Source organism: Cajanus cajan, chromosome 1 (genome assembly GCF_000230855.2).
Source record: "Cajanus cajan strain Asha chromosome 1, NIPB_CcT2T_4, whole genome shotgun sequence".
Lineage (NCBI taxonomy): Eukaryota > Viridiplantae > Streptophyta > Magnoliopsida > Fabales > Fabaceae > Cajanus > Cajanus cajan.
Genome location: NC_138517.1, coordinates 161,422 through 449,779, shown reverse-complemented (window position 1 = coordinate 449,779; position 288,358 = coordinate 161,422). Strand labels below are relative to the sequence as shown.

At 33.9% G+C, this 288,358-nt stretch overlaps 10 protein-coding genes and 1 long non-coding RNA gene across 30 annotated transcripts; 2 read left to right on the top strand and 9 right to left on the bottom strand.

Annotated features, from left to right (window-relative positions):
* Positions 1-23,656: 23,656 nt before the first annotated feature.
* Positions 23,657-29,604, bottom strand: LOC145953859 (uncharacterized). The gene is made up of 3 exons (XR_014431093.1): positions 28,401-29,604; positions 27,550-27,643; positions 23,657-24,175 (listed from the first exon to the last, which is right to left on the bottom strand). It is a non-coding gene; the product is annotated as an uncharacterized LOC145953859 (long non-coding RNA).
* A 5,283-nt stretch (positions 29,605-34,887) lies between these two features.
* On the bottom strand, positions 34,888-45,546 carry LOC109803947 (lupeol synthase). 4 transcript variants are annotated; one of them, XM_020365650.3, is made up of 19 exons: positions 45,406-45,546; positions 45,043-45,265; positions 41,182-41,367; positions 41,010-41,099; positions 39,441-39,635; positions 39,267-39,351; positions 38,985-39,151; positions 38,730-38,918; positions 38,523-38,636; positions 38,091-38,210; positions 37,890-38,012; positions 36,924-37,022; positions 36,750-36,806; positions 36,618-36,664; positions 36,382-36,525; positions 35,923-36,100; positions 35,727-35,807; positions 35,427-35,510; positions 34,888-35,132 (listed from the first exon to the last, which is right to left on the bottom strand). In XM_020365650.3, exons 2-19 carry the CDS (start codon positions 45,235-45,237, stop codon positions 35,022-35,024), a joined length of 2,265 nt encoding a protein of 754 aa, XP_020221239.2. In that variant the 5' UTR covers positions 45,238-45,265; positions 45,406-45,546; the 3' UTR covers positions 34,888-35,021. The 4 variants fall into 4 exon arrangements, 3 of the variants coding, with proteins under 3 accessions (XP_020221239.2, XP_020221240.2, XP_020221241.2); XM_020365651.3 differs by having other exon boundaries at positions 45,379-45,526; XM_020365652.3 differs by having other exon boundaries at positions 45,350-45,472.
* Positions 45,547-46,536: 990 nt separating this feature from the next.
* LOC145956391 (uncharacterized) lies at positions 46,537-50,982 on the top strand. The gene is made up of 3 exons (XM_083071985.1): positions 46,537-49,297; positions 49,386-49,983; positions 50,070-50,982. Exons 1-3 carry the CDS (start codon positions 48,932-48,934, stop codon positions 50,249-50,251), a joined length of 1,146 nt encoding a protein of 381 aa, XP_082928111.1. The 5' UTR covers positions 46,537-48,931; the 3' UTR covers positions 50,252-50,982.
* On the bottom strand, positions 50,348-53,482 carry LOC114915693 (uncharacterized). Its single transcript, XM_083067653.1, has 4 exons — positions 52,553-53,482; positions 52,042-52,449; positions 51,270-51,944; positions 50,348-51,195 (listed from the first exon to the last, which is right to left on the bottom strand). The coding sequence occupies exons 1-4, from the start codon at positions 53,118-53,120 to the stop codon at positions 50,348-50,350; spliced, it is 2,499 nt and encodes an 832-aa protein (XP_082923779.1). The 5' UTR covers positions 53,121-53,482.
* Positions 53,483-98,603: 45,121 nt separating this feature from the next.
* LOC109803255 (CemA-like proton extrusion protein-like protein) lies at positions 98,604-136,218 on the bottom strand. 5 transcript variants are annotated; one of them, XM_020364745.3, is made up of 8 exons: positions 135,491-136,214; positions 134,909-134,994; positions 121,532-121,705; positions 121,015-121,129; positions 119,839-119,970; positions 109,973-110,070; positions 100,305-100,440; positions 98,604-98,900 (listed from the first exon to the last, which is right to left on the bottom strand). In XM_020364745.3, the coding sequence occupies exons 1-8, from the start codon at positions 136,118-136,120 to the stop codon at positions 98,832-98,834; spliced, it is 1,440 nt and encodes a 479-aa protein (XP_020220334.2). In that variant the 5' UTR covers positions 136,121-136,214; the 3' UTR covers positions 98,604-98,831. The 5 variants fall into 5 exon arrangements, 3 of the variants coding, with proteins under 3 accessions (XP_020220334.2, XP_020220335.2, XP_082928108.1); XM_020364746.3 differs by lacking the exon at positions 119,839-119,970 and having other exon boundaries at positions 135,491-136,213; XR_003804499.2 differs by lacking the exon at positions 98,604-98,900 and having other exon boundaries at positions 100,401-100,440; positions 119,839-120,020; positions 135,491-136,217.
* An 8,087-nt stretch (positions 136,219-144,305) lies between these two features.
* LOC145953853 (uncharacterized) lies at positions 144,306-144,974 on the bottom strand. Its single transcript, XM_083067646.1, has one exon. It carries the CDS (start codon positions 144,972-144,974, stop codon positions 144,306-144,308), a length of 669 nt encoding a protein of 222 aa, XP_082923772.1.
* A 120-nt stretch (positions 144,975-145,094) lies between these two features.
* On the bottom strand, positions 145,095-145,772 carry LOC109803308 (uncharacterized). The gene has a single exon (XM_020364829.2). The coding sequence runs from the start codon at positions 145,770-145,772 to the stop codon at positions 145,095-145,097; it is 678 nt and encodes a 225-aa protein (XP_020220418.2).
* Positions 145,773-152,300: 6,528 nt separating this feature from the next.
* LOC145953852 (uncharacterized) lies at positions 152,301-152,780 on the bottom strand. The gene has a single exon (XM_083067645.1). It carries the CDS (start codon positions 152,778-152,780, stop codon positions 152,301-152,303), a length of 480 nt encoding a protein of 159 aa, XP_082923771.1.
* An 8,197-nt stretch (positions 152,781-160,977) lies between these two features.
* On the bottom strand, positions 160,978-185,219 carry LOC109803373 (chaperone binding / ATPase activator). Of its 8 annotated transcripts, none has more exons than XM_083071970.1 (8): positions 185,061-185,219; positions 184,791-184,977; positions 178,527-178,580; positions 178,218-178,298; positions 174,177-174,246; positions 173,973-174,061; positions 161,202-161,324; positions 160,978-161,164 (listed from the first exon to the last, which is right to left on the bottom strand). In XM_083071970.1, exons 2-8 carry the CDS (start codon positions 184,971-184,973, stop codon positions 161,147-161,149), a joined length of 618 nt encoding a protein of 205 aa, XP_082928096.1. In that variant the 5' UTR covers positions 184,974-184,977; positions 185,061-185,219; the 3' UTR covers positions 160,978-161,146. The 8 variants fall into 8 exon arrangements, with proteins under 8 accessions (XP_082928096.1, XP_082928091.1, XP_020220506.2 ...); XM_083071965.1 differs by having other exon boundaries at positions 184,791-184,980; positions 185,061-185,218; XM_020364917.3 differs by having other exon boundaries at positions 160,978-161,324; positions 184,791-184,980; positions 185,061-185,217.
* A 13,038-nt stretch (positions 185,220-198,257) lies between these two features.
* On the bottom strand, positions 198,258-249,500 carry LOC109803372 (uncharacterized). Of its 5 annotated transcripts, none has more exons than XM_083071919.1 (26): positions 249,482-249,500; positions 236,682-236,782; positions 234,439-234,562; positions 234,278-234,340; positions 232,393-232,494; positions 232,140-232,305; positions 226,609-226,707; positions 225,827-225,976; positions 223,940-223,979; positions 223,683-223,740; positions 212,801-212,883; positions 211,694-211,792; positions 211,465-211,580; positions 211,261-211,379; positions 208,467-208,537; positions 207,956-208,061; positions 203,838-203,977; positions 203,566-203,724; positions 203,385-203,488; positions 203,046-203,221; positions 202,110-202,299; positions 201,600-201,699; positions 201,002-201,170; positions 199,402-199,484; positions 199,237-199,313; positions 198,258-198,656 (listed from the first exon to the last, which is right to left on the bottom strand). In XM_083071919.1, the coding sequence occupies exons 2-26, from the start codon at positions 236,754-236,756 to the stop codon at positions 198,485-198,487; spliced, it is 2,841 nt and encodes a 946-aa protein (XP_082928045.1). In that variant the 5' UTR covers positions 236,757-236,782; positions 249,482-249,500; the 3' UTR covers positions 198,258-198,484. The 5 variants fall into 5 exon arrangements, with proteins under 5 accessions (XP_082928045.1, XP_082928049.1, XP_020220502.1 ...); XM_083071923.1 differs by lacking the exon at positions 249,482-249,500 and adding an exon at positions 236,321-236,524 and having other exon boundaries at positions 236,682-236,795; XM_020364913.3 differs by lacking the exon at positions 249,482-249,500 and having other exon boundaries at positions 236,682-236,805.
* LOC109804378 (uncharacterized) lies at positions 247,423-250,538 on the top strand. 2 transcript variants are annotated; one of them, XR_014432732.1, is made up of 4 exons: positions 247,423-248,962; positions 249,072-249,127; positions 249,228-249,887; positions 250,276-250,538. XR_014432732.1 is itself a non-coding variant. In XM_020366192.3 (3 exons), exons 1-3 carry the CDS (start codon positions 248,869-248,871, stop codon positions 249,564-249,566), a joined length of 489 nt encoding a protein of 162 aa, XP_020221781.2. In that variant the 5' UTR covers positions 247,423-248,868; the 3' UTR covers positions 249,567-250,538. The 2 variants fall into 2 exon arrangements, 1 of the variants encoding a protein (XP_020221781.2); XM_020366192.3 differs by having other exon boundaries at positions 249,228-250,538.
* Positions 250,539-288,358: the final 37,820 nt, after the last annotated feature.

Below are 288,358 nucleotides of genomic sequence, written 5' to 3'. Positions count from 1 at the left end.
CACAAGAAGCATCTGGAGGGTCAGTGTGTTGCTCGAAGGCAAAGCTTGGATGAGGCTTATAAGGCTTTCAAAGATTTCAAGACCAAGTTTTGTAATAATTAGATTTTTTAACATTGATTTTTTTTTTTGATTTCTCTTTGGCTTGTATTGAACAACTATTTAGTATTTTGCTCTCTTATGAAAGTGTTTCAAATATTTTCCATTTATAACTTTGTTCACGTTTGAATCGATTTCTTTAATCACATATGCGTTTTTCAAATATACTTGCTCGATTATAAAGGGACCTTCCCAATTATGAGACTACTTCCCAAAGTGTCGAGATTTTTGATCCATGGGAAGAATCACTTTTAACACTAAGTCACCAACTCGAAAACTACGTGTTTTGACTCTCTTATTGTATGTTTTTTCGATTCTTTCCTTTTGTTGAACCATATTTGTAGACCCCTAAAATTGTCCGGGTCGGAAATAAAGCTCAAAGACTCTCGAAGACCGAAGGAAAGTCAGCCGGAAGGACTCCTGGAAGACCCTAGGATGATTCTTTGTAGGTCTAGAAGTCTTAGAGTAGCTTAGAATAAGGGTGTGCGAGGATTGGAGCTCAATACACCCTCCCAGAGGTTCAGTACGGCCGTACTGAGCCATTTGAACTGCAATACGGCCGTAGTGAACTCAATACGGCCGTACTGAAGTTTTTGAACTTCAGTACGGCCGTACCAAATTCAATACGGCCGTACTGTAGTTCAAAAAACTTCAGTACGGGCCGTAGTGAAATCAATACGGCCGTACTGAAGTTTTTGAACTTCAGTACGGCCGTACCATTTTCAATACGGGTGTACTGTAGTTCAAAAACCCAGTACGGGCCGTATTGACCTCCCAGGCCGTATTGCGCCTCAATCCTATAAATAGGACGTCATTGGCACGTCCTCCCACACTTTTTACACATTCCTCAACCCTCCTACTGAGTATTCTTGGGTTTTTGAGCTTTTCTCTGCCATAGATATCTCTCCGGGAGCCGATCCGACGAAATTCTTGAGTCATGAGCCATTAGCTTGAGATTCGAACAAGTCGAAGGGAAATCTCTTTGATTTCCATAGTAAAAATTTGTCTTTAGGGGAAAGGAGCGAGCGGACGTGTAGTGGGAAGGAGCGCCAAAAAGCCTCCTAACGTTGTTCTAATATATATAAAAGCCCGCTTCGGAGGTTTCTTTCTAAATCCTTTCTTTTACCGCTTTTATTGATTTTTGATTGTCGCATTGCATGTTTAGAGCTTTCAGCATGTAAATATTTTATCTATAATCGTTTCTAATAAATAGGGATAATCTAGTAATTTTACATTGTTATTTATGAAATAATCCGTCATAGGGAACCCGAAAGGGGCGTTGTGGGGTGCTAACACCTTCCTCGCACGTAATCGACTCCCTTACCCGACTCTGGTTGTAATGGCCAAGGTTGATTTATGAAAATCAATTGCCTTATATCTTTTTCCAATGTTTTGAGTAAAATATTGGTGGCGACTCCAAGAACCCTTCTTTTTACAAAAACCACTAATCCATGGAGGGTCCCGCTTGGAATTAACATGGATTGGTGAGAGTCATTTAAATAAAATTGTTAGCTCGATGAGGTCTCAGTTTGAGAATAAGTCGTTCTAACAAACCATCATTTTTCAAAACTTAAAAAGAGTCCAACCATCGTCGCGAATGCCAGTGTCCGTTTCGGCGGGTGGCGACAGATGGCGACTCCACTAGGGAAGCCTCGAGAGTCAGTCCCATTTAGTGATGGATTGTTTCTAAAATAATAGTTTAAAATTACTTCGTTACCCATCGCTTGTACGATAATATATTTTACCTAATTGGCTTTAATAACTGTTGCGTGTTTAAATTTTCGCAATTGTTTGAAATATAAACTGCACACAAACCTTTGCACACAACAGTTCCCTCTATACCCGGGGGCATGAGTGGAAAGCCATAGGGAGTGGATGTTAGTACGGCCGGTTGTCGAATGGGTCTATAGGTGCCCGTAGACCGTTGTCGGAAAACATCACTCAAGGTGATAACCATGAACTCGAGTCCGACAGTGCGTTGGAGCTTTCCATCGGCTTACGACGAGAGGGATTGGGTCCCTATAATGGGGGCACCTTGGGGGCCTTGGACCGGTGAGAACAGTTAGAACCTCCTTGAATATGCACTTGTCTGCAGGATACCCCTACCTCGTGATTCGCTCGTGACTGTTCGTGGATGAGTGAATTGTTTGTGCATTGTTTATGTGACATTGTTTGAGCATACATTGCATTCTTTAAACATACAACATTCCCTTTTAAAATAAGAATAAATAGGAATAAGAATCTTCCATTACATGGTGTTAACATCTACCTTCATCACATTCATGTAGGTAGTTTCCATTTTCACCCAAAAAAATACAAAAAACAAAATACCCAAAAAAAAAACAAAATCATTTATCCAAACCTAGCAATATCATGCATCATCTTAGGAGCATCCTGAAAACATGATAATGCTTAGTTGAATAAACACAATGCATGCATATTCAACGCCATCATCTCATATCATGCATTCTTATCAAAGATCATGGAGGGATCTAGGGGAGTGCATTGCATACATCTCTCCTAGTAATTCATTAATAACATTAATAAAAAGAAAGGATTGATCGATGCGTATGTCCAGAATGGATCGCACGCCGTTTGTTATTAAGTGTAAACCAACAACCGCGCCAAGCGAACGCACATCAACTCCGTTGTTGGTAATCAAGACAAATAAAGGGGAAGGTCCGACACCGTTAAGGATCACTGCTCCAAGACCTTTTCCCTACGAATCGAATAAGGCTGTGCCATGGATATACGACATCCATTCCTCTGCCGACAGCGATATCTCTAACATCGCTGGACTTGGGGGCATGACTAGGAGTGGCAGGATCTACACTCCCGAAGATCTTCATGATAAAGCTCCCAAGAATAAAGGAAAAGAAAAAGAAAAAGAAAAAACCAAGGGAAATAAAGAATCCGAGGAGGAGACAGACGAGCTGTTAAAATATATCCGACAGAGTGAGTACTCCATCGTGGATCAACTTCATAGGACGCCAGCAAAGATTACTCTGTTGTCGTTGATCCTAAGCTCCGAACCGCATCGGCAAGCTCTGTTGAAAGTCTTGAACGAGGCATACGTGTCGCACACTATCTCCCAAGACAAATTTGAGGGGATTGTTAGTCACATCACGGCTAATGATCACCTCACTTTCACCGATGAAGAAATCCCTGCTGAGGGACCAAATCACAACAAGCCCTTGCACATCTCTATAAAGTGCAAGGAATATCACATCGCTAAAGTCTTGGTGGATAATGGATCTTCCTTGAATGTGATGCCAAAAAGAATGTTTGATCAAGTGGCAATCAAGGGAATCCAAATGCGCCCGAGCAACATGATCGTCCGAGCTTTCAACGGTTCTAAAAGAGAAGTGGTGGGAGAAATTAATCTTCCAATCCAAATTGGACCCACCATCTTTAATGTCGAATTTCAAGTGATGGACATTACTCCTGCATACAACTGTCTCCTCGGCCGACCTTGGATTCATGATGCGAAAGCTGTTCCCTCTACGCTCCACCAGAAAGTCAAATTCATAGTGGGTGACAAGCTGGTGACTGTACAAGTTGAAGATGACATACTCATCAGCAAGCCATCTGCCATACCTTACGTGGATGCAGCAGAGGAAGCTCTAGAGACCGCCTTCCAAGCATTGGAGATCGCCAATGTCGAAACGTTTCCCCGAGAAATGAAGAAGGTAGCCTACATGCTCACCAAGAACGGATACTTGCCTGGACAAGGACTTGGCAAGGATTCCTAAGGAATTCCCGAGCTACCCATTATTAAGGATAATCCGGGGAAACAAGGGTTAGGATACAACCCTAATAAAGATCAAAGGACGAAGAGGAACCAAGATCCTTCTCGACGTTCTTTAAGCCAGATCTTTAGGAAGGCCGGTTCACAAGCGTCAAGGCCGGTCGTCGTCATCAAGTGCTCTTCTTCTTCCGATAGGGATGTATAGACCTGATGACTGTTAGAGATCACTCCTCGGGGACAGCCCGACCCCCGAGCCTCGATAGGGCACATGTTTCCGCTAGAATTATAATAAAATCGTTCTTTATTATTTCTTATTGCTTCTTTTCTTGCTTGCAATAAACTTCTAGACCACATTATTTTAACCCTGTTTGAATAAGCATGAATGAGGTTAAAATTGTCTTAATAACAATAAACCCGCATCATTTTTATGTGGAAGTGTGTATGACAACTTGGAGCACCATTCCTTGGCCTCGACAAGTGCCATCATGGATAAAAAAGAAATCCTTTAAAAAACAAAAATCATAAAAACAAAAAAAGCTCGGCAGGAAACCCAAAAAGGGGGTTGCGCAAAAATAAGAGCAAAGAACCCGCTAGGAATCCCACGAAAGGGTGACCTAGGCAAAAATTAGGGTTGCAAAAATGAACAAAAAACAAAGGTCCGCTGAGACGCCACAAAAGGGTGATTTAGGCAAAAAATAAGGATAATCAAAAAAGCAAAAGAAATCCATGATGGTACCATGAGCTGAATTCAAAAAGAAAGGTTCAAGGGAAACTATCTAAGTTGTCGAATCACAACGTCAATAACAAGACTTTCTCAACTTCATAAGTGTTTAATCAAACAAGCCTAAACACATGAGCCTACCTTGGCCAGCCATTCTTACAAAAACCGTTTTCAAAACAATAAATAATCCCCTCTAAAACACAAACTTTTGAACAAAAATATCTTTCCCTTCTTTTCTCTTGTCCCAAACGATTTTAGAATAATCTAGTGGAAACATGGAGATATAGTGGTCAATAGGAAGGTTAATACATCTTCTAAAGGAAGGGAATGATCACTGGGATGATGACACCAATCTCGATATAACACGCATCATTCCTCGGTTACAGAAATCGGCAGCGCACAGCCCGTCTAAGAGGAATGGCAAAATCTAAGCAAAGAAACGCATCGGTTAATTCTTTTGAAAAATAAATCAAATAGAATTAGGTGCATCATACCGCATACATGCATACAGATGATAGGTGTACTGGAAGATCACTTATTCTCTGTTTATTGAAAAAACAAACAAAAAACAAAAAAACAAAAAAAACAAAAAACATATAAACTTCAGAAAAAACAAAGCGCCCGTACCATGTTCAGTACACCCGTACTAAAATTAGGGTTATGAACAAATTTTCAACTCAATACGGGCGTACTGAAATGAATACGGCAGCATTGGCCATAACGTCCACACCAATACGGGTGTATTGAATTCAATACGGCCCATATTGGCCCATTCTTTTGTACATCAACAACATCTTCATTCCTCTGCATACTTTATCTGTGAGTGTGTTTGAGATCCCTCCGATTCCAACAGAAAAAGCCGAAATCGACAAAAAAGGCAAAAATACAGAAAATCCAAAACGTACAGAATAACTGAGCCTGGAGAGGCTTGCCGAAATAATACTCCCCAGAGACATCTCAGCTTGCACTCTTGGGCCGAATTCCCAGTGAAAGCTATCAGAGCAAGATCAGCAAGATTCCTCAACGGAGGCATGATCATCCAAACAGAGCATCCGAGTCAAAAGACTCAGACTTCCTCAGTGGAAGATGGCTTTCCAACTCAAGCGACGAGTGAAGCTAAGCCTGAAGAGGCTTTCTAAATAATACTCTGGGATACACAAGATCCTCAATTCCCATTCGCCTGCTCAGAGGCACTCCTCCAAAAAAGGAAAATCCAAAAAGATCAATACCCATTCCCCAAGCGGAATTCGGTATTCAACCAAACACCGAACGTCAAGATAATCCGCCTAACAGAAGAGGCCAATCAAGATCACAACAGAATCCCCCAGTGGATAATAGCCTACGCAGAGGCAACAAAACCAGAAAATCAAAAAAAAGAGTCACCCGAATAAGGATAACCGGGATACTCCACAAACGTCGAAAGGACGTCAGCCAATCATAAGGCATCACTCACATCAGAAAGAGCATCTTTGTGTCTACATCCCCAAGGAATCAGAATTTCCCCAGTGGGCACCAACTACGCAATGGAAAGTTGGGACACAAGAACCCATGAGTAACTGCACGTCCCCTAGACGGATCCCTGCGTTATCCAGCCCTCAGCGGCACCCAAATCGAAAACAACCGTCGAAACAGCATCGTGGACTGTGGAGACAAAATCATCTCAAATCCCTGGAGAGGGCAAACTCACGCTACCAAAGTGACCAGAAGCACGGAGGTATGCAACCCTGGGGAGGGCAAACCGCAGACCCTGGAGAGGGCAAACTCACGCTGCCAACGTCGTCAGAAACACGGAGGCATGCAACCCTGGGGAGGGCAAACCGCAGACCCTGGAGAGGGCAAACTCATGCTACTGAGGTTGTCAGAAACACTGAAGTATGCACGAGCCTGGAGAGGCGACGACTAATACTCAGCTACCCCGTCGTCAGAAACACGGAGGTATGCAGCTACCGAGGTTGTCAGAAACACCGAGGTATGCAACGAGCCTGGAGAGGCAACGACTAATACTCAGCTACCCCGTCGTCAGAAACACGGAGGTATGCAGCTACCGAGGTTGTCAGAAACACCAAGGTATGTACGAGCCTGGAGAGGCGACGACTAATACTCAGCTACCCCGTCGTCAGAAACACGGAGGTACACAGCTACCGAGGTTGTGAGAAACACCGAGGTATGCACGAGCCTGGAGAGGCGACGACTAATACTCAGCTACCCCGTCGTCAGAAACACGGAGGTATGCAGCTACCGAGGTTGTCAGAAACACCGAGGTATGCACGAGCCTGGAGAGGCGACGACTAATACTCAGCTACCCCGTCGTCAGAAACACGGAGGTACGCAGCTGCCAACATCGTCAGAAACATGGAGGCATGCACACCCTGGAGAGGGCAAACTCACGCTACCGAGGTTGTCAGAAACACCAAGGTATGCACGAGCCTGGAGAGGCGACGACTAATACTCAGCTACTCCGTCGTCAGAAACACGGAGGTATGCAGCTGCCAACATCGTCAGAAACATGGAGGCATGCAGACCCTGGAGAGGGCAAACTCACGCTACCGAGGTTGTCAGAAACACCGAGGTATGCAACGAGCCTGGAGAGGCGACGACTAATACTCAACCTGGAGAGGCTACTCAACAGTTTTCCCACCTGAAGACACTACAAGTCGGAAGGGTGGCCTGTTCCCCGGACAATTGGGTCAACTCCTTTACTTGTCAACCGGTACACCAAAAAGCCGTTTGACTAAGTAAAGGGGGGGCAGCTGTAGACCCCTAAAATTGTCCGGGTCGGAAATAAAGCTCAAAGACTCTCGAAGACCGAAGGAAAGTCAGCCGGAAGGACTCCTGGAAGACCCTAGGATGATTCTTTGTAGGTCTAGAAGTCTTAGAGTAGCTTAGAATAAGGGTGTGCGAGGATTGAAGCTCAATACACCCTCCCAGAGGTTCAGTACGGCCGTACTGAGCCATTTGAACTGCAATACGGCCGTAGTGAACTCAATACGGCCGTACTGAAGTTTTTGAACTTCAGTACGGCCGTACCAAATTCAATACGGCCGTACTGTAGTTCAAAAAACTTCAGTACGGGCCGTAGTGAAATCAATACGGCCGTACTGAAGTTTTTGAACTTCAGTACGGCCGTACCAAATTCAATACGGGTGTACTGTAGTTCAAAAACCCAGTACGGGCCGTATTGACCTCTCAGGCCGTATTGCGCCTCAATCCTATAAATAGGACGTCATTGGCACATCCTCCCACACTTTTTACACATTCCTCAACCCTCCTACTGAGTATACTTGGGTTTTTGAGCTTTTCTCTGCCCTAGATATCTCTCCGGGAGCCGATCCGACGAAATTCTTGAGTCATGAGCCATTAGCTTGAGATTCGAACAAGTCGAAGGGAAATCTCTTTGATTTCCATAGTAAAAATTTGTCTTTAGGGGAAAGGAGCGAGCGGACGTGTAGTGGGAAGGAGCGCCAAAAAGCCTCCTAACGTTGTTCTGATATATATAAAAGCCCGCTTCGGAGGTTTCTTTCTAAATCCTTTCTTTTACCGCTTTTATTGATTTTTGATTGTCGCATTGCATGTTTAGAGCTTTCAGCATGTAAATATTTTATCTATAATCGTTTCTAATAAATAGGGGTAATCTAGTAATTTTACATTGTTATTTATGAAATAATCCGTCATAGGGAACCCGAAAGGGGCGTTGTAGGGTGCTAACACCTTCCTCGCACGTAATCGACTCCCTTACCCGACTCTGGTTGTAATGGCCAAGGTTGATTTATGAAAATCAATTGCCTTATATCTTTTTCCAATGTTTTGAGTAAAATATTGGTGGCGACTCCAAGAACCCTTCTTTTTACGAAAACCACTAATCCATGGAGGGTCCCGCTTGGGATTAACATGGATTGGTGAGAGTCATTTAAATAAAATTGTTAGCTCGATGAGGTCTCAGTTTGAGAATAAGTCGTTCTAACAAACCATTATTTTTCAAAACTTAAAAAGAGTCCAACCATCGTCGCGAATGCCAGTGTCCGTTTCGGCGGGTGGCGACAGTATTTTGTAATGCCATCAACCTTTCTTCCTCCAACGATATTAACTCGTCATACATTAAATTCCAGTAATCCTCAATGGGCAAATTATTCTGTTTTTGTATATGAATTGATTGTAAATTAATATCTATAGGAAGAATAGCTTCATGCCCATACACTAATTTGTATGGAGTAGTCTTCGTGGCATCTCTAGGTGAATTTCTATAAGCCCATAACACCTGAATAAGAGTTTCATGCCAATTTCGAGGCTTGCTCGAGATATGTTTCTTGATTAAGCCAATCACCACTTTATTAGCAGCTTCTACTTGACCATTTGCTTGTGCATAATATGGTGTTGAAGTTATTAACTTAATTCCTCTTGATTGAGCATATTAAGCAAATTTTCAACCTGTAAACACTGTGCCTTGATCTGTAGTGATTGTTTGAGGAATCCCAAACCTTGTTATAACATGATCTTCGACAAAATTAATTATGTACTTTTGCTCGACTTCTTTTAAAGGGATAGCTTCAACCCATTTTGTGAAATAATCTATGGCAACCAATATATATTTATGATTTTTTGAGAAGGGTGGATGTATTTGCCCTATGATGTCAAATGCCCAACCTCGAAATGGCCAAGGCTTAATAATCGAATGTAATTCACTTGCAGGTACCTTTTGTATTGGTCCATGTTTTTGACATTCCTCACAACCTTTGCGAATTCGATACAATCTTTAATCATGGTTGGCCAATAAAAACCTTTTCTCGACAAAGTCCATTTCATCTTTTCACCTGCCTGATGTGCTCCAGAGATGCCTTCATGTGTTTCTGCCATAGCTATATAACTCTCATGACTTCCGAGACATTTGAACAAGACTCCGTCAAAACCTTTTCTATATAATTCGTTCCAAAACTGGACAAAAGAGCATCAAGGAGAAATGTTCAAATCACCCCTTTGTTGAGCTTAGGAGAGCTTGAATCTTCAAGGAGTTTTGATGATCACAACAAGTATACAACAACCACTTGGAGCACAAAAACAAAGGCAAAGAAGAGTCAAGAAAATGCTATGAAATGGAGCTATGTAATAGAGCTTAGGAAATAAATTGTTTTGAATGTGTTTTTATATTTTGTGTGCTTAGTATGCTTTGTGCATAATCAAATCTTATCTAAACCAAGTAGAGAGTATATGATGATGAGTTAAAAATATTGGAAAGTTATTTTGAGTCTTAAAATGAAGTTTTAAGAACTAACTCAAAATAATCGATTATTGTTAAATATAATCGATTATTTCAGCAAGTAGGCTAAGTGGAATGCCTTGCTGTAATAATCGATTATTTTCCAAAATAATTGATTATCCCAGGAACAACTCTTTGGAATAATCGATTATCCAGCTAAATAATCGATTATATTGTTCTTGGTTGGTTTCCAGAAAACCTGAAGAACAAAATAATCGATTATTCTTTAAAATAATCGATTATCTGTGTCTGAAACTTTTATAAATAGTTTGAACTTTGAGAAACTTCAGACATGAGTTAGAACTGATAATCAATTTGTGAAAAACGTTTTTGTGAGACTTTGTGACATCTTGGAGAGTTTTTTTTTGTGAAATCCAAGAGTGGAAACGTTTGTGAAAAGCTTTGGTAGAAGATCATCATCATCATATTCTTGAAAGGAGAAGATAAAGATTTGTTCAAGAATTCCAGGTGAATTCGTTCCTTTTATTCTTTGTGAATCTTTGTGGAAAATCTTGTAAGGTTTCTTGTAGTGGGTTCTACAAGGGGTGCTTTCTTGGGGTCAAGAAAGTGGTTATCTTTTAGTGTTGAAGTATATGCATGTGTGTGCTTGTAAACCTTCTTGCTTAAAGATAGTGGAACAAATCTTAATCAGATGTTGATTAAGGACTGGATGTAGGTCACATGTGGAGTGGTTGAACTAGTATAAAAGACTTATGCAATCTTCTTCTACCTTATCTTTTACATTGTGTAATTTCTTGGTAGAACTTTAAAGAAGATAAAACTTGATTAACAAGTGTATGTGAATCTTGATGGTTTAAATCTGTAATTGAACATTATTTTTGAACCTCATTATGTTGTAATCAAGTGAGCATATTGCATTCATATTTTTGTAACAAGTCTTTAGAAGAGCTTCATTTGGAAATTCTGTCATAGAAAAGTTTTGATTGAAATTAAGATCCAAAATACTCTGATAAATTTTTAAAGGGTCATTGAATCCAATTCACCCCCCCTCTTGGATTGTACCATTCTTTTCTAACAATTGGTATCAGAGCAAGGTTCTTGAGAGTTATTCAAGATTTCAAAAATGGCCAACAACAACTTACCCTATGGTGAGGGTGTGTCTATTCATAGACCTCCTGTTTTCAATGGTGAAAACTATGTCTATTGGAAAATTAGGATGAGAATTTTCATTGAAGCTATTGATATTGCTGTATGGGATGCTATAAAAAATGGACCCTATATTCCTATGAAAAAAGATGATGATGGTGAGCTTAAGGAAAAACATTGGAGTGAGTGGAGTGATGAGGAAAAGAAAAGAGCCCAACATGATAAGAGAGGCAAAAACATTATAACATCTGCATTGTCTATTGATGAATTTTTTAGAATTTCACATTGCATATCTGCTAAAGAAATGTGGGATACTTTGCAAGTCACTCATGAAGGAACAAGTGATGTAAAGAGATCAAGAAAGCATACTCTCATAAGAGAATATGAGCTGTTTAGAATGCAAAATGGTGAATCTATTTCTGATTTTCAAAAGAGATTTACACACTTGATAAATCACCTTGTTGACCTTGGCAGGAAATTTGAGAAGGAAGAGCTGAATTTAAAAGTGCTGCAATGCTTGGACAGATCATGGCAAGCAAAGGTGACAGCTATTGAAGAATCAAAGGATTTGACCTCCTTGACATTAGCTACTCTCTTTGGGAAGTTGAGGGAGCATGAGCAAAAGCTACACATATTTGATGAACATGAGCAACAAGATAAGAAAGGCAAAGGAGTGTCATTGAAAGCCTTGAAATCTGCCAAAGGTAAAGAGGTGTGTGAAGAAACAAGCTCCGATGATTCCGAAACCGAGAACTTCAATCTGCTGGTAAAGAAGTTCAGAAAGTTCATGAGAAGAAAGAAGAATTCCCCCTACAAATTCAATAAAAAGACAAACAAGAAAGAGGAAGCAAGCACATCCTCCTTTAATTGCTTTGAATGTGGAAAACCGGGACACATGAAAACTGAGTGTCCAAATCTCTTGAAGAAGCAACAAGAGGAGAAGAAGTTTAAGAAAAAGGGAAAAGGAAAAAGGGCCTATATTGCTTGGGAAGACAATAACTCAAGCACAACAAGTGAAGAATCTGAAAGTGAGGAGAACAACCTGTGTTTGATGGCTGGAACTGACCATGACACAATTGTAAGTGACTCTGACCTTGAATCCAATCCGGATTATGATCAGCTCCAAGAAGCTTTTATACAAATCCATGAAGAAGCTGTTAAATTAGGAGCCTTAAATTCAAAGCTGAAAAACAAGCTGAAATGGTATGAAAATGCTTTAATTGAAGCTGAACAAGAGCTTGAAGATTTGAAGCATGAGCATGAAAATCTTCAAACTATGTTTAAATTTAGTGAAGTTCACTCCTCAAAAGATGGTTGTGAACATTGCAAAATTTTTTAAAAAGAAAATGCTGATTTAAATCTACACTTGCAAGGTTCACTAATGGAAATGAAAACTTGAACATTCTTTTGGAAAAACAAAGAAACACTTTTGATAGGAGTGGACTTGGTTTTAACCAAGGTATGAGCATGCCATTTAAGTCAAAGAAAGAAGCTTTTGTGAAAAATCAAAATTTTAGAAAATTTAAAAGCAACTTTTCTAGACAAACAACTTGTTTTTATTGCTGCAAAAGAGGCCATACAATTAGGAACTGCTATTCTAGGAAATATGGAGTTCCAAATGGAGAAATGATTTGGGTTGAGAAGAGACAAATGCTGAGAACTAACCTACAAGGACCCTCCACATGGGTACCTAAATTTTTCCTCTGAATCTTTGTTGTAGGAATGCTTGAGGGCCAAAAATCTACTTTGGTATCATGATAGTGGCTGCTCAAGGCATATGACTGGGGATCCTTCAAAATTCACAAATCTGAAATTGAAGAATGAAGGGTATGTTACCTATGGTGACAATAATAAGGGAAAAATTCTTGGCCATGGCAATGTTGAACACTCTATAACAATGTCAAACACTAAGTGTCTAATAACTCAAAAAGAAAACATATGGCTTTGTGTAGACGCCCAATTTCGTTCGGGGGGCACACAAACAAAGAAATGGACCTCCGTTATGAAGGAAAGGAGCTTCCGAAGCAGGCAAATAACAAAACAGGACATCAGAAGGCCTAAAGGCCAAATAGGGTGTTTTTAGTAGCCCGGAACGGGCTGTTCCAAAATCAGAACGACCCGTTCCAATGTCAGAATAGGTCGTTCCAAAATCGGAACGGGCCGTTTTGAACCCCGGAACGGGCCGTTCCAATATCAGAACGGGTCGTTCCAATATAACTAAAAACACCTAAAGAGGCTTGTGCGGAACGGGCCGTTCCAATACCAGAACGGGCCGTTCCAAACAAGGCAAACTTGGAACGGGCCGTTCTGGAAAGGTGAAATTCGTGTTATTTTCTACTCTGGAACGGGCCATTCCGTTTTCAGAACGGGCCGTTCCAGGGTACGAAATTTACACATAATAATTGGGCCAGAACGGGCCGTTCTAAAACTGGAACAGGACGTTCTGGCCCACTGCTGATCCCTATAAATTGAAGCCTTGGGCACAGTTCTCCGGGCGGCCAGAGAAATTTCGAATAAGACTCCTTTGAGCACGAAAATTCTCTATCTCTCTCCCTTCTATTATATTTTTTGAGATTTGTGTCGCATCTCTATATTCTCTCTCCCTCCTATTGTATTTCTTGAGATTTGTGAGGCATACTGTAGTGTGAAAGGTCGCCATAAAGCACCTTCTCCATATTTAAAGATTCAATAGAGCTCGTTTAAGAGGTATTTCAATCAATCTTTTTTTCTATATTTTTTATTTCTCATCTTTATCTTTTATTTATAATAAACGTCATAATGTAGATATTTTAGGGTTAATCGCTTAATTTATATTTTAAGCATGTAAATAAGTATTAATAAAGGGGATTCAATATTTAATTTATTAATTCTTATCATATTAACTTCATCATAGGGTACCGATTGAGGGCGCTGTAGGGGTGCTTAATACCTTCCCTACACGTAACCGACCCCCGAACCCAATTCTGGTTATCAAGGCCATTATTGGATCTTTAAAAACCTTTTCTTTTTCCAATGTTTTGAGTAAAATATTGGTGGCGACTCCATGAACCTATTTTCAAAACCATTAATTAAGGATTAGTCTGGTATCCGGGCATTCTTTAATTAATGAGACTTTTAAAAGGATGTCTAAACCATTAGTCGCGAGATTAGAAATTTTCGGGTTGCGACACTTTGGCATAGGAGAGCTGCACATATTCATATGGACCATTTGAATAAATTGAGTAGGAAAGAATTAGTGGTTGGTCTACCTAAACTCAAGTTTGGAAAAGACAAACTATGTGATGCTTGTCAAAAGGGCAAGCAAGTGAAGGCTAGCTTTAAAAGCAAAAATCAGATTTCCACATCTAGACCTTTGCAATTAATTCACATGGATTTGTTTGGTCCTTCAAGAACCATGAGCTTAGGCGAAAACTACTATGGCTTAGTAATTGTTGATGACTATTCTAGATACACATGGGTTATGTTTCTTGCAAACAAAAATGATGCTTTTAATGCCTTTAGAAAATTTGCCAAACTTGTTCAAAATGAGAAGTGCTCAAACATCACCTCTATAAGAAGTGACCATGGAGGTGAGTTTCAAAACTTGATGTTTCAGAAATTATGTGAGGAACATGGTATAAACCATAATTTCTCAGCACCTAGGACACCTCAACAAAATGGGGTTGTTGAGAGGAAAAATAGGTCCTTAGAAGAACTTGCTAGAACAATGTTGAAAGAAACAAACTTGCCAAAATATTTTTGGGCTGATGCTATTAACACTGCTTGTCATGTGTTAAACAAAGTTCTGATTCGACCTATATTGAAGAAAACACCCTATGAAATATACAAAGGAAAGAAGCCTAACATTTCATATTTTAGAGTGTTTGGGTGTAAATGCTATGTGCTGAACAATGGAAAAGAGCAATTTGGAAAGTTTGATGCAAAGGCTGACGAAACAATCTTTCTAGGATACTCTACAAATAGTAAGGCTTATAGAATTTATAATAAGAGAACTCTAGTTGTAGAAGAATCTGTCCATGTGGTATTTGATGAGTCAAATAAGCAAGAGTCTAGGCAAACTGAAATTGAAGATTTAAATGAGTTGCTTGATCAATCCCTATTGGAGAATGAACCTAATGAAGTGCCTAAGGAGAGTGAATCACTTAAGAAAGCAAAGGAAACATGTGAACAATTGCCTAAGGAATGGAAAACCACAAGAGACTTATCAATGGACAACATAATTGGGAGCATTGGAAAGGGTGTTTCAACTAGGAGTGCAATTAAAAATATTTGCAACACCATGGCATTTGTTTCACAAGTTGAACCTAAGAACATTGATGAAGCACTTAAAGATGAGCATTGGTTAATGGCCATGCAAGAGGAACTAAATCAGTTTGAAAGAAATGAAGTGTGGGATTTGGTGCCATTACCAAAAGATCATCCAATTATTGGAACTAAGTGGGTTTTCAGAAATAAGCTTGATGAATCAGGAATAATTATAAGAAATAAGGCAAGACTAGTGGCTAAGGGGTATAATCAAGAAGATGGAATTGACTATGATGAGACTTTTGCCCCTGTAGCAAGGATAGAAGCCATTAGATTACTTCTTGCTTATTCCTCTATAAAGAATTTCAAGCTCTATCAAATGGATGTGAAAAGTGCTTTCCTCAATGGATTTATACAAGAGGAAGTATATGTGGAACAGCCACCTGGCTTTGTGGATTTCAAGAATCCTAATCATGTGTACAAGCTCAAAAAGGCACTCTATGGCTTGAAGCAAGCTCCTAGATCTTGGTATGACAGGCTGAGCAAATTTCTAATTGAGAGTGATTATGAAAGAGGAAAGGTGGATAATACATTGTTTGTCAAGAAATTTAAAAATGATACAATGTATGTACAAATATATGTGGATGACATTGTGTTTGGATCTACAAATACCTCTCTATGTAAAGAATTTGCAAAAATCATGCAAGGAGAATTTGAAATGTCAATGATGGGAGAGCTTACATTCTTTTTAGGATTGCAAGTTAAACAAATGCATGATGGAATTTTCATAAGTCAAAGCAAGTATTGCAATGAACTTCTGAAAAAGTTTGGTATGGAAGGGTGTAAGGAGGCTGCCACACCAATATCAAACAATTGCAATCTTGACTTAGATGAGAAAGGAATTGCTGTTGATAGTTCAAAGTATAGAGGAATTATAGGATCACTCTTGTACTTGACAGCAAGTAGGCCTGACATAATGTTTGCTGTGTGCCTATGTGCAAGATTCCAAGCTAATCCTAAAGAATCTCATATGAAGAGTGTGAAAAGAATTCTTAAGTATTTGAAAGGTACAACAAATGTGGGGTTGTGGTATCCAAAGGGAGTCTCACTAAGTCTGATAGGCTACTCAGATTCAGACTATGCTGGGTGTAGACTAGATAGAAAGAGTACAAGTGGAACTTGTCACTTGCTAGGTAGTGCACTTGTTTCATGGCATAGCAAAAAGCAAGCTTGTGTTGCTTTGAGTACAGCTGAGGCTGAATATATAGCTGCTGGAAGTTGTTGTGCTCAAATTCTTTGGATGAAACAACAACTAAGAGATTATGGAGTTGAGTTGAACAAAATTCCTTTGAGGTGTGACAATACTAGTGCAATAAATTTGACCAAGAATCCTGTGTTGCACTCAAGAACAAAACATATTGAAATAAGACACCACTTTTTGAGAGATCATGTTCAAAGGAATGATTGTGTTGTAGAGTTTGTGGAAACAAGCAAGCAATTAGCTGATATTTTTACAAAACCTCTACCAAGAGAAAGATTCAACCAATTGAGAATTGAATTAGGAATAATCAATGAATCAAGTTTGAATTGATTATGCTTTGAGAATGGAAGTAAGATATGTGTGGAAGAAAGTATCAGTGACAAATAAGACTTGGTAAAATTTGACAAATGTTAAAATTTCAGAGAAGCAAAACTTCTCTGGAATAATCGATTATCTTAAGATATAATCGATTATCTTAAGTAATTCATGGAAATAATCGATTATCTTGGGTAATAATCGATTATCTAGAACATGAAGAATTTCAAGAGTCTCTGAAATAATCGATTATTTGGGTAATAATCGATTATTTGGTAAGAAGGAACTCAAGAGTCACTGTAATAATCGATTATCATGGGAAATAATCGATTATCTGAGTAGTGGAATCTGAGAAGTCACTAGAATAATCGATTATTCTGTAAATAATCGATTATCTGGGTTGTGTTAGGAGAAACTACCCTCTGTAATAATTGATTATCTTGAAAATAATCGATTATCCATATCAGATTTCATTTTTAAGAGATTTTACTGATGCAAATAATCGATTATTTGCATAAATAATCGATTATCTGGGCGGTTCTTTTAAAACTTCCTAAAACGGTTATCTACGCGCCAACTATTAAACTACCCATTACTCTTATACCAGAACGTGCTGGGGCATAAAAAACACCTCCCACAACCTCTCTTCTCTCATTCTCTCATTTTCTCTCAACCCTCAAAACCCTAACCCTCTCAAATTCTCTCAAAATCTCTCTTCTTCTTCATTTTCTTCAAGACCCATCCATGGCATCTTCATCCAAAAGACCAAAGAAGCTTGAAGTGAGGGGGAGCAAACGTCCTCTTCCCTCTGGGCAGCTGATTACGAAGTGGTTTGCGGATGAGAAAGCTCAAGAATACTACTTTGAGTGGTACGCCGGTCGGAGAATCATTCCTCCAAAGACCCTGAAGCTTGATTGGTTCAAGAACGAGGGTTTTAGCTTTCCAACCCTTTTGGAGCACCAGGAGCTGAAGGCATTTTTAGAGATGGATGGACCCTACTATCCTGAGTTAATCAGGTTATTTCTCTGCTTTGCCTCAACTAATGAAGGGGTTATGCAATCTGTGGTCAAAGGGAAGCTGATTAGGTTGGATGGACCGACATTGAAAGCGGCTGCGGGTCTGAGCGGCACCGGAAAGGAGAAACTCCAACCCTTCAACTTTGGGGATTTTGAGGAGCTGACCACATTCCGGGATTGCCAAAGGAACCCTCTGAACACCAATTACGAGAAATTCTTGGCGGGAGGTATGAAGAAGAACTCTCGTTTAATTTCTTTTATTATTGCTTGGATGTTAAAACCCAGGTTACACAATCATGCTCAAATGTCAAGGGATGACATTTTGCTGATGCATGTCATTAAGAAGAAAATTAAAATTGACTGGGTGTCAGTAGTAAATGACTGTATATGGAAAGCAAGGAGAAAGGAAGACAGACCGAATCCATATGCTCTTTTGCTATCTAAAATTTTTGAGAATGCTGGAGTAGATTTGACAGGTGAAAGAAAAATTGTGTTGCATGCTTCGAATAAAATTGAGAAGTCTTCTTTGCATCACATGGGGATGCTCAAGCAAGAAGACAAGTGGGTGTTTAAAGGCGATATACCCCCTACACCGGAGCCGGCAACAGATGAAGATGGTGTTCCGTCTCAAGATGAGGATCAGCCACCACAGGTGGAAGCTGAGCCTGGAAGGGAGTCTGAACCAGAACTGAAGCCTATATGGTGGTGTGTGTATAGTTGTTTTTTTTGCAAATGGTATGGTGTGTGTATAGTTGTTTTTGCAGGTATTGTGCTTGTGTGTGTGTATTGTGCAGGTTGGAATGAATTGAAGGCACAATGGATGAAAATGTTTGAAGCACAATAGCATTGGGTTGATACAATATGAATCATGGGTTGTCATCATCAAAAAGGGAATTGTTGCGGGTTGCATCAATTGTCCCGTGGCGGAGGCTAGGTGGGCCAAGTTGATGGAGTTGTTCCTTCCATGGGTGATGACAATGGTTGAAAGGAGACTCCTTTCCCTTGATCTAGGTTCACCAAGGGGTAGACAAAAGGAAGTTTATGGGACAATAAGGGAGATAGGCGAGAAAGGGAGTAGGGTGCGGAAGTGTTTAAGGTATGGTGTTTGGTGCTCACATGGTTGGCTCACTCCAAAGGTAAATGGAGGCCACTCTAGGGTTTTCACTCTCCAATGGTGGAGATAGGAGAAGGTTAGCCAAAGGTAACCTAGTGACTAAGGATAGGATTTGAGGCACAAAAAGGCTCACTCAAATTCATATATTCCAAAGTATTTACAAGTGGTGGGGTGTTGGGTATTTATAGGAGGGGAGGCATCTAGGGTTTCATTTGGGACATGCATGGCCGAAATTCATAAGGCAAATGCACTCCAAATGACATTCCAAATGAACCCTAGATGCTACTTGGTGACCAAGTTTGGAATCTATGGGTCTAGATTGGCTACATCAAGGTGCATGATAAGACCATGCAACCTTTGCCCTCCACTTGGGCCTAAGCCTTTCTATCACCAAAAATAGATCCAAATCTCACCAATAATGCGTCACCCTTCTAGTGTAATACCCTAGCCCAAATTAAAAACCTAATCATCTAAAGCACCCCATAATACAAGGGTAAAATGGAAAATACAAAGAAAATAAATCCTATAACTAAAATACCCCAAAATACAAGGGTAAAATTGGCAACTAAAATAAACCCTATACTAATGAGGCTTAGGAGAGAACTAATACTCTATGATCATGAGGAGAGTATCCCTTGGTGTGTGAACACCCTCCTCTTCTTCAACTCTCCTAGCCATGGACCTAGTGATGGGGCCCACATGTGTCTTCAAGGATGGTCCTCCATCACAAGTCACTGTCGAATCATGGCGCTTGGGCTGCTGCGCTCTTAAGTAAAAAGAGTTGCGTCCTGACTATCAGCTATAGCTTTTGGCCTAATGGTAAGCGCTCGATCCAACAATTGGTATCAGAGCCAAGGTCATGAGTTCGATATCTAGCGGGGCAATTGCTGAGGGGGAGATTGTTGCGGGTTGCATCAATTGTCCCGTGGCGGAGGCTAGGTGGGCCAAGTCACTGTCGAATCATGGCGCTTGGGCTGCTGCGCTCTTAAGTAAAAAGAGTTGCGCCCTGACTATCAGCTATAGCTTTTGGCCTAATGGTAAGCGCTCGATCCAACACCCTTCAACTTTGAACATGACCGAACACCCCTTCGGCCTTGAACTTGGCCGAATACTCCTTCGGCCTCAAGCTTGGCCGAGCCTCCCTTCAGCCTTCAGAATGATCGAATACCCCCTCGGTCATGAAAACAACCGAACACCTCTTCGGCTAAAGGCTTGGCCGAAGACCCAAAGTGTGTCAACCCACATGGAACATATGGCAAGTTAGGATATCCATTACACAATATTTATCGTGTTTAATTAAGGGAGATCAAGGTTAACCAAGGTATTACCCATCTCCCAAGACAGAAGGGCCACCAGGCCCAGATACGTCACTATAAATACACAGGTGATGGGACAGAAAAGAGTTATGATTTATCTAGTATAAAAGCCTTTATTGCTCTATACCGAACACTTATTTGAGCATCGGAGTGCCTTTGCAGGTACCCTCCCCACCTTTGGAGATAGTATTCGGTCGACACCAAAGACTTAGAAGATCACGAAGGAGGAGCAACAAGAAGAGTGTTTCTAAGCAGGAACATTTTGGGCGCCCACTGTGGGGCCGAAATTGAAACGGTTCTCGAGCCTGAAGGAAGATGGTAGCAACTAGGAGTCAGCAAGAAAACACAGCACTTCATAACCTTGGGATGCCCCGAGAATCGAGATAGCAGACAAATCAAAACGAAGAAGGAATGAAGGAGTCATATGTGGATCGATCTCAACCTCCCAACCCACCGTCGGCCATAGAACAGCTGAAGGCCGAGATGTTGGAATTGAAAAGACTTCGGGAGAAGGACGCACACGAACTGTCGGTCCTGAGGAAGGAAAATGCGGAGCTTAGGAGCGATAACCGATCCTGGCATCCATCTCGCGACACCCCCAATACTCAGTCAACGCATGACCAAGGGGAATCGTTGGGATGGTACAAAGAGACAAAGATCCCCCGGCCACCTGGCGGAGTGACGACAACGACCATGGATCAGTAATGACGAGAAGGGAAGACACCATTCACTCCGGACATCGCCAGAGCCCGGTTGCTAGACAACTAAAGTTTTTCCTACCTCATTAAAAGGACAAACACTTAGTTGGTTCACAAGACTCGCCCCAGGATCGGTGGACTCCTTCACAACCTTGTCCTCTCGATTCGTAATACAGTTTGCCACGAGCAGACCCCATCAGCTCACCTCGATTGCACTGGTCAATATCCACCAGGAAAAGAAGGAACCTCTAAGAACTTTCGTGGAGCGATTCGGGAAGATGACCCTGTCTATCCGAGATCTAGACCCAGCGGTGGCAATGCACCACCTCACTACGGCATTAAGGCCAGGCCCCTTTGTAAAAAACCTATGTAAAAAGTCGCCCCGAGACCTGAACGACCTAAGGCAGAGAGCCACTAAGTACATGCAGATGGAAGAGTTGGTCGAGTTCAGGAATCAGAGCCGGTTTGACCTCTTCCTCGGAAAGAAAGAAGCTGAAAAAAAGCACCCTCCAAGGTCTCGTCCCCGAGACGCACTCAATCGAGAGAGGAACAATAGGGGACCCAGATATGCACAATACACGCCGCTCAACACCAACAGGACCAAGGTGTTGGAGCAGGCCTTGGCCACAGAAATCCTCACAGTGCCCTGCCGTGCTATGACTCCACCCCACGCGGACAGGACCAAAACTTGCTAGTTTCACAAGAACAGGGGACATACCACTGAGGAATGCACAGCCCTCCGAGATCGTATTGAAGATCTCGTTAAGTCAGGCCACCTTCAAAACTTCACCCAACCTTCGGGTAGGAAGAGATATGATAGCTACCATGATAAGAGGGAATCCGGAAGGGGGAACCGCGAGAGGGCACCTCAAAGGTATAGATCCCGGGAACGCAGCAAGTCTCAGGAGAGAAACGATCCACAGCGAGACCGAAATCAACCCAGAAGGGTGATAAACACAATAGCTGGAGGATTCGTAGGAGGCAGGGGCACATCCTCGGCACGAAGGAGACACCTAAGAGCAATCAGATTGGTCAGCGCAGTAACAAGAGCAGGGTCAGTCCACATGCCACCAATCACCTTCACCGACAAGGACTTCCAGGGGTTCGATCCAGTGCAAGACGACCCTATGGTCATCATTATAGAGATTAACAATTGTATTGTGAAGAAGACACTGGTGGATCAGGGAAGTTCAGCCGATATCTTGTATTGGAAAACTTTCGAACAACTGGGTATACCCGAGCGCGAGTTGGCACCTTACAATGAGCCCTTAGTCAGATTTTCGGGCAAACGAGTGAACACCCGGGGAACGATAGACTTATACACCTACTTCGGGGACGAACAACAAAGACGAAGGGTTAAAGTATGATATGTGGTGGTGCACGCTAATACCTCGTACAACATCCTATTGGGCCGACCCTCTTTGAACGAGCTCCGAGCTATTGTCTCCACCCCTCACCTAGCTATGAAGTTTCCCTCCGAAGAAGGAACAATTATCACTCTACACGCCGACCAAAAGACGGCCCGCGAATGTTACTTCGCCAGCCTAAAAGTACAGCCAACTCCAAAGCCAAGGCGAGATGTCAATGTCATCGTCGATGCCTGTCAAGAAGGGTCGATCCCAGACCTAGAGCTCGACCCGAGAATTGAAGACGAGCATAGGGTCGAACCAATAGAGACAACAATCCCGTTTCAACTAGGGAGAAATAAAGAACAAGTCACTTACTTGAGTTCCCAATTGTCGGAGGCCGAAGCGAGAGATATCAAGCAAATCCTCGTAAAGTACTCGGACCTATTTGCCTGGACGGCGGCCGACATGCCAGGCATCGACCCAAGCTTCCACTACCACCAGCTCTTAGTGTGCCGAGACGCCAAACCCATCACTCAAAAGAAAAGAAAGATGGGAGGGGAAAGGGCTCAGGCGGTAAGAAAAGAGACAACCAAGCTACTTCAAGCAGGGTTCATCAGGGAAGTTAAGTACTCTACTTGGTTGGCCAATGTGGTAATGGTCAAGAAGGCAAACGGCAAGTCGCGGATGTGCACCGACTACACCGATCTAAATAAGACATGCCCAAAAGATGCTTATCCCCTACCCCACATAGACGCATTGGTTGACGGAGCGGCAGGCCATCAAAGATTGAGTTTCCTCGACGCATACTCAGGGTATAATCAGATACCAATTTACCCACCAGATGAAAGAAAGACTGCATTCATCACCCTTTCGATTACTCACAATACTTTTGATTGGGAATCAAGATACCTAAGCACTGCTCACAAAATTTCGACCACGGCTAGCTCAAGATATAGGAAACACCACAATACTCGTGGCTATCTCTCTTTATATATATATATATATAAATACATACATCGCAAAGCTACAAATTAATTTGACACGTCGAATTTTTTTAACTCTTACATAGAAATATCTTAATATCATAAATAGTTTATTATTATTTATATTTTATTTTATTTTATATCTGTATATCATTTTTATATATTTTTATTTTATTTTTTTTAGTGTAAACTAATATAATAATTTTTAACTATTAATCTATAATATTTTTTTTATTTATAAATTTTAGGGGAACAAAATTTTTTTAAGCAATTTTATTACATATTAAAAAAATGGGGGAGAACCTTGAAGTATTAAATATATATATATATATATATATATATATATATATATATTTAATACTTCATTTATATTATAAAATGACAATTAAATTAAAATAAACAAAAATCAATAAATAGAGAGAACACCAACTTAAATAGAAGTTGTTTATGCTACGAAGGCACAGACCTATTTACATTGTTAAAATTAATGATTAATATTTAAATATCTTTAAAGTCAATTTGCACCAATTCTCTATCAAGTATAATAGGAGCAAATTTCGTTTTTAAGAAAAATATTAATTTATATGTTGAAAGCATAATTTTATTTTGTAAAGTGTGTTCACCATTTTTTTAATTAATAAAAAAATATTTGTTTAAAATTATAACGACCTACCATGGTCATTATACTTAGTGGAATTGATTACACTAGTGAACTAAGAGAAGATATTAAACTGAATAACTAAATGCATACATGTATATAAAAGTAATAATAAATTACATTTCTATGCTCAAAATGTAATACTCTCCCAGTGCCGGTCAAGTACAATCAAACAATTATCCAAGATGGTAACTCTGATACTAGGACAAAATTTCACATCCCGCAGCGATCACAAAAATACCAACTCTAACCTAATCCTGACCTGCTCCCACACATAGTGTGATTATCGCAGTCCATCTACATGGAAATAAAAGGTTAAGCTAGAGTTCAATAATCAATCATGTAAGCATAAGAATAAACATTTATGCTACACCATCATCAAATCACCAATCATTCTCATAGAGTCACACCATACACTATATCATACACTACTCATGCAACAAATGCAACTCATGAAAGATATTAATGCATATCAATCATCTAATGTGTCGTCATGCATTCACCTAGAAGATCTCTCTAACAATAGAGTAGTATAAATGAAATTTCATCTTACCGAAATCACCCCAACCATTTTAATGCCCAATGCGCCCACTCAATCACAGCAAATTGGGATATTAATCCTCACTTTGGTTTACTCGGCTAATGACACTTACACACTTAAAAGTTTGGTTCCATCGTCAGGTATAACACAACTGGGTACAGACTTATCATGACCTTGACATGCATTGCCAAGTTACTTGAGGAGTTCGTCCACCGACTATCCACAAGGAACCACGCACCTTCCCCAGTACTTGGTTAAGGGAATAACCCTTGACCTCATATCCCGCTCTAACACTAGCTAAGAACTTAGAGAAAACTCACCCAAACCAATGACCTATCTAAGCACCACTCTCACCCAAAATTAGTGGCCTATCCAAGTACCACTCTCATCCAAACTAGTGGTCTATCCAAGCACTACTCTCAAGAGACTCTAAGTGAGCTCTTCAAGTTCGAAAACATTCCCCCCTCCTTAAGTCTTAGGCTAGACTTATGTTATAAGGCATCACATGTAACAATGCATCTTACAACATATATGATCAATCCACCACTATGATCAATATCATCCTCATATAAACATACATGCATATCATATCATGCTTAAACATTCATATATATCATTACCAAGCATGCATATTAATCAAGCATCAATTTACATCATATATAACATACATATTTGAACTAAATATACAACATAGTATCATACAACTTTTTAATTCACATGATAACACCTTAGAACATCAAAACAACATGCATCTCCCTTCGAAAACTGTCAGAGCAAACACACACAAAAATTTATACTCATCCAAATAAGCTCAAACCTATCTCAAAAGAAACATAAGAGAATAAACTACAACTCCTATGAAGACATAAAATTCTAAAAAAGTTAATCTACTTAGCTAAAAATGTCAAAAATCGCAACAGATATGATCAATGTTGATAGCTTGATCCCTGTTCACTAAAACAACCATAACTAGAGTTCTGACCACCTTTTTAGGTGATTCCAACACTATTGGAAAGCTAACATCCAAGGCTATAACTTTCATGAAGACAACAAAGTCTAATTTAGAAAACAACAAACCGCTTAGCGCTTTTGCCTCTAGGGATCCTCTTTGACACACGACCCCCAAAGGGCTTAGTCCATTTAAACGGCTCAGCTATTTCAAAAGCGCTTAGCCCTTTAAAATGGCTCAGCCCTTTGGTTCCAGAAATCCCCCTCTATCACGCGGCCCCCAAAGGGCTCAGTCCTTTAAAATGGCTCAGTCGTTTGATGATAGAGACACCATGTTTTTCACCATTTTTGGACCTCCACACTTGAAACTCATAAAAAAAAACCCACATGCAATGGAAAAGATAGCATCCATGCACCAAAAACATTTCAATTCAAGTCTTAGAAACAACATGTGTAACGACCCGCCATGGTCTCTACACTTAGTGGAATCGCACTACTACTAGCAAACTAAGAGAAATATTAAGTTGGATAACTCATACATACAGGTATAGGTAAGAATAAAAATAACTCAATTTCTGTATACAAAATAGAACACCATATATGTACAGTCATCCCAAAAATAATATTCTCTAGTGCCGGTCAAGCACAAACAAAACCGTTACCCAAAATGGTAACTCTAACATGAGGATCAAACTCCTCGTCTCCCAGCGGTCACCTCAACTCTAAGTTATCCCTGATCTGCTCCCATACCAAGTATGATCATTGCAGTCCCACCACATGGAAACAGAAGGGTAAGCTAGAGTTCAAAAATCAATCATACAAGTACATAACAATAATCTATATTACACAATCATCCAACTATCAATCATATTCATAGAGTCACACCATACACTCTATCCAATACTACTCATGCATAAAATACAATCTACCAATCATGAAGCCAAACACCACACACTTCATCATATTAACAATCATGCAATAAATGCATCTCATGACAGATATCAATGTATATCAATCATCTAATGCATTGTCACGCATACACCTAGGAGATCTCCCTAACAAAAAAGCAGTATAAGTGACATCCCATCCTACCGAAACCACCCCAACCGTTTTCACGCCCAATGCGCCTGCTCGGTCATAGCTAAACAAGATATAATCCTCACTCGGGTTTACTCGGATGATGTCACTTACACAATTAGAAGTCCAGATCCACCATCAGGTAAGCACAACTGGGTACAGGCTTACCACGACCTTGGCATGCATTACCAAGTCAATTGTGGAGTTCGCCCATCGACTATCCGCAAGGATCCACGCACCTTCCCGAGTACTTGGTTAAGGGAATAACCCTCGACCTCATACCCGCTCCAACACTAGCTAAGGACTTAGAGGAGACTCACCCAACCCAGTGGCCTACCTAAGCACCACTTTCCCAAATCCAGAGGCCTACCTGAGCACCACTCTCATATATCAGTGGTCTATCCAAGCACCACTCTCAAGAGGCTCCATGTGAGCTCTTTCAGTTTGAAAATATTTTTCCTCTCCTCAAGTCCTAGGCTAGACTCATGCCATAAGGCATCACATGCAATTATGTATCACACATCATACATGGTCTGCCCACCATCATGATCAACAATCATACACATTCCATAAGACATCACATGCAATAATGCATCATACATCATGCATGGTCTACCCACCATCATGATCAACAATCATACACATATGAGCATATACACATGTCATATCATATTTAAACATTCATATATATCTTTACCAAGCATACATATGAATCACACCTCACCATACATCATATATCGTACATACATGATCTAAAAATTCAACTTTAAACATGCCGAAGCATCATTTCAACTATCACAAATAAACATGTTCACATCCTACGCAACCTGAGCGCCCCCGACCTAATCCCAGTCAGAGAGTTTCAAAACTCTCATCCAAACCTACAAATTCAGCCATATGCAAACACAAAACACAATGCATAGGCTCCATACAACTAAAAAATAAACTTAAATCTCCCATGCACCATCTGATGCATCAAAATCACCAAAAACCCCAAAAAATGAGCGAATTCTCCAATCCAACCATGGATCCCCAACTTTCATGCATCAATTGAGTTTCTAAACTCACATGTAACCTAAACAATAAACATTCTAGATTCCCTTACCTGAAAATTGACTCAAAATGGCCAAGAACTGAGGAGAAGTAGAATTTCCTTCCAAAGCTCAACCCGAAACTTCAATCCACCCAAAGCAAGCTTTCTAGTATGAATTTCAAGAAAAGACAGAAGACGTTAGTGATCTAGAGGAGAAAAAGAATCATAAAGAGAAATTTGGGAGAGAAAGGAGCTCACAGACCCAGAGTCATTCTCTCTAAAAATTCTCTCTAAAAACTACATTTTCTCTTCAACCACACAACCCCTATTTATAGAAGTTCAGGAGTGGCCAGAACGGCCCGTTTCGTATCCAGAACGGCCCGTTTCGTATCCGGAACGGCCCGTTTCGTATGCGGAACGGCCCGTTTCGTATCCGGAACGACCCGTTTCGTATCCGGAACGGCTCGTTCTGCACCCCTTCATCATGTGCAAAAATCACATGCAGAACGGCCAGTTTTGAAACCAGAACAACCCGTTCCGGGACTCGTCCAAAACAGCCCGTTCTCCATCCAGAACGACCCGTACTCCATCCAAAACGGCCCGTTCTGGGGTTTGGAACGGCCCGTTCTCAACTACGATTTACAGGTCAATTTATTAGTTTGGAACTGCCCATTCCAGTTTGAGAACGGCCCGTTCTGGGCTACTAAATTACCCACATTGGGCTTTTGGGCTTTCTGAAATAACTTACTACGTTACAACATGAACTCATCCGATGCATTAAATAAGCCAAAACCCCGTTTTAGCCTGAAAACCCCGAAAATGGGTAAAACCTCTCAAATCAGTAAATCAATCTCTAATTTATGCATTAATTGAGTTTCTAAACTCACATGCAACCAATCCATCAAAATCCTAGCTTGCCTTACTTGAAAGTTGGCTCAAAGCAGCCAAGAAGAGGAAGAAGAAGAAGAATTTTCGAACAGTCGACCCGTAGACTTCAATCAGCCAAAATCAAGCTTTCTAGCCTGAATTCAAAGAAAAGATAAAAGAGATTAGTGATCTAGAAGAAAAAAGGAATCAAGTAGAGAAATTTTGGAGAAAAAGGAACTCACAGATCTAAGGCCCTTCTCTCTAGATTTTCTTTGAGGATGAGCTTATGAGTTTCGTTCTCAAAGAAAACCTTATATACCCTTCTCTCTAGAATTAACTAAACTCTAAAAAATTAACTTACTATATTACAAAAGTTTTATTTATTTTTTATAATTTAGGATAATTTTTTTTAGTTTTAAATTTATATTTTTAGTCTTGTGATTTTTTTTTTAAAAATATTGTTTCAGTTTCTTAGGGGATGTATTAGATTAAGATTTCAATGAATTTCAAAAGGCTTTTTTATTATAAAAAATCTTATGGTATTCAATTAAAAAAATTTAATATAAAAAGTCATATGGTATTCAATCAAGACAATCATGATTTTTTTAAAAGTCCATCAAAATTTGGTGGTATTAAATTAAGACATTCAAGATTTTTTAAGAGTCCATTAAGATATTATCTATTGTTAAAATTTTTAAATTATTAAAATTTAACTATTGTTTTAATAAAATTTAATATTAAAATATATATTACAAAGACTTAGTAGGTCATGATAATAAGCCCCAAAATGAAAATAAAGTTTTCAATTTACGTCATACATCTTTAAAAAATGTGATCGAGAGGATATTTAGTATTTTTAAATCACACTTCATAATTTTTAAGTCAATGTCTTTATTTCTATTTAAGATACAAGCTAAACTTATATTGTTCATGTAACACTACATAACTTTCTTTGTAAAGAATATTGTTCCGATAAATTTCTAATTGAATTAATGAATGAATCTTTATCTTCAATGCTATTAGTTAATGAAGACCATAATTTTGAACATATTATTCATATTCATATCCATGAATGATAATATGTCATTACATGAAAGACTAATATAACTTTAAATATATGAAGAAATGTAAGTTAGAAGGATATTATAGTCAATTATTTGTTAAAAGATAAAGACAATTATTTGTCAAACAATAGAAAAATTGTGTTAGTTTTAATTTTCTTTATTATTTATGTTAGATTTTTTAATTAAATCTTGTAATATTACTGATCTATATTTTCTTGTGAAATCTTATAATATAAATCTATTAAAATTTAAATTATAAAATCTTGATTAAAATCTAAATTTTAAAAGTCTTTAAAAAAATCTTAAAAGTCGTAACATTCATACAAAGTCTTTTTAAATTTATTAAAATTTACAAGATTGTTTTATGCTAAAATTGCGTAATATTTTTACTAATAAAAATATTAGTAAATAAATTTAGTATTGCATTATTTGCTAGATTCATTAATGATATTTAACTAAAGATTAGTTTTTTTTTTAAATTACATAAATTAAAAATAATTTTTAAATTTGAAAAGAAAAAAAGATACTTGATATTTAATGAAATAAAATCGTATTTACGAGGAATATTTAATCTTAAACCAAACCTAAAATTTAAATGTTATAAAGACTGAAAGTGAAAGTTCATAAAATGCTAGTGAAGTTGGGTGAGTGAATAAATATGATTTTAAGTTGAACCGCCAGATGGAGATTGAGATGGATGTGTGAGAAGAGTTGTTTCGTTTTACACATTTAATGATACATTCATTATGCATACTTGGGTGGATTGACAAGCACGGATTAGCATAAGAACTGGGGTAGCTAAAATTTATTAACGTCTGCTCAATGGCTTGAAGCGGACAGCGCCCTACGGGCTAAGGCTAGTGGTTTCATGTCTTTTATCTACACGCCCACGAAATACGGATGTAAAAATGGATCTACATCCTATAAATGAGCGAGTATAAATTCATAGGATTTATTGGATGTGGATATGGATAAAGAATTAAAGATACAGATATTATGATACTAAATCTATTCCATCCCACAATTATATATATATATATATATATATATAATAATAATATAATATAATATAATTACTTAATAATAATTTATTTATTTATTACATAAATATATAATAATTAATATAATAATAATTTTATTTTTAATCCAAGATATAAATCGAAATTGTTGGATTACTTTTTCTTTAAGTATATTTTATCTTTGATGGAAATTAATAATATTAAGAAATTAAGTTATTTATTATTTGATGAGTATCAAACTAAAACTAAGAAAATAATCAAAAATTCAACTTCACGAGTAAATGTTAATTAGTCAAACATGCATAACTTAAATATTAATAATTTTCTTAATAATTATAACTCATTTGTATACAATTGAAATACAAATAGTTTGAAATAGAACATTACTTGAAAAAAAATTTTTGCTTAGGAATGCTATTTTTGAATTCTTGAATGTTGGAAAACAAATGAAATCAAGTATTCAATTTTGCATAAAATTGCTAAGGATGTTTTGGTAATCTCAATTTCAATTGTAGCTTCAGAATTTGTATTTAGCACAGGAGGTAAATTTTTTAAATCCTCATCATTATAAACTCCATAAATTTATTCTAAAGGTACTTATGTATGCACAAAGTTAGTTTAAATACAAGCAACAAGATAATATAATTAAATTTTGTTTATAAAAATTATCTTAATTTTTTTATTGTTACTTTTAATTATTAATTTAAATTATTTAATCATTTATTTTCTTTTCATGTAGTTTCTATTGGTATTACTAGATAAAAATAATATATAGACAACGCTATATAGATTTGGAAGACAAATGTTTGCAAAAATATGGAGAACTTGGTTTTGATGATGAACTTAAATGTCTACATATTTATTTTCTAAAATTTCATATATTTTAATTAAAATTTTAATCTAACTAATTTTTGTATAATTCTTTTCACAGGTCTTTCTGTTAAAACATGATCATGATATTGAAAATTTAATCACAATTTTTATTATGTTGATTTTTTTAAGTTTATTTACAAGAATTGAATGTTTTATAATATTTATTTATAAGAATTGTTACGTTAGATTTTTTGTAATGTTAAAGATATGACAAATCAATATTATATTTGCTGATGAAAAATAATATCTCTATTGATTTCTTTACTTTATACATAAGTAAAATACGGGTCGCAGGTGCGAGTATGGGTACTTGTGTACCCAACAAATACGGAGATGAGGATTAAAATTACTACCCACGTGGATATGAGCCTAAGTATACATATTATTTTTAAACCCCGTATGAAAATGAGTACTATAAGGCTTTATTTAGACCCTATCCATTATCATCCCTACTAGGTAGTAATAACTACATGTTTTAAACTTGCATTATTATAAATCAATAAAAAAACACATGCGTGGAGTGAATTTTTTTCATTTCATTTATAATATATAAAAATTATTTTTATCATCCATATCAAGAAAAAAATAACATTGGACTTTAATTATATTCAACTTTACTATTATTGAGTTGTAGTTAAAATTTTACAAAATATTAACTAAAAAATTACGCATTAAGGGACAATATTTTAGAATGAAAATTGAGGTAAAAGTAATTAAAAAATTTATATTTAAAAAGTATTTTTTATAATTGTTTTCTTCCAAAATTTTTTTTGAAAGGATCTAACTTAGTGTCTAGTTGAGTATCTCACAACTTACACTCTTATTTATAAAATAAATTTGTTTGACTTGAGACCCATATTTGACACAAATTCTATTTATTAATGGTCATAATTGTGCACCATAATATAATTTCAAATAATGGGTAAATTTCCTCAAAATTTTGGGATTTTAGGAGTCTATAAAGATACGATAATTAGGTAAAAAAAATTTCATTTTAGGACAAAGATAAATAAATCACATTTTTGAATGTTCTGACTTTAGACAAGATACTATTTTATCTCCAGTAAGATTTTCAAATCAAAAAATTCTGGTGCCCCATGGGACTTCGATAAAAAATTTCGGTGGCCACACATAAAACCTTTAAACTTTCAATCTTGGTGTTAAGAACCATAAATCCATTGGTTCCAAAATAGATGAAAAAAATGACTACCTCAAAACGTCAACCTTTTGTTACAAAATGTGACCTAATAGATGAAAATTTTGAATTGCTTTTAGCTTATTAGTAGGCAAGAAAGGGAAGGATGCTGGTTGTAGAGACAAAAGTGGAACCAAGAATAATCACAAGACAAAATTCATCTTAAAAGTTATATTGTCCATACCATTATTTTTCGTCCATCTTTTAAAAATATGGTAATATTTATTTTGTTCTCAATTCACCATATTTATTATTCTTTTTGAAAAAAGAATGCAAGAGGTCTTTGACCGGAAGTTTTTGATCCTTGATTTTCAAGTGTCAGGTGGTTTGTTGATGCTAAAGTCAACAAGTAATCAAAATGATTGAGTATATTGTGTATATGTTACATATTTTCTAAAGGTGAAGTGCATGTATAAACAAATAATATAAAGTTATTGTTATGGGTTTGGATAATTAAACACACTCAAGACCTTTTAATATTGTGTAATGGTCTAATGTTATTGTTTACCACGTTATTGTCAAGTTAAGATGAATACCCCTCGATTGAGTGTCTTCAGTTGAGTACTCTTATTTGGGTACTCGTTCGTTGTGTCCTTTGGCCGACTAATATAATATCGAGAATTGTTGGGTGTTTAGGACCTAACCGATACATAAGCCCCCCAAATCTTCAACTCATTTGAAGAGAGTTTACTTATTGGAAACTTATCAATAAATCTTATTCTCTTGCCTAAAATTTTTGCATTTGTCATTTTTCGGATACCTTGTCGTTTTAATGGTCGCATCAAATGCAATGATAACATGTCAAAAATCCTAGAAAAATTCTAGAAGCTAAGAAAGCGCGAAACATACCTTTGCATCTTGAAAACTTTGAGTACTAGCCTTCCCGACCACCTAAAGCACCTGATAGTCAAGTACCAATTAGGTACACCTAGGTACACTTGTAACACCGTCTATACTATCTTTTTTGAGTTCAAACAATAGTGCAAAATCTTCTTTCCTAGGCAAAATGTAAGTAAATATTATTAGTTCCTCTTCTTATTCTTCTGATAATGCCAAAAACCCTTCTTCACATTCTCAAGCTTCTTCATCTTTCACCCATAGTACTCCTAGTGCTTTAATAGTTCTTCTTAGGGTTGACTTCAATCGCTCGATGATCAACGTACCCCAAGCCATCAAAAGTACATTGGTCGAGGACATAATGGCAAGTCTAAGTGGTATGACCTTTCCTATTGACAATCCCGACATAATTTTGGTCTCCAACCAAAGGGATGGCTTTGTTATGAACATCGAGGAGTAGTCAAATTGGGTTTATGACAAAGTTTTTGATTACTCCTCCAATGTACTAATGAAGATTTGTTAACAAGGTTCCTTAAGTGTACCAACATTGTCCAATTTGGATGTGATAACCTTTAGAGGCTATTAGAAGAAGATAGGATCTACCAAGAAGCCGTTGATGATGAGACTTGCTTTTGCTTTGTGTACAAATGTCACTTCAAGCCACCCAATGTTTGTATACCCTTCGACAACTTCACCACTAGGTTATTATCATTCCTGTAGTTTCTATGCAACTCAATCCAAACAATTGGACACTCTTGCAAACATTTTGATTTGTTTCCAAGAGTTTAAGTACTATCATTTCGATTTATTTTTCCTTTGAATGTAGATAATTAACTAAAGTTTTCCTTTTCTTTTTGTTACTTACTTACATTTTTACCCTGATAAATACTCTTGTGATCTCCTATGATCACAAGACCCATAGGTCACTTAAACTTTCACTATAATAATGATGATGACTATAATAATGTTGACGACAACATCGACAATGATGATGACAATGACGTCGACAATGATGACGACGACGACAATGATGATGACGTTAATGACAACATCAACGATGAAGAACAATAATGACAATAACAACGACGATGACGATAATGAAAATACAACAATAATATATTTTTAATCTGTAAGTAATATTCACAAATTAGCTCACTCTAATTTCTCTCTCTCAAAAAAATGTCTAAGAAGATCTGAGTATCTCTCTCTTTAACTAAAAATGTACTTTTTATTGCTTTTCACTTCCTCTATTTATAGAGGAGATTTGTACTTGATGCAAGCATCGAATGGTGCGGTAGGAAGGTAAAAAAAATTCCAACCTTCCTTTGCATGTTTTCACATTAACATTTTAGAAGCAAAATGTATTTTTCTTCTTTGCATTTAAGGCACCGAAGATGTTCAGTTATCACACTTTGCATGGTAAATTTCCAACTTATTGCATCATTAGCTGGACCCCACATATTGAAATGGAAATTAACAAGAAATTGAGCTTTATTTTATTTTATTTTATTTTTTATTGAATATGCTTATAGTTACGGTCAAGGCTCTCGAGGAATTGAGTATCGCAATCACACCGATTTATTTCATATGTTGTACGCAAATATATAACACCGAAATGAAAATTAAATTACATATTTAGGAGTTGATGTGTAGTGTACCAAGAACGAAACCATTTGAGGCATTCAGGCCTTAAGCATACAAGACTCGGCGACGATATGCTCCCAGAGCCCATATGGGAAAGATGTTTCGATAGGAGGAGTAGTTGAGGGTACAGTTCCTCATAAATGCTCCTGTGATCTCCTATGAATCAAAGTGTGTTCATCAGATCAGGGACGGAGCCAGGATTTCAATACTGGGGGTGCCATATAGGGGGTGCCATATAGTAATATATATATGAGTTTATATTAAAAATATGAGTTTATATTAAAAATAGGGGGTGCCATATAGTAATATATATGTATATAAAAAAAAATTAAAATTGTTGGGGGGGCCGTGGCACCCGTAGGTCCCCCCTTGGCTCCGTCCTTGCATCAGATAAACTAACATGCATATCATTCAATCTCTTTGTGTCTCTCATTGGATGAAATCAATTACCTGCTGTGGGAAGTCTCCATCTTCCATTTGTGAATTGATTAGTAACTTCATTCCACATTGTATGGGTGCAGGATCTATCTCAGCCTTTCTTTCACCAAAACATTTACAATTAGCACAATAACATTCTCTTTAAATCTACTAAGAAAAATCAATTGAATAGAGGCTTTCAAGACCAACTATTTGAAAATTTTAAGTTGTTCCAAGTGATAATTTTATCTCTAACAAGGAGTATATTTCACTTTACTACTAATTTATGGCATACAAATTCAATGGTTATAAACATGGAGCTTCATAACTAACCTGTCCTGCCTGAATAAGAGACAACAAAGCCCATGAAGTTTGAACTAAGTTTGCACGGTTGCCTTCTAGATTTGTATAAACCTATTTGAAAGGGTAAAGCATCTGAGTATAATTCTCATGTATTAGATTTCTTTATTTTGTTTATTTTATCTTCATAGTCTGGGGATATATTCAAAGCAACATGAATGGAATATACCTTGTTTTGGCTCGACAAGTAACTTTCTCCCCACCCACCATTAGAAAGTTGCTTTGACAACAAAAAATCACAAGCTTTGCGTAGGGAAGGACTGTTATGGTAGTTCTTTCCACAAGCTGTTAGTCCCTCTACAGCAAACCAGGTACCATAGGTATAACAAATACCCCAACAACCGTACCTGTTCAAGTGCTTATCTATAGTAAACTATGAATATGAATGAATTTCATCTTTTACTGAACCAATTGTAGTTACGACAAGTAAAATAAAAGTCTATTATAGATAGCATAAATTGAGCAGTTGTAAGTCACTAGTGTCAGAAAGAAAGTTGTGGATCAATTTGAATGGTAAAGCAAGATTCTAGATCTGTAGAGAAGATTAGATAGTCGTGGTACATAACATATTAGTATTAGGAAAGTAGAAGATAGTCAGCCAAGAGACAAAAGGCACAAGATATAATACCAAGAGCCATCAGGATTTTGTGCGTTTTCGATGAATTGGATTCCTTTGGAAATACAACGATCTATTTCCTTTCTTCTGTGCTCTGGGTATAACTTTCTGAAGTGAGCAAGGCCTTGCACTGCTGATCCAGTGCATTCCACATACCTATTTCACATCATGGAACATTAAGTGTTAGAGTTGGCCAATGTAGCTAGTGAGTGCATCAACACATTTTTCAATTGTCACTGTAATCTTACTCCATCTCAATGAGAGTGTCTTCAAAGAATTCGGTTGGATTGAATTTCTGCAACACACACATAAGTTCTAACTTTGTAAAAGGAAAAATCCGTAATCTTTTTGTTAAATAGAGTTGCACTATATTTTCTTACCTCTAACCAACGGAAGGCTCTTTGAGGCTCCCAAGCAGGGAAACCGCCATTATTGCTCTGTAGTTAAACAGGATATGTGAGAGTTGCATCTAATTATGTAATCAGTATTACATACAGAAATTTAAAAAAAAAAAAAAAAAAACAATCACGAATAATGTTATTAGGAAATCCTACTTGTAGAGAAAGGATGACATTAACAGCATCATAGAATCTCTCTGTTTCCATTTTCTCCCCAACTAGATCACTTGACATTTCTGACAATAGGAGTGCAGCCTGTGCGTAAATTTAGCCACCGAATGTCAAACTCTAGTTCGTGTTAAAAACCATCATGATATTTTTTTTTTCCGACATGTAAGTTTTGTTTATTATTTAATTTTGATCCTCCAATTTTTTTTTTCTACTATGAGTACACTACACTCAGTCCACTCGCTCATCTACTATGAGTATACTCGCTCAAAAATTAATATCCTTAGCGTTAGCAGTATTATCACTAACAACTCAAGGATTTTCGATATATAATGCAGTACTTAACATTACATTTGTTGTTTATTTATCATTCTCTTTTGTACCTATATATATAAAAAAAATGTTTACAGTTTTTGAATTCAAATATAAATAAATTTTAATCAAATCAATTTTGTTTAATATTATTAATCAAAAAATATCTCTAAAAATAAAATATGAGAATATTATCTAAAATAAATATGATTAAGAATATATATATTTTATATGAAAACGTGAAAACTAAATATATTTAACTACCTTCTTTAATTTGGGTGAAATCAATTTTTTTCTCATATATAAGTTGATAGCAATGTTTTACTTAATGAGTTAATCACTTATATACTGACAGTGTAAAGTTTTTTTATCAATCATATCTTTTAATAGTGTCATGTCAGCTACTTATTTAATGAAATAATAATAAAATAAGCAACTTTAAAAGATATGATTAGTTGCAGTGTAAAAAAAACTTTACACTGACAGTGTATAGATGATTAACTCTTACTTAATTTTTTAATAGGGGTATTAATTATTTGGACGGATGAATGCAATGTTCTCTATAAATATAATATCAATGTCTTGTAATGCATATTTTGAAGAAGCAAATAAACATTTAAGAATGGATTTGGTTGGGAGAACCTTGAGTCCTTCAGCCGTGCAGTCAGAGACTTGCCAACCATGATCGTGCATTGAGAATGTCCAGGCTCCTTTGGATATGTGTCTATACATTGCTGTGAAGTTCCCAGATGGGTTTTCACGGACCTTATAAATGACATTAAGTTAAGGTTTGTTTCAGGTAGCAGTCATTATGTTATGTCGAGTCAAAGAATAGTTAGTTACCTGCGAAGCCTTCACGAACTCGTGTGCTTTCCGAAGTGTAGGCCCGTACTCTTCACTCACGTTACAAGTAAGTATTGCTTGAATTGCAAACGCTGCATCCCACATCTGGCATCCAAAACTCTGTATTTAATTAAATTAACTACATGTCAGTAACAATAATAGAGATTCGTGTTTAAACCCCTCCAATGTTATTCTTAAATAGGTAGTTAAATGAATTCAGAGTGATGTGAGCTCAAAAATAAAAACTAGATAACAATTACCAAGGGCGTCAAATTTATTGTGAATACTGAATACAGACTTCAAGCTTGAGTTCATTCAGCAAAAGTAAATAAATAGAAAATATACATAATTAAAATTTATAATTGAAGTAATTTTTATATAACTAAATATTGCTTGACTCAATTAATTTATTATTAAACAAGATAATACTACCTGGATTTTCAAGCCATCTTCTGCGAGCCAGAAGTAATCAGGGATTCGGGCTAAATGAAGTTTGTATGCCTCTGAGTTGGGGTCTTCAACCCAACGTGCAATCAAACATAACACCTGCATACAATTTCCATTCCGTAATTAAGGACAAATTGTGCTATGTTATGGAACAACTTACTATATTATTTAATGGTAATGATTGTTCATTACCTTCTCTACACTTCCAATGCAAAGGTATCTACTGTTCTCATCCTCGTAACGTACATGATTAATTGCGATTTCTAATGCCTTTCGTCTAAGTATAGAAAAGGGCCAACAATTCAGAAAACGCTCTCCCACATGATGAAGAAATCCCCATAACATATCTTGGATCATGGGATGTGGATAGTAGAGATCCTCCTGCACACACCATTTTTAGTTTCACATATACATTAAAAAGAATACAAGGAAAAAGATTGTATGGACCTTAGCAACAGTGTTCCGGGCTTTATTCCAGTTGATATGATCATAAGGCTCATTGTACACTTCTTGTCTCAGTGCTCTGATTAAGCCAGTGATGGGGCCCACGAACTTCTTCCCATATAAATATGACATAGGCATGTAAACCAAGCGACAGTAGCACAACATTTTACCTGCACATTTGAGAAGAGACAAGGAAATGGTTGGTTGCTGAAAGAAGATAAATGTTGATTAATTTGTCTCTCATCAGTAGTCAAAGGTTGCAAAAAGAAAGGAAGCCCAAAGTACCTGGATGAATAGGGCTACAATTGGGTAGAAGCCAGAACTCTGGTGGAAGTGGATTACAGCCAGACCATTCATAAACACCAAGTACCTACATGTAACAAAAAATCATATTACATGCATGCATATGAGTGGTTCTTTGTGCTTGTCCATTATACCTAAATGAAATGTGACAATTACCGAGGTCCAGAACTTTCCCCATGATGGAATAGCCACTAAACCACCATGGTCGAGGATCCATTTTCTGCCTCTCTCCATTGCACCATCTTCATCTTCAAGCTCTTCTCCAAGTATCCTCAAGGCAATGTAGCTCAATGCTGATCCAAACATTGTACTATGACCCTCTATATGGAATCCCCAACCGCCATCTTCATTCTGTCTCAACATAAACCATGTTTGTCATTATCGACTAACTGACTTTGTATCTATCAATTAAGTTGTCAATTTCATCTTTTACTAATCTATAGTTGAGCCTGAGTTACTAAGTGCTTTACCCATAACACATATCTTGCACCTTAATTCTCATGAATTTATCAAAAAAAATTAAAAAGTTTAATAAAAGCTTTAAATATTTACACTTTGCATCTAAAGAGAACAAGCACTTCTGATACAATAAAAATATGTTAAGTAATATGTTTATTGGATTAAATAATATCTATTTACAAAATGATAAAAACTAACAAAGTTTCTTTTGTAACTTAATAATGACAAAATATTATTTTAAACCATACCGTAAAAGAGAATTAATTGGTGAAAGAACAAATAAAATAAAAAGAGGAGAGATTCATTTATTCTAGGAGTAAGTCTAGATAGACTTACTCCGTTTAATAACTTATGTTCTACACCAAATTTTAATGATCCAACCGTTGAATTTAAAGTTCTTAATATATAAATCAAGTAAACAAATATGTTTCACAGATCAAAAATGTATTTAAGCCGATAATATAAAATATCCTATAAAAATATAAAAAGAAAAAGACAACACTTTTTTATATTAATTGATTGAACAAGACATAAAAAAAAAAGTAACAAAGATTTAAAAGATACTTAAAAAGAGACTGTTAAGAGAAGTCTCTCAAGTAGAAACTAAGGGAAAAAAATATGAATATAGAAAATATTTAAGGTAGACATAAAAAATAAACAAACATTGTTGTATATAATTTTATAAATAAATTATATTTTGTAAAAAAAAATTACTTCAAAATTTAAGGAAAAAGGAGTTGAGATCCTTTTTTAACCTTTAAACTGGTCATTGAATTGAATATTAATAGACAAAACAAGCTTTAATGACTATAATTTATGGTAATAATTTTTTTAAAATATTTGACTAATTTTAGAAATTTAAATAAATTATGTGATTATTATTGTCATTATTATTATTAATGTCATTATTTTTATTATCATTATTATCTGACAATGGTAAGTAGAAGTGGTAATGATCGTTGTAGATGTGACAATATAATAATAATTTATGTATATAATTAATTTCTTTTGGCAACTATATATAATTAAATTTTAATTTTAATAATTAATTTTTATCTATAACTTAGAAGACTATTAATAATATTTTAATATATTACAATAGAAACAAAATTATTTAAGTAAAAAATATTAATCGCATGACGAGGTTAACTCATTTATCAAAAAAAATTATACAATACACTCAAATTCAACCTTATTTAAGATGAATCAGAAGGAATAAAATGAGATCTTATAATAATAAATGAAGCGAAAAAATGATAAATATACCTGATGATTGTATAAATAGCGAACAATTTCTTTTTTATGTTCGGGTCCTAAAACATCATGAAGGGATCCTGTAATATATAATGCCATTACCTGTAGACATTATAATTACAAAGAGCAATATTAAGAGTGGTCATCAAATTAAATTAAATATTATTATGAAATTGGAGCTGACCAGTGGTTGAAGGAAGAACAAAGGACCAGCTGATTCTGCTGGCCAGTGACCATCATGGGCTTGAATTGATGAATAGAAACTAATAGCCCTTCTAATTGTAGTAATCAACGCTTCCATCGTTACATTTTCTGTCTCTCTCACTTTCACTGCTGCTGGAATGGGGCCAAACTCATTCTCCTTTCTCAGCTGCATATTAGTTTAAATAATACCCAAATCACCACCACAATTGCAAATGTTAAAGGGAAAAACTAAAATAAATCTTAACGGTAAAAAATTATTTTAGGGTTAAATGCTACATACAACTTTTTGTATTAGAATGATGTGAAATTTAAGTATATATAATCTTGAGTATAATATTATATAATTTAATAGTTGAATTAGTTGAATTTATATTATAGAAAAAATTATTAAAGATATAATATAAGATTTAGTATAAACTTTTAAATTCATACTTCATGTAAATAGGTCACTATTTAAGTAATTTTTAACAAAATTATTTTATTTCATAATTTATGTTATATGTTAATTTTTAAAAATTTAACTATTAAATTAAAAAATTTAATAAATAGACCCGGTTTACAATTTTTTACCAAATTTTAAAATTATTTATTATATTTTTACATTAATTGTAATTTTAATCAATTTTAAATTAGATTAAATTTTAAATTTTTTCATACTATATTGATGAAGATATTTTGTCTTAATTTTATTAATTTATATTCATAATTATTTCTTTTCATAATTTTTAAAATAAGAATTAAATATAAAAATTAAGAGATAAATTATTAAAATATAATATTTGTATTTGTTAAGGGAAGAGAATGTTTATCTTAATATAATATTTGTATTTATTAAGGGAAGAGAATATATATATATATATATATATATATATATATATATATATATATATTTATTTATTTATTGCAATAGAATTTAATAGAACTTTAATAAAAAAAATTAAAAAATTGATAAAGTATTATATATTAGAATCTATTAAACGAAGAGATCATAATTTTTAACATAAAATAAGAGGATAATTTAATATTTATATTTTTAAAGAGAAGAAAATGTAATTTTTTCTTTTTTATTTAATTACCACCTTGAGCTCTCAACTAATCACTCTCTTTATCTCATTATGTTTGACATTTTGATAATTTTTTAATTTTAGTTATTAATTTATCATATTATTGATACAAAATATTCATTTAAAAAACTTTAATCTGAATATGAGATTTTATTTATAAAAAAAATGAATTTAATACTATACTGACCAACCAACAACAACTTGTTGCTAAAACTAAAAATTCATTTGTTATTTAGAGTTATATATTCTTGTATAGCACAAACATGCATAACATGTCATCTTTAGGCAAACCCAATTAAAATATACAAGTGTAAAATAAAAAATAAAGCAAATAAAAAGGAAACAAAACAATCTATTATGGAAAAACAAGACACACAATTCTGAATTATTTTAGGTCAAGTCTTCTTTTGTTTTTCTTTCAGACAAATTGGAGAAGGGAAAAAAAAAAAAAAGACTTCTTTTTCCTGTCGGTTCTCTCTGTTCCAACCAACATGAGTAAGATTTGATGAAGTTGAGAATTTTTCATCAACTAAAGTTGAAAGTTGTGGTGATAGGAGAAAGAAAAATATCTAGCATGAAGAAAAGTATAATGAAAAACCTATCGATAAGAAACAGGTTTGGGTTCAAGATCGGAAGAAAAGACGAGGATGAATTAATTACAAAACATTGACTGGAGTAATGAGAAAATATTTTACCAGAAACAATTGAGAATCCTATGTTTTATTTTTCTGTTATAGATTTGTTTTTTTTAATCTTTTTTCTCTTCCTTTTTATTTTACATATTATATTCTTAATTAGTTAACTATGCCTAATTAAGGATAATCTCTTACGTTACGTATACATGTCCTTATACAAAAATAACCAATACTTTTAAAATTAGATTAGCCATTAAATTGATATAAATAATAATTTAAAATTTAATAGTTCAACTTTGATTAAATTAATATTAATAAAATAATCATAATTAATAATAATAATAATAATAAATAATATTAAACAAATATAATGTCATAATTTTATAACACTAAAAATTAAAATAAAATATGACTTGTAAGTTTTTAATATTTAATGTATATGTAAAATTTTAAATTAAATTTAATATAAAATTTAAGTTTAAATTTTAATAAAATTTAACAATGTTCATTAATAATAACAAGTTTACTCTACTTCTAACATAAAGTGTATCAAATTAATATAATATAAATTTTTTAAAATAAAGATATTAAAAATTATAAATTAACATAAATAATTAAATTGTATTTATAATACAAGTGTTAAAAATAATTTATTTTAATTTATAATTTTTATAATATATATTTTATTAAAATTATGATAAATTAAATTTAAATTCCGTTTAATTAGATCGGTTTTTTTTATCAATTTTTTATTGGATTTAATCAATTATGATCCAATTGTATCGATTTTCTACTAATTCGTTGAAAAATAATTTTCTAAATCAATCAAACCAATTAAAAATCCATTCTTAATTAGTTCAGTCCAATTTTAATAACTATAATAATAATTGTAATTTACATATTCATATTTACTCAACGTATGTTAAATTTCATAATAATCACATAAAAAAATATATTTTTATTAGTTTAATATATAAAAGATTTTATACCGAGCATATATATTAAACTCGATATTAAATTGAAAGATGCAATTCAAATTACTTATGATATGTATGTGTTTGCTTTAACCTTTTTATTTCAAATTTTTAGACATTTTTAAAAAATAAATATTTATCAAAATGAATCCGTTTATGAAGACATATTTACACGATTTCAAATTGATTATTCGAAAGTGAAGAAATATATTTTCATTGTCGATACACATTAAAGTGATAATACATTCTTCTGAAAAACTACACCTTCTATTTATAAAGTAAAGTTATTAAAAATATCAAATGTTAATTTTTAATAAACAATTACAGTATATCTTAATTTGAAAGATTCAGATATCGTATTTTATACGTAATTAAAATGCTCAACGTATTTGTACCGAAAAGAAATGTTAAATATGGTAGTTTCTTTTCTGTGATGATAGTTGGAACTTGGTACTTGGAAAGTAAAATGGGAACAGACATTCTGACAGTACTATTTGGAGCTTTCATATTGATACTGATTGATAGTTTCTTCCTTCCATTCGTTCACAAATTAATTCAATAAAAAAAAATTATACCCAAAAATCGTAATCAAACTGGGAATGCGTATGGATTACATTTCAAACATATTTTGATCTAATTGAATTAGATTTTTTTTTTTTCAGTCACTAATCTAAACTAGTTATATTAATTTGGATTGGATTAGTTCATAAAATTTATCTGAAAAATAAAAATAAAATCATATTAACCAAATTGTAAAAATATTTTCATGCCATCAAATAATAAAATATTCAATATTATAAATGTTTATTAATATTATAAAATACTGCTTATTAAAATCGAATCGAACTAATCCATTTTGTAAAAATGGATATTGGATAATTAAACTAGTTTTATAAAGTAGTTCTGTTCAGATTTTTTTTTTTAAATAATCGAATTTTTCAATATGAATCGGATTGGTTATAGATCGGTTCGGATCAATTTGAATTTTTTGCACACTCTTGACTACTGTTACTATTGTTTGATTAGAATTGAAGCTAATATAATATATATATATATATATATATATATATATATAAACATATTTAGAAGTAAATAATTTAGTTAAAATGAATATGTGTGATGAAGAGAGTGGAGTAAATTTGATGATGTAGATGTAGGAAGGTGGTACCTGCATTCTGATGAAGAGGTCGGCGCTTTGTCTGATGGAAAGACGGTTAACGGTGAATTGGTGACGTAGCCTTTCTACCTCAGCGCGTTCTTCCGGTGTTCCTGCATTTGGATCGAATACCCAGTGTTGCCGCCCCACGAAATTGTTCACTGAAATCAACCCCTTTCCTCCTTCTCCTATCTTCAACTTCCACATCTTTAGTTTATCACGTCACACCTTTAACCTGCATATATAATACTATTTAAAATACACTCAACACAGATACATAGCTTCATCTTTTTTTATCTCAAACACCACACATGCAAACCTAGCTACGGCATAGCATTCATTACTCACAATACTTTCGATTGGGAATCAAGATACCTAAGCACCGCTCACAATATTTCGACCACGGCTAGCTCAAGATATAGGAAACACCACAATACTCGTGTCTATCTCTCTCTCTATATATATAAGTACATACATCGCAAAGCTACAAATTTTTTTAACTCTTACATATAAATATCTTAATATCATTAATAATTTATTATTATTTTATTTTATATCTGTATACCAATTTTATATATTTTTATTTTATTTTTTACTTAAATATGTTTTTAATCTCTCAAATTTAAGATAAATTTATTTTTGGTCCTTCAAATTTAAAATTGTTGTTTTTAGTCTCTGTAATTTTTAAAAATTTTATTTTAGTCCCTTAGGACACTAATAATATATTTGAAAGTGACTAAATAATACAGTTATATAATATCAACCAGATTTAGTGTGATATTTTCACTGATAGGGATAATAATAGGTAGATTTTATGCAATAATATTTGATAAATTTCTTAACAAAATTTGAATATAAGGATTAAAGTAAGATTTTTTGAAATTACAGGGACTAAAAACAACAATTTTAAATTTGATGGATCAAAAATAGAATTATCCTAAATTTGAGGGACTAAAAACATATTTAAACCTTTACTTTTTTTTTAGTGTAAACTAATATAATAATTTTTAACTATTAATCTATCATTTTTTTAATATAAATTTTAGGGGAACTAAATTTTTTTAAAGCAATTTTATTACATACTTAAAAAATGGGGGGAGAACCTTGTTCCTCCAAGTCCCCCTTTATATAGCCCACAGCGACACTATTATATACAGAAAAAATAAATATATTTATATAAAAAAAAGAAAATAATGGAAAAATAAGTTTATAAAATAGTATAATTTATATGATAATATATAAATATAGAAATGTTTTAAAAAAAATAAGATAATAATTAAAAAAAAAAAAAAAAAAAAAAACAGTGGTGTCGCTATGGGCTATAGCGCCACTGTGTCGCTATAGCCCACAGCGACACTGATGGTGGTGGTTGAGGCCATTTATTACAGTGGCCACGTGTCAATTTACCGTCTGAGGAACCAATGGCTAATTGACACGTGGCCTGGCACAGTAAAAAAAAAAAAAATTTCCTATATATATGAAGATTTACCCAACTGGTCCCCCCCCCCTCCGCGTGAAGAAGTTTTTCAGGTGCTGGTCCCCCCCTTCAAATTTTTTTTTTCTTTTTTTGTTGAATTTCGTTTAAATTTTGTTTTTTAAATATTGTTTAACTTATATATATTATAATTAATATTTCAGGTTAAATTGTATTATTTGGATTTCTGCAGAGTTCCAGAAATATCAAGTATTTGAGGTATTTTTTATTTTATCAGTTTTGTAATTTAATTAAATATATTGATTTTTATAATTATTATAGTTTATTTAGTTATATTTGTCTGTAATTTATGTTTAATTTAAAAATAATGATATTTGTATTTATTTTATTTAGTTAAATTTCTGTGTAATTTAATTTAAATTTGTTATGAAATTATTGTGTGTAATTTGAGGTAGTTATATTTGTCTGTAATTGTTATTATTTTAAAAATAATATTTGAAATTTAAATTCAATTATTTTAATTCTGTTAAATTTATATTTATTTAGGAAAGAATTTAATTTAAATTTTTTGTTAAATTTGATTGTGAGTAATTTAATTAGTTATAATTCTGTGTAATTGTTTGTTATTTAAAAAATAATGATATTTAAAATATAAATTGATTTATTTTAATTCTGAATAATTTATATTTATTTAGAAAATAATTTAATTTAAATAATTTATTAAATTTAATTCTGTGTAATTTTATTTGTTATTTTTCTGTGTAGTTTATTTTAAAATTAAAAGATAATGATTTTTAAAATATAAATTGATTTATTTTAAATCTGTTTAAATAATATTTATTCAGAAAATAATTTAATTTAATTTGTTATTAAATATAATTATGTGTAATTTGATTAGTTATAATTTTCTGTAATTTATTTATATTTTAAAAATCATTATATTTAAAATTTGATTTATTTATTTTAATTCTGTTGAATTGATATTTATTTAGAAAATATTTTAATTATATTTTTTTATTAAATATAATTCTGTGTAAATTTAATTAGTTATATTTCTGTGTAATTTATTTTAATTTTAAAAATAATGATATTTAAAATATAAATTAATTTATTTTAAATATGTTTAAATAATATTTATTTAAAAAATAATTTAATTTAATTTGTTATTAAATTTAATTAAGTGTAATTTGGTTTATTTGTATTTTATATAATGTATGAAATAATTAGTTGTTAAATTTTGTTATAGATGGCATCATCTTCTACATCTATGCGTGTGAGTTGTGGACCCGTTGAGGATGATTTATTGTCATTGCAATCCATACATGTTTCACAACATGTTTGGAATAGAGAAGAAGATAGGAGATTATTAGCAAGACGTGCTGCTCCAACACGCAATGGAATTGACGGAATTCCACATCAAATAGTTCCGTTATTAGACCAGGCTGGATTTGGATGGATTGCTCGGTTGAGTTATATCAAAGTGAGCCCTGGTTTATTAACTGCTTTGGTAGAACGATGGAGACCAGAAACACACACATTTCACATGCCATTTGGAGAATGCACAGTTACTCTCCAAGATGTTGGTATGATTGTTGGTCTTCCAGTTGACGGTCAAGCACTGTTAAGTCGAGGCAGTGCTAATATATTTGAATCAGGTACTAAAATAACTATACTTTAAGTTTTTTTTGTTATAGTAATTGTGTTTTATAATATTAAAAATCGGTAAATAATTTATTTTGTTTTATGCAGCTCGTGATTTTTTAGGTGTTATTCCACCTGAGTCAGAAATGAAAGGTCATAGGGTCAAGCTATCTTGGTTGGCTACATATTTTAATGAGATTGCAGATGATCTACAGGAGCTACATCAGTTGCTTCCTTATGCTCGAGCTTGGATACTACGGTTTATAGGAGGCGTTTTGTTTCCTGATAGATCTTCTAGCTATGTCTCATTGAGGTGGTTGGCGTTCTTAGGTGACTTTCAGACCATTAAGACGTATGCATGGGGTGCAGCTGTGCTTGGATGTTTGTATCGCAATTTATGCACCTCTACTGATTACAAAACGCCAAGTTGTGGTGGGTTTACACTTTTATTGCAGTTATGGGCATGGGAACGATTCCCAACCATTTTGTCTTCTCCATTCCCACCTATTCCTCCTGCTTGCCCTGTTGGTTTAAGGTATGATGAAAGTCAAAATATTAACATTGTTAAAATTATTGAATAAATGTTACAGAAATTAATTGTTTACATTTTGATTTCAGGTGGTCCAACACAGCCACTAAAATAAGCATCAGCGATGATATTAAATTTTATCGCAAATTCTTTGATCGGTTGACCAGAAAATCTATAAGTAAATAAAATTGAAGGGTTAACGGATTTCATTATGTAAGTTATTAGTATTTTAATATAAACTAATTACAATTTTTTATTTACAGATTATTTGGCAACCATATCCGCCTTTGGAACAGATGCCCGAGGACTGTACACAGGGGATTCGTATTTGGGGTTCTGTAATCCCGTTACTTTCTCTGTGTATTTGTGAATGGCATCAGCCTGATAGGGTCATGAGGCAATTTGGTTACCAACAACCAGTTCCAAATCCTCCAATGACTCCTGCTCATGTGCATGCGTTGACCCTGCGGGGAAAGACTGATGACGATTGGACTACAATATTAAGTCCAGCACTTGAGCACTGGGCCAATCGATATGCATACCACTTTGCACCTACTTCTCCACAGGTTGGACTATTAGGTCCAAATTCTGAATACATGAGGTGGTATCGCAGAAAGGGGAAATTGTACATTGATCCTGATGAAGTTAAAGACTCGATTGTGGTATGTACATATTACAACTCATATTTTAATATAATATTTTGTTAAATTATAAAGTGGTAAACTAATTTTTTATGTCTTGTATATGTAGGGAGACGTAACTGAATGCTTGGCATACTTGACATCTCCTCATGGCAGCCCAGAGTTTTCTATGGAAGCAGTCACAGAGCAGACTAATCGATTATTATCGATATCTGATGACTATAGGGCTAGATTCGTTGAGCCAGCTGAGGAAGCACCCCTTCCCCCTGGTTCATATGACGTGGGGACTTTCAATGTTCCTGCACAGTCAAGGGAGGCTGGAGGGTTACCTAGACGAAGAACGCCAGTTGAGGCGATGGATCAGATGTACCCTACAGTGCCAGACAGAGCAGCAGGGTTATATTATATTCCTTCTCAGGAGCCCACTTATCCATCGCAGTCCCAATACACATATTGGTACACTCCACCTCGCCCTCCAGGTTTTGAGACATCAGTTCCGATGACTACTACACATATCTGTGAGTCACTTGGTTTAGACTCATCACCGGAACCAACTATGTCATCAGAAATGATGGATCATATTTTTGGACATTCCCCTTTAATGACTCCACAGCCAAGTATGCCACAGGATGCCACACAATCGAGTCAGGAAGCACCTTTTCATATTCCGTATGATAATGATTATATCAGTCGTACTTATACATCAGGTCTACTCATATTTTATTATTTTGTTATTCTTTTCTTCTTATAATTATATCAATATTAATAATTTGTGTCAAATATGACGTTGCAGGTGTTGATTTGCGTCCACAATTTTCTGCGGAGGCTAGTCATCACCCATCACCGCCAGAACAAAGACGTGTTCGAAGAAATCCTCAAAGGGCTGCAAGGGAAAGACGACGACGGTGTATTCTAACTCCTGCTACTGATAGAGGGCATCATCATCAGGAAGATGAAGAAGACGATGATGAGTAGATTTTGTATAATTATCAATAGACAATAGTAATTACATTATGTTATACAATGACCATCATGAATACACATTACTAATTACAATATGTTTAACAAATTCTAAACATCTTCAAAACTTATCGACTGATTATTAGACTTAGATGGACAATTGCGCCTGTTGTGACCCTCTTGTTTGCATATGCTACATTTTGGTCGTCGTTGTGAGCTCTCAACCCAATCCATTTCGTTTCTAATTCTTGTGGATTTCGGTCTCCCTTTCCCGCGCACTGATGTTGGATCTGGGACAAGTATCCAATCCTCATTACTCGGAGGGATTAAGTCTTCATTTCCGATTGGTTCCCACGGACCAGAGTAGGCTTTTAAAACATAATCACTGGTATAAACAGGATCTATAAGCTGGTAGTAATCAATGCTAACAACACCACATGCAGCTATAACATGAGAACAAGGATAATGAAATGCTGTAAACTTTCCGCATTGACAGTATCGTTCCTTTAAATTTACTACCCATTTCTTCCCTCCTGTTTGTGTTACTGGATCAAAGGCCTCTTCAACCTCAAATTTTGAAGATTGAATGTCGTATCTACAAACTTGGTGGGAACAAGCCTCTTCTTGATTTTTTTGCAAAGCTTCAACTAACTTTGAAACGAAGACCTTCCCAGATGAAACATCTGCTAAAGCACGACTACCACGAACACTAAAATACTCAGCGCACCTGGTATACGTCGACCGAACTAATGCAATAGGGAGATTTCTACAATCCTTTAACACCTTGTTAACACATTCAGACAAATTTGTTGTCATATGACCATATCTTCGACCATCTGCATCATATGCCATGCTCCATTTGTCTTTAGATATCGCTCCTATCCACCTTTCAACATCAGGGTTAGATTGACAAAACTTTTCCAAATTGCGATCAAAAATGTGCTTACACGGTGTATACCCTGCATACCAATTAAAAATAACGCACTATAAATTTGTTTAAAATGGTTGAAAATTTTAAAATAACAATACGTACCTAACTTCACAAGCTTTTGTTTAAGTTTGACATCCTTGAATCGAGTATTAAAATTACTTGCAATGTGCCTAATGCAGTACTTGTGATATGCATTTGGCGGTCTCCAACCAATTGCTTCATTGTCAATGGCCGATTTAATGCTACGATGTCGATCAGATATTAAACATATCCCTTCTTTGTTTGTAACATGTAACCGCAAATGAGACAAGAACCACGACCATGCAAGTAATGTTTCTCCTTCAACCACAGCAAATGCAAGAGGAAGAACGTTGTTATTACCATCTTGTGTTGTAGCAATCAACAATGTACCTCGATACTTGCCATACAGATGAGTGCCATCAATTTGTATCAACGGTTTACAAAAATTAAAGGCATCACAACACGGCTTGAATGTCCAAAATAATCTGTGAAATTGACGGTAACCACGATGACAACGATTACCAACAAAAAACTCATCATGACACAGATCATAAAATGACCCTGGAGCAATTTCTTTCATGTATTGCAGCCATCGAGGTAAATAAGCATACGATTCTTCCCAATCTCCAAAAACGTTAACAATTGCTTTTTGTTTCGCCATCCAAGCCTTTCTATAAGATATTTTGAACCCAGTTTGAGATGTTATTCTCTCTTGGATAAGGCTAATCTTTATTGATGGATCTTGGTTAACCATTCCTACATATTAAATATTAGTAAACACTAACATATTAAATATTAGTAAACACAAACATAAATTATTATTAATATAAACTATAAACTTTGCAGAACTTACCTTGTATAAATGTTGCAATTAACTCAGAATCTAACTTAGCATGATCTTGCGACAAAGACATGTTCAAACACGTATGACGTCCACCCCACTGAGTCACTTTCCAGTTATCAGATCTCTTTGACTCAATGGCTCTCATGTACCATCCACATCCATCATGTGCATTTGGACATCTAACAACCCATTTAGTCTTTTTCGACTCAACCACATAAAAACTTTGATGCATTCTCATTGCATTTTGCTTGATTGCATTTTTAACTGCATCTTTATTTTCAAACTCCAACCCCACATATAAATCTTGCCCAATTGACCAAGTACTACGGACATCCATCCCTGGAATATCTTCTTCATCGGGATGATTCCAATTTATGTTACTGTAGTGGGGTAAATTACCCCAAAATTGACTTCCACCTATTTTAATAATAATGAATTTAGTAAGTTCAATAAAATAAAATTCAACAATTTACTTTAAACAAATAACAAATTATTGACAAATTTATTTTTCAAATGATACCTTCAGTAGATGGATACATTGAAATTGGTTCAACCATTGGACTATTAACAAGAACATCCGGCTGCACCTCATCATCAGATGGTTCACAATTATCAATTTCATCTTCATTGGATTCATCAATGCTTTCATATGATGATGAAACATGATAGTCTTCATCTTCTTCGTCATCTTCATCTTCATCTCTTGTGATCAAAGGTGATCGTTCAATTGACAAATTTTCTAATGAAAAAGTAGAAGATTCTTGCATACCTATTTCAGCATATAATTCCATTATTGGCATCACATTCTGGCTTTGAAACGCTTCTATCATGCATTGTACATCATCATCGTCACTCAATTCCAATGAAGAATATATGTTGTTATCACCTTGTGAAACTAAAAATCTGTAGCTTACAGATAATATCACTTGATTTGAGTTAAGACTAAATTTGTTATGAATCCTTCTCTTTAATATATCCAAAGTGATACCTCGTTTAATATACATTCCTTTTCTTGGTACATCAAATGTTACACCATCAGCACCTTCATACATCTTTCCAGTATAAATATAAGCAATCATTTGATCCATAATATCTACAACAACAAAAAATTAATTAGTGCAAATATCTATAATTTATATTTAAACAAAAATAAAATTATACTCACCGAATCAGAAAGAAACGTAACTGGCTCAGAGTCTTAAATCAGACCAAAACGTAATTGATAAATATATATATGACTTCAACTGTGAAAAGAACGTAGCTGGGCGGGGGTATATGTACTGATAATGTCGCTATGGCCCATAGCGACACCATAAAAAAAATTAAAGGAAAAAATATACATAGAAAAATAAAGAAATTACACAAAAATTAATTTTACAATTACAAATTATTATTCAACTGCTAATATAAAATAAACAAATTGTAAAATAAAATAAGTAAATAATTTAAAAAAAAAATACAAATTAAATGGTGTCGCTGTGGCCTATAGCGACACAGTGTCGCTATAGGCCATAGCGCCACCTAAAAACATTAAAATAAAGGAAAAAAATATATATACACAAACCTAATTACAGAAAAATTAAGTTTACAATTACAATATTATTTAACTGCTAATATAAAATAAACAAATGGTAAAATAAAATAAGTAAATAATTTAAATAAAAAAAAAACAGATTAAATGGTGTCGCTGTGGCCTATAGCGACACAGTGTCGCTATAGGCCATAGCACCACTTAAAAAAATTAAATAATAAAGGAAAAAAAATATATACACAACCCTAATTACAGAAAAATTAATTTTACAATTACAATATTATTTAACTGCTAATATAAAATAAACAAATGGTAAAATAAAATAAGTAAATAATTTAAAAAAAAAAAACAGATTCAATGGTGTCGCTGTGGCCTATAGCGACACGGTGTCGCTATAGGCCATAGCGCCACTTAAAAATGCATTATTTTATGATTACGTTTTTAAATAAATATTTTTTATTTTTATAAATATATAAGTTCACTTCATTATTTTTAAATTTAGAAATTATTTTACTTTATTTTGTTTTTTTTCTTAAATGGTGTCGCTATGGGCTACACCATTTTTAATGGCGCACGAACTGTGTCGCCTCAGCCCATAGCGACACTGTTTTGGCTCATTCGAGCCCACCCCACACCAAAAAAAAAAAAACCACGTGGCATTGGTGTCGCTATGGCCCATAGCGACACCGTTGTAAACAGCCCTAAAGGCGTAAATAGTTTTCAAACAGCACTATTTACGTAAATAACTTCCCATACAACCCTACTTTGGTCAAAAAGCCCAAAATAGGGACTTTTTGTGTTTGTTGTGTTGGACTCATCACCAACATCCTCGGCACAATTATATTATACGATTTGTATTATTTTATTTTATTTTATTTTTATAAGTAATTTTTATTACTTTTTTAAAAGAAAAAATTTACCTTAGAATTCACTTTGTGCTTAAGAATATATTAAGCTGGCTTCCGCCAAAAATTCCTTTTCATTCTAGTTTTTTTTTTTTTTTCCCAGATTTACACGGATATGGGAGTATGGGACAATATGATGGGAGCTTAATGAAAACATGGAATTAGGTGACAACGCCACGCATGAATGATTGGATGAAATTGAGTTGTTATTAGAGCAGGCTGCAGATAAATTTATAATTAGAAGGTAACACAAACACACTTTCAATTTGGTCAACTTGCTTGTAATAATACACAAGTGGAAAAGAAATAATAATCAATAACTTTACTCTTCAAAGTGTTGTCACGTTAGTATTTAAAATTATGAAAATATTAAATAAACTTTTAAAGTAATTAATAAGTCTATACATTATTTAATTACTTTTTGTTATATTGGTGATTGAATATGTATCAATATTATTATTTCAGTTACATATTTTTTTTTAATTTAAATAAATACAAATGTCAATTTACATTTTTAAAAATGTATTAATATTCTTCTAATTTTAGAAACTAATATGTTAATATCTTCTTAATTCAGGTGTCAAAGTTACTATTTGCTTTTGAAAAAGAAATAATACATTTTCAATTTTACAGTACTTTATTTATGATATGGATTTCCAAATTTTATAATTAAGAGAGAATAAATTTTTATATTTTAATAAAATTTAAAATTCTATACTATTGACATAAGTGATAACAATTTATATCTTTTAATTAAATTATTTAGGATTCAAATTCTATGTTTGGATATGAAATAAAATATATTGAGGAAAAAGTATTCATATTGTGTACGTTCACTATCTTTAACTGTATAACATCTCACTTTTTTCTAAATTGCATTCATAAAAAATGTTTAATATTCCGTTCGATAATAATAAAGATGATTAAAATTGACAATCATATATTAAAAAAGATTAATAAAATTTTAAATATCTATCTATCTATATATGTATATATATATAGAGAGAGAGAGAGATAGAGAGAGAGAAAGAAAGAGGAGGAGGAAGAGGAATCAAATGACTTACAAAGTAACTCTTAGTTAAGTTATTCTGTTCAATAACTCATGGTGTATGTTGAATTTCATCGATCTAACTATTAAATTAAAAGTTATTAAATTTTATTAATAATTAATATAGAAAAAAATTGATTAGCTTTGAAATAAATTATTTGCTAAGAATATAGTTAAAAAATTAATTATTTTAAATTATTTAACTAGAACCTTATTGACAATTTACTATATGATCTTGATATTTTTGTGTTACTAATATCTAATTTTAAATTTGATATGAAAATATTATGATATAATTAGATAATATTTTAAATGAATATTTTATTAATGGTTGATAATTAGAAAATAAAATAAGAATAAATACATTTTTTTAATTTTATATCTTAGATTTAAGATAAATAAATATATTAAGTTAATTAATAATTTATTTAAAATGTTAAAATTTAATTTATAAGTATGTAATAAATAAATATTTATAATTTTAGGGTTTAGGTTATCATTATAAATTATAAAAATAACATTTTAAAACATATAAATTATTATTTAAAATTTTAAATTTATAATAAATAATTTAAATTGTATCATAATATTAATTTTAAATAGAAATAAGTAGATTGTTAATTATAAAAGTAAGTATATATGCAAATAAAGATTAATTCAATATAATATAATTATTACTATTGGTAATATAATTATTATATTTTTATAACAATTTGGACAGAGATAGTACAAGTATAAGATTGTATAATTGAGGATGACTTAAATGAATTAATTTGTATTAACTATATTAACAACATGCATATAATAAACTTCTGGGAAGTCTCCTAGAAATTGTGTGAGTAAGGACAAAGTACGTTGAAAAGTAAAGTGTCGTGAAATGAAATCCTTGATAGGCTAAATATAAGAAGTGTTATATTAATAAATTTATTAAATTAAACAGAAATTTTCTAACAGATTTATCCGTCGAAATCACATAAAGATTTTTAAACATTTTCGATGGATTAAATTATTTTCAACGGATTTTTTTTTCCAACGCTCCTTTCTCTGACGGATTTGCATCCGTCAGAAATCTGTTAAAAATTCTCTTTTTTCGACGGATATTCCTTTTAACTGACAGATTATGTCCATCGGAATTTGTATTTTTCTTGTAGTGTTGAATGGTTGGTGGCGAGTCATGCTAGGGATGACTCTTTTTTGTTGTTGCTAGCTACTCTTATGTAGCATGGTTGATTATAGATGTTTGATTGACGAATAAGACTTATTTTTGTATACAACTATGTATTTGATGTAGATTATATATATGTATAAGGTATGTATACAATCCCATTAGGAAATTTATGATTTCAGTATTATCTCTTTTATCCCATACATGTATAGATTACATGATTATCTATATAATTATTGCGCATGAAAACCATAAGTTAGTTATGTGTGCTTATTTTTTGTTGTGTAATAACTGAATATATTAAATGTAATAATTTATGAGATTGTTATAACACCTATCACTATTGAGTTATAATATATAATATACATATCTTAATCGTCACTTAAATCATTATTGCTTCAATTTCAACATGTTTATCTAAAGTACTAGTTGGCAAGTTATACAAGTGCCTGTATCATGAGTGGAGATGTTTACTTTTCTTTTTGTTGTGTGGTGATTTAGGAGCATAGTTTTAAAAATCGGACCAGTCATCAAACCAGTTAAGGTACTGGGTTAGTGGGTCAAAGGTTGAACCGGTGGGTCACTAGTTGAACCGCATGACTCAATTTTTATTTATTTTTATTAAAAAATATTCATATTAAATATATTTTATACTTATAAATTTTAATAAATTCATATCTTATTTTAAATTTCAAATTTTTTATCTTATTTAAAATTATTTTTATTTTTATTTTGTAAAAAAAAATATAAAAAATTACATGTTAAACTGTATATTAATACAAATTAAAAATATAAATAATATGTACATATATAATATGCTTGCAATTGATATCACAAAATAATATAAGTAATATCTACATAGATATTATATTATTAAATATATAATTTAAAATTAATAATATACTATAAAAGTTATTTAAGTTGTATATATTATAAACAAATACATTAGAACAAGTAGTCATTGTTATATTTAATAAGAATCTTTGTTCTTCCATTAAAAGATTCAATTTTCATTGTTATTTTTGTAGTTTATGGTCCCTTAAAAAATTTTAAAAAAAATAAGAAAAAAGAGTGGTTGAAACGGTTTGACCCACCGGTTCACCGGTTAAATTGAAAAATTGACCGGTTCAATCCAGTTTGAAACAGGTCGATTGCATAACCAATCCAATTTAAGATTCAGACCGACTGAATCACCGGTTCTCGATCCAACCGATCCGACTGACCGATTCGATCCAGATTTTTAAACACTGCTTAGAAGTTTTATTTGAATATAAAATGAGTTTTATATAATGTAAAGGGCTCAAATATCTTCTTATATGTTCAAATATAAAATATATGATACTTATGTAATTTTTTATTGTTGCATTTGTGAGGTTAGGGACAGGTAGGAAAACCTATCAACGTTTTCCTGTATCTATGACATGACTTGTATTTCATATATATTAAAATAAAAAACTATTGAGTCCTAGCCCCATTAGTTAGACAAACCCATTTTTAGATTTAGCACCGACAAACTAGTGCCCAACATTATGAATAATTGAACATTTTCCTTCCAAAATTAATGTTTTTAGTCAACTAGCCACATTTTGCACCACTCCAAGAATGATTGAGGGAGCATTGAAGAAAATCAATTTGTTCGTGCATTCAATATACGAGTTAACATGCTAGCGAAATAGTGACTCAAAAACGGGTGACCTCTATTGTTTTTTTTTTTTTTTCTGCATATAGAGTATTCAAATACTTACCTAGAGTATTTGAATACTTCTTCAAGTATTCCAATTCTTTTTACGGTATGTCAAAAACCAACTATTTGTAATAAATGAATACATAAAAAGTATATGATGCAGTATTCAAATACTTTATTAGGTATTCATATATTCAATATAATTGAAAATCATCAAATATGTAGTCAAAGTAATTACCAAAAAAAAAAATTCTAAAACATTTTCACAAATAAAAGAGTAACTTAATGTACTAAAAAATTAATAAAAAAACAATAAACACATCTACCCAAAAGATAATGAACCTGAGACTCTCAAAGTCAATCAAGTAAACAATACAATGAAAGAAAAAATAGGGAGTGAAAATCATCAAAACATTAAGAAGCTCATGCAGAAGCAAGCAATTATGTATCACCCTCCACTTTCCATCTTCTACAAACACTTTTCTCAATTATCTACTTCACCAACAAATGCTTATAATAAAACACTACTTCCTTGACCTTTTTCATCGTATATTTAGCGTCAAGCAATTAACAATTGCCCTCCCACACACACCAACTTTAGGTGGCTCACTTTCATGAACTAGTACCTCGTTTTCAATCCTTGAATTATTTGAAAACATTTCACAATTTTTTTCCTTACCACGACATGGCAACTTTTCACACGCAACACCTATGATTGCTTTTGGCTTAGGCATCACTCATGCTTTTTTGTTAAATGCTCCTTGTGTAGCTTGCATTTTAATTTGTTTTTGTTAAAATAGTAAAACTTTTTCTTTATTTTTTATTGCTATAATTAATTATGGTTGCTTGTATTAGTGGATAAAGTTTTATTGTAATTATGTTTGCTTAGTCCAGTGAATAATATCTTGTTAGGTATCTGATTTTAGGCAAATCTATACACTTAATGATGGTGGGAATATGTGTTTTACTGATAACATTTATGAACTCTGTATGGCTGTCATTTTTCATGTATTTGCCTTATATATGAATGAAAAACATGCAGAATGGTATGGTTGTCCAGCAAATACGAAATTGTTTTGTTCCCCTAACCTTTCCTCTTCTTTGTTTTATGACTATTGATGACTCTAAGAGCACAACAATGTATGTTTTTTCACTTGGTAGTGGAGTATTTTCTTGGAACTCTAAGAAGCAAGATGTGGTTTCTCAATCCTCTACCGAGGCTGAATATGTAGCTGCAACAACCTCAAATCAAGCTATATGAGTTAGGAAAGTCTTAACAGATTTGAGTCATGTGCAAATAGAACCTACTGTGTTATGGTGTAATAACAAATCAACCATTTCAATTGCTAAAAATTCAATTCAACATGGAAGAACCAAGCATATCAATGTCAAATTTCATGCTATAAGGGAAGATGAGAAGAATGGAGATGTTCAGTTGATGTATTGCAGGTTTGAGGAGCAATTGGCAGACATACTCACTAAGGCCCTTCCAAGTGCTAAGTTTAATGAGCTAAGAAGCAAGTTGGGAGTCTTTAAGAAAAGTTTTAAGGAGGAGTGTTAAAGCAGTAAAACTTTTCCTTTATTTTTTACTGCTATAATTAATTTTGGATGCTTGTATTAGTGGGTAAAGTTCTACTGTAATTATATTTGCTTAGTCCAGTGAATAATATCTTGTTAGGTATCTGATTTTAGGCAAATCTATACACTTAATGATGGTGAGAACATTTGTTTTACTGACAACATTTATGGACTCTATGTATAGTTGTCATTTTTCATATATTTGTCTTATATATGAATGAAAAACATACAGAATAGTATGATTGTCCAGCAAATACGAAATTGTTCTCTTTCCTAACCTTTCCTCTTCTCTATTTTATGGTTTTTTTTTTAATGATTTTTATGTTTTATATTTCTGCTACTCATTCCATGTCATAACAATTTTATTAATTCCATGATCCAAATTGGATCAATCCACCTCACTAAAAATAGGTGAATCTTTGTTCATATCATTTATATCATCATTGATAATTAAAATATTAAAGTGAGTGTCTCCTTCATATGACATCCTCGATCATAGTTAATATGGACAAATCCAATCATCTCTAGCGATTTTTCATCGCGCACGATATCTTATTTAGGGATAACTACCTTATTTTCTTCCTAATAACCCCTTTCATCAGCATCCAAGGTTTACAATTGGGTGTTTCTAAACACTTTTGTGTTGTAATTTTAGTCAACCACGTGGATAAAAATACTTAAAAAAAATTTGAGCTAATCCTCTATTTGAGACGAATTCAGAAGTATCACATCGACTTGCTTATATCTCTTGGTATAATATATTATAGTTATCACATTCCACGCTAATAATTATATTTTGTTTGATTTGATTACCCACTTTTGGGGTGTGTCTGCAGTAATTTGCATGTGACCACTGATGTTTTGCTAACAAACAAAATATAACTAATTTTCTACGACAAATTAGTAGGCATGCTTTGCATTGATGCTTTTGAAGTCACACCTCAAATAGGCAAGCACTTCATTTTTTCTTCTCATTCTACTTCTTCCTTTTACCAAATCTATTTAATATTTCAGGCTTTCTTTTAATAATGTCACTCTTTCTTTTAGTACCTTTAACACTACTTCATGGGCATAATTGGTAAGTTTGTTATTGAGAGCTGGACCCTAAAAAGGCTAAAACATTTCCTTTCTCTCTCCCCCAATATTCCATTCAGGTTAGAATTATTCATGGGCTTATTATTATTTTGGTCATCAAGAATATATTAATATTATTATTTTAATTACATTTTTTAATCTAAATAAATACGAATGTTAATTTACATTTTTAAAAACTTATTAATATTTTCTAATTTTAGAAATTGATGTGTCAACATCTTCTTAATTCAGGTGCAAAATTTACTATTTACTTAAAATAAATAACACATTTTCATTTTTACAGTACTTTATTTATGATGTTTTACTAATGGATTTCCAAATTTATAATTAAGAGACAATAAATTCTTATATTTTAATAAAATTTAAATTTCTATACTATTAACATAACTGATAACAACTTATATTCTTTAATTAAATTATTTAGTGTTTGAATCCTAATTTTAGAAATGAAATAAGTTATGTTGAAAGAAAAGTATTTAATTACATTATTAAAACTTACAATCTTAAGTGAAGATCAATCGGTATCAAACCAATAGTGCATGATTACTATTTTTTTAAAGATTATATAATTTTAATGATAAAAGCACTTCAATAACATTTCAGAATCTGAAATACTTCTTTAAATTCATCAACCAAAAAAATATTTTAATAGAAATAATTTTATATTCTGACATAAATTGAAATTTTCTCTTAAATTTCTCTTTTCAAATTTCAAGAGCATAATTTAAAATAAAAATTAAGTGGGTGATTGGTGGTTTCCATTCCACTCACCACGGACGCAAAGCTAGCTCCTTGTAGTTTCCTAAATCCCTACACTTCTATTTTAATCTTTAATATATGCTAACACTCTTCTAAACAAACACTTTGCCATTACATAGCTTTAGCGGTCTTTACCACTTATTATACAATGATATGAAGACACACACCTTTCATGACATTGTTAGAATTATTGACCAAGACCCTTTCAGTCAATTTTTTTTTCTTAAGAGATAATTCACATAATATCCTATAGCCAGCTACTAAAATCTAATTTGTTCTCACCGAATGTGATTTTTACTAGTTCTTAAAGTTAATTTGTAATTACTCTGTATCAAATATAATAGGAGCAAATTTTGCTTTGGAAAAATATTCGTATCTTAATTCAAGCATTATCCAATTCTCTTTTGTCATTAATTTCACTTCGTAGGATATTTTTCATAGGAATTCATAGAACATTTTAATTCATATCAAAATTTATCTATTTTTGAAATTAAACACATATTCACACTCAACAAATATCAAAAAACACGATAGAAAACTTAGAAGTTAAAATAGAAAACATTCAAAATTTGCCGGTTTCTTATAGGTTTCTTGAAAGAACCTATAGAGTACTCTAATTCATATCAAAACACTAATACAAAATATGGAATTTGTAAGGCAAAAGAGAGAGGAATCCAGAATAGACTAATATCAGAAAGAACATCATCAAATGATTAATCACAAAGTACAATATATCCTGTGTCTACAAGTATTGGGCCTCAAATCATTAATGGGCTAGGCCCAATGTACATGCTGAATTATTAGCTAACACAACTCCCTAATTCAGCAACTGATTTTACATTCAGCCTTTTTCTAAACTCTATGAACTTTCGAGTATTCAATGCCTTTGTCATGATGTTTGCTAACTGTTCCTTGGTTCCACAATGCTCCAGCTGTAGCTTCTTTTCTCTTACCTTTTCTCTGATGAAATGGAATCTAGTCTCAATATGTTTACTTCTACCATGATGTATCGGATTTCTTGCTAAACTGATAGCAGATTTGTTATCAATCTTCAGTGTTATTGTCTTCTCAGGTCTGGACAGAACTTGGTTTACTAAACTTTCAAGCCAAAGAGCTTGACAAGCTGTATACGCAGCAGAGATATATTCTGCTTCACAAGAGGAGAGTGCAACCACAGGTTGCAGCTTTGAACACCAAGAGATTGGTGATTTTCCCAGCAGAAAAATATAACCAGTTGTGCTTCTACATTCATCTTTATCTCCAGCCCAATCCGAATCAGAGTATCCTACTAGTTCTCCTCCATACTGATGTGTAGCATTAGGCAGTAAAATACCATAATCAATAGTCCCTTTTATGTAACTAAGAACCCTCCTACCAGCTGCAAAATGTGATGCTTTTGGATTTTCCATAAACCTGCTTAACAGACCAACAGAGTAACAAATATCTGGCCTGCTACAACAAAGATATCTCAAGCAACCAACCATTTGTCTATACAATGTAGCATTCACTGACTTCCCATCTGCATCCTTGTCAAGCTTTAGATTTGCTTCAACGGGAGTAGTTGCTGCATTACATTCACTCATTCTGAACTTCTTTAGCACATCTTTGGCATATTTTCTCTGATGAAGCAGAATCCCTTTCTTACTATATATAAACTCCATGCCAATGAAGTAGGATAACCTTCCAAGGTCTGTCATCTCAAACTGAACCTTCATCCTTCTTTTAAACTCTTCTATCATCTTTATATTGCTACCGGTTATCAAGAGATCATCCACATACAAGCAAATTATTAAAACTTCACCATTCTCAATTCTAGAATAGATGCCATACTCAACAACACATTTTACAAAACCTTGTTGCACCAGGAATCCATCAATCTTGTTATTCCAAGCTCTTGGAGCCTGTTTCAAACCATAAAGGGCTTTCTTCAGTTTGAGGACTTTGTGTTCTTCACCAACAACTTTGAATCCGGGTGGTTGTGTAACATAAACTTCCTCTTCTAGTTCACCATTCAAAAACGCAGATTTAACATCCATTTGGTGCATTTGCCACCCTTTATAACTTGCAAGAGCTACAACAGTCCTTATTGTCTCCATTCTAGCAACAGGAGCATAGATTTCCTTGTAGTCCAGTCCTTCTCTTTGTAGAAAGCCTTTAGCCACGAGTCTGGCTTTATATCTTGCAACTGATCCATCAGGATTCAATTTGGTCTTATATACCCATTTCACTGTTATTGGCCTGTGGTTCTTTGGCAGTTCAGTTAATGCCCATGTCTGATTTCTCTGTATTGCATCTAGCTCTTCCTGCATAGCCTCCAACCATTTAGGATCTAGGATTGCCTTTTCAAAGCAAACTGGTTCTGGTTCTATCTCAGCATATAAAGCCAAATGGACTAGATCATTTTCATCCTCAGTCTCACCAATAAGTTCTCCTTCTGTAGTCACAACCTTATCTGAATTTATCACATAGTCACCAAATCGTGTAGGTGCCTGTACTGCCCTTGCTGGTCTATTCCTTCCAACTGCAGCTGTCTGTTCATTATTCACATTAACAGGCACATTTGTTTGTACCTGTTCAGTACCTTCTTCTGAATCTGTCCATGATAACTCTAATCTGTTGTTGCTGTTTGAGTCCAAAGAACTCCAATTCCAAGTAGTTTTCTCATCAACCAGTACATCTCTGCTAATGACAACCCTTTTTGTGATAGGATCAATCAATTTATATGCTCCTGTAGCATGATATCCAACAAGAACTAATTTTATGCTTTTGTCATCTAATTTTCTCCTTCTTTCATCAGGGATGTGCTTCCAGCAAACTGAACCAAAAACTCTGAGATGCTTTACACTAGGTTTTTTACCTGACCAAACCTCCTCCGGTGTCTTGAACTTAAGTCTCTTAGTTGGACAAAGATTTAAAATGTAGGCTGCAGTGGCTACAGCCTCGCCCCAAAAAGAGTGTGGCATTTCCTTGCTCTTTAGCATGCTCCTAGCCATATTGAGTACTGTCCTATTTCTCCTCTCAGCAATACCATTGTGTTGAGGTGTATATGGAGCAACAACCTCATGAATCAGACCCTCCTTTTTGCAGAAAATCTCAAACTCACTGTTAGTATATTCACCTCCACCATCTGATCTAATTACTTTAATAACTTTGCCACTTTGTTTCTCAACTAGACTTTTGAATTCAACAAAACATTTAAAAACTTCTGATTTTCTGCTGATCAAGTAAAGCCACATCTTTTTACTGAAATCATCAATAAAAGTGATGAAATATTTATTACCTCCAAGTGAAGACACTTCAAATGGTCCACATACATCTGTATAAATCACCTCCAGAACATCCTTGCTTCTGGTCCTCAAGTGTGCTTTGAATGGATTCCTTGCTTGCTTCCCAAGCATACAGCTTTCACACGTCATTTCACTCTTCTGAATATGAGGCAATCCTACCACCATTTCTTTCCCTGCTAACTGACTCAGGCTACCAAAATTGAGATGACCAAACCTCAAATGCCATAACCAATTTGTATCTAAGACAGCAGCAGCAAAGCACATACAATCTGACACCGGAATGTCAACTCTAAAGGTCCTATTGTTGCTCAAAGGAGCCTTTAGTATTGGTGAACCATTTTTATCAAGAATCCTCAGCACTTGATCCTTCCAATCAAGCAAATAGCCCTTCTGTAGAAGCTGTCCAATACTCAACAAGTTGTGCTTCATTGCAGGAACATATAGCACATCTGAAATTACAGTTGTTTTCCCATCTTTTCTCCTAATTAGGATCTTTCCTTTTCCTTCACATTCCACAGTAGAGTTATCTGCAAACTTCACTTTACTTTTAATCTTTTCATTCAGATTGATGAACCATTTTTTCTGAAATGACATGTGATTCGAGCAACCTGTGTCTAAGTACCAAGATTCACTAAGAGTTTTCTTCTCAGGTTTTTCAGTAGTCACCATCAGCAATACTTCATCCTCGGATTCTTCTTTCTGAGCTACATTGACCTCTTCTTCTTTGCTATTTGAGCCTTCTTTACTCCAACAATCATTTGCATAATGACCATATTTGTTACAATTGTAACATTGCACATGACTCTTATCAGAACCTGAACCTGAACCTGATCTGCCACCTCTCCATTGTGCATAACCTCCTCTTCTACCACCACTCCAATTCCTGTTTCCTCCTCTGTTACCTTTCCACTGATAAGTTTGATCATTTTGTCCTTTTCCATTCGTTTCAGAACCACGACCTCCATTATAGCCTCCTCTAAATCCTCTTCCACGACCTCTCTTATTGAATTTACCACGATTACCTTCAGCCTTCTTATTCTGTTTAGCCAACAATGCTTGTTCTGAACCTGATTTGTCACCATTTCTTTCTCTTAACCTCTGTTCATATGCTTCCAACGAACCTTGCAACTCTTCCAGCTTCAAAGAATCAAGGTTCTTTGATTCTTCAATTGCAATAGCAATCATATCAAATTTCGTATCAAGGGTTCGAAGTACCTTCTCAACAATGGTTCTTTCTTTGATATTTTCTCCACAAGACTTCATCAGATTGGTGAGGGATTGTAGCTGCGAAAAATACTCTTGGATGGTTTCTTGATTTCTCATCTGCAAAAGCTCGTACTGACGTCTTAAAGTCTGAAGCCGCACTGTTTTCAACCGTTCCACTCCAGCATAACTTTGTGCTAAAATATCCCAGGCCTCCTTCGCCGTTTTTGCCAGTGCAATCTTCTCAAAATTCGCTTCATCGACGCATTGATGAAGGTAAAACAGTGCCTTACAATCTTTCCGTTTTGCCTCACGAAACGCTGCTTGTTGTTTATCAGTTGCGTTCTCCGGTGGATCGCTGTAGCCGGTGTTTACAATATCCATGACTTCTTGAAATCCAAAGATGGCCTTCATCCTCACGCACCAACGGTCATAGCTATTGAGATTTTTACTATCAAGCATTGGCATGTTCCCTGATAACGTTCCTTCGTTTCCGTTCGCCATTATTGTTCGGTCATAGCATTGGCATGTTCCCTGTAAGGCAAAAGAGAGAGGAATCCAGAATAGACTAATATCAGAAAGAACATCATCAAATGATTAATCACAAAGTACAATATATCCTGTGTCTACAAGTATTGGGCCTCAAATCATTAATGGGCTAGGCCCAATGTACATGCTGAATTATTAGCTAACAGAATTTACGTCACTGTATTCTCGTCGGACAAAGAAAAATCCGACGTAAAAAAATTGCAGTGGCATTTTTTAAATTATAATCAAGTTTTTTACGTCGAACACCATGAGGTTCGACGTAAAAAACTTACTACACACGTAGGTATATGTTATCAATTTGGTGCCTCCATCCAAAAAAAACCCTAAGTTTAGCAAGACCCTCTCTTTGGCGCCGATCTCCGCCTCAAGCACACCCTCCTCCTTCTCCACTCCAAACCCTTCGACACCCCGAAACCCCTCGTAGCCACCCTCCGCCTCCCCCTCAAAGACCTCCACGACCTCCACGACTCCTCCTGCCTTCGCAAGTTCCCCTCTCCCACCCCTCTGGCCGTCCCCATGGCAATATCCACCTCAAACTCGTTGTTGGCGTTGTTGCTAGAGCCCTTGGTAGCCTCGCTCTTGAAGAGGAACTCAAATACAAAGAGGACAGAGAATCGCCGAGAGGGTCGAGAATGAGTAGATACTGAGTTTGAGGTTTGCAATTTTAAAGCTGTTTCGTGCGCGTAGAGGGCCAGGAGGAAAACTTCAAAGCCGACCTGGGACTTCCAATCGACGACGCAGGGAAGGTAGACGCCACCGATGACGGGGAGGATGGAAACCATTTTACGTCGGACATGGTGGATCCAACGTAAATTTTACGTCTCCCGCATTTACGTCGGACTTATTTCCGATGTAAAAATCCCAAAATAATCGACGCAAAATACTTCTTTTACACTAGTGAAACATATCCAAACTCAAAATTTAACATATATTCATATTCAGTAATCATCAGGGAACACAACAAAAAACTCAAAAGCCAAAACACAAAACACTTAAAATTTGCCTATTTCTCATAGGGTTTCCCATAAGAACCCATAAAGAACTATAATTCATGTCAAAACATATTTAAACTCAAAATTAAACATACATTCATGATCAGTAATCATCAGAAAACACAATAGAAAACTCAAAAGCCAAAGCAGAAAACATTCAAAATTTGTCTGTTCTCGTAGAGTTTCCTATAGGAAACCATAAAACACTTTAATTCATATAAAAACTTATCTATTCTTAAAATTGAATGCATATTCATACTCAAAATCACACGAGGAATGCAACAGAATAATAAAAAAACAAAATAGAAAACTTCCATAATTTATCTATTTGTAAAGCATGCATCAAGCAAAGGATTGGGGTCAATCCGATTATCCAACAATTATTCCCACACCTCCGAGCGAGGTTTCTCACTCACCCGTTACCTTGATGAGCAGAAGAAGAGGCACAAGCAGATTCAAGTTGTTCTTCTTCTTTGAGTTCTCCTTGTTATTTAGAAAGCTTAAGAAGGAAATGAGGAAAAAAAGTCAGAAATAATGAAGCCTAAGTAACTTCCCTCAACTCCCGATAACCCCCTTCTTAAAATAATAAAAATATAATAATAATAATAATAATAATAATAATAATAATAATAATAATAATTAACAAATGATCATCACGTCCTTCCTTCCCCTTCTATAAAATAATTAATATAATTAAAACATACCTCTTCCTTTTAAGCAAGTAACATAAGCATAATTATTAATAAAATTCATTTCATAAAAGTTACCTATAAATCACTAATCAAAATAATAATTACAAATCATGTCTTATAAATACAATATAATTTATATCCCAAGAAAATAGTATCCAAACTCTAAAATAATTAATAAAATATCAAAATAATTTCTAAAATACTTATTATTATAAAGTATGAAAATTGGAGTGTTACAACTTAATTAGTGGATGTCAATATTAAGTGTCAATTATTATCATCTATATTTTCATTATGTATTATTCTTTTTTTGTGTAATTGTTCATTTTTCACATATACTTATCAATAGACTAGTCCTCTCCAAAAAAATAATAGAGACTTTTTTTCCATCTCATATCATCTTGTTTGTTCTTTTTGTTTTTATCTTTCTTTTCATAACAAAATAATTTTACATAGATTAAGAAAAGTAGTTAAATACATTTAATTTTCATAATTTTACATAAAATACACATTACATTTATTAAAATATCTACAATCACATTTATTGTAAATGATATTTTTATTTATTATTTTATGAGTATTTTTTTTATTAAGAATATTAAATAAAGTTGATTGGATTAAAATTTAATAATTCTATTATTTACTTATATAAATACCACTTATATCTATCATACTGCACCTTAATCTTATAGGTTTATTGATTTGGTCTTAAAGCACGTACTAAAATTTGCTGGTAGAGTGCTGAGATGAATAATTAGAGCACGTACTAAGGGCTGATGAGTTTCGTAGATACAAAGAATTGCTTAGAAAAGAAAATGGTGTATGAATTGTTGCCACACGATGACTCACGAGTCACGACACGACACGACATGAGGCATGAATGAATAAATGGAAATAGAAATGGAAATGGAAGTTTAACCAACAGATGTAGATGGAGTTAATTAAGTGAGATAGACCAGTTGTTCTCATGATCAGCTGGAAGTTTCCGGTTGGAGTGATTTATTAAGCTGACAGCGATCTACGGACTTCATATAGTAAGAATTTCAGTGCTTCATTAGCATGGATTTCATAATAAAATAAGGCTAAAAATAAAATTTAGCAATTAATATATGTTTCTGAATAAAAAATTACGCTAAAATTTCCTTATAAAAGGATCGAAATTTCTTCTAAAAAAATTATTTTCTTTAATTATTAATTATTAAATTTTACATTGAAATACATGTATGTATTCATATTACATAAAAAAAATGAAAATAAACCATATAAATACATAAAAGTTTCCTAATAGATATAAAGTAGTTGTATATTTATTCATTATATAAAAGGTATAAATACAAGATATAATTAAAAATAAATATTCATTTCCATCTAAACCCTAAACCCTAAACCCTAAACATTTTTTATTGAGTCACACAAATAATTATTATAAGAAATATTATATACCTAATAGATATAAGGTAGTTGTATATTTATTCATTACATAAAAGGTATAAATACAAGATATAATTAAAAATAAATATTCATTTCCATCTAATAAGACATTTTTAATTGAGTCACATGAATAATTATTACAAGAAATATTATATACAATAACATATAAAAAGTATCACCGTAGATATAATATATATGTAAGTATATATCTATTCACTACAAAAAAAAATGTGATTTGTAGCGGTTATTTTTGTAATTTTTGAGGGTTAAAAACGGTCACAAATTGCATTTCTAGCATCACTAACAATCATCAGATTCACAGTCGTGAAAACTGATTTATTGCGGATATTTTGTAAATGCTAGTGTTGGACATCAAAAATACAAGTCACTTTGTGACGGTTTTAAACCCTCACAAAATACATTTAATTTTATTTGATTCAACATTTCTAGCGATTTTAAACCGTTACAAAATGAATCTTCGTTGGACTTACTTTGCATCTTTTCTGTTTTAAACGGTCAAAAAATGTATTTTTATTTGACTTACTTCACACTTTTTGATAGTTTTAAACCGCCAAAAAATATATTTTTTTATTAAATTATATTTATCAAATTATTATTGTCACTAATTATATTAATCATTTAAAATTAATAGTGATCATATTATATTATTATTTAATCTAAGTAACTCTTGAGTAACAATTTTACTTATATAATTCCAAGATCACTTATTTTAATAAATTCAATCTATAATTTTGATGATATTTATGTGTTTTCTAGGTTTATTGTTCAAATATAATTACATAAAGATACATTGAATTAACAACTTTTAACATTATAAAAAAATAAGACAACATCTTGCCATAGGTCTACCAAAATCTAATTCTTAAAGAGAAGAAATGAAATCAGTTCATCATTTACAATTGGCACATTTCTTTGACAAATGAGTATAACCAAAATTCCTAAGCAATACACAAGAAGGTGTGTCAAATGGTTCACAAGAGCAATCAAATTTCTCTCATTTGGTTGTGTGAATTTGCAGCATTCCATGCCTAGATCCAAGCCAATGAATATTCCTGTAACTTAAAAAGCCTTATGCTCATCTAAAGAATGATTGATACCCACCGAAGGCAATATCAATGCTTTTGATAATGTGTGTTGCCAATGTTTAATTGCATAAAGTTTGCCAAGCATACCACTGAAAGAGATTTGGCCTAGTAAATCCCTTAGATTTTAAAAATAAAGTCTTGTCATATCCCTAGCCAACTTGTCACTGGCATCATTTTTTTGAGTTCAGCTGCTTCCTTATTATAAAAAACATTCCCTTCAATGAAGTAGTTTCCCTCATCTTTCATAATGACTCCATGTTCACAAGCCAAATCTAAAACCTCTAACTCATGAGAAAAGCCTCTTCCAAACTTGATACCCAGTCCAACCCTTTTCATTGTTGGTGCTAGTTTGTTCTTTACCACTTGCGTAAGATGTGAACACCCTCTACCTGAAGTACCATACATCAAAAGAGAACAGAGAATGAAAACAAGAGAGGTGTTTGGAAAAGAAAGTGAGAAACTGGGTAACTTTTCATATGTTACTAAACAACAATAACATACAAAAATAGCATATTAAATATGGTAGGACCGAGAATGAGAATTCTTCCTCAATGGAGTAATTTAGTCTACTCAATTGGTCATAGTCTCATCAATACTTAAGAACTAACCTTATCCTCAGTTTTGATCAATCCCATTCTTGAAAGTCTTAATCGAACAACTGCATAGAATCTCAATGCATTTCCATCACAAGGGACTTCTTCCATAGATATACATTCCTTAACTGATTTTGGACCCAATCTGTAATTTGTACATGAAATACAATATTGAATGATAAATGTAATTGTTCGTTGGTATATCTTAGTAATTGACATTCAAACAACTAGGTGTACAAATGTTCAAGTAATAAGGCAACAACCTGATTAATGAAAACAATGAGAGTTTGAGAGTAAGATAATGAATAATCAATTTTTCGCAGAGTTTGAGTCATCATTTGTGATTGTAAATCTCGTTTAATGCTAACTCCTAATTGATCAATTCGCATTTGGGACAAGGACTACAACGTGGAGTGACAAAATTTCCTTAAATTCATGAGAAAAATAAAAAATGAAATGCATTCAAATATCTCATATTAATAATTGTTAGATCTTAGGAGTCTTTTAAAGTATCTTGGATGACCTCTTAGGAGTGGCTTTGAATTTCATTTGTTTCTTTATGTTATTAGAATTTGAAGTATAGTTTTAAAATAAATAGGAGATCAAGTTTTGTATTTTATTTAATATCGTATCAATGTAAATCTCAGAATATTCATTAGTTTATTCTTTCTTTTCCTTTTCTCTACCTAAATCCTACAATTTCAACGAAATGATAGAAAGCAATGAAAAAGAATAGGAGGATCCCAAAACCTAATCTAAATACTTTAATGAAGGTTTGTTACTGCTACAATTGGGGGCATGGCTCTTACCTTGATAGTCAAGCACTGATTTTGGATCTCATGACAGATTCAATGTAGATGAATTTCACAAAAATGTTTAATTTTCTAAACTAATAACAATTCCTTATTCTTACTCTAATTATATCGATGAAGTTTGAAAAATGATACCTGAATAATTTTCCTAAAATCAGCAAACCTACCACATTACCATGGTTGTTGGCACAATTTAACCCCAACACATAAAAAGGGTCTCAATCCCCACATAAACATTCCATTGTGTTCCATGGAGTATTCTTCAGCAATATTAATTATAATAAGGGAATGAGGGTCAAAATTTTAATATATTGATCGAGTGATCAACTACCAGTTTGTTTAATTATTATTTATTTTTATATTTATGAAGATTATTTTTCTAATTATTTTTGTTAATTAAAGGGGTTTTATAGAGGTTTGTAATAATTTTAATTATTTATGAAAATCTTTATAAAGTTCTGTTACGCCGGAACGGGCTGTTCCAAAAGTGAAACGGGTCATTCCAAACAATGAAAGTAAGTTATTTTTGAAGTAGCAGAACGGGCCGTTCCAAAAGTGGAACGGACCGTTCCCAAAGTGAAACGAGTCGTTCCAAGATTCTAAATTTTCCTAAAAACTTTAGTTGAAAATGGGTCGTTCCAACTATGGTCAATAAGTGTTAACATGAACCCCAAAACGGACCGTTTTGATTTTAGAATGGGCCGTTCCAGTTGAAAATTTTACATATGATCGAAGGCTCCAGAATGGGCCGTTCTGGATTCAGAAACGGGCCGTTCCAGGTACTCTTGGATGCCTATAAATAGGAGGTAGGGGGTGAAAAAAATTATACTGACTGAGAAGGTGAAAATATTAGAGAGAGAAAGAGAGAGAAAGAGAGAGGGAAGAAAGAGAGAGAGAGAGAGAGAGAGAGAGAGAGAGAGAGAGAGAGAGAGAGAAGAAAGAAAGAAAGAAAGAGAGAAAGAAAGAGGGAATCCAGAGGAGGAGGTTCTGCTCTAGTTTCAGCTCCTGCTTATCCAGGTAAGGGGGGAGTGAGAAACCTCGCTCGGGGGTGTGAGAATAATTGTTGGGTAGTCTGATTGTCGGATTGGCCCCCAATTCCTTGCCTTGCTTGTTGCATGCTTCTTGGAACATGCAAAGTATTAATGTCTTCTGTTTTATTTTCTGTTTGCTCTACTTTGTTCTTTGATGGAATTAATAAATGAATATGTAATTAATATTAAAAATAAATAAGTTTTAATATGAACAAGAATGCTCTCTGTAGATTCCTGTGCGGACCTTTGGAGGAACAATTATGACATGACTATGTGAAATATGCACCAATGACATGAAACATAAGAATGGCCTATTGAGACAAGCTGTGATTATGAGAATATGACAAATGATGACATGATGTACTAAATGAAATTCTATAATAAGTCAAATGTTAAGTCAATGAAATAATGAATGTATGACATGCATCATATGCATATATGACTCCAGGTGTGCCACTTATGCCGCATACCAGTGATGTAACATGCTAACAAGGTGTACCTTAGGGTCACCCACGACGTAACATGCTAACAAGGTGTGTCTTAGGGTCACCAGTGATGTAACATGCTAACAAGGTATACCTTAGGGTCACCAGTGATGTAACCAGGTGTACCTTAGGGTCACCAATAATGAAATGTGAAACTTCCTTATGAAGCCACATGCATGCATTTATGAGTCGAGTCCATGACATCATAGTATGATAAATGAGTGTACATTTGATATTGGTTATGTATGTGTATTGTTTATATGTGACTTATATTTGTTGTGTGTGTGCTATCTAACCTTTATTTCTGCACCTGAAACTGAGTGAGATGTTTCTCACTCCCTTGTTGTTCTTGTATATGTTTAAATTATGTTGCAGGTGATCATCATCATGAGGATATTGGTGATGAGGCTTAAGACTTCAGTTGGGCGTGCTCTGATAGGATGTGACATCGGGGCATAACTAGGCTTAGTTAAGGATGCTATTATTTTAAAGCCTTAGTTTTCTTTTCTTTTGTAATTTTGAATGTTCTTGATAAAAGACCAAAATGTGCATCTTTGTCATATTATTTTTATTACATGATTTGGAAGTTATAAATTTATTCCTAACTAGGAGGCACTGCCACCTTTGCTGGGATTAATATATATTTTCCTTTGTATGATTTCTTGAGTTTTGATACTTACATGTTGACTTTTTATGATTTATGAGTTACGAATGTGAATCTTCTACCTTATGATATTGAGACAATTATTTTATCCATAAAAGATGTTGTTAACTATGAAAGATTTTATTTACTCAAAAAAAAATTTATTGTTTACATTTATCGTGTATTAATGTTGGGGGTAGAGGGTGTCACAATTTTCAAATTGGTAATAATAATGCTTTAATTTAACATCTTTTAATCATTCTTACTTGCACTACTTGTATTTATTTATAAATAAATTTAATTTTTGCTTTTTAATTTACATTTACTATGGTGGAATACTATTGTAATTCCTTGCTTTTTCATTCTCAGCTATAGTTACATTTTACCTAAACATTGCTATCTTATTAAAAATATTGACATAATATTTTTTTTTCATGAGGCTAATTATAAACCCAGGTAACCATTAATCAATGAAATAAAATTTTTATCTATAAATATAATTCAGATATGTTTGTCTTGTTTTGAGTGACTTTTATCTATAAACATAATTACTTTAAAGTTATCTACCATGTCAATAATGTTGTTTATTTTTCTTTTATTTTCCAAGAAGAAACAGTAGTTTAATTTCTTGGTACTCCATAATGACAAGTTATAAAAGAGATTAGAAAACATATTGTTCCGATATTTTATTTTTGGTTGGCTAGTTATCTCTAAAGAAGTTGGACAAAGAGATCTAATACAAAGTTCCTAGAAGTATTTGCATGCTTCAAACTAAATACTCATCAAAATATGGTTCCAAACCCTAAGCCCCAAACCATTTGTCCTTGTAATTAGCAAATCCTTATATATCCAATTACAACATGTAGATAAAAATGAACACAAAACACCTGATTTGGATCCCAAATTCCAATAAAATCATCAATAGCTCTAACAGAATCAAAGTTTCCAACACAAAATACTTGTATATTCATCATTTGAATGCCAAATTATCGCTATCAACGAGCGAATCGAAGTAATAATCACAATGTTGCATACGAATATGCTCAAGCTTGAACGCACAACCTTTTCGAACCGAAATCGTTGAGCCTGTCTTCGTCAACGAATCTATGTAACGTCTATGTGAATTGAATGCTCACGCTCATGGCTGGAGAATTTTGAGCGAAGAAGATGTTTTAATGAAGAAGAAGTTTGAATGTGCCCTTTGATATTTTGAATTTAACTTAACATTTTTATTTTTATTCTTTTATGAATATTAAAAAATATTTTAATTGAATTGGCCACGTGGTTGCATGAAGAGCTGGCAACGACATAAATACGTATTTTAAACATTGTGGCAGTTTTAAATCCCAAAAATTTATTTTTTTTGTGGCGGTTATAATAACCGCTAGAAATACATGTTTTTGACAGTTTATTGAAATCGCCAGAAAAAAACCGCTACTAATTAATTAATGTTTTTGCAGTGATTTGACATATAACTATACATAATTTTAATATTGATTTAAAATGAGATTTAATAACATATTTTATATGTCACTACAACATATGCCGACACTCAGTGACGGATCCAGAAAATTTGTTAAATGAGGGCAATAAAATATTTTATAATATTTTTTATTAAAAATATTATAATTTTTTAGAAAAAATATATTTTTGTGATAAAAAATTTAATATATCTATTTTTTAATAAATTAAAATTTTCTCATAAATAGAGTGATAATTTCTCTTTTTTTTTTTCTATATAGTTTTATATTTAATTGTGACTTTGTAATTTTTAGTGACTTGTTTAATATCAAAGAAAAAAATGGTATAAATTATTACGATAAATATAATATAATTATTTTTTTTTCTTCTTTTGTATCCCTTCTAAATTTTTACATTCATTTAAAACAAAAACATTTTATGCGAATAATGCCTATATTTTATAAGAGAAAATGTATTTTTCATTAAATATGTTTAAATAGAAAAATAAAAACTTTATATAACAATTACTCTCATTCCTCTTAATTTGGATCCTCTCCTACCAACACACAATGTACATATATAAGATCATAAAGATTAAAAACTAAAATAAAAATCGAAAAACAACTTATATATGTAAACTAAATTATGACATCTTTAATGAATAAAAAATAATAAATCTTTCTGTCAAAAAATAAAGTATATTATTATAATAAAAAATAAGATAATTTTGTCATAAAGTGAAAGGAGTTACACAATAGAATAAAATATAAAAGAAATATTAATTTATTTTAACATATTATGTATAAAAAATAATAATTATAAGAAATGTTACATATAGTACATACAAAAAGTGTCACTGTAATTTTTATTTACATTCTTTAATAATATATCAATATATTATATCTATAGTATATGTAAAAATATTTTTTAGTGGAAAATATCATGTTTCTATAAGATGTGTGTTATTATTTAACTATTTTTTAATAAATTAAAATATAATTAATATATATATATATATATATATATATATTATAAAAAAAATAGTAGTATATATAAAAATGAGAAATAAAATTTTAGTGGGGACACCCAACACTATGAATCCGTTCCTACCCATACTTTTTAACAATATATTAAAATATATTGTATTTATCATGTAGGTAAAAATAATTTTTAATAATAAATATTATGTCACTATAGGATGTGCATCACTATGAGAATTTTCTTATAGTAAACATAAATAATTATGTTAGTTGATTTTATTAAATTTATAAAATAAAATTATTATTTAAGAATTTTATCTTCCTCATCATTAAATTTTCATGAGAGAAGTAAAGAAATTATTTATACTATAAAAATCATAAATCACAATTAAAAAAATTTAAGAGATGTGTGAGATCACTAATGTATTTTATAAAGTATTTTATAACAATGATCACTAATTTCTTCTAAATATATAATGTCTTATAATAAGGACTAGAGAGAGTAATAAATAACAATTGCCTACCTAATGTATACATGGAAAATTGATCCATTACATTTAGTCATCATTTTTTCTTCTTCTTTTTTGTTAAGAAAAATAATAAAAGAAATGAGAAATGATTATTCAATTATACGTCATTCAGATATATTTTCTTAAAATAAATTTCATATTTTTATGTTTCCAGCTCGTATTAATGTTTTATATTTATTTTTAATTCAAGAAAGAAAAATTCCTATGTTGAAGTCACTTGAGATAAGTGAAAGAGAAAATAAGAAGTTAGATATTATTACATTTTCATAAGTACATTTCAAATCCACTCATCCAAATCCAATCCAAATCCAAATAAACAACATATACATACATGCATAAATACATACATATATATATATAGAGTATATATACCAAATAGCTCGGTATTTCCATGGCGTTACAACATGAATAGGAGAAGGGAAGCCCACCAAAAATAATTTGAACAATACTCGAGAAGTCTGTTTCAAATTGAATTTTATTTAAACCATGTTGATGAGCTAATCCAAGTCCATGTAACATTGATTCCCTTGAGCTCGATTAATTTTCCCTGCACTACAATTCTCCAATGAGAAATTTACCTCAAAAACTCGCATAGGACATTTGAGAATGCAGTGGACTATATGAGCATGTAACACTATATGTTTGCGATATTTAATTTAATTATATGATTAGTTATAAGTTTTTGTTGTTTGAAAACTTTGGAGTTACAAAACTATGAGAGTTAAGTTATCTTTTTGGTAGTAGAAGTAGAGTTAAATTGGTTCAGTCTCAGAAGAAGTATGCAATATTTTTCTTTAGATGTGAATTTTATAGGTTTATGTTTTAAGAAATTTTAGAGAGAATTTAAAGAGAAGTTCTCTTAACCCAAACTTTCTTCTCCTTCTTCTAAATTGAAAATCTTTCCTTTCTTCCTTCCTATAGCTGATTCACTTGGCTAGTTGGAGATTTCGAGCTTCTAAAGTTAGAAATCTCAAGTTGGAGGTCATATAGAGTTCAATTATTCTTTTCTCTTATTCTTGGTTTGAATCAATTATAAGAGGTAAGGGAATTTTTTTATTTATAATTATTATTGATGTATGATGATTGGTTGTTTCCTAGAATCATTGGTTTATAGTTGTTGTTGGTTGAAATCTATGAGATGATAATTTATGAAGTTGGGGTTTCTCTTAAAGCTGCTATGAGTTGAATACGTTGATTATAGATCCATGATGAATGCATGATGTCTCTACTGATAGAAATGAGTTCTTCATGGTGTTTATATGTTGCATATTGCAATGCATATTGGATTTTTGTTGTGTTTCAAGTAGATTGGGCAAACTAGTTTCTACATAAGTGTAAAAATTGATATCGCATCAAGCACATCTTCAGGGCGTCAGGCGTGCTTAGCTTTAATTAGGGGGTCTTTGTCTTGCTCATGTAAGACAAAAGATTGGCTACATCAAATGTAAGGAGAGAGAATTGTCTCAGGTTGAAATCTCATTTTATGTAGTTTGAATGGTGTCAGGTGTGGGGAAAGATAATTGTCCTTATCGAATTGACATAAAGTGCCAATAGAGTGGCATTGAGCATGACTCAGACATAAGCCCTCTAGTTGATTGGGGTTGGACGTGGGCTATTACAATACTAGGCACAAGAGAGTTGGAGACGTTATACCTTAGCCACATCAGACATTGGTAGTTTGGCACTAGGCATGGACAAGATAAGTAGCCCTTGTCTCGACAATGTCAGACACCTAAGGGATGGCATCAATTGCAAGTTGAATGGTTTTAAAGTGATGTTCTAAGTTGTTTTATGATTGAAAAATGATGATTAAGTTTTATGTTGAAGATGGTATGATGATAACTCATTATGTTTTAAGTTGACATGTTGTGTAATGATGATTATGCTATTAAGTTGTAAGTTGATAAATGATTAAGTTGTGAAGTTACACTACAAGAAAAAGTCAAATTTCCCACGGATTATTTCCCACAGACCAAAATCCGTCGGAAATTTCCCACGGATTTAGATCCGTGGGACGGAATTTCCCACGGATTTTTACATGAAGGAATTTCTGACGGAATTTCCCACGGATTTATATCCGTCTGAAATTTCTGACGGAATTTCCCATGGATTTCAATCCGTCTAAAATTTTTGACGAAGTTTCCCACGGATTAAAATCCGTCTGAAATTTCTGATGGAGTTTCCCACGTCTCAAATTATTAAATAAAATTTAAGCCAATTATTTTTCAAATGCAACCAATCCTAATCGCATCAATACACACAACAATGCACTATATAATATTTTCATTATTATATGGGTGTTTTCAAAATATAAATAAGATAAATATAAATCAAAGTGTGTGAGGTATGACTTATATTACCTATATATAATTATATGTTTAGGTTATTATAAATTATAAACTAATTAGCGTAAATGTGTTTTTTGTTACTTATCTTGAAAAATACCAACACATGACGTTCAAATTTAAGAATAACACATCTTTTCTTTAATTTTTAAAAATCACTCATCTCTTTGAAAATAACGTTATTAATTAAATAAGGGGGAAAAAGTTAAATTATGTTCCGCAAATCATATATATGTATCTATCATTTATTTCTAAATTACATCCAATACTATGTCATTTTGATGAAAACTTTCATTGATCTTCAATTTTGAAAATAAGATTTTTTTCAATTCATTTTTAAAATTATTACTTAAATTTAATATATTTTTTTAAATCACAGTGTGCATGATATTTAAAATAAATTTCAAAAAAGTTGAAATAATGAAATAAGAGATCAAATCTCATTTAATTATTGATATTTGTATTAATAAATCATTTTCTCTTAATAGTATATAAACAGTATTATCTTATATAAGTAGTTGTATGTGCCACTTAAATAAATAAATAAGAAAATTAATACTCACTTAAAAATTTGAGAAGAGATATATGTATGACGTTATTGAGAAAATTTTCAAGTAGGGGTTAATGGATTTTTTTCTAGATTAAATCTTCTTTATTTAAAACTTAAAACATTAAAGTTAAAATAATTATACTAAATAATTATTTTTGTTCCTAATAACTGATTGATTTAAAAATCTCTCTTTAAGTTGTAGTAATTTCTTAAATTTACATTTTATTGATTTCTGAATTTTATATTTAAGTAAATCAGTAAAATACAAAGTAACGAGTATAAATATGAGTATTTAAAACTTCAATGAATCTATATATAGAATGTAGAGATAATGACAGAGAAAATGAATAGAAGAAAAATAGTTAAATATATAGTTGTTTGATTATCTATAGTAATAGATAAAGGGAAATATACGTCATCTTGTAACTGATTTTGTCTAAAAAATAATAGATAATCATACCCTTAACTAATTTTTATTTTATATATTCTAATTTTATTTGAAATAATATGATTATATATTTAAATAGTTTAATTTTAATAATTTTTTAAGTATATTTTTGTCTTTTCACTTAAAATATTTGAATTTCTATATTTTAATTTGAATTATTTTTTAAGTATATTTTTGTCTTTTTGTCTTAAATTTTTGAATTTCTAAATTTTAATTTTAATAATTTTAATTTCTATTATTTATTAATTCTTTTCATTTTAAATATTTTATAACATTAATAAAATTTTATAATTTTAATCTCTCTAATTTTATCTTACTTTTTATTTTATAAATATAATTTAGATTATTCATTTTATAATTAAATTAAATTTTTTAAATTTTTTATGAGTTTACATTCTAAGAATGTATTGAAATTCCTTAATATTTGATTATTAGATAGTAACAACATGGATATTCTGATTATTAGACATTATGTTATAATTCTACTACTGATCGTACTATATGTTATTTTTAAATTTGAACTCCTAAACTTTATTTGTTATGTATGACATTTTATTTTGTATGAATGAACTTGTTTTGATTTACATAATTATGATTGATTTAATATCTTTAAATAGGATAATTATTTAATAAAATTTTGAATTTAAAAAAAATAATTTTTCACAGAATTTCCCACGGATTTCCCACGGATTTATCCGTGGATAATTTCCCACGGACAAATCCGTGGGTAATTTCCCACGGATTTATCCGTGGGAAATTACCCACTGACAAATCCGTGGGAAATTACCCACGGATTAGTCCGTGGGAAATTACCCACGGATAAATCCGTGGAAAATCCGTGGGAAGTTCTATGAAAAATTATTTTTTTTTAAATTCAAAATTGAGCAGTTTCAATACATTCTTAGAATGTAAACTCATAAAAATTTAAAAAAATTAATTTAATTATAAAATGAATAATCCAAATTATATTTATAAAATAAAAAGTAAGATAAAATTAGAGAGATTAAAATTATAAAATTTTAATAATGTTATAAAACATTAAAAAAGAAAAGAATTAATAAATAATAGAAATAAAAAATTATTTAAATTACAATATAGAAATTCAAAAATTTAAGACAAAAAGACAAAAATATACTTAAAAAATAATTCAAATTAAAATATGGAAATTCAAATATTTTAAGTGAAAAGACAAAAATATACTTAAAAAATTATTAAAATTAAATTATTTAAATATATAATCATATTATTACAAATAAAATTAGAATATATAAAATAAAAATCAGTTAAGGGTATGATTATCTATTATTTTTTAGACAAAATCAGTTACAAGATGACGTATAACTTTATATTAAATGTGAATTTTGTAAATTCAACCGTTAAATTAAAAATATTTTACTCTTAAATCATATATACAAAATGTTATATTAATCGAAGATGATTTCTTATAAAACAAAATTAAATTTGTTGAAAAATTTATATTTTCGATGAGAAAAGTTTTGTAGGAAAAGCTATATTATTGATGAAATATTTCAAATAAATTTATATTTGTCGAAAATGTAAGAACTGATTTTAAATTTGATATGAAAATATTATGATATTATTAGATAAGATTTTAAGTTAGTATTTTATTAATAGTTGATAATTAAAAAATAAAACAAGGATAAATACATTTTTTGAATTTTATATGTTTGATTTAAGATAACTTATAAAATAATTCTTTGGTAAAGTTATTCCGCTCAGTAACTCATGGCGTGTGTTAAATTTTATCGATCTAATTAATTGTTAAATTAAAAGTTACTAAATTTTACTAATAATTAATATAAAAAATTAATTAGTTTTGGAATAAATTATTTGTGAATTAACAATATAATTGAAACATTAATTATTTTAAATTATTTAACGAAAATCTTATTGACAATTTACTATATGATCTTAATATTTTTGTATAATTAATATCTGGTTTTACTATATGATCTTAATATTTTTGTATAACTAATATCTGATTTTAAATTTGATATGAGAATATTATATATAATTAGATAAGATTTTAAGTTAGTATTTTATTAATAGTTGATAATTAGAAGAAAAAAAACAAGGATAAATACATTTTTTGAATTTTATATGTTTGATTTAAGGTAAATAAATATATTAAATTAATTAATAATTTATTTAAAATATTAAAATTTAATTTATAAGTATGAATTAAATAAATATTTATAATTTTTTAAATTATATTATCATTATAAATTATAAAATTAAATAATTTAAATTATAATTTTAAATAAAAATAAGTAGACGTTAATTATAAAAGTAAGTACATATAAATAAATAATAATTAAATATATTATTATTATTATTAATTATTATTATTTGTAATATAAAATTATTATATATTATTATTATAGTACAAATATGAGATTGTGTATTTGAGGATGACTTAAAAGAATTAATTTGTACAAGTTATACTGACAACATACATATACATTTCGGTAGCTAACTCATAAGAACTTCACAGTTAAGCGTGCTTGACCTGGAGTAGTACAGGGATGGGTGACCTTCTGGGAAGTTTCCCAGAAATTGTACAAGTAAGGATAAAACACACTAAACAATGAAATATCGTGAAATAGAACCCTTGAAAGGCCAAATATGAGGGTTGTTACATTAATAAATTTATTAAAATTAAAAAAAAATTATAATTTTTGGGTAATTTTCCACGGATTTATCCGTGGGAAATTACTCACGGATAAATCCGTGGGAAAATCCGTGGGAAAGCTACCCACGGATAAATCCGTGGGAAATTACCCACGGATAAATCCGTGGGAAAATCCGTGGGAAAGTTACCCACGGATAAAAATCCGTGGGTAAATTTCAGACGACCAATTTACCGACGGATTAGTGTCCGTCGGTAATCCGTCGGAAATGCCTCGTTACCCACGGATTTTGGGCATTTCCCACGGATTTTTGCCGTCTGAAATACCGAATTTTCTTGTAGTGTTATATGATGCTAGAGTTGATTAAGTTGTTAAGTTGTTAGACATTTGGTATAAATACCTAAGATATATAAAAGCAAGAGGAGAGTAAAAGATGTTTTAAAAATTAAAATACCCCATTGTGTGGATATAAGTTGTGGTGTTTTGCGAGTCTAGTTGAAAATCCTTCAATAAATGAGTTGGATTCTTAATAGGTAGTTATTTTAAGTTGTCCCCTCTAGGTTTTATGTAGAATCTGTACATGGGTAAGGTCAAGACATATATGTGTAAAATGACCAACTAATTAAAATAAAAGGTCAAGGACTTAATCCCTAACTAAGTATTGGAAGGACGAAGTATTTGGAAGGCAGTCAATAAAATAATCTCATAGGAAGCTTTGTGTTGCATGCTAATGTCGTGTAAGGCTCATATCCAAGTTATTCTACCTTAACAGTAGTACTAGACTTCCTAGTTTAAGTGGCGACACATAAGAAATCAAATTAAGTTGTTAAATAGATTCTTTGAGAGACATGAAGTTGTTTATACTTGACTTGGTTACGATAGGTCAAATGTCATGACTTTGTGTGGTTTAACAACTTAAACTCCTCACTTATGTTGTAGAAGATATTTGTAAATGACATGTGTAACGATGCATTAGTTGTATATTGTTGATATGTTAAACATGTTGAGATAAAGTTGTTAAGATTTTCCTATGTTGTAAGGTGTCTGTTGTATTGTTGATAAGTTGAAAGTTGATATGATAAGTTGTAATGAGTATCAATTAAGTTGTTTGTGTTATATTGTTGTAAGTTGTTTACTTGTGAGTTGTATATTGATTCTTTCACAAACTTACTTTTTTTTTTATGTTTTTGTTGTGGTTGGAACTACAATGATTATACTTGATATGGAAGAAGGACAGGATTAACAGGTTGCTTGGATAGTTGGTGGCTAGTCATGCTAGAGATGGTTGTGACACCCTCTACCCCAAATATACAATAAATGTAACACATAATATTTTGAATAATTGAAAACTTTCATAGTTAAAATAGTTGTTTCAAATAATAAAAGAGTAAAAGGTTCACATCCATAATTCATAAGCCAAATCTCAAATGCGGAATTACAAAGAATTAAAGTCAAGTTTTCCAAAATAAACAAAAGACAATGATTTCCTCAAACTAATCCTAATTAAGCCCCGATGTCACATGTCCTATCAAAGCATACCCAATAATAAGGTCTAAGCCTCACCACCAACATCTTCATGCTGATGATTACCTGCAACACAATAAGACACACATAGAGCAAATAAGGGAATGAGAAACATTTTACTTGGGTTCAGGTGTAAAAATAATAGCCAGGCAACACACACATAAATCATAATAAGTGTAATCATAACTACACATTAACCAGGTGAGAATTCAAGTTACACATACAATAGTAACACATATACAGTCATTCATCATGTAATGATGTCATGGACTCAACTCATAAATGCATGCATGTGGTTCCAGTCACATATCACATATCATTGGTGTGCTACATAAACAACACACCTAAGGATGTATTGCTAGGGTTTGGTCGGGATAGCGAAGCTGCACAAGTTACGTCTTGTGCTCACAAACGGGCAGAATCGAGACATCCAAACCGCACTATCCCCTAGGAATCCCCCAAGCTGTTACACAAGGAGGACTTTCCCTAACAGTGTACTTCACATCATACCCATCACATAAATGCATATGATGCATGTCACACATTACACTTCATTGACTCATCATTTCACTTTTCACAGATTCTCATATCCCATATCACATTATCTCATACTATCATGTCACAAGTCACACATTCACTTTTCACATTTTCACATCATATTTACATAGTCTCATACAAGGAACTTCTTATAGCCATATACATCATATAGAAAACATTTAAAAAGTGCTTGTTTTTAAGAGCATGCATCAGGCAAGGGATTGTGGTCAATCCTGCTACCAAACATATCCATTATTAGAATTGAATACATATTCACATTCAAAATTACACAAGGAATGTAACAAAACAATTAGAAAGAAAAATAGAAAACTTTCATAAAGTACTTATTCCTATAGGCATACATCAGGCAAGGGATTAAGGGTCAATCCTACTACCAACAGTTACTCTCACACTTCCAAGTGAGGTATCTCACTCCCCCCTTACCTATATGAACAGAAGATGAAGTACGTGCAATTTTCTAGTGATCTCCTCCTCTTGGTTCTCTTGAGTCTTCAGAAGTGTAGAAAGAAAAAATGAGTCAGAATAAGAGCGTAACTTCCTTAACTCCTCTTTTATCAAATTAATAAAATAATAATAATAATTAATAAATGACCGCAACGTCCTTCCTTCCCTTCTCATAAAATAATTAATATACTTAAACATATTTCCTCCTTTTTAATAAATAACATAAACTTATTTCTAAATAAAATACATTCCATAAAAATACCTTTATATCACTAGTCAAAATAATAATTACAAATCACGATTTATAACATAGTGTTCATATAAATAATATCAAAATTCTAAAATAATTACATTAAATAACAAAATAATAATTATAAATCATGCTTTATAACAAAATATTGCTCATATGAATACTTAAATAGTATCAAAATTCCAAAAATAAATACATTAACATACTGAAATAATCTCTAAAATATTATTAATGTAAGGTATGAAAATCGGAGTGTTACGATGGCTCTTTGGTGTTATTGCTACTCTAATGTAGCATAGTTGTGTATAGATACTTGACTGTCGAGTAGAGCTTATTTTTGTATATAACTATGTATATGATGTAGATTATATATGTGTATAAAGTATGTATATAACCCTATAAGGGAATTTGTGATTTTATTATAATGTTTTTTTCCTTATACATGTATAGATTACATGATATTTATATAATTGTTGCATGAGAATCATAAATTAGTTATGTGCTTATTTTCCATTGTGTAATAGATGAACTATATTAAGTGTTGTGATCTATCAAATCGTTACAAGCTCCATCACTATTGAGTTGTAATATATAATATACATATCTTGGTCGTGACTTAAATCATCCTTACCTTAATTCCAACATTCTTATCAAAAGTACTAGTTGGCAAGTTATACAAGTGCGTATATTATGTATTGAGATGTTTAATTTTCTTTTTGTTGTGTGGTGACTTGAAAGTAAAATTTTTATTTAGATTTAGGATGAGTTTTATATAATGTAAAGTGTTCACAGATATCTTCTTATATGCTCAACTATAAAATATATGGAACTCATGAAATTTTTTGTTGTTGCATTTGGGAGGTTAGAAACATGTAAGAAAAGCTATCAACTTTTTCTTATATCTATTACATGAATTGTGTTTCATATATACTAATATACTAATTTTCTTATTAAAAAAACTATTGAGTCCTAGGACCCCATTAGTTAGACATACCCATTTTTAGATTTAGCTAGCATTGACAAACTAGTGCTCAACATTATAAATTATTGACACATTTTCCTTACAAAATTAATGTATTTAGTAAACTAGCCACATTTTGCACCACTCTAAGAATGATTAAGGGAGCAATGATGAAAATCAATTTGTTTCATGCATTTTATATATGAGTTAACATGCTAGCAAAATAATGACTCAAAAAAGGATGACCTCAATTCCGTCTCTCTCTCTCAATCTTTTTTTTTTCTTTTTTCCATAGAGTATTTAAATACTTACCTAGAGTATTTGAATACTTCTTCAAGTATTCCATGTTTCTTTTGCAGTATTTCAAAAATCAACTATGTGTAATAAATGAATATAGAAAGTATATGATGGATTATTCAAATGGTTCATTAGGTATTCAGATACTTTTATCAGATATCCAATACAATTGAAAATAATCAAATATGTAGCCTAGTAATTACCAAAAAAAAGTAATTTCCAAAACATTTTCACAAATAAAAGAGTAACTTAATGCGCTAAAAAAATAATAAAAAAAATAAACATATCTACCCAAAAGATAATGAACCTGAGACTCTCAAAGTCAATCAAGTAAGCAATACAATGAAAGAAAAAAACAGGGAGTGAAAATCATCAAAACATTAAGAAGCTCGTGCAGAAGCTAGCAACTATGTATCATCCTCTAATTCCCATCTTTTACAAACATTTTTTCTATTATCTGCTTAACCAACAAACGCTTATAATAAAACACTACTTCCTTAACCTTTTTCATCATATCCTTAGCATCAAGCGATCAACACTTCCCTTCCCACACGCACCAACTTTAGGTGGCTCACTTTCATGAACTAGTACCTCGCATTCAATCCTTGAATTATTTGAAAACATTTCATGAATTTTTCCCTTACAAAGACCTGACAACTTCTCACACGCAACACCTGTGATTTCTTTTGGCTTAGACATCACACATGTTTTTTTTTCTTTTTGTTAAATGCTCCTTGTGTTGCTTGCATTTTAATTTTTTTTATTAATTCCATGATCCAAATTGGATCAATCCACCTCATTAAAAATAGGTGAATCTTTGTTCATGTCACTTATATCATCGTTGACAATTAACGTATTAAAGTTAGTGTCTCCTTTATGACATCCTTTATCAAAGCTAGCAAGGTCACAATATCTTTTTTTTTTTGGGATAACTACCTTACTTTCTTCCTAATAACCGTTTTCATCAGCATCCAAGGTTCACAATTAGGTGTTTTTAAACCCTTTTGTGCTTTAATTTATTAGGTCAAAAGATGATCTTAGACCCTCAAGTTCTTAAGTTTAAATGCTAATAACCAAAACAATTTTGTAAAGGAAAATATTTTTGCAAAATACAAATTTAATGAAGTATAAGATGCAAACCAATTAAGACAAATGATGTGTCACTAGAGGAAACATATAATGTTATTTCATAAAGTGTTAAATGCATATCATTTATTAAGAGTAACGTCTATTTAGAGGATGACTAACCGAGTCACTAACAATTTGAACAAAGAAATTTTATTGAAACTCACAAATCTATTAAAGTGAATGTAGGCATGTTGTGCACAAGAAACAAGGATTGACAGATCCTTGAAATCATAGAAAAAGTTAATAAAGGTTGATGCAGAACATACTCTTAGCTAACACATGCCATATAGAAAGTCCATTTGGTTTCTAAAACTGATAAGTAGCCTCGTTAATTAGATAAGAAATAAAAATTTGGTGAAATACAATTAATGTAAACATTTAATGTTTCAACGAACACTTCTCACCTCAAGGAACTCGGAAGGAAGACAAATGAAGCAAGCTTATGAGGAACACTCAAGGTGTTACAATGGTCATTGTTCTCAAGACTACTATATAAAGAACTTCAACAACAGAAATAAGGATGATGAACTAACTACAGAAAAAAAAAATCTTGTACAATTTTTTATGCATTCTTTCTGTAAAGATATTTTGTACTTAATTAATTGTATCACGTCTTGTCCCTAAGACGAAACAATATCTTTGTAACCTTTATAACCATTGTTGTAAGGTTGAACATGGAGAGAATTGTTTGTAAAACAATACTTGGTTGAGCCTATAAAGACTTGTATGTAGAAGAATACTTGGTTGAGTCTGAAGAGGTTTGTCTGTAAAAAAATACTTGGTTGTTAAGCTTGAAGAGACAAGTCAAATTATACTCAAGATTGAGTCAGATGTGGTTTATTGAAAATACTTATAACTTTGTTTAAAGATAGTGGAACTCCATTTGATGGGATTGAGAACTGGACGTAGTCTTGGTGATTGAGATGAACCACTAAAAAAATACTTAGTGCTCCATCTAATTTCTCTTTACACTTCATCTGACTAGCGTTACTACTAGGGGTGGGTAGATGGACCCGGGTCCGCGGACCGGTCCGTAAGCCCGCGGATTTCGTGGATAACGGGCCCATTTTTTTCAAATCCGTATGATTATGTCTAATTTTTGAGCCCAGCCCGTTAAGTCTGCGGACTTGGCAGATTTAATCCGCGGGCTTGCGGGCTAGTCCGTGGACTTCACATTTAATATTTTTAAATATTATGATTTTAATATTAAGTTGTGTGTTTAATTTTTTAAAATTATTATGACATTAAAATTATGTTTAGTTGGTATATATTTGTCATTTGAATTATTTTTATGACATTTTGATACTTTTATTATTGAAAGTTTGGTACTATTATTTAAGTATTTGTAATTATTTTTATTTTAATATTTTAATATTTAGTATTTTAAACCATTTTAACTATTGATAAATTTTAGTATGATAAAATTTAGCTTATAAATAAAAAATATTTTTTTCTTCTAATTTTATGTATTTTTATTTTTAAAAAATTTATTTTTTTGAACTATTATTTAGGCCCGCGGACCGGTCCGTTATCCGCGGATTTTGGCAGGCCAAATACGGACTTAAAAAATAAGTCCATTTATTTTACGGACTGGACTTATCCGGTCTGTATAAAACGCGGGTTTTACGGACCGGGCCTTAAACGGGCCGGACCGGTCCGTATATCCACCCCTAGTTACTACTTTACTATGAGAAAGTGCAACTTTTATACACACTATTCAACTCCTTTTCTAGTATTTATCTTTTCTCCGCATAATTTTAATCAACCACATGGATAGAAATACCGAAAGAAAAAAAATTAAGCTAATCCTCTATTTGAGATGAATTTAGAAGTATCACATCGACTTGCTTATATTTCATGGTATAATATATTCTAGTTATCACATTCCACGCTAATACTTATATTTTGTTTAATTTCATTACCCACTTTTGGGGTGTGTATGCAGTAATTTGCATGTGACCGCTGATGTTTTGCTAACAAACAAAATATAACTAATTTTCTAAGACAAATTAGTAGGCATGCTTTGCATTGATGCTTATGAAGTCGCACCTTAAAAAGGCAAGCACTTCATTTTTTCTTTCCATTCTACTTCTTCCTTTTTCCAAATCTATTTGATATTTCAGGCTCTCTTTTTAACAGATGTCACTCTTTCTTTTAGTAACTTTTCCACTACTTCATGGGCATAAATGGCAAGTTTGTTATTGAGAGTTGGACATTAAAAGGCTAAAACATTTCTTTTCTCTTTTCCAATATTCCATTCAAGTTTGAAATTAATAATTTGGTGTTTTATACGTTGAAGATATTAATCAAAATTTATTAAGTATTTTTCAATTGTTGAAAAAGATTACAAAATATTATTTGAAGATAAAAATTGTGTGATTAAAGATATAAATAACAAAAAAGTATTTATTGTTCATATGAAAGGCAAGAATTTTGTTTTCATTTTAAGTATAACACCTGATTTTTCATACTTTAAATAAAATATTTTTAAAATTATTTTGATATTTAATATAGTTATTTTAGAATTTTAATATTATGTTATATAATTATTTTAATATTTTAAATATGTTTATTGAAAGATTTTGATATTATTTAATTTATTATATGAGCTCTATCAAACATCAAATTTTAAAATTAAACATATATCTATGCTCAACATGCTATCAAACATATCTAATTTCAAAATTAAACACATATTCATGCTCAACATTCATCATGGAACACAATAGAAACATTAAGCATTCAAATAGAAAACTTTCACAATTTGTCTGTTCCTATAGGCATGCATTAGGGATCGAAGGTTAATTCGACTATCCAACATATGTTCCCACACCCCAAGTGAGGTCTCTCACTCCCTCTTACCTTAATGGCTAGAAGTCGAAGCATGACGGAATCCGATTGTTCCTCTTCTTTGGATTCTCCTTGTTCTTCAAAAGGCAAGGAAATGAGTAGAAAAGTAAATATATGAAAAATGACTATAACTTCTGATAACTTCTCTTAACTCCTTTTTCTCAATTAATAAAATAAATAATAATAATAAAATTTAACAAAAGATTATTACATCATTCCTTCCCTTCTTATAAAATAATATAATTAAAACATATCTCTCCCCTTTAATCAAATAACATAAACACAATTATTAACAAAATATATTTCATAAAAATTTCCTATATATCAATAATCAAAATAGTAATTACAAATCATGTCTCCTAAATAAAATAGAGTTCATATAATAATTAAATAATATCAAAATTCTTTAATAAATATATTAAAAATATTAAAATAATTATATAACATAATTTTAATATGGTTTGTGAAAGCTGGGATGTTACAAAATCAAATTAGATGTTAAATTAAAAATCTTGTGAGTCTATAATTGAGTTTAGTGTGGTCCATTAATTGTTTTTATCTATAATATAGAAGGTTATGATTTTCTTTCTCTCATCTCTCATTAAATCATCATGTTCTCATTGTTATGCTAGTTATATTTGTGTAATACACAGACTAAATATTTATTATATGTACTAAATGTAATAAATAAAATATATAAATAAATATTATATTTTAATATATAAATCATATTTAAAATTTGTATATAAATAGACACTTTTAAATATATATATATAATATTTATAATTTATGATAAATAATCTATCATCTTGTCAAAGAAAGCTACTTAAAAATGTTCTAGAAGTTTGTGTTTAATATATAAAAATTAATTAAAAATTATAATAAATTATATATATAAAGAAATACTATTTTAGAATATATAAATTATATTTAAATTAGTATACGTAAATATTTTTAAATTTATAAATAATATTTTAGATTTATGATAAATAGTTTGAATTGTAACAAAAAAATTATTGATAATTTATTTTAAAATATTAATATTTAATTCATAAATAATTATGATAAATAAAAATTGAATCATATAAAAAGTTAACAAATCTCTACAAATACTACTTCTAAAAACACTCACATGCAAGATAGAGGTTCATGTTTAAAATATAAGAATTGATGTGTATGAAATTGAATTATTGTTACTTATATATAAGTCGAGAAGGAGTATATAAAATAATATTAGTATAATTATCCTTCGAAAATAGAAAGTATAATTTATTTTAATGATATTAAGTTTAAATAAACTAAATTATATTAATACTATAATTTAGCATAAGAGAAGAGGTGTGACACCCGTTCTATCCCAACATATAACACAATTAAAACAAGGAAGAAAGCCATTTATCTTGAGTAAAACAGGTCCACATTTAAAACACTTCTAAGAACCAATCAAATTAAAAACCAAATTTATAAAATAAAAGGTTTACAAATTGTAATTTAAACAAGAAAGAAAGATAAAACAAAATGAGTTGTACACTCCTATTGTAAGTCCATTGTCCCATGTCACACTATCATAGTAACCCATACTTCAACTCTCGGCACCTTGAGTGCCACCCACATCAAGTTCATTTTCACCTAAAACAAGCCACAAATGTACGGTGAGAAAAGCAAGCATTCATATGCAAGTTGCAAAAAAGAATTTCACTCAATACAAAATTAGTCCATAAGCATATATAATTAACAATATCAATCAATTGCATTATATATTATCCATTTCAAATCCATCCAATTCCATCATCACATTACAACAAAGTTATGCACCATGATCATGCTTACACCAATGCATCTATACTGCAACCTCCTAAGAAGCATTGACTTAGAGCGTTGCACAATGGGCAAACCTTATCAATCTCCTCAGACACCAATGTGCACTGCCACACTATTAATCATCACATAGGCCAGTGTATATATATGTATAACATGCATTCTCTGTTAACCATCACATAGGCCAGGGTAATGCACTGCCCTGTTAATCACCACACAGGTCAGGGTGTGTATACATATATATCATGTATTCCCTATGAATCACCACACAGGCCAAGGTAATGCATATGTGCATCCACCACTGCTCATGACTTGCCATTGCCATGCATAGATATAGTGTTAATCACCAAATAGGTTAGTGTATTTATATATATATATATATATATATATATATATATATATATATATATATATCATGCATTCCTTATTAATCACCACACAGGTCAAGGTAAAGCATATGTGCATCCACCACTTCTCATGCTAATGTCACCACATTTGTTCCTCATTCTCATACATGATAATGCACAGTCAACAATAGATTTGCATACAACCACATTTATATATCATTCATCCACATACAAACCATTCATACTTAATTATTCTCACCCACATACACACCATTAAATTAATTTATACAACAACCATCAAGGACATCATACATTCATATTTACCTTCATAACATGTCACAGATCCATTCTTGACGAAATTACTATTTTGCCCGGTGCTAAGAGCAACCCAATAGCTCTAGGTTCCTCTCGTGCCGGGCATCAAGGAGTCGCGCCCGGTGTCGGGAAGTCACACTCGATTTTAAGGCCTGACAAAGACTACCCCAAGGTAGTCACGCCCAACGTGAAATACTCCACGCCCGATCCAACCCCTTTTGGGTTTCATATTCATCAGTATGAATTTGAGCTCGGTGCGAAGGTTACAAGCCCGACACCAACATGATTTCCAAAAAATCCAAATACGAACAGAACATACCAAAATCCATAATTTATCATACAATCACCATTTTTCTAATCCAATCTGCCAAAAATCATTATTATCACACAGAAACACATTATACAACATCAATTTCATGAAATCATCCATCAATTAACAACATCACAATCCCTCATAAATCCTAACCCAATAGGCATTTCAAGAGGATTTAAATTATCAATTAGGACATCAATTTTCAACAAACAATACCAAAATTACAACCATACATCCACCCCAAATATAATTGGATTATCAAATTAATAAACAAAATAAAGTAGAAAAATCCTAAGAATTGAGGGAATTCTCCCACTACCTATTCCCTATCACAATCCCACATATGAATATTGCCTTTCCCCTCATACCTTGTTGCGTTAATCGGAACAGTTTTGTTGCCGTTCGGGAATGATCTTAAGCACTCCTCCTCAAACCTCCCTTATTCTTTTCTCTTTCTCTCCTAACCCTTCAGAATGCAAAATGAGGCAAATAGGGTTAACTTTATTTAATCCCTTTCTTAAATTTCCCTTGGGTCGGTTACTCCAAACTGCTTCTCTTCTTGACCCACTTCTCTTTTCCCCCAAAATAAATAAATAAATAAATAATATAAAATACTTCCCCCCTACAATAATAAAAATAATTATGACCAAAATATAAATATATAATAATAATATTATTATTATTTCAGGAAATAGGGTGTTACAAGAGGATGATATAACAATTTTATCTCAAAAACATAGAATTTTATGTCACAGAAAAAGATAGTGTAATTTACTCTTGTTAAAATTTAGTTTTCTAGGACTTGTTATCAATTACAAGAGGCTTGTAACATATCACGCTATTAAAGATGGCAAAATGGACTTTGATCCTATGGGCATCCGCAAAATATTAGGACAGGTAAATATCTGCCTATTTGAGGATGGGTACAAGACAAGTATAGACTTGCAAAATTTAGTGGGTACGGGTATGGGTACAAGTATTATAGTATCTAACTCGCCCCCTCCCGTAGCTTTATTTATATATATATATATATGTGCGTGTGTGTGTATTTATTTATTTATTTATTTAATTGTATTATGATATTATATGGTAGCTCATCTTCAATTATCAAAAAATTATGTTATTCAATGTTTGAAGAGTATCAAAATAAAGCTAAGGGAATAGTGGAATATTCAACCTCACGAGTAAATGTCAATGAGTCAAACTTGGATAATTTAAATATTTGTAATTTTCTTAGTGATTATGATTCATTTGTGAATGATACAATTGAAACATAAACAAAGTCTGAATAGAGCTATACTTGGGAAGAAAAAGCTTTGTTTATATGTACTACTTTTGACATTTTTTGATAGTGGAAAACAAATAGGATCAAGTGTCCAATTTTGCAAGCTAAGGATGTTTTGGCAATCCCAATTTCAATTGTGACTTTAGAATCTGCATTTAGCACAGGAGATAGATCTTTAAGTTCTCATCGTGCTGGCTTTATGAATTTACTCTAGAGGCACTTATATGCATATAAAGTTAGTTGAAATATAAGTAATAATGTAATAAATAATTAAACTTTGTTTATTTAATGAAAGTTATTTTATTTTTTATTTTTTATTTTAATTATTAATTTAAATTGTCTAATCATTCATTTTCTTGTCATGTTTTATTAGTATTACTAGACCAAAACAATATATAAACTTGGAAGAAAAGCGTTTGCAAAAATCTGAAGTTAATTTTGATGATGAGGTTAAATGTCTATATATTTGTGTTTTTTTAAATGTATAGTATATAATTTAACCTATAATTTTAATCTAACTAATTTCTGTATAATTTTTTTCATAGGTCTTGAAAAATATTGTTAACACATGATCATGATGTTAGAAGTTTAAGTATAATTTTTATTATGTTGATTTTTTTTTAAAGTTTATTTACAAGAATTGAATGTTTTGTAATCTTTATTTATATGAATTGTTATGTTAGATTTTTGTAATGTTAAAGACATGAAAAATTAATATTATATTTGCTTGTGTGAAATGTTATCTCTTTATTAATTTATTTACTTTATACACAAATAAAATGTGGGTCACGAATGTGGGTATGGGTATAGGTGCTTAACAAGTAAAGGGATGAGAATTAAAATTGTAATGTGCGCAAATATAGGATTAGGTATGAGTATTGTTTTTGAACACAGATACATGAACGGGTTCTGTGAGACCTTATTCATTGTCATCCCTACACACTACTCTTAAAAGCAAATCCATAATTCTAATTAACAATGTAATTCATACACTATGTTGTAATTGATTACCAAGTGTTAGGGGTGAGTACCAACCCAAAACTGTAAAAGCTAAAAGAAAAAATGGTAAATGGGTAGGTTTGAACAGGTTACTGGTTTAGACGAATTAAAAAAGTGTCTTAAAATGATAAATTTCAGTCAAACTTGATTCGAGTTTTTGGACCTATTGATACTCGAATCCAATCGTCCAAACAAAATAAAGATCAAAGTAATTATCATTCAAGTTTAAAAGTTAAGTTTATTTTAGCTCATCTTTAATCATTATTGTTAATGCACAAGAAATTCTAGTTGGGGTGCAATTTGTAACTTCCTTTTTTGTATCATGTACCTTAATATTTTAATTATTTGAAACTTGAATGATTTTATTCATTTTGAATCTAAATGAACTAAATAATTTTTGAATCGTTGAATGTATAAAAATGATACGAGACATGAAAAGAAAAAAAATAATAAATTAGATAAAAAATGTTATTTAAATCAATTAAATGATTCAAAATCAAGTACATTTCTACCGATAAAAAATCATCTGCTAAAATTGAGACTCGTCTAAACCGGTAAGTCATTTAGTCATATTCAAATTTAAATAATGCAACTTATAAATTATATCGATTTGAATTATATCAATCCGAAATTGACCATTCCCGACCTTGATGGCCCCAACCAAGTGTTATCAGAAATTCCATTACCTTTACTTAGTCGATCGGACCCGATTGAATCAATAACATTGTGTTAATTGCTTTTTTGTGTGGTTTGATTATAACAAGTTATAATAACCCCGTAATTGTGTTAATTGCACTTTTAATGTCACCTGGATGGATAACTTGACATACAAGTAGTTAACAGGTATGACTGCCAACGTGTTGTACTTAGTATCAATGGGACTAAGACCGATACTTTTGAATTTGGAGGTCATAATTCATAAATGTAAGCTCATGTTACAAAGTATGTCAAACTGTAGGGTCAGTTTCTCTTTAAGATAAACAAATTCGGTTAGCCATCCTTTAGCAAAGACAATTGAATCAAATGCTGGCCTTCGTGACTATTCTCATATCCCATACTGTATTTTCCAACAGATTATCAATGATGAGTTAAATTTGGTTGTCTCTCTCTATATACATATATAAAGAGTAGTTAACATGTATCAGAAGATAGTGATGACCAAAAACTATTACTTTGACTTTTGAGGAACGAAAATCAGTTTTTTTATAAGAATTAAAATCAAAACTTACTCATCATTTTATAGGAAATAAATATATACTTAGGCCAGTGAAAAAAAATTAAATATTTAATGCTTCATTCATTCTGTCTGTTTGACATTTAAGATTTTTACACTAATAAAAAATGCAATCAGTATTTTAGATTCCATAAAAGTTAATATTATGTAATTTCCTTATATACCCTTAATATTTTATATTTATTATATTATCTCTTGTTTATACCCCTTTTTAATATGTTGTTTTCATCGCTTTATCTCGTCTATACCTCTTTTTAATGTTATTTTCATCACTTTATCTCTAGTCTATACTTAGTCATCACTTTATCACTTCACAACACAATATATATATATATATATATATATATATATATATATATATATATATATGTTATTTTCACCCATTAGAGGATGAAGAAATTGTTGGTGCTCAAGAAATTCATCCCAACTCTCAGCATCTCTAATGAAAGGTAGGCGATCCGGTCCCAAATTTTTCATCACGTTATCAATGCTCAAACACCAATCCATTTTGAAAGATCCATGTCAAACAAACCAATTCCTAGGACCTAACTAAATAAGGAAACGAATTTCAAAATCAGAAGGAAATTTAGGGTTGTATTTATTAGTAACCGAATTTGAGTGATGATTTTGCCCGGCCCATTAAAGCTCCTTGAGCTGCTGTATACGTCTATCTTACAATTGAAAGAACAGCCAATTTGCGTAACGGATTTTTGTTTTTTAAAATACGTACTTCCCACCATTTTTAACAAAAGTAAGGAAACCTTGAAGTAGTAGCTAAACTCATCGAGCAGTCATTATTAAACAAAATGTTGGACATTGCAATATAAAGCAATGCATACAAGAATACGAAGCTACGGTGAAAAACTGAAAATTATTTCAGTTGACAAAGCCCACGTGACTGAAGAAAACCGACTTACCAAGATTAGTGACGTTTCATTTCCTGAAATATATTTGTCACCCTTGGGGATAAACGCGGAAGGAATTTGAACAGCTGTATCACAAAAACAAGGGGTGATACGCGTTAACAACTACCAAGTAATTGAAACAGGGCAAATTTCAATAGCTGTCAACACTCCACATGATAGAAATTTTCAAATTCCAAGAGATGTTATTCAAGACAAAGCAAGCATTTTTTAAGACCAACAGAAACAAAACAGCCAATCCTATCAAAGGCTTTCTTGTAAGTTTCTTTGAGGGTAAGCCTGGTAACCTGGTGGTCATGGATTACTTTGTAGAAAGAGCCTCTCCATTTACCAGGGTAAATGTAATATTTAACCCACACAAATCCCCAAAATGATGAGAGCCTCATGCATTAAGGCACCATAATTTGTAGCGCATGTGGTTAACAATATCAGGTAAGATAGTGATAAAGAAGTCAAGAGATCAAAATATTGGGTGAGAAAGGTATGATGTTTGGGGTAATTTGACATGCCATGTTAGTAATAAGTAATACTGCTGAGACCTAACTCCTAAGAGTGTGCTTAGATGGAGAATTAAAATAGAATAATTCATTTGTTTAAAAAATTTTAAATGCCTTAAAATGAAATATTTTGTTTGTATGAAGAATTTACAAAGAAAAAATTAACTAATATTTATTATTATAAAATTTAATTTAAAAATCTCAATATATGAATATATTTTAAAAATCAGTTTTATAATGGTAGAATAAAATTATCATATCCAAATTAAAAAATTTACATTTAAAAAATTTGAATTGACTTATATAAACAAAATATTTTAAGAATGATAGAAATTGAAATCAAAGTAATTCAAATATCAAAAATATTCTAATACCAAAAATTTCAAATTCTTTAAATTTCTAAAATTTCTCATCCAAATAGACCATTAGGATTAGAGGAGGTTGAAAATTTTAGTTGGAAATTGGAATGCAAAGGTTTGAGAGACCCAAATTCAAAAATTACACTCATTTCTTTTAACTGCTTCTCCAGTCACCTTTACAGTTGCTACCCACTACACTGCTTGTGATTTTTATGACCCTACAACTGCTCTGTACTTGCTATCCGTACATAAGTCCATCAGAAATGGTGATCATGGCATACAAGTGTTATTATATGTTCTGATTATATCCTTCAGAGTCACCCTTGATTGACCAATGACTGGGGGCCGATATCAGTGTAAACAACAACCAATAAAGATTAAGGTTAAAAAAATAAGGATTATTGTTCACAGGATTACAATCCACTAGACTTTGCATAAGAAGCGGCAGTTGCAGGTCTGGGTGCAGGACAACGATGGTGAATTCCATATGAAAGTTTAAGTTGACAAGTAAAGGCCATAAAATGACCTTATATTTCTAATTCTAACACAAACAAGTACATGAAATGAAAATGGACATGGAATCAGTAGCATTTAGCAGTCATGAAAGAGAACATACCCAAAGTTTCACGCATGCATCAATGATAACTGGGACCAGGCAGATAAAAATAGTTATAGCAGACTGATCAACTTCAAGGCCATAGTGCTCAACAATTATCTCTAGCAAAGTTTGCCAACCAGATTCAGAATGATACCTGCAGGCATCCAGTATCCACCAAAAGCAGTCAACAACATGCATAACCCTACCCTCCACACACACAGACTCACCCAAAAAAAAAAAGTTAAAACAAAACTCATTTTCAATGCCATTCCTCGGAGCTTAAAGATTTTCTTCCAAAAGAGACTCAGAAAAGAAGGATCCTTATAACTAATTATAGACAAAGGAATGCCGTGCGGCCTAATTACTTCCTTTGCAAAGATCTCGACCACTGCTTTTTCAATGTAATGGTATTTGAAATGGATAAAGCAAACACACTTCAATCTATCAACAACTAATATAGCCTCAAACCCTTTTGACTTTGGTAGCTCTACAATAAAATGAAAATCCATTAACAATTCTTCCCAAACCTGAGAAGGAATGCCAACTGGTTGCAAGAGACCCCAAAGTAAAGTAGCCGCAAATTTTTGCTTTTGACATGTGTTATAAGGGAGAAACAGAGGACATGATTAATGAAACCGTGTTCAGAATACACAACGGAGCTTGCATTGTATAGGCTTGTTACAATAAATACCACTGATTATAGGAGATTTTGTTCCTATAAATCAAATATGATTTTGCCTTTACAATATTAATTAAATACAGAATATTGTTGGAAATAGGAGTATTTAATGATTATTACTCTTCCTAGTTTCTTTGTTTAATGTATCTTAGGAAGTTGTGGTATTTTTAATTGTTGTCTTGGAAATAGTTGATGTCATTTATTATCTTTGTAACCACTATCATTATAAATAAGATCATTGTGCTGAGTGGAAAAATACACTCAAGCATAATCAGAAAATGTGTTCCCTATTTCTCTCTTTTAACATGGTATCAGAGCTCCTAATCTAAGGGGCTCTGCTTCCGCAACGCATATTTTTTTTAAGCAAGCTTGGCTGGGCTCTTGAAGCTGTCAAGCTTTCCGACGACTTTCCAGCAACCTTTCTGTTTTTCCAACATTTTTTCTGCTATTTTTCTGGTGCCACCAGATTTCTGTCATGGAAGGGGAAGCTGTTCATCCACCCCGAATAATCAATTTGGAGATTTGTAGAGCATTCATCCTTCCTATAGGTTGAATGGAAAAAATTATTTAAAGTGGTCACAACTTATTCGCACAATATTGTAAGGAAAAGGGAAAATCAGCCACCTGACCGGTGCTGGTCCAAAGGAAGGAGACCCAAATTTTAAAGCATGGGATGAGGAAGATTCATTGATCATTGCTTGGCTATGGAATTCTATGAATACAGAAATTAGTGATACCATTATGTTTCTCAGCACAGCAAAAGAAATTTGGGATGCAATAGAGCAAACTTATTCCAAGGCTAAAGATGCTGCCCAGGTATATGATGTAAAGGTGAAAACTCTAGCTGCAAAACAAGGAAATAAATCTATTACTGAATATGCTACCCAACTGAAGTCCCTTTGGATGGAATTAGATCATTATAGAGCTATCAAGACTAAGTGTGCAGATGATGCTGCTGTACTGAAGGAATTTATTGAGCAAGACAGGGTGTATGGTTTTCTTGTAGGCTTAAACCCTGAGTTTGATCAAGTTAGGATCCAAATCCTTGGAAAATCTGAACTCCCAAGTTTTAATGAGGTGGTTGCAATTGTACGAAGTGAGGAAAGTAGGAGGAATTTGATGCTAGATTCTCCAATTGTAGAAAGCTCAGCCATGGTGGCTAAAAAAGAAAAAAATGGGCAGTCAAAGAAATCAGATTTATAGTGCACTTATTGTAATAGGCCAAGACATACCCAAGAGAAGTGTTGGAAACTACATGGTAAACCTCCTAATCTAGAACTAAAAGGAGGAACATCTCGAAAAGGTGGGCAGGTCTATGTGGCTGAAAAAAATGAAGAAAAAACAAATTCTTCTAGCATACTAGAACCTGCTAGCTTGAGTCAAGAAGAAATAGAAAGGATGAGAGCTTTTTTCAGCAGCCTTGAAACACCATCAGGTACTTGTTCTTTGGCGTATTCAGGTATGCTTCCTATTTCATTCGGATTTAATGTCTCAAAAATTATTCCATCTCTTTGGGTTCTTGATTTTGGAGCCACAGATCATATGACTCCATCATCTAAATTCTTCTCTACCTATTTTCCATGTCCCAGCAATAAGAAAATAGCAACTGCAGATGGGACTCTTATAACTGTAGCTGGTATAGGAAACATCCATATAAATCCCTTCATAATCCTAAAAAATGTTCTTCATGTTCCCAAATTGTACACAAATCTTATCTCAGTACAAAAACTTACAAATGACATTTCTTGTAATGTTGTGTTTAATAATAATTGTTGTGTATTCCAGGACAAGGAATCGAGGAGGACGATTGGACGTGCTAGAGAAAGGAATGGCCTTTATCTTCTTGAGGAGCCAAGTTTGTCCATTTCAGAAAAAAAAAAACCAGTCTCATTATCTCAAGTCAAAATATTTATTGTCAAAAAAAGAAAAAATTTTACTCTTTCATTATCGGCTTGGACATCCATCGTTTGAAACCATCAAAGTTATGTTTCCATCTTTGTTTTCTGGAATAAAAATTGATTGTCTTCAATGTGATGTGTGTGAAATCGCAAAACACAAGCGTGTTCCTTATCCATCAAGTACAAAAAAAAGCACATTTCCTTTTTACCTTGTTCATACTGATGTTTGGGGACCGTCTCCTATACCAAATGTGTCTGGGACTCGTTGGTTTGTGACATTTATTGATGATTGCACTCGAGTTACTTGGGTTTTCCTACTTAAACACAAATCTGAAGTAAGCAATGTCTTTCAAAATTTCTTCTCAATGATTAAAAATCAATTTGGTGTGTCCATAAAGAAACTTAGGTCGAACAATGGCAAAGAGTATTTCAATCAAATCATTACTCCGTTTTGTCAAAAAGAGGGAATAATTCATGAGTCTTCTTGTGTCCAAGCACCTCAGCAAAATGGAATTGCTGAACGCAAAAAAATAGACACCTCTTAGATCAAACCCGAGCATTTTTGTTTCAAAAAAATGTTCCAAAAACTTTTTGGGGGGAGGCTGTTCTCAGAGCAACATATCTTATCAATCGTCTTCCCTCTAGAATCTTGGGATTTAGGAGCCCTATGGATGTACTTTCTTGTTTCTATCCTAACATGTCCACCTCTAGCAATCTTACACCAAAGGTCTTTGGGTGTGTCGCATTTGTCCATGTTCATGGTCCAGATTGGGGCAAACTTGATCCTCGAGCTCTAAAATGTGTCTTTGTTAGATACTCCTATACTCAAAAAGGGTATAAGTATTATTATCCTCCTTTAAAAAAATTCTTTATATCTCGGGATGTCACCTTTCATGAGGAACAAAATTATTTTTCACATCCTTATCTTCAGGGGGAAAGTCTTTGGGAAGATAAGGAGAGTCAGTTTGAAGCTTCAACCCTTCCAACTCGAGTTAAATTCTTATGATCTAACCCAAGAACCGGAGCCTAAAAATGCACCAAATCCAATTGAACATGAACCTAAAAAAGCACCAGAACCTCAAGAAAAAAATGCATCAGTTGAATTTGAAAATGATAAGAGGTTTGGGAAGAATCTGGTTTACACAAGAAGATCAAAGGTCGTTCCTGAATCGACACTCGTCCAAGAGGCCAATCCAATTCCTTCATATCAGGTAACAAACTCTGATTTTTTAGCTTCAAATGATAATCTTTCAACTTCCCAAAATGAAATAGAAATTCCAGAACTTGACAATGATCTTTATCTTCCAATTGCTTTTAGAAAAGAAACCAGAAAATGCACAAAAAAACCTCTTTATCCTCTCTCAAATTATCTTTCATTTCACAAATTTTCTCCAACTCATAAAATATTTTCTTGCAAATCTAAACTCTATTTCAATGCCCACCAATGTTTTTGAGGCATTATCTGATAAAAATTCGAAGCAAGCCATGGATACAGAAATGGAGGCATTGGAGAAGAACAAAACATGGGAGTTGGTTTCTTTGCCAAAAGGAAAGAAACCAGTTGGTTGTAAATGGGTATATACAGTGAAGTATAAGGCAAATGGATCAATTGAGAGGTACAAGGCGAGATTGGTTGCTAAAGGTTTCACACAAACCTATGGGATAGATTACTCAGAAACCTTTGCTCCAGTTGCAAAGATGAATACAGTTCGGGTACTATTATCTCTTGCTGCAAATTGCGGTTGGGAATTACAACAATTTGATGTGAAAAATGCTTTCTTACATGGGGAACTTGAGGAGGAATCTATATGGAGGTCCCACTAGGATATGAAGTTGCTGCCAATTCTGTTTGTAGGTTAAAGAAAGCTCTATATGGATTGAAACAATCCCCTCGAGCATGGTTTGGAAGGTTTACCAAGGTCATGACTGCCTTAGTATACAAGCAAAGCCAAGGGGACCACACTTTATTCATCAAACACTCCTTCGTAGGAGAAGTAACTGTATTGTTAGTATATGTGGATGATATAATTGTCACTGGTAATGATCAAAAAGAACAACTTCTCTTAAGCCAACAACTAGCAAGGGATTTTGAGATAAAAACACTTGGGAAATTGAAATATTTTTTGGGAATTGAAGTGTCTCACTCTAAGAAAGGCATTTTCATATCTCAACAGAAATATGTCACAGATTTACTGAAGGAGACAGGCATGGCAGCTTGTAAACCTATGAGTACTCCCATGGACACAAATCTCAAATTAGGAAACTCAGACGATGGTGCAACAGTGGATAAAGAGATGTATCAACGTTTGATTGGAAAATTAATTTACTTGTCTCACACAAGGCCAGATATTGCATTTGCTGTAAGTTTGGTCAGCCAATTTATGCATTGTCCGAGAGAAGTTCATTTGCATGCCATATACAGAATTTTGCAGTACCTCAAGGGGACTCCAGGAAGAGGATTTTTATATAAAAGAAATGGAAATACAAGTCTTGAAGCCTACACTAATGCTGACTATGCAGGATCAATTATTGATAGGAGATCTACTACGGGATATGGCACATTTCTTGGGGGAAACTTAGTAACATGGAGAAGTAAAAAGCAAAATATTGTTGCTAGATCTAGTGCTGAAGCTAAATTTCGGGCTATGGCACAAGGTATTTGTAAACTACTATGGTTGAAAATTATCCTAGAAGACTTGAAGATTACATGGGATGTACCAATGAAACTCTATTGTGATAATAAGTCAGCAATCAACATAGCTCATAATCCTGTTCAACATGATCGAACCAAACACATTGAAGTGGATAGGCATTTTATCAAAGAAAAGCTTGATAGTGGTTTGATTTGTACTCCATATGTACCTTCACAAAGACAACTTGCAGATATTCTTACTAAAGGCTTGCGCTGTCCAGATTTTGAGAGAATAATATGCAAGCTGGGAATGGAAAATATTTATTCTCCAGCTTGAGGGGGAGTGTTGGAAATAGGAGTATTTAATGATTATTACTCTTCCTAGTTTCTTTGTTCAATGTATCTTAGGAAGTTGTGGTATTTTTAACTGTTGTCTTGGAAATAGTTGATGTCATTTATTATCTTTGTAACCACTATCATTATAAATAAGATCATTGAGCTGAGTGGAAAAATACACTCAAACATAATCAGAAAATTTGTTCCCTATTTCTCTCTTTTAACAAATATTTAAAACTATTTTTACTCTCCCTCAAGCTTGAACATATAAATCATATGTCCCAAGCTTGTTACAAATATCACTAATTATAGGATCTCTTAGGGATTTGGTGAAGACATTTGTCAGCTGATCACTTGAATTAACAAAATTGGTGATGATCTCTCCTAATTCAATTTTTGCTTTGATAAAATGATAATCTACCTCAATGTGCTTGATCCTCTAATGAAACACCGTGTTAGAGGCATTAAGCAAAGCCGCTTGATTATCACAAATTAGCACCATTTACATAGTCTCTTCGAAACAAAGCTCCCTAAGAAGCTATTTAGTCAAATGAGTTCACAAGTTACTAATGCCATGGCTTTGTATTCAGATTCAACACTAGGTCTTGCTGCAATGTTCTATTTCTTGTTCTTCCATGATATCAAATTTCCTTTAACAAGTACGCAATACCCAAAGGTGGATAGCCTATCAATGGGTGACCCAACCTAATCAACACCTGAATAGCCAACTATATGAGTAAGATCCTTGTCTTCATAAATAATTCTTTTTCCGGGAGAACTTTTAACATATTTTAGGATTTGTATCGATGCATTCCGATGGTCCTTGCAAGGAGAATTTAGGAACTAGCTAACCACACTAACTACAAAAGAAATATTTGGTTGCGTTATTGTGAGGTAGTTTAGTTTCCCAACCAATCTTCTACATCTCCTTAAGTCAAACAGTGTCTCCCTCTGATTAGGTAGAAGTTTGGCATTTGGATCCATGGGAGTGTCAATTGATTAGACATTCATCAAGTCAATCTCTTCCAAAATGTCATGTTAAGAACATATCCCCTTTGCAAGACCATGAGGCCATCCTTAAATTGGGCTTCCTTGATACCTAAGAAATATTGGAGCCTACCAAAGTCCTTAGTCTGAAAGACTAAAACTATTGAGAGACATTGTTTCAATTGATGCAAGCCATGTTGGTCACTATTGATTATAAGTTACAACAATAACATCCATATACACAATGAGGTAAATCCATCCTTAGGCTAAATGACGATATAATACATAATGGTCATCGTAGATCATACCAAACTATTGAACATCAATGTGAAATCTACCAACCCATGCTTAGAGAGTCAATTTAAGCCCATAAAACGACCTACAAAGCTTTTAAACCATAGTAGAAAACTTACCCTAAGCAACAAACCAAGGTGGTTACTCCATGTAGATTTCCTCCTCAAGAACACAAAGCAAAAGGCATTTCTAATGTAGAGTTGAATCATAGGGCAATGGAAAATAGAAAAGAGAAGTCTAATAGAAGCCATTTTAGCAAAGGGCAAGAAAATATCAACGTAATCTTGCTAAAAGATTTGAGTGTAACCTTTAGCCACCTAATGAGCCTTAAAAGTGATCAATCATGCCATCAACAACTAACCCCAGTCTTTCTAGGAGGTAGGGGAACTAATTCCTAGGTACCACTACTTTGAAGGACACATTTTGTTAATCATTGCTTCTTGTTAGTGCTGGGAGAGAGCTTTACCTAGAGAGTTAGGAGTGGACACAAAAGACAAAGAGAGGAAAGTGTAATGCATAGGGGAAAGTTGATGGTAACCCAAGTTAATATAATGTGGGGATGGGTTAAGAGTAAAGCAAGTACCATCACTAGTTGGATCCTTTATAGGTTCAAGTATAACTGATGCTTGTCAGCGACATTAATATGTTTGAAAAGGTCCCATAGCTTGAAGTTCTTCATTTGGAACATCTTCAGAGACAGACAAAAGTGGGGCAAGTGAAGGAGGGTTAAGGAAGTTTGTTGAAAAAGACTTGGAAGATAATGTAGCAAACACAAAGTACGAAACAAATTCAAAGAGGATAACATCCATGATATTAAGCAATGCTGAAGTTAATATAATGTTACAATCAAGCAAACAAAGGAACTTAGGAACTACACATATAATGGACTCCAAATATTGCCAAAGATAATAGAGACCATGTAATTCAAATCCAATTCCAATAGTCTGTCTTACAGTTCATTCTTGTATCAAGAAAGAATCAGAAGTAATGGTTATGACACAATTAAATGTCTAGTCAATTTGATTATAAAGGTTAAATTACTAGTCACTAAGATCAAATTATTGTCATATTCAACCTTTGACTTCGGAGTCAAGGTAAAAATTGGGCAATATTAGTTGTCTTGCTTAGGAAACCATGCAGGAAGTAGCACTAATTAATGATTTGTCTGTCTTATAATGAGTACAATGGAGGTTTCCTTTACCCCTCCTACCACAAACACATCCTCGTCCTCCACAAACAATTGAGCCATATGTAAAGGAAAATACTATTTAAGGAAAAGCCTTAATGAAGGAACTTGAATCAAATAAGTTGAGTTCTTCCACCATAAGCATGTTAGGATTTGTCAAGGTCTTATTGAACAACCTTATAATTCTAATGAATGATGAAGGATAAACAGCATGAACATATTATCAAGCTTGCTCAATACTTGTCAAAGATCATCACTTGCTATCATCATCTTGAACTCATCAATGATGGACTAAGCTTGGCCCAAGTAAGAAGGCAAATCATTATCAATAGTTTAAAGAGTTACCAAATTACAAATGGACCTGTATAACCTTTGGATATCATTAGCAAAAACATCTTGTGTCTTTTGCCAAATTTCATAACATGTCTTGTTAGGACAAAAAAGTACCATCAATTTAGGCTCATTTCATTGCCACAAAAGGGATAATAGTTGATAATCCCCTTGTTGCCATTCATCCCCCATTTCTCTATTGATTATATAATCCTTCTTGGTGAGGTGTACAATGTGTCCCTAGCCTAGGAACAAAATCTCGATAGCATTAGACTAGTCCAAGTAATTCTTACATTCATCCTATTTGTAGTAATGATTCAATAGCCAAAGCACACAAAAAGAGACCAACCCTTCTTACCCTACTCAAATTTAGGGTTTGTCACATGGAGAAGCTTATAGACAATACTTCAAAACATGTTGAGTTAACAGTAAAAAGAAACCTCAAGGGAAGAAGAATAGACACAATGCCTGACCCCCAACTTGGACAGGGACACAATAGGACCATAGAGGAATGATGAGTTAGGATGAGCAAGACAAGTTGTGAACAATGCATCAAAATGTGGTGTGCACATGCATTGATGAATGGCTTAAAAAGAAGTGACATGTAAGGGCATATGGTAAGGCTTCTACCAACAATGCTCAAGGGATGGGTGATCATCGATCTTTGAAGCTATTTGTGATGGTGTCTTAAACAAAGGTTAACGTTGCATTGGCAATCAACCTCCTTGATGGTGACTAAGCAAGAAAATAAGGTAAAATTAGTGTTTTCCCAAAGCATGACTTTGATACCATCTTGAGATGGAAAGAATAATTTCTTGTGTGTCTTGAATGATCTATATATATATATATATATATATGAATGTTGAATCAATCCCTAAGGTTTGGCGTTTATAATTATGGAAATAAGGAAACTAAATAAAAATAAGAAAACGAGGAAATAATATCTCATCAATTTAGAATAGAATCTCAACACATGACAAACATTATATACATGTAAAACACAAATTCCCAATTCCCATAAGTGTCTTTTCTACAACTTAAACTTGACATATTCAAAGAACTCTTCAAGGCTAATAATGACTTTAAGCTCACAAAATATTGTTAATGAACTGCCATCTCGTATGGTCAAGTAGAAATCTAAACCATTAACACATAATATTCCATTTCTTGATAAGACAAAATGTTTTTCTCACTTGATAGTTTAGCTACTTTTCTAAAGCTATGATACTTTTTTTTTCAATGCAATGATACATGGTATGTGTGATACCATGAGCAAATAAATAATTCATTAGAAACTAAGCTTCACCAAATTGAAGGGAATTACAAGTTGCAAAGGGAAATTACCCTAAGAATATATCTGTGATCAATATAATTAGAAAAGCCTTCCCAGTGTCTGAAATATTATTGATAATTTTATAACTTGTAAATTTGAGCAAAGCTACCTGCACAACAGAAGCAAAGGAAAAAAAATCATTAATATGTATATTTCAAACTAAGGCACAAAATAAAATATTAGTAAATATGTTGTAAAAGTCAAAGATATTTAGGAGGTAAAAAATATGTGAAAGTATCATGTGATGTTTGTTTCCCTATTATTATCATTTTATTTCCTTTTTAGGCATAATCTTTATTCTACAAAAAAAAAAAAAGAGATTAGTGATTGTACAAAGCACAATTAATATACAATTTTTCTTCTCAACTTTCCGCTCTGGCAAACCATTGCCCCTTGCTACCGTTGTCACTGCCATTGGGACCACTGGTTGGATCAGGAGGTGTGCCTTCCACTAGCAACCAAGACCCAAAAGTTTCAAGGTCAATCTCCACGCTACATGCCACAAAGGATTCACCTGTGTCACAAGCAAAATAGGATAGCAGAACCTCCAATAAGGAAGAAATTGATCATCTCTAGGCCTTTCTCGATTCCATGAGCAAGCCCTCTAGATCATGTGTCTTGACCATGAGGGGTAAGAGTTCCTTTAACATCTTTGGGTCTATTTCTTAAAGTATTGGGATTCTTAATTCTCGAGCGACAAATCATGATTTCAAGCAACTTACTACAATTGCTAATGGAGATAAGGATCCTATTGTTGGATCTGACGCCTAACTCCAATCTTCTCTATCCCTACACAATGTTCTTCATGTCCAAAATTGGGTAATAATCTAATTTCTATATAAAGGCTTACTCAAGACTTGAATTGTTCAATGACATTTTTTCATTCTCATAATGTCTTTGAAGACCTTGTTTTAGGGAAGAAAATTTTAAATTCTAAAGGGTAGGGTGGGTTATACTTCTTGCAACACAAGACAATTGATGATAGTCCCAAAAGAAAGGAGGTGTCTTTCAGTCAATAGGCAACCTTTGAATTATGGGAACCTTCCCAAATTTAGCTTCACCACAAACATCTTGGACATCCTCTATTTAGTTTACTTAAATCTTTATTTGCATATTTGTTTAATAAGAGTCAACTGAGTACTTTAAGTGTGATATTTGTCAAGTTCCAAAGCACATTCCTTTTCACCTAGTAATAATAAAAGTGTTGATCCTTTAATACCTAGTAAAAATAAAAGTGATGCTCTTTTTTATCTTGTCCATTCTAATGTATGATAACTTGTAATTGAATATGTTTTGGGGCCAAATGGATTGTAATTTTTATTTATGATTGTATACGTGTGACCTGGACTTACCTTGTGCAACACAAATATGAGGTTTGTTATATATGCCATTTTCTTTTTGTCTTGTCAAAAACTAGTATGGTAAGTCCATTAAATGAGTCTGGTCAGACAATGACACTGAATACGTTAATACCCCCAACAAAATGGGGTTATAGAAAGGAAAAACCTTCACCTACTTGAGGTTTTCAAAGCTCTACTCTTTCAAATGTTTGTACCTAATGTCTACTAGGGATAAGTTGTCCAAACTGTCACCTACCTCATTAATAGGCTACCCACTCGTGTTTTACAGGTATTACCTCCAATTCTATATATAAGAAACAAATACCTAATTCATCAAGACCAATAAAAGTAATTAAATTAGTTAGTTTTAACTAATAATATCATACTTTAAATTTTTATTCCAAAAATACCCATAGATTTAAACAGTATAAGTGGTAGTTATATTTAATGATATTACACAAATCAAGAAATAATCTTTTCAACTAATAGGTAAGACTTATACCATTAGTAGTCCAATAAATGCATCCATTTTCATTGGAAATGAGTATGTCACGTTAATAGACTCATAATAAATTAAGAGTATAAAAAGAAATTAGCAATTAATACATTTAAGAGTAGAGTTGTGTTTCTTATAATTATGACCAAAATAATATTCTCATTTGTTTCTTATATATAAGATTAGAGGTGGTATCAATCGAATTGAACGTATGTTGTCATTCTTCCCTTCTCCCCTAATGACAAGTCTCCCATGTTGTGTTAAGGTGTGTAGTATTTGTCCAGTCTCACAGTGCTCACCGTGATATGTTAGACCCAAGAGCTATCAAATGTGTCTTTATTGGTTACTCCTCAAATAAAAAGGGGTAAAAGTGTTATCACCCTCAAAGTTGTCAAGTTTGTGTCAATGGATGTCACCTTTCACGAAATGCAATCCTTTTTTGTCAACCCTCAATTTTAAGGAGAAAATAATGTAGAAACCATGTTTGATTTCGGGTCATTACCTCTTTTGACTTCGCAATATGTCCAAGACACATCCTTCTTTACAGGATGTCAATGAAAAAGAAAAAGAAGATCACGACTAAGCAGAAGAGGAAGATTAGTTATTTGGGGAAAAAATAATAGTAACAGAAACCCATTCTAATCCCTCTATAAATTGAATTGTCTAAGGCATAGGTAAATGTCCCCGAAGATGATAATGATACAAAGAAAGTTATTGATGATATGCCTATTGATTGGAGGAAAAGGAAGGGATCATGTTTCAGATATTCCATTTCTTAATTTGTTAGTACTAATTATCTTTCTCTTTAGTTTCGAACCTTTGTTGCAGCTATTAATGCAATCAAAACACCTATATCAATCCAATAAGCTATGAGGGACAGAAATTGGGTTCAAGCTATGAGGGGAAAGGTGGAGGCTTTAGAAGGGAACTCGGAGATTGTTGATAAGCCCAACAAGAGAGTTGCAAAATGCAAATGGATATATACTATAAAGTGTAAATCTGATGAGACAAGACTAGTGGGAAAAGGATACAAAAAAACATGTGACATTGACTAGGAAGAGATGTTTGTCATTGTGACAAAAATACATATAGTAAGAATCATCATCTCCCTCGCTCACTTTGGTTGGGTTGGGACCTACAACAACTTGAAGTTAAAAATGCCTTCATGTATGGAGACCTTGAAGAGGAAGTCTATTTAGAGATTTCCTTAGGATATGAATCTCATGGTGGAAAGAAGAAAGTGTATACGTTGAAGAAGATTTTGTATGGTCTCAAACAATCTTCCTAAGTGTGGTTTTGAAGATTTACTCAAGCCATAATATCCTAGAATAGAAGTAGAGTGATGTTGATCATACTTTACTTATGAAGCATTTCTTTTGATGTTGGACATTTCACATCAACTAGTGATAAAGCCAACAAAGTATATATAAGTGAGGAGCAATCCTCACTTTATAAACCAATTTTGTAAAGTTGAGTTAGGTTCCAAACCACTTTCTTAAAATGTTATTAGATCTTATCCTAGCAATTATTGATTGTTGTTTGGCTTATCAGGTTACTCACTATTGGGCTGTTATTGGACCAACTTATGTCCATTACAACAAACATCACACTTAAATGTATAGTCTTTGACATGAGGAGTGTTTTGAAGATCCCACATCAACTAGTGATAAGGCCAATAATGTGTACATAAGTGGGGAGCAATCCTCACCTTATTAGTTGATTTTGTAAGTTTGAGTTAAGTTCTAAATCACTTTCTTAAGAATGGAAAACTCACTTTTTCCTTCTATATGTAGATGATATGATAATTGAAGGTAATGATGAGATGAAATTAACTCAAACAAAATATAGCATCTCATTTTGAAATGAAGTTAGGAAAGCTAAAGTATTTCCTTAGAATATAGATTTCTTATTGCATAAAAGGAATCTTTATCTCCCAAAAGAAATATGTACTTGATCTACTTAAGGAAATAGGAAAACTGGGATGCAAGACAACAAGGATGCCCATTGAGCATAACCACAAAATTGAAAGTTGTTAAGTTTAATATATTTTATAGGTGTAATTATTACTTTCTTTTGAGACAGCCTTTCACTAATATTGGTGGCTGTATCAGGGATCAGACTGCTGTCTCCCTTTTTTTGTCTTATCTTGTACTTTCTAGACACATATATATATATATATAAATGTTTTGGAGCTAAGTGTACAACATACACTTTAGCTTTTCTCTCATTTTATCTTCAGTTTTCTCAACTTGGTATCAGAGCGGGTTCGACCCGTTCTGCCTGTCATCGTCCACCATCGTTGTCCGCGTCTCCAGCCGCCGCTCTTTGTCTCCGGCTGCCGTCCGCCACCGGCCAGTTTTCAGCGAACCCTAGGGGTTGGTGCGCCTTGTCAATCGCAACCTAACCCAAATGGTCATAGAGGCAAAAGCCTCTTCACATCTTCTCACGCGCTGCATCTTTGGGCTGCCCTACCAAGCGTGCACTATTCACGTACTGATCTCCAGCCACCGAAAAACGGCCACACCACTGCCAGTTCTTCGTTGACACCTTCTAGGTCTGTTTCAAAGTACTCCTTGTTGTTTTCTTGTCTATTTGGAGAGTGGCTCTGTTTCTCTCTTTCTTTTGGGCCCTTTTTCACCCATTACAGCAACATGATCAGTTCTGGCCCTATTTTTTCCATTTCTGGAACTCCCACAATCACCGCAGAGAAACTTAATGGAAAAAACTACCTGTCTTGGTCTGCCTCTGTGGAGTTATGGTTTCTTAGGCAGACATATCATGACCATTTGGAGAAGGATATTGCTAAAATACCCTTTGAGAGTCAAGAACTATGGAAAAAGCTTGATTTCCAACTGTGTGCTTTGTTGTGGCAGTCTGTGGAACCCAACATTTTAGGAACCTTGAGAACCTTCAAAACTTGTCATTCCTTTTGGAAAAAAGCCCAAAATATATTTGCCAATGACATGACATTCAACGTCTATATGATTCAGCTCACAAATTAGCATCTCTCAAACAAACTGATGATGACATGGTCTCTTTCGTTGCCCAAGCACAATCAGCAGCTGAGGAGCTGAAAATGTTTTTAGAAGCTGATTCTGTGGAAAAGATGAAAAAGAAACTTGATAAGTTGTGTATGGTGTTGATTCTGCGTGCCATGAACTCTTAATTTTAATCATATTCATGATCAGATTTTGACAGATCAAGAGATCCCTTCAATGGAGAACCTTGTAACACATCTTCTTTGTGTTCCAAGTTCGAAAAATAGTGGAAGTTTGGCTGAACCTATTGAATCTTCAGCAATGGTTTCTACCCGAGGAAGAGGAGGTCGTGGAAACCGTGGAGGACATGGTGGCAGGAGTGGTCGCCCCCAATGCTCATATTGTAAAAGAATGGGTCATACTCAAGAGACTTGCTATTCCTTGCATGGCTTTCCTGGAAAAACTGCCAATGTCTCCAAAATTGAAGACTCTAAATCTGATCATAAATTTTCTGAGGATGAATATCAAGAATATCTTCGGTTGAAATCCAATAGTCAAGCTCAATCTTCCTTTGTTCCTAATATTTCAACAGCATGCATTTCTCAATCCATGGAGAGTCAAGGTCCATGGATAATAGATTCTGGAGCTTCTGACCATATCTCTGGTAATAATTCCTTGTTCTCTTCTATTTCCTTACCTAAAGTTCCTCATTTCATCACCTTGGCTAATGGATCCAAATTCGTTTCCCAAGGAGTTGGTCAAGTCTCTCTCACTCCTTCCTTGAACTTAAAATCTGTCCTCTTTGTTCCTAAATGTGCTTTTAATTTAATTTCTTTAAGTAAATTAACCAAATCATTAAATTGTTCCGTAACCTTTGATGCTAATTCTTTTGTTATTCAGGAACGTGGCACGGGTCGGTTGATTGGAGGAGGACATGAATCTAGAGGACTCTACTATTTTGAAACTAGCCCCTCTGTCTCTTGTTTTGCATCTTTGACTCCTAAACTTTTGCATGATCACTTGGGTCATCCTCACCTAGCAAAATTAAAGAAAATGGTTCCTAGCCTTAACAAGCTTCAAGCCTTAGAGTGTTAGTCTTGTCAACTAGGGAAACATGTTAGGTCTACATTTCCAAAAAGAACTGAAACAAGATGTAACTCTGCTTTTTCCATCATTTACTCAAATATTTGGGGTCCAAGCCGTGCTACATCTTTTGGGTTCAAATATTTTGTCACATTTATTGATGAATACTCTCGATGTACTTGGGTTTATTTAATGAAAGATCGATCTGAACTATTGTCCATTTTTATGTCTTTTTGCAATGAAATTAAGAATCAATTTGGGAAAATAATAAAAATCCTCAAAAGTGATAATGCTAAAGAATATTTTTCTTCAGATCTTACATCCTTTCTAACTACATATGGTATTTTACATCAATCTACTTGTCCTCATACACCACAACAAAATGGTATAGCAGAAAGAAAAAACAGACATTTAGTTGAAACTGCTCGTACCTTATTGCTTAGAACCAATGTTCCTGTCCATCATTGGGGTGATGCAATTCTTACGGCTTGTTTTCTAATAAATAGAATGTGATCCTCCTCTCTTGATAATAAAATTCCTTATTCAATTCTTTTTCCAAATGAACCTTTATTTCACGTTTCTTCCCGTGTTTTTGGTTGTCTGTTTTGTTCATGATTTATCTCCAGGTTTTGACAAACTCTCTGCTATGGCCATTAAGTGTGTTTTTCTGGGTTACTCTCGACTTCAAAAAGGTTATCGTTGTTATTCTCCAAACACTAGACGATACTACATGTCTGCTAATGTCAGCTTCTTCGAAGACACTTCATTCTTCTCATCTTCTATGCAAGTTTTAGATTCTGTTCAACAAGTATTACCTGTTCCATTTCTTGAGTAGTCTCCTAAAACTACCAATCAAAACATAGATCCAAATCCTTCTCCAACTATCAACCCATCTGAACCATCATCACCACCTCTCATCACTTACCAACGAAGGACACAAAGGGGAAATTCAATACATCATGAAGAGCCATTTGTTTCATGTTCTTCACCATCAATTGCACCTACCACGATTCCCAATGATGAAGATTCTAGTTGTCCAATTACTCTTCGAAAAGGTATTCGATCTACTTGAAATCCTCATCCTATTTATAATTTTTTGAGTTACCATCGTTTATCCCCTTCATGTTTTTCCTTTGTTTCATCCTTGTCTTCTATCACCATTCCTAAAAATATCAATGAAGCACTTGCTCATCCTGGATGGCGACAAGCCATGGTTGTTGAAATGCAAGCTCTTGAAAGTAGTGGGACATGGGAATTGGTCCCTCTTCCACCTGGGAAAAAGACAGTTGGTTGCAGATGAGTTTATGCCATCAAAGTTGGGCCTGATGGTAAGCTTGATCGCCTTAAAGCTAGATTGGTGGCCAAAGGATACACTCAGATCTATGGCCTTGATTATGGTGACACCTTTTCTCGTGGCCAAAGTCACTATTGTTCAACTCTTTCTTGCTATGGCGACTATTCGCCATTTGCCCCTCCATCAGTTAGATATTAAAAATGTCTTCCTCCATGGTGATTTAGAAGAGGAAATCTATATGGAGCAACCTCCTGGATTTGTTGCCCAGGAGGAGTGTGGATTAGTTTGTAGATTGCGTCGATCTCTCTATGGGCTCAAACAATCTCCACAAGCTTGGTTTGGAAAATTTAGTCACATTGTACAGAGTTTTGGGCTCAAACGTAGTGAGGTAGATCACTCAGTTTTTTATTGTCATACCTCTTCTGGAAAATGTGTTAATCTTATTATGTATGTTGATGACATAGTTATTACAGGAAATGATTCTGTCAAGATTTCCCAGTTGAAAAGGCATTTAGTCAACCACTTTGAGACCAAGGATCTCGGTTATCTTAAATACTTTCTTGGTATTGAGGTGGCTCAATCAAAGGAGGGCATTGTTATTTCACAAAGAAAGTATGCTCTACATATTCTGGAAGAGACAGGCATGATTAATTGCAAGCTAATTGATAGTCCTATGGACCCAAATAAGAAGTTAGTGGCAGACCATGGTGAGCCATTCTCAGATCCAAAGAGATATAGGAGGATTGTTGGAAAACTTATTTATCTTACGATCACCAGACCTGACATCTCTTTTGCGGTTGGGGTTGTCAGTCAATTCATGCAAGCTCCTTATATTGATCATTGGAATGTTGTGACTCGCATTCTCAGGTACATCAAAAAGGATCCAAGACAGGGACTACTGTATGAGGATAAGGGAAACACCCAAATTTCTTGTTATTGTCATGCTGATTGGGCAGGATCTCCTATAGACAGACGCTTTACTACTAGATATTGTGTTTTTATTGGAGGAAATATCATTTCTTGGAAGAGCAAGAAACAAAATGTTGTTGCTCAGTCTAGTGCAAAAGCGGAATATAGAGCTATGGCTACAGCCACTTGAGTTAATATGGATTAAGCAACTCCTTCAAGAATTAAAGTTCTGTGATGTTAAGCAAATGAAGTTGTATTGTGACAACCAGGGAGCTCTCCATATTGCTTCCAACCTCGTGTTCCATGAAAGAACTAAACATATAGAAATTAATTGTCACTTTGTTCGGCAAAAGCTGTTATGCAAAGAGATTGGTACTGAATTCACCAGTTCAAATGATCAACTAGCAGATATTCTTACCAAGTCTTTGAGAGGGCCTCGGATTAAGTTCATATGTTCCAAGCTTCGAGCATATGATTTATATGCTCCAGCTTGAGGGGGAGTGTTAAGTTTAATGTATTTTATAGGTGTAATTATTACTTTCTTTCTTTTTGAGACAGCCTTTCATTGATATTGATGGTTGTATCAAGGATCAGATTGTTGTCTCCCTTTTTTTGTCTTATCTTGAACTTTCTAGACACATATATATATAAATGTTTTGGAGCTAAGTGTACAACATACACTTTAGCTTTTCTCTCATTTTATCTTCAGTTTTCTCAACTAAAGTGAAGAAAGTTCACCTATAAAGAAGTCTCAATACCAAAAATTGGTGGGAGAGTTGTTATATCTATCTCACACTAAGCTAGATATTGCCTACGTTATTAGTGTGGTCATGCATGACCCACGTGAGAGACACCTTAGGTAGATGAGAGGGTCCTTCATTATTTGAAGGCAATCCTAGGAAATGGCTGTTATTTAGGAGAGAAAGCTCATTGCCCCTAGAGATATACACTAATGTCGTCTAAGCAAGTTATAGAAAGAAGATCCACCTCCAGATATTACTTGTTATTGGAGAGAATCTAGTGACATGGAGGAGAACAAAGCAAATTGTAGTTACTCAGTCAAGTACAAAAGCTGAGTTTCAAGCTATGGCACATGACATACATGAAGTTTTATGGATGAATATCCTTGATGACCTCAAAGTTAATTATGAGGGTCCTATGACATTGTTTTGTAACTAACAATTTTGAACAATCATCACACAACACATTAGGAGAAGGGCATCATGTGACCTTCAAACCTACTATATGTCATTAGTGTTTATTGAAATAAGAACCACAATCCAAAGAAAGACTTGATCTTAGAGGAAGATTTGAATTTCAAAAAGGGTTTCTTAAGATGGAAACAAATTCTCCCTACTTCTATCGACACACTTAAAGTGTAGTTCTCGATGAAAATGTGGCCACTAGTTTCTATTCGTGAATTCATAATAGCTTAGTTTTAGTTGGACAATTTAATGATTGGTTGCTAAATAAATGATGACCAAGAAGCAAATGAATGACTATTGTTCTTGGGCATATTCTAGCCACATTCAACTTTTGGCCAAAGCTAATTTGTGGAGCTTGTTAAAATCAATGTATATATAATAATAGAGTATATCTTTATGTAATTATAGAAATTAGGGTACTTAGGATCCTTGTATTTATGATTGTATTTATGTCTAATTCTATTTGTATTGGACACACAGATTCTCTCCTATTGTTTCTCATATTCCTCTATCTATCTCAACATGGTATCTATAAGCTAATGACTAATGAGAAGACAATAAATTGTGCTTACCTGGTGAACATATTGCCTATCCATGCCCAAAAACTTTTTTGGAAACCATGTTCTTTTTCGATTTCCCCCTCTACCATTGGGTCTCCTTTTTCCAAAATGTTCTTCACCCCTACACAAAAGACTCCTTGCAACCTATAGTGAAAGCAAGAAGCAAACTTGTCCACGACAAAGCCTCTCCTAAACTAATATAAGTTATTTTGAAAAAAAAATCATCATTGATAATATTCCAATAAGGTATTCCCACTAAAAAGGCTTACAAAGACATCCATAAATAATAGGATCATAATTAACAATGATCCTAATTGATGAAATAAAAAATAAAGAGATTCCTAATTAGTAGGATCATATCTAGCAATTATCCTAATTAATAAAATAAAAAAAATAAAGAGAACTCTAATTAAAATATTAATACTAAAGATATGAAATCAGGGATTTTGATATGCAAATCTTATCAAGATAGGTAAATATAAAGAAACAAAATAAAATGAAATAATTCAATATTTAAATAGAGATATGGTAATCCTAATTATTGATTCGCATCAATCATTCTCTGCCTTGACTTTGAGCGTGTCTTCAATTTCAAATTCAAGAAAAACTGTCTAGATATGAACAGGAGGTTCCTTTCGACCATCCTTTTAGTCATCCTCGTCTAAGTCATTGTCCTCCCCAAGTTCTTGAATTCACATTGTACCAAATATAGTCTTCCATGAACAAACCAAACACAAAGATAGATTGTCACTTTGTAAAAGAGATTCCGCTTTCAAGGGATATCACAATTGATTTTGTCAACTATAGGGACTAGTTAGTTGACATGTTCACCAAGTCCTTTAGAGGTTCTCATGTTGACTACATTTGTAACAAGGTTGGATATGATATACATGTTCTAACATGACAGGGACTGTTAGATAGCATATTTAACACAAGTTAAACATGTAAATAGCTATTACTAGAAATTAGGATTGGAGTTATGACAATTTTAGGGATATGATTTATTCTTATGTATTTATGATTGATTTTGTTGTACCTAATTATAAATAAGACTTGTGTGAGAACATTCACATATATTTCTTATATACAAAGATACAATGATATTTATGATAGGTAATAGGCCCAATAAAACTATTAATGCATCAAAACATTCTGAAAAAAAAAACAAAAGAAAAATGGTAAACTTACTTTACTCTTATTGAAGTATAAAAGAATAAATAAAGAGATCCCGTAAACTGTATCTGACCATATGTTGGCAAATGCTTTGCGATTCTCCAGTCTCCGCTCTTCTCTCAACTCTAATCTATTGGTGCAATCAATAGAATCACAAAAAGGAGAATAAGTATACAACAATCAAAGGTCATCTTAAAATAATGACTCTTACTAAATAGCATCACAACAAATCAACAAGTCGAGGAGTAGATTGATTCTCCTTTTGCTCAAAGCCTTCACCAGTTCATAAGCTCTTTATAAGGAAGAATTCAGGAAAAGAACAACACAAATTTAATAAGATTGGCGAGGGACATATTTAACAACAAGAATTTACAATGCACACTGTTTAGCACAATTGGTTTTGTGGACTTTCTCACTGAATTCAATGTTCTTTTAATGTTAATATTCAGAAAACAACTATAGTAACCAACACAAGCAAACAAAAGAGCACCATTAAAGACAATCAGGCAAAAGAAAGAAGGGTTGATCTTACGCTTTATGCCTTAATTCCCACCAAACCTCATCATCGGAAAGAGGCGGAGATTTACCAATCTCGACCTCAAGCTCAAATCGTCCCCTCTCAATTCTTAGATCCTTAATCATTTCAAGTTTTTGATATCTTCTCACATCAAGCATTTGTGCTGCAAGTGGTACAGTCTTCACATATCTATCAATAGCAAAACATCACTTGAATGGTTACAAGAAAAGTTTCAATTCAAGAAGTTAATGGTAACACACAAGTAATAGATGAATAATCTGAAAAACTTATTTGGCAGAAAAAAAAATGATAAAAATCATTGATTTCTTTTAAAATTAAAAAAATAAATAAAAAATAACACCAGTTGCATATAAAATCATCAAAAACTCAAGGCACCAATTCTAGATATTCAAAGTAAAATTATCGTAATATTTTTTTCTAGTCCATTTTCATCTTTATTACTGTTAAATCACTCCTGAAATATTAAACAGTGAGATAAAAAATCACAAATGACTTTATATATCTAGCATGCTATTATAGACCCATTAGCATTGAGCGAAGTAAATAAGCCTACGAAGGTCCACACTAAGAGGAACAAATACAAGGCTAGCAATGAAATAGAAAGGACACATTTTGGGGTTTTTAGCACAACTACGACTTATAGCTTGGGCAAGGGTTTTCCTCTGAGGAGTTTATATGGGTAGACAATTACTTTTAATTCTACTACTTTTTCCTTTTGAATAACACTACTCGTATTTGGTTTCCATTATTGGTTCGACCTATTGAATACGCCATGGTGTCCAAGCAAATGAGGAGTTTCACTCCATGTTAACAACTTGGATGTAGCGCCAAACTGGGAAAAGTCTTCTACTTGATGAAGAATGTTCCTCGAGATCTTTTATTTTTGGGGAAAACTTCGATGAGTTTCATTTGGTTGTGCAAAAAGTTGAACCGCCACCATTTGATGGTTTTGACCCACAAGCATGGCTGGTCAAGGATGAGACTTATTTCCAAGTATCGATGGAACGACATGCTCTCCGTTGATTCTCATTGTTGTAGCAAGGAGACCAAAACTTGTCATGGGAGTGATTTAAGGAGGCACTACTAGAGAGATTCGATAGTTGTTCCACTCGAAACCCATACTAGCAACAAACCAAGGTGGTCCAAGACGGTTCCATAGTAGAGAACATAAAAGCCTTTGAAGTCCTAGCTTCTCATGTGACTTGATTTCCTGAGAAGCAAGCTTTAAGCTATTTTATGCAGGGGTTGAAACTTGAAATTAGGCGCTAAGTGAGAACTCATCAACTTGAAACAATACATAAGGCTATTCTATTGGCTTGTGATATAGAACAAGCATTAATTGGAGAGGTAGAAGGCATGGCTTGTGAGGCTAGTACTAAAAGTTATGTTGGAGTGTCAAGTAAAAATTATGTTGGCTCTAGAATGATTGTTAAATACAAATACTTTATCACTTTTATTGATGATTATAAATTTATAATCATTTCAAATGGATCTATTTTTTGCGTTCTAAAGATGAAACATTCTCTGCCTTTAAATTTTTTCATGCATATGTTCAGACACAATTTTCATCAAAAATAAAAATTTTGCATTTTGACAATGGCAGTGATTACACATCTTGTTTATTTCAAGAATTCTTGCAAACAAATGGTATTTTATCGCAAAGGTCATGTCCTTCTATACCACAACAAAATGGGATAGTTGAAAGAAAAAATCATCATCTTCTTGATGTTGTTCGTACCCTTATGTTAGAATCTTTTGTGACATCTCAATTTTGGTGTGAAGCCCTCTCCACTATTGTCCAACTTATCCATCACTTGCCTTCTCCATCATTGAATAATGTTTCTCTTTTCTCCCGATTATTTGGTCACAAACCCACTTGTTCTAATCTTTTGTACTTTTGGTTGTTTGTTATGTCCATCTTCCTATGGAAAAATGCACCAAGCTCACAACTCAATCTATTAAATATGCTTTTCTTGGTAACTCGGCCCACCAAAAAGGTTTTATATGCCAAGATCCTAATCTACATAGGCTTCAAGTTTCTAAAAATGTCAAATTTCAAGAAGATACGTATTTTTTTGCAACTAACCAAGACGTTCCCCCTTCTACATCTAAATTTGTTTTGCCGTTGTTATCTAACAGTATTGTAGGAGAACCAGCACCAAAACCTTTATTGGCCTATCAAAGACGTTTGACTGTTCCACCAAATCTGCCATCAATACCTCAAAGGTCCCCTCTTGATCAATCTCTAGCTGTTGATTTAGAACCACCTCTCTTACGTCACAATGCCGGCATTTGTAAGACATGGAGCATAAATGTTAGCAAGAAGTTGTTGAAGCATAACTTTTAGCATTAGCAAAAAACTAAACATAGGACCCTGTTCCTTTCCCTACATTTGTTAAACCTTTTAGAAGTAAATTTGTGTTCACTATAAACCTTCGTTCTGATGGATCAATAGACTAGTACAAGGCTGGATTGATTGTTCTTGGAAATAAGCAAGAATTTGGGCTTAACTACACAGAAACCTTTGCAACTATCACAAAAATGACTACGATGCACACTATTGTTTCCATTGCTGCATCTGCATCTTGGCAAATATACCAGATGGATGTCAAGAATGCATTCCTCCATGGAGACCCAAAGAGGAAGTTTACATCAAACTTCCTCCTGGTATGCCTTCACCTTTACCTAATATTATATGTAAACTTAAGCATTCTTTATATGGTTTGAAAAGTTTCGAACAACACTACTTGGTTTTTCCTTCATTCAAAGCAAATATGATTCATCACTTTTTATACAAAGGACCTCAAAAGGAATTGTGATACTACTTGTTTATGTGGATGATATTGTGGTCACCGATTCTGATCAAGAGGCTATCGCTACAATCAAGAAATTGTTGCACTCAACTTTCTGCATGAAAGACCTTGGCTAACTCACTTATTTGGGATTAGAAGTACACTTTCAACAAAACGACATCTTTGTCAATTAGCACAAATATATTCAAGATCTTATTCAAATAGTTGGTCTCACCAACACATCTACTATTGACACTCCCATGGAAGTTAATGTAAAATTACAATGTTATGATGGTGAACTTTTACAAGACCCAACATTATACCGGCAATTGGTTGGAAGTCTTATCTACCTAACCATCACAAGAGCTAACATCTCTTTTGTTGTCCACTCAGTCAGCAAATTCATGCAAACTCCTCAGCACTTGCATCTTTCAGTTGCACAACATATTATTAGTTATCTACCGGGCACTTCTAGTCATGGTCTTTTCTTTCCTACCGATGCATCACCACAACTTCAAGCCTACAACGATTCTGTTAGAATAGCTTGTTTAGAAAGCTTCTTCTTATTTAAATATTTATTGTATTTTTCTGATTGGTCTTTTCTCCTGATGTAATTGCTTAGGCTTCTAGACTCTGTAGCCTACTCTGTAGCCTTTTTCTTCTTGTAACCCTAATCACTCTTTATATAAGGAAAATATACAGATCAGTGAGACTGATCCTTTTTGGCCATTCTATTTCAATATTCAAGTTGGTATCAGGGCGGGGTGGATCCCGCTCTGCTGTCCGCCGCTGTCCGCCGTCCGCCGCCGTCCGTTACTCCGGCGAACCTAGGGTTTGGTGCGCCTTGTCAAGCGCGACCTAACCCCATCAACTCCGGCGTCGTTAGAGTCCCCACGCGCTCTCACGCGCCGTTTCTCTTTCTGGTACTGTTCACGCGCGTACTGTTCACGCGCCACTCTCTGTTCGTCGGAACCTCCTCACTCTGCCACCGTCTTGTTCGTCAGAGCCTCCTGAGCCTATTTCTGGACTCAGTTTTGTGATTTGACCACTATTTAAGGTGTGGGCCTGCGTTTTCTCTTTGTCGGTTCTTCTCTCTTAATACCTGCTGCACGACCCATCTTTTTATGGCATCTCCAGGCCCTATTTTGTCTATTTATGGCACTCCGACCATAACCACGGAGAAACTCAATGGAAAAAATTATTTATCATGGGCTGCCTCTGTGGAACTATGGTTCCTTGGTCAAGGGTACCACGATCACTTAGAAATTGAAAACGCTGAGGGTTCAGATGAAAGTCAGGCTAAATGGAAGAAGCTTGATTTTCAACTATGTGTTGTGTTGTGGCAGTCGATTGAGCCCAATATTTTAGGGACTTTGTTAAGTCTTGTGATACTTGCCAACATCAAAAATTTGTTACACTATCTCCTAGGGGTCTCTTACAACCATTAGACATTCCTAATCTCATTCAGAAGGACCTATCAACGGATTCCATTACCAATCTTCCCAAGTCTAGTGGGTTTGAAGTTGTCCTTCTGGTCATTGATCAACTATCTAAATATGCGAAATTCCTTTCATTAAAACATCGTTACTCAATAAAGGGAGTTGTTGAATTGTTTCCTAAGGAAGTTGTTTAGTTGCATGGCATTCCTAATTCTATTGTAAGTGATAGAGACCCTCTGTTTATGAGTCATTTTTGGCAAGAGTTATTTAAGTTACAAGGTACAACTTTGCAAATGAGCTCCTCTTACCATGCAAAAATTAACGGCCTAAGTGTGGTCATCAATTGTTGTTTGGACTTTGGAGACTTACTTCAGGTGCTTCATTTTGTTGATAGGGTGTCAAACGAGGATTATATCTCTATTTGATTCCCTAAAATATTTTTGTTAATAAGTTTGATTGTGTAATTAATGTGTTTCATAACTAGTAATTACTTTATTTTCTGCATAATTACTTTATTTTAGGTAATTCATTATTGTCATATTTTCTTTCCTTATTTTAGGATTTAGTTTCCTTCTTTCACCTGATGTAATTCCCCTTTATAAATAAGAGGAAACACTACACAGATAATCACCAATAATATTTCATATTTAAACTTGGTATCAAAGCACTATATTTGTGCCTCTAATTTGCAGCCATGGCTGACAGTTCCTCAACCATCAATGATGATCCAAATTCATAACCTCCAAAACAGGAGTAGAGGGTCGTTTTTAGAGATTCTCATTTTATTCAAGTCACCTCTTTTCAGTTTAATGAGTCAAACTATCTTTGATGGTCCCAATTTGTTCAATTGTCTATTCGTGGCAAAGGAAAGCTTGGATACCTCACTAGTGAGCAAGCCAAGTCTAATGCTAATGAGGTAGAAAAGACATCTTTGTGTAAGGTACAAGTTGAGAAACTCATAAGGTTGCTTAAATCTAGTTCTTTATCTAGTATTACTAGTGGTTCTTATTAAAGAATAGAATAATAAACACCTTTATTAAGTGTATTGAAGTTAGTTAACTGATATAGTTAGTTAGAAGTTGGTTATGACTATATATACGCTTGTTGTAGTCTTTGAATATATCTTTCATTTTTCATCAATAATATACAATACTAAATTCTCTGAATATGGTATCATCGTGAGCTAGGGTCCGGGAACTGCTTCTTCCTTTTTTCTTTTTCCATCTTCGATCTTCTGATTGTTTGTGTCGTTCTTGAGAACGACGATTTCTGCATTACTTTTGGCTGCGACTGGATGTGTCGCACTCGTTCTTGGTTCGAATTGCAAATCTTGGTGTGGTTGCGTGTTTTTCGTCTCCTTTTTGGTTCATCATTGCCTCACTGACGCTTGTTCGCTGCGTTTCGCTGTTTTTCCATTGCTGATTGCGTTCGTTTTGTGGTTCGTTGTTCCGCCATCGCTGATTGCTTTCGTTTCGTGGTTCGTTGCATTGCGTTTGGCTGATTGTGTCGCTTGTTGTTTTTTGCTCTAGTTCGCGGTTCTTTCCTTGCGCTGTGTGTTTCTTGTGCTGTTCGCTGCCTTCGCCTTTCAGTTCTTGAACATTCTTGTGCATTCTTTTCTGTTTCTCTTTGTTCAATGGCTTCCGCTTCCAATCAGGCTTCCTCAACTGTCTCAAACACTTTCTCTCAAAGTGTAACGTGTAAACTTGATGAGAAAAACTTCATGACCTGGAAGCAACGGGTCACGGCTGTACTTCGTGCTCATGACCTTGAGAGGTTTGTTGTCAATCTGAAAACTCCGATGAAATTCCTTACTAGTGAAGATCGTGATGCAAACAATGTTAATCCTGAATACACCACATGGGATCGCAAGGACTCGCTTCTGTTTTCTTGGCTCTTAACTACACTCTCTGACTCCATTCAAGCGCGAGTGCTTTCCTATCATCATTCATATCAAGTTTGGGATATGGTGTTTCAACATTTTCACTCTCTCACCAAAATCAAAGCCACACAGCTCCAGCTTGAACTTCGCACATCAAGAAAGGTACCAGAACTTGTTCTGAGTATCTCCTTCGAATTAGCACTATAGTTGAAATTCTTGCTTCAATTGGAAGCCCTGTTTCACCCAGAGAGCATGCTGAATGCATTATTGGAGGTCTTCGAACTGAATATGACTCGTTAATCTCCACGATTATAGCGTTTGTTAGTCGTGATGATGTTCTCTCCCCTGGTGAGATTGAAACTATGATTCTTGCTCAAGAAGCGCGGTTGGAACAAGCCAAAACGTCGGTAATTCAAGAACCTTTGACAATAAATCTGGCTCAAACTACCTCAGTTGCCAATGGAGTTCCAAATGCGAATCTGGCATTTCAGCAGTCACAAATGCCAAGTTCTCAGCCGAATATGTTTCAGAACTCTGTTTTTGACTCTCAAGGTGGCTACAATGCAGGTTTTTTTGGTCAGAACCATGATGGAGGACGTGGTCATGGTGGTTCACGCGGTGGCCGAAACCATGGATCATCAGTTCAATGTCAAATATGCCATAAAAGAGGACATGAAGCTTCAACATGCTATCAACGATCATTTGGTGGTTTTGGATTACCTTTTGGTCCTAATTTCTCTCCCTACACTTCCCTTGGATTTGGATCTCAAACTGATTATGGTCGTCAGAATTTTGGTCTTGGTCTTGGACCTCAAACCGGGTATGGCTCTCAAAATTTTGGCTTCCTTACTAATACTGGAATTCTACCTTTTCATGGATCAACCAATGTCTTTGGACATCCAGGCTCATCATAGTGGCCTACACATGCATTAAGTGGTTCTTTTGGGTCGACTTTCCCTAATTTTGGCTTCACACCACCTGGTTTTGCACTCCAGGCAGCACCATCTGCCACTCAGCAAGCTCATCCAAGCTCTGCATCCTCTTCACAGTGAACTATTCCTGTCCTGAACACTGCCACAGCTTGGATTCCTGATTCAGGAGCTTCTCGCCATGCCACTCCCGATCCACAGCATTTACTTCAAAGTGCTCAATTTACTGGAGCTGAGCATATTAATATGGCTAATGGCCAAGGTACATCCATTACCTCAATTGGTTCTAATGTGTTTCGGTCCCCCATTCGTCCCTCTAATATTCTGTCCTTAAAAGATCTTCTCCTTGTTCCCAATATAACCAAAAATCTTATGAGTGTTTCCAAATTTGCCAAAGACAACAATGTCTACTTTGTATTCTATCCTCACTCTTGTTTTGTCAAATCACAAGATTTGAATGAGACTCTTCTTGAAGGAAAACTTGGTGAAGATGGTCTTTATCGGTTTCATCCATCTTTAGCAAAGAGTGCATCACCAAAAGATGATATTCCAGGAAATTCAGTTTCTAGTTTCTCTAAATCTTGTATTTTTCTTACTGAAACATGTACAAAGGCTGTTCCTACTGTTTACAAACAATGGCACTTGCGGTTAGGGCATCCCCATCATGATGCACTAACTAAGGCTTTAAAATCCTGTAATATTCATGTTCCTCCTGTTAATAAAATTTCTGATTTTTGTGACTCATGTTATATTGCAAAATCTCATAGAATTCCATCTCAATCTTCAACAACAGTTTATTCTAAACCGCTTGAACTTGTTTTTCTTGATGTTTGGGGACCTACATCATTAGAATCTAGTTGTGGTTATTCTTATTTTTTAATGTTTGTTGATGCATGTACACATTATATGTGGATTTACCTTCTTCACAAGAAATCAGATGTATTCTCTCACTTTCTGAATTTTAAGGCTCTCGCGGAAAAACAGTTTTAATATCCTTTGAAATCTGTCCAAACTGATGGTGGTGATGAATTTCGCTCTATGGTCTCCTACCTTCAACAACAAGGCATTGCTCATAGACATACATGTCCGTATGCTCATCACCAAAATGGCATGGTTGAGAGGAGACATAGACATGTGGTTGAAATTGGACTAGCTATGATACATCATGCCTCACTTCCATTAAAATTTTGGGATCATGCATTCTTGACTGCTACCTACCTAATCAATAGGTTACCATCTTCCTCAATTGATTTTCAATCACCCTACAAAATGATTTACCATAAGAATCTTGATTACCAATTTCTCAAGATTTTTGGTTGTTCCTATTTTCCTCTACTTAGACCTTATAATCAATACAAAATTCAACCCAGATCCAAGGAGTGTGTCTTTTTGGGATATTCTCCTAGCCATAAAGGTTATAAGTGTTTAAGTGAATCTGGCCGAATTTACATCAGCAAGGATGTTATTTTTAATGAAATGAGGTTTCCCTACCATGAAATTTTTACTCCCAAGTCCAAAGTTACCAACCCTGCAACTTCGATGTCAACAATCCCTTCTTTAATCTGTGCTCATAATCCATCTTTGTCAACACCAACTCAGTCTGCATTCAACACAAACTCAGACTCTTCAAGATTCAACAATTTGAATTCTGAATCTATTGTTGATACTCCTGTCTCTCATTCACCTTCAGTTTTTCAGCAACAATCTTCTGCTGCACCTGCTTCTCCCTCAAACTCATCTTTTGCTAGGTCACTTAATGTTCATCCAATGATTACTCGATCCAAGGGAATTGTTCAACCACGAATCAATCCCACACTTTTACTATCTAGCACTGAACCAAAGACAATGAAAGCTGCTCTCACTAACTCTAACTGGTTAAATGCTATGAAAGCAGAAATCAAAGCTCTACATGACAATTAAACATGGACTTTAGTTGAATTACCCTCTGGCAGAAAACCCATTGGTTGCAAATGGGTTTTCCAAATTAAGGAAAATCCTGATGGCTTTATCAACAAATATAAAGCCAGACTTGTTGCTAAAGGTTTTCATCAACAACCTGGCATTGATTTTTCATAAACATTTTCTCCAGTTGTTAAACCAGTCACAATTAGGACTGTTCTATCTCTGGCAGTTTCCTTTCGATGGCCTCTTCGACAGCTGGATATTAATAATGCATTCCTTAATGGAGTGCTTGAGGAGGACATTTATATGTCTCAGCCCCCGGGCTTTGTTAAATCTGGAAACAAAAATCTTGTTTGTAAATTGCAAAAAGCCCTTTATGGTCTAAAGCAAGCCCCTCGTGCTTGGTTTGAAAGATTGACCTCTGTTTTACTTAGGCTTGGTTTTACCAAAAGCAAATTTGATCCGAGTTTGTTTATTCTCTCTCACTCCACAGCCACTATCTATATGCTTGTCTATGTGGATGATATCATTCTTATAGGTACTTCATCTGTCTTGTTGCAAAAATTGGTTGATAAGCTTCATGCCAATTTTTCTCTCAAGGATCTTGGCTCCTTGGACTATTTTATGGGTATTGAAGTTAAAGCTACTTCTCAAGGCGGGCTGTTTTTATCTCAGGACAAGTATATTACTGACCTTCTCACTCAAGTTAAAATGGAGGATTGTAAAGGAATATCCACTCCTATGATTGGTGGTCAACAACTCACTAAGGATGGCACATTATTTGATGATCCAACCTTATACAGGTCCATTGTTGGTGCTCTGCAATATGCCACAATTACACGGCCAGAAATTGCTTTTAGTGTCAATAAAGTAAGCCAGTTTATGTGCTTACCAATGGAGGAGCATTGGAAAGTGGTTAAACGGATACTTAGATACCTCAAAGGCACTCTTGGTCATGGTCTGTTGTTCACACCTGCTACATCTACTAATCCCTTTAACCTTACTGCATTCACTGATGCTGACTGGGCAGCTGATCCTAATGATAGCAGATCTACCTCAGCTGCGTGCATTTATCTTGGTCCTAATTTGGTATCTTGGTGGTCCAAGAAGCAGTTGCTTGTTGCACGGTCAAGCACTGAAGCTGAATACAGAGCCTTGGCTCAAGCTGTTACTGAAGTATTATGGCTTCAATCCCTTCTAAAGGAATTGCAAGTCAAATTCAATACTCCCAAAGTACTTTGTGACAACCAAAGTACTGTTTCTTTGTCTCACAATCTTGTTCTACATTCAAGGTCTAAACATATGGAACTAGACATCTTTTTTGTTCGAGAGAAGGTGTTAAGCAAAGCTCTTATTGTCTCACACATACCTGCTCAGCATCAATATGCCGATGTTTTAACTAAAGCTCTGTCGCCCAGGAGGTTCCTATTTCTTCGGTCCAAGCTCAATGTGACTGACTCATTCACTATCTTTCATCCCCCTTGAGCTTGTGGGGGGTATATTAGAGAATAGAATAATAAACACCTTTATTAAGTGTATTGAAGTTAGTTAACTGATATAGTTAGTTAGAAGTTGGTTATGACTATATATATGCTTGTTGTAGTCTTTGAATATATCTTTCATTTTTCATCAATAATATACAATACTAAATTCTCTGAATCTCTCTCTCTCTCATATTCTCTAGCACAAACAGGTAATTTTAGTGCCTCCAACTCTCATAATTGCAACCTCAAATTTGTGTGTACCATGAATCATTGATTTAGGTGCTTATGATCACATGACCACCCTTTTTCCTTATTGAAAACTTAATCTCCTTGTTTCGAAAATAAAAAGACTAGAATTGCATATGGCAGTTTTTCAGCAATTGTAGGAGAAGGGAGTATTAAGTTATCCACATTGACTTAAAGAATGTGTTAATGTACCAAAACCTTCTTGTAACTTTCTCTCTGTTAGTAAAATTTGCAACGATTCTAATTGGAATGTGAAATTCTTTAAAACTCATTGTATTTTTCAAGACTAGACTTCGAGGAAGATGATTGGCAATGCTAAAATGATGGATGGTCTCTACTATTTTGAGGATGCTTTCAAGAATAAAGTAGCTCAAGGTCTTAGTGGTATTAGATTTCCCCTATAAGGGACCAAATAATACTATGGCACCCTAATTTTCAATATCTTAAGCATTTGTTTCCAAATTTATTCAAAAATGTTTATTGTTTTTCTTTTAAGATGAGAAAGTTGTGTTCTTGCTAAAAGTCATAGAACTTCTTACTCATCTCAACCTTATCATGCATTTAAAAACCTTTTCATTTAATCCATAATGATGTATGAGGTCAATTGAAAATTACAACCTAATTTGGGAAAAGGTGGTTCATAACCTTCATTGATGATTACACTCATATGTGTTGGATCTACCTTATGCATGAAAACTCTGATGTTCCTAATATATTTTTAAAAAAAATTCAAATGGTAGATACACAATTTGACACAAAAATATCCATTTTGAAAAGTGATAATGGCACTGAATATTTTAATAAGAATCTCAAAGAACTCTTTCAAAATAAAGGCATTCAACATCAATCGACATGCCCAAAAAATCCTCAACAAAATGACACTACTGAAAGAAAAAATAAACATCTTCTTGAAGTAGCCCGTGCCATCATGTTTGAGAGTAGGTTCCAAAGTATTTATGGGGGGATGTTGTCCTAACAACAGCCTATCTCAAATAAAATGCCCACTCGTGTTAAATTATCACATGCCTTTGGGCACTTTTAAGAACTTATTTCCATCATGTCAATTGTATGTTGATTTGCCTGTAAAAGTGTTTGGTTGCACTTTTTTTTTTGCATACACCTTTTACCTCTCGGTCTAAACTAGACCCAAGAGCGAAAAAATGCATTTTCAATAGTTATTTACCCACCCAAAAAGGTTATAGATGTTTTAATCCCATCACAAAGAAGCTTCATGTTAGCATGGATGTTACCTTCTTGGAACATCAAAATTTTCAACAAAAAAAAAAATCCCTTCCTTCAACCTTCAGGACAAGGTTACACTCATAGGAGGCGGTATTGTTAGAAACTCATTAGCATCTGGCCAAGTAAATGGGCCTAGGACTTGGAAGGTCTACACTTGAAGGAACAAATGCAAGGCTAGCAATGAATTAGGAAGGACACATGTCTAATTGTAATATTGGGTTGTTAAGATTTCTTGGATTGTGTGAAGGGACATGGGGAAAAATGGGTGATGGTTTGTTATAGAGGAGTGAGAGAAGATAGAGAAAACAATCTTTTTTGGGGGTTTTAGCATAGCTATGACTTAATGGGTAGGGGTTTTCCTTTAAGGAGTTTATACTTTGTGGATAGGGAATTACTTGTAATTCTGCTACTTTTTCCTTCTGAATAACACTACTCATATTTGGTTTCTCTTAGATGCCCTATCACATACGAGTTATTAAGCTTGAAATGTGGACAATGCATGGGTCCCCTAAAATTTGTTTTAATGGTGAACGATGAAGAATCAAAATTTCAACCATTGGATTGTAGAGACTTTGATATCATGTCAATGACTAACTCTCATAGTGGGGACCCACAAATGCTTTTGTATCTCTAACAATGGTATCAAAGCTTCTCTGACCAGTTGGTAATGAGTTTGATCCTTGACCCCCATCTTCATAAGTAAATCAAAACTTCTGCATGAGGGAAGTGGGCTTGTGTAGAGATTTCAAGCCCAAAGTCCTCTAGTGTGAAGGCCTAAATGGGGATGCTATAGATATAAAACCATTATTGAGCATCCACCTTATAACTGGGGCTATTGGGAGAGTTGATCTTTAACATAGATACATTTGACTGAGAACAAATAATGGTAGGCTCAATACTACATCATGTGCTACTTTGCTAGCCAAAATGTTTTTTCATTCAGTCACACTATGTTTAAAAGGAAAGAAACATATTTCCTTTGATTTAATATTCTTTGCCACTGTATTATGAGATTAGCTAAATCTAATATTTTGGCCAGTTCTTTTCTCAGACTGTATTTATGGGTTCCTACTTGGTAGCTGATTCAGTGACACACGATAGTCCTGTGCACGCTGAGTTTCCTTAGCATGGCCCTGGGCAACCTATTACATCTCAGATTGATCTCACCACTTCAATACTCTGCCTCATTCCATGTACTAAAAACATTGGCGTTGCCCACTAGAGTTCTATACAATGGGCAAGCCATCCCAAGCCTATATCCACTTGCCATTCGCCCTGTCCTCCAAAGACATCACACTTCTACAAAACAGCATGCAGATAGAAGCACAGACTTACAGGCATATCTGTTTGTGCACAAATCTTGAAGCAATATAGCAAAACAGAATAAAACTCTGCCAATAGAAAAACATTTCACGAATTCACAAGAAAAACATAAGTTGATTATTAATAAATAAATACCTGTCTAAAAATGGCATAAGTATATAGTCATGAACCAGAAAGTCCATTGCCCAAGGTACAATAATCAACACTGCCAAAAATTTAGCCTGTAATAACAATTTTGGTTCATGAAATTGAGTTACTGAATAAAGAATATTTAAGCGAGCACCAGCACATCATTCACTTGGTATGATAATATTAGTATGCTGGATGATGTCTTAAAAAAATCAACTGAACACTTGACGTCCATGATTTGAATGCTTCCGAAAAGAATAAGTTCAAAATGAAGATCAAATAGTTCTATTGGGACAATTAAGTTTCTCCATCTAACACATAGAACATACACATACACGCAATGTATGACTTCAAGCCCTGGGGATATAATGGTGAGTATCAACAAATTTATAGCAAGTCTATACATTCAGAGTTGGTGAATATGTCATTCCAACTCCCGTTGTAGCCGCTGGCTTATTATTCCTGCTTTCCCCCACCCTTCTTATACAAGGGTAAAGGCTAAGCTATTAGCTAATGAGGGTTTTGCCTGAGAAGAAATTTTATCACATAAAAGACAAGCATTTGATGAAAAGAAGCAAATGCACTAACCGAATTTGATGAGGCATACTGGAAAACACGGTCTTCATAAAGCATGTCATCATCTTCCCCTCCAATTCCAAAAATCAAATACCTAGCGAACTCAACCAGCCCCTTTTCCGTATGAACATCACCGGAATCAGCTCGCACATTATCCCTATAATCATTCATCCCCTGCTCCCAGTCCCAGTCTTGACTCCAAGAAGAAGTGTTATCTTCATCCAAAAGCCAATCTTCCCATTTCTTGTACTCCTCGTTCCTCCTATCTTCTTGGGCTTCTCTCAACTCCACAATTGCTTCAGCTCTCTGCTTCCATGCCTCGAACTTCTCGCCTTCAGATAACTCTTCTGTGCTCTCACCCTCGCCCTCAGCCTCAGCTTCAGCCTCTACCATATCATCGTCTCTCAAACCAAGCCAGTTCCCATCATCTTCGAAAAAGAATTTCTGCCACCAACTGCTTTTCCTTGAATGCCCACTATGCTTTTCCGCTTTCGAAATGAATCCATTAAGTCGCCTCGTTTTGCTGCCCAACTGAATCACAAAGTTCGATGAACCATGCGAGACGAAAGAGTTCAAAAGCAGTTTCTGGTTGAACAAGATTATGTTGTCGCATGAAACAATTGAAGAGCTCATCAAGAACATGAAACATTTTTCAGTTTCCCAAGTGAATGCACATTCTGGTTCTGAACAGTCCCAGCCTCTTCAATTCATATTAATATTATCCTCATGTCACGGCTTATTGCCACTTTTATTTTATACGTCCGTGTCCGTACAAAAAAGAGCATCACCATAGCACAGTCATAGGCATGGCTATTGTTCCGCCACGTTATAAATGGTCTCATCTCTCGCTTTTTGAATTCTCTATTTACATATTTTAGAGTTAAATATATTTTAATTGAATAAAAAAATTTATCTCTCAAATTTAAAATTATTATTTTTAATTTTTTTAATTTTAAAATTTTATTTTATTTTTTAAAATCATCACTGATTAAAACAATTATTTCGTATTAATTAAATTTAATATAATATTTTATTAATTGGAATATCAAAAGGTAAATTTTATATAATAATATTTAAAAGAGTCACTAACAAAATTTTGGTATAACAATTAAAACGATTTATTAGAATTATGAGATTAAAAAGATCGGTATAAAATTTGATACGAGGAGGGATTTACTTATCTCAAGAGAGTAAATTTACTTGTTCTTATTATTTAATAATTTATGTTCTACATCAAATTTTAATTATGCAATTATTAAATTAAAAGTTTTTAATACATAAATAAATTTATTCTTAAATAAAGTAAGTTTAAGTAAACTTACTATTAGAGTGAGTGAAACTCTCCTCTATAAATAAATAAAGGTCAAAGTACATTTTTAAGTTCCCATATTTTCACAATTTTACCTTTTAGGATTTATAGTTTAAAATATTTTTTTAATTCCTATACTTTAAAAAAAAAATTAGTCTTTATTGTTAATTTTTTTTATAATGTCATTTTTGTATGAGTGATGTGAACTTATTAGATTCACAAGGTAATGATGTATTTTATTTTGTAAACAATGATATGTAACTTAATGGTATACTATGCAATCATTAGCAATTTCACCGTTCATCATATTCAATCATGATAAATATTAACTATTCACAAAATCAAACAATCCTTCATATTTTTTCCTCCCAAACTATTAAGTTACATATTATCATTAAAAAAAACTTAAATACATCATCATTATATAAATTTAATAAACTCAAATTACTCAAATGTTACAAATAAATTAACGAAAGAATTAGAAAGAAATAAAAAAAATGTAAGTAATAAAGACTAAAAAAAACTTATTTTAAACTATAAGAAAAAAAGTAAAATTAATAAAACTGTTAGAATAAAAAAGAATCATAAATAAAATCACTTTTTAAGTACAAAAATATTCATACGAGTTGAAAAAGTAAATTACTCTTACTTATTCAATGTTTTTATAATTACGAGTATAACATATAAATAATTTGGAGTATATATGGATGTGTCAAATGTACAAAAACAAAAAATTTACTATTCTTTTATACAATTTTTTAAATGAAAAACCAAAGTAAAAATGGGCATAAATAAATTTTAATATTTATAATAATATATAAAAATGATATATTTTTTTTTTACATATTTAAAATTGTACCTGTCTGAAGGGCACACTAGTAATTTTCTTGTACTCTGAAGGCCGAATGAGAGCTCCAAACGAATATTCCGACGAGGGGGTGGGTACCTGCAAAAAGCACTCTGACGCTCAAGTCAGAACAAGCACAAATATCGATAGTAATTAATAAATAGTGACGTTACCTCGAGATATGAACTATTTATAGTTACATCAATGGGCCCTGCCCTCCATGGAGCCTGGGGTAGGGTTACTTGATTAGGTAATACGCCCTTAACTGGTTTATACGCACAATTAACCCCTAATCATTATTTAGTGATGGCTACCGGTCTCCTGGATTGCTTCACTCCAGTTCCTTCGGCCATTAGCAATGTCGATCGGGTGTCGGTGACTAGATGCAACATGATAGGTCGGTCGGATAGGGTATTTCCTAGCTTTTATTCAGGCCGATCAGATGTAAGTGGCCGATGTGTGTTCATTAGGACGACCCAGGGATGGCCGGTTTGGTTACTTCGTATTGAAGGGCATGACCGAATGGTACTACTCGTACACTTGCCCCCCCCCCCCCCCGCCTTAGAGAGAGAGAAAATTGTCTTCAAGGGTGAGAACAACGTTGGACGCGCATGTCGTTCATAACAGTCAAGTCGGTTGACATTCCGAATGGCTGAGGTGAAAGGTCGCACGATCTGTGCAGTTGGATCTCGGAGATCTAAGGGCTGAGATTTCTTCATTTGAATTTTCCCGCCAATATTTTGGACTATAAATAGGTGATGGTGTTAGTGTTCCCCACACCTTTTCTTAGCGACCGAGCGAGTGCGAGCAGACGATTGGATCTGAAGCCGATCAAGCATTGTGAGCGACCGATCGCGTGTTATTCGCAGCCTAGCCTTTACCATGGTACGTGTAACATGTCTACCTCATCCAAGCGCTCTTCGGCCAATACATTCCGAACAGGGTCATACGTGCGGGGTTCATCATCCATTGAATTGAGTAGTTCTGGCGTAGAGGAGTTTCCAAGGCAACGACCAACTAAGAGCGAAAGTGGCTCTGCTGAGACATCCACTAGCGGGAGTCCGGTGATTCAAAAGCCGAAAAGGGTCTCTACTCGGCAGAGGTATGGTCCGTCTGAGGTTCCTAACTTTGAATGGGTGAACGGTGAGGTGACCTCTTATTACTCATGCTACCGAGACGTGTCCATGATTACCAATCTATTGGAATACATCGATTGTCTCAGGTTTGATGCTTCCGAAGAACCTTATCTGATAAGGGTTCAGTCCTGCCGAAACAACGCGTTTCTGAATCCCGACATGGTTTGTTTGGGTAAGCATACCGAGAAGATGGATTCCTTTTATGTTTATGACTGCCTATTCCGAGATCTGAAGGTAAAGCTACCTATTAACAAGTTTATAATGGGGTGTTGTAGGTGTTGAATGTGGCTCCGACCTAGATGCATCCGAACAGCTGGGCTCAAATGCAAGCTTTCCACAATCTATGTCAATGTCTCAGCATCAAGCCTTCACCTATGTTATTTTTGCATTTTTACTCCTCAAGGCCGTCCGACTTGGCGAAATGGTTGTCCTTGAGCCGTGTCAGGGATCGGCAATTATTGGATAGTTTCACCTCATCCTATAAAAATTTAAGGCGGGATTCTTTCGAGTTACCATCCGACCGAACGGGTGTCGCTTTTTTTTGGTGAAGATGACCAAAGTTTGTTCCCGTTCTACTGGATGCATGCTCCCCGTCCGTATGACATCGTGTCGAAGGACCTTCTCACGGCCGAAAAGCGAAAGGATTTGAAGTTGTTACTTAGCCTACCTCGGCGCTTGCCGACCAGGGCGCTTATTAACTTGGTTGAATCTCCTAAGTGGGAGAATGACCTGATAGGTGTGTCGTCTGTCCTATTTCAGAAATGTACTAAATTCATATTGATGCTAACTGTTTGTTTTTGCAGGAATTATGGTGACAAAGGGTCCCAATGAGCTTAGCATTTAGAATTTTCTAGCCGCTCGGATGCAATAGGCCAAGCAAATTATGCCGAAGCACCTCCCTCTCCCGATAGAAATCATAAGAAGACGAAAGGGAAGGAGTCGTTCGGGAGGGTCAAAAATCGAAGAAGTTAAAGTAGCCTACCGTGTCCGAGGCGACGAATTGAAACACTTCGATCGTTGTGCCCCCCAGCCTGATGTCTCGATCTTTTCTGAACGAGGATGTCTCATCTGACAGTTTGATCCGTCTGGATGCTTTATCGGATCCATGTAGGGAGTTTTTGGATCGGATGGACACCAAATCCAAATGGAAGTACTTCTATGAAGTACAAGCCCGATCACTTTTGCTATGCCACCACCTCACAATGGAACCAGTTGGCGAGCTGATGCAGTTGAAGCACAAGTTGGAACAGGCCGACAAGGCCTCTGCCGAAGCCTTATCGGCCACCGAGGGCTTGGTGGCGAAAAACAAAGAGCTTGCACTTGAGTTGAATCGACTGAGGCATGAGAATGATAACGTCCGACTAGAACTTCAAAAGGCGTCAAATGAAGGGCAAGCTCATCTGGAGAAGGCCGAACGGGTTAAGGCTAAGTTGGCCAACTTTAAAGAGATGGCCAAAGACCGTATCGTGGCACAACACGAAGCGAGATTCCTTTAAGCCGTTCGGCAAGCGAGGGCACTTTGTCATCTTCTAGAAAACTTTCAGTTTGACATGGGTCGTGACTTTTACCAAGGCACCTTCATGTCATTCGGTCAGATGCCAGAGGGGGCCGAGCCGGATGTCGAAGCACCTGCACCCACCACATCCAATCAGGCACTGAACGAGGACACTACCAGGGACCCAATGGATGAAGGCAGAGTCGATGATGAGGAGGAAGAGACTCAAAACCCCGAGAACTAGGCATTTGTAAGCTTGGCCGATAGTGCCTGGATGATAGACTATGGCCAAGGCCAAGGAATCCAAGAGGTGATACACTGAAGGAACCAAGAGGAATGGGATGATGGACCATGGGCCAAGGGCCCAATTACTAGAGCTATGGCCACTTGGAAGACCAGTGGATACCTTGAAGATCAGTTGGCTTTCTAAAGTCCAAGGTACTCTTTAATTTGGACCACTCTATCATGAAGAGAAGGCATAGTTCTAGTTGTAAATATCTTGTACATAGTTCTCTTGTATAGGCTTATTTTTGCCTTTGTATTTGTGAGGCACTTTAGTTTCTTTTATTAGTCATTGTATATTAATTCTAGGGTGGGTTACTTGGAGAGTTTGACTCCATTTAACCTCTTTTGTTGATACACTCATTTTCTATTTTTTCAGTAGAGAAAGAGGGGTGACATTTAGCAATGCTTGAGGGTGTGACTAGTAATTGGGCCAGAATTGGGCCAAGGCAAAATTTTACATATTGGACTCATTTTGCTCCTAATTTTTCATAGATTTGATTTAGCTAGGTTTCATCATCATTGGATGAACCTAACTAAACCAAATCAAACATTTTTGAAATTAATTCAAGGAGCCAAAAGAGACCAAATCCGCCCACCTTGCCTAGTCTCCTTTCTTTGACCGAATTGCTTCTCTAACCTTCATGGAGATGAGATTCTTGTGATACAAGCTTCTCCTTAGCTTGCTTCCCAAGCAAGCTAAGTGAGAAGCTTGCTCCACAAGTTTCTAAACTCGCCTAGAAGGTCAACTAACCTTACCATGGTTCCTAGTGAACCATGGTTAAGGTTAGCTTGCTCCTTAAGCTACCTACCTCTATATATTTGTAATTTCTACTCTTGTAATCACTTTTGAACAAATTTGAGAAATAGAATTCAGAATTCTCTCATTTCAAGAGTCTAATTTCGTGGAGAATCTCCTTCTCCTAGAAGCTTCACAAAGGAACTTCTCCTTTGTGCTTAGTTCCTCAAGTTTCTCTCCTTCTAGAGAAATCGAACCACCTTGGGAAGTATCTTCAAGCTTTTAAAGCTTGAACTCATCCAAATCTTCCATTAACGTGAAGAACCTCAAGAGAAGAAGGGACTTAGCATGGTTTAACTTGAAGAACATCAATCCTCTCCAATTAGTTCCATCACTGTAGTACTTAGTTTTTTGTTGTCATTCTATAGTTTGGCTGATAGAAGTCGTTTGATTAGTGAATGTATCTTTGGGCCGATAACGCCCTCTCATTTATTCAGTGGAAATGCAAAGTCTTTTGCTAAAAAATTTGTAGTATTGATGTCACATGATGAACGTTGAGGTACTTGTTAGAATTTGCTAATTGAATTTGTTCACGAACCGTGTGAACGTCGACTGATTAGCAAGAACGAATGTACAAGATTTTGGAAAGTCACACCCTTGGCCGAGCGAGTGACTCGAGAGGGAAGCCTTTGTTGCAAAAATCCGAAGGCACGTCCTTGGCCGAGCGAGTGACTCGGGAGCGAAGCCTTTTTGCAAAAATCCGAAGGCACGTCCTTGGCTGAGCGAGTAACTCGGGAGGGAAGCCTTTTAGCAAAAATTCGAAGACACGTCCTTGTCCGAGTGAGTGACTTAGGAGGGAAGCCTTTTTGCAAAAATCCGAAGGCACGTCCTTGGCCGAGCGACTGACTCGAGAGGGAAGCCTTTGTTGCAAAAATTCAAAGGCACGTCCTTGGCCGAGTGAGTGACTCGAGAGGGAAGCCTTTTTGCAAAAATCTGAAGGCACTTCCTTGGCCGAGCGGGTCACTCGGGAGGTAAGCCTTTTCACAAAAATTTGAAGGCACGTCCTTGGTCGAGCGGGTCACTTGGGAGGGAAGCCTTTTCACAAAAATCCAAAGGCATGTCCTTGGCTGAGCAAGTGACTCAAGAGGGAAGCCTTTTTGCAAAAATCCGAAGGCACGTCCTTAGTCAAGCGAGTGACTCGGGAGGGAAGCATTTTTTGCAGAAATCCGAAGGCACGTCCTTGGTCGAGCGAGTGACTCGGGAGGGAAGCCATTTTGGGGAAAATCCGAAGGCACGTCATTGGTCGAGCGGGTCACTCGAGAGGGAAGCCTTTTTGCAAAAATTTGAAGGCACGTCCTTGGTTGAGCGAGTGGCTCGGGGGGAAAGCCTTTTTTTGCAAAAATCCAAAGGCACGTCCTTTGCCGAGCAAGTGACTTGGGAGGGAAGCCTTTGTTGCAAAAATCTGAAGGCACGTCCTTGGCCTAGCGAGTGACTCGGGAGGAAAGCCTTTTTGCAAAAATTCGAAGGCACGTCCTTGGCCGAGCGAGTGACTCGGGGGGGAAGCCATTTTGTAAAAATTCGAAGGCACATCCTTGGCTGAGCGAGTGACTCGGGAGGAAGCCATTTTTGCAAAAAAATCGAAGGCACGTCCTTGGCCGAGCAAGTCACTCGGGAGCGAAGCCTTTTTGCAAAAATCCGAAGGCACGTCCTTGGCCGAGCGAGTGACTCGGGGGGGAGCTTTTTTTGCAAAAATTCGAAGGCACGTCCTTGGCCAAGCGAGTGACTCGAAAGGGAAGCCTTTGTTGCAAAAATTTGAAGGCACGTCCTTGGTCGAGCGGGTCACTTAGGAGGGAAGCCTTTTCGCAAAAATCCGAAGGCACGTCGTTGGCCGAGCGAGTGACTCAGGAGGGAAACCTTTTTTGCAGAAATTCGAAGGCACGTCCTTGGCCGAGTGGGTCACTCGAGAAGGAAGCCATTTTTGGGAAAATTCGAAGGCACGTCTTTGGCCGAGCGAGTGACTCGGGAGGGAAGCCTTGTTAGCAAATTCCGAAGGCACGTCCTTGGCCAAGTGGATTGCTCGGGAGGGAAGCCTTGTACACAAAGAGTAAGGAAGAAAGTGCTAGATGAGATTGAATTTGAACTTTATTAATTGGTGCCTGGAAACCCCTTTTCACATTTTTATAAGGGGAGAAAAGACCGATCAAGGAAAAGAGTGCACTCTGTCTACATGAATCAATATTTTAATTTACATGAAAAATTTTCAACTATAATAGGTCTTCAAGTGAGTAGAGTTCCAAGTTTTTGGGATGATCTTGCCTGAAAGCTCTTCAAGCTTGTAAGCTTCGTTGTGGAGGTTGTGTCGGATCCTGAATAGGTCATCCTAATTGGCTGCTAACTTGCCCTCTCGCGAGTTTCTCCTTGTCGATCCTTGTAATCTCCAAACTAGGTCTCCTTCGTTGAACTCCCTCTGTGTGAGTGTTGAATTAAACCGTCGAGTCATTCGTTGTTTGCAAGCTTCCGAAACAATCTGGGCTTTGTCGCGAACCTTGTCGATCATATCGATTTCGGTTCGGAGGGATGTATCATTGGAGTTTTCATCAAAATGAAGCCGCCAGAAGAAGGGTTCTCTGACTTCGACGGGGATCATGGCATCGATGGCATATGTTAACTGGAAGGGAGTCTCCCTGGTTGTGGATTGAGGAGTGCACCGATAGGCCCATAGTACTTCCAGTAGTTCTTCGACCCAAGTGCCCTTAGCGTTGCCCAAACATTTTTTTAATTCCGTGAGGATCACTTTATTTGCAGCCTCAGCCTGTCTGTTTGATTGCGGATGTTCGACCGATGTGAATCGGTGCCGAATGCCCAAGTCTTGTATAAACTTGTTTAATTTTTGGTCTTTGAATTGAAGCCTGTTATCCGTTATGATGGCATATGGGATCTCGAAGTGTGTGATGATATTTTTATAGAGGAACATTTGAACCATGCTTGCTGTGATTGTAGCTAATGGTTCATCTTCAATCTATTTTGTAAAGTAGTCAATGGCAACCAACAAGAATTTGCATTGGCCTTTGGCAAGGGGAAAAGGGCCAAGTATGTCCATCCCCCATAACGTGAAAGGCCATGGTGAACTGATGTTGTGTAGTTCCTCGGCCGATGCGTGAATGAGGTTGCCATGCTTTTGACATTGGGGACATCTCTTGACAAATTGCGTGTAATCGCTCTTTAAAGTTAGCCAATAGTACCCCGCCCTTAGTACTTTAGCTGCTAAGGTTCTTCCTCCCGAGTGAGATTCGCAAATGCCTTCATGGACTTCTCTCAACACGTAATCGGCTTGCTCTGGGTCGATGCACTTAAGTAACGGTGTCGAGAAGCCTCTCCGATATAGCTCTCCACCCACGACCGAGTACCTGGCGGCTTGGGTGTGCAATTTCTTAGCGGTCGAAGCATCCGCTGGTTCCTTCCCAAGTAAAATAAAATCGAGCAACTCCTTTATCCAAGTTGCTCTTGATTCGTCCACTTCCATGCATTCGTAAAAGTCAACACTTGGGTTAGACAATTCTAGGTGGAGAGTGGTTCGAAGTTGCCCAGGTTTGCGGCTACTTCTAGCCAACCGAGCTAGCTGATTAGCCCTCTCAATATTCTCTCTAGGTGTGTGTTTGACTTGTACTTCGTCAAAATTGTGGCACATGCCCCAAAAAAGGTGATAGTACCTCATCAGATTAGTGTCTTTGACTTGAAAGTGGTTGTTGACCTGTTCAGCGACTATCTAGGAGTCTGTCCAATAAATCAATCTTTTGACCCCGACCTCTTATGCCAATCTAAGACCTACTAACAGCGCCTCATACTTGGCTTGGTTGTTTGACGCCTTGAAAGCAAAGTGTAGAGATTGTTCGAGTGCCAAACCTGTGGGTCCTTCAAGAATTATTCCAGCCCCGCTACCTCGATTATTAGAGGAGCCATCTACATGCATCACCCACTGATCGCTCTCAAAGTGCCCTTTCGGCTGAAGTTCATTTACGAAATCGACCAAGCACTGTGATTTGATCGGGCCCCTTGGTTTAAATGTAATGTCAAACTCTGATAACTTAATTGACCAAGCCATCATTCGTCCCGCTAACTCAGGTTTCCTCAAAACCTTGGCAATCAGACAATCGATGCACACTATAACCCAGTGGCTTTGGAAATATTGTTGGAGTTGCTGAGCTGTGTGGACGAGTCCGAGCGCAACCTTTTCTAGTAGCTGATATCTTCCTTCTGATTCTTGGAGTAGGCAGTTGATGAAATAGATAGGTGTCTGTGTCTCTCTTTCTTGTACCAATACTGCACTGATTGCTTCATTCGATACACATAAGTATACGATCAAGTCTAGTTGGGGATCGGGCTTGGAGAGGACTGATGGAGTACCGAGTTTCTGTTTTAATGCCACAAAAGTCGTTTCACAATTGTCAGGCCAATCGAACTTGTTGACCTTTTTCAGCAACCTCATGATCGGCTTTGCTGTTTCGGCCAAGCATGGGAGGAATCTTGACAAGGCGGTAAGTCGGCCAGCAAGTCGCTATACCTCTTTTATATTTTATGGGCTTCTCATCTCGACTACTTCCCGACATTTGTCTAGATTAGCTTCAATGCCTCTCGCCAAAAGCATAAAACCCAAGAATTTGCCACCAACTATCCCGAAGATGCATTTTTCAGGGTTAAGCCTCATGTCATGTTTCCGGAGCTGTTGGAACTCCTCTGCTAAGCCGGCAACATGTTTGTCAAGGTTACCCGACTTAACAACCATGTCGTCTACATATACTTCCATGTTCTTACCGAGCTGGTGTCAAAAGATTTTGTCCATGAGCCTTTGATAGGTGGCCCCCGCATTCTTCAAGCCGAATGGCATCACTCGATAACAATAGTTGGCCGAATCAGTGATAAAGGCGGTTTTTTCCTCGTCTCGGGGGTGCATCCGAATTTGATTGTATCTGGAATAGGCATCCAAAAAGGTCAAGACGTTGTGCCCCGATGCCCCGTCAACCAATCGGTCGATATTCGATAATGGGTAAGCATCCTTCGGGCACGCCTTGTTAAGGCTAGTATAGTCGGTGCACATTCTCCATTTTCTGTTTGAGTTTTTGACCATGACCACATTCGCCAGCCATGTTGTGTATTGCACCTCCCGAATGAAGTGAACGCCGAGTAACTTGGTGACTTCCTCTTCAACCGCTAACTTTCTTTCAATCCTCATTTTCCTTTTTTGTTAGGCTATTGGTTTGGCCTCCCGACAGACCGACAACTTGTGGCACATGAAATTTGGATCGATTCCCGGCATATCCAAAGGGGCCCATGCGAAGAGGTCTTTATTTTTCATAATTACCGCACTTAGTATTGCCCGATCGGGCTCCGATAATTCGATCCCCATGTATGTAATTTGTGACTTTTGATCGCCGATTTGCAAAGCCATCTTGTCCTCTATTGGTTCCACTCGTTCATCGTCATTTAACCTTGGGTCAAGATCCCACGGAGAAGGAAGGGATTTCGAGGGTAGAGGAGTTACACCATTCACTCTTCTTGACCTTGGCGCTTCAGCCAAACGGGTGATTCTTAAGCTGGCAAAATAGCATTCTTGGGCTGCTTTTTGGTCAGCATGTATTGTGAGAATGTTTCCTCTATCACTCGGGAATTTCATGGCGAGGTGCGGTGTCGAGACGATTGCCCCCAGAGCGTTCAATGAGGGCTGACCAAGTAGTATATTGTATGAGGTGTTGGCGTACACCACAATGTACTTCACTTGGACATCTCTGTATTCTTTCTCATCGAAACAAAATTGAGTAAAAAGTTTGATGTATCCCTTGGTGTTGACCCTCTCTCCGTCAAAGCCAACAAGTGGCTCGTTGTAAGGAATTAGTTCTTCCTCAGGGATGCCGAGTTGTTTGAATGTGTTCCAGTATAGGATGTCAATCGAACTGCCCTGATCTACCAACGTCTTTTTAACAATGCAATTGCGTATTTCTACGCTGATTACCATCGGGTCGTCTTGAATAGGGTCGAGCCTCGGAAATCATCTTCTGTGAAGGTTATAGCTAGCAACCTTCTTGAAGGTCTTTTCTCAACTTCCTGCACTGCCCGAACCGCACGCAAATGTCTCTTTTGGGATGATGAGGTTGTGCCTCCTCCAGCAAACCCTCCTGCAATCGTGTTAATAACGCGCCTGTGCGATGTGTGGGGTTCTTCTTTCTTTTCTCTTGACCGGCTACGCTCACGAAGATGTCTTTCCGAACGCTTGCTTTCGTGTTGGTCACGGTACCGAGGCTGGTACCTTGACCGAGGACGAGTTGAGGTTGGCTGTTCGACGAAATTTTAGAGTTGCCCTTGCTTGATTAAGTCTTCAATCTTATCTTTTAGGGATGCGCATTCTTTAGTGGAGTGACCCCGATTGCGATGGTATCGGCAAGATTTGTTTGTGTCAACGCGTGGGGGTGTTGAGGCTCTCTTCGGAACGAACAACACTTCCGATGCAAGGGCCTGTTCGAGCACCGCTGCCCAACTTGCGTTCAGAGGAGTATATTGAGAATACTTCGGACGACGTATAGGTCACTCTCGAAGTGTTATTTCCTTGTTACGACCCCTAAATGGTTGCTCCATCGTCTTCTCATTCTTTCCCATGGTTTCAGCTCGGGCTTGGTTGCGGAAGTCAGCTAATTCTTCCATCTGCATGTACTTATCGACTTGTCTTCGCAGGTCATTCATGTCTATGGGGGGTTTCTTGCAAATGCTATTGACGAACGACCCCGGTTTCAAAGCCGTTGTGAGGTGGTGGAGTGTCACAGCTGGGTTAAGATCCATAATTTCTAATGCAGTTTTATTGAACCAATCCATAAAAGCCCGAAGTGACTCCTTCTTGTCTTGCCGAAGACTGACTAGTGACAAGGATGTTAGATTGTGTGGACGACTTGTTGCGAATTGGATAGTGAACTAAGAGGACAGAGTGTAGAAGGAATAGATAGAGTTGGGAGGAAACCGAGTGAACCAACTCAAGGCCCTGCCCTTGAGAGATGTTGGAAAAATTCAACACAAAGCGGCGTCATCCATGGTGCTCAACGTTACCTACGTAAGAAAAATGTCAAGATTCTCATCAAGGTCCGTCGTGCCGTCATACTTATCGATTGACAAGGATTTCCAATTATCCAGCAAAGGTAATTGCATAATAGATGGGGTAAAGGGGTGTCGGTGTGATCCAATCGGTGCTAGGTCCGTGGATCGGCCGACTGTGGGTATAGCCGATTGGAACTTTTCTGGTGCAGTGGCTGAAGCACGAGGGACCAAAGTGTGGATCTCGTGGGACTGGAAAGATCCTTGGGTTTGAGTAGGGGTTGGCTGAGTAGGCTTCCATGAAGGATCTTGATTTTTTAGTGCAGCATTTTCTGCTTTCAAGGCTGAAAGTTCCCTTGCATCTTTCTCTTGTTGTTGCCTCATCGCAGCCATTTCTTCTTTCAGCTGACGAACGGTTTCGGAGAGGTCCGTTTCGTCGACAACCTCCACATGGTCCTCTTCTCCATCAGATCGATGGCCCTCCATGTTCGTCTTCCTCGTTTTTGCCATTGCTCAGCTTGCTCTTTTAATCTTCACAAAACTCTTGGTTCGGCCCCACGGTGGGTGCCAAAATGTACCTGTCTGAAGGGCACACTAGAAATCTTCTCGTACTCTAAAAGCCGAACGAGAGCTCCAAACGAATATTTCGGCGAGGGGGAGGGTACTTGCACATGGCACTCCGACGCTCAAGTCAGGACAAGCACAAATATCGATAGTAATTAATGAACAGTGACGTTACCTCGAGATGTGAACTATTTATAGTGACATCAATGGGCCCTACCCTCCATGGGCCCTGGGGTAGGGTTACTTGATTAGGTAATACGCCCTTAACTGGTTTATACGCACAATTAACCCCTAATCATTGTTTAGTGATGGCTACCGGTCTCCTGGATTGCTTCACTCCAGTTCCTTCGACCATTAGCAATGCCGATTAGGTGTCGACGACCAGATGCAACATGATAAGCTGATCGGATAGGGTCTTTCCTAGCTTCCATTCAGGCCAATCGGATGTAAGTGGTCGATGTGCGTTCATTAAGACGACCCAGGGATGGCCGGTTTGGTTACTTCGTATTGAAGGGCATGACCGAATGGTACTACCCGTACAAAAATATTTGTATATTTTATTTATTTTGGTAATCGCATACTATCTTATTTTAGTAGGACAATTCAATAATTTTATTTTATTAATTCAAATAAAAATTAATTACTCAACTTTTTTTTCTTTAATAAAATGCAATTTCATTGTAATTTTGTAACTAAACATTCATGAAACACAAAATATTTACTATATTTTACTAGTGTGTATAATGTGTTTTCCACTATTATAGAACTGATATTTTAATTTATATATTTCACATATTAAATACTTATTATATATCTTTAACAATAGATAAAGTTGATATCATGTCTACATTTGATTAATCCTTTTTTATTATCAAGGGCCAAAATAGTAATTTTATTATTGTTATAATGCAAGTGTCACAAATTTTTTCCATAAAACCACTACTACTAGATTCTATTAACTATCATTAAACCACAACTACTAGATTCTATTAACTGTTATACAACCACTGTTTTTTACTTATGATTGTTCTAACAATGGATTGGGTTCTTATCAATGGATTATATACATGTTTGTGGCAATTTATATATATATATATATATATATATATATATATATATATATATATATATATATATATATATATATATATAACATTAGATAAAAGGATATAAAGAATAATAATGGTCATTTGATCTCGATTTTTATTATGATTATTTTATCCTCAATGTAGATGCCTTTTTAATAATTATTTTATTTTTTTTCTACTATTTTCGGTTCCTTTTTCTCCTACATCTGCTTACACTTTTTTACTAAAATAATAATTATATCACGTATCACCACTAGATAATGAAAGCAAAATTCCTTGGGTTATTAATTAGTTTTTTTTACTAAAATATTGTTTTTAATTAAAGGAACGTGATTTCTTATTTCTCAAAGTGATAGTTGAGGTATCGACGAAGGAAACGTGGATTAGATATGAGTGCATGTCATTGCTCTGAAACATATTTAAAGGTGATTAGTATTAAATATATATATATATATATATATATATATATATATATATATATATATATTTATATATATATATATATTAATGTTCACATATATAATGTAATATATTAAAAAAATTAATTATTAATAAAATAAAATTTTTATGATACATGTTTATTTTTTGTACTTTTTATTTATTGTATACGTGGATTAAAAAAATCAAAATAGTAAGATTGTATATGTTGATTAAAAAATTAAAATAGGAAATATCAAAATATTTATGTTTTACTTGAGTTTTTACTCAAATAATATATTTTTAAAATAAATTTACTCAAATAGCACCTGTGCAAATTTATTTTCCCAACTAGCACCATTTACTGTTTACATATTTTTTATTTTTATTTTTCATTTTAGGTTCAGGTAATTTGAGAATTTTGCAACTGGAACGGCTCGTTCTGCAACCAGAACGGCCTGTTCTGCATGCATTCTCGTCGTGTTTTTTTTTGCAACTGGAACGGCCCATTCTTAAATCAGAACGGGTCGTTCTAGAGTTGAGTTTTTTCACATAACCTCAATGTTGGAACAACCCGTTCTAACTAGGGATTTTAGCCCTTTTTAGTATAGTTTGGAACGGGCCGTTAAGGTATTTCCTTTAAATCTAGCTTCAAACTTAACATTGCAGCAAACACAATTTACCCTTTCAACACAAATACAACGTAGTCTCAAAGAGTAACATCAAGTAATTAAATTTATTGAATATTAACATTATAAATATAACTAAATAAATTTACTAAAACTCATTACAACAATAAAATCAATGGTGTGACAATAGGAATAATTTTTTACACGATTATGTTGTTCTTTAATATCCATCTCTATTCTAATCTTGCTGGACTTTGACCGACCCTTGGAAGTCCTCTTGAATTCTAGATTTGGCCACATAGTTGAACCAGTGTAAGTAGGCCAATAATCTTTATGTCGAAGCTCTCCAAACTGTCCTTCGTATACTTTTGCAACTGGTTGTAAGGTATATATGGGAGATATGTAAGTTTGATAGTTGTGACGTGCATGTAAGAATGAAACGAGTATATGCGAGTAAGGGATATGAACTTTCTGGAACTTGCCACAATCACACCACATTTCATCTAGCCTTACTGTAAATCTCCTAGCGGGTCAAACTTCTCTCGAATGTTGCGTTTCTTCCACTAGAAATCTAGTGCTTGATCTGTCAAAGGTGATAACTCTATGAGTATTTGCCTTGGACTATGCATCTTGAATAGTTTTACTTGCAATTTTCAAGTAGACATGTCCAGCATTAATCATTGCATCCACTTCCCTGCCTCTTTGAACGAAAAACTTGTTGCAACGAGTATATGTGGCCATTACCATGGAACAAATTGGCAGATTTCGTGTTTTCTTCAATACAGAATTAATAGACTCAGTTAGGTTTGTTGTCATGTGTCCCCAACATCGTCCATTATCCCATGCTAGTGTCCATTTTTCCCTAGGAATGTTGTCTAACCATTGGGCTGCTTCAGCATTAATATCTCTTACTATGTTGTAATAGTAAAAGAATCTAGGTTCAGTCATCCATAAGCTAAAAATATAATAATTAAATAATGAAAACTAATTATTAAATGTTTTAAAAAAAGTAATGATAAAATCACCCATGTTGACGACATCCTTCTTCAGTGCTACATTTTTGAATCGTCGCATGAAGTTTTGTGCAATGTGTCGAATACAATAGACATGGACAAAATTTTTTTCTGTCCAACCACTTCCATTTCTTGAGTATGCACTTCGAATAGCCTTATGACGGTCAGAAATTAGGCACAACCAGTCTTGCGGTGTTACATACCGCCTTAAGTTCTTAAGTAAAAAAAACTATACATTGCTAGTTTCACCTTCAACAACAGCATATGCAATAGGAATTATGTTGTTGCGACCATCTTGCGCAACTGCGATCGATAACGTACCTTTGTATTTGTTGTATAAAAAGGTTCCATCAACTTGAACAATTGGTTTGCAGAAGGCAAAACCATCAATGCATGGTTTAAAGGTCCAAAATAACCTTTTGAATATAACATTCCCCTCTTCCAATAAGCCACCTTGGTAAGCCAGTTGCGTATTAAATTTCCAAATAAAGCCTGGAACATACATTTGCATTGCTTGCAACATATCTGGTAACTTGTTGTATGACTCCTCCCAGTTTCCAAAGATGTTTTCAATGGCATGTTGCTTGGCCAGCCATCCCTTTTTGTAACTAATTGTATAACCCATGGTCAACTTGATGTGGGCTATGATGGTTGAAATGGGTGTAGATGGATTAGCCTCAATAATTTCACGAATGGTTTGAGAAATCATTTGTGATCCCAATTTATTATGATCTTGGGAGATGAGTGAAGAAACACATGTGTGAGGGCCTTTAATGATCATGATTTCCCAATGTTGTTCTCTAGTGCGCAATATAGCACGACATCTCCATTCACAATCGTGGTGAACGCATTCCACGAGAAGCCTAGTAGTGTTTGAGTGCTTAACCGGTTTGACCCACCGATTCACCGATTGAACCGAAAAATTGACCGCTTCAATCCGGTTTGAAACAGGTCGACTGCATAACCGATCTAATTAAGATGAACTGGCTGGACCACCGGTTCCCAGTCCAACCGATCCGACCGGCCGGTTCGATCCGGGTTTTAAATCACTGGGTGAAAGTGAAGGTATTTATAATGGAAGGTTCTGACACCCAGAACGGGCCATTCCAAAACCAGAACGGCCCGTTCCAAACTTCTAAAAAGGCCTGAAACCCTAGTTTAAAACGACCCATTCTGGTTTTAGAACGGCCCGTTTTTGGTGTCAAAACGGCCCATTCTGACTTTAGAACGGGCCGTTTCAGATGCACAATTTTTGCATGTTCAAGCAGAACGGCTTGTCCTGCAACCAGAACGGCCGTTCTGGTTGCAGAACGGGCCGCTCCAAGACGCGAAAAAAAAAAAAAAAAAAAAAAAAAGTGAACAGTAAATGATGCTAGTTGGAGAAATAAATTTACAAAGTTGCTATTTAGGTAATTTTAAAAAAAAATGTATTATTTTAGTAAAAAATTTTGTTTTACATAGAATTTTTATTATAAAATATATTTTAAAATAAATTATCATCTAAAAATTTATATTAGATATTAAAAACATGTTTATATCATAAATAATTTAAACTTGATTTTTATAAAATTTAACATATTTATTTGTATGTTTTTATTAGTGTTAAATTATTATAAAGTAAGTATTTAAGATTTTAGTTCTAACCAAATATTTTTAAAATATTTATGACAGATAAATAAGTCATATTTAGTATATATATTTTTAAAGAAAGTTATATTTAAATTTATTAAATTATAATATAATCTAGTTTGACTTAGTTTATTTTCATCTTTAATTGTAATAGTAGGTATAAAAAATTATAAAAAATAATTATGATATATTATACTTTTAAAAGTTATATATAAAAACTTTAATGCTACAAATATATGAATAAATATTGTCCACACTATCTAAAATTTCTGGATTCACCATTGCATAAAAGTCATTATTTGATTTGACCATTTATATAATTATTTTAATATTTTATTTATTTTGTAATGATATTAAAATCCTATTCATTTTATTATATTAGTAGAATAACATTTATTTTTATAATATGTTTCATTTGTCACTAATGGATGTTATGAATGCGTTGATTCACTACGGAGTATATTATTTTGATCATTTTTAGGATTTTTTTTTTGTAATAATTATTTATTTATTTATTTTTATTATTGGTTTCAATTTGTTATAAGTGTGTTTAAATTGAGAATTTATTTGATTTTAAATTGATATATTAATTGCGTATTATGTCGAAGGTTTAATATATAGATTGTATATTAAATTGAGAATTTATTTGATTTAATATGTTTTTATTATTGCATCAATAATAATTGATTTAATAATCAGTTAAATATTATATATTCATACGGTAATAATTATATATATATATAGAGGAGGGTTCAAACGACACCGGTGTAACTTTTACTAAGTATTATACCGCTTAATAACTTTATATTAAATGTGATTTTGAAAATCCAACCGTTAGATTGAAAGTTCGTATCTCTTAGATCATATATATCAAATTTTATATTAATCTAAGATAATTTGATACTTCTTTCTCATAAAACAAAATTGACGTAATATATACATTTCAAAATATACCAAAATATGAACACTTTGATTACGTTCAAGTTGTTGTTCAAATTTAACAAAATTTGACATATATGATCTAAGAGATATGAACTTTCAATCTAACGGTTAGATTTTTAAAATTCACATTTAATATAAAGTTATTAAGCGGTGTAACACTTAGTAAAAGTTACACTGGTGTCGTTTGAACCCTCCTCATATATATATATATATATATATATATATATATATATATATATATGATTAAAAGAAAGATGAGTGCATTTGAACAAATCAAAGGGTAAATTCTCTGAAGGACCACTTTAACAAGTGGTGTATGGGTGCACCATGAAAAATGACCATTAAATGCATTTAAGCCCACTGGTTACAATACACCCTATCACACAAGATCTAAATTTCTGAATTTTTTATTAAATTAATTTTTTTTATAAAAAAATTACCCAAAAATTCGAACTGTCACACATCAGTGTTCACTTTCAGAACGGGTCGTTCCCGATGAAAAAAATCACATACAAATGGACTAGAACAGCCCGTTCCATATTCAAAAAAAGACATGAGAAGTTGAATCAGAACGAGCCGTTCTACATTCGAAACGGGACATTCCAGAGTAAAAAATAACACATAACCAATAAACCAGAACGACCGTTCCCATTTCAAAAATACCAAATAACCAGTTAAACCAGAACGGGTCATTTTGAATTCGGAACGGCCCGTTCTAACTACATATTTGTCATACAAACTTTTTTTTAAGCAAAATAATATATTTTTTTTCATTCTACTAAATTACATTTAAAATTTAAGTATAGTATTTCAATTTATAATGTTTTTTATTAGAATTAGAGGTTTATATTAATTGTATGCGTAAATTTCTAATTCTAATTAGAAATTAACACCAAACAAAATTTTCTACTATAAATATAATATTCTCTCATTTAAATCATTGCAAAAATTTGTTAATTTTAATTTTACATCTCGACATTTTTCTCTTAAAAAAAATTATGTTAACAAATATTATTGGCCCTAGTTTTGGGCTTCATGGGCCTTTGGGCTTTTGATAGCTTATGAGCTTAGTGAACCCAATGGTTTAGTGAGCCTAGGGTTCTCTTTACTTTGGTTTTACATGGATGACCACCTTTCTCATATTTTTGGTAGTATAGGAGTTTATATTGTTTGGTCTTGTATTGTGGGCCTTAGTATAAAACTTTTTGGGTTTTAAGCTTATTAGGCCTAGTTTTAGGCTTCATGGGCCTTTGGGCTTTTGATTGCTTCTAAGCTCAGTGAGCCCAATGGGTTTGGTGGGCCTAGGGTTCTCTTTACTTGGGCTTTACATGGATGACCACCTTTCTCCTATTTGTGGTAGTATATGAGTTTATAATGTTTGGTCTTGTATTATGGGCATTAGTATAAGACCTTTTGGGTTTTAAGTTTATTAGGCCTAGTTTTGGGCTTCATGGGCCTTTAGGCTTTTGATTGCTTCAAAGGTTAGTGAGCCTAATGGGCTTGGTGGGCCTAGGATTTTCTTTACTTGGGCTTTACATGGATGAGCACCTTTCTCGTATATTTGGTAGTATAGGAGTTTATATTGTTTGGTCTTGTATTATGGGCCTTAGTATAAGACTTTTTGGGTTTTAAGCTTATTGGGCCTAGTTTTGAGCTTCATGGGCCTTTGGGCTTTTGACTGCTTTTGAGCTCAGTGAGCCCAATGGGTTTGGTGGGCCTAGGGTTCTCTTTACTTGGGCTTTACATGGATGACCACCTTTCTCCTATATTTGGTAGTATAGGAGTTTATATTGTTTGGTCTTGTATTATGGGCCTTAGTATAAGACTTTTTGGGTTTTAAGCTTATTGGGCCTAGTTTTGGGCTTCATGGGCCTTTGGGCTTTTTATTGCTTCAGAGCTTAGTGAGCCCAATGGGTTTGGTAGGCCTGGGGTTCTCTTTACTTGGGTTTTACATGGATGACCACCTTTCTCGTATATTTGGTAGTATAGGAGTTTATATTATTTGGTCTTGTATTATAGGCCTTAGTATAAGACTTTTTGGGTTTTAAGTTTATTGGACCTAGTTTTGGGCTTCATGGGCCTTTGGCTTTTAACTGCTTTTGAGCTTAGTGAGCCCAATGAGTTTGGTGGGCCTATGGTTCTCTTTACTTGGGCTTTACATGGATGACCACCTTTCTCATATTTTTGGTAGTATAGGAGTTTATAATGTTTAGTCTTGTATTATGGTGCTTAATATAAGACCTTTTGGGTTTTAAGTTTATTGGGCCCAGTTTTGGGCTTCATGGGCCTTTAGGCTTTTGATTGTTTCAAAGGTTAGTGAGCCTAATGGGCTTTGTGGGCCTAGGATTGTCTTTACTTGGGCTTTAAATGGATGACCACCTTTCTCATATATTTGGTAGTATAGGAGTTTATATTGTTTGGTCTTGTATTATGGGCCTTAGTATAAGACTTTTTGGGTTTTAAGCTTATTGGGCCTACTTTTGGGCTTCATGGGCCTTTGATTGCTTCAAAGCTTAGTGAGCCCAATGGGTTTGGTGGGCCTGGGGTTCTCTTTACTTGGGCTTTACATGGATGACCACCTTTCTCCTATTTTTGGTAGTATAGGAGTTTATAATGTTTGGTCATGTATTATGGGCCTTAGTATAAGACCTTTTGAGTTTTAAGTTTATTGGGCCTAGTTTTGGGTTTCATGGGCCTTTAGGCTTTTGATTGTTTCAAAGGTTAGTGAGCCTAATGGGCTTGGTGGGCCTAGGATTGTCTTTACTTGGGCTTTACATGGATGACCACCTTTCTCATATATTTGGTAGTATAGGAGTTTATATTGTTTGGTCTTGTATTATGGGCCTTAGTATAAGGCTTTTTGGGTTTTAAGCTTATTGGGCCTAGTTTTGGGCTTCATGGGCCTTTGGGCTTTTGATTGCTTCTGAGCTCAGTGAGCCCAATGGATTTGGTGGGCCTAAGGTTCTCTTTACTTGGGCTTTACATGGATGACCACCTTTCTCCTATTTTTGGTAGTATAGGAGTTTATAATGTTTGGTCTTGTATTATGGGCCTTAGTATAAGACCTTTTGGGTTTTAAGTTTATTGGGCCTAATTTTGGGCTTCATGGGCCTTTAGGATTTGGATTGCTTCGAAGGTTAGTGAGCCTAATGGGCTTCATGGGCCTTTAGGCTTTTGATTGCTTCAAAGGTTAGTGAGCCTAATGGGCTTGGTGGGCCTAAGATTCTCTTTACTTGGGCTTTACATGGATGACCACCTTTCTCGTATATTTGGTAGTATAGGAGTTTATATTGTTTGGTCTTGTATTATGGGCCTTAGTATAAGACTTTTTGGGTTTTAAGCTTATTGGGCCTAGTTTTGGGCTTCATGGGCCTTTGGGCTTTTGACTGGTTTTGAGCTCAGTGAGCCCAATGGGTTTGGTGGGCCTAGGGTTTTCTTTACTTGTGCTTTACATGGATGACCACCTTTCTCATATATTTGGTAGTATAGGAGTTTATATTGTTTGGTCTTGTATTATGGGCCTTAATATAAGACTTTTTGGGTTTTAAGCTTATTGGGCCTAATTTTGGGCTTCATGGGCCTTTGGGCTCTTGACTGCTTCTGAGCTTAGTGAGCCCAATGGGTTTGGTGGGCCTAGGGTCCTCTTTTCTTGGGCTTTACATGGATGACCACCTTTCTCAAATATTTGGTAGTATAGGAGTTTATATTGTTTGGTCTTGTATTATGAGCCTTAGTATAAGACTTTTTGGGTTTTAAGCTTATTGGGCCTAGTTTTGGACTTCATGGGCCTTTGGGCTTTTGACTGCTTTTGAGCTCAGTGAGCCCAATGAATTTGGTGGGCCTAGGGTTCTCTTTACTTGGGCTTTACATGGATGACCACCTTTCTCATATTTTTGGTAGTATAGGAGTTTATATTCTTTGGTCTTGTATTATGGGTCTCAGTATAAGACTTTTTGGATTTTAAGCTTATTAGGCCTAGTTTTGGGCTTCATGGGCCTCTGGACTTTTGATTGCTTTTGAGCTTAGTGAGCCCAATGGGTTTGGTGGGCCTAGGGTTCTCTTTACTTGAGCTTTTCATGGATGACCACCATTCTCATATATTTGGAAGTATAAGAGTTTATATTGTTTGGTCTTAGCCACAAAACCACGAAAGTCTATGTACCTTAAAAGCAATTAAACTAATGTAAATCCAATTTAAAAATATTTGGTAACATCATTTTTTTAAGAAGAAAATGTCGAGATATAAAACTAAAACTAACAAATTTTTGCAATAATTTAAATGAGAGAATATTATATTTATAATAGAAAATTTTGTTTGGTATTATTTTCTAATTAAAATTAGAAATTTTCGCATATAATTAATGTAAACCTCTAATTCTAATAGAAAAGCATTATCAATTGAAAAACTATACTTAAATTTTAAATGTAATTTAGTAGAGTGAAAAAAAAATATTATTTTGCTTAAAAAAATTCACATGACAAATTTGTAGTTAGAACGGGCCGTTCCGAATTCAGAACGGCCTGTTCTGATATAACTAGTTGTGTGTTATTTTTGAATCTGGAACGGACCGTTCTAATTTTGGAACGGACCGTTCTTATCCATTCGTCGTGTGTTTTTTTTCATCTAGAATGACTCGTTCTGATCTATTATTCATGTGTTATTTTTTCATCTGGAACGACTCGTTCTGATTTCAGAACCGCCGGTTCCGAAAGTGAATAACAGCTGCGTCAGTGCATCGTAACACGTGCTTTTTTTGTGTGGGTAATTTAAAAAAAAATTCAATAAAAAATTCAAAAATTTGGATCCAGTGTGATAAGGTGTATAATGGTCTATTAGTTTAGATGTATCTTAGGGTTAAAATTGATGATGTACCATGCACCACTTGTAAAAGTGGGCTATCTGAGACATCACCAAATCAAAGTATCTGTAACAATATTTCATTCAAGATTCTGGTTTGAGGAATTTATGTCTGTTTATATATATATATATATATATATATATATATATATATATGAGAGGAGGGTTTAAACAATACCAATGTAACTTTTACTAAGTGTTACACCGCTCAATAACTTTTGTGAATTATGTAAATCCAACCGTTAGATTGAAAATTAAAATTTAAAGATGTCCTCCAATTAAGTGAAGACTTTTTTTTTGTTGAAAACATTTTTTTATCGACAAAATATAACAAAAAGTGTTAATTTATTAACTTGTATTTTTAAAAATAATTGTTATCTCAAATTATGTGTTGTCCTTTTTCATTTATTTATATTATTTATGGATTTGTCTTATTATTTGTCTAACAAGGTCGAAGTATTTATTTCTATATGTATTTTATCTTAAAATAGAAAATAATTAGAATAATTTGTTTATTGATATAAAAAATAATTTTGTCCTGCTTATATAGTTGTTTTTCTCATTATTCATTAATAAAATGTTTAATAATTGTAATTAATATTATAAAACTATAAATATTTATCATTATTTTTTTTACTTATGTATAACTTAGTTTTTTTTTCCAGTTATAATGATGTTTAAAATATATTAGAAATATTACACTCTACATAATTGTAATCGTAAACATACATAAAAGTAAAAAATTATAAATATAAATAAATAAATATATATATATATATATATTATTTACTACATAATATTTTTTAATCATAAAATTTCTTTAATAAAAAGACAAATGATGATTACACTTTAAGATGAATTTTAGGTTCTTTGCAATTTATGGAAGAAAATAAATGTTATTTTATTATTATTTTTAGTTAAGATGAAAGAAAGCATATAAATAAAGTTAAAGTTTCTTTTACGTATCTTGACAAAATCATGAATGACAACAAAATAAATACTTAGAATTAAAAAATATCACAAAATGAAGGATTATATAATAAAATAAATCATTAAATAGATAAAATAAATTAAAATTTATCTAAAAAAATGTTAATTAAATATTTATTCAATTTAATCTTTCTACTTCCTCTATTTATGGAATGATCAACTAGGTTGCACTTTTAAAATTATTCAAGTTATCTAATTTTTAAGCAATGTTTAATATTTCCCTTTAATTCAATTTCGTTGATGACAATTTGAATGAAAGAATTATATTGAACGTATTTAAAAAATTAGAAACCTAAATTTAATCATTTATAAATAATGAAATAAAAATGAATCTTAAAAATAAATAAAATAATAAAAAATATATTTTAATTTTTTTTTATTTCGTTGAGTATTACACGCAAATCTCAATTAAATTGAAAACTATAAGAGCGGTGTTTTTTTTTTTAAAAAAAAAAAGTTGATTTGAAAAAATTAAATTCAAACGTACTTGTGCGGAACCATACGGCTACATAATATATAATTTAATGTAAGTTAATTGAAATGCTTGGGCCTCATGTTCGAAGTTATCTAAGAGGATTTCCATATTTGTAATTTTGGTCCAGACATTGACGCACTTTTATTTCGGAAGAGATTGTCCTAGAAATACAAGTATCGGCTCAAATTGAGAACAAAAACTGCATGGCTTTTACCACTATCTATCTATCTGTCCCTGAGTTCCTCTTCAAACTGAAGCAACTTTCCCCGAACAGGCTGTAAAAATAGCTTCAAGTCATTGCATATCTGTGTTTTGTATTCATGCAAGATATCCCTGGCTTCACTTAGTCTCACTTCCATCTGTTGAAAAAAAAAATTGCCGGAAGGAAGAACCAAACAGATCATCTAAGCAAATAACTAGTCGTAGTCTTAATCAAAACAACAAAACAACGAGGTTTATGCATGCAAACCAATAAGGAGACGCATTATCATGCCTAAGGCAATGCCTAAATTATTATATGGGTATTAACAGTAGTACCAAGAAAATGCAACATTGCAATGTAACCTCTTCAGAAGAAAATAGTAAAATGCTTATGCACGTGGGTTTAGAAATGGCATCTTAAACTAAAAATAGTGACGTAGGACATCAAAACAGTTAGTGTTCTAGAAATTATGATTTTCTTGGGCAGATCAGGGTAAAACTTGGTATATTACGGCGTTTGCAATAAATATAATGTTTTCGAGAGTCAATTGGTGATCCTTTATGTGCTGAGAGCGGTGCTTATTGGATTTGTATGTTGGATGGGTTCTCAGGAAAACTTCATGAAAATTCCACTTTGTTTTTAATGAGTTAAATTGTTGATGATATCTAAGAGAGAAGTCAAGTGTGGAGAAAATACAAAAAAAATACAAAAGGAGTATGTTTTCTTTTTTACACCACTTATGTATCGTTTTAATTTTCGCAAAATAGACAAATTTTGATTTTATATCTCTAAAAAAATATGAAAATTATTTTTAATTCTTGTTATTATGTAATATTTTTAATTTCTTGTTTGTTTATTACTCTCTCCAATCCTTATTCCAAGATAATTTAGAAAGAAATCATAGTCATTTTTTTTATAAGACACATTACATTTTCTATAAAACATTAAATTTATTATTCATCTTTTTCCCTATCAGATATTGTGAGAAATCTATGTTTTCTCTCTCACCCGTTAAAATCTCCAATTGTCATTTATCCATATTATTGGTATTAATGCATAAACTTTGATATGAAATAATATCTTCCCTCCATTTATGAAAATTTAATGATAAATAAGAAGGATAAAATTGGTACATTATTCATTAAAATCAATTAATATAATTATTTATATTGATCGGTGTGATTCAGTTAAAAGTACATATAATAAAGACTAGAGGGAGTAAAAGGTTAGGTGACCATCCTAGATTTTATTCATAACTGTTAGTAGTGTCATGCTAATTAGTGACACTTCAAAAAAAAATATAGATCCTTAAAACAAATATTTTTTATATACCTTAAAATAATCATTAGGACCCAAAAATAATGGTTTTTAGATTTAAAAGAGATAAATAAAAAATAAAAAAAAACATTTTACAAAGACCAAAAACAAAATTTGTTTATTTTATAAAAGACTAAAATCATATTTAAGAAAACCAGAAATAAGTGACTAGTAGCTGATAAGAACAAACTAAGCATAATATAATTTATCACAGGAATCAGGAAGCACAAATCAAACATTTCCAGGTGCCCGTGTGAGTAAATATCTCATACTCAACGGGCTGAGCTCAAGCTTTCGGAATTGATCATTTATTCCAGCCAAGTCAAGATCCTAGGAATGCTGTAATGTATACGGCAACAAGATAACCACAAAAACAAACAACAATCGAACTATCACACAAGATGAGGTCAGCAAAATGGATCAGGCCACACGATTGGGCTATATCAAAATCCAATATTTCAACAACTAAAAACGCGAGGAAAAATATAGTCAAGGTCATTATTTCTAAGAATAAACAATATTAAGTAATGGTTTTGGTGGAGATTTGGGAAAGAATGGGAAAGGCCAATTAATCAAAGAGAATACTGAATACAACAGCTGTGGAACTTTCTATACATAGCATTGTGGGTTTTTATCACAAAGAAAATTGTTGAAAATAGAACAAATCAATCAGAATCTAATTCTGATTATGTACAACTTACCAGAATTAATTGTGATTAGAAACTCTATTCTTCCCAATTTCCTTTATTATTTAGTCATAGCATTTATAGGGTAATTATTCCCTGATTTTTGGGCAAGATAAATGTGCAGATTTATTTTCCCTTTCCTATTTATTCCTCATATTGTATCAAGTATTATTCAAAGAAATATAATCCATAATTCCACATGGTATTAGAGTTTGATCAGAACCATCACAAACCTAGTGCCACCAGCCATGGAAGAGGGGAAACCAGAAAGTTAAACCAAGGTGGAGACTGGGTCGTTCCAAACCAGCTCCATCAAAGGGTCAGTTCTTCCCAACACTGGCCACAAATTAAATGGTCATAACTATACCTGGTTGGTGTGATCAATCAAGATAAATCTCCAAAGAAAAGGGAAGGAAGGTTATAGTACAAGAGACTCCAAGACACTGAAAAGGGGGACCCAAACACCAAAAATGGCAACTGGAAAACAGCCTAGTCATGTCACGGCTGCTCAACACCATGAACAATGAAATTGGGGAAATCTCATGTATTATGACACAACCAAAGAGATATAGGGTGCAATGAGGGAGACTTCCAACATAGACAACATCTCTACCATTTTCGAGATCAAAAACATACTTCATGATATTCGACAAGGAGAGTCCTCAGGCATAGAGTATTTCAACACACTTAATTGTCATTGGTAGCAGCTGGACATATGTGCACTGAGGACATTCACTTCTACCACCATTCTCTTGCATTATGTACACTAAGGATATCCATTTCTACCACCATGTCCTCCACGATTGCTACATCCTTCTCTTTCACAAGGTGCTATCATTGCTGAAGTTTCAATAGTTTCATATGAATTTGCATCTTTCACTAAGGTAGGAACAAAAAGAAGTCTAGTGACTAAGTTGTCCATGGAAGAAATTAGATCACTAGCCAGAATTTAATCATGTACATGATCAAAATTTGAATGAAAAATTCTTAAAATCAGGACCATATATAACTTATCAAGTTTTTGTTGACGCCCTCCAATGAGTTATCCAAAAGAAATCTTTTCAGTTCTTCTATAGCAGCTCAAGCTTTAGCTACATGTGAGAACTTATCATGGTTGGTTTGTTTGAGATAGGCTATTTTTTGAGTTGTATCAAAAATATATCTTGGGTCTCCTTCCAAAAAGAATAACATGTCTTAAATGATTCAAGTATTTCTAATACATCAGGCTCAACTAACAGCCACAGAACAACACACAACTAGAAGTCAAGTTTCTCCCACTGAAATTTATTTTCAATAAGAATAACACTAGCTTCCTTCTCCAAACGATCATGATATCCTTGACCAAGGAACCAAACAACACATAACTAGAAGTCAAGTTTCTCCCACTGAAATTTATTTTCAATAAGAATAACACTAGCTTCCTTCTCCAAATCACGATATCCTTGACCAAGGAACCACAACTCCATTGAGGTAGACCAAGACAAATAATTTTTCCAGATCAATTTTGTAGTGGTAATTAGGAATGACAAATAAATTTGTACGGTAATACCCAAACTCGTCTCGACTTTGACGAAGAATATCCAGCTTGACCGAGTATGGGTAAAACCCAATTTATTAAACCAGGGACAGGGATGAGTATATACTTATCCACCGTGTCCCTATCCCCATCCCCGCTCCTATACTCGTACCCGTTTTAATTTTTTTAAAGCATTTTACTAATTACTAAACCTTTACTTACTTCCTATCCCTTACGTGTTTGGGAGAATCCTCTCACGAGCTTAGCTTAGGTTAAGAGACTCCTCTCACGAGCTCGCGTCAAACCTAGCAGCCAAGAACTTGCTTCCTCCCTCCAACCGACTTCCCCATGACAGAGCGCGCTTCCTCCAGCTTCTACGAATGGTATGTCTCTCTCTCTCTCTCTCTCTCTCAATCTCTGGCATGGTGGATTGTTGCCTGTTGGGGGTCGTCTATGACTAGTATGTCTCTCTCTTTCCCTCTCAATCTATGGCATGGTGGATTGTTGCTTGTTGGGGGTCCTCGTGTAGCAAATAGGTCGTCACACCGTGGCTAGGACTTTGTGACATGGCAGCCAAGGGTTCATCGTTGCGGTTAGGGTTTTGTCTTGCTGCCACGACTGGGGGCTGCTCATCGCGATTAGGGGGTTGATCATTTGCTTTTGAGTCCCCTCCCCAAACTTTATGAATAGTTTTTGGGCAAATTGAAATTTCAGTGATTCTTGTGATTCTTGATTCAGGAACATTATGGAACATTTGAGTCCCCTCTCCATGCTTTATGAATTTGTTTACCAAATATGCTGCAAATTTTAATCTGAGTATTAAGGAATCAATAAGTTGTTTGCAAACCATAACATTTGGATTTATGTATGATTTGCCTGGACGGATGGGCTGCTGGATATTTGATAATTTATTTGTTTGCAGTTGATATCGTGAAGATTTCTGGCTTTTTTATTTTCTCTTGATCTGAAAATGTGGCTTCTTTGTTTTCTTTTGTGGTTAAAGAGAAATCATGTACAGAATTGGAATTTGATGGAAAACTTGGTGTAACATTTGCTGAACAGTATAAAAAGATTTTGAGTACCATTTGTTTTCCTTTTAAATTACAAGTACTATCCCACTTGAGGTTGGTTTAAAGCACAATAATGTTTAAAAGATATGATTTGGATAATTGTGGTATAACTTAACTTTGTTAAATGGACAAATCCAGAATCTTGGTCGTTTGTTAGATGGGTTAGCAATTAATTTGTAATCTGTCTGTTGCTAATATAGGATATTACACAATTGTAGGTTGATGGCTCCACACGCAAGTTGTTGGAGAGTGGAAGAGATCCCGATGACTCCTTGATTGCTGCTATTATTCGAAATTTCAAGATTGTTAAGGTGTTTTATCTTTGTATCTCAGAATAGGGTCTAATAAGTTCATGGAATAACCCCAGAAATTTTTCCTCTTTTTAGATTTCCTTCTATGTGACACTTAGCAAAACAGTATTTTATACACGTCATTCAATTTCTCTCTCTACTTTAATATTATGGCGTGAAAATACCTTAAGAGTGATAAGGAATTGGCATGAGAAATGATGTCTCAAAATCTTATTTAAAGGAATGTAGGAATATTATGAATCTGTTATAAATCTTTCATAAATCTATCTATATACTCCCTCCGTTTTTTTTTTCATAGTTGTTTAAGGTTTTGCACGGGACTTAAGGAAATTATTGATATTTTAGTTTTCAAAAATATTTATTACTTACTTTCCTATTTTACCTTTTTTTTTTGCATTTTTGAGACTGTTGAACTGCAATCTACTCCATTAATTATTAATGCATTGATTACACGTGAACTGTAACCTACTGTATTTAATTATACCTGCTCATGAATTAATGGTTATATTATTTTTTTATAGTATTTTGTTGGGAACATATTGCTCTTATAAATGCACATTAACTTTATGTGGGTAGTTGGAAAAAAAATAGGTAGACATTAAAAATAAATACACACATTGTTCAGTAAACATGTATTAATTATCAAGGGTAAAAATGAAGAAAAAAAATTAATAAGTCATTGAATTTAGTAAAATGACAATGAAAAAAAAACAACAAATTCTGACAAAACGACTATGAAAAAAAAACGGAGGGAGTAATTTAAAGGTATGAATATGTTTATATGAATTTGTTTACATGTTAAAGATTCACTTTCAAGTGAATCTTTTAAGGTTTACATGTTAACAATTAAAAGTTTACTTTTATGTTTATATTTTAATTGACTTTATGAATCTGTTTTAATTGGTTGTCACCTTTGATGGTGTTAACTTGCATTCTTAAAGAGAAAATGAACAGTGAAGATCAGCCATAACAAGAACCAACCCCTAAGTCTTCACAACAACCAATTCCATGTCAAGGTTCTACTGGTACAACTCAAGAACTGATGAATGAATTATTGCAAGCACTTTCATAAGCATCTGATCAAATAGAGTCAACAACACAAACAGAGAAAGGGAGGCTAAAAAGTGTTGTGTGGCAACACTTTGAAAAGATTAAAATTGATGGAAGACTTAAAGCTAAATGTAACAATTGCAAGAAATTGCTTAGGGGAGAAGAAGGAATGGAACAAAGCACTTGTAACACCATTTGGATATATGTGTTTTAAGGAAGAATTTGACAAGTGGGAGGGGGGACAAACAATACTTTTTTCTAAGGTTTCAAGCCATGGTAAAAAGGAATTGGCATGTGGTAGTTATAATGAAGAAAATGCAAGGAGAGAACTTGCATTGATGATTTATGATTATATTGCATGAATATCTGCTTTTAATAGTGGACCATATAGGGCTTATAAGATTTGTGGCAGCAATTAAACCATTGTTTCAACTTCCTTCAAGAAATACAATGCAGAAATAGATACCTAGTATCTATGAAGATAAAAAAATAAGTTGTCATAAAGCTAATAGATACAAATGAAGGAAGAGTGGCAATTACATCAGATATATAGACTAAAAGCAATCAAAAGAAAGGGTATATGGTTATCACAACTCACTACATTGATGGCAATTGGATCTAACAGAGCATCATTTTGAGGTAAAAAGTTCTTTAATTTATGACTTTTTCACTAATTGTTTTTGCATAATATTTTTATCTATGAAGCCTAGATACTTAGTATGACACGAGTACGATACGACATGGATACAGGGATACAATTTTTTTTTATAAAAAAATTAAGGATACAATATGTTATAGATACGTTAAAAAATAGAAAATTTTATATAAATATAAAATATTGGTAAAAAAGGAGAGAAATGTGTCTTTGTAGAGCACGTATACTAACTTTTAAAAGGTTTTTTCTGTTTCAAAATTTTAAAACTAAATAAAAATTTAAAATATTAATAAAATGAACATTTGGGTTAAAACACCGTATCCAAGCCGTATCACATGTTATAAAGTCATATCCAGCCATTGTGAATTGTACCAGAGTTGTATCCAATAATTTTTTTAAAAAGAAAAATAAAAAATAATCGGATAATCCTTAGATACAAATCTTGGCATATCCAAGCCATGTCAATGTTTGATATGAGTACGACACTAATACTTTCCCATTTTTGGAGTATCCGGGCTTTATAGATTTTTATCTTTTTATATGACAATATGATTAAATGTATAGGTTTATTTATGTTCCTGCACCTCACACAGCTAATAGACTTTACAATGCATTGATTGATTGTTTGTTGGACTGGAATATTGATACAAAATTATCCACCACTACTTTGGACAATTGTAACACAAATGATAGCATGATTGAGAAAATTAAGTATAATTTGCAGTTAGATAGACTCATTTATAATGGATCTTGGCTTCATATGCATTGTTGTGCACATATCCTCAATTTGATTGTAAAAGAAGAGTTGGAAAAAATTTGGGTAAGTGTAGATTATTGGACAACATCTAAGAGGGTGAAAAAATTTGAGGAAACTGCTAAACAATTGTGAATTCCTTTTAACCAAAAATTAACTTTAAATTGTCCAACAAGATGGAATTCTACTTTTAAGATGCTAAATATTGCTTTAACTTATAAAGATGTGTTTTTTTGGTTAAAGTAGTGTGAATCTATATACACTTGTTTGCCAACTGAATTACAATGGGAGTTTGCAAAAGATGTTTTTCGGAGATTGAACTTGTTTAATGATATCACAGAAATAATTTTTGGATCCAAATACCTAATTGCCAACATTCTTTTCCAGAAAATTCATGAGATTAAGCTTGCAACAAATAAACGGTTAAAGTCTCCAAAATCAAACCAATCACAATATGGCAGAACAAGTGTTAAAGAAACTTGAAAATTATTGGAGTGCCATTCATAATATCATGGGAGCAGCTTTTATTTTAGATCCAAGGTACAAAAATGGATTTGCTTGAATATTATTTAGATAAATTGTATGGATATTGATTGTGATATGGAAATTAGTAGAATTCGTCAATTGTGTTATGATTTGGTTTATGAATATCAAGCAAAAAAGAAAGAAGGGTCTTCTTCTGGATTTTCATCATTTAAGGAGGGAAAGATTGGTGATAATGACATGAGTGATTTTGTCAAGTTCATGGCCAAAAAGAAGAAAGCTAGAACTTCATCTATGAAAACAGGGTTAGATCATCACTTGGAGGAAGATAATTTACCTATTACATCAAATTTTCATATTTTATTATGCAGGAAAACAAATGGGTTGAAGTATCCAACACTTCAAGTAATTGCAAAGGATGTTTTAGCTATTCCAATCACTATTGCAACTTCTGAATCTGCATTTAGTACCAATGGTCAAATGTTAAGTCCTAATCATAGTCGACTTAATCATGCTACCGTAGAAGCTTTGATGTGTACTAAAAGTTGACTATGGAACTCAGACTATTTAGATAAATTATTAAAAAAATTATATTAGCATTCATGGTTAATCATTAATTTCGTATCAATTCTCAACTAATATTCTATATTTGATGTTTGTAGGTGCTAAAGCCATTGACGAAAAAAATAATTTTAATGAGTGAAAGTGAATATGATGATGAAGGTATATTATATTTTAGTATTACAATTTTTCAATTTCATTTATCATATATAAATTTTTTCTTTTCTTGTATGCAAGTGGAATTACTCACCATGAGCAAAATTAATAGATGTTTTAGGTGGATTTCAATTTCATTAGTCCAATCTAATTTTTCAATTCTAATTTTTAAAATTTTCAATTTCATTACTCATTTCTAATTATTTTTCAATTGTCTTATTATAGGTGGATTGAAGCTTAATGACATTACTCAACATTTTCCACTTGCAAGATGAATTGTATTTGTGATTTGTGAAATTTCAATTATGTGTGGTTGCTTAATTTATGAAATTTTAATTATGGTTGTTTTATTAAGGAGTGAAACATTTGTAGTTGTTTAATTATTGTGAAGTCTCTTAGTTAAGGTATGAGATAGCCAGTGCCCTAGTTACTTTACTGTCTTCATATAAAGCATAGAAAGTCATGAGTAGTTTTTCTTTTTGCAAAAAAAAATATATTTAATTAAATTTGACTGGTATAGATACGGATATACCCAACAGGAATGAGGATGCGACGCAAACTACATACCCATTGAGTATTGGGGATGGGGATGTGTTTGAGTTTGAGCCGCACGAATGAAGACGAGTATCATGAAACCCACACCCACCTCGCCCAGTTGCCATGCCTAGTGGTAATGGTAAGAGTACTAGAAAAAAGCGAAACAGGACCTACAAAAGCCATTTGAAGGACAACAATGAAGTTTGGGTTTGAACACCACAACCCACTTCATCAAGTAGGTTGAAATTGAGAATCGAGGGTAGAATCGTGACAAGGAGTTGACAAAGCTTTTGGAGGTGGTCCAACAAGATTCTAGCAAGCAACGCGAGAGATGCACACATCAGACAAAGCACCAACGATTGGCACATGAGGGAGTGTGCCCAAGTTTTAGGGCACACAACTTCTTGGGTTGGGTTGCGTTCAGCTGGAGGAGTTGGATTGGTTGACATGGGGCTAGATGATATAGCCAGTGTTCCGTGAGGGACCAAAGGGTATCAGATATGTAACGTAACACCTAACCCTAAGTTTGTTAGAGAAAACGGTGGCGGCCGACAGTGGCAAACGATAGACAATGGTGGTGGATTGGTGATTGAAATAAAGCTAGATTTAACTCGCTTTAATACCAACTTGAAATTTGAAGAATGGCCAAAAAATTAGTGAAACTCTCTTAGTTGATATTATATATATAAGAAAGATCAAAACAAGTACAAAAAAAGGGAAAAAGGCTACACAACCTATACTCCTTAACCCTTAAGCTAGATAGGGCCAAAAAGCAACTTTATAAAGTTGTACAGCATATAATAAACAACTATTATAACACAATCATCAAAGCCATTTATTGTTATTCACAGTGATGTTTAGGGCTCAAATAAAATAATGACACACCAACAAAAAATGGTTCATCACTTTTATAAGTGACCACGCTAGACTTTGTTGGCTGTACTTATTAAAAGAAAAATCAGAGGTTGAACAAGCTGTACAAAATTTCTTTAAAATGGTGCATATTCAATTTCAAACAAATATACAAGTATCCAAAAGTGATAATGGGAAGGGGTATTTTAACACAATCCTAGGAAATCTTTTTCTTGAAAATAGGGTTGTCCATCACAGTTTTTGTGCTAATACACCCCAAAAACATGGGATTGCAAAGAGAAAAAATAAAATCTTCTAGAGGTAGCTAGAGCTTTACTCTTCTCAACTAAAAAAATATTTATGGGGTGAGGCCATTTTGACTGCATATTTAATTAACGGCATGTCATCCATGGTTTTACAGTTTCAAACTCTTTTTCATACTTTTAAAGAGCATTTTCCTATGGTACATATTTCAAATGATTTACCATTATACATATTTCAAATGTGGAAATTGAAGATGGACAAACTCTCCAACATTGCCATGAGTCTGAACTGAGGGAGAATTGAATCAATGAACTTGATACAGGTAAATCTCCTAAATCCAATAATCAAATTGAGTCTTCCAAAATAAATATACCTATAGCCCTTTGCAAAGGTGTTAGATCTTGTACTAAGCATCTCCTATCCAAATTTGTGTCATACTCAAATTTGTCTTCATCCTTTGTTGCATACTTGCATTTACCTCTTAATTGCCTAGTGTAGAAATTCCAAACAATGTATAGGAAGCTCTAAAGGTTCCAAAGTGGAAGGACGTTGTTCTTGAGGAGATGAGAGCCCTTGAGAAGAATCATACTTGGAGTATTATGCCATTACTAGAAGAATATTGTGGGTTGTAAATGGATTTTCACCATGAAATGTAATTCTGATGGTTAGGTGGAAAGATACAAGACATGACTAAGGGATTCACTCAGACCTATGGTATAAACTAGACATTCAACCCAATTGCAAAGTTGAACATTGTTAGAGTTCTCTAATCTCTTGAAGCTAATTTAGATTGGTCATTACATCAATTAGATGTAAAAAAATGCCTTCCTCAACGGCAACTTGGAGGAAGAGGTATACATGGACAGTCCCCAAGGCTTCGAAGACAAATTTGGGTCAAACTTATGTAAACTAAAAAAGTCTCTCTATGAACTTAAACAACCCCCAAGGGCACAATTTGAGAAGTTCACTCAATTAGTAAAAAGACAAGGATACTCCCAAGGGCAAGCAAATCATACGTCATTTACAAAATTGTCCTCTAAAGGAAAAGTTGTTGCACTAATAGTCTATGTTTATGATATCATCCTTACTGGAAAAGATGAAGAAGAATTAGAGAGGTTGAAAAAGAGCATGCCAACAAAATTCGAGATCAAGGACTTGGGACCTTTGAGATACTTTCTTGGCATGGAGATTGCTCGCTCATAACAAGGAATTGTTGTTTCCCAACAAAAATGCATTTTGGACCTCTTGGAGGAAACAAGAATGAGTGGTTGTAGAGTAGTAGATACCCCTATGGATCCCAATGTGAAGCTTTGGGAAAAAGGTAGTGTTCCTGTTGATGTTGGAAGATACAAAAGGTTGGTTGGAAAACTAATTTACCTCTCACACCCAACCTGACATTGCTTTTTCAATGAGTGTTGAGTTAGTTTATGCACTCTCCTCATGAAGAACACCTTGAGGTAGTCAATCGAATTTTGAGGTACTTAAAAAGCAACCCAGGTAAAGGTCTATTTTTCAAAAAACACAGTGAAAGGAATGTTGTTGTTTCCACTGATGCATATTGGGCCAGGTCTGTTACTGATAGAAAATCTACCTCAGGATATTGCACCTATGTGTGGGAAATTTGATAACTTGGAGAAGCAAGAAACAAGGAGTTATTGCTAGAAGCAATGCAGAAGAGGAATTTAGAGCAATGGCCAAAGGAATTTTTCAAGGTCTGTGGATTTAGAGTCCTAGAAGAATCGAAGATGACAATTGTACAACCATTGAAGTTGTATTGTGACAACAAGGCTGCAATAAGCATAGCTCACAATCCTGTTTAGCATGATAGGATAAAGCATATTGAGGTTGATCGCCACTTTATAAAATAAAATTGGATGCCAGAATAATTTGCTTGCCATTTATACCTTCCAATCAACAAACAATTGACATCTTGACCAAGAGCCTAGCAAGACCCAATTTTTGAATGTTTGATAAGTTGGGCATGATAGATATCAATGTACCAACTTAAGGGGGTTGTAGGAATTAAAATATTACAGACTAGTTATTAGAGGAAATAAGGATTTAATTTATTTTGTTTTAAAAATAAGATCTTTGTTATTATTGTTTTTTATTTGTTTCCTTTTATTATTCCTTGAATCAAGGAATAGTCTTTAATTTAATATTTCTATATAAGCAATACTTTTACAGGAGAATAATATATGAAAGTTTTCCATATTATTTTGTACTCCTATCCACCATGATAGAACAAAACAAGTGGAGATTGATTGACACTTCATTAAGGAAAAAATTGATCACAAAAACATTTAAGGTTTGAAGGTCCATAACACATAGGAATGTTGTGGAATTGGTGGATTGTTGAGCTTCCCACAATTCTTATAGCAACTAAACTAGTGGAAGATGGTACATATTCATATGAGTTTACTATTATTGTGAAAGATAACAAGGGTGCGTGCATCAAATTCCTACACATCTTTATATTATCATCTCTACTTTCTCAACTATGAATGATTAAAATCAACTCTTATTTCAAACAACATAAAACATTTTCAATTTTTAGTAACTAGAAAGTGTTTCAATGAACATTAAGAGGTACCTGCAAATCATCTAGTTCGCCAAATGAGAACTCTGGAACATCTATATGACCCTCAATGAACTTCTTCTCTCCTTGTATGGTCCATTCCCCTAATTCCATTTGCAAATCAACATGGCTTACTAAGTAATTAGATTGAAATGCATAAAAAGGAATATAGAACAGTTAGATTTAAGTCCTTAAAAGGAATGGTTGATAGTACCTTACCTTTGACTTTTAAGGTCAACTCATATGTGTAACCAACACGTTTCTTGTTCCGAACTATCACCATGAATGCCTAACATATGTACAATCATGAAATATCAGCCATTGTAGAAATATAAAACTTTTTTGGGCAACAATATTTAAAGTTTTCCTTTCCTTTTGTTTCTTCTTTTGAATATAAACTCAGGTGAATAGCAAGTATCAAGCATCAAGTATCAACTATGTAGCTCACCACAAATGGGAAGAGCATAAAGTATTAACATTTGGTATTGGAGAAGTTCAAAGATAACTTATAGGTAAATAGAAGGAATAACACATTAAAAAAGAGAGTTCAAGCATATTTATGATCTTTGAAATCTGATGTTTCTTAAATTTTAGTCCCCATTTAATTTATTTGTTTTTAGTCTTTACATTAAACAATAGTGAGGCATCATTAATCCCTCACCAAGGCTACAAGCACGATTTCTTAATTTTTAAGGACCAAAAAAACAAAATGGGAACTAATTTCATACAAGGTTACCAAAAATTAGTTACGACACCATTATAGCAGAATGGCGGTGTGGATGGGAGGAGGATCGCCATTCGCCAGCCGCAATATAGCTTTTTGTGGCGTCGTCCGCCATTTCAGCCGCCATGGACAATTCATCCATAAAGGAGATGGCGGTTATGGTGGTCACAACGAATTTTTTTCGAAAAATCTTTTTTTTGGGCCTTGACCCGACTCGAGCCCATAAAGAAATTAGAGAAATCAAAGGTGTAAGTTATGCCCTAATCCATTTCCATCACTCACCTCTCTTTCAACTCACGAAGAAACCTCCTTTCGTAACGAACACGAAGTCCTTTGGTCGGCGAAACAATTGCCCAGGTCACCTTTCCGACAGACGACGTGAACCTGGTCACTGACACAGCGGCAACTAACTCTGACGACGCAACTAAGGTTTTTCCTTTTCCCTTTCGTTTCAATCTCCGTGAGTGAGAGAGCTATTTCACTTCTCATCTCTTTCGTTTTCTTTTTTAATGTCTGACTTGGTGGTTGGTGCATGCATTTCTTTTTATGAATTATGATTTTATACACTTACACTCTCCTACATTTTAAGTTTGTTTTATACTTCTTTCATTTTAATTTCCTTGCTTTAGCTTTCCTTCATCCTTTTCTTAAAATCTTTACACTTCTAAAAATTTATGCTATTCACTACATTTTTTTAACATCATTGTTGTAACTTTCTTTCATTTTTATTTTCTTTTCCTTATTTTTTAGGACAATGTCTAGCAATCCAATTCCAAGCCAAAGTCAAAACATCCTCAAACTCCATTAAGAGAACAGACATAGGATGGAAACATTGTCATCCTACCAAAGAGAATGATACCAATGAAATTGCCTGCAATTATTGTAAAAAAAAATCATGAAAGGAGGAATTACAAGAGCAAAGCAACATCTAATGGGAAAGAAGGAAAATGTTGCACCTTGTCAAAGTGTTCCAGAAGAGGTTAAAGATGAGTTGTGGGCACTTGAGAAAAATACAAAGATGAAAGAAAATGAGTCATGCCAGAGAATAATGAAAGATGTGACTCTTGGTAGTGAAGATTATACATTGGAGGGAGATTTAAGAGAATTAGAAGTTGAGACACTTAGGGCCAATGAAAGGAAGAAGGTTGCTATGAAAAAGGGGAAGGAGAAATTGAAGCAAATAAGTATAAGGAAGAGTTGTGACAAGGAAGCTACAACAAGGATCCACAAATATATAGCCCGATTTTGGTTTCAAGCTGTACTATCTTTTAACATGATCAAATTGGAGAGCTTTCATAACATGGTTGCACCTATTGGATCTTTTGGACCACATTTGTGACCTCCATCTTATCATGAGATAAGAGTTCCATTTCTCCAAAAAGAGATGGAGTATACGGAAAATTGATGAAGAGTCAAAAGGAACATTGGGCTAGTTTTGGATGTTCTATCATGTCAGATGCTTGGATGGACAAGAAGCAAAGATGCATTATTAATTTTTTGGTAAACTCTTCTGTAGGGACAATGTTCATCAATTCTGTTGATGAGTCTAATTTTGTGAAGACTGGAAAGAAGCTATTTGAATTACTAGACTCTATTGTAGAGGATATTGGGGAGAAAAAAGTTGTCCAAGTCATCATGGACAATGGGAGTAATTATGTTCTTACTGGCAAGATGTTGGAGGCAAAAAGGAAGAAAATTTTTTGGACTCCATGTGCAACCCATTGCATAGATTTAATGTTGGAGGACATTGGAAAGCTTCCCAATATCAACAAAAACAATTCAGCAGACAATTTCTTTTGCTGGTTTCATTTATAGCCATTCAAGCACCCTAAGTTTGTTAAGGTTTTTGTTAAAACAGTTGTTTAATATTTGTTATACAGCTTATATAAAGTTGTTTCCGCCTCCCATCATTCATAGGGTAGTCTAGGTCCATAGGCTAGATCTTGTTTTGATGGTGTATCTTTCTCTGCTTACATATATATATATATATATATATATATAATTGCAACTGAGATACTCAGCAATTTTTTGCCACAAATTCAAATCTTAAGTTGGTATTAGAGCGGGGTCTGATCCCGCTCTACTATTCGCCGTCAGCCAAATTCTCTGACGACCTTAAGGTTCGATGCGCCTCATTGAGCGCAACCCAACCCTAGTGGTTTCGAAGTCATCGGAGTCTCCACGTGTCAATCCAAGTTCTGTCCAGTCACGCACGTGTGACCCACGTGCCGTCTTATGCTCATCGGAGCTCCGTTGCGCTGCCATCGCTGTGTTCGTCCTTTCCTTCTAAATTTGTTCTAGCCCTCAATTTATTGATTAGGGAAGCTCTTTGGAGTGCGATTACAGTTCATCTCCTTCTTCCTATTCCTTATCAGTGAAATAGCCTCCGTAGGTCCTGTTTTTCCTTTTTCTGATACTCCCACCATTACCACGGCAAAAATGAACTAGAAAAATTATTTATCTTGGTCTACTCAATGGAACTATGGTTTCTTGGTCAAGGATATCATGACCATTTGGAGAAGGAAGTTAGTGCTATTCCTATTGAACATAAGTCTAATGATAGAAACTTAACTTTTAGCTGTGTGCTATCCTATGGCAATCAGTTGAACCGAAGGTGTTAGAAATACTCAGGTCATTTAAGACATGTCATTCTTTCTGGAAGGAAGCCCAAGATATTTTTGCTAATGAACGCCTTTTTGATGCAACCCAAAGAGTAACTTCTCTTAAACAAACCAATCACTGGTGGTTGGACTAACAGTGGATAGTGGTTTGTCCGATGAGGTCTCCAATCATAAGAGCAGTGGTGATCATGGTATCCACAAAGAGAATTGAGCACGATGAAAGTGCAAAAATGAAAAGAAAAAAAAAATAGCAATGCAGGCAGCTGTGCAACAGTTGCAACAGAGCCCGTGATTTGCAGAAGCAATATCTCCCAGATCAAGAGCATTGTTACCATCTTGAATGTGAAAAACAGAACATTTATTCAGAATGATAGAAATAGTACACAACATTACAATATACAAAACTAGATAATTATGTTTATGTCCCTATGTCCCTAAACTAAAACTAAAACTAAAACTTTGGTAACTCTGACTCATAATATATGCGTGTAACAAAATAACTTACAATAATTAAAAATGCAACCAATGTGAAATTGTTACAACATTTTCCTATGAAACTGAACCTAACCAGTACCTTGAAAAAATTCAGCTGAAAAATTGATTCTCTAGACTCCACCAATTTGAAGCACATCAGTAACATTATAAATATTCACAAATAGATGAATGGCAATATAAACACATGTTCAATCATTGGATATGAAAAAAGTTTTAAAAAAAAATTAAATAATAGGAGTCTGTTTGGATCCTTGTAAAATTGGGGATGAAGACTTCAAATATGATTTTTTCATAAAAATTTCATTCCATAATCTTTCACTCTTATTTTCAAGGGTCCCAAACTGACCAAAAGTATTATATGCCAGTGTCCTATAATACAAGAACAGATGCAGTTAAAAGTAATGCCTATAATACACTCACATCGCCAACACATTTTGTAACATCTTCTACTTCTGCTCTGCCAAAGGAGAACTGTATGGAGCCTAATGAGATAAGCAACTCCTGAAAAAAATGTATAGAATAATTAACCATTGCTTCAGGAAACAAATAAATTAAATATGATTAGCTGTGCCATGTTCATGACACTCTAAGTAAGATTACAAGATGCAATCAAACAGTTTCTAAGATAGTTTAACACAATCACACACAAGGTTCACAACATAGGCATAGATACATATTGACAAGCATTAAGGGAAGAAGAAAAAGAAATACGAGATATGAGATACAAACCTTAATTCTTGGAGTTGCCCAATTGTTTAGACTTTTCTCTTCCCATGTCCCAGCCTGTATTAATTTTGCACCATTCAGATTCATTGATACAAGAAAAATCCACAGCCAAGCCTTACACTACAGTATACCCTTTAGGCGGTGTTTGTTTCAAGGGATATAATAGCATTCCCAAGAATAAAATAACCAAGAATGTTATTACTGTATAATCTTAAAAACATGTTTTGTTAGACTTTAATATTTGTGGGAATATTTTTCAAAATTAAAGTAATAGGATACAGAAAGAGTTGGGAATGGAAGCTACTAGTTGAGTGACATGATAACTTTCAATATTCCCACAGGAAAGCAACATACCATTCATCAGTGTGCGAATGATAATAAAGTAAAACATTAGAATAACACGTTATTAGTAATAATATATATATATATATACACACACACACACCTAGGAAGCATGTAACAAAATAGAAATGACATATTGCCAAGTTCCCTTTTCCAAGAATAACCTTACAAAGCTTGAAACAGACACATTCTTTACAATCCAAATAATCACTAAATAAGTGTAGCAAAATGCATAAGTGGATTTCAATTTCCTTCAAATTTTGTAATATTTAAAACACAGTAGTATCATATCCAAGTAAATTATAATATTCATAAAATTAGCCATAACCACCATTTCCTCGCACTTCTGAATTTAAAGCTCCCTTTCAAGAAAGAGCATAACACAGCCACAATCGATATTTGAAGACTTTTAGAAGAAATATGCAATGCTTGCATGACATGGTTGCTTGATACAAGAACCTGCATAAGACTCCAGCTAGGATCAACCCTATAAGTAGTTAGTTAGCCACGTGGCACATCATGAGCCACCAGTTAGTTAGAAACCGCCAAAATTAGGAAGGTTGTTAGTTCTGAATTGTTTCTGAAGTGTATATAACAGTTCCATCGATTTCAATTGATATGGTTATTCTAGGTAGAGCTAGTCTCGAAGAAGAACCAAGAAGAAGAATGGGTAGGGATTCCAAGGAAACGAGAATGGAGTCCGAACACTAGAACTTTTATTGAATTGAGAGGAATTTTACAGGAAGAATTTTTACAAGTCATGAATGAATCAATTGAAATCGATGAAACAGTTATATACACTTCAGAAACAATTCAGAACTAACAACCTTCCTAATTTTGGCGGTTTCTAACTAACTGGTGGCTCATGATGTGCCACGTGGCTAACTAACTACTAATAGGGCTGATCCTAGCTGGAGTCTTATGCAGGTTCCTGTATCAATCCACCCTCCTTAAGCTAATCCTTGTCCTCAAGGATTGAAATTTGGAAACTTCTTATTCAAGTCAAAGAGGAACTCCCAAGTAGCCTCTTCTGGCAGCAGATGCTTCCATTTAACAAGTACCTTAGTCACAGCCTGGTTGCCCCTTTTTACTGACATCCTTTCTATAATGGCTTCTGGTTCCTTGATCCTGGTTTCTTCATCAGTCATTGGACAGTGAGTGGATGTGCTGGCTGTTCCTTCAAACTTCTTCAATTGGGACACATGAAACACATTGTGTACTGATGATCTAGCAGGTAGTTGTATTTTGTAGGCCACGGAGCCAATCTTGTCTAGCACAGCATATGGTCCATAGTATTTAGGAGCCAATTTAGCATTGCCTCTAAAAGCCACAGAAACTTGTCTATAGGGATGTAGTTTGACAAACACCAAGTCCCCTACCTCAAATGTCCTCTCAGATCTGCTTTTATCAGCTAATTGTTTCATCCTGTCCTGGGCTCTCCTCATATGGAACTTGACCATTTTAAGTTGTTCTTCCCTTTTGTGTAAGCTTCTGTCCACAAGCTCAATTTTTGACTCACCAGGTAAATAAGGTAAGAAGGCTGGAGGTGGCTGTCCATACATAATCTCATAAGGGCTGGCTTTAATAGTGCTGTGATATGTGGAATTGTACCACCATTCAGCTAAAGGTAGCCATTTAGACCAATTTGTAGGATCATCTGAGCACATACACCTTAAGTAGGTCTCAAGGCATCGGTTAACAACTTCTGTCTGTCCATCTGTTTGAGGGTGGTAGGCAGTGGATAATTGGACCTGAATTCCTTGAGATGCCATGAAGTCCCTCCAGAAATTGCTGATAAAAACCGGGTCTCAGTCACTAGTTATTGAAGCTGGACAGCCATGAAGCTTGTAGATGTTATCCATAAAGCATTGAGCCACTTCAGAAGTAGTGTATGGATGCTTTAAAGCCATGAAATGAGCTGCCTTGCTCAGCCTATCAACCACAACAAAGATCACCTGCTTCCCAAAGGAGTTTGGAAGACCTTCAATAAAATCCATAGTGATGTGCTGCCAAATCATATCAGGGATTGGGAGAGGCTGCAACAGACCTAGAGATGCAGAATTATCATACTTGCATTGTTGACATGTGGGGCATTGATGGATAAACCTTCTGACATCCTTAGACAAACCTTTCCAATATACCACAGATTTGATCCTTGGATAAGTAGCATCCCTACCTGAGTGGCCACCACTTGCTGAAGAATGCAACCAGTCCAGAATTTTTCTTCTCAACTCAGAGTCATTGCCAACGACCAGCCTTCCTTTCCTCCTTAACTCCCCACCTGTCCATGAAAACGCCTTGTGTGAAGAAGGGTCAAGCTGAACCTCAACAATCAGCTTCTGTAGAGAATCATCAACCTGCCAAGAAGTTTTAATTGCATCCAGCAAGTCAGAATTGGGTTGGTGAGTGGAGATAGCAGTACATTCCACCCTTGAAAGAGCATCAGCTGCCAAGTTTGCAATGCCCTGCTTGTATTCAATTAAGAAGTCAAATTCCATAAGCTTGACCAACCATTTCTGTTGGAAGGCTGTAGAAAGTCGTTGATCCAGAATGTATTTGAGACTTCTGTGATCTGTTCTGATGATAAATTGCTTAGGCAGTAGGTAATGTCTCCATTTTTGGACAGCAAAGACAACAGCAAGAAGTTCCTTCTCATATGTAGATAAGGACTGTTGCTACATATTCAGAGTTCGGCTTATAAAGGCAATTGGATGGTGATTCTGCATCAGGACAGCACCTAACCCTATGCCAGAAGCATCTACCTCCAGTACAAAGGGTTGTGTAAAATCAGGTAAAGCCAAAACAGGTGCCTGGCTTAAATGTACCTTAAGGCACTAAAAAGCAAGTTTAGCCTCAGAAGACCAAGTGAAACCATCCTTCTTTAACATATCATTCAGAGGTTTAGCTATAGTGCTGTAGCCCTTCACAAATCGTCTATAGTACCCTGCCAATCCCAGAAAACCCCTTAGTTGCTTTAGTGTCTGAGGAAGAGGCCAATTCCTGACTGCTTCTACTTTTGCAGGATCAGTAGAAACTCCCTTGCCCATGATAAAGTGACCCAAATATTCAACTCTAGTAACCCCAAAATAACACTTAGATTTCTTGGCAAATAAGGCATTGGCTCTCATGGTGATCAGAACTGTTTGTAGGTGCAGCAAATGCTCCTCAATACTCTTGCTGTACACTAGAATGTCATAAAAAAAAACCAGCAAAAACTTCCTCAAAAACTCACTAAATACTGAGTTCATCAATCCTTGAAATGTAGCAGGGGCATTGGTTAAGCCAAATGGCATAACCAAGTACTCATGGTGGCCTGAGTGGGTTTTAAATGCTGTTTTATGGATATCCTCTGCAGCCATTCTGACCTGATTATATCCAGATCTCAAATCTATCTTGGAAAACACAGTGGAACCATGGAGTTCATCCAACAGATCATCAACCAGTGGTATAGGAAATCTATTTTTCACTGTGTTTGTTAAGTTCCCTGTAGTCAATACAAAGTCTCCAGCTTCCATCTTTCTTCCCAACCAACACAACTGGGCTGTTATACGGGCTACTGCTGTTTTGTATAATTCCACTCTGTAAGGACTCTTGGATCAAGCTATATATGACATCCTTCTGCTGTTTAGAGTATCTGTAGGGCCGTTTATTTACAGGGTTAGAACCTTGTATCAGAGGGATTGTATGGTCATGATTGGGATGCCTAGGAGGAAGATTAGTAGGTACTGCAAACACATCTGCATATTGGAGTAAGAGTTGCTCAATACTATTAGGAATGGAGGAAGGATCAGCATGAGTGGACAGGGAGTGGAGAAGCATCCCATCCCCAGCGTCACAGAGCTGCAGCATTGAGAGGTGGACACCAGCAGCCAATGCCTTAGGCACTTGCTGTTTCCGAATAGTCCTAATATTGGTAGATGAGGTACCTCTCAAAATATGTCTCTTACCCTTAGCATGGAACACCATGGTTAACTTGTCAAAGTTCCATGTAATATCACCTAAAGTAATCAACCACTCTATGCCTAGAACCATATCACAACACCCCAGGGGCAGGAGCATGATATCTGAGGTGAAAACAGTGTTCTGGATTAGCCAAGAAAACCCTTTAACCATTGTATTAATTTGAACTCTAGCACCATCAGTCACAGTAACAGAATCCATATCCTCAATTTTACATCCTAGCCTCTTGCCAACATTGACATCCAAGAAGTTGTGTGTACTGCCACTGTCAATGAGAATATGTAAGGGTTTTTTCCTTGATTGACCTGTAACTCTCATGGTTTTGAATTTGGTAACTCCAGTCAAGGCATTGACTGAAATTAAGGGGATCTGAACAAATGTCAACAGTAGAATCATCATCAGGGTCCACCACTTCTTCAGAATCAGAGGTGTCATCTAATTCCATAACATGGATTTGAAGTTTCTTGTGTGTCCTGCTATGTTCAAGAGTAAAGGGCTCATCACAAAAATAACACAATCCTTTAGCCCTTCTTTCACTCATAAAGGCAGGGGTAAGCTGTTTAGTAGTTTGTGTTTTGGGTTTGTTATTGTCCACTGGTTTGGGAGGGTTGGGTAACAGGGGTGGTTTGGTCACATGGTTAAGATTAGGTATTCTGGAAAATGGTTTTGCTGTTGTAGCAGTGGCATTAGCATTTTCATACATTTTAGCTAAGGAGAAGGCTTTCATAACCGAAGTAGGTTGGAACATTCTAACCATCATTTGAATCTCCAGTTTTAGACCACCAAGAAAGCAACTCAATTGATGTGACTCAGACAATTCAATTCGAGAAACAATGGCATCAAAATCATTGTGATAATCTGTTACAGTACCTCCTTGCCTAAGTCTCATGAGTTCTGCCATAGGATCTTCACAAACTTCACCAAATCGTTCAAGCAAGATTTCTGTATAATCTTTCCATGATGGCAATTTGTCAATGCCCACATTCTTCACATAAGCACTGTGCCATTGGAGTGCTTTCCCTTCGAAATGGATCACAGCCAAACGGACTTTGTAATCGTCAGGGGTTTGATCTACTGAGAAGAAGGTTTCGCACTGGGTAATCCAGTTCTTGATGCCATCTCCATTGAAACGAGGAAAGTCCAACCGCGCAAGCCTCGTGTTGCAAGAATAAGGGCAAGAAGAATTTCCGGGTGGCGGCAGAAGAAGGGGGCGGGCAATTTTGAAGCACTTCCTCAAGATAATTCCTTAACGAAGCCCCAATATCCATGAAGCGTGATTCCAACGATGAATCAAGATCTGCGAAACGTGATTCCATGGAAGTCTTGAAGTTCTCAAAATCTTCACGAACGGTGCGGGTATTATCTGCCATGGTGATTGTGGTTGGAAGGTAACAGGCTGATACCAATTGATATGGTTATTCTAGGTAGAGCTAGTCTCGAAGAAGAACCAAGAAGAAGAATGGGTAGGGATTCCAAGGAAACGAGAATGGAGTCCGAACACTAGAACTTTTATTGAATTGAGAGGAATTTTACAGGAAGAATTTTTACAAGTCATGAATGAATCAATTGAAATCGATGGAACTGTTATATACACTTCAGAAACAATTCAGAACTAACAACCTTCCTAATTTTGGCGGTTTCTAACTAACTGGTGGCTCATGATGTACCACGTGGCTAACTAACTACTAATAGGGCTGATCCTAGCTGGAGTCTTATGCAGGTTCCTGTATCATTGCTCAAAACAACTACGTAAAGCATTGTTGTCGACAAAGTAAACTATACCGATCTTTCTCCCAAAAATAAATATTCTGGACTTTATATGTCCTTAAGATCAAGCACAAATATTAATTAGAAGTTGATTCTGCTAGGTAAACAACATTTGAACGGTAAATGAAATTTCAAAGCATTGATTTTTCTGTTCAAATAAAATCATTAAAAGAGAGGGAATAAAAATTAAGGTCATACGCGATTCCAAGCTGAACCAAGCGTGGCAGACTGAGATTGACAAGGGGGAACATCTTCTGGAGTTAGCTTACGAAGCACAGGCGCAGGCGCAGCATCTTCCGTTATTTTCCTTACCCAATACGTATAGGAGGCTCCTTGCTGCCCTTCTTCTTTCTCTGACGACACTAGGGCTCCAGACTCCATTTGACTACTTCTCCCAACAAATTTTAAATTACAAAGAAAGCTAAAGTTTAAATTGCACCATCAAATTAAAAAGAAAAATGAACTAACATTCAAGAAGCAGCAAAAGATTGGTCCCAATCTATCTGAAAGCATGCACCAGAGAATCGTCAACAAAGGCTGCAGGGGAATGGACAGCGGGATGCAATTAATAATTGCTCTTCCGGAAGTTTCCCGTAGATCGGAGAAGAAGGAATTGGAAAATCAACATGTCAAAATTATCTTTTGTTAGAATAAATAATATATATGTATAATCTATACAATTTTATTTTTAATTTTTTAAATAATACAATTAATATTAAAAATTAACATTTTTATAAATACAAGATTTTAAATTTTAAAAAAAATAATAATAATTTTTAAATATTTTTATTAAATAAGATATAAAAATCTTAAAACACTTCTACTTACTACTAATATATATTCCCACAAATAATATATATATATATATATATATATAAAATATAATATAATATATATATATATATATATATATAAAATATAATATATATAATATAATATATATAATATATAATATATATTATGATTTTATATATATATATATATATATATATAAAGTTATATTGAATTACATTCTCATGTTTTAATTATTTCAATCTTTACTGAATCATTAAATTAATATAATTTATATAATTATAAATTAAGGTTAAAAAAATTAATTTATAACGTATAATATGATTTAATATAAATATTTTTTTAAATAATTTTATTTTTAAATTTTTTAAATAATAAAAATAATATTTATGAATACAAAACTTAAATTTAAAATTTTAAAATTAAGTGTATTAATCAAATAAATATTGATAATTTTTAAATATTTTTATTAAATAAAATATAAAAATCTCAAATTATTTCAATTCACTAATAATATATAATTTATACACCCACTAATAATACATATATAAATAAAGTTAGTATAACTCATTCAATAATAAATTGAGATTAAAAAAATAATTTTAAATGAATAATTTAATTTATATTAATAAAAAAATATTAATTAAAAGTATCAAATCGTATATACATTAAACGATCTTTTTATTAATCTATTTATAAGAGGATAGTATTTGCAAATCACGATTAACTGGTATTTTAACTTTTGCATAGATATTTGTTTTTAATTAACTAATTAAAATTTATAATAAATAATGTAAATATGTAAATTATATTACGACTAAATTTATAGTAAATAACAAAAGTTACACCGACTTTTCTTAGTATTTTTAAATAATACGCATTTTTTTTAGTTTTATAAATACTCACCACTCTTTAAATAATATTGAAAAAATTGATATTACTAAACTTATATATATATATATATATATATATATATATATGAACAAATCTATATGCATAATAATGGAGGAACTTGTACCACTACTATTTTAGGGATATATTTTTTTTATAAAAAATAATATATTTTGCATAATATTTATTAAAAATTATATATTTTATGATATTTTGTGACAATAAGTATTATAAGAAAAATATGTATTTTTATTATAATTATTTATATTTTATTTTAATATAAATGTGTTAGGAAAAATATACATTTTATATATTATATTTGTTAATTACTAATTATTGTATTTTGTTATAATTATTTGGGTTGAAAAATGTGTTTATTTGATGTATTATTTATTTATTTATAAATTTTAATATTTTAGGGAAAGGAAAAGATAATCATGATTCATATATATTTACTAAAGGGTTAGGTTTTTAAAATGGATATTACAATAGGTTTTTTATGTTTACACTTCTCATTTTTCATATTTTGCATACACTCTAAAGAATGGGAAGAAGAACCAAAATACATAGGAGAGCAACTCATAAATCCACGTCATTCATCAAACGTTCATCATCGAGGTAAGTGGGAGTGAGTAATCTCGCTTTAGGCATGAGATGTATGTTTAATAGTGGGATTGACCCCTAATCCCTTCTTTATTGCTTGAATTGTATGAAAAAGATTTTTTCAATTGACTACATCATGTATTTTTGGTCTTGTATATGATTCCTTATTGTTTTATTTGATGTTGTGTAGTTATATGTCTCCAATTTCGTGATTGAACCTATAATTATGAAGTTTGAATTGTTTATGGAGTCTTATAGGAATCCTAGATGGTTCTTGTGTGAGTAGTTAATAGGAGTATGTAATTAGAATGTGAAATTCATGATAGATTTGAGTAATTGATGATATAATAAAGTAATATTAAGATTTGATAATGATTTTTAACAATTGGATTGGAGTTTTAGAGTTTGGGATTTGTAATGTGCAATTTTCATATATCCTACAAGTCTTTCATGAACCAATATCACACTAGGCATCGAATGGATCATGTCAGGTGCCATTTGTCACTATTTCTATAAGATTTCGCATTGAGCATGATGAGAGTGGTTATGGGTGTGACTCGACATATACCCCTAGGTTACTTTATGTGTATTGCTAATGACAATGCACAAGTATGATATGTGATGTTTTTATTAGCACCATATGCATTAAAACATGTAGTTCATATCCACTACATAATGCATCTTAATGTTATGTTGTATTTAGTTGTTACATTGTGAATGAATGAAATATGTTATATGATCAGTATGCTTATGTTTTGTTGATATATGCCTTGTTTGTGTTTGAATGCTGACTACTGAAGTTAGCGAAAAAACACATAGAAGGGGGAGTTGAATATGTGTGTGTGAATACAAAGGAATTTTATAATCTTTTTCGCAAGAGTAATGTTCTTAGTCCAATGCACTTTTAGATACTAGACGTTTATACAGAGTTTGCTTAACACAAGGTCATTGGGTCTGAAAGATTTATCCTCTGCTGAAGGAAAATGGTTTATATAACAATAATGATTAAAGTTCTTGCATTTTCCTTTTCAAGATAGTTTCATATAAGGATAAGTAGTAGATAAAAATTTTCAGTGTAATATATTTGTTAAACAAAATTTGCGTCTTCGTCTGAAAAATGGTCTTAATGAAGAATAGACGGTAGATGAAATTTTCAACATGATTTTCTAATTAAAAAGAGTTTGCGTCTAAAATATAAATAAAATAATGCAATCATTTTTATACTGGTTCGCTCAACTAAGCTACGTTCAATCTCCTTTAAATGAAGGGTTCCACTAGATATGCAATTAAGTACAAAAGTATTGTTGACCACTTCTAGCCTGTTGATTTCACTCATCAACGCTAGTATCTTCTTATCAGTCTCTTCAGGCTAGCATTGAGTATTATGGACCACCTAGGTCAGAACCACTCCTGGTCCAAGTATTCTCAACCTCTCCTGGCCTTGAGTATTCTAGACCATCCCGGTAACGGCCACTCCTGGTCACGAGTATTCTCAACCACTCCTGGTTGGCTAGCTTCACTCACCAGCTCTAGTATTTTTAAACCACTTCTGGTTCTCCAAGTATTCTCAACCACTCATGGCCTGCCAGTTTCACTCACTAGCGCTAGTATATTCTTATCAGCCACTTCTGGCTAGCAGTGAGTATTATGGACCGTCCAAGTCAGAACCACTATAACACCCCAAATTTTTTATTAATAAAATATTAATTATTATTTATTTTTATATTTATGAAGATTATTTTCTTATAGTTATTTTAGTTAATTAAAGGGGTTTTATAGAATATTGTAAAGGTTTGTAATAATTTAAATTATTTATAAAAAAATTAATTCTGGTTTTTTTTAGGCCTAGAACGGGCTGTTCTAAAAAGCGGAACATGCTATTCCCAAAAAGCAGAATGGGCGTTCCAAAAAGTGGAACGGGTCGTTCCAGGGTAATAAAATGGCCTAAAATTATTAGTTGGAAATGGGTCGTTCCAATTATGGTCAATGTGGGTTAAAATCAACCCCAGAACGGGGCGTTTTGGTTTAAGAACGGACCGTTCTGGTGTTGAGAACGGGCCGTTCCACTTATGATCAATCTGTGTTAAAAGGAATCCCAGAACGGGCCGTTCTAATTTTAGAACGGGTCGTTCTGATTTTTGAAAACGGGTCGTTCTAATTTTAGAACGGGCCGTTCCAGTTGAAAATTTTGCATATAAATGAAGGGTCCAGAACGGGCCGTTCTGGGTACACCTGAATGCCTATAAATAGGAGGCTTGGGGTGAAAAAAATTTATAACTGAGAAAGGTAAAAATCTAGAGAGAGAAAGAGAGAGAGAGAGAGAGAGAAAGAAAGAGAAAGAAAGAGAGAGAAAGTAAGAGGGAATCCAGAGGAAGAGAGTAACAAGGTCCTGCTCAATTTTAAGCTTCTACTTATCCAGGTAAGGGGGGAGTGAGAAACCTTGCTCGGGGGTGTGGGAATAATTGTTGGATAGTCTGATTGTCGGATTGGCTCCCAATCCCTTGTCTGTTGCATGTTTTTAGGAACATGCAAAGTATTAATGTATTCTGTTTTATTTTCTGTTTGCTCTACTTTGTTCTTTGTTGGAAGTAATAAATGAATATGTAATTAATGTTAAAAATAAGTAAGTTTTAATATGAATAAGAATGTTCTCTGTGGATTCCTGTGCAGACCTTATGAGGAGTATTTATGACATGATCATGTGAAATATGCACAAATGACATGAGACATAAGAATGGACTATTGAGACAAGTTATGATTATGAGAATATGAAAAATGATGATATGATGTACTAAATGAAATTCTGTAATAAGTCAAATGTTGAGTCAATGAAATAATGAATGTATGACATGCATCATATGTATATATGACTCCAGGTGTGCCGCTGATGCCGCATACCAGTGATGCTAACAAGGTGTACCTTAGGGTCACCCACGACGTAACATGCTAACAAGGTGTACCTTAGGGTCACCCACGACGTAACATGCTAACAAGGTGTACCTTAGGGTCACCAGTGATGAAATGTGAAACTTCCGTATGGCGCCACATGCATGCATTTATGAGTTGAGTCCATGACATCATTGCATGATAAATAAGTGTATATGTGATATTGATTATGTATGTGTATTATTTACTTGTGACTTATATTTGTTGTGTGTGTGTGCTATTTAACCTTTATTTCTGCACCTGAAACTGAGTGAGATGTTTCTCACTCCCTTGTTATTCTTGTATATGTTTAAATTATGGTGCAGGTGATCATCATCATGAGGATGTTGGTGATGAGACTTAAGGCTTCAGTTGGGCATGCTCTGATAGGATGTGACATCGGACATAGGTAGGCTTAGTTTAGAATGTTATTGTTTTAATAATTTTAGTTTCTTCTCTTTTGTAATTTTGAACGTTCTTGATAAAAGACCAAAATGTGCATCTTTGTCATATTATTTTTATTACATGATTTGGAAGTTATAAATTAATTCCTAACTAGGAGGCACTGCCACCTTTGCTGGAATTAATCTATATTTTTCTTTAAATGATTTCTTGAGTTTTGATACTTACATGTTGACTTTTTATGATTTATGAGTTACAAATGTGAATCTTCTACCTTATGATATTTGAGACAATTATTTTATCCATGAAAGATGTTATCAAAGATTTTATTTACTCAAAAGAAAAATAAAAAATTATTGTTTACATTTATTGTGTATTAATGTTGGGGTAGAGAGTGTCACAACCACTCCTAATCCAAGTATTCTCGACCACTCCTAATCCAAGTATTCTCGACCACTCCTAGCCCACCAGCGCTAGTATTCTTTAATCAGCTTCTTCAGGCTCGTAGTGAGTATTCTTTGACAAGCCCCTCTAAGCTTTACAAGTATTCTTTTCCTAGCTTCTTCATGCTTTACATATGATAGAAGTATAATCAGGTTTGAGTGTTTGAGTTACTCTCACAGAGATTTTGAACCCTAAACACTCATAACCACTCTCTAAGGTTTCACTACCTTAGTCCTACAAAGATTCTGAGTGTGTGGGTTACTCTTTACAAAGATGATACATAAGATTACAACACTCGCTAAGGTTTCCTTCCTAAGATACCCTTGGAACACCTTAGACTACAGAGATGAATATAATGATACATTGTAGATTTGACTATGAAGAATCGATCTCTGATCTCTCTATTTTTCTTTTGGGCTTGATATTACTTTTGGTGCTTCATGTTCAAAGCCTAGGGCAATGCCTATAGTTATTCTCTCGTTGCTTCTTGCCAACCTTTTTCGGTTTGAGGTTATTGCATACTTATAGGCCTGTAAAATTTGTCCGTTGCATATGTCCGTTAAAGCTGATATAGTCATTTATGACTAGTTTGAAAGTTCTCATGATGTGCCTTGCCTTGACTGTTCTTTTAACAGAGTTGACCATCTGGCTTCTTCTTATGTTCAACATAACTTTTCTTGTTCCAGGTTTGGTCTCGTTTTAGCTTTTCTTCTGATACTCTAATGTCTCTTTTTGGTAGTAGTCCTCATCTGGTGTTTGTTGAATGTTCTTCCATCCGTGAGCAGACCTCGTTTTGATGCTTGACTAACCATCATCTGATTCTCTTGTTTAGTTTGCACAAGCTTCATGGATTCTTGCATTTAATGCATCTGATCTTGCATTAAATGTTTGCTTGTTGAATCTGCGTTTCATGAAGTCTTTTTGTACCGTTTGTTTGCTTTTATATCTGACATTAATCATGACCTAGATATCTCTGTACTTTCCCGGTGTTGTAGCTACAGAGGCGTTATCCTTTGTTGACTGGTAGTTCTTCTAAGAGTGTGGATGCTAGGTAGTTCTTCTCGTTGTGACTTCAGACGCAATTCAGCCTTCTTGGTCTTTGTCTTTGTATTTGAGTCTCCATCTGGTCAGCTGTCATCATCCATGGTCTTGTATCATCTGAGGCTTTATTATTTTCCTTCTTGTGCTGGGCTTGATTTTGTTTGATCTCCTCATCTGACGTCTTGTTAGCTTTTGCCCTTCATCTTGGTTGCTCGTGTCCTGTTCTTTATTTCTTGTGTCTGTGTTTGTGGGTGTCTTTGTCTGATGTATTCCCTTCATTTGATCAGCCTTTATCCAGTGCTTAGCTCATATCTCTTGGTTCTAGTATGGACGGTAATACATGCATATTTTCTATTCTTCAACTTGCCTGTACTTATGTCTGAAACACTAACACACTTGTTAGAAATAACAACATGTATTATATTTGTCTCATTCAAAACCTTGCTGGGAATTGCTTTCTTCTTCGTCTGACTTAACAACTACATCTTATGTCGTGAATCAGAGTGAGATATTTCTCACTCCTTTTATTTTATGTGTATTATTCTTATTGTATGTTATTGCAAGTGAAACTTAATGGTTTATCTAAAACAAGTATAAAGGCTTTTAAGAATAATGGAAATCTTACATAAAAAATCATGTTTCAAAATTTTCATTCTAAAACATTAAAAAATACCATACAAAATAACTATTTTGTAGCACAACAATAGATTTTAGATTAGGTCATTCGAAATGAAGCATAAATTGAAATAAAAAAATCATAAACATGAATACATACTCCAAAAACACAATTCACCAAAACAAAGATGATAAATGAAGAAGCAAATAAAGGGAACATCATGTTAAATGAGGGTGTATGAATGTCGAAAAAAGGAAAAGAGACTAGGAATGAGACATTAGGATGGGGAAGGGTTGGAACAAGTTTGAGTTATTTTTGGAAATTTAATATTTTAAAAAAATACAAGAAGTAAATGCAATGTAAATATGAAAACTAAAGTGACGATTTGAAGGGAGTTTTTTTTTCCTTTTACCCATCAAATAATGAATGTTAGGGTGGACCAACTTTACAAGTGGTCTATATTACACTACCTTTATCCATTATTAGATTCATCTAAACCTTATAGTCATACCCTACATTTTCAACACCAGATTATCTGCCCTCCTATCTTCTTCTGCACCTTTCTCTTAGTTTGCCTCTTTCATAGTTGACACCATTGTGTATCCCTCCCTTTATCTCCACATGTGCATTTTAACTCAACAATACTGATCCTCACTTTGCTTTTGCTTCTCTAATTTTGACTACGACAATTAGTGGACAACCTCAATGATGTTATTGACACCCTCATGACACTTTAATGTCAATTTCCCCATTCCTTCTAATCTTTTATTGCTTCATCTTCTTTTACACCACCATTTTTGTAACATTCTATTTTTTTATCTATATAATTTATGTAAATTATTATATGTTATATGAAATAAATAATATGGGAGTTTATTGTGAATGAAATGTACGTAGTGTTATTCAACAAATTTGTTTGAATTTAGTAATGTGCCTTTTATTATCAAATTTGACTTTTCCCAACTTGCATTGTGAGCATATTGTAAAATGTGGGGAACTAGGTTGAATAACCTAAATGATAATTATTGAGTATAGTTTAAGAATATATGCAGTTAAAGAAGAAAATATCTAAATTAGAATTTATAGAAATTTTGCAAGGATTCAACTTAGGAAATTTGTTTAGCTTAAATAATAAGCTAGAAAATTGTGGGAAAACATTCAATAGGATCTAAAGAATTTTATCATAATTATAGTATGCTTAGAATAATTAATAAAAAATGTTTATATAGGTTAAACTAAAATACAAATCTCAATCAATCAAATTATGACACATAAATAAATTCTAATTAACTAAATTAAGATTAATTAACATAATTAAGAGATGATTAAGTGACCTAATCTTATGTTTTTGATGGTGAAGATTCTAATGATATATTAGTTTCTCCAAACTATAAATAATTTGTAAGATACTTTAATAATTCTATAATATTCTAGAAAGTTCTATAAAATTCTACAAAAATTGACATCTAGAATATTGAGATATTTAAATAGTTCTACAAAATTCTAGTAAGTTCTATAAAATTTTACAAAAGTGGACGCCTAAGCACCATGTGACTAAAATAAATTGAAAGATTAACCATTAAGATAACTAAATAATTCTACAAAATTCTAGCAAGTAGACACCTCATCACCATATGATTAAAATAAGTTGAAAGCTTAACCAATAAGATAGCTAAATAATTCAACAAAATTCTAGAAAATCCTATAAATATCTACAACATGGACACCTAATGACCATGTGACTAAAATGACTCAAGAAATATCAAGAAATATACCTCAATCTAGAAGATTTGAGAATGAAGGTGGAGATTAATATAAAAGGGAGAAACCACACCAAAAAGCTCACCAACAATCCTTAACACTAAGACATAAATCAAGCCCAGAAAACACTAAAAAATACTCCATCTTTGCCAATACCAAGGAGGAAAACTAAGGTGTAAATGACTAAAATTTGAAGAAGAGAGTAATAAAGGAAGAACATAGGAGGGAAAAGATGTAAGAAAAGAAGAAAATCAAGGAAATTAGGAGAAAACTCGTAAGCTTGGAGAAATATGTATGAGTTAGATGTATAATTTTATTTATGTCCTTATAGTTGTAGAGTATGTCTTGATCATTACTTCTAAGTTTGGACGCATGTAACCTTAGGTTAGATGATATGTTTTCTAATTGTACTTATTGAAAAATTTGATGTTTTGAGGTTGAATCTTAATGTGGTTGATTGTTTATGATTGGATGTTGCTATTGAAATTGTTGAATTGTATTTGAAATGATAAATTAATAGTAATTCATGTTGCATATTACATAATGTGGTTTTTGAGTCAAATTTTTTTTGAAGGGTACAGAAAATAGTATAAAAATATTTGAGAAATGACTTTTATATCAATGATAGTTGATAAAAAAAATGAGTTTTGAAAATAGTGTTTTTTCTTGAAATTCTTTTATTTATGTTTACTATTCAAGACATTGGTGGCAAGAGATTGACTATAATAGTGGATACTATCAAGGACAAATGGAAGTATGAGATGGAAATAAAAAATATAGAGTGAGAGCTTAATATGGTTGTGAAAGTTTGATTGAGGTATTTTGTTTTTGTGCTACAAATATCATAAGATAGTAAATAAGGTTTGAGTAGAATGAGTAAGATAAGACCTTTGGTTTAGGGGATAGACCTTTGGTTTAGGGAGTGTTTGGGTATGGTTTAGGGTTTAGAGTTTAGGATTTAGGATTTATGGTTTAGGGTTTAGGATTTAGTCTTTATTTGATTTTGTGTCGTGGAAGCCTATCGAGTGCGTCGACACTTTAACTAATGCCTACTTGTTCACATTTAGTGGGACTTTGTCGAATCACTAGACAAAGTGATGTAAAACTTTAGCTTCATTAATTAACCAAGAGAGAAAGTCTCCGTAGAGTATTGAGTCAAAATGATTTTTGAAAAGTATATTTTGAGTCAAAATCTTCATCTCATAAGCATATTGAATTATTTGAACTATTATTAATGAAAAATCTTATTAAGTTGTTGTGTGTATTAATAATTGTATGAACTTCTTAAATGATTATATGATTTGCTTGTGTGAGATATCGATGAAATTAAATATCTAACCCCATAAATATATTTAAATCCAAATATCGAGGATATCATGATGCAAAAAAATTGAAAGTGCAATTAAAGGTTCTGATGCATAAATCCAGAGTTTATGATGAAGGTTTATTTTATTAAATTATGGTATTTGCATTAAAAAAAATTGTAATATTTAATGACTTTTATATAATATAATTTTATTTAGATAAATTTATTCATTTAATTTAGTATTTTTATACTTATTATTTATATTAATATAAATATTAGTAACTTAAATAATTATTTCAGATTAATATATGTAAGGGGTACACTTTTCTACCTCTCCAACACGTTTTATTTCCATTCGACAATATCTCATTCATGTCTTTTCATCTAAAATCGACTTCACCTTTTCGCAAATTGTTCATCTTCAAAGGATTGGTATTCGTTCCATGATTTGGAATTAGATTTAAAAATTGTGATTTAACGTTATGTAAAATTGTGATTTAACGTTATGTATTGTGGGTGAGTAGGTGTGCCCAATGTTACCGGTTGTAGTGCACTTGACAACCCATGTCTATTAAATTTCAAACCCAACTTAACCAATTGCTCCCAGTAGAATGATTTTATTGTTTCGAGTTGAAGTTTATAAAATGGACTTTTAATTTACATTTGGATGAGTCACCTCTAACCATGCTCCATGGTGTTGTGACGATCTCACAATGATTGTGTTGTATCCTTGATTGATTTTTCATCATTCATATATGTGTGGAGAAAAAAAATACAATGTAGAGGGTACATTATATTAGACTTCCACGGTATTATAAAACAAACTATTACTAAAAATATTATTAAACTCTTTTGAATGAGAAATTTTTGAATATTTTACTTTTACATTTAATATTTCGAGAAATTTTTATTTTGCCAAATGTCTATTATATAAATATTTTAAGGTAATAATTATTAATTTTTATAGTTAATATTTTGTATTCCCTCTAATAAAACTGTCCTAAACATTTATTCCCTTCAATAACTCTATCCTAAATAATTTTATATATAAATAAATATTATTATAAAATAAACTAGAAATAATTAAAACATATATCAAAACTGTTACTCAAAATAATTAAAAAAAACAAATATATTAAACAAATATATCAAAATAAAAGAAAAATATTGGATAAAAATATGTTAATAATTACCAACCATTATTATATTTTCATAGTATTATAAAATAAACTACTACTGAAAATATTATTAAAATCTTTTGAGTGAGAAATTTATGAATACTTTAATTTTACGTTTAATATTTCAAGAAATTTTCTTTTGTCAAATGTCTATTATATAAATATTTTAAGATAATAATTAATAATTTGTATAATTAATATTTTGTATTTTATATGTGAATTTTTTTATTTATATTTATTTTTAAATTGAAATAAATAATAAAAATCATATCAAATAGTCAAATTGGTCTCAAATTATAAACCCTGGTTTTAACAAGGAGTATTAGTAAGATGATGTTATCATGTTCTAATAATATTATGTATTACATAACTCTTAGTACATAAGATGATGAATTGTTTTAGGCTTTGGCTATGTTCAATTGATTTTACCTAATTGTAGTATTTAGTGTTTACTAATTTCATGAATGGATTGATCTGGGTAGAAGGATGGATTTCTTCAGCTTTCTACCAAGATTTAACTTAAATTGTTATAACCTACTTAAAATATGCCATAATAACACTAACTTCCTTTTTATTTAATTAATTGACACCCACCTCCTTTATTTTATAATTTACCTATTACCCCTTATAATGTCAGTTAACATACATGTTAAAGTTCATTCTTTTACTATTTGAACTTTTTGTTGTTGTCAAAAAAAAAAAAAAAAACGTGGGACGATTAGTATCATATTTCTACTTTTAACTTCATAATTTCCATTGTGCCATCGTGAAAATATAAAAATGAATGTCATTTGGTTGACTACATAAAAGCACAAGTGAATAGCCCCATAAAAAAATTTCATTAATGATTTTCACAATTAAGTTCAAAAAAACTTAAATAATTTGATAGATATATAATTTAATTTAAGAATGTGAATTTGTAGTCCTTTGTAGAGCCACCAAAAGATCAATTATGTAAATTTTACAAACTACATTTTTGTTTGCATAAATTAAAAAGACAACCTAAATACTAATTATTTAGAAATGAGAACAACGTTGCAAAACTTTTCAAGTGTGAAAAACATTCCAATTCCTAAACCACAAGATGATGTGTTAACAAGTACACAGTACATTTCACCATTAAGTTACTTGATCTAAAGTAACACTTATTAAATAAACAATTTGCTAAAACAAAATCACTCCATTCCACAAAGAGCGAGTACAAAGGAGAAAGAAGAGTTGCTTGAATAAAAGCACCAAAAAGGTAACACAATGGCAAAGAGAGTCTATCAATGTAGGAAATAAAAAATTCATGCATATTAGAGATTTATTATTTTCCCCAGAGAAATTTTAATTTTAATTTAATTTAACTTGAGTTCCACAAAATTGACATTTGAGGAAGTCTTTTTTTTTTTTTATTAAAATAAAAAACTTAAGGATGACATTAAAGAGGTCAATGAAATTCCACCTTGCCAATTTTTAAGAAAAACTTGTAATTTGGCTACTTTTAACTTAATTTTAAAATGATTTTTAAGATTATTAAGATAACAATTCAGCCCAAACGCACCCTTCAAATTAAAATGTCAATATTTACCATAGCCAACTTTATTTTATAGCTTTTTGTTAGTACTGTGGTTGATTTGATTCGTTTTCTACAGTAACATAAGATATGAAAATCGGAAGATCCCTAAAGATTTGATGCATACGAAAATTTTGCACATATGATATGAGAATAACGGGCTGAGAGAAACTAACAAATTACAAGCTTTAAAGAGCACAATTTGCACATATGAAAAGTTTGACGTATTGTCCATAACCCGCAAAACTTTAAAATCGTACAAATTTATGCACTACTATCATAAAAATGATTGTAAATTTTTACCACCAAACTTGAACTTGTCATATCATGGAAAATCCTTGTAATAGTTCAAATTAGTGATGGTAGCTTGAAGCCTCAATTAATCTTTGGTTTTGGTCGCCTTGGTCTCAACACCATATAGAGGCACCCTAGAACAATCAATAAAGCTGGAACCGTTGTCATATCAAACACCAAATGTATTTTTCTCTCTCTTGTGCAGTTAATTGGATGGAGAAGGGCAAGAGTCGCATTAACTTGATCAACAAACCTGCAAGAGAGATTGTGTTTAAAAAATAAAATAAAAAACAAATCTTCAGAAAAATAAAAAGTTAGTTAGCTTTTGAAGTCGAACCTAAAGAAAAGAAAACAAAGAAAAGTAATAAAGAACAACAGGCTCTTCACTGAAGAGCCCTACATGAAAAAGTTACTGGAAGTGATGCAGTTGTGGAAGCTACATTAGGTGATGTAACCTGCTATTTAAACTCCTGGCTAAATAGGATTAATAAGGATGACTTTTTGCAGGTAGCCAGACCTCCAAAAATCACTTCTGTATCCTAACATTTGCAGTGTGTTCCCTAATTCACTTGATTTATATTTATACATATACTGTTCAACTGCTAGATATTTGTAGTGAGGGCTCTTTTGTATTATTAGTGGATTGCTAAGGAGGTGTGGAGAGCTTTATTCTAGGGGTTTCTCTGCTAGGCAAGCAGAGAGATTGGTTGGCATTGCATAGATGATCTTTTCTTGTTATGGTTATATATATATATATATATATCTTCTCTATTTACTCTCTTTTATAATTGTTTCTTTTCAGTAAAAATGTTTATTGCAAGATAGTGCTCAACCTTTTGGATGCATCCTCCAAGGTGTTTAGTAGCCTCAACGAATCAACATAACGCAATTCTCCAGTGACAGTTGATACCTGAAAATACATCATTCATAACACATGGAATTAACTGATTAAGAAAAAGAATGTAAATTAAATACAGTTACAAATAACTGACACTCACCCTTTTCCAAAGGCTAACAACATAATTGTACTTGTTAACAAGCTCATGCTCCTGGGAATGGAAGATCCTGAATGTTTTTTCAGCTTGATTTTGTTAAGAATTCATAAACAGATAACTCATCTTGTCTCGAGGAAAACAAAGGCCTACAATACTCACATTGTTTAATTCAATAATATCTACTTCAATATTTTCTTTTCACTCAAGGAAAATGCAATGGGTGAGGACATCTAGGCACATGGCACATTAACTATATCAAATACTCATTTAATTATTCAAGATACAAACTATTTTCCCCTCATCATGTTCCGGATATAATGCATTGACAAATGACAAGTTATCTCCCAATATCAGTCCACATGTTAGAGAAGCACCATTTGCAATTTGTTACACATTGTGATAATATGGAGCAGTGAGCAACCACAAAAATTACATGCTAACAAACCAATCAATCCATAAGATTCAGCTATCACACCAAGGAAAATACTACTCAACCAGAATTAGCCGGCATGCTTATTAACTTATGGATGGTGGGTGGTCCCTACCATTTTGTCTTATCCAAAAATCACTTTGAATTAAAGTAACAAGGGTTGAACCTATAACCACTTGGTCACAGATGGCTTTCATATAAGTTAACCAATTATCCTATGAGCTCAAGGTTTTAGACAAAAGTTCAAAACTAATTGTAAATTTATCCCATCCTAAATTCAACATGATATCAATCAAGCTATTCCATCCCATATCGCTTTCTCTATTTCTCTCTTTATCTGGCCATAAATTCAACATGGTATCAACAGTGGTACAATACAATGCAATGTGATCTGTCCCGGTCACAGTTCCACTGCTATGAACTGTTTATGATTTCTGGAAAACTTTTCTCGCTCTCACTTTGGTAGTTTTCTTTTATCATTTCTTCTCTCTAGTCACTTTATCTTGTGTAAAAACCCTTGCTTCCACCTCTTTCCTGCCTGCCTCCTCCACCACTGATCTTCTCTGGCAAGCAACCTTCTCAGTGCCAGTGACAGCTTCAGCCAACTTTCTAACTTCTTTTCAGGAATCTTTCTGGTAATTTTTCTGATCATCTTCACCTCTAGTTACTTTCCAATGAACTCTGTCAAATCTTCAGCTGCATCAAATCTCCAGCAGTCAATCTCAAGCCACTGTTAAGTGTTCAGTTGTCTTTTTTGGCCTAATCAAGCCTTACGTTGTCTTTTCAACTGAGTTTAGTGGATGCATATTAATTATCCTGACGAAGTGTTACAATAACAACCTTCATGTATCACCATTATAGGAGTTCATGCATCACATGTTAAATGCATTTAGTTTTCATAAGAATTAGCATTATGGAAGTAGCACTATTTACTCTTTTGCCTAGGATATAGACCCCACATAATCTCTCTCTCTCTCTCTATATATATATATATCATTTTTATCTTAATTTTTGGATGCAGATATTGATAAAGAAATAACTCTTTAGAGAGAGCAAAGATAAGAGATTGCAGAAATAAAGAATTAGGCACATTCCTATTATGATCTCATTGATGCCTTTGAAACAGTAATTTCTCTATCATTAAATGGATGCAATGCTACACAACAAGGATACTAGTACGCTCCATTAGGAGAAGATGAATGGCAGAATTAACCATTTGTATTGATTCTTCAAGGGTAGTGATGACATAACTCCGAGCAATTGAATCAGACTGGAACTGTGAAATGTGCCAACCTTGTGATGTAATGGAGAAAGGGTTGCACCCTACTGACCATAACCAGTCCTGCCATGTTGAGAGATAAATCTTATGACATGGTGGTTTAACAAAACTTGATAATGAAGTTAAATTTAGCATATAGACATTGACTGTTCTAGGAACCTGGGGAACACAGAATGCAAACATGCTAATCTCTAAATGAATATGTATATTGTTGATAAAGGCGTTAAGCATCTGTGACCAGAATAAATTGAAGAAGTGGTTTAGCATTGTATGTTCCTTTTGTATTTGAGGGATGGGGGAAAATTGCAGGGTAGGGGTATGGTAAAAATTAACTGAATTTTTGCATTTTAAGGGTCACATACACCCATAAAGTCGATGCACAAGAACTGAAAACAAATGAAAGATATCCGGATCAGATTAAACCTAAAACACTAAAACACTATATGCATCAGAGAAATAGATTGGAGTCCAATAATTGGACATAAAATGTACCTCAATTGCAGTCTCATGGGCCTGACCATAGACAAGATGAAGGGGAAGCAAACCAGCAAGATGCTCAGCAGTGGCAGCAACAGCAGCTTTTATAGGCTGCCTTTATTTATTGCTCAGATTAAGGATGAATCATGAAAGAACTAATGAGTGGATTTTTGTACAATAAATAAAGGTATTATCACAATTGTTCAAATAAAGTTTTATTGATCGATGAACAACTTCTGCACAATTATTTCATGAATAATAATACTGTAGCACAACAGGACTTAACACAACATAAATTTATAGAGAAGTTCACTTCTTCCCCTTCCTTGGTCAAATCAATAAAATACAATGCTTTGACATAAAAATCGAAAATGTAAGGCCTATGATTAAGATGATCACACATTTCTTAACATCTTTAATATTTTGCTCCATCATCAACAAATTACCTCAAAAATTAAAAAAACTGCTTTGCAAGATAGATGAATAAGCCATTTTAAAAAGTTGAGGTAGGTTTCTGAATCTTACCTCAAGTTCAGTAGAAGTGAATGCCCATTACAATGTAGATGGCTTTCCCAGGAAGAGGGCTCTGACTGAACGACAATAATCATGTCAGACAGTGCTTTTGCCTGAAAATATTTGTCTAGTAAAAGCGGTTCATTGTAAATGAACCAAAAGACTGGAACCTCTAGCACAGACCTGGAATGCGCATGCCTACCTGCATTGTTCATAAGTATTATTATATTTGTCAATTACCAGAATATCAAGATAAAAGAAAAACAAAAAAAAAAACATTTCAAAATTCCAGTGAAAAGAAAATAAAAGAAATCGTCTTCAAACTATGCCCAAAAAAATAGTCAATCCCTACATGCTAGTTGCAGAAAGTCCTTGTTAATCCCTAATATTTCACAATATGTTACGCACATTATTATACCCCAGATACTATAAGACAAACCCCAATTAATATACAACAGTAGCTGCACCAACCCATGACTCCCAATTCATTACAAATAGTGCATGCTAGATGCTACAGACTTTTGGTCACTTGGCAAAGCAAACACGAGAACTTGAACCTCCAAGCTACCAAGTGCCGAAGATACAAGCAAACTAATGAAATATTTAGGACTAATGCTACATTCATCCCAAATAAGGTATGCCATACTTGCTTTTCAGCAACTAATTCATAATGTCGAGTATATTCTAGGCTGTGTGCAAAGGTCATCCTAATCTCATCTCTAATTCTCTAACTGTCTAATTCCATCAAATTTGCTTAGAATAAAATAGTGGGATGGATGAAAATAGAATGGGGAGCATATGCACGTATCAATGGACAAAATACATTTTCTTTTCATTTCCTCCCTATTTTCTTCAAATTCAAGAAGATTGCCCAATCTATTCTTGTTTTTTTCCATGGACATACAAATGAAACTCTGAAACACAAGGGTTTAAGGATATAAGAAAGACCTTTAAGAGAACCATGCTTATTCAGCCTTTGCAATTGATACTGCAGAATAGAAGAATCAAGATACGTACGAACTGTCTTTCGGTAGGTTCCATTGACAAGCAGTAATGGCACAGCAGCTGCTCGTCGTGCAACTGCAAAGGCCATTGCTAGGGCAGGATCCTCCGACAGAGGCAACCTAAAACCGTAGTTATGTAAGAAGAAAAATAGGAAAATGCACAATTTTAAAGGAACACGATAAATCAGGTACATAGCATTGTGCTAAAAATATATTTCACCAACCAAATGCCTATATAGGTTAGCAAAGGAAAGGGAAGAACTAAAAATTAATGGCTGCATACAGGTGTGGACTGAACATTGATTTCTGAGAAGGAACCATCAATGAGGAAAGCCCATCCATTATAGCCTTCATATCCACAGGAAGCTGTTTAATGTGCCTAACTTTCTGCAAAAATTATTACATGGGCAACATCAATATTCCACTGTTGCAAGCCTTTTCAAATGATAGAACACACATCTTACCTCCTGAGTCATGAAAAACAACTGAAAGGATATCTTCTCATAATAATGGAAGGCACCATCAGCAATCGAAGGTGACACGATATGTCTCATAGATCCCCACAGTGTTGCACCTAGATGTGCAAGAAAAGAATCACGTGCAACTGTGTAATTTTGGAACTCCTGCACAGGAACAATTCCATGAATGAAGCTAATACTGAGGTCCAAACACAACTTTAAACCACAAAAAAGATAGCGTAATAATACTAAATTAACAAAGCTCAATTGGCTGAGACCTCATATGTGTCACTGAATAGATTCCAGCCCTCCATCCGTTTCAAAGCTTCTAAGGCCTTTTTCTTGTGACTTTCATCATATTCTTCACCTTCAAATGACTGCAGCTCATTTCTCAAATCCCGCATCCTCTCATCAAGTTCTGAAATCATCATGTGTTACAAGATGTACGAAAAACTACAATAACATGAATTTAAAACCCACTAACACTATGTTGTGAAATCTACAACTTTTGATAGTTAGACAAGAGAGAGAGAGAGAGATAGAGAGAGAGAGAACTGCACACACAAACACACACACACACACACACACACACACACACATATATATATATATATGAAAAGATTGATGAGAACATCTCACTAGCAGGGAAGCACAGATGATTACCATATTGGTGTCACACATGTTCAATTTTAACTAATACTTGTTGAATTATTATACTAAATGTTGTGAATAAAAATATCTTAGGAGATTTGATATAATCTTTTCTTATTTCTTTTATATTTATTTATTTACATAGTTACCTATTTTAGGGACAAATGTATCCCTATAATAGGGGAAGAGAGGAATGTAATGAGTACAATACAAATTAATAATAATCTCTCTTTCAACATTTAGTATCAGAGCTCCCGATCTTGGGAGCTCTATTTTCGCTGCTCTAAAAAAAAAACTAAGACGCTACCACCTTCGTTGTCGTTGCCAGCATTGCCGCCGCCGTCACCACCATCACCGTCGTTGATGTCAGCTGTAAGACAAAAAGGAGTGCCCATCATCGTACGATCACAATGTCGTGAGTTGCATGGTCAACAACCTCCTCACATACCGCTAGAATCCATCTCTTCTTCCCAGTGCGTGTAGGCCACACACCCACGTCTCCGACGAAAAGGGAATGGTGATAAGAACATGGAATCAACCTTAAGTCACCATGCAAAAATTGATACTTGGGCCACCTCTTAAATATGGCTTCAACATAAGAGGCTTGGACATCCTCCTTTTAGTCTTATTAAATCCTTGTTTCCACATTTTTTTTACAAAAATTTCTATTGAATCATTCAATAGTGATGTTTGTCGATTGTCTAAACACCATCGTTCTTCTTTTCCAATTAGTGGTAATAAGAGTTCTTTCCCATTTGATTTAATTCATTGTTAATACCCCTCAACAAAATGGGGTTGTAGAAAGGAAAAATCGTCATCTCTTAGAAGTTACCAGAGCCTTACTCTTCCAAATGTTTGTTCCTAACACTTTCTGGGGAGTTGTCCTAACCTCTACCTATCTCATAAACAACTTACCCACTTGAATCCTTAATGGTGTTAGCTCTATTGAATTGTTACAATCATTGGTTCCTTCTTCCACATTGATGTCAACTTTACCTTGTCATGTTTTTGGTTGTGTTGCTTATGTCCATTCACATTGTCCTCATAGAGGTAAACTAGATCCGAGAGCAATCAAATGTGTCTTTGTTGGTTACCCTTCAAATAAAAAGGGGTACAAATGTTATCATCCTCAAAGTCGTAAATAATTTGTTTCCATGGATGTTACCTTCAATGAAAATGAGTCCTTCTTTGTCTGTCCTTGGCTTCAAGAGAAGAAAAATTTGGAGCCTGAAGACAAGTCTTTCTTAGAGTTATTACCATTTTTGTCTCTACAGGATGTCCAAAATGAAGAAGAGGAAGATAAGTTCTTTGGCATAAAATATCAAAGGAAGAAACAATCCACCTTAGTTCCACAGCAAGAGGAATCATCTAACTCAGAGGTAAGTGATCCTGAAGGTAATTTGGAGGTAGTAAGTGTTAATGATGATACTCATATTCCTATTGCTTTGAGGAAAAGGAAAAGATCTTATGTTAAATATCCTGTTTCACAATGTTTGTACTAACAACTTGTTTGCTTAACATCAAAGTTTTATAGCTACCATTGATTTAGTAGATATCCCAACTTCAGTCCAAGAAACTATGAGAGAAGAACAATGGGTTCTATCCATAAAAGAAGAAATGAAGACATTGGAAAATAACTCAACATGGGAGATTGTAGACAGACCTAGAGACAAGAAGGATGTAGGATGCAAATGAATATTCACAGTAAAGCACATAACTAATGGGACAATAGAAAGATACAAAGATTGGTAGCAAAGGGTGCACACAGACTTATGGGATAGACTATGAGGAGACATTTGCACCAGTGACAAAGATAAATACAGTATGAGTTATACTTTCCATTGCAACTCATTTTGGTTGGGACTTACAACAATTTGATGTAAAGAATACTTTCTTGCATGGAAATTTAGAAGAAGTTTACATGGAAATCTCCCCTGGATTTGGGGTTTCAACGAAAGAAAATAAAGTATGTAGATTAAAAAAGGCCTTGTATGGACTGTGGAAATCTCCACGAGCATGGTTTGGGAGATTTACCCAGACAATGATTTCTTTGGGATATAAATAAAGTCAAAGGGATCATACTTTGTTTATAAAACATTCCCCTAATGGTAAATTGACAATACTTTTAGTCTATTTAGACGACATGATCATTGCAGGTGATGAAGAAGAAAAAATTGGCAACATAGTTTAAGATGAAAGACTTGGGAAGATTAAAGTATTTCTTGGGAATTGAAGTCGCTTATTCTAAGAAGGGCATATTTATCTGTTAAAGAAAATGTCCTTGATCATCTTAAAGAAACAAAAAAGTTGGGGTGCGAAACCTCGAGAGTTCCAATTAAACAAAATCACGGAATTGGAAGAGAAGAAAGTCCACCAGTGGAAAAACATCAATGTAAAAAATTTGTAGGGAAACTAATTTATCTATCACACACTAGACCAAACATTGTTTATGTTGTGAGTGTTGTTAGTCAATTCATGCATGAATCTTGTGAAAGGCAAATGCAGACAGTTGACAGGATCCTTCAGTACTTGAAATCAAGTCCAGGGAAGGGATTACTATTCAAAAGAGGAGACACCATGTCTATGGAAATATATACTGATGCAGACTACACAAGGTCGGTCGCAGATAAGAGATCTACTTCTGGATATCGCATGTTCTTAGGGGGAAATTTTGTGACTTGGAGGAGTAAAACAGATTGTAGTTACTCGGCCTAGTGCAATTGCTGAATTTCGAGCCTTGGCACATGACATATGTGAAGGGCTATGGTTGAAGATTATTCTTGATGACCTTAGAATTCAAATTGAGCTACCTATCAAGTTGTTTTGTGACAAGTCAGCCATCAACATTGCTCATAAGCTGGTTCAACATGACAAGACCAAGCATATTGAGATTGACAAACATTTCATTAAAGAGAAGTTGGATAGTGGTCTTATTGTTACAACTCATGTCCCTACAAGACTTCAAGTGGTAGATGTATTCACTAAGGGACTACCTACTAGCAGATTTCAAGAGTTGATAGGCAAGTTGGGAATGATTGATATTCATTAACAACTTGAGGGGGAGTGTTGTAAACAAAAATATCTTAGGAGATTTGATATGATCTTTTTTTATTTCTTTTATATTTATTTATTTTTGTTAAGATATTCTAAGATATAGTTTAGATATATTAGTTTATCTTTTCCTAATTTATAGTTTATCTTAATCCCTAAACTTTAGGGATTGTTTATGTTAATTGTCTATTTATTTGATTGTACCCATCAATTCAGAATAATAAGAAATTATTCATATTTAAGTATTTTCATAGTTACCTGTTTTAGGGACAAATGTATCTTTATAATAGGGGAAGAGAAGAATGTAATGAGTATGATACAAATTGATAATATTCTCTCTTTCAACTCTAATAAGGGAAGAGAAGATTTGCATTTTTGTTTACATCTTAAATATATCTTTAAGATTTGTGTTTATATTGGTCTCAATATATAAACTACAAAAGTACATATATTATTTTCGAACCATGTTGGGTCATGTAACTTTCAAGGTTTGCTGCATCATAGTGTCAATGACGCATAGTGTTTGTATCCTGAGTTGTAATTATCATTTCCTAGCCCACATGTTCACAAAGCAAGATTTTATAGGAAATTCAAGGATTTTTTTATTTTTTATTTTACTGAAATGAAAAGGGATTAGACATATTTAAAGTTCAATTTAGAAAATAAAGTCCAAAAGCTACAAAATAAGATTTACCTTCACAAAGAGCAAGCTTGACTTTCCTTCCCTTGCAATGTTTAAAAGCAAAAAGCTCATATATATCAATCTCAGCTAAAAGAATATCAATGGCCTGGTGTTCTTTCTGCAACATTGAAAGTAACAATTGACCCACTTTGAGACTCCAATAGAAAGGAGGACATTTGTTAAACATGTTGGATGCCTACATTCCTCTCAACATTGTAATTAACATTCCAATTTCCAATGATATTGAAGTCTAAAAACACTAAATAAAATTACTATCAGCTTCAGATAAGCATAACATCGAAGTGTTCTTTATTGCGATCACAACTCTTTTTTCTCATCCTCAATCATTTCAGTTAAACCACAAAAACTTTCTTGCCTCTTTTGTTTTCAGTATCAGCAGTGTATGAGATAGGATTCTGACAAGTATTTACAATTTACAATTTTCTACAACTCTTTGGAACCTTGTTCTTAGGAAATCAAATGGAATATGCAACTATTGTTAGATCTGACATATGATACATACATCACCAAATACAGCAAATTTCTCCTGAATAGCATCTTGCAGTCGATCTTCAGCTTCTTGTTCAGAAATTTCTGCAATCAACAAAGAAAAGGATCAAAATGCGTGTGAAATATAACATGGCATCCTGAGTTAACTATGCATGATGAACTGAATAAATAGGATTCAAATTTATAAGATAACATACTATATCAAAGAGGTTGACCATATTTTTCTTTTTCTTTATCACAATTGGGAAGAAAATCAGAAAACCCAAGTCCCAATAGTTCCTAATAACAAGCTTATAAAGCTCGGGCCTTAAAATCTAAGATAGTTTTAGAGCCTATCCTAGATCTATTAGAATATCACCCACCATATTATCCACAATTCCACACATTAAGCCCAATAATGCAAACGATGAGGGGGTGTATTGGGAAGAACCCAAGTCTTACATGAACTAGATAGTGCCTGATAAGAACTTATAAAACTTAGGTACCCCTTATCTTACATTAACTAGATAGTGCCTGATAAGTAGCCTTATCCATTGTGTAGAAGTTATCCATTTAGCTAGACTATAAAAAACTAAGTGCATGTTATTTACATGCGCGAGCTTGAGAACGTATGCATAAATAGTAACTATTGTAAAAATAATAGATATTTAGGAGATAAAAAACAACTCTAAATATCTTCATATATTTGTTTTCCTATTTATTATTGTTACTTCCTTTTTAAGCATAGTCACTTGCCTTATAAAAAGGGAGATTAGGAAATGTAACAAGTACACAATTAATATGTAGTTTCCTTTTTTTTTCCAATTTAGTATTAGAGCTCTAGATCTTGAGAGTTCTGTTTTTGCTGCTTAATACCAATGTTATTGTCTGTCACCATCATCGCTACGAGACTAGTTGTTCACCGCACATCATTCATTCAATACTGTTCATCAACACTTTTCATCGCCAGTTCATGCATCCGTATTCACTAGGATATTTGAATTTTCATCAAGGAGCAAGTAAATTGTTTCCAGGCCCTCTTTCGTTCCATGAGTAAGTCCTTCAAATCACTATACAGGATTATGTCATTAGTGTGTTCAACCAATTTATGCATGACTCCTACGAGAAACACCTTCAAGCAATTGAAAGGATACTTTAGTGTCTAAAGGCAACTCCAGGGAAGGACTATTATTTAAATCAGAAGGTCCATTATCCATGGAAATATACATTTGATGCTAACTAAACAGGATTAGTCAGACAGAAGATCCATTTTCGAATATTGCATGTTTCTTGGTGGGAACCTGGTAACATGGAGAAACAAGAAGTAGAATGTAGTTAATGGCCCAGGGCATATGTTAGGGAGTGTGGATGAAAATTATTTTTGATGACCTCAAAGTTAAATATGGGGATCCTATGAAGTTGTTTTGTGATAACAACTTGGCTATTAGCATTGCTCATAACCCAGTTTAACATGATAGAACAAAACACATAGAGATTCATAAGAACTTCATAAAAGAGAAGATGGACGACCTTATACTAACTAAAAGTTTCCGACAGCTGTAACTTTGAACTGCACATTATACAATGCAGTCCAGCCGTTATCTTTTACTTATAAGAGCAATAGTGTAAAATTTAGTCAGGCTTTTGTGAATGATGTATTAAGAGCAGTTGTCTTCCTGTCTCTGGTTGGTGGTTAGTTTGTTAGGTTAATTGCATAGCTGTCACATGGACAGCTGTGTCCAGATCAGTGTTTTACCAGTCAGCTTGCTGAATGAACCAGTGTATCTGTGAGCTACAACTCTGGACCAGTTAATCTGTTTTTTTATTTTTTATTTTAAACATATGAAATCCCACTACTTGCTGTCCCATGCGTGCTTTCCAATTCCAATGTCTGCTGCTTGCCCATGTGAAGTGCAATTGTTCAAGCTATCCCACAGCCCTTGCATGCCACCCAACACAGGATGGCAAGTCTACTAAAATTCAAAAAAATGAAACTTTTTAGGGATGTGGGATTATGAACTCACGTATCTCTATTCTCTGTATGTTTGAAACCTCAGTGACCACTAAACCAGTGCGCTTAATTAAAATGTACACGACTTAAATAATTTTTATAGCATATATTAAATTTAAAATTATATTTATATATTTAATTACATATGAATTCATGCAGATCAATCAGTGACACACTATCCAATGCCTTTACTGAATTGATAACCAGTCCAGATAATTCAGTTAGGCTTTCTGTTAATCCATGCTTACTCATATGAATACCTCTCTGTACTAACTTTCTCATTGTATCAATTACAAAAAATTCATATTAATAAAGATTATCTTCTTGTACAAACTTATTCTCAAGTTCTCTACTCATTAACACATAAAGGGCTTTCCCCAAGGGTTCTCGCAACAGTTTTAATCAATTGGAATCCAATGAGTCATGCTTAAGATGGTACTTGTAGCTAGCACCTTGAGGTAAAGTGTTGGGTACTGGACAAGTAGCTTCCGATTTTAGTAATCGCTTTCTAACTTGTTTAGAGTGAAGCCTTATAAAATACATAATTTTATAATTCCAGGTGAAATATTGTCATTGCCAATGTTTATTTTAATTGAACTGCTGATGTTTCTTTAGTTAATCAGTCTTGCATCTTTATTTCTGGATCTCTTGGATTATACATATACGAGAAAGCAAAATTTGTATATATCCTCTTATACATTTTCTTTTATATATATAGGTAGTTAGTTGCAAGCTTTGGCTTTTTAGCTGTGATTATCAAAAGTATGATTTACGGCTGTATACATTATGCACACACAATTAAAAACATCATTACTACCTGAAGCTGAACCAATCGTCTTTTCAACACTTGGTAAACTTGCTTCTGTACGAACACCTTCTCCACCAACAGCAGGTCCCCATGAGAAGGGACCTGCACTTAAATCAATAAATGCCCATCTGGTACAAAACACTAATGAATGTAAACAGGAAGAGATGCATATGGCTGAAAAATTGGCATTATGTGAAGCAAGCAAAACTGAACCTGTCCTTTCCAATCCATGTGTCTGTGAGACATTCTGCTTGAAAACCACTGTAGTCTCCAGACTTTAATACTTTTTCCAGATGTAGCTTTAGGTCTTGATCCTTCCCTTTTAGTAACTAGAAATACAGGGGAAATTTACAAAATTTCAGGAAAAATATGTAGGGCAAAAATTTGTAACTAAACCTACTTTCTTTTATGTGGAGTGGAAACTTATCTGATGATTAGATACCTTTAAAGCTTTGATCTCAATTATCTCAGATGCATCTCTCCCTTGATACAACCTCCCAAAATTATTTAGTGCATCAAGCCAAATATTATACCATTCCATCTGCATTTCGTAGTCAAAACAAAAGAGCAAACGTTTCATAAATATTTACACTGCCTACATAAAACCCAGAAAAGAGACCAGAGCCAAAACATAAATGAGCACTGAGCAGGACAACTACAATAGAAATGCTGGAAGTTCCGCTTTAGCAAGACTTGTACAAAAATGAATAAGAAAAAGAAATATATTATAAAAGACTAAAAGAGAACAGAGGGATTATGACTCTGATTTGTAAAAAATAAACCCATGTGCTGAGAGGATTTCTCTTTACAATTTATAACTCTTTCACCAGACCCTACCACCTTCATTCCCCTATTTATCTAATGAGTTAATGGCGCTTTTATTCTTCGAAAATTTTCTAAATTTTGGTTTTGTCCTCAAAACTTTCAACACATTGGTTTTATTCCCTATATTTTTTCATTTTTTGAAATTCCCAAACTTCTGTATCTGTATAAAAGGAAAAAAGTGTAAGCCTTAAGGACTTAAATTTGGGTATTTGAAAAAAATACAGGGACAAAAACTATTAATTTTAAGTCATGCCAAAACCAAAATTTGGAAAATTTTCAGGGACTATAAACACCATTAACCCTTATGTAATTGATCACCTAAAACTAACTGTTCTAACCCTTCCTAGCTAATTTCCACTTTCCTTCTGTCCTAACTCCTAAAAGTAGTTTACCAAACAAAATATAACTTTTGGTGTAGCTGATAAAGAGCCCAGTGATAAATAGTTAGCCATGGAGAGGAAGAGTAGAACAATGTTGGTCATAGGGGAAAGGCATCTTTGGCAACCAGATGAGCCATCAGATGATCACTTGGAAATTTCAATAGATAGTGCAATAGGAAATTCTGATGCAAGAGGTAGGGCAAGATAGTGAAATACAATAGATTTGGTATACGTCTATCATAAGGTCATCCAATCATGTGAAAGATTTGAAGACCACATATCATGCAAAAAAACACATTAAAGAACATATATGCTTTCACCATACAAGGAAATAAAATACTTACAATATCACTGTCCTCAGTTCTTGTCCATGAAAATTTCATCATTGGATGCTTTACATACAACGGTCGCTGTATCTTAGTAAGAGCTGCAAAACAATATTAAGTACTTAACAAGGGATCCTGAGTAAAAGGAGAAGAAATGAACAGGAACATCAAACATCAACTGTGGAAGTAGATTAGAAGTAATAAAAATTTGAAAAAAGCATTCCTGCTATGGAAAGGTAAATGTGGTGTTAATTTTAAAGATAGACGGTGGAACATCAGTTAGTTTTCTACATCATGAGTGTTAGAAAAGCTGTTTTATTATCTGTTGCTTAGCTTTTATAAAGTTGTGTTTTTTTATTATATTCAGACTTTAGGATTTCACCTTTTCTCTCTCTATGTAAACTTGTAATGATTATTATTTTGCATATATGTAACCCACTCAAGCATTTTTCTTTAACCCTTAATCTCAAGTTGGTATTAGAGCATGTCTCATCCATCTTTGCCTATCAAAGTCTAGCGCCCTCCTGCCACCATCAATTTCCGTTGCTGCCAATATCTCTGGCGACCACCAGATCTAGTATACCCTGTCATGTGATACTCAACCCAAGTGGTTGCAGAGACTAAACCCTCTGCATGCTTCTCCACACATTGCCTCTTTACATGACAAAGTCAGGCACGTGTAACTCAGGCACCACCCTCTGGTGACCAAAGTGAAAGTGTGCCTTCCCCATGAGTCTTGTCGGCCCCTCTAAAACCCAATTTCAAGAGCTTTTTCGTCCTTTCTCTCTTCTTTGGATAGTGGGCTTACTTTATTCCCCTCCTAAAATTATTATTATTTTGGATATATGTAACCCACTCAAGCATTTTTCATTAACCCTTAATCTCAAGTTAGTACCACAGCAGGTCCAAACCTACTTTGCTTGTCACAATCTAGCACCCTCTCGCCACCATCAATTTATGTCATTGTCAATATCTCCGGCGACCATTGAATCTAGTACGCCCTGTCACATGACGCTCAACCCAAGTGGTTGTGGCGACTAAACCCTTTGCATGCTCCTCCACACATTGCCTCTTTACATGGCAAAGTACACGCGCCACCACCTGGTGACCGAAGTGAAAGTGAGCCTTTTCTAGGAGTCTTGTTGGCCTTTTAGACCCTGTTTCAAGAGCTTTTTCGTCTTTCCACTCCTGTTTTAATGCGATTCTAAGTTAGAGAGAGAGAGAAAGAAGAATTTTGTATGCTAAGTATATTTTGAATCCTGAGTATGAAATACAATCAGCCTAGTATATATAGGCAACAAATCCAACTAACATAATCAGAATCTGTAACTAACTTCTAACAAAATAGTAAGTTACATTGCAGTAGGTCTCCTAGAAGGAACGTGTACCTACACAACTAATGAAAGCAAAAAAGAGTACATTTATTCATTCTATTCTAATATTTCCCCCTCAGGCTAAAGGTGGCTAATTAGGATTGAAGAACACATTCAGCTTGTCTCGGAGATACTGAAACCGAGTAAGAGATAAATCTTTGATTAATATATTTGCACATTGTTTGTTAGATGGGATGTGTAGAACCTTAAGATTGTTGTTAATGACTTTCTCTCTGAGGAAGAAAACATCTAACTCCATGTGTTTGGTTCTTACATGGAGGATAGGGTTGTGAGACAAGGCAACTGTACTTACGTTGTCACAAAATAATATAAGAGAATGGTGTTTACATGCAACTCTTGTAAAAGAGATTGTATCCATAGGGTTTCAATAGTTGTGGGTACTAAACTTTTGTATTCAACATCTGTCATTGAACGGGCTACAATAGTATGCTTCTTTGACCACCAATATATGACATGGGGTCCTAAGAAGATACATGAGCCAGAGGTGGACCTCCTGTCATCTGGATCAAAGACCCAGTCCCTAAACCGTTGCCTACGATGATACTTTTCTCTTGTGGCCAAAATCACTACCATTTGTCTTCTTGTTGCCATGGTTGTCATACAACATTGGCCTCTCCATTAGCTAATGTTAAAAATATGTTTCTTCATCAGCCAACCTCTTGGGTTTGTTGCTTAGGGGAGTCTGGGTTAGTTTGCAAATTACAACAATCCCTCTATGGGCTTAAATAGTCACTAAGAGCTAGGTTTGGGAAGTTTAGTCAAATTGTTTAGAATTTTGGGATGAAGTGAAGTGAAGTTAACATTCAGTTATTTGTCACATTTTTCCTAGAAAATATGTTTACCTTGTAGTCTATGTTGATGACATAGTCATCAAAAGAAATGATGCTATTAAAATTTTACAGTTGAAAAAACACTTATTTAGTCATTTTCAAACCAAAGATCTTGGCACCCGTACTTCCTAGGTGTTAAGATAATTCTATAAGATATAGTTTAGATATACTAGTTTATCCTCTCCTAATTTCTAGTTTAGTTTCCTTAGTCAGTTTAGTCTCCTGGTTTAATCCACCATCGCCCGGGTCATCCAAGCTTGAATAAATTAAAGAAAATGGTACCTCATCTCTCACGGTTAGAGTCTTTAGAGTGTGAGTCGTGTCAATTAGGAAAGCATGGTAGAGCTTCTTTTCCTAATAGTGTTAATAGTAGAGCTATGTCTCCTTTTGATGTTATTCATTCTGATGTTTGGGGTCCTAGTCGTGTTCCTTCTCTTTTGGGGCATAGGTATTACGTCACCTTTATTGATGATTTTTCTAGATGTACTTGGATATTTTTGATGAAAAATCGTTCTGAGTTATTCAATTTTTCCTAAGTTTCTATTCGGAGATCAAAACTCAATTTGGCAAAGTAATTCGAATTTTACGAAGCGATAATGCTAAAGAATATTTTTCAGATTGCTTCAAATCATTTATGGCTTCTCATGGCATTCTACATCAATCTAGTTGCCCTCATACACCTCAACAAAATGGTGTAACTGAGCGAAAACATAGACATATTGTGGACACTGCTCGTACTCTTTTATTGAATGCCAATGCACCCCCAAAGTTGTGGGGCGATGTTGTCCTCACTGCAGGGTATCTAATAAATCGAATGCCATCGTTTGTCTTGAATGATCAAGTACCTCATTCCCTATTATACCCATTGGATCCCCTTTACTCTGTTCATCCTCGTGTCTTTGGTTGTACTTGTTTTGTCCATGATCTTTTCTCAGGACGTGATAAGTTGTCTGCTCGGGCCATCAAATGTGTGTTCTTAGGATACTCCCGTGTCCAAAAAGGGTACCGTTGTTACTCTCCTGCTACTCATCGATTTTACACCAGTGCAAATATCACTTTCTTTGAAGATACACCATATTTTATTGTCACAGATGTCTCTCCGGTTGACTCAGATTTCCTCTCTCAGGTATTGCCTATTCCTCATTTTGATCATAGTGTGCCTCCCACCACACCTTCTACTTTAGAGGCACCAGATCCTCCCACACTACCAGGGTCTCACAATCCTCTACACTGATTTGGGATAACCTATGAGCGTCGATCACATACTGTTGTTCCTCCCAATGATTCTACAATTGAGCCATGTGATTCTACTCCTGCTTCAGTCTCCTCACCTACTCCGGCCCCACCTACCTTAGTTGACTTGCCCATTGCTCTCCGTAAAGGTAGTCGTTCTACTTGTAATCCTCATCCTATTTATAACTTTCTTTCATATCATCGTTTGTCTCCTACCTATTATGCTTTTGTCTCTGCTATTTCCTCTATTACCATTTCCAAGACAGTACAGGAGGCCTTAACCCATCCAGGATGGCGACAACCAATGATTGATGAGATGACAGCTTTAGACTCCAACCACACTTGGGTACTTGTCCCACCTCCACCTGGAAAATCCGTTGTTGGTTGTCGGTGGGTATTTAATGTTAAAGTGGGCCCTGATGGACAAGTGGATAGATTGAAAGCTCGTCTTGTGGCTAAAGGATACACGCAAGTATATGGTTTGGATTACAGCGACACTTTCTCTCCAGTTGCGAAGATGGCCTCAGTTCGTCTCTTCCTAGCCATGGCTGCTATGAGGCATTGGCCTTTGTTTCAATTAGACATCAAAAATGCTTTCTTACATGGTGATTTGGAGGAGGAGATTTATATGGATCAACCTCCTAGGTTTGTTGCTCAAGGGGGGTCTGGTCTTGTATGTAAATTACAAAAGTCCTTGTATGGCCTCAAACAATCACCTCGTGCTTGGTTTGGTCGGTTTAGCAAAGTTATACAGGAATTTGGAATGATCCGCTGCGAGGCAGACCACTCTGTCTTCTTTAGACGCTCATCGACACATAGATTTATCTATCTTGTTGTTTATGTAGATGATATTGTGATTACAGGTGATGATCAGGAGGGCATCAAGGCTCTGAAGCAACATTTATTTAAACACTTTCAAACTAAGGATTTAGGTCCCCTACGTTATTTTCTTGGGATTGAGGTCGCTCAGTCAAAGTCCGGTATTGCTATTTCTTAGAGAAAATATGCCCTTGATATTCTAGAAGAGACCGGACTTACAGATTGTAAGCCAGTTGACACTCCCATGGATCCCAATGTGAAGCTTATGCCTAATCAAGGGGGGCCTTACCCTGACCCAGGGAGATATCGGAGATTAGTGGAAAAATTGAATTATCTCACCATGACCAGACCTGATATATCTTTTCCTGTAAGTGTTGTAAGTCAGTTTCTTAACTCTCCCTGTGAGAGTCATTGGCTTGCAGTTGTTCGAATCCTTAGATACATCAAAAGATCTCCAGGAAAAGGACTTGTTTACAATGATAAAGGACATACAGACATTGTTGGATATTCAGATGCAAATTGGGCAGGTGATGCAAGTGATAGACGATCAACATCAGGCTATTGTGTCTTCATGGGTGGTAATCTTGTCTCATGGAAGAGTAAAAAGCAAACTGTTGTTGCACGATCAAGTACAGAAGCAGAATACCGTGTTCACACTACATGTGAGCTCTTGTGGCTAAAATTCTTAATTCAAGAGTTGCAGTTTTGCAAGGTTAGTCATATGGAACTAGTTTGTGATAACCAGTCAGCTTTATACCTCTCCTCTAATCCAGTTTTTTATGAGACAACAAAGCATATAGAGGTTGATTGCCATTTCATCAGAGAAAAGATCCTCTCCGGTATCATCAAGACCTCCTCAGTTTGCTCCAAGGATCAACTTGTAGATATCTTTACTAAATCTTTACGAGGTCCTAGGATAACATATATATGTAACAAGCTAGATGCATATGATATATATGCTCCAGCTTGAGGGGGAGTGTTAAGATAATTCTATAAGATATAGTTTAGATATACTAGTTTATCTTCTCTTAATTTCTAGTTTAGTTTCCTTAGTCAGTTTTATCTAAATCCCTAAACTTTAGGGATTGATTATGTTTTATGCCTATTTATTTTATTGTATCCATCAATTCAATAACATGAAAATCATTCAGATTCAAGTCTAGGCATTGAAGCAGCTCAATCAAGAGAATGTATTGTGATCTCTCAAAGAAAGTATGCCTTGGTTATTCTTAAGGGAACAAGCATGGCCGAATGTAGTGTCATCGATAGTCCCATGGATCCAAATAAAAAATTAATGGTAGATCAAGGTGAAGCTTTTCCAAATCCATAAAGGTATATAAGACTTGTTGGGAAACTCATTTATCTCACAATGACTAGAGTTTTAACATTACCTTTGTAGTTAGGGTTGTTAGTCAGTTCATGCAAGCTCCTTATGTTGCTAATTGGAATGTTGTGATACGTATTCTTAGATACATCAAAAAGACTCCAAGATAGGGGATGTTCTATGAGGATAAAGGTAATACCCAAATTTTTGGATAATGTGATGTGAATTAGGCAGTTTCCCCTATTGATAGGTGTTCTACTACAAGATATTGTGTTTGTATGAGGAAACATTGTCTCTTGGAAGAGCAAGAACCAAAATGTGGTAGCCTAGTCTAGTGCGGAAGCTGAATATACAGCAATGACCTCGGCCACTTGTGAATCAGTGTGGATTAAACAACTTCTTGAAGAACTAAAGTACTGTGAAATCCACAACAAATGAAGAGCTCTGCTGCGCATTCATCTCATTTCTTTCCTTCCTATTGCTATGGAGGACGAAACTCATTCAACACCCCCTTTTCACAGTTTCCTCTATCTTCATCCTGGCGAGAATCCTGCCACTGCGCTTGTATCACCTGTTCTTGATTCAGGCAATTATCATTCATGGAGTAGATCCATGCTTACTACTCTTAGTGCCAAAAACAAGATGGAATTTGTGGACGGGAATGCTCCACAACCGCCTAAGTCTGATGTTACTTATTCCGCATGGCATCGATGTAATAATATGGTTGTCTCTTGGCTTGTACATTCAGTTTCTCCTTCTATTTGTCAGAGTATACTTTGGATGGACAAAGCTGATGAGATTTGGAATGATCTTAAATCAAGGTACTCTCAAGGTGACCTCCTTCGTATTTCAGATTTGCAGTATGAAGCTTCTTCCCTTCAACAGGGAGACCTTTCTGTCACTGAGTTCTTCACAAAACTTAGGATTATTTGGGACGAATTGGAAAATTTTAGGCCAGATTCTACATGTTCATGTACCCACAAATGTTCTTGCAATGTTTTACCCACCATTGCTCAAAGGAAGCGAGAAGATCAAGCCATGCAATTCTTACGTGGATTAAATGAACAATATAGCAATGTCAGATCTCATGTTCTCCTCATGGACCCCATTCCTCCAATTTCTAAGATTTTCTCCTATGTTGCTCAACAGGAACGCCAGCTTTTGGGGTCTAATTTTGTTGCCAATACGGTTACAAAAATTGTTGCAATCAATGCAACTACTTCATCTTTCACACGTACCCACTGTGGTAAATCAGGACACACGGAGAATCTATGCTATCGTAAACATGGTTTTCCTTCTAACCATGACAACAAAAGCAATCGTGGTGCCTCTAATCGGTCTGGTAAAATTTGTATTCACTGTGGGAGAAAAGGACACACTATAGATGTATGCTACCGTAAACACGAGTTTCCTCCAGGTTACAAATCCCCGACTGGCAAGACTTCCATTGTAAACAACACGGTGACTGGTGAATGTAAAGCCAGTGATCAACAGCAAGCTATTCCAAACCAGGATTATCGCTTCACTCCTCAGCAGTATCAAATCTTGATGGGTTTAATACAACAGTCAACCAATAGCAGCTCAGCTTCACCTTCTTCACATATAAATCATGTTGGTTCTGTTTCTTCATGTTCCACACAGCCCTCACCATCCCCAGGTAATTGTTTTTCTACCTCTGTCAGCACATACAATCTCACCTCTTGGGTCATTGACTCTGGAGCCACTGATCATATATCTTCTTCCCTTTCAAATTTCTTTTCGTATCGTTCCATTAATCCTATTGTCGTCAAGCTACCCACAGGTCAACAAGTACTCGCCACCCATTCCAGTCTAGTAAAGTTCACTGATACTTTCTACTTATCAGATGTGTTGTTTATACCAGATTTTAAATTCAATTTAATTTCCATTTCTAAGTTGGTTTCTTCTCTTGATGTGCAACTCATTTTTTGCTCCACGTCTTGTGTTATTCAGGATCTGAAAACCAAAGAGAAGATTGGTACAGTTGATGTAAATGTTGGACTCTACACCATGACCATTGCTGCCATTCAACCTTCTATATGTTCTACTGTCTGCAATCCTGAATGTAGCATTCAATCCATAGATCTGTGGCATTTTCGCATGGGTCACTTGCCATATGAAAAATTACATTCTATGAAACAATATTACCCATGTCTATATAGTAACAAACACTTTACGTGTAACACCTGTCATTATGCTAAGCAAAAGAAACTCCCATTCCCTTTGAGTCATTCTCATGCATCTAAATCTTTTGACTTACTTCACATTGATATCTGGGGACCTTGTTCAAAAATATCTTTGCATGGACATCGTTATTTTCTTACCATAGTTGATGATCATACACGATTTACGTGGGTTTTTCTCATGACAACTAAAGCAGAGGTGCGTAATTATGTAACCAATTTCATTTCTTACGTTGAAAACCAATTTGAAACTCAAGTCAAAGTTATAAGAACTGATAATGGGGTTGAATTTTCCATGAATAAATATTTTGAATCCAAAGGAATTATTCACCAAACCACATGCATTGAAACTCCTGAGCAAAATGGAATTGTTGAACGTAAACATCAACACTTTTTAAACGTTACCCGTGCACTCCTTTTTCAATCTGCTCTTCCCCCTTCTTTTTGGTGTTTTGCACTCATGCATGCTACATACATCATCAACTGCATTACCACGCCTTTCTTACAACATATTTCCCCTTTTGAAAAATTATATGGCAAACCATACGACATTACCACTCTTCGTGTCTTTGGATGTCTTTGTTATGTCAGTACTATTAAAGCCCACCGTAAGAAATTGGATCCCAGGGCTCACCCTTGTGTTTTTCTTGGATTCAAACCCCACACCAAAGGCTATCTCACCTTCAATCTTCACACTCGTAACATTGAGGTTTCTCGAAATGTTATATTTTATGAAGACCATTTTCCTTATGTTGATCATATTGCTCAACCTACATCATTTACTCCATCTCTCCCTCTACCTTTCACAAATGACCACATTATTTCTGACTTCAATCTTCATAATCTTGCACCTTCCACTTCTCAGCCTCCTCCTTCTATTTCTTCACCCGAATCTGCTCATTCAACCCCTGCTCCTCGTCGGTCTACTCGTTCACATCATCCACCTTCCTATCTTCGAGATTTTCATGTGACACTTACATCAACTGGATCACCATCTTCTCCAGGTATTCGCTATCCCTTAGAGTCTTTCATTTCTTATGCTCACTTATCTTCATCTTTTCGTCATTTCATTTTATCTATTTCTACTACCATCGAGCCTAACTCTTTTGCTGAAGCTTCTAAGCATGACTGTTGGATTAAAGCTATGAAAGATGAGATCACTGCCCTAGAAGCCAATAATACCTAGACTATCACCTCTTTACCACCCAACAAAGCAGCAATTGGTTGCAAATGGATTTACAAGATAAAACACAATGCTGATGGATCAGTTGAACGATACAAAGCCCACTTAGTAGCCAAAGGATACACACAACTTGAGGGCCTTGACTTTATTGACATGTTTTCACCGGTTGCTAAGTTAACTACAGTTCGCCTTCTCTCATTGGCTGCAATTCATAACTGGTTTCTTAAACAGTTGGACATCAATAATGCATTTTTGCATGGTGATCTCAATGAGGAAGTATACATGCATCTTCCTCCTGGTTTACCCTCCACTAAATCGGGACAAGTTTGCAAGCTAAATCGTTCCTTGTACGGGCTCAAACAAGCCAGCCGTCAGTGGTATGCCCGCCTCTCAACGTTTCTTTTGACACATGGATATACACACTCTTCTGCAGATCATTCTTTGTTTTTGAAGTTTACAGATTCTACTAGTACAGCTCTCCTAGTTTATGTTGATGACATCGTTCTTGCTGGGAACAACCTCATTGAAATACAACGCATCACTACTCTTCTTGACCAAGCTTTTAGAATCAAAGATCTTGGAGATTTAACCTATTTTCTTGGTCTTGAGGTTGCTAGAAACAACACTGGTATTCATCTGAGTCAACGTAAATATACACTTGACATTCTTTCTGACACTGGCATGTTAGCTTGTTGCCCATCATCCACCCCAATGGATTATAAAGCTGGTTTATCTGCTGATACAGGTACCCCTTTGACTGATCCCTCTTCCTATCGAAGGTTAATTGGGCGCTTGATTTATCTCACCAACACTCGGCCTGATATTGCTCACGCTGTCCAACATCTTAGTCAATTTGTTTCTCAGCCCACATCTTCTCATCAACAAGTTGTTTTTCGTATACTTCGATATTTGAAACAAGCACCTGGACAAGGCATTTTTCTTGCTGCAGACAGCTCCCTTCAATTGAAAGCCTTCAGTGATTCTGACTGGGCGGGTTGCATAGATACTCGACGTTCTGTCACAGGTTTTTCCATTTATATTGGACACTCACTCATTTCATGGAGATCAAAGAAACAACCCACCGTGTCACGCAGTTCATCAGAAGCAGAATATCGAGCTCTTGCTTCCACCGCTTGTGAAATTCAATGGCTCACATATCTTTTAGAAGATTTTCGCATCTCCTTCACTCGACCTGCTCTCCTCTATTGTGACAACCAATCTGCTCTCCAAATCGCATCCAACCAGGTGTTTCATGAACGAACGAAACACATCGAAATAGATTGTCATCTCGTTCGAGAAAAAGTGACCAATGCTTTACTCAAACTGCTGCCTGTGTCATCCTCCTTTCAACTGGCTGACATTTATACCAAAGCTCTATCTCCTTCTCGTTTTAAAGAGCTGTGTTCCAAGCTGGGAATGTCCAATATCTATTCCCAGCTTGAGGGGGGCTCTTAACAACTCTACATATTGCCTTCAACCAAGTATTTCGTGAGAGATTTAAACATAGAGATTGACCGTCATTTTCTAAGGAAAAGCTACTGTCCAAGGAGATTAGCACCAAATTTGTCAATTCAAATGATCAACTAGTACATGTCCTAATAGAGTCCTTGAGAGGTCCTCGGATTCAGTTCATATGTTCCAAGCATGGTGCATACAACCTATATGCTCCAGCTTGAGGTGGAGTGTTAGAAAAGTTGTTTTATTATCTCTTCTTCAGCTTTTATAAAGCTGTTTTTTTATTCTATTCAGACTTTAGGATTTGACCACCTTTTCTTTCTCTATACAAACTTTTAATGACTTTTACATACATATACAATTGTCTCCTGAGTGAGGGAATAACCCACTCAAGCATTTTCTTTAACCCTTAATCAAGTATGAGGATATTGTATGACTGAACCTGTATATTTCTTTCATACCGAGAATATTTTCAGGAATGCCTTCTGCTTGAAGAAGCTTCATTTGCAAACTCTTGTTCTGCAAGATATGTGGCTGTTAGTGGTGGCACTGAAGGCATTGATAGAGCAGAGAGAAATATTTAGCAATCAGTTTTTGCAAATAATTATCCCATAAACTCTGCAGAAGAATGCCAAGCACAGTATGACACATTTCAAAAATGAAACAGCCAAATCACAATAATAGTGTTAGTTTTAAGGAGAAAAGAAGTTTTATATACCTCCTTTAGCAAGTTTATTTCGGGCTCAGATAAACCTCTCCTGAAATATTTTGGAAATAAATGAGAAGCAAGATATACTGATACACAGTTACAAAAGCATAGCATGGCCAAAACATATCATTTTGACAGATACCCATTAGTTAGTTAGTTAGTTAGGATATTAGATTATTTTGATCTTCTCATTTGTGAGAGAATTGGAACCTTTGCCAAATGGGACACACAGATAATAAAAAGTCTGCAAGTTAAGCCTCGTATTTAGGAGGAAAATCTCTTATTCTTTCTAATAAGATATCAGGTTTCTATCATATTTATACTTCAATTACAATTTATAGTTTATAATATAAAACAAACATGACTCAATATGTATAAAATTGTCTCAGATTAGGAGGAAAAGGCAAAACAACTATTTTCAGGCACAATTAAAATTATAAAATTACAATGATATCCCAAACATTTTTATATTATTAATAATGAACTTCCACTTATATTCTAATAAAATAATATTTAAAAGAGAATAGTAATCTGGAGGATCAGAAAGAGAACAGAACAACAAACAAAAATATTTCCTATTATTGTCTGCATTGAACAAATAGTGGAGAAGCTTCTTCCTTCTTCTTCCTATTAAAAAGCAAGATAAATGGGGGATAAAATGCCCTCCATATAGAAAGAAACAATTAAATAAAGCAAAAAACAAACAAGTACACTTAAAACAAGTAGCTCTCCAATTTCCTTGCATATATATGTATACCAAGGAGAGCACCTTATGGAAACTCTGTTTTAAACATGACAAAAGCCAAGGAACAATTATCTCTTTAAGAAAGTTTAAACTTTGAAGTCAAAGATATATCCCTGAAAGTCTGATTATTTGACATTTTGACTCCAACCAAAGAAACTAGGGTCAAAATTGAACCCCTCCATTTCAAATAAAAATTAAAATAAAAGTTGCAGAGAATTATCACAAACAAGTAAACAAAGATCACAGGTTCAAATACAATAAACACCATCCTTCACATGTGACATTTATACATAATATTTTATTCTGGCACAAAACAAGAAAAGTTGTTTTATAAATGCATGTGTGAAATGAAGAAATGATTTTGGCATAAGTTGCTATCATAAAGTCCAAATCAAACTCAAACAAAAATAACTGGACAGATAAGACTAACAATGCTCTATGGTAGGGAATGTGTATACTGGTATCATCATTGTAGAAGGTTGACAACTCAACATGCTCTATGACAGGGGTTTCCCCTAGTTCTTGACCTAGTCAATGGTGATTTGAATGAAAACTGTTGGCATTGCATTTTTTCTACCATCTTGATATGCATTGCCTCACTGGACCTGGTGAAGACCCTACTTTTAGTCATCAAGGAACTCAACTTAGTTGAATGATCAATGAATTGAGCCATATGTTCCTTCAACATTGAGTTATGTGACCTCACCTACACATATTTGCAATGTCATTCTAGTATGCATGCACTAACCATAATCTCCCAAAGCCTTTGAACGAAAGCACCAAATTGATGGAAACAAAAATATATTTAGTTTGCATTAAATGAAATTGAATATAGGAAATATAGTAAAGAGCAATAGCTCCCTAGCTAAGGAATGGTATCCTATACCCAAGCTAAACTGCAAACTATAACCCAAAAATGTTAAGTCCATATAGAGAAACATTCCCTTTAATCAGATCAAATTCATTTTCTCTCTCCATAACTGACTTCCCTCCGTAACATAGTAAAGACACAAGTACTTTGGACCTTCAATTTAGGGCTACAAGAATATACTCAAACTCATCAGTTTGAACTGTATACATATCCACGATTCTATAAGAGCAGACATTCTTTGAACTTATAATAAATGACAACATTTTACAAAATTACTCACCTATACCCATATTTAGGTTTCCTCTCATCATGCTTGGGATTTAAAATAAAAATATTATATGCATTTTCAAGTTGAAGGTATTCAACAAGGCTGGACAAAAGACCATCTATCAAGTCCACATCTACTTGCCAACCACCAACGTTGTTGTCCCTACAAAGAAGAATTTGGAAGAATAAGATAGAGAGAAATTCAAAAGACAAAGCAGAACAAGACATGTTATGTTCCTAAGGTAGTGGCTCGACTTTTTTAGAGCCTCAAATTAAGCTTTAAAGCTACTTTGAAGTTAAATAAATAAACTTCAAATTTAAAGTTATTTCGTAATTCTACAGTTATTTTAGCTTGAAATCCACTTTAAAGTTAATTGTTTTTAGGTAGTGTGTTTTTGGATCTTGAGATTTGAAATAAAGAAGAAAAAGGAGAAGTAGATGGCTTTTGCTCTTAAAACTAGCTTTTTAAAAGTCCATTTTTTCAAAGTTTTCTTCATTAAAAAATCCATGTTTAGCATAGTTTCTCTGTTTAAGGAGAAAAGAAAATCAAAATAATATGGGCAATTCCATAATTAAACATGTAGAGGGGAAAAATAGAACCATTAGAAAGAAAACCTCTTTACAAGCTTGAAAGACTCTTGTAAATATCATAGATAATTTACCCATCATATAGGGAAAAGAAAAGAAGAAAAAACGGAGAATGGGATTTGAATATGAGCACAAATATTTGAAAAGAACTCATAATGGTTCTACTAATGCGTAATCTAATTGAATAAATAATTAAATATAATTTACCAGCTGCCAACCGGATCATCCTTGTGGCCAAACACATTTATGGCATGCTCAATTATGGAAGTAACCTTCTCCCCCATTTCAATAGCATGAACAGAAAAGCTGCACAGAAAGTCCACTGTCAGACCAACAAAAGATAGTACGATTTTGTTTCTCACCAAAACTGAAATTCCAGAATCAATAAGGAAAAAAAAATATATTATATTTACTATGGAGTTCCCACATCCAATGCCTCCAAACAAGATGGTGCAAAGAAAATGACATAGAAGTGTTATTTAATAGGGGTTGGGTAAAAACATCAGAGCCAATATTCAGCTTTTGTTTGTTTGAGTTGATTTAGAAGAATTTTTCGTCCTCCTTCCACACATTTCTCTTCATTCTCCAAATATATTCTTTTATTCTAAAATAATAAACTACTAAATTAAGTGAAAGATAAAAGTACAATAAAACTGATCAGATGAAAAGGTTTAGTTTTAAACTGATGTATCATGGCCAAGAGACAACAAATGAAACCATTGGAGGCTCTGCTAGTTCTCTTCTGAGAAAGAAGCTTGCACAAGCTTCAGCTTTCAAAATTCTGTCAAGCCAATGTTCCTTTCCTTCCCTACATTCATCTCAAGGATTTTATGAAGTAAATCCTCCAAATTTGATGTCAAATCAGTCTGTTACTGATAGGCAAATTCTGATAGGCCACTGAAGTTTTAAACAAGAGACAGCTTTAATTTTGTATGTTGAGGTTATTGTTTAGTTTCAGTAGAGTGCAGTCATTGTTTGTATTATTAGCTCTGAAGCACGGACACTGCCCAAGTTGGGAGTGTCCACGTGTCCAAAACGTTAGGGACACGAACTCTGCTCCAATGCATCTCTGACACGTGTCCAAAGGAAAAAAACATGTCACACAAACAAACAAAAAATTGACATTTGATGCGGCTGAAACACAGCTGTACACAGCGCTATGAAAAGATGGACGCGGCTCACTCAATCCAGATTTTTGGACGCATTTAGAATAAAATATTAAAATATTATTTACAAATCAAACTTTTTTCAAACTTCAAATAAAATATAGGTTTAGAAACTTCTCCTTCTCACGCACAGCTTTTCGTTTCTGTTCCATCTTCTTCACAAGACAACTCCTAAGTCTGCAACTACGACCGCAAGCAAGAGACCATGACTATTGACGTTTTGTTTCTGCGTCCTTCCATCCTCCGCCCGGCTGTCTAGCTTCTCACGCATGTCCTTGTGTCCTCCGTCTGGCTGTCTAACTTCTCTTCTCAAGGTAAAAAAAATATTTTCTGCGTTCTATTTCTACAATTTGTCATTCAGTTCTTTTTTCTGCATTTCATTAATGTTCTTTTGCTGCATTCTGTTTTATTTATGCATTTTGTTTTTGCGTTTCGTTCCTTTTCTGCATTCTGTTTGCTTTGATTTCTTCTTTTGTCGAGAAAACAGAGCAAGAAACTAAAGAAATAGAATGTAAGAACGAAACACAAAGAAATAGAATGTAAGAACAAAACACAAAGATAAATAAGTAACATAACGCATAAAAAAGAGCAGAACACAAAAATAAAGCAAACAGAAATCAAACACAAGAACAAAATGACGACACCAAACCTCTTTGGAATTATGTGACAAAGATAAAAAATGTAGGTGGTGAAGGAAACTTTGAAATTCAATGCAAGCTATGTGACTTGTCTTTTAATGGGTCTTACACTAAAATAAGAACACATTTGTTGAAGATCATAGGAAAAGGTGTTAGAGGTTGTAAAAGGGTAACACCCCAAAGACTTGTTGAGTTTACAAAGATGGATAATGAAGTTGGATTAAGGATAGACAAGTCAAAGGCAAAATTCGTTTCTTTGCCTCCGGTGGAGGAAACCAATATTGGTGTAGACCCAAAAAAGAGAAAGACATCTACTACTCTAGAAAATGCCTTTAACATGCAAGCTAGAGAGACATTAGACTTCGAAATTGCTAGGATGTTTTACTCTGCAGGGCTACCTTTCCATTTAGCAAGAAATCCTTATTTTAGGAGGGCATTTTCTTATGTAGCCAACAATAGTATAGGTGGATACCAACCTCCAGGTTACAATAAGTTAAGAACAAGCTTGCTTTTTAATGAGAGAAAACATGTGGAGAACCTTTTAGAGCCAATAAAACATTATGGAGTCAAAAAGGTGTGACCATTGTTAGTGATGGGTGGAGTGATCCCCAAAGAAGACCCCTTATCAATTTCATGGCTGTGTCAGAGAGTGGACCAATATTTCTAAAGGCTATAGATTGCTCTAATGAGGTGAAGGATAGAGATTTTATTGCCAAGCACCCGAGGGATATAATTACGGAGGTTGGCCCCTTAAATGTGGTACAAATTGTGACTGATAATGCATCAAATTGCAAGGCTCTAGGTTTACTCATTGAGTCTGATTTTCCTTCCATCTATTGGGCTCCTTGTGTTGTGCACACCCTTAATATTGCTTTGAAGAATATTTGTGCAGCCAAGAATACAGAAATAAATAATGTTGTATATGAAGAATGTCGTTGGATCACAAAAGTTGCGGATGATGCCTTATTTATAAAAAAACTTTATCATGTGCCACTCTATGAGACTATCAATTTTCAATTCATTGAAGTTGCATTCCATTGCTACAACACGATTTGCTTCCATTATATTGATGCTCAAGAGGTTTAGACAATTGAAGCAAGGACTTCAAGAGATGGTTATTAGTGATCAATGGTCTTCTTACAAGGAGGATGATGTTGGAAAGGCTACATTTGTGAAGGAGACATTGTTGGATGATGTTGGTGGGATAAGGTTGATTACATACTTGCTTTGACAATGATTGAAGAGGTAAGGAAGGTCATATATCGCGATGAAAAAAAGGTGGAGAGTGAAGAATCAACCTTTTATAATGTAGTGCACACTATATTAATTGATCGTTGGACTAAGAGTAGCACACCTCTTCATTGCTTAGCATACTAAGCAAGGTTATCAAAAAACCGTTATAACGCCGCTATAACGGTATGGCGGGGCGGTTTTGGGCCTCGCCGCCATTCGCCATCCGCAAAATGGCGTTTTGTGGCGCCGTCCGCCATTTTCGGCATGGCGGCCGCCATTTCCGTTTTGACCCATAACGCTATAAAGGTGATAGCGGACGTAACGGGTCTGGGGCCAGTTTTGGGCTTCAAACTAGGCCCAACAAGTATGCCCTAATGGTTTTAGGGTTGAAGAATGAGAAGCCACGACAGCCACCCACCCAAACGCAGCTCATCTACCTTCAACCAGTCTCCGATGACGTTCCTCTGCCGTCGCCCACCACTCGCCGGTCATCTCTCTGACCGACGACCTGAACCGCGGTGGTCCACGGCTTCGACGACCTGAACCACAACGCGGGCATGAATAGGACCTATGAAATTCGAAACCATCTTTGATCACTGTCGTTCACTGTCGCCCACCACCCCTTGGTCACGTTTTTGGCCGGCGACCTGAATCGTGGTGGTCTTGCACTCCGGTGAACAACTCCGGCGAGTTAAAACCTAACAGTTTTTTTTTTCTCCAGTTTTAATCCTCCTTTTTCCTTTATTTTTTTCCTACTCCTTTGAATCCTTTCTTCATTTTTAATGAGTTGGTTGCTGCATCTGCAACAAGAATTTTTTTAATCTTAATTCTTCTACTAATTGGGTCAATTTAAATTTCTATTTTTTTTATAAATTCTAAAATAATATTGAGTTCCTATTTTATTATTGTTCCTATTTTATGAAGAGAATGATTATATTGAGGAAGAGGAGGAGAATGATGATGATGAGAAGGATGATTAGATTAGCAAAATGCTTCTTGTACTCTTGTTTTTCTATGTTTTTTGTTGTGTTTTAATCAATTATGTTATGAGACTTAATGAATTATGGTATTGTTGTTATGATATTTAAGTATTTAAGTTGATATTATGTTGCTTTTAATTTAGTTTTGTTACTTGTTATTTATTGTTTTGCTATTTTCTTTGTATATAATATATATAAATATTTTTATTATTAATTTTTTTTTGTCCGCCATGACGCCCGTCATAGGCCGCCATGGCATCCGCCATAGAGTTATAAAGGATTTTTGGCCTCACCGCCATAGACCGTTATCCGCCATCGATAACCTTGATACTAAGGTAATAAGTTATATCCCTAAATATAATTTTTAATTCCTAAATTCTTAAATATATTTATATTTGTTATTTAAATTTATAATGATATTTTTTTATATTGTAGATATTATAGTCATGAATGGCAAAGTGAAGATTCCAATAGAGTTAGGCCACACCATGATTTGGAACTTACTCGGGAAAGGATGAAATGCTTTAAAAGGTATTTTGTTGATGCGGGAGTAAGGAGACAAGTGAATGTAGAATTTGCCAACTTCACGGATGGAAGAGAGGGCTTTGATGATATTGACTCTCCAAATAATAAGGGTAAGAAGGATGCAAAACCTGGGTGGCTTGTTCATGGTGCTCATGCTCCAATACTTCAAAAGGTTGCCCTTAAACTACTTGGACAACCATGTTCATCTACATGTTGTGAGAGAAATTGGAGCACATACTCTTTTATCCATTCCATGAAGAGAAATAAGATGGCACCACATAGGGCAGAAGATTTTGAATTTGTTCATAGCAATCTCTGCCTTCTTTCAAGGAATTCTCCACAATATCATCAAGAGGAAACTAAATTGTGGGATATAGCGGGAGATGAGTTTGATTTACTTGATGAGTTTGGAATTCTTGAAGTTGCTAATTTGTCACTAGATAAACCGGAGCTAGAGGTTATGTTTTTCGATGATGATCAAGAAGGAGATGAAAGGCGTTAAATACTTAGATCTATTTTTAGACAAAGTGGTAATATTGTAAAAAAATGCCTCTTGGTATTTTTTTTGTGAGGCTCATTATCATAGGAGTTAGCAAGTTATTTTCATAGACATGATTCATTTTGCTTTGGATTTATTTAGAAAAAAGACAATGTTTCTTTATTGTGAAATGAAGCCTATAACATACTTTGATTCTCAATTTAACATATATATATATATATCAGTGTCCCCGTGTCCGTGTTAGAGTCCATGCTTCATAGATAATTAGGCAGTTATTTTCTACATGTGACAGCTATTATTTAATAAGTTGTTTATCAGTTTCAGACTTTCAGTAGAAGGAGGAGGCTCCTTGTTAGGAGGAGACCTTGTGTTTCTGATTGTGTATTTGAATCTGACCTATAAACCAGATTAAATTACTAATGTAATTCAGCATTTTGTGTGTTTAAATTCTTGAGTCTTAACAGTTCTTCCACAAACTTCTTTAACCGTTAAAGTCTCTAATGCAGTGAAACTTGAAAGTGATATCCATTTCAGAAATGTAAAGAGTAAAATTTATTGTAAACACAAAATGATGCCAAGCGCTGGTCTTTAAATTCAAGGCCAGGTGAAAAGAAAACAAAAGAGTATCTAAAAACAGAGTTAAGAGTCTTTTAATTTTTTTTGTATTTTTTGGGGGAGTTAGTATAGAAAGTATTACTTGTAATTTATGTGACTGACAACAGGAAGGTGGTGCCATCGCATTTTATCCATACGGGTTTTGTAAAATGGAATAAGAACTTCTTCATGTCGAATCCGAGTGTGTTCAAAGATGTGATCAATTTTGGTAAACCAACGCTCAATTTCTTCTGGAAGAAGCTTGAATTCTGAAAGATACAAAAAGCACTATAGAATGCACAATACCAATAAAATGAAATAACTAAAGAAAAGATAAGTTAGTCTTCAACTATTACCATGGCTGCCCTTCCCTTCAAATCCTATAAATATAAAATTCATAGGAATGGGAAGGTGGATGGAATCAACTTCCTGAAGCTTTAGATAGTTAGCAATGTTACCTGAAATACAACAATTTTTTTACATAAAACAGTAGGTGCTCCGTTTTCAAAATAAACTACAGAAACTTTAGCCAATCAATGCTCTCAAGTACAACTAAAGTTTTTGTCAAGGGGTATCAAAGTATAGAATTTTACTCTAATAAGAGAGGGACAACCCTCACCTTAAAAACCGATTTTGTAGGTTGAATTAGGTCCAAAACCACATTTTAAGATGATATTAGAGCTATCCTAGATTTGACTGCTAAAAATGACCAATCACTGTTTCTACACGCAACGAGCCCAATAGTGTTGCGCACACGAAGGTGTATTGGGAATAACCCAAGTCCCTCATATCCTAGATAACTAAAAAGAGTCGCTCACCATTTATCCACACACCAAGTCCAATAATGTTGGGCATGATAGGTGTATTGAAAAAGATCCAAGTTGCACATCAACTAAAGATAAGGCCAACAAAGAGCAAAATTCTATACTTTAAAAAGGGGCAAAATATCTACTTCTCTATAGTTGTCAATATCATAAAACAATACCAATTATGGATAATAACTGACAATTCTCTGAATAGACAAACAATGATTTAAAGGTTTTGTCTAGTTGAGGCAAAAATGGATGGAAAGAAAGTGGGCATAGTAAAGTATGAAGGTAAACTATATTTTCCATCTATGGTTAAGGAGAGAAAATGGATAGGAAAAAAAAATGTGGAGCCACAAAAAATATATTGCTAAGGAGAGAAATAGGTGAGAAAGAAAAAATGGTAGGAATTACAGATTTATCCACCTCTCGACAATCCTTATGAAAGAATATAAGTCATTTATCATATTGCACATTTTCCCACTCCCATTTCTTCACAATTAAACACATTGAAAGAATATAGTCATTTAATAATTCTAATGAAAAAATATAATAGTCATTCCCACTCCCATTTCTTCCCAATTAAACACAATGAAAGAATATAGTCATTTAATAATTCTAATGAAAAAATATAACAGTCATTGGAAAGTTGTCAAATAAATCCTTTGGTATCTCAAGGGCACTCTTCATCATGGCCTATTTTTTCAACTTATTGCTCCTTAGTCTCCCCTCACTTTAATTAGCTTTAGTGATGTTGCTGGGCATCATATGTTGATGAAAAAACATCAACCTTCAGTTCCTGTATATATCTTTGTCCTAATCTTATCACCTATGGTGGCCAGATCAAGATTCAGTACTTCCTTATTGAATTACAATGTAGATTTCAAACATCAAAGGTTTTGTGACAAGCTTAGCACAATGGCTCACCCTCAAAGTTATCTTTAGAAGACTTGAAGATTGAATGAGATGAACCTATAAAGCTCTACTGTAGTAATAAATCAGCAATTAGCATAGCTCATAATCCTGTTCAACATTATTAAACAAAACACATTGAAGTGGATAGGCATATTATCAAGAAAAAAACTCGATTGTCATTATATTTGTACTCCATATGTACTTTCACAAGGTCAACTTGTAGATATTCTTTACAAAGAATTGTGCAGTCCAGATTTTGAAAGAACTATATGCAAGTTCGGAATGGAAAACATTTAGTCTCCAACTTGAGGGGTGTTAGAAATAGGAACCTATATAAGAAGCCAATAAAACAACTAGAAGCATGGAACCTATGACTTTGACAATCCAAGTTAATCTATAGCAATAGAAATAACAACTTATTTCGGATAAAATAATTATTTATCAGATAGAAAAATATCAAACAAAAATAGTTCAAAGAAACAAAGTTAATTTTGAAGACTTTTGAAGAGTACATGTATACCTGCATTGGTATAATTGAATGCACTTAGTTTGCCATGGCTTGAAAACTTTAAATCATCAAAATCTGAAAAATCAACAAATTAACTAATAAGAGAATCAAAATAAACTCTTACTGAAGAGTAAAAATGATGTTTTCATTCAATGAACAAGGTGTAGACATACCATTGTGTATAACATCCTCACTCCAAAATCGACTCTTTTCTTTGAGGTTAAATAGTGAGAATACAGATGATCTACCACTTTTGCGAGTTTCAATAGGTGATCCAAGTGAACTAACTGCTAAGAACTGTAAAAATCACAATAAGCAGCAGAGTAATGAATGCCCTTATTTACAGAAATAACAAACTTATCAAAGGGATGGCATGACAAGAGGTAACAAGCACTAACAAGTACAACGAAATGAAGATGAAGAGTCAACATGCAGAAGGGAAAAACAAATTTAAATATAAGCACCAAGAGAATATAAATGCATAAATATTTTCCATGTTAATAACACCAATAAAAAAAGTATCATTATTAAAAAATGTTATTTTTAATTGTTAGACATCAGTCAGCACCCATTAAAAGGATGCAAAGTTGCAAACATATTGTAGAGCAGCCAATATCATACATGATCATGATTATTTTACAACTTTATGTATCTGAATTTTATACTTGTTACTTAAGTGATTAATTTAAAGGTTAAGTAACTTTATTAACAGTTAAATTTTTTGGTTTATTTATATAGTATATATTCTTCATTTCCCAATTTTGGTGCCAATATCACTCTGGTCCATGCCTTGTTGACAAAGACTATGAAAATGACATGTACACATAGAATATTAAAAAAATGGATATGTAAGGCTTAATAACCTATTAACAAGTAAATTTCAATATTGTTACAGTGTAGTGATAGTGTTATGTATATTTATATTTTCCTCATATATGGTATTTTTTATTCTTAGTTTTCTTTCTGCCAGAGATAAACCTTTCTGTAGGGTTTCCCGTTCTATTGTTGCATAAAAATTGCAACAGATGGAGACCTTAAATGGTGACCCTAAAAGCTGCTGGTGCCACCAGGTGGCCTCCATCCTGCCAGCATCCCTATCCTCCAAAGCAGAAGCCACCGAACACCCACCTACCGACAACCAAGCACCAATGTTTTATGCTTGCACCACTTCTCCCTCTTTTTGCTCACATGTTGGCACAGTAATCTGCTCTTGGGCAGCAGGACTTTGCTGCCAGCTCCTCCAGAATGTTGACCCAACTTCCCCCCCCCCCCCCCCGTTTTCTTCCTACTGTTATCTCTTTGAAACAGAACCCTCAGTACTTTTGTTCTCAACTTGTTTCTCTGTCATAAAAGTACACAGCCTACTCCCACTCATTTTGTCTTCAACTCCTTACAAAATACCCCTGCCCAGTTATCCTCTCTTCAACCCATTTTGATTCCTTATGACCAACCAAACATGCTCAATATTAAATTGATTGCATTTAAAATTGCTTGCACGTGAAGGTTATTGGTTTTGTTTTAAAAGTTGCAAAAAGAGGATGAAGATATATCTAAACTCTGTCTCTGGGTAGGGAATTGTGTCTTTTTGGTTGATGTTCACTTCTAAGGATGAAAGAGGTTTGGATTACTAATATGCTACTTTAATAAGGTGATCTGAAGGAGAAGGTAAACTTTTCTATGCAATGCAATTGAGACATCATAGTTATCAATCCCAGAGAGTATTATCAAAAAATAAGAAAGCAATAAAGTAAGAAAGTAAAGCAATAAAACAAGACAGCAAAGAAACAAGAAAGCAATAAAACAAGAAAGAAATAAAGAAAGCAAAGAAAGAAAGTAAGAAACCAAGAAAACAAGAAAGCAAGAGAGAATGTGATGGTGTTTAATTCTGAGAATAGTAGAAGTGGAGGAGTACCACTCAGAAGTTTGTCCAGATATGGCTCTGAGTTTTGGGGAGATTACAGTAACATATTCTTACTATCATTTTTTTTCTTTACCCGGAAGAGAGAAAACAAACACATGCCAAGTTTATAAGATCTAAAAAATTTGCCCATCTACCTGAATGAATTATGTCTACCACATGTTTCTAGACCTTGTAAAAGACCCATGGAATCTGCCTTCTTGCGTACTACTCAGAAGCTAAAGGTAAGATGAAAATTAAGACACTCAAATCTCAAATGCATTAGCCAAAACCCTACGGAGCGGAACTCTATTCTCACCAGTCTCCCCCACTATGCCCCACTGTATCACCAGTTCCACCCCCTGCCCATTGAAATCACTTACCACGTAAACTACGGAATAAAAATGAAAACACAATAAGATCGTAAAAAAGTTGCAATCTGAAATTAATGAAATCAATTCACAGAATGATCAAAGTGGGAGACCTTCAGATTAGTAATGAACAAAACAAGTATATTACCAGAAGAGTAGAGACGGCGAGTTGGAGCACCCATAGTAAACACTGACGTTTGGCGCTGAATTTGCGAAAACCCATTCTCCTTCCCAACCTCTCAAAGCTTACTGCGAAGAAGATAAATGTTCGACTACTATATAAAGTTATAAACCGTGTCCATGAACTGAACCGGGTGCAGCGAATAATTTTGAGCAGTCAAACGGGTAGGCCCAATTTACCAATGTCTCTGCTGAACCGTGTCTATTAAAGTTACTTATCACACCTCTGCACTGCCTTTTTCTTTCTCAAAAGTCAAAATATATTATTTCCATTAATTGATAAATTGAGGTAATAACAGCACTGGCTAGTTTATACTCTTTTATTATTGTGATTTTTAATATACTAGTGTTTTATTTGTGCAATATATTAATATATTAAATATGAAATAAATATTATTTGATAAAGCTATAATTTATAATAAATAAGTATTTTAAATATTTGAGTTATATTATATTTTGGATTTACAAGATATATATATATATATAGTAATAAAAATTTTATTTTAAAAATATCAAATTAAATTTAAAATAAAAATTAATTAATTAAAAGATATGAGAGATTGAAATATATATATATATATATATATATGCTCTCTTAAAAAATAATTGAAAAATTCCTAAAAAAATATTGTGCATGACCTTTTCTTAATCGATGAAAAACAATATTATTAAGAATTTAAATCTTAAATCCTAAATCTTAAACATCACCCATTTTCGATAACTAGATAATAGTTATTCTAGTTGTCATCAATGAATTTTTTCTTTTAAAAAATTTTTATGATTTAAAAAATAAAAGGAAAACTTCAAGCATGAAATGTGATTGTATAAAAAGGAAAAGAAAAAACAATCTCATATAAAATATATTATCTTAGAACAATAAGCAAATTAAAAAGCATTCAAAAATAAAAATGTATTAAGGTATATATTCAAATTGGAAAGAATTATGGTAATAAACTAATTTAATTAATTAGTTCGTAATATTTTATAACACAATATCAAAGTCATCATATGAGGATAACTTCAAAGGAGTTTTATTGGAAAAGTATTTCCCGTAAGATATCAAGAATAAGAGAGATAAAATTTCTTGAGCTAAAACAAGAAAACATATTATAAGAATGTGATGGATTATGTTGTTGAGTTTGAGGGGTTGGTGCGTTAATTTCCTCGCTATAATGGTACAAATGATGAGTATTACAAATGTGTAAAATTTGTGAATGGTTTGTGACCTGGACCAATCAAGATATTAACTCTAAAAAGCTTCTTCAATTCCATATGGTTGTAGTTAAAGGTGAAGGAATATTTATGATGATGACAAAACACGATAAACACACTCTAAGAATGTGAGTTGTGTCAAAGATGTGAAGAACTATGGTTCCTTTATCAAGTCAATTTGAAAACTATTAAACGAGCTAACAACTTGTTAGTAGTTAGTCTACAAGTAGTGGGAGTGTGGGTTCTTCTCCTTCTACTACATTGAGGTGTGGTAGGTGTGGTCATCTAGGCCAAAAGGTATTCTTATACGAGGACCAAGCGGATACTTTATTCAATTGTCAATGGAAGTGACATATTGACGTGAATTCTCCTAACCCCAATAATGAGTTTGCTAATGAAGGAAGAAGTTATCAAACCAATAGAATAAAGATTATGAGAAAAGTCTTCACTTTGAGTGGTGTAGAAGCTTCAAAATCTAATGGCATGATCCAAGACATGTGCTTCGTAAGTAGATCTCCTTTAACTATATTATTTGATTCTAGTGTGTCTCATTCTTTTATATAACATGTTTGTGTTGAAAAATTTAAATTATCCACGCCTTTGTTGAGTTTTTATTTAATTGTGGAAATATCAACTAGTGGTTCAATTTCTACTTTTAATGTTTGTTTAAAGTGACATTTAATAGTTTATTCTAGACAATTTGTAGTTGACTTAAATAGTTTATCTATTGGTCAATTAGATGTGATACTTAAACAAATTAATTATCTTTTAACCATATCCTGTTAAATTGTTTTAATAAGTATTTTTTTTGTTTGGTGAAATTGTTGAGGGCAAGAATATGAACATCATGATTGTCAACCAAGTTATGCCATCTTTGAAAGGAAATGTCCAAATTTATATAATTTTTTCTTGAAAATATAAATTTTAAAGTAAAAAAGAAAATAATAATCACCTTTGTGTGTAAAAATCCTTCACATTAGCGACTATCACACTACCGCAAGACAGATAGTCTCTAGCCAAATAATAGAATAAAAGATACCAATATTAGGGAAAAAACATTAAAATTACTTAAATGCTATTTTGATAAAGAAAGATAATACAAATTTATTAACAAATATATGTTATTATTTGTTAATCTTAAATTATTAATTTATAAATTAATTTGTGTTAAATATAAAGTTATTTGCTTTTATAAAGAAAAATATTGAAAAATACAAAATATAAGATAATTTAAAACTATTAAATTTAAAAAAATATCACGTAAAGAATAAGCTAATATATATATATATATATATATATATATATATATATATATATATATATATATATATCATGTGACAAAATGGAGATCTTTAAAATCTTCATTATTTCTAGGGGTAAAGGAAAAAGTTTAATTATTTTAAAGTTCTTTTACTCTTGAGGACTCATTAACTCTGACTTCCAATCTTTGTGCTTTAAAGGTTCTCTCATCCTATAGAAAGGAAATTTAGGAGTCAAATGCTCCTCTTTCTTGGAAATTGGGTCCATGAAGAATGATGCACCCTTTGAAAATGGTAAAACCTTGAAGAATCTATCGTTGAAGTTCTTGAAGGATGCGGTGTATGACTTGAACAACACCTATTGAGCACGACAGACAAAAGAGAGCCACCCCAACATAATGTCTGACCTTGTTTTGTAAAAAATGTAAAAACATTACTGGAGTGGACTCTATGTGTAATGTCTTACAGACAATTTGGAATGCTTACAAAAGAACCTAACTATTGGGATGAAACTATGTTGGGGTGACATTGAGAAATGACAACACCCCAATGGTGAATGGGTCAAAAGATAGTCAGACATTCAATGACTTGAAAAACCATATATGGAGAAGAAGTAGGCTTCATCGTCATTAGCTTCTTGACATGCCTTATCTTCCTCCCAGGGTTTTTGAACCTCTATAAGGTCCTCCATGACAAACTCCACAATATTGGTACGGTGGAGGAAGTTCATTTGTAAATACTCATTTGCGAATTTAGATAAGTACTCAAAAAATTTATGATTATTCATCTATCTTCATGACAAACTTGACTATTGGGTTGCAAATCAACATAAGAGACAAGTTGCCCAGGTTCTCGAGAGTAGTAATTTTTATGCTTAGACCTGTAGACACCCAATTTCGTCCGGGGGCATACAAACAAGGAAATGGACTTTCATTATCGAAGGAAAGAAGCTCCTGAAGCATGGAAACAACAGGACATGACATCAAAAAGCATAAAGCCAAATAAGTTGGTTTTAGTAGCCTAGAATAGGCTATTCCAAAACTGGAACGGGCTGTTCCAAGGTACAAAAAGGCCTAAAACCCTAGTTTGGAACGGGTCGTTCCAAAACTGGAACGGACTGTTCCAATTAAAAAAAAAAAAAAACTAAAACCGTAGTTTGGAACAGGCCGTTCCAGCATAAGCATTTATGTGTTAAACTCAACTTTGGAACATGTCGTTCTGGTTTCAAAACGGGTTGTTCCAGGAGGCAAAATTAACACGTAATGTACAGATCCAAAACGGGCCATTTCGAATCTGGAATGGGCCGTTCTGGCAACTTTTTGACGTCTATAAATAGATAGTTGGGGCACAGTTATCAGGACCACAAAATTTCGTCTTAGACTCTTCAGAGCTCGAAATTTCTCTCTCTCTCTCTCCCTCCTATTGTATTTCTTGAGATTTGTGAGGCATTTGTGTAATGTGAAAGGTTGCCACAAAGCACCTAGAATTTCCATATTGGAAGATCTAACAAAGCTTGCTACGAGGTATTTCAATCAATCTTCTTCTTTCTCTTTTATTTCTTATCTTTGATAAGTATTGTTATAATAAAAGCAATCATGTAGATATTTTAGAGTCAATTGTTTAATTTAAATTTCAAACATGTAAATAGTCACCAATAAAAGGGGATTTAATATTTATATTATTATTGTTTATAATGTTAACTTCGTCATAGGGTACCGATTAAGGGCGTTGTAGGGGTGCTTAATACCTTCCCTACACGTAACCGACCCTCGAACCTAATTCTAGTTATCAAGGCCATTATTGAACTTTAAAAAACCTTTTCTTTTTCCAATGTTTTGAGTAAAACATTGGTGGCAAATGTGGAAAGAAGGCTAGATATCAAGGAAGCTCTTGCACAAATTGAAGACTTGAAAGAAACTGAAAATGATGTAATTATTAGAGATTACTCCTTCATTAATATAACCTCCGAAAGGAATACTTATAGAGTTGTGTGATTGTCACTCTCTTTTTTTTTCCTACTTCTTCACTTTGACTTTATTTGGAACCTACTAATTTGTGTGCATCGAAGGTGGCTATCCCCATGAAGATGAACATATGCTATTAATTAATCATAACTTTTTTAATTAATTAATTAGTTTTTGTGTCCATCTATTTTTTGGTTAACATAACTTAGTCATTTCTTTAACTGAACCATCTTGAATTGTTACTTTGTCCATGTAGAACTAGTTAGAATTAGGCAACCTTTTCCTTAATTTAACAAATCTTTGTATAAAATATGAATTGTCTCACTATATTGAATATGTAGTGCTAGGCATTTTGTAAAACATGCACGTATTGACAAAAATTATTAATTTCTAACACGTAAATTGAATTGATATACAAATCTCTAATTTTATCATTTTTAATAAATTGAGTTAATTAAGTCAGTATGAGAACTCGATTACATTATTCATATACTAACTTGGAGACAATGTCAAATTCGAATTAGTTTTTGTACCAACTTGGTCAAGAATACAAACTTGGCTAAGGGTTTCACCAAGTTAATATGTTGACCATATACGATGAAGTCGGCATATAAACTCGATATTCATATTTACAATTCAAAGGAAAGTAGTTTATCGGTACATCAATATGGACAATTACTGGATCATAAAAAATAAACAATAAAAGTTAACAATAAGGAAGTTACATATAACATAAAGAGGGAGAATATTTGGTAAATTAGTCTAACTTGGAGTCCTTTTTGTTAGTACCTTTGTCATTTGGAACGAAGAACAAAGACCATCTCATTTGACATCAATTCACAAACACGAGAATAACCTTGTCATTTATCATTTCTTTGGCAAGTGTACCAAATCATACATGTAGTTTAATAATAAGTATGTTTACCGTTTCCCAAGGGACTTACGCAATACTTGATAGAAACCACTAATTATACTAAACTAAGCTATTGGAAATAATCTTTTCTGATTGGTTATAATAATTAAAGTACTTGAACAAGATAAATGTTATGAGAAGTCTTTTTAGACTTTTTACGAATACTTAGAATGCAAAAACTAGTTTTAACACAATAATGAAAGATGTTGGGGTTCAACTTCACCAAAGTTTTCTCTCATGATTACAAACAAGCTCAAACTAGTTATGATTCAGAATTTATCAATCACTCACAAGTATAATAGACCCTAAAATCTTTACAATTTTGACTTTAAATCACTTGATTAGTTTATCAATTCGTTAAATAACTTGTTTCTACTTTTAACCATTTATTATGAAAACTTATCTTTTATACAAACTAATATCCAATTTTGATGTTGCCTTCTTATACACTTTTTTAAAAATTACATTCACTAATTACTAACATTTATCAATAAAAAAATTATATTTGAATATAACTTTTTAACAAATTTATTATAAAAATCTTATAATATAACATATTTTTTTTACAACATATAATATAATTAATGTTATTTTTTTTTCTGTGTATATTATTAATATTAGTTAAAATATATTAGAGTAGACATAAATTTATTTGTGTCCGTCTCTCTAAGTGCTTGTCTCCCCTCTTTTCAAATTTGTATTTTTTTTTGCCTCCCTCTCTTTTGTAATTTGAAATTTCTTTATTTCTCCACACCAATGCCTCCTATGTATCTTGCGCTTCTTTTCTTTTCTTTTGTCTTTGCAAGTCCAAGACGATTGTGGATTGCTTTTGCTTCTCTGATTTTGAATTGAGCTTGATTCTTGTTTCAATTTCTTTGATTCTTGTTTTGTTCTATTTAGAGTGCAATGAGACTAGACTCCTTAATTGTATTTATTGTTGTTTTTATTCCAGTGTCTATGTCTTAGTTCTTTCTTGAACTTGCATTTTCTTGTTTTCAAGATCGGGTGTTTTTTATATTGATTTTAATACGGATAATGATTGCATAAAAGAAAAAAGAATGATGTAGTCATTTTGTGACATAGGTTAATATAATCTCGATCATTAATGTTTTGTTTGTGCATTTGTGCACCCATTATTTTAGTTTGAAGAATCTTGTTTGGTGGTAAAAAGGTGGGTCTTTTTCAATTATTTTTTGATTTCCATTTTCTGGGTTTGGATCAAGATTTTGAGATTGGGAACTTGTGTTGCAGTTTCAACTTGGAGTGGATGAAAGAAAGCTACAACCTATTCGTTTCAAGACCTAGGTGCATTCTGGTAATGAGCAAGTCATAAATGATGTGTGGTTTGTTTTGAATTTTATGGTGTATTTGTGGGAACTTAAATATGACTATTTGGTATTAGATTTGAATATTCAATGATACTATGTTGTTGTGTATTTCAACTTTGAGGTACATGATGTCACTTATGTATATTATTTTATATGTGTATTTTTTTTAGTTTAATTCCATAATTGTATGTGATATGAATATGAATATGAACTAGTCAACTATTCCCAGAACACTATACTAAATTGTCACATACCTATGTAATTTAGTCAATCACTAGTTGATTGAAGTGTTTTGTTTTTTGGGTAACAGAGTCATTGATAAAGATTGTTATTGTGTTGTGCTGTTGTACTTCACACATAGTTTATGAACGAAACATTTAAATTGCAATATGTGGTTTGTTTGTTTATATTTTTTTTTTAACAATTTAGTAATAAATTTTTGTGATTTATTTATTGTAGGCAAATATTGTCTTTGGTGATTAGAGTTATGTATAGAAGTTTCAACTGAATTCAACTCAAACTTTATTATGTGCTGGAAAGGAATGTGTGAAGTGGAGGAGGAATAAAATAGAAGCAGTTGTATTGTAGATACTATATATTTGTAGATAAATTTGGTTTATTTTTCTTTAAAACTTTAATAATTATGTGTAATATTCATTTTTCATAATTTCACAATTGATGACTAGACCCTTAACCCTAAATCCTAAAATTTGTCACATTAGCATTGGCGTGTCAACAAAATGGAGTTGATGGGCCGGAGTGCTTTCTAGGCCCGTGTCCACCTTTGTCTATCAAAAATCGTCGATCTATGTAGACTATAAATAATCCACTATTAGAAGCTCTGTAAAAAATTGATAATTGTTCTCCGTTGTCGACACCGATTTAGGAGTTAAAAGAAATATCGATTAACCTCTGTCTGACTTATATTTCTCTTAGCTTTAGTGAGTCAAGGAAAATCTTTGAATTTGCTACTTCCCATCTTTTCAAGAAAGTGATCTAAATAGCATTGACAACTAAATCGTCGACCAAAATTTATATTCATGTTTTCATATTATGAAAGTTGTTCAATTATGTATATACTTTTAAAGAGATTTATTTATTATTTTAAAAGTTTTGAAATAAAATCAAAAGTGATTTGTTAAAAATATTTACTTACTGCAACATTTTATTTTATGTCATATCTAGATAGTAGATATGTGTTATGAAAATACAATTTTCACTTTTCAAGTATGAGAAGGATAATTTTAACATAATTTAATATGAAGTTTTTATTCATAAATTATTTAAATATCTACTGTGATTTGAATCGTTCAATTGTATCCAATGGTAACAAATTTCTGATCCACCAATAAATAAGTTGTTAAGCTGAATCACGTAGAAATTGTCATATTATTGAAACAAGACTAATAATAAGAATTGGTGTTAGAAGGTGATACTATTTTATGGGCTGTAAGATGGCCCAATCTGAATTGTACAAAAGTACTAAATGAGACTAAATTTCTTCACTCGTGAGCAACTACAATAAACACAAAAGAAGGCAGGCAACACCGTTATCAACCTGCACTCCTTCTACCTCGTCCGTTGGGTTTGAGTCCAAGGCATTGCCGAAACAAGCAACTCAATCAATGGACAAGCTCGAACAAGTCGGACAAATGAATGTTGATCGCCTCCGCGAAGCACTCTTCGTCGTGCGGCGCAACCTCATTAGGGCAACAAACCTTTCCGGTTGTTCATAAAGGAAAATGCCTACATGGCTCATTATGTTATATCGTATATATTATACCTTTTAAAGTTTATAATAAAAATAATTAATTTATATTTATCATTTTTCATATGATTAACACACACCTATATATATATATATATAGAACCCCAAGCATGTGGTTCAGCGGTAGGGGTTGATCCACGCTTAAGCAAAGTCGGGGTTCGAATCCTGCCTTGTGTACGCAGCCGCGTTAAATCTTGGGGCCAGCTATCCCATTCTTTAAGGTGCCTCCAACGTAGCGAGGAGATTAGTCACTACTATCGGCAGTGAATACTCCAGGGACGAATAAAAAAAAAAAAATAAATAAAAAAAAAAAATATATATATATATATATATATATATATATATATATTAGTCAGATAATTATATCTTATCAATTTTGTGGTTTTTATAAGATTAAGATATGATGAACATATACAATTAATTGGATGAGTGAGGACAAATTTTTTTTTTTTTAATGTTTTTGAAGAAAAAAATTAATTATATTACTTTCATTGTCATGTACAATATATCTATAATAAATAATTAAAATAATAAAAAAGAAAGGTATTTGAATATATACTATGCATGTCACATTCCTACTTGAATTTGAATAAAAGGTATTTTTTTAAATTTAAATATGTTTTATTTCAAAATGTGAAAAAATCTTTATTTATTTGAATAAATACAATTTTTATTCAAAAATATTTTCTTTCAAAACACATTTATTTATTTTAATAAATAAACTATTTATTCAAATATGTTTTCTTTCAAAAATTTACTTTTCTTTAAATAAATAAATTTTTCCATTCAAGTAAAATTTTTATTTATTTGAATGAAACTTTAAAATTTAATTTAATTAAATTATTTAATTTTATTCTATATGATTATTTTATTTTTTAATTTAAAAACACGATTGTAATTAATTTTCTTTCTCAAAAGTAATTTTTTAAAATTATTTATTTGCTTTTTAACTATTCATTTATTTTATTTCAAAAGATTTTTGATTCTATTATTTATATATATATATATATATATTTATTTATTGTTCCTTCTATTTTTTATATATATTTTATTTATGACATATTTCTTTCTAACTTATTAAACATTTATATAATATAATTTATCACCTATTTCTTTTTAATCAAATAATCAAATTTTTATTTTATTCCTTATTTATTCTCATTCTCCTATTTTTCTCTTCTATCTATTTTTCATCTATTTCTTCCCTCTCTATCAAACACACCCTACAATTAAACATATTTGAAATAATTAATAAATATTTCAAATTTGTTTTGTTGCAATGTGATTAAAATTAGGTTAATGGTGAAAATTTTGAGTTTTTTTTTTGTTTTTTTGTTTTTTTTGTAATTTAAGTGAAGTTTAATGTTTCAATAGCTAATTATAGGGTAAAAATATTAAAATAAATAAATAAATTTATTTTTGTAAATATTATATATATATATATATATATATATGAATATGAAGTTGAAGATTTTAAATAAAAGAAAATGAATAGTTAAAAGAAAACTAAATATAATTTTAAAATAAAAAGACATAATTAATCTTAAAAATTAGAAACTATTTTAAAATAAGGTGTGATTAAAATATTCAAAATTGCTATAAAAAAATTTAAAATCTTCATAAAATTATGAAAATAAATAAAAGTTATATAAAATTTATTAAATAGTAGAAGTTTAGTAAAATGTAATTAAAATCATATATAAGTATTATTTTCTATGTTAATATTAATGAAAAATGATGTCATTATTAATAAATAATATAAATAAAAATGTATTATATTTTAAAAAATTTATATCTATATATTTTTAGAGATTTATTTATTATTTTAAAGTTTTTAAATAAATTTAAAAATAATTTGTTAAAAAAATATTTACTTACTACAACATTTTATTTAATATCACGTCTAAATAATAAATATGAATATTAATGTTATGAAAATACAATTTTTACTTTTTATAGAAAGTTAAAAATATTTTAATAAATGTCAACTGTATTTTTATATAATAAAATAATAAAGTAATTACATTATTTATATTATATTAATAAATAAGATGATGTAATAAATAATTAATTTTTCTAAGTAAATATACAATTGCATTATATATAAAATAAACCATTAGTTTATGATTTAATACATAATATAAACTATAAATATAATAAATATCACCGCCATTCGACCACAATTAAATATTTACATAAAATTTTCATTTTTGATATAATATGTTATACAAATTAAAAATTATAAAAAATGACCAACATTTAGTATTACTCGTTTAAATTATAAGTAAGTTGAAATTTCCAAAATATAGAAACTTCTGTTCTTGAAGCATTTGCAGGGAGCATTTTGAAGGGAGAACCCTAACCCTCCTATTCCCCCCTCCGATCCTCTACGCAGATTCCATCAAGGGTCGTCTCTTCGAGCTCAGCGGAATCCCGGCGCAGCACCAGCGCCTCATCACCGGTTTCCACCATCTCAATGACGACAAATCTGCGATCCAATGCTCCCCGGAGGACGGCATATGTTCCCTTAGGTGCGCCTGCTGCTGCGCCTTAATGGCGGGAAGGGCAGAAGTGGCCGGAGGGTGAGGCACGTCAACGCGGAGAAGAGGTTGGAGGAGTGGAAGGCCGGGGAAGCGGAGAGAAAGATCGAGAAGGTGGCGGAGGAGGTTCTGAAGAAGCAGATGAAGAAGGGGAGGGTTTAGATGTGGGGTAGTGGGTTGGGTTTTCGGGTGTGGGGCTTGGTGTTTCGGGTTTGGTGCTTTGGGCTTTTAAGGGTTAGGGTTTTTAGGGTTTGGTGTTTGTCGGGGCATTGGCTTCGGGGTTTGTAGTTCAAATTGGATGATTTGAATACCAGATTTTCGTAAACAAGGGGATAATCCATGGCATCAGTTGACTTAAACGAGTTGGAAGCGAAGGAAAGTTCTTCACCTTCTCCTTGCTCCTTTAGCTCATCAATTCCTTCATGCTTCTTTGCCCTTAAGTAGAAGGAAGGACAAGAATGAAATTTTTTGCTCCCCTCAAAGCCCGAAGCCCGAAGTTGATTGTAGGGTTTAGGGTTTGGGATTTAAGGTTTTTTAGGATTCAGGGTTGGTGATATAGGAATTTCTTGGGCCTTGTACGAATGAGTTAACCTTTTCGTAACAATGGTATCAGAGCCTTGTTTACGAACCCGGTGTCTTGAGTTCGAACCCGGAGAGGGAAGTTACTCCTGATATTGGGGGAGTTCCGACTTCACCAAGCTGCTTCTGAAGATGGGGCGTTTGATATAGAAATTTCTTGGGCCTTGTACGAATGGGTTAACCTTTTCGTAATAGTTGGGTAGGGTAGGGTTTATTTGGACTTGGGGCTTGTGGCTTGGGGCTTAGAGTTTTCTGAGGCTTAGGGTTTATGATTTTTAGGGTTCATGGATGAGGGTTTAGGGGTTAGGGATTTTTAGGGGGTTTAGGGTTTTTGGGCATGGCTCTAGGTTTGGGGTTTGAGGTTTAGAGTTTTTTAGGGTGTAGGGTCTTTAGGGGTTAGGGGTTTAGGGGTATGTGTCAAGTTAGTAGTTTTAGAAGAACTCATTTTCTCCCGTCAGAATCATGCATGTGTGAAGTTAGTAGCTTTAGGGAAATAGTGACAAAGTGTTGTAGTTAGTACAATTAGTAATTTTGATTAGTGATTTCTGAAGTTGCAGTTGCTACTTATGGTGACAACGTGTGTTGTACCGCTATGGATGATCAAATTGAAAATTCTTCCAGTTCTACTATTTCCCCAAGTTCCACTATTTCCTCAAGTTTCACTCTTACTCATTGCACAAATTTAGGTTGGAAAATTTATTTAATTACTCATAATGTTCTTTCATTTTCTTGGAAAACTGATTAATGTTCTTTGGCTATTCTTGCAAGTATTATAATTTTCAAATTTTCTTTTAGGAACAAGTGACAACAATTGTGAAAGTGATTGTGAAAGCAAGTTTGATCCTCATGCGGTAATCTTAGGCTTGTATATCAATTTTAATTTGGATTTTAGGCTTGTATGTAATTTGGTAATACTTATTTCACTAATTTAATCTGTTTTCTTCTTTGCAGGCCTGCATAATGAATGTGGACGAAAATGAGGTTTTTAGACAACTCATGTTTGCTAGAGCTGGACATAAACCTTCATTATCCGACATACTTTCAACTGGGCATAGATATCATACTATCTATACAGTAGATCTGTTGTTGAGCGGAATGCAGACTAGTTCCCTTAAGACATCTATTCAGCTTGTGTTTGGGGGGCCATTATCTGACCACAAAGGCATTTTAAAATTTCAAGACATTGAAAGAATGGAAAATGATACCTTTTTAACCTATTCGGAAGCTTACATTGAAGAAGTTGGATCTACTAAAAGTTTCACAGTGCAACAATCGAGGCCCATTGAGTAGAGGAAGTAAACAATTATTCCTCCCACATCATATGTCTAGGAAATGGAAAACTTGTAGAAGGAGATGGGTTATACAGGGCCTTAATCAGTCCAGTATGTTGAAGATTTGCAGCTTCTATCAATTAGTGATGAACAACAGTACTAGTTGCTCCAACATTATTGCTCCAACATTATGCCTAACATCTGGTAGATATATCGCCATATTAAATGAAGTACCAAAATTCAGAACAAGTTTTCCTCTTAGAGTTTTAAATGATGGTAAACAAAATTCTCAACATTCTATCTCTTCAAGTAGCTCTCATAAAAGAAGAAAACAATGAGAGTAAGTGAAAGTACGCAAGTTACGCATTTCCTTTGCAATTTAAAAATTATTCACAACTAGTTCTAAAGAAAATTAATTTAGTGTGTACCTACTGTAACATATCCTTTAGATGTATGTGTAGAGTTAATGACTAATATGCTTATACAATATAAAAATAGTCAAGATCGCTACTTAGTATAAAATATCCTTTAGATGTATGTGTAGAGATGCAGACTAATATGTTAATACAAAAATTTCAACTCAAATATCACCGGATGAAATTAGCTATTCAGACTTAAAATATGCTCATCTATTTTTTGACTCCACAGGTTATTGGATCAACATGATAGTTTTAATATCAATAAACGATTATTCTACTTTATACTAATACAGATTGCTACTGTGTCAGGTGCTGCTTCTCCACCTCTGCTGCTCCAACTTATCCTACTATTGTTATTTTATAATTTTAAGATGTTTAACTATTATGTCTCAAATTGTTGTTTTATAATGTTAGGATGTTTAATTATTCTGTTTGAATGTTTAAGGTTTAGGGTTTTAGAAATTTTTAGGGTTTATGGTTTATGATTTTTTAGGGTTTATGGTTTAGGGTTTATGGTTTAGGTTTATGATTTAGGTTCAGGGTTTTAGGGTTTAGGGTTTCTTCTTTCACCATCTCTTTCTTCAGCATTGTCATGCTCAATATTCCCATCCTCCCTTCGGTTCTGCTATTCCTTGACACAAAAAAGAAAAATATTAAAAAAATTAGAGAATCGCAGTTGTCAAGGTTGACACAATGAATTCATCCACAAACGATCTATCTCGCCGTTTCTGATGGGAAAAAAAGGACATTTATTTTTTTGCACTGTAAACTCACATCAAAACTTGGTATTTTCTTTCCTTATTCAAGCAATCGAGGGCAACGAACAATTGAACAAAACCCACAAACGAGAAAGCTGAAAAGGTAATACTTTTTCCTTTCATTCACCGTTAAAAAGAGTATGAAGCATGCTTCTAATATCCAGATAGATATGCAACGACACCAAACACCACAGGGTAAAAACACGTAGGAACCCAAACACTAACCTAAACAAATCTAAATCCCAGGACCAATCACTAAGAGGAAAAACTATGGAAAAGAAATAAAATTAAATAAAAAAACAGAGAAAATCATCACCTTGGCAAAAGAATAATGAAAGAAGATACACAGCAGCGGATACAACAATAATTTTTCTGGAGAGTTTTATGAACAGCTAAAGCATAACTGAAGTTGTGGTAGGTGAGGCTCGAAAGAGATTGTTAGGCAAATAATAAAATTCAGAGAATTAAAAGAAGGATCTGGAAGCGAGGACAACACGTCACAACCCTCGTATATATTGATATTTGTTGACGATTAATAGTACAACGAAAGGAAATTATCGCAGAAACAGCAAAGCCACATGATCATATTTGACACGCAACCAAAATAATTAAATTTAAATTTATTAAACAGAAACAACTATTATGAAATTGTATTGTAAAAGTTGGAGATTTGAGAGTGAAAACCTACCAAATTCAACGAGGAACCCTTCTAAATTTCATCATCCATGCGGGTTTGGTTTTGTGTGCAGCAGTAAAGGATGCAATGTTCAATTTGGCCATGTGCGACAAAATCCTCCTCTTCACCATAAATCGTAAAATCCTCCTCTTCACCATAAACCGTCCAATCCCAACTGCGTCTTACCTCATTTCACCATTTGTTTGTCCAATACTTTTTTGCTTAAAATAAAAATAAAAAATATATTTGATTTTAAAAAATTAGTTCAATTTTTATGTAATATTTTTAAACTGATAATCAATTAGAAATTGTTTTATATAAATTTTTAAAGTAGTTATTAAAAAATAAAAAATCTTACCACCAATAAATATAAGAACTTTATAATTAAGTAACATGAAAAACCTTTATAACGTTTGCGTATTCTAATTAAATTCAAAACAAAGTTTTTATTGGTAAATAAATTTTTTCTATTTTACTATTTTTTAAATAATATATATTTTATGCACTAAATTTATTTTTTATTCATAAAAATTATAACGATTGTACTAATGTACTCAACACTCAGTTCATGTTATTGTAATTTTTATCGACTCTAGTAATTGTTATACAATTAGTACTATTAATTAATTAAAATTATCTTAAATATAATTTATAAGATCTTTATTATAGAAATGATGATGAGTTCATATAATTTGGTCACTAGAGCTTTGTTTCTAAAGCTAGGTAATATAACTTCCATAAGTTGTTCTTCTTACTATTACTATAATTTGTTCATATTCTTCATTTTCCTACCTTGTTTCTTGCACGGTAAAGTTCCTTCTTTTTTTTTTTTTTTCATTTTTGAAAAAAATCGTGAAAATAAGAAAAAGTAAGTGTTACAAAAAAGTTGTTCACAAAAAAAGAGATAAGAAAAAAATGTGTTCATTATATTACTAATATCTATAATATATTTTAGTTTTTTATCATTATAATATTTTTTTAGTTAACTCAACAAAAATTGTAAACCTGATTAAATCTTCTAAATAACCTCTAAAGAAGGCTAATGGTGTGTTTGGATGAGAAATTTATATAGGGTAATTCATTTATTTGAAGAATTTCAAATTTCTGGAGGTGAAATGCTTTGTTTGGATGAGGAATTTACAAAGAATTTAAAATCAAAGCATTTGTGAAATTCCTTAAAATAGTAGAATTTCAAATTCTCTTAATAATGGGAGAATTTGAAATTTCTCATATTTGTTTTTCTTATTTTACCTATATATTTTATCTTATCTCTTCATTCTTTTAATTATTGGATATTCAAAAATATTTTTAAAATTACTAAATATTATCTTATATTAAAATTTCAAATTAAATATTATCTAATATTAATTTTTAAAATTATTAAATATTTAAAAATGGATTAATATTTATTTTTATAAAATTTAATTTAAAAATCTCAACATATAAATTAATTTTAAAATCAATTTTACTATGATGGAATCAAATTATCATATTCAACCTAACAATTTAAAATTTAAGAAATTTGAATTGACTCATCCAAACAAAATATTTTAAGAATGATAGAAATTAAAATCAAAGTAATTCAAATACCAAAAATTTAAAATTTCTTGAATTTATAAAATTCCTCATCCAAACACACTATAAGAGTACTAGAAAAAGGTAGAAGAATTTTATTATTAAAAAAATAAGAGTGATACAGGAGGGAAAGTGTAACTTTTTAGGGTAAATATGCAGTAAAAATGGCAAGTAAAGATGATGCATCAAGTTAGGATATTAAAGGCATATCTGCATAAATGAGATTTTATCATTTAATAAGCTCTTCTATATTATGGTATAAGTGCATAAATTAATAAGTTGTTGCATTTCAATATGTTTTTAATTATTTATGTAATTTTAAAATGCTTTGATGTATTTTTTTTAAAGTTTACGGACATGATTTTTATAATATTTTAAAATTAATAATTAATAACTAATCTACATTTACAAGGATATGAATTTTGTTTGTTAAACATTATTTAAATATCTATAAGATGTTGTTTCATTTTAAAAAATTAAAAATTATAATTTAAATCTTGATTGGAAATAAAATAATTTTCTTAAAAGTAATTAATAATTCTTAAAAATAATATTATATATTAAAATAATAAGCTAGTCACATTCACCAAATTTTTATTTATAAAAATAAATAATAAAATATGATAAATCAATTATATATATAACCATAAATAAAACTAAGAATCATAAACTCTAAAATTAAAAATCAGTTTTATATATTCTATAAAATTATGATTAAAAAAATTTATTATATAAATATTAGTAACAAAATTATTTCAAAGTGTGCTATTTTCTAAAAGTTATGAAGACTTTTTATTCTAAGAAAATGTAGATTTGGGGAAGGGGGAGAGAAAAAATGGTGGGAAAAAAAAATATAAAGAGGAATGTAAACTTTTGGAAGAGTAATGGAAATCTTGAAGAGAATAATGAAAAGAGAATATAAAATTGATTTTTAATAAAAATAAAAATAAAAATAAAGTTATTTTAGTGAGTGACATGATTTGAGTATAGGTATTTTTAATTAAGTTATCGTATAAACTAAGTAATAAGTTATATTAAACAATTTATTAAAATAAGCTCAAAATATCTAATGGACTACTCATAAAATATTTTATAAATTTTTCCCATAAATACTTATAGAATAAGATAATTATAAATAAGTTGTTCATAAACTCTTCCAAATGATACCTAAGTTTTTCTTAAAAGTCATACAACAATACTTTCAATGTTTTAATTTGATTTTAGAGAAATAAGATATAAGAGGGATAAACAAGAAAATGTGATTGCAAATATAGCAATCAAATAAAACTTTTAATTTAAGGAGGCAAGGTGAGCTCAAAGAGGTAGTCCTACTAATTAGGACATAGAATCAAATCTACCTCCCTAGATTTCAACTTTTTTGCCTTTTTCTTTTGTTCTTTCTTTTGTCTTTCTTTTGTTTGTTCTTTTCACTTTCTTTTTCTTTTAAACACATGAGTTTCAATGCCTTTTTCAACACCTATGAGTCTTGATTTTAGTAATGAAAAGGTTGCCAAACAATTTTGCACAAACATGAGGTATACAAGTATGTGTGTGTGTGTTACAAGTGCTCCCAACTTAGCACACAAATTTTAGGTAACTTTTTTAGACACACTTTGCTTTTGTTTTTCTTACACTTTTGAACACTTAATACCTCTATTTTTCTCTGTTTTAAAGGCTTAAAAATAGGCACAAGTTTCAACCAACACAAGAGATTCAAGAAACCTAAGGAAACAAGTAGTAGTTTAGACAATTTTTTTAATGAAACATCAAGGAAACCTAACTCTAAAAATTTGCTAGAACTAATAGCAAATATAAACTCAAAGATGCAAAATAAACTAAAGACAAGAAAGGAATTAAGACATGAAAGAAACAATTAAAAGAGACAAGAACACATAACCTCAAGAGCACCAAGGCTCTGATACCAAAAATGATGAAAGAAGGTTGAGATTTCTCTCTAGAGTTCTCTCTCTTAAAGGCTTAAAACTCTCTTTGATTTACTTTCAATTCTATTATCTTCTTCTTAAGAGTGTGGTAAGATTTGAGGTGTCATTCCTTGAAGAGAGTCTTTCATCATTGAAGATGAATTCTCCATTAGAAACTTTGAAGAAACTTGAAGAATGTCAAGAAAGAAAAGATTTAGAAAGAGGAATTATATCAATCTAATTTCTTTTAAAATTTTTATAAAAAAATTTATTCTATTAATTTTGCAAGATTAAATTATATAACCTCCAAAAAGTATATTTGCATAAATAAAAGCTATTTTACCTTATATAAAACTAAGTGGGTGGCCTATGCGATGTATGGACTATTTTATTTTTCAATTTGATAAATTGTTAATATATGATTATATATATATATATATATATATATATATATATATATATTTATAATTTTAAATATATGATGAAAGAAAAAAAACTGTATAACGTAACATATTAATGCATTATTTATACCAAATCAAAAATATTGCATCAAAATGAATTTCAAAAATAAGTAGTATTTAAATAAAGAATAACATGGAATATATACTTAAAAAAATAATAACATATAATAAAAAAATATAATTATTAGTAATTATATAATTTTAAACTAAAAAATTGTGAATCACATTAATTAAATTTGTTAGTGACTTTAGTAACCTTTGTATGAATAATATTGTGTGAATTAAATGATCGTATTTTCTACCTCTACAAAACTACTAATAATATTGATTTGTGTGCATTTTATGCTAAAAAAATTTAAACATCGATAATTTTTATTTATTTATTAATATATATAATAAGACATTGGGATTAACATTTAGGTAAAAATATATTAAGACTAATTGAAACTAAAAATGAATAGCGTAATTATATTATCCAATGTCTAATTAACTTACATGAATATGAATGTAATATAATTAATAGTATATGAAATATATATCTCGATAACATGAGTGAGTGTAATCGTGCAATTCTATATATAGCAATAAAGTATATTATAATTATAATGAAAAAAATTCTTTTAAATGACAACAAATATTTTTTTTTACATCACATGAGTTTTTAAGTTTGGTATTAAAAAAATTAACATAAAAGATGAGAAAGATGGTATCGTTAATATATAAATTCTTAACTCATTATTACTTTCATAATTGATTAATAGCCACAACTCGCTTTTGTAGATGGTTCAATAATTGTTATTCGTTAAACTTTAAACAATATCCATAGTGGCTAGAATTATGTATCTGCATTTATTAATAAAATATGTTATAATTATAAATAAAAAAATTGATGGAACTACTTGGAGAAAGTTGATGTTCTTCAAGTATTCCATGCAAAGGACCGTGAATACTCTTGAAGCAAATCTTCAAATCTCAGCTTGAAGCTCCATGAAGTAAACTCCAATGGAGGAGAGGCACCTTGAGGAGGTTCAGTTACTCCTTGGAGAGGTGAAGAAGCTTGAGGAACCAACCTTCTAGGAGAAGGAACTTTGAGAGAGAACCTACAAGAAGGTTTCTCACGAATTTGACTCTTGAAAATGAGAGAGAAATCTGATTTCTAATTCTCATAAATGTCCAAAAGTGAGTACAAGTGAAGGATTTACAAATATATAGGGAGAGGTAGCTTCTAGGAGAAGCTAACCTTAACCATGGTTCACTAGGAACCATGGTAAGGTGTAGCTAACCATCCATGATTTCTAAAACTTGTAAGAGAAGCTAACCTTGACCATGGTTCACTTAAGAACCATGATAAGGTCAGCCAACCCTACCAAGGTTTAGAAACTTGGAGGAGAAGCTTCAAAACCCAAGAGTGTAGCATGGAAATTTCGGCCAAGGAGGAGTAAAGGAGCTAGGCAGCCATGGCTTCATTTTCTCCTTTGAATTGTTTCAAAAATTATTGATTTGGTTTAGTTAGGTTCATTAAATGATGATGAGACCTAGCTAAATCAAATCTATGAAAAATTAGGAGAAAAATGAGTCCAATATGCAAAGTTTTACCTAGGCCCAACTCAGGCCCAATTTCTAAACACACCCTCAAGCATTGCTAAATGCCATCTCTTTTTTCCTACTGAAAAAATACAAAATGAATGTATCAACTAGGAAGGTTAAATGGAGTTAAACTCTCCAAGTAGCCCACCTTAAAATCAATATACAAACACTAGAAAAAGCAAGTAAAGTGTCTCACAAATACAAAGGCAAAAATTAGACCTATACAAAGGAACTATGTACAAAATATATGAAAAAGGTCTTTAAGATCATCCCATTCCTCTTGGTTCTTTTAAGGTATCACCTCTTGGATTCCTTGGCCTGAGCCATAGTCTATCATCCCCTCCTTTTTGAAAAGGATTTGACCTCAAATCTCGAGGGTCTTCATGATTATTGGCCACACCTACAAATATAATAAAATTCATGAATAAATGTGAAAGGTATATCCTAGTAGGAATCCTTTCACGGAACCTAAAGAAATCTATGATACTAGACCTATTAATATAATGAATAGGATCCTCTCCTAAACATAGACTAGGTATATTTCTAAATCCTAAAAATGTGCTAAAACTAAAATTATAGCACACTAAAGACTTAATCCTAAAAACTAAAACATCTTGCCTAAAGTACCCTATGTGGTAACCTAGGCATTTCCTAGAAAATAAGGAAAAAACTGCTAAGAAATTTCCTAAACAATTTTGGATTATATTATTTGTTGGATAGTTATGAAAAAAATTTGTCACAAGGAACCTTAAAGGTTCATATGTTATATCCAACAAATAATATATTCCATAAATTGGGTGCATTATTGACGCAACTAAGGTAGGATAAGTCTTACACAAAAGAAGGCTATCTACCTTGGGCACTACCAAGGAAGTAGCATGAGAAGTAGAACTAAATGAAGTCCACTTCTCCTTCACAAAATCTTGAAGTTGAGATTCTTTTTCTTTAAAAATAATGAATTTGTGAATCTGTTCTTCAAGACTAGTGGCACCGTGAGGGTAAGAGTTAAGGTCTTTATGAATAAAGAGAATAGTTTTCATAGGTTCTCTAGTGATAAAACAATTCTCTTTAGACATAACTCCCTTAGAGGATATTTCTTCCTCTTTACTCTTCCCTACTTTTTCTCTTTTTTTTTTTTTTTTTTTTTCATTTGTGCTTGATCCTCAGCCACTTGTTGAGGTGAGAGAGGATAAAGTACAAATTTCTTTTCCTTATGAGTGAAGGAGATTTCATTAGTAAGACCATTATGTATAGTTTTCTTTTCAAATTGCCATGGTCTTCCTAACAAAATATGACAAGCTTCCATTGGTACTATATCACATAAAACTTGGTCCTCATACTTCCCAATGAAAAACTTAACCTTCACTTGTTGATCAACTACTATGTCACCATCCTTATTAAGCCATTGCAAATGATAAGGTTGAGGATGTGACATAGTAATTAAACTCAACTTTTTAACCAACCTAGTGCTACAATAGTTGCACCATGAGCCACTATCAACAATGAGAGAGCAAACATTATTTAAAACATTACATCTTGTATGAAAGATGTTCTCTCTTTGTGATAGGGTACCACTAGGTTGATTATGAAGGATTCTCCTAGGCATTAGGAGCTCTCCTTCATAAGGATAAACTGGCTCCACTTTGGACCTTTGAAGCTTTGTTTCAACCTCACTCTCACTAGAAGAGGAGGTAGTAGTCTCTTCTTGACTACTATAAGTGTCATGCCCCCTTAAGATCATGACTTTCTTTGTGGGACATTGAGAAGCAATGTGGTCTCTCCCTAGACACTTGAAACATTTAATATCACTAGTCTTTGTGCTAGTGTGTGGAGTGATGAGATCTTTATCCTTATCTTTATTTTTCTCTTTCCTCTTAGCCAATTCATTGGAGGGTTCTGAAATAATTTTCTTTTCAAAAGGTTTTTCTTCCTCCATGTAGTCTTTCTTAAGAGATCTAGAGTGGGAGCTTTCTCTTTTAGAAGATTTTCTCAATATTTGTTGTTCTACCCTTACACAAAGTTGGACCAAGTCATTTAGGTCCCTGTAGGGTAGTAGCTCCACTTGGTCTCTAATCTCTAAGTTAAGACCACTCATGAATCTGGCTACTATAGTGGCTTCCTCTTCCCTTATACAAGCCCTCATCATGTAAAGCTCCATTTGTTGCCTGTACTGTTCTACAAACATATCTTTTTGTTGGAGCCTTTGGAGCTTATTCATAAGCTCCCTGCCATAGTAAGAGAGAATGTGTCTCCTCCTCAATGCACTCCTAAGATCATTCCAATATTGGATAGGAGGATCATTGTGGAGACGTCTTTCTCTTTCCAAAGAGGTCCACCAATACATTGCATGCCCTTGAAAGCTAAGGGTTGCAAGTGAAACTTTCTTTTCTTCACTTACCCTATGGCAAGCAAAGAGTTGTTCTACCTTCATCTCCCAATCAAGGTAGGCCTCCACATCATCCTTCCCAAAAAATTAAGGGAGATCTACCTTGGATTCCCTAAGTTTAATAGTTTTTCTAGGGAAAGGTTGATAATGGTTGCCCACATTAAGGCTTTCATTAGGAGATGTTTATTGGGAGTGTGAACTCCTACTTTTTTTTTATGTTTTCTCATATTTTCTTTCAATTTTTCTTCTTCTTGTTTTAAAATTCTCAACTCTTCCTCAATATAAGCAAGTTGTCCTTCTCTTTCAATTTTTTTTCTCTTTGAAGAGACTCTTGCTTTTTCCATAGTTTAAATGATTTGAGCTCTTTAGTAATATATGAAAGACTTTTTGGAGAGCCATCACTTTTACTATTAGAGGAATTTTGAGACATTTTAACACAAAAAGATTTTTCCACACAAAAATAATTTTTATGAAAATAAGATTTTTTTGAACACTTAAGGAGAGATGGAGATACACCAAAGGTACTCCAAAACACTCCTTAATAAAGGCCTTGTACAAAATTTGGAAATTAAAAGATTACAAAAATGAAATGTAAATTTACACCAAATGAAATGCAAATTCACATTCAAGATGAAATGCAAATTTACACCAAATGAAATGTAAATTCACTTAAACAAAATTTAGTGGCTGCACCAAGAATTTTAGAACAAAAAAAATCAGCCACTAATTTAGTGACAATTTTAGTGATGGATTTGGTATTGAAATTTTTTGAAGAATAATTTCCGTCACTAAATTTGTTACTAAATTCTTTACAAATTTTTCACAAAAAACTTTTGCTCCTTCTTTTTCCAATTCAGCCACCTAGCTTGCAGCCTCACAATGTGTTTCACTCCTCTTTAGAAGCAACCTTGATGTTGGTTACTCCTAGGTGTTTGAATTTCCAAGAATCCAATCCAATGAGAAACAAGCTCCTAGGTCACCACCAAAATCCTTCAATAATGGCTATCCTTGAGCTTGGCCTTCAACACCTTCCAAGAGGCACTCAACACAACTTAAGATGCTGGAATATTAGTACAAAAACTGAAAAGGAGAAATTAAGAACAACTACACCAATTGGTGGAAGAAAATGAGACAAGACTAGAAGGAATTCCACAAAAATGACAAGCAACAATTAAGGCAATTTTAGGAAGTTAGCACACAAAAGATAACCTATCAAAGGCACTAGAATGGATTACAAAAACAAGGCTAAGATTAGAAACAAAAATAAGACACAAATTATGTGGCTGGACTGAAAATATTTAAGGCAAAGCTTCACCAAAACCGAGAACTAGTTTCACTAGGTTTTTCACTCCTTTTGGCTTTTTCTTTTGCTATTTTCTTTCTTTTCTTTTTGTAAAATATTTTTCACTTCTTTTTCTTTTAATGATCAAGAGTTCAAATGCCTTTTAACACATATAAGTCTCGGATTTAGGCTACTAAAAACTGCAGCAAAATTTTTACACAAAATAAGAGGTGTTCACATGCATTTTATAACTAGTGCTTCACAATTTTGTAGTGTTTTTAGGTCAAATTTTTAAGCACTCATTCTTTTGTTTTTCTCATGCATTTAGACCACTTACACCTCTGTTTTGTCTCTGTTTTAATGTTTAAAAAATGCAATAGGTTTCAGCCACACAAAAGACTCAAGGAAAAACCTAATAGGAATTAGTGTTTATGAATTTTTTTGACAAAACTTTAAACAAGACATCATAGAAACCTAACTCTAGGAAATTTGCTAGAACTAATAGCAAATTATGAACTCAAATATGTAAAACAAAAGCACATATAGGTAAGGTTCAGATTCAATAAGAAAATACACAAAAATTTCAGACACAATCAACACAAAAAAATTTAGGTCAAACAAGCTAGTCTAGGAAGTTTCAATAAGCAAAAGGACTACACATGACTTCTATGACAAAACAAGTGATTCAAAAACAAATCTAATATAAAATGAATGTTGTCCAATCACGGACACATGTGAATGAATGCAGATACTCAACAAAACAAAAACCCACAAGCAAAGAGAACCTAAAGAACAACACAAGTGATTCACAGATTAGGAAACAAGCAAGAACATGAATCAACTTACTTCTTATGTGACATATAGGATCTATCAAATTTTTTTAGAAAATTTAGATCCATTCAGTAAAGAAATATTTAGACATAGAAGAAGGAAGAGACAACACGGATTCATACAAAAAAAATTAGAACACCAAACCTCAAGAGCACTAGGCTCTAGATACCAAAAATGATGGAACTCCAAACTGAAGGACAGTGCAAAGTTCTACATGATATGTTCCTAAACAAGGGGGAAATTTTGTCAGAGATGCTTCACAAGTAACTTAGTAGTATGTCCGGATTCAATTTTGCCATAATCCAGAGACTTACTTGTTCCTCACTTGAACCATATGAATATGCCTCAAGAATATTGGTAGTGTTCCCAAACTGAAGGGCTACCACCTGTGAACACAAAAATGACAGATACACGCACATAGAAACACATACAAAACACAACATGCACACACAAGGACTCAAAGGCAAACAAAGGCACACAACACAAAGTACAGACACAGAGCACACAGAAATGAGCACGTATAGCACACAAACACAGGCACACGCACAGGGACATAAACTAAGCTGTTGATATAAGAAAAAGTAGGACATAAAACATAGGAAGAAAACATAACCTGAACTCCAGGTCGAGTCTCATGCAAAAGCTCAAGAAACATATTCACAATAGCTTTTAGAAACGTCCAATGAGCTCTTAAAAATCGAGGATACTGTCCCACAACATACCTGCCAACAGAAGCAATGGCAAATTATTAAACAGAGGTATAACATCATTTAACATCGAGCAAATCAATACAAAAACATCCCTTACATGATATTACGTGCAATAACAACTTTGTTATCTTTTCCCGTTGTGGTTTCACTGAGATATAACACATCCCAAATGACCATGACAAAAAGTATGTATTCCTGCCACATAAACATGATGTGAGTAATAATTGTTTCAAAAAAAAATCGAACCAAAAGATAAACAAAGATACCTGTCGTCTTCTCAATTTCTTTTTTTAATTTTCCAAAAACGAAGGAGTTGGTTTCTTGGGGCCTATATCTTCTCTAGTGCGTCTTTTATTAAAACAAAATACAATCACCTACAAAATAAATTTTTAGCTAGATTTTAGTTATATTTTTATATGTGTTAGTTATGTATACTATCATTTATCACACTTTGAAAACACATAAATCATAATCATAACATAAGAAATTGACAACCATAAGACATGAATGTCAATATTATCATACCTTAAAATCCCCAGTATCATCTACATATGGGACGTTGATAAGACATTCAAGACCCAAATGTTGGTCCCTACGGTTAGAATCTAGAAGGGGGGGTTGAATAGATTCTATGTTATTTTTCCTTTTCTTCTTTGCTTTCTAAATCTTTACCAAACAAATCTTGATTTAAAACAAACCTTTAAACAAAAAAGGTAATTTAGAGTTATAAATGCACAGCTTATCCAACAAGATTTGAATAACAAGATATGTAAAGATTGAATTTATCAATTACCAAGAATCTTTAAAGTTCAGTTTCTGCAGATAATATTTTTCTTCATACAACATTAATCATGAAACTTATACAGAATGTAAAGAGTGTAAGAGTTAAGAAAATCATGCACCAAGATATATACTGGTTCAGCCATCCAAAGGCCTACATCCAGTTTCAGATTTAGATACACCTCTAAATCCAGTCAAATCCACTATTGATATTCTTTACATGCACCCTGCACAAGCAATATCCAATCAATGAATTTAACAAGCAAATCTTGACACCCACAAGATTAACAAACCATTTCTTGACTCCACAAGAAACATATAACCCAAGAATATTGATCCCACAATATCCTACTTGAGAAAAAACCTATCTCAAGATTTCTCTTTACACAACTCTTCCAGAGATTCTCTAATCTCAAGAGTTAAAACCATTCAAACAATAAAAGATCAGAAACGAGTACACCTGTTCGTGTAGATATGATCTTCAACAACGTAAACCAGTTTAGAATGAATTTTCTATATGAACTTCATCTTCTTGAATTGATCTTGCACACTTCTTTTTCCAAAAGTTGATTTTCAGCAGATATGTTCTTTCTTTCTTTTTCAGAAAATCTTTTTCTCTTTTGCAGTAATGTCTGTGTGTGAAAATTCTTTTTTTTCTCCTTAAAAAAACTTCAGTTTTAATCTTATTTAAAGACAATTTTCATGTGCAAGGAAACAGTTATTTCAGTTATATTCATAACAGAGATAATCTATTACCTGTGATGGTAATCTATTACCACGAGTTAGAATAACTGAACTAATTGTTTCAGCTCCTGTTTTAATCTATTACCTAACATGGTAACCGATTAACACGATGCCAAAATAACACAAAACTCACATTTGGAACAGAGGTAATCGATTACTTTAAAGAGATAATCGATTAACACGATCCTTTTTCCTCTTGAAATCATCAGAATCAGTTTGGTAATCTATTACCACACATGGTAATCGATTATTCCAGTATCAATCAGTTTTTCAACATGAGTCAGGTAATCTATTACCAGTTCAGGTAATCTATTCCTTAACTCAGAAAATTTCTGATGTTTTCAAGTTTTCATTTAAAGTCTCAAACACTCAGTAAATTAATACTTCATGTTCTCAACAATGAATGAAATAAGAAAAATGAGTATTATGATATTTTCACCTTCATGTTAATTACTAATTTTTAACACATAACAAACAAACACATACAAGCCTAATCTTTTAAACAATCAATACATTATCCTTTTGACATAGGCTTAAAATAAAAAGCAACATGAGCAAAACATCAAAACTAAAACTTCTAGGGAACATCTTCCAGATGTAGATTCTTCACTCTTCAACAATCTCCCCCTTTTTGGTTTTGATGAGCCAAACTCTTCATGTTGACTTTCACGATCATCATGTTGTTTTGTTTCACTTGTTTGTTTGAAATTTGAACTTGAATTTGAACCTGCATATGTCTAGAACAAAAACTTCCATACAAAGCATTATGCAGTTCTATTTCCATTTCTTTCTTATACAATACATAAACAACCATATAAACATTTAATCAGTTTCTCATGAATTTCTCCCCCTGTTTGGCTTAACCAAACCAAAAAAAACAGAGTAAACAGAGAAATAACATGATACTTATGCAACAAAAACAACAAGCACTTAATAAGACTTTCATCATATAAGCATTAAAAATGTTCAGAAGCATACAAATACTACAACTACAAAGTATTTATGCAGAACAAATTAAAATGCAGTGCCTAAAATGTAATGCATAACTAAAGTTCTTCAGGGTAGGGTATGTTCATCGCATCCAGTCGTTCAGATATAGATTCAAAACAAGCCTTCAGCTCTTGATAATCTCTTCTCTGAGTTTCTCTGATGTCATCTAGCTTTGCCAGAACAGATAGCTCAAAAGTAGAAAGAGGCTTGGGCTCTTCAGCACCTTCCTCTTCTTCAGTTTGAACTTCAGGTTGAGACGGCTCTGTAGTCTCAGCAGTAGGAACATCTTCCTTTGCTATCCAACCAGCATCTGTTTTCACTAGCTTCATCATTTTCAGAGCTCTATCCTTGATATCATGAACATCTCTGGTGACCTCTCTTGCTTCACCAGTTAAGGGAACTTTATAGAACACCAATACCTTGCTTATGAACACAGCATATGGACACTTGCAGTCCATTAACCTCCTTGTCTTTAGCATTATGTCTTCTACCACATATACCCAATCAACTTGAATGTTGTTCTTAAAAGCTGTGAGCAGTGCCATATCTTCTTCACTGATTTGTGCGTGATTGCTCCCCCTTGCTGCCAGAATCCAAACAATTACATAATGTAGGAGTCTATCTTCCATTCGTAGACCTCCAGCATTATATGTAATTTTCCTCTTTTCTTTTCTTTTGTATTCTTTATTAGCCTCCCAGGCTGAAACATCCCTCAGCATACTCATAAAAAACGTATCTTTATCTATTGAGAAATTTTTCATCTTTAATTCATTGAAGGTAGGTTTAATACCATTTCTGGTTAATCCACCAATCTTCAAAAATACATCAGCAGATAGAGTAACTTTTATTCCTTTAACTTCTGAAACCAAAGCACCATTTTCATCTCTTCCCAAATTTGAGTAAAAGACCCTAACAAGATCAGGGTTGTACAGTCCACTTAACCCAACAAATTTGCTAACTCCTTGACTAGATAACAGAGTAGGAAATGTAAAACCTTGCTCTATAAGCCAAGACGAGTAGAGTACCTTTGGAGCCACAATGTCTTTGCAAGCAAAAGACTCATTGAAAGTTTCCTCTTGAGACTTCCTTGTGAACCACGAATGAGAATATTCTTCTTCAGGTTCTGGACGAGAGGACTCTTGTTTCTTCTTTTTAGATGTACCTTGACCTTGAGTAGTAGGACGAGGGTAATCTCTGTTGGCTATGTGCTTTACACGCTTTCCTTTGCCAAGACTTTCCATGAATGGGGCTTAGGGTTAGGTTTTGAAATAGATTTTGAGATAGAAAAGGGAACCAGGGGTTTCGTTCGTTTTAGTTTGAAGTAAAAATGGAGAGAGTTTTGAATTAATTTGAATTCGAAACAGATTTAAAGAGGGTTTTTGAGTACAAAAAAAACAGGGGTTCGCGTCAGGTAATCGATTAACCCAGTTGGTAATCGATTATCTCGCAACTGAAACAGGGTAATTATGCAAGTGAGTGAGTGGTAATCGATTAACCCGATAGGTAATCGATTATCACAGTGAAATGTGTGCAGATACAGGGCATACTGTGTTTTGTGTGATTTCCTATTATGAGTGCACATACATCAAGTTTAAACCTATAAGTGCTTAGCAATTTCATGCATATTCACACAATCATACTTTAATTATGAGATTTAGGATAGATTGGACTCACTAATGATACCAAGATTGGTTCTTAGCTTGAAAAATCTTTCCTTTGGTAGAGGCTTTGTAAAGATGTCAGCAAGTTGATCTTCTGACATTATGAATTTGATGTCACAGTCTCCTTTCTCTACATGATCTCTGATAAAGTGATGTCTAACTTCAATGTGCTTAGTTCTTGAGTGTAGAATAGGATTCCTTGAAATGTTAATTGCACTTGTGTTGTCACACTTCAGTGGTATGTGATCAATCTTCAAACCAAAGTCTTGAAGTTGATGTTTAAACCAAATTGACTGAGCACAGCAGCTTCCAGCAGCTATATACTCAGCTTCAGCAGTTGAGAGTGCTACACAAGCTTGTTTCTTGCTCTGCCACGATATGAGACATTCTCCAAACGTGTGGCACGTTCCACTTGTACTTTTCCTATCCAATTTACAACCAGCAAAATCGGAGTCAGAGTAACCAGTTAAAGATGGAGAAGTACCTTTAGGATACCACAATCCAACATTGATTGTGCCTTTCAAATACTTCAGTATTTTCTTTACAGCCTTCAGATGTGATTCCTTTGGTTTTGATTGGAATCTAGCACATACACATACACTGTACATGATGTCAGGTCTGCTAGCTGTTAGATACAGAAGAGATCCAATGATCCCTCTATACATTGATTCTTCAACATCTTTTCCTGCAATATCACTATCTAGATAACAATTAGTAGACATAGGAGTATTTGATATCTTACAATTCTCCATATCAAATTTCTTTAACAGTTCTTTGCTATATTTAGTTTGATGTAGAAAAATTCCATTTTCCATTTGTTTGACTTGTAGTCCTAGGAAGAAGCTTAATTCTCCCATCATAGACATATCAAACTCCTTCTGCATATTGGAAACAAATTCTCCACAAAGAGATTGGTTAGTTGATCCAAATATTATATCATCAACATAAATCTGAATCAGCAGAATATCTTTTGATTTTCTCTTTATGAAAAGAGTTTTATCAACATTACCTCTTTGAAAGTCATGAGTTAGTAGAAACTTACTCAGCCTTTCATACCATTTCCTTGGAGCTTGTTTCAGTCCATACAAAGCTTTCTTGAGCTTGTAAACATGCTTAGGTAATTTGCAGTCAACAAAACCAGGTGGTTGAGCTACATAAACTTCTTCATCAATTAAACCATTTAAAAATGCACTTTTCACATCCATTTGATATAGTTTGAAATCAAACACACAAGCAAATGCAAGTAAAAGCCTAACAGCTTCTAATCTAGCAACTGGAGCATATGTTTCACCAAAGTCTATACCTTCCTGTTGATTGTATCCTTTGGCTACTAATCTAGCTTTATTTTTAACTATAACACCTTCTTCATTTAGTTTGTTTCTGAAAACCCATTTTGTACCAATGACATTCATATTCTTATTGAAAGGAACTAAAATCCAAACATCATTTCTTTTGAATTGATTCAGTTCATCATGCATGGCCATTATCCAGAATTCATCTTTTAATGCATGTTCCACACATAATGGTTCAATTTGAGAAACAAATGCCATATCATCACTTAGAAGATTAAAAGAGTGTCTAGTAGAAACTCCCTTATTTATATCTCCAAGAATGTTATCCAGAGATAGATCTTTGGGTTTCCTCCATTCTTTGGGTAGTGATGTGTCTTCAGATGGTGTTTTCTGCTGTAGTTCCAGTTTTTCTTCTTCTTGTGTAATACTGTCACCTATCTCATCTTCATCATTAAGAGATTTTCCTTTTTCAAGGATGTTAGTTTCATCAAAAGTAACATGTATAGATTCTTCAACAGATAAGGTACTTTTGTTAAAGACTCTATATGCTTTGCTAATTGCAGAATATCCAATAAAAACTCCTTCATCAGCCTTAGCATCAAATTTTCCAAGAGTGTCTTTTCCATTATTCAGAACAAAACACTTACAGCCAAACACTTTAAAATGTGAAATGTCAGGCTTTCTTCCTTTGTAAAGCTCATATGGTGTTTTCTTTAAAATAGGTCTAATCAAGATTCTATTTAGAACATAGCATGCAGTGTTTACTGCATCAGCCCAAAAGTATTTTGGTAAACCATTTTCATTTAACATGGCTCTTGCTAGCTCTATTAGAGATCTATTTTTCCTCTCTACAACTCCATTTTGTTGAGGAGTTCTAGGGACAGAAAAATTGTGATTAATACCATTTTCTTCACAAAAAGTTTGAAAAGATTCATTTTGAAATTCACCACCATGATCACTTCGCAAAGATTTAATTTTCAAGTCCTTTTCATTCTGAATTCTTTTTGAAATGATTCTAAAGGCTTTAAAAGCATTGTCTTTATGGGATATAAATGCAACCCATGTGAATCTGGAGTAGTCATCAATGAGAACTAAAGCATAAGTGTTTCCACCTAGACTTTTGGTTCTTGATGGTCCAAAGAGATCCATGTGCAAAAGTTCCAGCGGTCTAGAGGTTGACATAACTTTCTTTGATTTAAAAGAAGCTCTAGTCTGCTTTCCCTTTTGACATGCATCACAAAGTCCTTGTTTAGAGAACTTGATCTTTGGAAGACCACTAACAAGATCTTTAGATGCAAGTCTATTTAACTGATCTGCATTTATATGTGCAATGCGTCTATGCCATAACCATGTTACATTATCATGTGATGTGAGACAAGAATTGGATGATGAATGCTCTAAGTCTAAGATGTATATGTTATTGACTCTTTTTCCTATAAGCAGGACTTCATTTGATTCCTTATCACAAACCATACAGCATTGATTATTGAAAGAGATATTGTAATTTTTGTCACAAAGCTGGCTAATACTAAGCAGGTTATATTTGAGACCTTCTACATACAGGACATTTTCAATGAGAGTATTGGAATTGTTACCAACACTGCCTGAGCCTAGTATTCTGCCTTTGTTGTTATCTCCATATGTTACAGATCCTCCTTCTTTTTCCTGTAATGAGATAAATTTGCTTTTATCTCCTGTCATGTGTCTTGAGCAGCCGCTGTCTAAGTACCACATTGATTGCTTTGCTCTCAAGCACACCTGCAGCACAAGTTATTCAATTTGATTTTGGTACCCAATGGATCTTGGGTCCTGGAGAATCAGTGAGTACATAATCTAATTTCTTAATCCATTTATATTTTCCACTAGGAATGCCAAATTTCCTTATCATGCATCTGTAGTAGTTATGACCAGATTTCATACAATAGTTACATGAGTGGGAATTAATGGATTTCATAACATTAACATTCTGTTTTTCTTTATCCTTTGCTTTTAATGCAGCATACAATGTTTCACAGTTCTCACATGGTGACTTTAGTTTAGAGATATCTGAAAGTAGTTTCCTGTTATCATTCTCTAAATCAGAAATTTTATCTCTCATGTGTGTCATTTTCTTTTTGTAAACATTATTTGATTTTTCTAATTTCTTTGCTTCAGCATACAGTTCAGCAAATGCATTTTGCAATTCATCATACGAGTCAATAGATGAGTCAGAATCATATACCTCATAATCTGAATTATGTTTGGTCATGAGACAGAGATTTGCTTCCTGATCCTCATCACTATCACTTGAAGTTGTTGAGGCATTCTCTTCCCATGCTATGTATGCTTTCTTTTTCTTTGATCTGAACTTTTGTTTCGTCTCCTCATTCTTTTTCAGGCTTGGACAGTCAGCTCTCATGTGTCCAGCTTTTCCACATTCAAAACATTTGAACTTTGGAGATGAGTTTTCATTCTTCTTGAAGGATTTCTTCTGACTGGAGAATCTCTTATTGTTGTTCTTCCTTCTCATGAATTTTCTGAAATTCTTCACCATTAGATTTAATTCTTCTTGTTCAGAACTTTCATTGCTGCTATCCTCTTCATCACTTGAGGATTCTTTTACCTTTAAGGCCAGACCTTTTGCCTTTTTATCTTTTTGTTCTTCATCAGCAATCCTTGACAGATCCATCTCATATTCTCTTAGCTTTCCAAATAACTCAGCACTTGTCATCTGAGCTAAGTTCTTTGACTCTGTAATTGCTGTGACAGTTGGTTGCCATCTTCTGTTTAGTGACTTCAGGATTTTGACATTTACTTCTTCTTCCACGAAGTCTTTCCCTAATCCTTTTAGGTGATTTATTATGTGAATGAATCTCTTTTGCATATCCATGACAGTTTCACCTTGATTCATTCTGAAGGTTTCATATTCCTGAATGAGTGTGTTCTTTCTAGCTCTTCTCACTTCTGGAGTTCCTTCATGTGTTACTTGGATTAAATCCCAAGCTTCCTTTGCTGTAGAACAAGCTGAAATTCTAAAAAATTCATCAGAATTTAGTGCAGAATGTATGATATTTAAAGCTTTTGCATCATTCTCTGCTCTTCTAATTTCACTTTGATCCCAGCTATCATATGGTTTCTCAATTTCTTTTCCTCCCTCTATCTTAGTGGGTATTTTGTAATCTGTGATTACAGCCTGCCAAATATTTCTATGAACAGATTCCATGAAAATTTTCATTCTAACTTTCCAAAAGGGATAGTTATCTCCACAAAACAATGGGGGTCTGTTTATAGAAGCACCTTCAGCAAACGGTAATTGATTACCAGCCATCTAACCTTTCTAAAGATCTAGTCTTGAATGTTTTACAAGATACAGCTCTGGTACCAATTGTTGGTCCCTACGGTTAGAATCTAGAAGGGGGGGTTGAATAGATTCTATGTTATTTTTCCTTTTCTTCTTTGCTTTCTAAATCTTTACCAAACAAATCTTGATTTAAAACAAACCTTTAAACAAAAAAGGTAATTCAGAGTTATAAATGCACAGCTTATCCAACAAGATTTGAATAACAAGATATGTAAAGATTGAATTTATCAATTACCAAGAATCTTTAAAGTTCAGTTTCTGCAGATAATGTTTTTCTTCATACAACATTAATCATGAAACTTATACAGAATGTAAAGAGTGTAAGAGTTAAGAAAATCATGCACCAAGATATATACTGGTTCAGCCATCCAAAGGCCTACATCCAGTTTCAGATTTAGATACACCTCTAAATCCAGTCAAATCCACTATTGATATTCTTTACATGCACCCTGCACAAGCAATATCCAATCAATGAATTTAACAAGCAAATCTTGACACCCACAAGATTAACAAACCATTTCTTGACTCCACAAGAAACATATAACCCAAGAATATTGATCCCACAATATCCTACTTGAGAAAAAACCTATCTCAAGATTTCTCTTTACACAACTCTTCCAGAGATTCTCTAATCTCAAGAGTTAAAACCATTCAAACAATAAAAGATCAGAAACGAGTACACCTGTTCGTGTAGATATGATCTTCAACAACGTAAACCAGTTTAGAATGAATTTTCTATATGAACTTCATCTTCTTGAATTGATCTTGCACACTTCTTTTTCCAAAAGTTGATTTTCAGCAGATATGTTCTTTCTTTCTTTTTCAGAAAATCTTTTTCTCTTTTGCAGTAATGTCTGTGTGTGAAAATTCTTTTTTTTCTCCTTAAAAAAACTTCAGTTTTAATCTTATTTAAAGACAATTTTCATGTGCAAGGAAACAGTTATTTCAGTTATATTCATAACAGAGATAATCTATTACCTGTGATGGTAATCTATTACCACGAGTTAGAATAACTGAACTAATTGTTTCAGCTCCTGTTTTAATCTATTACCTAACATGGTAACCGATTAACACGATGCCAAAATAACACAAAACTCACATTTGGAACAGAGGTAATCGATTACTTTAAAGAGATAATCGATTAACACGATCCTTTTTCCTCTTGAAATCATCAGAATCAGTTTGGTAATCTATTACCACACATGGTAATCGATTATTCCAGTATCAATCAGTTTTTCAACATGAGTCAGGTAATCTATTACCAGTTCAGGTAATCTATTCCTTAACTCAGAAAATTTCTGATGTTTTCAAGTTTTCATTTAAAGTCTCAAACACTCAGTAAATTAATACTTCATGTTCTCAACAATGAATGAAATAAGAAAAATGAGTATTATGATATTTTCACCTTCATGTTAATTACTAATTTTTAACACATAACAAACAAACACATACAAGCCTAATCTTTTAAACAATCAATACATTATCCTTTTGACATAGGCTTAAAATAAAAAGCAACATGAGCAAAACATCAAAACTAAAACTTCTAGGGAACATCTTCCAGATGTAGATTCTTCACTCTTCAACACCAAAAGCAAAGCAGATGTAATCTCTTTACTAGATTCCAGAATTCAAATGTGAACCTGCATAAACAGAACGGTATCACCACACCAATTAAGATGTTAACAGTCTTGAACACTAATCAAGCAAACTGAAAAACTATGAGCAAAAAACAGAGGAAGAGGTGCTACACAGATGTGGAAAAAAAACTAATTGACATGACAATTCAGTATATAGAAAGGTGGGTCCATTCTCAAACATGCCACACGCATGATATGGTACACCTACACAAAGCGTAAAAAATCCCAAAACTAGGTCACATTATTTCACCTGATCCCATGACATTTCATGAACATATACTTGCAACATACAATCACAGATAGACATAAAGCTGAGAAAACAAACCTGCCTTGCAAAACGAGGTGAAGAACAGTGCAAAGTTCTACATGATATGTTCCTAAACAAGGGGGAAATTTTGTCAGAGATGCTTCACAAGTAACTTAGTAGTATGTCCGGATTCAATTTTGCCATAATCCAGAGACTTACTTGTTCCTCACTTGAACCACATGAATATGCCTCAAGAATATTGGTAGTGTTCCCAAACTGAAGGGCTACCACCTGTGAACACAAAAATGACAGATACACGCACATAGAAACACATACAAAACACAACATGCACACACAAGGACTCAAAGGCAAACAAAGGCACACAACACAAAGTACAGACACAGAGCACACATAAATGAGCACGTATAGCACACAAACACAGGCACACGCACAGGGACATAAACTAAGCTGTTGATATAAGAAAAAGTAGGACAGAAAACATAGGAAGAAAACATAACCTGAACTCCAGGTCGAGTCTCATGCAAAAGCTCAAGAAACATATTCACAATAGCTTTTAGAAACGTCCAATGAGCTCTTAAAAATCGAGGATACTGTCCCACAACATACCTGCCAACAGAAGCAATGGCAAATTATTAAACAGAGGTATAGCATCATTTAACATCGAGCAAATCAATACAAAAACATCCCTTACATGATATTACGTGCAATAACAACTTTGTTATCTTTTCCCGTTGTGGTTTCACTGAGATATAACACATCCCAAATGACCATGACAAAAAGTATGTATTCCTCCCACATAAACATGATGTGAGTAATAATTATTTCAAAAAAAAAATCGAACCAAAAGATAAACAAAGATACCTGTCGTCTTCTCAATTTCTTTTTTTAATTTTCCAAAAACGAAGGAGTTGGTTTCTTGGGGCCTATATCTTCTCTAGTGCGCCTTTTATTAAAACAAAATACAATCACCTACAAAATAAATTTTTAGCTAGATTTTAGTTATATTTTTATATGTGTTAGTTATGTATACTATCATTTATCACACTTTGAAAACACATAAATCATAATCATAACATAAGAAATTGACAACCATAAGACATGAATGTCAATATTATCATACCTTAAAATCCCCGGTATCATCTACATATGGGACGTTGATAAGACATTCAAGACCCAAAAGCAAAGCAGATGTAATCTCTTTACTAGATTCCAGAATTCAAATGTGAACCTGCATAAACAGAACGGTATCACCACACCAATTAAGATGTTAACAGTCTTGAACACTAATCAAGCAAACTGAAAAACTATGAGCAAAAAACAGAGGAAGAGGTGCTACACAGATGTGGAAAAAAAACTAATTGACATGACAATTCAGTATATAGAAAGGTGGGTCCATTCTCAAACATGCCACACGCATGATATGGTACACCTACACAAAGCGTAAAAAATCCCAAAACTAGGTCACATTATTTCACCTGATCCCATGACATTTCATGAACATATACTTGCAACATACAATCACAGATAGACATAAAGCTGAGAAAACAAACCTGCCTTGCAAAACGAGGTGAAGAACAGTGCAAAGTTCTACATGATATGTTCCTAAACAAGGGGGAAATTTTGTCAGAGATGCTTCACAAGTAACTTAGTAGTATGTCCGGATTCAATTTTGCCATAATCCAGAGACTTACTTGTTCCTCACTTGAACCACATGAATATGCCTCAAGAATATTGGTAGTGTTCCCAAACTGAAGGGCTACCACCTGTGAACACAAAAATGAAAGATACACGCACATAGAAACACAGACAAAACACAACATGCACACTCAAGGACTCAAAGGCAAACAAAGGCACACAACACAAAGTACAGACACAGAGCACACATAAATGAGCACGTATAGCACACAAACACAGGCACACGCACAGGGACATAAACTAAGCTGTTGATATAAGAAAAAGTAGGACAGAAAACATAGGAAGAAAACATAACCTGAACTCCAGGTCGAGTCTCATGCAAAAGCTCAAGAAACATATTCACAATAGCTTTTAGAAACGTCCAATGAGCTCTTAAAAATCGAGGATACTGTCCCACAACATACCTGCCAACAGAAGTAATGGCAAATTATTAAACAGAGGTATAGCATCATTTAACATCGAGCAAATCAATACAAAAACATCCCTTACATGATATTACGTGCAATAACAACTTTGTTATCTTTTCCCGTTGTGGTTTCACTGAGATATAACACATCCCAAATGACCATGACAAAAAGTATGTATTCCTCCCACATAAACATGATGTGAGTAATAATTATTTCAAAAAAAAAATCGAACCAAAAGATAAACAAAGATACCTGTCGTCTTCTCAATTTCTTTTTTTAATTTTCCAAAAACGAAGGAGTTGGTTTCTTGGGGCCTATATCTTCTCTAGTGCGCCTTTTATTAAAACAAAATACAATCACCTACAAAATAAATTTTTAGCTAGATTTTAGTTATATTTTTATATGTGTTAGTTATGTATACTATCATTTATCACACTTTGAAAACACATAAATCATAATCATAACATAAGAAATTGACAACCATAAGACATGAATGTCAATATTATCATACCTTAAAATCCCCGGTATCATCTACATATGGGACGTTGATAAGACATTCAAGACCCAAAAGCAAAGCAGATGTAATCTCTTTACTAGATTCCAGAATTCAAATGTGAACCTGCATAAACAGAACGGTATCACCACACCAATTAAGATGTTAACAGTCTTGAACACTAATCAAGCAAACTGAAAAACTATGAGCAAAAAACAGAGGAAGAGGTGCTACACAGATGTGGAAAAAAAACTAATTGACATGACAATTCAGTATATAGAAAGGTGGGTCCATTCTCAAACATGCCACACGCATGATATGGTACACCTACACAAAGCGTAAAAAATCCCAAAACTAGGTCACATTATTTCACCTGATCCCATGACATTTCATGAACATATACTTGCAACATACAATCACAGATAGACATAAAGCTGAGAAAACAAACCTGCCTTGCAAAACGAGGTGAAGAACGGTGCAAAGTTCTACATGATATGTTCCTAAACAAGGGAGAAATTTTGTCAGAGATGCTTCACAAGTAACTTAGTAGTATGTCCGGATTCAATTTTGCCATAATCCAGAGACTTACTTGTTCCTCACTTGAACCATATGAATATGCCTCAAGAATATTGGTAGTGTTCCCAAACTGAAGGGCTACCACCTGTGAACACAAAAATGAAAGATACACGCACATAGAAACACAGACAAAACACAACATGCACACACAAGGACTCAAAGGCAAACAAAGGCACACAACACAAAGTACAGACACAGAGCACACAGAAATGAGCACGTATAGCACACAAACACAGGCACACGCACAGGGACATAAACTAAGCTGTTGATATAAGAAAAAGTAGGACAGAAAACATAGGAAGAAAACATAACCTGAACTCCAGGTCGAGTCTCATGCAAAAGCTCAAGAAACATATTCACAATAGCTTTTAGAAACGTCCAATGAGTTCTTAAAAATCGAGGATACTGTCCCACAACATACCTGCCAACAGAAGCAATGGCAAATTATTAAACAGAGGTATAGCATCATTTAACATCGAGCAAATCAATACAAAAACATCCCTTACATGATATTACGTGCAATAACAACTTTGTTATCTTTTCCCGTTGTGGTTTCACTGAGATATAACACATCCCAAATGACCATGACAAAAAGTATGTATTCCTGCCACATAAACATGATGTGAGTAATAATTATTTCAAAAAAAAAATCGAACCAAAAGATAAACAAAGATACCTGTCGTCTTCTCAATTTCTTTTTTTAATTTTCCAAAAACGAAGGAGTTGGTTTCTTGGGGCCTATATCTTCTCTAGTGCGCCTTTTATTAAAACAAAATACAATCACCTACAAAATAAATTTTTAGCTAGATTTTAGTTATATTTTTATATGTGTTAGTTATGTATACTATCATTTATCACACTTTGAAAACACATAAATCATAATCATAACATAAGAAATTGACAACCATAAGACATGAATGTCAATATTATCATACCTTAAAATCCCCGGTATCATCTACATATGGGACGTTGATAAGACATTCAAGACCCAAAAGCAAAGCAGATGTAATCTCTTTACTAGATTCCAGAATTCAAATGTGAACCTGCATAAACAGAACGGTATCACCACACCAATTAAGATGTTAACAGTCTTGAACACTAATCAAGCAAACTGAAAAACTATGAGCAAAAAACAGAGGAAGAGGTGCTACACAGATGTGGAAAAAAAACTAATTGACATGACAATTCAGTATATAGAAAGGTGGGTCCATTCTCAAACATGCCACACGCATGATATGGTACACCTACACAAAGCGTAAAAAATCCCAAAACTAGGTCACATTATTTCACCTGATCCCATGACATTTCATGAACATATACTTGCAACATATAATCACAGATAGACATAAAGCTGAGAAAACAAACCTGCCTTGCAAAACGAGGTGAAGAACAGTGCAAAGTTCTACATGATATGTTCCTAAACAAGGGGGAAATTTTGTCAGAGATGCTTCACAAGTAACTTAGTAGTATGTCCGGATTCAATTTTGCCATAATCTAGAGACTTACTTGTTCCTCACTTGAACCATATGAATATGCCTCAAGAATATTGGTAGTGTTCCCAAACTGAAGGGCTACCACCTGTGAACACAAAAATGACAGATACACGCACATAGAAACACATACAAAACACATACAAAGGCACACAACACAAAGTACAGACACAGAGCACACAGAAATGAGCACGTATAGCACACAAACACAGGCACACACACATGGACATAAACTAAGCTGTTGATATAAGAAAAAGTAGGACAGAAAACATAGGAAGAAAACATAACCTGAACTCCAGGTCGAGTCTCATGCAAAAGCTCAAGAAACATATTCACAATAGCTTTTAGAAACGTCCAATGAGCTCTTAAAAATCGAGGATACTGTCCCACAACATACCTGCCAACAGAAGCAATGGCAAATTATTTAACAGAGGTATAGCATCATTTAACATCGAGCAAATCAATACAAAAACATCCCTTACATGATATTACGTGCAAGAACAACTTTGTTATCTTTTCCCGTTGTGGTTTCACTGAGATATAACACATCCCAAATGACCATGACAAAAAGTATGTATTCCTGCCACATAAACATGATGTGAGTAATAATTGTTTCAAAAAAAAATCGAACCAAAAGATAAACAAAGATACCTGTCGTCTTCTCAATTTCTTTTTTTAATTTTCCAAAAACGAAGGAGTTGGTTTCTTGGGGCCTATATCTTCTCTAGTGCGCCTTTTATTAAAACAAAATACAATCACCTACAAAATAAATTTTTAGCTAGATTTTAGTTATATTTTTATATGTGTTAGTTATGTATACTATCATTTATCACACTTTAAAAACACATAAATCATAATCATAACATAAGAAATTGAGAACCATAAGACATGAATGTCAATATTATCATACCTTAAAATCCCCGGTATCATCTACATATGGGACGTTGATAAGACATTCAAGACCCAAAAGCAAAGCAGATGTAATCTCTTTACTAGATTCCAGAATTCAAATGTGAACCTGCATAAACAGAACGGTATCACCACACCAATTAAGATGTTAACAGTCTTGAACACTAATCAAGCAAACTGAAAAACTATGAGCAAAAAACAGAGGAAGAGGTGCTACACAGATGTGAAAAAAAAAACTAATTGACATGACAATTCAGTATATAGAAAGGTGGGTCCATTCTCAAACATGCCACACGCATGATATGGTACACCTACACAAAGCGTAAAAAATCCCAAAACTAGGTCACATTATTTCACCTGATCCCATGACATTTCATGAACATATACTTGCAACATACAATCACAGATAGACATAAAGCTGAGAAAACAAACCTGCCTTGCAAAACGAGGTGAAGAACAGTGTAAAGTTCTACATGATATGTTCCTAAACAAGGGGGAAATTTTGTCAGAGATGCTTCACAAGTAACTTAGTAGTATGTCCGGATTCAATTTTGCCATAATCCAGAGACTTACTTGTTCCTCACTTGAACCATATGAATATGCCTCAAGAATATTGGTAGTGTTCCCAAACTGAAGGACTACCACCTGTGAACACAAAAATGACAGATACACGCACATAGAAGCACATACAAAACACAACATGCACACACAAGGACTCAAAGGCAAACAAAGGCACACAACACAAAGTACAGACACAAAGCACACAGAAATGAGCACGTATAGCACACAAACACAGGCACACGCACAGGGACATAAACTAAGCTGTTGATATAAGAAAAAGTAGGACAGAAAACATAGGAAGAAAACATAACCTGAACTCCAGGTCGAGTCTCATGCAAAAGCTCAAGAAACATATTCACAATAGCTTTTAGAAACGTCCAATGAGTTCTTAAAAATCGAGGATACTGTCCCACAACATACCTGCCAACAGAAGCAATGGCAAATTATTAAACAGAGGTATAGCATCATTTAACATCGAGCAAATCAATACAAAAACATCCCTTACATGATATTACGTGCAATAACAACTTTGTTATCTTTTCCCGTTGTGGTTTCACTGAGATATAACACATCCCAAATGACCATGACAAAAAGTATGTATTCCTGCCACATAAACATGATGTGAGTAATAATTATTTCAAAAAAAAAATCGAACCAAAAGATAAACAAAGATACCTGTCGTCTTCTCAATTTCTTTTTTTAATTTTCCAAAAACGAAGGAGTTGGTTTCTTGGGGCCTATATCTTCTCTAGTGCGCCTTTTATTAAAACAAAATACAATCACCTACAAAATAAATTTTTAGCTAGATTTTAGTTATATTTTTATATGTGTTAGTTATGTATACTATCATTTATCACACTTTGAAAACACATAAATCATAATCATAACATAAGAAATTGACAACCATAAGACATGAATGTCAATATTATCATACCTTAAAATCCCCGGTATCATCTACATATGGGACGTTGATAAGACATTCAAGACCCAAAAGCAAAGCAGATGTAATCTCTTTACTAGATTCCAGAATTCAAATGTGAACCTGCATAAACAGAACGGTATCACCACACCAATTAAGATGTTAACAGTCTTGAACACTAATCAAGCAAACTGAAAAACTATGAGCAAAAAACAGAGGAAGAGGTGCTACACAGATGTGGAAAAAAAACTAATTGACATGACAATTCAGTATATAGAAAGGTGGGTCCATTCTCAAACATGCCACACGCATGATATGGTACACCTACACAAAGCGTAAAAAATCCCAAAACTAGGTCACATTATTTCACCTGATCCCATGACATTTCATGAACATATACTTGCAACATACAATCACAGATAGACATAAAGCTGAGAAAACAAACCTGCCTTGCAAAACGAGGTGAAGAACAGTGCAAAGTTCTACATGATATGTTCCTAAACAAGGGAGAAATTTTGTCAGAGATGCTTCACAAGTAACTTAGTAGTATGTCCGGATTCAATTTTGCCATAATCCAGAGACTTACTTGTTCCTCACTTGAACCATATGAATATGCCTCAAGAATATTGGTAGTGTTCCCAAACTGAAGGGCTACCACCTGTGAACACAAAAATGAAAGATACACGCACATAGAAACACAGACAAAACACAACATGCACACACAAGGACTCAAAGGCAAACAAAGGCACACAACACAAAGTACAGACACAGAGCACACAGAAATGAGCACGTATAGCACACAAACACAGGCACACGCACAGGGACATAAACTAAGCTGTTGATATAAGAAAAAGTAGGACAGAAAACATAGGAAGAAAACATAACCTGAACTCCAGGTCGAGTCTCATGCAAAAGCTCAAGAAACATATTCACAATAGCTTTTAGAAACGTCCAATGAGTTCTTAAAAATCGAGGATACTGTCCCACAACATACCTGCCAACAGAAGCAATGGCAAATTATTAAACAGAGGTATAGCATCATTTAACATCGAGCAAATCAATACAAAAACATCCCTTACATGATATTACGTGCAATAACAACTTTGTTATCTTTTCCCGTTGTGGTTTCACTGAGATATAACACATCCCAAATGACCATGACAAAAAGTATGTATTCCTGCCACATAAACATGATGTGAGTAATAATTATTTCAAAAAAAAAATCGAACCAAAAGATAAACAAAGATACCTGTCGTCTTCTCAATTTCTTTTTTTAATTTTCCAAAAACGAAGGAGTTGGTTTCTTGGGGCCTATATCTTCTCTAGTGCGCCTTTTATTAAAACAAAATACAATCACCTACAAAATAAATTTTTAGCTAGATTTTAGTTATATTTTTATATGTGTTAGTTATGTATACTATCATTTATCACACTTTGAAAACACATAAATCATAATCATAACATAAGAAATTGACAACCATAAGACATGAATGTCAATATTATCATACCTTAAAATCCCCGGTATCATCTACATATGGGACGTTGATAAGACATTCAAGACCCAAAAGCAAAGCAGATGTAATCTCTTTACTAGATTCCAGAATTCAAATGTGAACCTGCATAAACAGAACGGTATCACCACACCAATTAAGATGTTAACAGTCTTGAACACTAATCAAGCAAACTGAAAAACTATGAGCAAAAAACAGAGGAAGAGGTGCTACACAGATGTGGAAAAAAAACTAATTGACATGACAATTCAGTATATAGAAAGGTGGGTCCATTCTCAAACATGCCACACGCATGATATGGTACACCTACACAAAGCGTAAAAAATCCCAAAACTAGGTCACATTATTTCACCTGATCCCATGACATTTCATGAACATATACTTGCAACATATAATCACAGATAGACATAAAGCTGAGAAAACAAACCTGCCTTGCAAAACGAGGTGAAGAACAGTGCAAAGTTCTACATGATATGTTCCTAAACAAGGGGGAAATTTTGTCAGAGATGCTTCACAAGTAACTTAGTAGTATGTCCGGATTCAATTTTGCCATAATCTAGAGACTTACTTGTTCCTCACTTGAACCATATGAATATGCCTCAAGAATATTGGTAGTGTTCCCAAACTGAAGGGCTACCACCTGTGAACACAAAAATGACAGATACACGCACATAGAAACACATACAAAACACATACAAAGGCACACAACACAAAGTACAGACACAGAGCACACAGAAATGAGCACGTATAGCACACAAACACAGGCACACACACATGGACATAAACTAAGCTGTTGATATAAGAAAAAGTAGGACAGAAAACATAGGAAGAAAACATAACCTGAACTCCAGGTCGAGTCTCATGCAAAAGCTCAAGAAACATATTCACAATAGCTTTTAGAAACGTCCAATGAGCTCTTAAAAATCGAGGATACTGTCCCACAACATACCTGCCAACAGAAGCAATGGCAAATTATTTAACAGAGGTATAGCATCATTTAACATCGAGCAAATCAATACAAAAACATCCCTTACATGATATTACGTGCAAGAACAACTTTGTTATCTTTTCCCGTTGTGGTTTCACTGAGATATAACACATCCCAAATGACCATGACAAAAAGTATGTATTCCTGCCACATAAACATGATGTGAGTAATAATTGTTTCAAAAAAAAATCGAACCAAAAGATAAACAAAGATACCTGTCGTCTTCTCAATTTCTTTTTTTAATTTTCCAAAAACGAAGGAGTTGGTTTCTTGGGGCCTATATCTTCTCTAGTGCGCCTTTTATTAAAACAAAATACAATCACCTACAAAATAAATTTTTAGCTAGATTTTAGTTATATTTTTATATGTGTTAGTTATGTATACTATCATTTATCACACTTTAAAAACACATAAATCATAATCATAACATAAGAAATTGACAACCATAAGACATGAATGTCAATATTATCATACCTTAAAATCCCCGGTATCATCTACATATGGGACGTTGATAAGACATTCAAGACCCAAAAGCAAAGCAGATGTAATCTCTTTACTAGATTCCAGAATTCAAATGTGAACCTGCATAAACAGAACGGTATCACCACACCAATTAAGATGTTAACAGTCTTGAACACTAATCAAGCAAACTGAAAAACTATGAGCAAAAAACAGAGGAAGAGGTGCTACACAGATGTGGAAAAAAAAACTAATTGACATGACAATTCAGTATATAGAAAGGTGGGTCCATTCTCAAACATGCCACACGCATGATATGGTACACCTACACAAAGCGTAAAAAATCCCAAAACTAGGTCACATTATTTCACCTGATCCCATGACATTTCATGAACATATACTTGCAACATACAATCACAGATAGACATAAAGCTGAGAAAACAAACCTGCCTTGCAAAACGAGGTGAAGAACAGTGTAAAGTTCTACATGATATGTTCCTAAACAAGGGGGAAATTTTGTCAGAGATGCTTCACAAGTAACTTAGTAGTATGTCCGGATTCAATTTTGCCATAATCCAGAGACTTACTTGTTCCTCACTTGAACCATATGAATATGCCTCAAGAATATTGGTAGTGTTCCCAAACTGAAGGACTACCACCTGTGAACACAAAAATGACAGATACACGCACATAGAAGCACATACAAAACACAACATGCACACACAAGGACTCAAAGGCAAACAAAGGCACACAACACAAAGTACAGACACAAAGCACACAGAAATGAGCACGTATAGCACACAAACACAGGCACACGCACAGGGACATAAACTAAGCTGTTGATATAAGAAAAAGTAGGACAGAAAACATAGGAAGAAAACATAACCTGAACTCCAGGTCGAGTCTCATGCAAAAGCTCAAGAAACATATTCACAATAGCTTTTAGAAACGTCCAATGAGTTCTTAAAAATCGAGGATACTGTCCCACAACATACCTGCCAACAGAAGCAATGGCAAATTATTAAACAGAGGTATAGCATCATTTAACATCGAGCAAATCAATACAAAAACATCCCTTACATGATATTACGTGCAATAACAACTTTGTTATCTTTTCCCGTTGTGGTTTCACTGAGATATAACACATCCCAAATGACCATGACAAAAAGTATGTATTCCTGCCACATAAACATGATGTGAGTAATAATTATTTCAAAAAAAAAATCGAACCAAAAGATAAACAAAGATACCTGTCGTCTTCTCAATTTCTTTTTTTAATTTTCCAAAAACGAAGGAGTTGGTTTCTTGGGGCCTATATCTTCTCTAGTGCGCCTTTTATTAAAACAAAATACAATCACCTACAAAATAAATTTTTAGCTAGATTTTAGTTATATTTTTATATGTGTTAGTTATGTATACTATCATTTATCACACTTTGAAAACACATAAATCATAATCATAACATAAGAAATTGACAACCATAAGACATGAATGTCAATATTATCATACCTTAAAATCCCCGGTATCATCTACATATGGGACGTTGATAAGACATTCAAGACCCAAAAGCAAAGCAGATGTAATCTCTTTACTAGATTCCAGAATTCAAATGTGAACCTGCATAAACAGAACGGTATCACCACACCAATTAAGATGTTAACAGTCTTGAACACTAATCAAGCAAACTGAAAAACTATGAGCAAAAAACAGAGGAAGAGGTGCTACACAGATGTGGAAAAAAAACTAATTGACATGACAATTCAGTATATAGAAAGGTGGGTCCATTCTCAAACATGCCACACGCATGATATGGTACACCTACACAAAGCGTAAAAAATCCCAAAACTAGGTCACATTATTTCACCTGATCCCATGACATTTCATGAACATATACTTGCAACATACAATCACAGATAGACATAAAGCTGAGAAAACAAACCTGCCTTGCAAAACGAGGTGAAGAACAGTGCAAAGTTCTACATGATATGTTCCTAAACAAGGGAGAAATTTTGTCAGAGATGCTTCACAAGTAACTTAGTAGTATGTCCGGATTCAATTTTGCCATAATCCAGAGACTTACTTGTTCCTCACTTGAACCATATGAATATGCCTCAAGAATATTGGTAGTGTTCCCAAACTGAAGGGCTACCACCTGTGAACACAAAAATGAAAGATACACGCACATAGAAACACAGACAAAACACAACATGCACACACAAGGACTCAAAGGCAAACAAAGGCACACAACACAAAGTACAGACACAGAGCACACAGAAATGAGCACGTATAGCACACAAACACAGGCACACGCACAGGGACATAAACTAAGCTGTTGATATAAGAAAAAGTAGGACAGAAAACATAGGAAGAAAACATAACCTGAACTCCAGGTCGAGTCTCATGCAAAAGCTCAAGAAACATATTCACAATAGCTTTTAGAAACGTCCAATGAGTTCTTAAAAATCGAGGATACTGTCCCACAACATACCTGCCAACAGAAGCAATGGCAAATTATTAAACAGAGGTATAGCATCATTTAACATCGAGCAAATCAATACAAAAACATCCCTTACATGATATTACGTGCAATAACAACTTTGTTATCTTTTCCCGTTGTGGTTTCACTGAGATATAACACATCCCAAATGACCATGACAAAAAGTATGTATTCCTGCCACATAAACATGATGTGAGTAATAATTATTTCAAAAAAAAAATCGAACCAAAAGATAAACAAAGATACCTGTCGTCTTCTCAATTTCTTTTTTTAATTTTCCAAAAACGAAGGAGTTGGTTTCTTGGGGCCTATATCTTCTCTAGTGCGCCTTTTATTAAAACAAAATACAATCACCTACAAAATAAATTTTTAGCTAGATTTTAGTTATATTTTTATATGTGTTAGTTATGTATACTATCATTTATCACACTTTGAAAACACATAAATCATAATCATAACATAAGAAATTGACAACCATAAGACATGAATGTCAATATTATCATACCTTAAAATCCCCGGTATCATCTACATATGGGACGTTGATAAGACATTCAAGACCCAAAAGCAAAGCAGATGTAATCTCTTTACTAGATTCCAGAATTCAAATGTGAACCTGCATAAACAGAACGGTATCACCACACCAATTAAGATGTTAACAGTCTTGAACACTAATCAAGCAAACTGAAAAACTATGAGCAAAAAACAGAGGAAGAGGTGCTACACAGATGTGGAAAAAAAACTAATTGACATGACAATTCAGTATATAGAAAGGTGGGTCCATTCTCAAACATGCCACACGCATGATATGGTACACCTACACAAAGCGTAAAAAATCCCAAAACTAGGTCACATTATTTCACCTGATCCCATGACATTTCATGAACATATACTTGCAACATATAATCACAGATAGACATAAAGCTGAGAAAACAAACCTGCCTTGCAAAACGAGGTGAAGAACAGTGCAAAGTTCTACATGATATGTTCCTAAACAAGGGGGAAATTTTGTCAGAGATGCTTCACAAGTAACTTAGTAGTATGTCCGGATTCAATTTTGCCATAATCTAGAGACTTACTTGTTCCTCACTTGAACCATATGAATATGCCTCAAGAATATTGGTAGTGTTCCCAAACTGAAGGGCTACCACCTGTGAACACAAAAATGACAGATACACGCACATAGAAACACATACAAAACACATACAAAGGCACACAACACAAAGTACAGACACAGAGCACACAGAAATGAGCACGTATAGCACACAAACACAGGCACACACACATGGACATAAACTAAGCTGTTGATATAAGAAAAAGTAGGACAGAAAACATAGGAAGAAAACATAACCTGAACTCCAGGTCGAGTCTCATGCAAAAGCTCAAGAAACATATTCACAATAGCTTTTAGAAACGTCCAATGAGCTCTTAAAAATCGAGGATACTGTCCCACAACATACCTGCCAACAGAAGCAATGGCAAATTATTTAACAGAGGTATAGCATCATTTAACATCGAGCAAATCAATACAAAAACATCCCTTACATGATATTACGTGCAAGAACAACTTTGTTATCTTTTCCCGTTGTGGTTTCACTGAGATATAACACATCCCAAATGACCATGACAAAAAGTATGTATTCCTGCCACATAAACATGATGTGAGTAATAATTGTTTCAAAAAAAAATCGAACCAAAAGATAAACAAAGATACCTGTCGTCTTCTCAATTTCTTTTTTTAATTTTCCAAAAACGAAGGAGTTGGTTTCTTGGGGCCTATATCTTCTCTAGTGCGCCTTTTATTAAAACAAAATACAATCACCTACAAAATAAATTTTTAGCTAGATTTTAGTTATATTTTTATATGTGTTAGTTATGTATACTATCATTTATCACACTTTAAAAACACATAAATCATAATCATAACATAAGAAATTGACAACCATAAGACATGAATGTCAATATTATCATACCTTAAAATCCCCGGTATCATCTACATATGGGACGTTGATAAGACATTCAAGACCCAAAAGCAAAGCAGATGTAATCTCTTTACTAGATTCCAGAATTCAAATGTGAACCTGCATAAACAGAACGGTATCACCACACCAATTAAGATGTTAACAGTCTTGAACACTAATCAAGCAAACTGAAAAACTATGAGCAAAAAACAGAGGAAGAGGTGCTACACAGATGTGGAAAAAAAAACTAATTGACATGACAATTCAGTATATAGAAAGGTGGGTCCATTCTCAAACATGCCACACGCATGATATGGTACACCTACACAAAGCGTAAAAAATCCCAAAACTAGGTCACATTATTTCACCTGATCCCATGACATTTCATGAACATATACTTGCAACATACAATCACAGATAGACATAAAGCTGAGAAAACAAACCTGCCTTGCAAAACGAGGTGAAGAACAGTGTAAAGTTCTACATGATATGTTCCTAAACAAGGGGGAAATTTTGTCAGAGATGCTTCACAAGTAACTTAGTAGTATGTCCGGATTCAATTTTGCCATAATCCAGAGACTTACTTGTTCCTCACTTGAACCATATGAATATGCCTCAAGAATATTGGTAGTGTTCCCAAACTGAAGGACTACCACCTGTGAACACAAAAATGACAGATACACGCACATAGAAGCACATACAAAACACAACATGCACACACAAGGACTCAAAGGCAAACAAAGGCACACAACACAAAGTACAGACACAAAGCACACAGAAATGAGCACGTATAGCACACAAACACAGGCACACGCACAGGGACATAAACTAAGCTGTTGATATAAGAAAAAGTAGGACAGAAAACATAGGAAGAAAACATAACCTGAACTCCAGGTCGAGTCTCATGCAAAAGCTCAAGAAACATATTCACAATAGCTTTAAGAAACGTCCAATGAGCTCTTAAAAATCGAGGATACTGTCCCACAACATACCTGCCAACAGAAGCAATGGCAAATTATTAAACAGAGG

Bases quoted from the DNA above. Each gene is read 5' to 3' on its own strand.
- LOC109803373 (XM_083071948.1), bottom strand. From the start codon at position 180,637: ATGGCATCTCAAGGAATTCAGGTCCAATTATCCACTGCCTACCACCCT. The intron at 178,299-178,526 runs GTTTGTATCTCA...CATTTTTTTCAG, and splicing joins GGGCAACTCCAAGAATTAAG to GAGTTGCTTATCTCATTAGG. The intron at 174,062-174,176 runs GTAAGGTACTAT...AAATGGAATTAG, and splicing joins GTTGACCTTAAAAGTCAAAG to GGGAATGGACCATACAAGGA.
- LOC109804378 (XM_020366192.3), top strand. From the start codon at position 248,869: ATGGATGATCAAATTGAAAATTCTTCCAGTTCTACTATTTCCCCAAGT. The intron at 248,963-249,071 runs GTTGGAAAATTT...ATTTTCTTTTAG, and splicing joins TACTCATTGCACAAATTTAG to GAACAAGTGACAACAATTGT. The intron at 249,128-249,227 runs GTAATCTTAGGC...TCTTCTTTGCAG, and splicing joins GCAAGTTTGATCCTCATGCG to GCCTGCATAATGAATGTGGA.
- LOC109803372 (XM_083071919.1), bottom strand. From the start codon at position 236,756: ATGGGTTTTCGCAAATTCAGCGCCAAACGTCAGTGTTTACTATGGGTG. The intron at 203,978-207,955 runs GTAAATCTTATT...TGATGATTTCAG, and splicing joins CAAGCTTGCTCTTTGTGAAG to AACTTGATGAGAGGATGCGG. The intron at 198,657-199,236 runs GTTGAGCACTAT...TCTCTCTTGCAG, and splicing joins TTGGAGGATGCATCCAAAAG to GTTTGTTGATCAAGTTAATG.
- LOC109803255 (XM_020364745.3), bottom strand. From the start codon at position 136,120: ATGTTCTTGATGAGCTCTTCAATTGTTTCATGCGACAACATAATCTTG. The intron at 134,995-135,490 runs GTTAGTGCATTT...TTGTTATTACAG, and splicing joins AGTATGCCTCATCAAATTCG to GCTAAATTTTTGGCAGTGTT. The intron at 121,706-134,908 runs GTATTTATTTAT...TGCTATTGATAG, and splicing joins CTTATGCCATTTTTAGACAG to ATATGTGAAGACTGTACCAC.
- LOC114915693 (XM_083067653.1), bottom strand. From the start codon at position 53,120: ATGGATCAAATGATTGCTTATATTTATACTGGAAAGATGTATGAAGGT. The intron at 52,450-52,552 runs GTATCATTTGAA...TTATTAAAATAG, and splicing joins AATGTATCCATCTACTGAAG to GTGGAAGTCAATTTTGGGGT. The intron at 51,196-51,269 runs GTACGTATTGTT...ATTGGTATGCAG, and splicing joins ACAAAAGCTTGTGAAGTTAG to GGTATACACCGTGTAAGCAC.
- LOC109803947 (XM_020365650.3), bottom strand. From the start codon at position 45,237: ATGTGGAAGTTGAAGATAGGAGAAGGAGGAAAGGGGTTGATTTCAGTG. The intron at 38,919-38,984 runs GTCCATACAATC...TGGTGTGTGCAG, and splicing joins CCCGGAACACTGTTGCTAAG to GAGGATCTCTACTATCCACA. The intron at 36,526-36,617 runs GTAAGATTACAG...GATGTGAAATAG, and splicing joins GACACTCTCATTGAGATGGA to GTATGTGGAATGCACTGGAT.
- LOC145953853 (XM_083067646.1), bottom strand. From the start codon at position 144,974: ATGTGCCACAATTTTGACGAAGTACAAGTCAAACACACACCTAGAGAG.
- LOC109803308 (XM_020364829.2), bottom strand. From the start codon at position 145,772: ATGAGGTTGCTGAAAAAGGTCAACAAGTTCGATTGGCCTGACAATTGT.
- LOC145956391 (XM_083071985.1), top strand. From the start codon at position 48,932: ATGCCCGAGGACTGTACACAGGGGATTCGTATTTGGGGTTCTGTAATC. The intron at 49,298-49,385 runs GTATGTACATAT...TTGTATATGTAG, and splicing joins AAGTTAAAGACTCGATTGTG to GGAGACGTAACTGAATGCTT. The intron at 49,984-50,069 runs GTCTACTCATAT...ATGACGTTGCAG, and splicing joins CAGTCGTACTTATACATCAG to GTGTTGATTTGCGTCCACAA.
- LOC145953852 (XM_083067645.1), bottom strand. From the start codon at position 152,780: ATGATTTCTCAAACCATTCGTGAAATTATTGAGGCTAATCCATCTACA.